This window comes from Loxodonta africana, chromosome 22 (assembly GCF_030014295.1).
Source record: "Loxodonta africana isolate mLoxAfr1 chromosome 22, mLoxAfr1.hap2, whole genome shotgun sequence".
NCBI classification, from domain to species: domain Eukaryota; kingdom Metazoa; phylum Chordata; class Mammalia; order Proboscidea; family Elephantidae; genus Loxodonta; species Loxodonta africana.
This window is the reverse complement of record NC_087363.1, coordinates 47,069,660-47,358,017: the sequence shown is the minus strand read 5'-3', so window position 1 is coordinate 47,358,017 and position 288,358 is coordinate 47,069,660.

Here is a 288,358-nt window from a genome sequence, read left to right as displayed (position 1 = left end):
AAAGCCCACAAACCTTGCCAGAATGTCCACTTATGTTTGATGTGATGCAGGCCACATGCCCAAGGAAACTCTCTTTCAATTGTTTGGCTACTCATACTAGATCCCATCACGGAGGTGATCATATTATATCAAACCTCATCATGGAAGTGATCACAATACCATGTTGCTGTTGTTGTTAGGTGCTATTGAGTCGTTTCCGACTCATAGTGACCCTATGCGCAACAGAACGAAACACTGCCCAGTCCTGCGTCATCCTCACAATCGTTGTTATGCTTGAGCCCATTGTTGCAGCCACTGTGTCAGTCCACCTCGTTGAGGGTCTTCCTCTTTTCCGCTGACCCTGTACTTTGCCAAGCATGATGTCCTCTAGAGACTGATCCCTCTTGACAACATGTTCAAAGTACGTAAGATGCAGCCGCACCATCCTTGCTTCTAAGGAGCGTTCTGGTTGTACTTCTTCCAAGACAGATTTATTCATTCTACTGGTAGTCCATGGTGTATTCAATATTCTTCGCCAATACCACAATTCAAAGGCATCAGTTCTTCTTCAGTCTTTCTTATTCATTGTTCAGCTTTCACATGCATATGATGTGATTGAAAATACCGTGGCTTGGGTCAGGCGCACCTTAGTCTTCAAGGTGACATATTTGTTCATCGACACTTTTAAGAGGTCCTTTTTTTTGCAGCAGGTTTACTCAATGCAATGTGTCTTTTGATTTCTTGACTGCTGCTTCCATGGCTGTTGATTGTGGATCCAAGTAAAATGAAATCCTTGACAACTTCAGTCTTTTCTCCATTTATCATGATGTTGCTCATTGGTCCAGTTGTGAGGATTTTTGTCTTCTTTATGCTGAGGTGCAATCCATACTGAAGGCTGTGGTCTTTGATTGTCATTAGTAAGTGCTTCAAGTCCTCTTCACTTTGAGCAAGTAAGGTTGTGTCATCTGCGTAACGCAGGTTGTTAATGAGTCTTCCTCCAGTCCTGATGCCCTGCTCTTCTTCATATAGTCCAGCTTCTCGGATTATTTGCTCAGCATACAGATTGAATAGGTATGGTGAAAGAATATAACCCTGACACACACCTTTCCTGACTTTAAACCAATCAGTATCCCCTTGTTCTGTCCGAACAACTGCCTCTTGATCTATGTAAAGGTTCCTCATGAGTACAATTAAGTGTTCTGGAATTCCCATTCTTTGCAATGTTATCTGTAATTTGTTATGATCTACACAGTCGAATACCTTTGCATAGTCAATAAAACATCCTTCTGGTATTCTCTGCTTTCAGCCAGGATCCATCTGACATCAGCAATGGGATCCCTGGTTCCACATCCTCTTCTGAAACCGGCCTGAATTTCTGGCAGTTCCTTGTCGATATACTGCTGCAGCTGTTTTTGAATGATCTTCAGCAAAATTTTGCTTGCATGTGATATAATGTGATAGAATTTCCACATTCGGTTGGATCACTTTCTTGGGAATAGGCATAAATATGGATCTCTTCCTATCAGTTGGCCAGGAAGCTGTCTTCCATATTTCTTGGCATAGCTGAGTGAGCTTCAGAAATCGTGTTTTAACCGGTATGCTGTTTGTGATGAGTAGGTCCCAATTTGTAATTCGATCACTAGAGTTAGGTGTTCCTGTTTCTTGTGTAATATTATATCATTTGGATTTGGGGATTCTCTGAATCTGGTACCCTGCTATGCAATTTAGTTTTTATCTCAGAAAAATAATAATTTGCTAAGAGCGACAGTTTCTAAGGTTTCAGGAACTATGTCAAGTACAATATCTAGATTATCTCATTTCGTGTTCACAGTAAACACAGACAGGTATTAGTATTCCCATTGAAATATGGAGAGAGATTCAGAGTAAGACACTTATCCAAAGTCAGTTTGCTGGTTAATGGAGTAGCTGGGACTTGAATACATTTGCTGAGCCGCAACTCTGTACTTGTCTACTCAGAAATCTCCTATGTGATATTTCATACATAAGCAGAAAACAAACAAGCAAACAAAAACACTAGTGAAATGTTAATCTGTATATTCATAAATTAATGTCCATACAATGGAACGGAATATGCTCCCTGAACTTCGTGATGGCTGGGCCACGTGTAGAGGTCTGTGTCCATGCATACCACATTTAAAGGGGGGCTTCCAAACTAGAGAGCATCCTATGGAAGGCAGAGGATGAGGGGCTTAGGAACCCTAAATGTGAAGAATGGATGAAGAAGGCAGAGATACTTGTCTTGTAGAAGTAGAGACTTAGGCCGCGGGCACATGATGGTTCAGAGATAAGATTTAAAGTATAGCCAGGTAGAAGAGGAAGGGCTTAGCTTGCTGTTTATTGGGAGGCAGTATATCAGGGTAAGCTTAGGTCCTGGGAGAATATTTTCTGGGCTGTGTCTGTCTTAGTTACCTAGTGCTGCTGTAGCAAAATACCACAAGTGGGTAGCTTTAAAGAACAGAAATTAATTTTCTCACAGTTTTAGAGGCTAAAAGTTTAAATCAGGGTCTTGGCCATGTTGATTCCTTCTTTTTCGGTAGCCCCAGTCATTCCTTGGTTCCTTATCATTCTTTGGCTTGTAGACGATCCTCACTTGGTGTCTGTCTTTCCCTGTGCGTGTGTCTGTATGTATTCTGTTTTTTTAATAACTCAGAAGTGTTTAGGTTTAGGATCCACCCCTATACTGGTCTGACCTCATTAACACAGAAAAGAAAACCCCTATTTCCAAATAGAATCACATCCATAGGTATAAGGCCAGGAATTCAACATATATTTTTGGTGGTACACAATTCAATCCATAAGAATGTCCTAGCTTATTCCCTTACTAGCTGTTGTCCTTGGGCAACTTACTTTACCTCTCTCTGCCTCACTTGTCTCATCTCTTAAGTGGGGGATAATTCTACTTCCTTCATAGCGTTGAGATGAGGATTGGTTTGGACAAGGCGTGAAAAACCCTTAGCGTAGTACCTCGGGTATAGCAAATGTTCGATAATAAATGTTAGCTATTATTACTTTTATTAATATTTGTGGTTTTGGAGTATAGAAGATGACAATGGATTATGGCTCCCAGAGTTTGAGTGCTGTGAGAGAACCTACTGGTTATCTGGTTCAACAGCTTCATTTTACTAATGAGAAGCCTGAGCCTTAGGAGAAAATTCTGCCTTGAGATTATCTAGAGTCATCTACAGAACTAAAATTATCATCCAGCTCTTCTAAAAAACACCATTTAAAATTTTTAAAAAATATGGCTGGTATAACAGTTTTAAGGGCCAGGATCACCACTTCTAGGATAGGCAACAGGTAAAACTAAATAGTATTCACCCCTCCATTGCCATGTCTTGTTGATTCTACCACCAAATATATCCAGAATGTGACCACGTTTCTCCAGCCCTATTGCTGTCACCTTAGTTCTTGCCACCATCATTTCTTAACAGTACAATTGCAATAATCTTCAAATTGACCATCCGTGCTGCCACGCTTGCTCTGACAACCCACTTTCCATGACACAGCTAGAGCGATCTGTGCTGTGTAAATCCAGTCATGCTTCCTACCCCCAGCTCTGCTTTGCATCTTCTAACCGGCGTCCTGTTGTACTTGGAACAGAATCCAAACTCCCCACTGTAGCCTGCCAGATCCTACAAGAACTGCTCCTGCCTTTTTCTTTGATCTCATCCTCCTTTTTACCCCCACTTGTTCACAAGCCCCAGTCACACTGGCATTCTGAAAAATACCAAGCTTATTCCTACTGCAGGGCCTTTTCATGTGTTCCTGTACCAGATACTTGAGATGGATGGCTTCTTCTTATCACATAGATTTCAACCTGACTTTCCTTCCTTAGAGAAGGTGTCCCTGTCTGATGTAGCCTGTGTCCTCGTCTCTCTCACTTCTTTTATTACCTAATGGCTCAGACTCACTTTCTAAAATTGTCCTGAACTTAGTTTCTCTAAGTATATCCCTTTATACTGGGACCTTTTTTACTTGTTCCCTGCTGTATCCACACTCCCAGAATGATACCTGGCTTTTTGTAGGTGCACTTAAATATTTGTTGAGTGAATGAATGAACCCCTTTTGAATTTAGGGTTTACCTTACCACAAGGAGCTTGTGATCATAAAATGAACATAAGGCTAAACCAGGAGAAGACACTTCAGACCAAACTTAATCTTTCTAGAGATTTAATTTCACTCCATCAGGGAGGGCAAGGGTAGGTCCTTTTTTTTTTTTTTTTTAAATTGTGCTTTAAGTGAAAGTTTATAGTTCAAGTTAGTTTCTCATACAAAAATTTATACACATATTGTTATGTGACCCTAGTTTCTCTCCCTATAATGTGACAGCATGCTCCTCCTTTATACCCTGGATTTCCCATGTCCATTCAACCAGCTTCAGTCCCTTTTTGCCTCTCACCTCACCTCTGGACAGGAGCTGCCCATTTAATCTCATGTACCTAGCACTCTCTTCATGAGCCTCGTTTTATGTTGTAGGCCAGTCTAATCTTTGTCTGAAGATTTGGCTTCAGGAATGGTTTCAGTTCTGCTAACAGAACCTCCGGGGGCCATGTCTTCCTGGGTCCCTCTAGTCTTAGTCAGACCATTAAGTCTGGGCTTTTTACTAGAATTTGAGTTCTGCGTCCCATTTTTCTCCTGCTCCATCAGGGACTCTCTGTTGTGTTTGTTCCCTGTCAGGGTGGTCATTGGTGATAGCTGCGCACCATCTAGTTTTTCTGGTCTGAAGCTGATGGAGTCTCTGGTTTATATGGCCCTTTTTGTCTCTTGGGCTATCTGTGTCTTTGGTGTTCTTCATTCGCCTTTGCTCCAGGTGGGTTGGGACCAATTGATGTATCTTAGATGGCTGCTTGTTAGCTTTTAAGATGCCAGACATCACTCAAAGATAGGTCCTTTTAAGCTCAAGGTGCAGGAGGACAGTTATTAGTGGCCTAGAAGGACATTACAATTAAATATAAGAAAGGCTCACAGATCAGCAACTCAGAGACTGAGGTGAAGGACGAGAGAACCAGGAGGTAGTTCCTTCCCTCTTCTCAATTCCTAGGATCTTAAAGTGGCTGAAAGTATCATTAGGTTGACTATAGTTCCTGCAGTGTCTCCTAGAATCTTCCCTCCCTAGTATGCCTATGTGGCCACCATCTTGCTGCCCAAATCACATATAAGCCCTGCTTTGGTGGAAAAAAAAAATTTTTTTTTTTTTTTTTTGTGGCCTAGTGGTTAAGTGCTATGGCTGCTAACCAAAAGGTCAGCAGTTCGAATCCACCAGGTGCTCCTTGGAAACTCTATGGGGCAGTTCTACTCTGTCCTAAAGCGTCGCTATGAGTCAGAATTGACTTGATGGCAGTGGGTTTGGTTTTGGGTTTTCCCATAGCCTGGGGAGTCAGATCTGAGGAACTTCGCCTTGGCTCCTTGCTCTGTGCATTGAGATGAACTTACTTCCTCAAAGACTAGTGTCCAGATCATTGGCAAATCTGAGCCCACTGGACAGGGACCCACCTTCCTGGGTTTGGCAACATACACACGAGTTTGCCGTGAGTCAGAGTCAACTCGACGGTGACTGGTAACTACTATGAATTTATGTGTGTCAGAAAGTGGTGGGGTAGGTGGAGAAATGGAGAATGTTTGCCCATTTTAAGGTGCTCGCATTAGAAACAAAACAAGGAGTAGGTTACATTTGGTTACCTGCCTGTCAGCTTGAATCTCCCATTTTAAGAACACTTCTTATTCTGATTTTATGACTCAACATTTCTTACCAGCCAGTACTTTTGAAATATGTACTTGTCTTCATACAAACACTTGTTCGGTGTCTGTTAATTTAGGATTTTGGTAAATGACAAACTGAATTGAGGCACACCTGTAAAGAAGCAGGCTGGGATTTTTTTTTTTAAGTTGAGAGAATTCAGTTGCCTGATTTGTTTTCATCCTTTACCTAGGGACTTGTATGTAATACATTGTGGTTAATTAATCAGGGCTGAAGATAAATTGCTTTTTTATTACTTTCTTATTATAATGTGAGTTTTAGCTGCCAAGTCCCGAAGTCCCTGTTTTCTTAGTCTTATTTATGGATTCTCTGCACAGGTGTTCTTGCAGCAGTGTATTTGAATAGAATATTTGGATGTATTGCCTAGTGCCATTTAAAAGGGGCTGTAATGTACTTAATTATTTCTAATAATAAAATAATTATAGGAACATATCTATTCAAAAGAAGATTAAATTATCCATTATCCAGTGATCAGCTGGAGGAGAGAAAGTATATCATAGAAATTATAACAGTAAATTTGTCCCCTGGGGAAATTCGGGGATATATTTTCCTGCTCCATCGGTACCCAATTTAGAAAATAAAAAACATTGGCTGGAACTGTGGTGTGTAATGACAAATTCCCATCCAGCAAGATTTATCCTAGGTAAATAACCTGGCTTATGAATACGAAATCTGGATATTTGAGAGTGAATTAATACTCATGGTAGGAATTAATCTCCACTGGGGGCTACAATGCCAATGGAAACAGTATTTGGTGCTGCTCATCAACACCAGCCTTAGGCAAGCCATTGACACTAGTAAACAACTCCCATTTTCTCTATAGATAGCTGATTCTAGCAAGAGACTTCCGAGGTCCAGTGTGAGTTATTGACCTCGTATAGACTTGTCCCACGGGTACTACTTTAAATTTGGTCCTGTCGGAGAGTAACTGGGTTCTAATATCTAAGGGCTGTTGAGTAGCCCTATGTGAAATGGCGTGTGGCATGAGCCCATTAGCACACAGAGAAACTGTATATCAACCAAGCCTCTATTACTAGCTCTCTCCTCCCTCAAGGTTTAGAGACTGGAACTCAGGAGGTGAAATTAAACTGGCCTTTCACCCTAAGAGTTCCCTTTGCAGTAAAGTTAAAGCATAGTGGCGGGCAAGGTAAACCTGGAGTTTATATCTCTTTGCTTGACAAAAGTCCCCAGCTTTAAGATCTGTTCCTTTTATCATCTTTTTTATTATTGTAAACCATATGGAACATTCTGGGTGTCTAGACTTAGTGCCAAGGGACAAGAAGGATTGTGCCATATACATGTATTGTTTGTTTTTCCAGCCTCTGTGTCTTTGAATGTGCTAGTTCTTCCAGGACCACTCTGTCTGCTGAGACCCTCCGCATTGGACCCTGGCAGTAGATCAGCTCAGGGCAAGGCTACCTGTGCAGATCCTGGAACCCTGTCTGGGATCTGCTGATTCAGCGTCTCCATAGGTAGGCTCGGGGATCTGTACTTCAAGCAGGCACCCATGCTGGAGTTTGTCTTCCCTCCACTGAGTTAGCATTCATCGCCTTCATTTGAGAGTGGCTCACATTGGGACAGGGATTAGGTCTTATTCCTCTTTATGTTTGCAGTGACTAGCACAGAGTTGGGGCTAATGATGTTGTTGAATGAATGAAGGCATGAATGTGTTTCTAGTTCATTTGGCTCTATCACTGACCATGGGGCTTGATATACTAGGATTACAATTTGATTTTAAACAGCAACATAACATAGTGAAGGAAAGTAAAACTAGGACTCTGGGGAAGAAGGTTCAGATTTGAAAATATGAAGCATTTTTTTTTTTCTGATTTTTATTTCATTTATTTTATTTTTGTTGTTGTTGAGAGCGTAACAGCAAAAACATACACCAAATTCAAGTTTCTACAAGTACATTTCAGTGACATTGATTACATTCTTTGAATTGTGCAACCATTTTCACCCCCTTTTTCTGAGTCGTTCCTCCCCTGTTAACATAAACTCACTGCCCCATAAGGTTCCTATCTAATCTTTCAAGTTGGTGTTGTCAATTTGATCCCATATACATAGTTCTTAAAAGAGGTCGATGTTCAAGACAGACATCGTTTTACTCGTTATTGCTTGGTTTTAAGAAGACTTCAGGGGATATTTTTGGATTTTGTTTTGTTTTTAATGCAGTTAAGTAAAAGGATAGAGTCTGGCACATAATAGGTCTTCAGTAAATATATGCTGAATAAATTAATGAATGAATTTGATATAGGACTCCTCCTAAGCAGTACTTTACTGGGGTTTTGTGAGAGGATGTTAATGTTTAGCACCTTCCCAGTCAAGAAATCAAACAGCATATTATATTGGGGGAATATGCTGCAAAAGACCCCTTCAAAATTATAAAAAACAAAGATGTCACTTTGACGGTGGGGTTGGTGAGGAGTATTGAATGGCACAGTGGACCGTCAGAACGAACAAATCAGTCTTAGAAGAAATACAACCAGAATGCTCCTTAGAGGCAAGAATGGTGAGACTTTAGCTACTTACTTTGGACATGTCATCAGGACAGACCAATTGCTGGTAAAGGAGATCATATTTGATAAAGTAGAGAGTCAGCAGAAATGAGGAAAACTGTTAGTGAGATGGATTGACTCAATAGCCACAACAACAAACTCAAGCATACCGATGATCATGAAGATCGCGTGGAACTGGGCAACGTTTTGTTCTGTTACATATAAGGTCGCCATGAGTCGGAGCCAACTCATTGGTAGCTAACTAACAACAACACCACAACACAACAGGGTGCATGGCCATGTGTCAGGAAGACTTTGGAAAGATAACGTCACACCCAAGAAGTCAGAGCGTGGATCTGTCTTCTTCGTTAGTGAATCTTCAGTGCAAAGGATACCTGTTGCCATCAAGTTGATTCCAACGTATAGTAACCCTGTAGGACAGAATAGAACTGCCCCATAGGGTTTCCAAGGCTGTATTCTTTATGGGAGCATATTGCCACATTTCTCCTCTGAGCTGCTCTTGGGTTTGAACCACCGACCTTTTGGTTATCAGCTAAGCACTTTAACCATTGTGCCATCAGGGCTCCTTGCCTGTCTATATAAGCCAAACCAGAAAACCAAACCCATTGCCATTGAGTCAATTCCCACTCAGGGTGACACTATAGGACAGAGTAGAACTGCTCCATAGGGTTTCTAAGGAACACCTGGTAGATTTGAACTGTCGACCTTTTGGTTAGCAGCCGTCGTAGCTCGTAACTACTATGCCGCCAGGGTTTCCTGTCATAGAGAGATGCTAAATAAATATGTGTTGAATAAGTAACTTCAACAAATAAGTCTTTAGCCCAAAGGAGCAACTACACCTTGTAGAATTTCGGAATCAGAAGAATGGCAGGGGATGCTTTGAGCATCAGGAACAGCTTTTCCTAAAGCAAGCCTGTTTGCTCAGAGTGCTGAACTGCCTGCTCCTAGCAGCCACTCTCCTGGTCAGATTCCCTCCGGATTTTCCCTGGAGAATGTGAAAGGAGACATGAAAGTGAGAAGATATTCGTGTGAATTAGAAGACTAGACAGGCCAGCCGAGCTTCACAGCTACTCTAATAGGTGTGAGCTTTGGGGACATGTGCCTTCTCAGCCAACTTGGCAGCAGCCATCACAGAGAGTGCTTTGCAGCCTTCCCTCCAAGGACTCATTAGTGAGGGGAAGCTGTTGTCTCAGCCAACACAAGGCCCGGCTCTCCAAGAAGCAGGTTAATTAAGGTGGATGGACGTCCAGGGAGCACAAAGGAGGAAATGTATGTATATTTTTTTATCATTTTTTAAAATTGTACTTTAGATGAAGGTTTACGGAACAAACTAGTTTCTCATTAAACAGTTGGTACACGGATTGTTTTATGACGTTGGTTAACAACCCCACAACATGTCAACACTCTCCCTTCTCAACCTTGGATTCCCTTTTACCAGCTTTCCTATCCATTCCTGTCTTCTAGTCCTTGTCCTTGGGCTGGAGTGCCCCTTTAGTCTTGTTTTGTTTTATGGACCTATCTAATCTTTGGCTGAAGGGTGAGCCTTAGGAGTGACTTCATTACTGAGCTAACAGGGTGTATGGGGGCCATACTGTCAGGGTTTCTCCAGTGTTTGTCAGGCAACCAAGCTTCGTCTTTTTTTGTGAGTTAGAATTTTTTCTACATTTTTTTCCAGCTCTGTCCAGGACCCTCTGTTGTGATCCCTGTCAGAGTAGTCGGTGGTGGTAGCTGGGCACCATCTTAGTTGTACTGGACTCAGTCTGGTGAAGGCTGTGGTAGATGTGGTCCATTGGTCCTTTGGACTAATCTTTCCCTTGTGTCTTTAGTTTTCTTCATTCACCCTTGCTCCCAAAGGGGTGAGACCAGTGGGAGTATCTTAGGTGGCTGCTCATAGGCTTTTAAGACCCCAGATGCTACTCAGCAAAGTAGAATGTAGAACATTTTCTTTAAAAAACCATGTTATGCCATTTGAGCTAGATGTTCCCTGAGACCATGGTCCCCACAGCCCTCAGCCCAGCAGTTTGGACCCTTAGGAAGTTTGGATGTGTCTATGGAGCTTCCATGATCTTGCCTTGTACACGTTGTGCTGTTTTCCCCAGTATAGTGTAGTGTTTTATCCTTCACCAAAGTTACTACTTATCTATTGTGTATTTAGTGTTTTTCCATCCTCTTCCCGCCTTTCCCCTCCCTCGTAACCATCAAAGATTGTTACTTTTTATGTGTAAACCTTTTCATGTGTTTTTACAGTAGTGGTCTCATACAATATTTGTCTTTTTGTGACTGACTTATTACACTGAAAAAAATGAGTTCCAGATTCATCCACATTATGAGATGTTTCACAGACTGTTTATTCCATTGTGTGTATGTACCATAGTTTGTTAAGGAGGAAATATTTTTTAGTGCAATTTTAGCACATCTCTTTGGTAGAGACACCTTTCGCAAATCTTAAGGTCACCCCAGAAACTCAGCCTTGGTTTCTTCATCTACCAAGTGTGGGTAATATTGTTGGTGATGTCTGCCACAAAGGAATGTGAGGATTACTTGGGATAATATATGTGAAAAGCACAGTGCATGTCAATGCCCTATATAAACCAAAACAGTTGCCGTTGAGTTGATGCCGACTCATAGTGACCCTGTGTGTTTCAGGATAGAACTGCACTTCATAGGGTTTTCAATGGCTGGTCTTTCAAAAGTAAATCACCAGGCCTTCTCTCAAGGCCTTTCTTTCTCTAGGTAGATTTGAACTGCCAACCTTTTTGTTAGTAGTTTGTTGCGTTAACCATTTATGCCACCCAAGGAATTTCAATGTTGTATATAAGTGCCAGTTTATTTTGTTTATTTTCTGACTGTGCTCAGTTCAACAAAGACCTACTACATGATAGGCACTGTGGTGGGAAAAAGATGGGTGAGGTACCATTTACTCCTGACATCTAATAATTACTATCCATAGTACAGAGCAGAGAAAGAAGTATCTGAAGAAAAGAATCAGCACAAAGTACTGGTGGATCCACAGGGGTGAAAGAAAGTCGTTGTCATGAATTGAATTGTGTCCTCCCAAAATATATGTCAACTTGGTTAGGCCGTGATTCCCAGTATTGTATGATTGTCTACCATTTTGTTATCTGATGTGATTTCCCTACATGTTGTAAGTCCTATCACTATGTTATTAATGAGATTGATTAGCAGCAGTTATATTGATGAGATCTACAAAATTAGATAGTGTCTTAAGCCAGTCTCTGTTGAGATATAAAAGAGAGAAGCCAGCAAAGAGACATGGGGACCTCATACCACCAAGAAATAAGAGCCAGGAGAATAGCACATCCTTTGGAGCCAGGGTCCCTGTGCTGAGAAGCTCCTTGACCAGGGGAAGATTGATAACAAGGACCTTCCTCCAGAATCGACAGAGAGAGAAAGACTTCCCCTGGAGCTGATGCCCTGAATTTGGACTTGTACGCTTCTTGACTGTGAGAGAATAAATTTCTCCTTGTTAAAGCCATCCACTTGTGGTATTTCTGTTGTGGCAGCACTAGGTGACTAAGATAGTCCTTTTAGCGGGGAAGCCAGAGTGCTTCATTGAGGAGGCACCTACTAAATTGAGCTTTGAAGACTGGGTAGGAGTTTGACAGGCTGAGATGTGGAAGAAAGAAGATATTTCAGGTGGAAGACCACCGATAAACAAGGCCATGAGGTCTAGAGATGATGGCGTGTGACTAAAGAGCAGTGAGAAATCCATGTATTGATATGACTGCAACAGGAGATGAGACAGGAAAGGTAAGCTGGAATCAGATTGTGGAAGCCCTTGTGGCAGGTAGAGACCTGACTTGGTAGGTACTGAGGGCTGTGAGAGGCAGTTGAGGAAGGATGTCATGTGACTCATGCAGTACTCTAGGAAAATGAAACTGATTGAGTAGAGGAGAGACGGTGCTAAAAATGTACATTATGGTTTTCATCAAATTCGGATCTTATTTTAAACTGTAGAAAAACGAAAGGCAAGAGTGCTTTGGGGTTTCAGACCTACTTCTGCAACCAGATGAGGAGCAAACTGCCTTCTGATGATGATCCAAGAGCATCTCTGCAACCAGATCAGGTTCTTTTAAGAGCCACATCAATTCAAGTCAAGTCACGCTCTGGGGCAGAGCACCTCACGGTATTGCCAGTGCAGTTAAATTATTTATTTTTTTCTGGGAAGATTGCTTTGATTCTGATAATTCTCTAGCATCCTGAGGAAGTAATGAATGTGCACTGTAATGAATGGAAGTCTTGCTTCCCACCACCCGTTAAAATGGGAGTGTCTGTGGCTTCAATATTACCCTGATTTCTAATTTAAGAGTAGAACATTTCACAGCTTAGGAGACTTTACATTACCTGAGTATAATATGTATTAAAAAATAATGTTCACTGGTTTTGTTTCTAATTATAAAAGCAATAGCTGTTCAATGCAGAAAGTTTAGAAAACAAAAATGCACTATCACAAGATACCCACTGTTAATATTTTCTTTTATACACTTTAAATCTTTTAAAAGAGTATGTATTAAAAAAAAAAAAAGAAACCTCTTGCCATCAAATAGATTCCAACTCATAGTGACCCTATAGGACAGAGCTGAACTGCCCCATAGGATTTCCAAAGCTGTTGAATCTACCAGCTGCTCCTTGGAAACCTATAAAAAAGTTCTATTCTGTCCTTATAGGGTTGCTATAAGTCAGAATTGACTCGATGGCAGCATTTTTTTTTTTTAATCCTTACGGAAGCAGACTGCCACATGGCTCTCTCGTGAAGTGGCTGGTGGGTTCGAACCACTAACCTTTTGGTTAGCAGATGAGCACTTAACCACTGAGCCACCAGGTCTCCTTAAGAATATAGCGTGCTTATATTTATGTATGTATATACACAATCCTATTTCTATGCATATATATCTTACTTTTTTATGTGTATATTTATATAAGATGCAATTTTTATAAAAATTCTTAATTTACATAATTTGGTATAAGTGGAATCATACGATATTTGTCCTTCTGTGTATCACTTATTTCACCCCATGTAATGTTTTCAAGTGAATCTTAATCTCTTGAGTTTAGTTTTCTCCAGCGAAGATGATTTTATATAAGACTCTAAATGTAACAAAAGGAAGTTAATTTCGTTCTACAAAGGAACAGAGGCAGCTGTTACCTTCCTTCTGAGAGGGCTCATTTTCCCAGAGGTAAATGAGCATTTGACTAGATGAAAATATTTGCAGTGTTTTCGTTAGGATTGTGATTGAAAATGGAAGCAATACTGCTTATAGTTTTTGCCTGGCAAAGGATCCAACCATTTTGAGGGGCGATATTTAGCTTGGTTGGCTTCTGATGTTGCCCCAGCTCCTGGCTGCATTGTTGACGCTCTCAGATTCCAAGCGGAGGCAGCATCCCTCCCTTGTTAGTCGGCTGTTTAATGCAAGGGCTGATGATGTCATATGCAGCCACACTGCAACTGTTCAGCCATATGGCATTTGCTTGCTGTTATTTATGGTGGCGGCACTTAGGCTTTTAGTTTTCCAAAGCCCCGAGATCCATCTGAAAAGATAATCCAAAACACTTTCAGAGATGGTGGGTACGAGCTTCATGTCCTAATCCAACATTCTTGGTCCAGTCTGTGAACACCAAGGGGGAAATCATTACTGGTGATACACTGTGATTCAGGATGCAGCACATATCTGCAACTGCACAGAGCAGGCAAGTCATGTAAGCATTCACCTAGAGATGATGAGTTGCCCCCAGTTTTTCAAGAGACTGCTGCTAGGGTATCAACCAGAGCTCTTAGGTTGAAAAGTAATGAAAATGGCGTTCGATGGCTTGTGTTTAGGCGAATGGATTTTGTTTTAAAACAGGCAGTCAAACTCAAATGATAGTACCAGGTTAAAAAAATATGTTGCTTATATGAAAAAAACTTAATAATAAAAACAATAGCTTTTATGTGTCTAACGATACGCTAGGCACAGAACAGCTTTGGGGGCAGTCCAGGAACATGGTACCCTGCGTGCCAGTCCACGAGGGCACAAAAACATCCCATAAATGAGATCAGATGGTGAGGACTGTTTATCAGGCCTCTCCCCACAGTGAGCATTGTATAGGCACCAGCCCTTTGAGCATATATCATATCATATATATCACTTGCCTCTGATGGGAGGTGATATTCCAAGGGCTTGTTCAACTTGCTTCTTCATAGAGCTGATATTACAAATATTGAACAGATGGTATTTTAGTTTCCCAGGGCCGTCACAAAGTACTACAAACTGAGTGGCATAAAATAACAGAAATGTATTCTCTCACAGTTCTGGAGGTCAGAGGTCCAAAATCAATGTGTGGCAGGACTGTGCTCTCTCTGAAGGCTCTAGGGAAGGAGTCCTTTCTTGCCTGTTACAGCTTCTGGTGGTCCCAAGCATTCTTTGGCTTATGGCAGCATACACTCAGCCTCTGCCCCTGTTTTCGTATGGGTGTCTTTCTTTTGTGTCTGTCTGTCTCTCTGGGCCTTATATCTTCTTATAAGGACACCAGTCATATTGGATTAGGGCCCGCCCTGCTCCAGTGTGACCTCATGTTAACTAGTAATTACATCTGCAAAGACCTTACTTCCAAATATGATCACATTCGTAGGTGCAAGGGGCTAGGACTTAAGTTTTGGGGGGACACAATTCGACTCATGGTTACTAACTGATGTATGGCATGGCTGTAGACAGTGGACTCCAGCATTGTCCGATTGATGCTTGTTAGCTAAAAACCTCTGCTGCTTCTCTGGAGCAATAATTCTCAACCAGGATGATTGTGTTCCCCCAAGGACACTGTTGGCAATGTCTGGAGGCATCGTTGGTTGTCCCAATAGGTGTGGGAGTGCTACTGATATCTAGCATGTAGAGGCCAAGGATATTGTTATATATTTTATAATGGACAGGATGGCCTTCCCCCACGCACCCCAGGAAATAATTATCTGACCTCAAATGTCAATAGTGCTGCTGTTGATAAACCCTGCTGTACAGTGAGTAAGACTGGAGTAGAATTCTTTGGGCCAATAGTAAGGGATGAGATGGCCAGCAGGGGTCCTCTTCTCCATCCTTCTCTCGAGGTAGCATTTAGCATCTCATCTAAATAAATGTTTAACAAATAATTCCTTAAACTGTAGTACATGCCTCTATGTCTTTGTCCAATCCTGACTAGCCACTGCGTTAAGCACTTTAAGTTTGTTATTTCATTAAATCTACTAAATAACCCTACAAAACTGAAGGAAATTGCTATATTTCAAAAAGCAGAGGAGAAAATCCAAACCTGTGTTTTTAAGTAGCTACTTCTTGGTATTATTTGGAACCAGATAACAAGGCAATCGCCTCAGTGTAACATGGTTGGTTTTCATAAGATGGAAATAAACCTTATACTGCAGCTAGGAAACTGGTATTTTCTTAGTGACATTTCAGAGGCATGGATTTAAAAGAATTGAAAAATAGCATTATTGCAAGCCTGGTTAATATGGAAAGAACGAGTTTGTTAATCTATGCACAGAGTGTTTCCTGCCACGCAACAACACACAAGATGATACATCACTGTGTGCAAAGAGCTACAGCTTTTCCATTATAGTCTCCATACCTGTGGGGGCACGCTGCCAGGGGAATGTAAATCTCCTAGATTTGTTAGATGGAGCTGGTATTTAACCTATTAAGTTGATTTCCTCAGGTCCAACTGTAAAGTCTCATCATGATCCTATAGACATTATTTTTTAAACTAACTTCAGCTCTGTTCTAAGTATATTACATATATTAAGTGATTCATGCACTACGAATATTTCAATTTAACAGACAAGGAAACTCAGGTTTGGAGAGATCACTTCCCAGTGTTAAACCAAGGCTGAACCTGTATTTGAACCCAAAGTTCATGCCATTATGTTGTGCAATTGCTCTATGTTAGTGTGTGATGGTAATAGCATGGTTGAACATGGGTGATGGAGTTGGCTAGAATCCTAATTGCAGCTTCCTTGCCATGTGTCTTAACCTTTTGGGACTCAAAATATATACCTCCAAGGTTGTAGTAAGGATATATCAACGAAGGTACATATAGTATTTAGCATGTTGCCTGGCACATGGTGAGTGCTGAACAAGTAGTAGTTATTTTTGTTATTTTTAAGAAAAGTGTGCCAAGAATTAGGTACCTTTTCTCTTGGAGTATTCTGTACTGGCATCCTGTGAACTCCTAAACAAAACAAAACAAAACAAAAACCTAAACCCATTGCTGTCGAGTTGATTTTGACTCTTAGCAACCCTATAGGACAGAGTAGAACTGCCCCATAGTTTCCAAGGAGCGTCTGGTGGATTCAAACTGTTGACCTTTTGATTAGCAGCTATAGCTCTTAACCCCTATGCCACCAGGGTTTCCTGCGAACTTCTAAGGCTCTATTACAGAAGAAATGGCATGGCTACAAGAAGAAGACTTATGGAGGCTACACATGATCTGCCTTCCCTCCTATGTGTGTGAATTAGACAGTCAAGAGGTGGAATGTATTGGACTGTGAAAGCCATAGGATAAGAGTAAGAGAAGAGAGGAAGGGTAAATTAAGCTCCCGGAATCACAGGGTTTTGTTTTCCCAACTTTACGTTCTAAAGTTTTAGTTCAGTTGTTTTTAAAGCATGGTCCACTAACCAGCAGGGAACATCACCATCACGTGGTACTTGGTGGTAATGCAAATTCTCACCCAACCCACTCGCCCCCCAAAACAAAAACAAAACCAAAAAAAAAAAAAAAAACACCAAACCTGTTGCCGTTGAGTCGTTTCTGACTCATAGCAACCCTATAGGACCTAGTAGAACTAGGACAGAGTAGAACTGCCCCACCAGGTTTCCAAGGAGTGGCTTGTGGATTTGAACTGCTGACCTTTTGGTTAGCATCCAGGCTCTTAACCACTGCACCACCAGGGCTGGTCCAGACCCCCTAAATGAGAAACTGGGGGGGATGGGGCTCAGAACCTCCATTATAACTTCCAGGTGATTCTGATGCAGGGTAAAGTTGAATACCACTGCTCTGGTCTAAACTCTGTACTCAAATCATCGAGTTCCTTGATCACTAAGTTCTTTGGAGACCACAAACCTCAGTGAGATGAGTGTTCAGCACTTCTTTTGTGATGGTTAAAACTTGGCGTGGATTTTTCTGGGATGGTCTGGAGCCTAATCCTTTTGTTCGAAAACAGCTCCCTGTTTGGCTTATGATAATTTTTGAAGCTTCCTTATTAAGTTTCAGCTTCTTACTTAATGGATGACAGTGGAGCTTCTTTTTTATTTTGAATTCATTTTTATGCAAATGCCTTCAGCCTCCAGAAAGATAAAATGTGTGAATGGATTTGTCTTCTATGTTCTAAGGCATATGGTTTTCCTCTCATTTGCAAAAAGTGTAGGGCATTTCATGTTTCTTTTTCCTACCTGTTCTCTAACCAGTATTTATGGGTATCATCTGGTAGCTCAAACTTTATGGGTTGATGATATCGTGACAATTTCGTAGATCTCCATTTTCATCAAGTTATTAACTTATTTATTTATTTCACAAATACTTATAAGACTGTGCTCTGTGCATGGCACTCAAATAGATGGTAGGACCCAGTGCTGAGCACAACAGAGGTGGTCCTTGTCTTCATGGAGCAGACCTACTGCTGGGGAGATGGACATTAAAGACTCATTAATAAAAATAATTAGAGCTTTGGTAACTGCTATGAAAGAAGTACATGATACTCTCAGAGAGTATATAATATAAATATAACCCAATCAGGAAATGTATTCATACATGTCTGACATTTGAATGGGCTTTTTAACAGAAGAATAAAAAATTAATTAGGCAAAGGTTGGTGTTATGGATTGAATCATGTCCTCCAAAAGAGATATATTGAAGTCCTGATTCTCTGTACCTATGAATGCGACCTTGTTTGGAAATACGGTCTTTTAAGATGGAGTAGGGTGGGTCTTAATCCCACCTGAGTGATATCTTAGAGGAGAACAGACACAGATATGAAGAGGGGGAGAATGGCCTGGGACAGTGGATGCAGCTGCAAACCAAGGATTACCAGGAGCCACCAGAAGCTAGAAGAGAGGCTTGGAACAATCCCTTTCTTAAAGCCCTCAGAAGGAATCAACATGGCTGACACCCTGATTTGGACTTTCAGCTTCCAGAACCATAAGACAATGAATTTCGTTCTTACAAATCACCCAATTTGTGGTATTTTGTTACAGGATCCCTAGGAAACTAAAGTGGTAGGTATAGGTGGGGTGGAGGAGGTATGAATATGTGTATAGGTCCTCCAGAAGGAATTAAAGTGGGGTTAGAATTGAGAACCTGGAGAGTGGTGCAGGTGAAGCTGGTCAGATAAGCAGGTAATATTTATATGTATAATATTTGTATGGTTAATACAGCACAGGGGATTGTGGCTAATAGCTCACAGGAAGCACATTAAGATACTAGTCTAATTTTCTTGGAGATCATTGTATTGGAAATGAGAGGAGGAGCTACTAGTCTCCCCATGGTCTCGGGGGATTGATAATCCCTGAAATGTTAGAGTTAACAGTGGTCTGTATGATTTCAATGGAATTTTTACATGCTTACATATTTACCATTATGAGGGCCTGTGTTTGAGAATAGCATGTTCTACTCTGGTACACATGAGATTGCCATGAGTCAGGATGGACTTGGCAACAACTAGTTTGGTTTTTGATATGATCATTACAGATAGTCTTTTGAGTGGACCAATTGCCTGTGAGAAATGAGGGGTTGATGATAGGTTTACTGTATTTTTTCAGTTCATTTGATTGGACTCAGCAGAGGGAAGTTTTGAGAGTCTGAGGATTAGGAAAATGTGGAGCCCTTGGTAGGGTGACTCAGGACAGCATGCTGAGAACAGTGAGGATGGGGGAAGAAGGACGTAATGGATGTTGAACATACGTTCTGTCTATGGCTTGACTCTGAACAGGTGAGTATCATCCCTTTTCCCTCATGCCCTCAAAGTAGATATCCTAAAAATTCTGGACCAGAGATTGTTTCAGATCCCAGATGACATAAAGCTAGGTTTTCTACGTAAGTAGGATTCTCTTTGTGGAGTGTAGAAGGATTTTATGGAGTAAGTAGAGGATAGTCTCTTTTAGCTTCTTAAGTGTAGATTCAGGCATTAGACTAGATATCCTCTCCCCCTCTTTTTCTTTTCTTCCCCTAAACCTGAGATTGTCAAAATGTATGATATTCGTCAGCATGTCTCTTTAGTGTACTGCTGACCATTTTTACTTAGGAGGAAGCACAGCTTGAAGAAATGAGAGACTAGGCAGCTAATTATTTATGAGCTATTTGGAGACTGACTTCTAGTCAGTGAGGCAGACAGAGGAGGGACTAGAAGTGCTGTCATGTTCTGGCACCCTGGGCACCGTGGAGAGACACTGATTGAGTGCAGGGGCACAGAAGCCAAAGTTAGTGGACTTCTCAACATTGTTGTTGTTAGGTGCTGTCGAGTCAGTTCCGACTCATAGCCACCCTATGCACAACAGAACAAAACACGGCCCAGTCCTGTGCCGTCCTCACAGTCATTGCTGTTTGATTCCACTGTTGCAGCCACTGCATCAGTCCGTCTCGTTAGGAGTCTTCCTCTCTTGCGCTACCCGCTACCTTACCAAGCATGATGTTCTTCCTCAGGGAATGGTCCCCCCCATAACATGTCCAAAGTACATGAGACAAAATCTCAACATTGCTATCCTCCATTACTTAACCATCCTTTAGCCACATTCTATTCTTAAGACAATTTGTAGTACCATGAGGCTTGGAAGGAGCAGTGGATATATATATTAGTTTATTGAGACAATTTTGAGTCATGACATTGCTACTAATTTAAGATTAATTTCCATCTCTCTGAGGTAACAATTCTTATGTTTCATAATTAGAAGGAAATTTTGGAGCTCATCTAATGTAAAGTTCCATTTGCTTTGAGATTTTTCTCTACCAGTGTCTTTAAGAAAGATTTCCATTTGAAACTATTTTTGAGACATTTTTCCTGGTAATAACATATTTTCTTAAATTGAGCCATTACATAACTATATAAAGGGTGTTTGGTCTTGAAAGATGCATAGGAGAAATTTACCTAATGCACCCATTAGAATTTTTCAGTTATTTGAAGTCAGCTGTCATGGATGGTTGATGTTTTAAAACGGTTCCCTCCACAGTAACAGTTTAACAAAAAATATACTAATGTGTATCTGAAAAGCAGAATAGCTCCTTGCTCTCAGTAATCTGGTCTACCCCTCAAGGTTCAAGCACAGTCTACCTGGATTATACTTGAGTTGAGTGAATACACGAGAACTTCCAGTGTTGATGAAATAAGATCTCAAAATAACTTATCTTTTTACCCTGTGAACAAAATTTAACTTAAACAGTGCTAGGATGAATGTTCAAATAAACCATAATTGTTAAGATCTTGCTTTTTTTTTTTTCACTGTGCTGCTAGGATAATTCTCACATTCATGACTTAAAACTGTTCCCTTCCGTCAGCTTTTAAAGGAAAATATTTGCAGCCAGGTCAGTATGGAATATAACTGAAATATTTGAAATATTCATTTCTTTGTTTTTTTTACTCTGTGAAATGAATCATTTGAGGAAGTATGTGAAGTTTCGTTCATTCATCTTTTCATTGTTTACTGAACGAAGGAAACAACCTGGACAAATTAAGGAGATTCTTAGAAGGGAAACTCATTGGAGTTAGTGGATGACTTCAGGTGAGTCAGATTAGCCCTTTCTGAATTAAGTAACAAAGCAAAGGAAACAGTTATGGGTAGGAAACTGGACAAGAAGAAAGATGAAGAGAGTACTTCTGATACTTTGCCTTTGGAATATCTGAAAGTATATGCTCCATGGGCATTTGGATTCATATCTGAATTTCAGGAGAGAGATCTGGTCTGGTCATGTCGACTGGGAAGGTTTCAGTACTGAGAGTCTGAAGAGAGAATGAGATCATTGAGGAAGGGTGTGTCAGGTGAGCGAAAAGAGAGGTAAGAATGCCAACATGCAGAAATATGGCATATAAAGGATGGAAGGAGGAAAAGGAGACGTGGGAAGGTGATTGAGAAGCAGCAGCCAGGGAGATAGGAAGAAAACCAGGAGGGTATGTGGGTTTCTCAATGCTTTTCTCCTATCTCTCTAATTGGTCCTTTTCTGGTAAATATTTTCAATGGTTTGAGGAGATATTTGCCAGGGGAGATGAGGACAGAGCAGTGTTTATTATGTTTAGCGACAAGGAAATTATTGGTAACCTTGGCAAGAATAGTTTCTTTGGAATCATCCTTTTTTCTTTCTTACTTTTTATTATCAAAAATTTTAAGCATATGCAAAAGTGATAGAACTGTATAATAAGCCTGAGAACCCATAACCCAGCCATAACAATTACCAGCATTTTTGCATTCTGGTCTATTTTTTTCTTTAATGTTAGTGTCTAGCATATGGCCTAGTTCATTTGAAGCAGCCAGCAGATATTTGTGGAATAAATAAATGGATAAATATAAATGAATCAATAGTGTTTGGTATACTGTTCGGGATGCGAAGACAAAAAAAAAAAATAAAATGTCTTTCTGCCTTCAGAGAGTTTATAGTCTGGTTTATTGGAGCAGACATAAAACCTCAAGAGTTAAACCCCAATAAGCAAGAGATGTGGGTTTCTTTGCTATTGCAGCAGATTTAGGGGTTGTTTATGTATTCCCTCTACTCCTTGCTCTGATGATAAGTAAGGAGCAGTACAGCCAGCATAGTCGGAGCTGGATGTGAGTTCTGACTCCGTCTCTTTCCTGAAGGTTAATCATTTCACTTGTCCAAGTCTCGGTTTTATCTCCGCTAAAATGAAGAAAATAAGTGAGAAATGTATGTAAAGCAGTCAGCATATAATGTATGTGATGTCAGCCTGGAGCATAGTAAGTGCTCATTAAATGTAGCTGTTACTATTGTCATCATCGTTTTCTTCAGCATATACATACAGACCTTATATTCATTTTTCTTCCTTTCCTTTCCATTTTTCTTCTTGCCCTGGAACACTGCTGGAGTAAATATTTAAACATAGCTACAGTCCTGTCACATATCTGCTTAAAGAATTTTCTACCTGGATTTACCAAACGAGATAGATTCCAGCTCTGGCATTCAAGGCTCTTGCCAACATAGTCCCCTGCCCACCATCTTGGCAGATTAATTTCCTACTGCTCCTGAACATGTCTCCAGGCTGTATTGCTTACTGTTCTGTGAATGCACAGTTTGGAGTGGACTTTATAACAATCACCCTTTCATTTGGAATATTTTTCCTGCTCATTTATACTCATGACCACGAAACCCTGCCCATCCCTTCCTGGTGTATTTGGTATATTACTTCCTCCATGAAGCATTTCCTGACATGGCCAAACTGAATAGAGGAGCTCCCCTTTTTTACTGCGTGTGGCACCCTTTGCTACTCTCCTTGTACTTGTCATATTTTCTTCATACTAAAGGCCTTCCCTATCTTACTTCACTAGTTTTAGGATTGAATTTTGAGAATGAGATGATGTCCGTGAAAATATTTAGCAAAGACTAAATCTCCACAAAAATATAAGTGTGGTGTTTAATCTGGGGTATTACATGTGATTAAATTGGTTAGCCTTAAGTGAGGCAGATTATGTTCCATAATGTGGGCGAGCCTCAATCGATTAGTCAGAGGCTTTAAGAGCAAAAACGGAGTTTCCCTAGAGTGTGTTCTGCCTCCAGACTGCAGCAGACATATCGGCAGGACACTTCTAGTCTTTGCTCTTTTGGTTGCCTGGCCCACAGAGGTTGGGATGCAGGCCTGCAAGAGTCTACAGCCTGTCACCTGACCTATGGACCTTGGACTTGCCAGTCCCCCCACCCCCTCCCCCAGTGGTGTGAGCCAGCATGAGTCTCCAGCCTGTTGCCTGACTTATAGATTTTAGACTTTCCAGCCTTCCACAATCTCATGATCCAACCAGTTACCCGAAGTAAATCTCTCTTTATATACATATACATGCACACACATATATATGTATCTCACTGGTTCTGTTTCTCTAGAGAACCCTAAGACAATAAGCTGCAACAATGACATCTAACAAGTATTCAGCATTAACCATGTGTCACACCAATAAATGCTATGCATACATTCTTTCATTTAATCTTTACAGCAGCCAAGGAGACAGAGAAGTAAGCGATTTGCCCAAGCTCATATGGCTATTAAAAAGCAAAACTAGGATTCAAACCCAGGCCTTCCTGACTCCTAGGTTCAAGCTCTTAAGCAATTCATTATACTGCCTTTAAAAATCATAGTATTATCTTGCCTCAAATTAGCTAAAGGACCTTTTTCTTAAAAGAAATGTGTATACTCCTGTAATTACAGTGTATACTTTTTTTAAAATCTTAAGTATCTTTTCATCTGCTGTAATTATCAACTTTCCATTGTTGGTGAAGACCTGACTAAATGAAGATATCTGTTGCACCTGAAATTGAAATGAACCTGTGTTAACATCATGGTGAAGCACCTACCCCAGGCCCTGAGATGAAACCATTAGTGTAAATATCTTCTATTCATTCATTTCAGTGGATTTTCGATTTAAGTTTCACAGTCGGAGTGCGTAAGGCAAACTGATCAATGCCCCAGTCATTAACAGCAAAGTATTTGTATTTGGACTTGTTTGCTTTTTTGTTTTTGGCTCATTTATCTCCTTTTTTTTTTTTGGAGGAGGTTGGGGACATTTAGTTGCCTCAAGAAGTGGCAAGAACAGATCGCTAAACTCAGTGTTATGTTCAGGAATGAAGTATTGCTGCCCATTTATCTATTGTCACTTTGAGATATTTCCTTAGACTAGATTCCCAGAAGTGTAATTTCCAGGTCAGAGTCTATGGACTTTTAAAATAACCTTTATTTTTAAATCACCTTGCAAAATTGTTCTCCAAAATGGTTACGGTAGTTATTCCCGTGGCTCACCAATATGTGGTCCTACTCTCTACAGGCTACTTTGTATGGGGCCATGTGACCAGTTCTAGCCAGGGAGTTTTAAGCAGAAGTGACATGTATTATTTCTGAGTTGGAGGATTTAATGCCCAGTGGGATACCCTCCAGGGCACTTTTTTCTCCACTACCAGGGCTGGCAAAGTTGCTCTATCAACCTGAGTGCTGGAGTAAGAACAGTGTACAACAGAGTCTCCAGCCAACTGGCCCGCGATGAACATGGAGGGTGAGGGAGAAATAAACTTTTGTTATGATAAGCCACTGAAATTCAGGTTTAACTGTAGGATATATAACCTAACTTATCCTGACCACTATAATGGTTATATAATGTATAATGCACTAGAATCATTTTTCTTCCAATTTAATTTTGTAACTAGGTATTATGTTGGTGTGATTAAAAAGTAATTTCCAGGTTAACAGTGCATAGACTCTCTGATGGTTAATTTTGTGTGTCAGCTTGGCTAGGCTTTGGTTTCCAGTTGTTTGGCCAAACACTAGTCTAGCTGCTGACATGGAATGGTTACGTGTGATTAAATCATTTGGCCTTGGGTAGAGCAGATTACCTTTCATAATGTAATCTAATGCAGGGTGATATAATCAGCTTTCAAAATACAATCTAATGTAATATAATCAATCTTTAATAAATCAGCTGAGGTCATAACACCGTATGGTGAATCCTAAAACTAATCACTTCTGAGTTGTAAGAAGACCAGAATAGACACAGACACACACAAACGGGAAGCTGTTCCTGTTGTTAGGTACCGGAGAGTAGGTTCCGACCAGTATCGACCCTATGTTTAACAGATCGTGCGCCACCTTCACAATCGTTTCTATGTTTGAGCCCATTGTTGCAGCCACTGTGTCAGTCCATCTCAGTGAAGGTCTTCCTCTTTTTCTCTACCCTCTACCTTACCAAGCATGATGTCCTTCTCCAGGGACTGGTCTCTCCTGATAACGTGTCCAAAGTACGTGAGATGAAGCCCACCATCGTTGCTTTCAAGGAACATTCTGGCTGTATTTCTTCCAAGACAGACTTGTTCATTCTTCTGGCAGTCCATTGTATATTCAATATTCTTTGCCAACACCATAATTCAAAGGCATCAAGTCTTCTTCATTCTTCCTATCCATTGTCCAGCTGTCACATGTGTATGTTTTTGTTGTTATGTGCCGTCGAGTTGATTCTGAGTCATAGCGACCCTATGCACAACAGAACAAAACACTGCCCGGTCCCGCGCCATCCTTATAATCGTTGTTATGCTTGAGCTCATTGTTGCAGCCACTGTGTCTGTCTACCTTGTTGAGGGTCTTCCTCTTTTCCGCTGACCCTGTACTTTGCCAAGCATGATGTCCTTCTCCAGAGATTGATCCCTCCTGACAACATGTCCAAAGTATGTAAGATTCAGTCTCGCTGTCCTTGGTTCTAAGGAACATTCTGGTCGTACTTATTCCAAGACAGATTTGTTCGTTCTTTTGGCAGTCTGTGGTATATTCAATATTCTTCGCCAACACCACAATTCAAAGGCGCCAATTCTTCTTTGGTCTTCCTTATTCATTGTCCAGCTTTTGCATGCATATGATGTGATTGAAAATACCATGGTTTGGGTCAGGCGCACCTTAATCTTTGCTTTTCAACACTTCAAAGAAGTCTTTTGCAGCACATTTGTCCAATGCGGTGTGTCATTTGATTTCTTGGCTGCTGCTTTCATGGCTGTTTATTGTGGACCCAAGTAAAATGAAATCTTTTCTCCATTTATCATGATGTTGCATATCAGTCCAGCTGTAAGGATTTTTGTTTTCTTTATGTTGAGGTGTGATCCATACTAAAGACTGTATGTAGTCTTTGATCTTCATCACTAAGGGCTTCAAGTCCTCCTTTCTTTCAGCAAGCAAGGTTGTGTCTTCTGCATATTGCACATTGTCAATGAGTCTTCCTCCGATCCTGATGGCGTGTTTGTCTTCATGTAGTCTAGCTTTTCGAATTATTTGCTCAGCATACAGATTGAATAAGTATGGTGAAAGGATACAATCCTGACATACACCTTTCTTGACTTTAAACCATGCAGTATCCCCTTGTTCCGTTCAAATGACTGCCTCTTGGTCTATGTACAGGTTCCTCAGGAGCACAATTAAGTGTTCTGGAATTTCCATTCTTCCCAATGTTATCCATAATTTGTGTGATCCACACAGTTAAATGTCTTTGCATAGTCAACAAAACACAAGTAAACATCTTTCTGGAATTCTCTTTCAGCCAAGATCCATATGGCATTATGAATGATATTCCTTGTTCCATATTCTCTTCTGAATTCAGCTTGAATTTCTGGCAGTTCCTTGTCAATGTACTGCTTCAACCAGTTTTGAATTTAAGTAAAATTCAGCAAAATTTTACTTGCATTTGATATTAATGATATTGTTTGATAATTTCCACATTCTGTTGGATCACCTTTCTTTGGAATGGGCACAGATATGCATCTCTTCCATTTGGTTGGCCAGGTATCTATCTTCCAAATTTTTTGGCATAGACGAGTGAGCACCTCCAGCTCTGCATTCGTTTGTTGAAACATCTCAACTGGTATTCCATTAATTCCTGGAGTCTTTTTTTTTTTTGCCAATGCCTTCAGTGCAGCTTGGACTTCTTTCTTCAGTACTGTCAGCTCTTGATCATTTGCTGCCTCTTGAAATGGTTGAACATCCACCAGTTCTTTTTGGTATAGTGATTCTGTATAGACAGGAAAGAAAGAAAAGGCCAAAATGGGTGTCAGAACAGACTCTGAAACTTGCTTTTGAGTGTAGAGTAGCTAAAGCAAATGGAAGAAATAATGAAGTAAAGGAGGTGAAAAGAAGATTCCAAAGTTCGGCTCAAGAAGACAGAGTAAAGTGTTATGATGAAATGTGCAAAGACTTGGTGTTACAAAACCAAAAGGGAAGAACAAGCTCGGCATTTCTCAAGCTGAAAGAACTGAAGAAAAATTCAAGCCTCGAGTTGCAAATTTGAAGGATTTTATGGGTAAAATATTGAATGGTACAGGAAGCATCAAAAGAAGATAGAAGGAATACACAGAGTGAAGGGAAGATAGATGCCATGTAAGGGTCTCCAAGGTACCAGGGAGGGCCTAGGGCTACCAACAGGAATGAGTTGACATAGCTGAAACCCTTGTTGGACTTTTAGCCTCCAGAACTCTGAGAAAATGAATTTCTGTTCTTTAAAGCCTTTTACTTGTGGTATTTCTGATATGACAGCACTAAGAAACTAAGACAGACTCCTATGCAGCCTTGTTTCCCATCTCTTAAGTTCACCTTCACCTCTAACATTGACATTTGTTTCTTACGTGTACTTAAGTTTTTTATGTCTTTTCCATTTTTAAAGAGATCATGTTTTAGTTTTTTTTCTTTTTACCCAAAAAGTAGAGTACTCTGTAAAAGGGTCCGCACTTTGTTTTTTAAACGAGAATATATTTGAGATCTTCCTTATCAATACGTGTAATGCTTCATCGTACTTTGGACAGTTGCATAGTACTGCTTTGTATGAATTACCCTATGTTAACCATTCTCCTATTGTTAGAAAGACTTTTTAACCTTTAGATATTGCAAAAATGATGCAATGAATAAACTTTGTCTTAGATAGTTTCACATATGTGCAAGTATATCTGTAGGACAGATTTCCAGAAGTAGAATTGGTGGCTCAAAGGGTATATGCACTTGCAATCAGGATTGTTATGGCCAGAGTGCCCTCTTTATGTGTGGTATCACTTTATGCACCAGCAGTGTATGAGAGTGCCTGTGGCTTCATAGCCTCATCACTTTTTACTTTATTTTTTACATTAATCTTATTTTGTTTTTGTGATTTCCCTATTAAAAAAAAATTTTTTTTTATTTGAGTTGATACCCAGATGTTCTGTTCTATGACCTTGTGTTATGCTGATATCTGATATTATTGATTTTCTGACCAAAGAATTTCCTTTAGTAATTCTTATAGCTTTGGTTTGGTTTTTGCAGATTCTTTAAGCTTGTGTTTACCTGTAAATGTCTTAATTTCATCTTCATATTTGAGAGAGAGTTTTGCTGGATATATGATTCTTGGCTGGCAGTTTTTCTCCTTCAGGGCTCTGTATATGTCATCCCATTGCCTTCTTGCCTGCGTGGTTTCTGCCGAGCAGTCTGAACTTATTGATTCTCCTTTGTATGTGACTTTTTGTTTATCCCTGGCTGCTTTTAAAATTTTCTCTTTATCTTTGGTTTTGGCAAGTTTGATGATAATATGTTATTGATGATTTTCTTTTGGGATCTATCTTGTATGGGGTTCGAAGAGCATCTTGGATAGATATCCTGTCATCTTTCACGATGTCAGGGAAGTTTTCTACCAGCAGATCTTCAACTATTATTTCTGTATTTTCTGTTATCCCTCCCTGTTCTGGAATTCCCGTCACATGCAAGTTATTCTTCTTGATAGAGTCCTACATGATTCTTAGGGTTTCTTCATTTTTTTAAAATTATTTTATCTGATTTTTCCTCAGCTATATTGGTTTTATATTGGTGTCAATTGCCTTATCCCTATCTCCCGAACTGTGCATTCCAATTCCTCAATTCTGCTCCTCTGACTTCCTATTCAGTCACCTAATTCTGTAATTTATTGTTAATCTTTTGGATTTCTGAATGCTGTCTCTCTATGGATTCTTGCATCTTATTAAATTTTTCACTACATTCTTGAATAGTCTTTTTGATTTCTTCAACTGCTTTATCAGGGTGTTCCTTGGCTTTTTCTGTAGATTGCCTCATTTCATTTCTGAGGTCATCCCTGATGTCTAAAAGCATTCTGTATATTAGTTTTTTATATTCTACATCTGGCAATTCCAGTAATGTATCTTCATTTGGGAAAGATTTTGATTCTTTGATTTGGGGGTTTGTAGAAGCAATCATGGTCTGCTTCTTTATGTGATTTGATATCGACTGCTGTCTCTGAGCCCTCTATAAGATATTGTAATGATTTATTTTATATTTGCTCACTGAGTCTTATCTTCTTGTTCTGTTTTGTTTCAATACACCCAGATGGGCTACTGGATTGCGCTATCTTGATTGTTGTAGCCTTTGAATCACTTATGTCCTGTTACCAGCTGGTTTGAGCTGTTACCAGATATACGAACCTATGAGTCCATTTACTATTCTTGAGTCGAATCAGCTTAAGTGTCCTGATAGTGGGTCACCTAGTGTGTGGTATAGGCTGTCACCTATTAACTTAGAGGAGTAGTGGTGATGGTTGTAGGCACCAGATTCTAGTAGTAGCAGGGGGTCACACTCTGAGGAGGGCAGGATGCTGACTGCCTTTCCCCATATGCCAGTGAGGTAGGAGTGTCTCTATTCTCTAGAGCATTCTGGTGGGTGGGCTCTGCAGCTGTACCTTAGGCACCCGATGCTTGTACCTCTAAAGATTGGTAGGCGTCACTATCCTCAGACCACTTTAGCAAGTGGCTAGGTGGTGTGGGTGGATCTTCAGCCTTCAGTTCCCTGCTGTGGGTCAGTGAGGGCTCTGTTTAATAGGTAGAGAGGTATCAGACCTCCAAAACTTGCCTTTCCACTGCTCAGCTAAAACAATCACAGTCAGATCTCCATCAGAATTGCCTTTGGATTACAATAGCCCCCTGGTTCCCCGTAGGGATGAAAGCCAAAGACTGTGGATCTCTTATGCCTGGCTTGAGCTGGTTCTGTATTATTATTCCAGTTTAGGGAAGTCAGGGAAGGATTTTTACCTCTGATTGTTAATTGCTGCTTCTCTCCAGCCAGGAGAATGGGTTAGAGAAAAAACAAAAACAAAAAAACACCCCTGCAGAGCACTTCATTCCCTGGCCCAGGGAATTCCACTGTTAATGAACCCGGCAGGGGCGGGGGAGGGAGGGATCAGATAGATAGGAGAGAGTAGTGCAGCAATATAGACAAAGTTACTTATCTTGTTTGGTGAGGACTGTTTGAGATTCCAGGGGGGCGTGTAGCCTGTGTGCGCTGTCTGGGCTGAGATTGCCCCTGAAGGTTAGGACTGTGTCCCATGCTTGCCCCGTCTCAGGAAGCCGTGATCAGCTCCTCTGTGCTTAGGCCAAAGCCCAGTGCCAAGGTTTTCTGGCTGGGACGCTGCGCTCCAGGCTCTGAAACCAGTTGCTGCTTCTCCGTGATTTCTCATTCTCCTGTTAGCTGCTTCGGTGTAGAGCCTGCATGTGCAGGCTGGGTCCCCGCTGAGGTTACTCCAGGAACTTAGGGCTGTGTCCTGTGCTTGCCTTGCCTCAGTAAGCCGTGATCAGCCCCACCATTCTGGCTCCAGGGAACCGCGAGGGCTCAAGGCTGTGGCGCGGCACTCCGGCTCTGGAAGCGATCGCTGCTTCAGCGCGTGGCTTTTCGCTCCCCTGTCAGTCAGGTCAAATCCTTAGTTCTGTGTTTGATGGTCAGGGTTCGTAGATTGTCATGTAGGTAATCCAGTCACTTGTTTTTTCGAGTCTTTGTTGCAAGAAGGATCAGCGGAAGCTTCTACCTAGTCAGCCATCTTGGTCCTGCCTCCTGCCTCATCACTTTTTAAAGTACTTAAAGGTTTCTTCATATAGGTTTGATACATTTTCTGTTATGTTCATTACTAGGTATCTTATCTTTTTTTGCTATTGTAAATGGGATGTCTTATTCCATTATATTTTCTAACAAATTGTTTTTATATATGAAGGGTATTGATATCTAAATTTTATATCCTCTTGTCTTACTCATCTAGTGTTGCTATAACAGAAATACAACAAGTGGATGGCTTTAACAAAGAAAAATTTATTTTCTCACGGTCCAGTAGGCTAGATGTCCAAATTTAGGGCATTAACTCCAGAGAAAGGCTTTGTCTCTCTGTCGGCTCTGGAAGATCCTTCCTGTCAATATTCCCTTGGTTTGGGAGCATCTCAGCCCAGGAACCTCAGGTCCAAAGGACATGCTCTGCTCCTGGCCCTTCTTTCTTGGTGGTATGAGGTCCCCCTGTCTCTCAGCTTGTGTCTTTCTTTTATATTTCAAAGAGATTGGCTTAAGACACTATTTAATCTTGTAGACCTCATCAATATAAGTGCCACTAATCCATCTTATTACATCATTGTGATAGGATTTACAACACATAGGGAAATCACATCAGAAGATAAAATGGTAGAGGATGATAACAATCATACAAGGGAATCATGACCTAGCCAAGTTGGCAGATATTTTTAGGGGACACAATTCAATCCGTGATACTTATTGATTTACTGAATCCTCTTACCCCTTGTGGTAGTTTGGATTTTCCAAGTATATAGGCATATTGCCTGAAAATAGTCGTAGTTAATCTTCTTGTTTCCAATATACTAATTTCTTTGTCTTGTCTAATTTCATTGGTTAGTACAATGTTAACTCATAGTGGCGATGGTGGGCATCCTTGTTTTGTTGCTGACTTTAAATGGACTGCCGCTAGTGCTTCACCGTTAAGCGAGATACTGGCATTGGGACTGAGATAGATACATTTTATCCTATTAAGAGTGTATCTAGATTTTCCTATATTATTGAATTTTTTTAAATCAAGTATTCTCTCAGTGTGTTGCTGGATTCTCCTTCCTATTAGTTCATGTAGGATTTTTATATTGATAATAATAAGTTACAGTTGCATAATAATCTGTAGCTTGTGTGTGTGTACAATCTATACTTGTGTCACAAGAAGAATTTGGAAATTTTACTGTTTTATATCTTTGTGAACAGTTTAGATAAATTGGGAAATACTTGTTTTTTAAGGGGTTATTAAAATTCCCCTATGAACTCATCTAGCCCTGGTTCTCTTCTTCTTTTTTTTTGGAGAGGATAGGGTAGCAATTTTACACTGTCACCTATTTCTTAAAATTTGGTTTGTATAGATTTTTAAATCTTTTCTAGTTTTGTTGTTTTCCTAGAAAGTTTTCCATTTCATGTAAGTTTTCAAATTTACCTCAATGAAATTGAGCAAAGATGGCTTTTGTGGTGCTTTTAATTCTGTTTATGAGGTAGTACAGAGTCCCTGAGTGACAGATACAGTTAAGGTACTTGGCTGCTAACCGAAATGTTGGGGAGGTTCGAGTCTACCCAGATGTCCCTTGGAAGAAATGCCTGACAATTTGCTTCCAAAATATCAGCCATTAAAAACCCTATGGAGCACAACTCTACTCTGACACACATGGGGTCACCATGAGTCAGGGTCGACTTGACGGCAGCTGGTTCTCCTTTATGAGATACTGTACTTTTTATTATTTATTTTGTGCTTTTATGTAGTCTTTTTTTTTTTTTCTTCCTCCTATTAGGGTATCTAGTGGATTATTTTATTTTTAAGGAACCATCTTTTGGAATTTTTTGAATATATTTATTAACTTCACTGTTTTCCATTTTTATCTCATTAATTTTGTTGTTATTTTGCTGTTTTTTTTTTTTCCCTCCTGTTTTTCTTCATGCATTTAAAGAACTTTTATTAGTGTCAGGTATCTAATTCACTATTTCTTATTCTTTGTTTTTTAATGATATATGTATTTAGTACTCCGAACTTTCCTCTCTGTACTGCGTCAGCTGTAGTCTACTGTTCTGCTGTTTAAAGAAACTTTGCGGTTTTATTTTGCATTTTTTCTTTGGTGAAGAGCTGTTTAAGAGTAATTTGTTTAACTTTTAAGCGAAAGGGACTTACTCTTTTCTGTTACTATTAATTTTTAATTTGTATTGTAAGGAAAGAACACTGGTCTTTTTCTGCCTTTCGGCATTTAAAGAGGTATGTTCCATGGCTTAATATATGGTCAGTGGTTATTTTTATCATATCGGCATTTGAAAAGGAGAAATATTTTCTATTTCCAGAATTCAGCACTTGATATTTATCAAGTATACCTCTCTGTTAATTATTTTACGACCAAAAAAAAAAAAAACCAAACCCAGTGCCATTGAGTCGATTCTGACTCATAGCGACCCTATAAGACAGAGTAGAACTGCCCCATAGAGTTTCCAAAGAGCGCCTGGCGGATTTGAACTGCTGACCCTTTGGTTAGCAGCTGTAGCCCTTAACCACTCCGCCACCAGGGTTTCCCTTATTTTACTCAGCCGTTCTACGTTCTTTCTTACATTTTTGACCACTTGATATGTCCTTGGCTGGTAGAGGCTAAAGTCTCCTACTTCTAGTATGGTTTTGCCTCTTGTTTTTTCTATTACATGATTTCTTCTTTATGAATGTTGCTGCTGTGCTTTATGGTTCATAGGTATTTATAAGTGTTATAATTTTATTACGAATTGTCCTGTTTTACGTAGTAAATTGCCTATATCTGTTATATTTAATACTTTCGGGCTATCATCCATGTATTTTTGATATTAAAAGAGAAGATTTTCTTTACTTTCTTTTTGTTTATATTTGTCTGGCAGGCTTTTGCCTATCTTTTAATTTTTTTTTTAACCTAGATCACTATTTTTGGAAACAGGGACAGCAGATTATGTCTCTCATGTTATGACTTCCTTCTTCAGTCTAATCTAATTTTGACCACCCAGCCCAATATTCATTGATAAAAAGATACTTAAGGAGAAGTCTCTAGGGTACCTTACTATGGCTTCTTGCCTTATTATTAACTGAGGCTTTTACTCTAAAATAGCACTTCTAACTTTTTCTCTTGATTTTCCTTTCATCCTTTGAAACCCCCTAAATTTCTTTTACTGGGAAAATGTGTAGCTGGATCCCTCTCAGTGGCTGTCCTAGAATAGAAAGCAAAAAAAAAAAAAAAAAAGGTCGGGTCCCAAAAACCCAGTTTAAAGCTATTGTTGTGTGCTATCAAGTTTATTCTGACTCGTAGATATACCCTATATGACAGGGTAGAACTGCCCCATAGGATTGGGCTATAATCTTTATGAGAACTGATTACCAGGTCTTTTGTCCTGTAGAGCCACTGGCAGGCTCAAACCATTGACCATTAAGTTAGCAGCCAAGCTCTTAACCATTGCACCACCAGGGCCCCTTTGTTCTAAAGCTATTCCAATTGCCATTGAGTAGATTCTGACTCAGTGTGACCCCATGTTGGACAAATAGGCAAACCAACCATAAAATCAAAGCCTTTATGCTAATATTGACCTTGTGAAAGTGCTTCCCCGGAGGAAATAATGTCAAAGCTTCGGTTTATACACAGGGGGAGATTCTAAAGTTTATGTGCCCATCTTCCTGGTTCATTTCCCTTTTGCTTGAAAGTTATGTCACTTCATGATTACTGTTAAATCTCTATGATTTGGTCTCTATAAACTCAACTCATTAGAAATGCTCAACGGTACCTAGTATAAACTTGCTTTGGTGATGGCTGGTAAAAATTTTACATTGCAGACATTGATAAATATAGTATGAGAACCTGGGATGTTATTGTGCCAAGACTGTAGCTTGTTGTTGTTGTTAGGTGCCGTCGAGTCAGTTTTGACTCATAGTGACCCTGTGTACAACAGAACTAAACTCCGCCTGGTCCTGTGCCATCCTCACAATCATCGCTATGTTTGAGCCCACTGTTGCAGCCACTGTGTCAGTTCCTCTCATTGAGGGTCTTCCTCTTTTTCACTAACCCTCTACCTTACCAGGCATGATGTTCTTCTCTAGAGACTGGTCCCTCCTAATAACGTGTTCAAAGTACATGAGACAAAGTTTCACCATCCTTACTTCCAAAGAGCACTCTGGCTATACTTCTTCCAGGACAGATTTGTTCATTCTTCTGGCAGTCCATGATATAGTCAGTATTTTTCACCAACACCATGATTCAAAGGCATCAATTCTTCTTTTTCCGTCTTCCTTATTCATTGTCCAGCTTTTGCATGCATATGAGGTGATTAAAAATATAATGGTTTGGGTCAGGCATGCCTTAGTTCTCCAAGCGATATCTTTACTTTTGAACACTTTAAAGAAGTCTTTTGGAGCAGATTTGTCCAATGCAGTATGTCATTTGATTTCTTGACTGCTGCTTCCTGATCCAAGTGAAATGAAATCCTTGACAACTTCAGTACATTGAATTTATTATTCAACAGTACATGATCTCTTAAAAGCAAAAAGGCAGAACTTTTACAGAGAAAAAAGTACCAAGAAAATCTTCCTTGTTCTAGATTACAGATATTCTCTTAAATTTATCTTGTAAAATGCTACATAGAAGCTATGGATAATACATATTATCACGACTCTTATTCAATATCGTACTGGAAGTCCTAGCCAGACCGATAAAGCAAGAAAAAGAAAGAAAACATATCACAGTTGGAAAGGAATAAGAACTATCTCTATTCTCAAATGACACGATCCTATACGTGGAAATCCCTAAAGATTCCACAAGAAGACTATTGGATCTAATAGAAGAATTCAGCAGTCTTGCAGAGTGCAAGATCAACCCACAAAAATCAGTTGAATTCTTTTACACTAACAAGGAAAATTCCAAAAAGGAAATCAAGAAAACAATCCTATTTATAGTAGCCCCCAAAACGATAAAATACCTAGGAATTAACCTAACCAGGGACAGAAAAGATTTATTCAATGAAAATTATAAAACACTACTAACAAATAAACAGTGTCAGGAGACTAAAGAGATCTATATGAATGGAAGGAGCTTCCATGCTCATGTATCAAAGACTTAATGGAGTGAAGATGTCAATATGACTTAAAGCAGATCTACAGATACAATCCTGATACAAGTCCCAACAACATTCTTTACTGAAATGAAAAAACTAATGACCAACTTTATATGGAAAGGAAACCTCCCCCTGCCCCCAAAAAAACAAAAAATCAAGCCTGTTTCCATTGAGTCGATTCTGACTCATAGTGACCCTATAAGACAGAGTAGAACTGCCCCGTAGGGTTTCCAAGGAGTGCCTGGTAGATTCAAACTGCTGACCTTTTGGTTAACAGCTGTAGCTCTTAACTGCTATGCCACCAGGTTTCCATATGGAAAGGAAAGAGACCCCAAATAACCAAAGCAGTATTGAAGAAGAAAACAATGTAGGAGGCCTCACACTCCCCGATGTCAAAAATATACCATTCAGCCACTTTAATCAAAACAGCCTGGTATTGGTTCAACAGTGGACACACAGACCAGTGGAACAGAATCTAGAACCCAGAAATAAATCCATCCATTTATGGAAAATCATTTTTAACATGGGGTCAAAGGCCATTCAGTGGGGGAGGAAACTGTGTCTATAAATTAATAATGCTGGCAAAACTGGATATCCTTTTGCAGAAAAATGAGACAGGAGCTGTACCACACACCATACACAAAAACTAACTCAAAAGGTATCAAAGACCTAAATACTAAACCTAAAATCATAACATTCCTGGAAGAAAACGTAGGGCGAAAACTATGGGACCTAATCTTTTGTAAAAATAGGATAACAAATATAACAGCAAATGTATAAATAGAAGACAAAATAGATAAATGGAACCTCATAACAATTAAAAACGTATGCTCATCAAAAGACATTATTGAAAGAATAAAAAGAGAAACTACAGACTGGGAAAAAGTCTTCAGAAACAACAGATAAGGGTTTAATCACTAAAATGTATAGAAAACTTCAGCTCAACAATGAAAAGACAAACAACCCAATTATAAGATGGGCAAAGGACATGAACAGACACTTCAAAGAGGACATTCAGTGGCCAGCAAATACATGAAAAAATGCTTGTGATCATTAGCCATTAAAAAAAAAAAGCCATTAGAGAGATGCAAATCCAACCTACAGTGAGATACCATCTCACCCTTGCTAAAATGGTACTAATTAACAAAACAGAAAAACAGATGACAAATGTTGGTGAGAATGTGATGAGATTGGAACCCTTATCCATTGCTGATAGGAATGTAAAATGGCACAACCACTTTGGAAAATAGCGTGGCACTTCCTTAAAAAACTAGACATAGAAATACCTTATGATCCAGAAGTCCCACTCCTAGGTATACGCTCAAGAGATCTAAGAAAAGAGACACAAACATACATATGCGCACCTATGTTCATTGCAGCATTATTCACAGTAGCAAAAAAATAAATAAATAAATAAAGTGCCCATTAACAGATGCATGGATAAGCAAAATGTGGAACATACATACAATAGAATACTACGCAACCATGAAGAACAATGATGAGTCCATGGAGCATATTATAACATGGATGAATCTGGAGGATATAATGCTGAGTGAAATAAGTCAATCGCATAAGAACAAACATTGTATGATTCCACTTTTATAAGATGACAAGAATAGATATATATAGAGAGACCAATGTGGAACTATGTTGTAGATTGTAGTTACTTGTCGTTTTTGGTGGTGTGAAAAGTAGCACAGAATGTAGGTGTAGTGAACATAGCTTGACAAAAGTACATGATGCCACTAAGAGGTGCTCAAGAGAAAAGAATGTTTGTACTAACAGATTTGACATATATAATTTGGCAACAATATCAACAGTAACAAAAAATAAGTATATGGTCACATATGTATGTATACAGGCATATATGTTTATGGGTAGGTACAGGTGTGTACATATGTGTGGACAGATAGAAATATCTGTATGTATATGTACAGATAAGTATGTGAAAGCATAGTTATTCATAGAGGGCACAGTTACAGAGGCTTCTCAGATATAACCAAACACCTTGTGAGATTGGTTTTCTGGGTTTGAAGGCTGAGGACCTCAGTCTCATGGGACAACTCAGTCAGTTGGCATAATATAGTTCACAAAGTTCATGTTCTACATCCTAGTGAGCTGAGCAACATCTGGAGTGTTAAAAGCGTGCAAGCAGCTACCTAAGATAAAACCGTTGGTCTCTGCTCATCAGAAGCAAAGGGAAAGAAGGAAACCAAAGCCTTAGAAATGAAACTAGAGCTAATAGCCTACAGGAGCCATGGCCTCATCTGCCCTGCGACCAGAAGAACTAGGTGGTGCCTGGCTACCACTATCGGTGAACCCTGATAGAAAGGGTCAGAGCAGAGCTCAGAATCTTAAGAAGTCCAGACTTACTAGACTGATTGAAACTAGAGGACTCCTTGAGGCTCTTGCCCTGACATCTTTAAACCTTGCACTGAAACCATCCTCTAAGGTCACCTTTTAGTGAAATTGTCTGAGTGGCACACAAAATAAAGAATATTACCTGTGAGTGCGGTGCTCCATTAAAAAACGATCTATGTGAGTCTAAAAGGTCAACAATTACTCTAAAGCAAAGGTGAGAAGATAAGGGGGCAGGGAAACTAGAGTACCAGAAGCGGAACAAGCAGAATGCAATTAGAATGTTGACACGTTACGAAAAATGTAACTAATGTCACTGAACAATTCATATAGAAATTGTCATATGGGAACCTCATTTACTGTGTGAACTTTCACTGAAAATACAATTAAAAAAAAAAAAAAACTATGGAAAATACATACTTGTTTTGTTCCTGTCGCTTAAAAAAGATTTTCTGGGTCTGCTGTAGCCAGAATGCTTTCAACAGCAAGCTTTTGTTCTTTGTGAGAAGCCTATCAATTCAAGTATTTGTACCCATAATGACATTCTCATTTTGACATATTAATGCCAACAGTATGTTAATTTTTGATGTTTTCATTCTTTTTGTCATTTAATTAATTGTTCCTCCCTAATTCAATTAAATGTGGACTGTCATAAGACTAATTATATCATATCTCCATGTGATTTGATCTGTGGAATGTCTTTAAAATGTGTTGTACTTGCTTCATTTTGCCTGGGGGAGAATCGTGATAGGAGAGGATACATTCTTATCTCAGCAAATACAAATTATACTAGGAGTTCTCCTAGTATCAGCTTAATTACTTGGTGGAGCTCATTTGTGAAAGTAGACTTCTTTCCTAAAGAGCTGTTGAGGAAATGGAAGTAAAAATGTAATATCGAATGTTCTTGGAGTAAGTAAATGTTGCTAAGGTAGTTTCGATGCCTGGCACTTTGACACTCCCCCTACCCCCGGGGAATGCTGGGAGAGTTGTTCTTTGTTCCATTCTTACCAAATTTTCCGTTGGCTGTCAAAGGAAAATGAATGTATTATTCTATTTTCATTTGACTCTGGAGTTTTTCACTCATATTTCACACACACGCACACACACACACACACACAGTGTCTTAACGCACAGTTTTGAAAAGCAGTGACAAGCTATGGAATCATCCAGGCTTAGGGTCTAATCATGGCTGGGTGGCTTTGGGGGTGCGTGATTCTGGGCAATTTGCTTAACTTGTCCAAACCTTAAATTCTTATCTTGAAATAGCAATTATAATACCAATTACAGAATTTCTCTGGGGATTTAATTAACTAATTTAGGTAAAACACACAATGCAGTACCTGGCATACAGGCTAAAATCTGTAGTAGTACCAGTGGTATTGTTACTGTTTTTTTTTTTTTTTCTATTATTAATAAATAACAATTTTGAAAAAAAAAATCACCCTTAATTCTGTTCTTTCAACAAAACAATATCTTTTTTCCCCCTCATATTCTTTACTGGTGCATTTTTATAAATTCATATTTTAAAGCTAGTTTTTAAGATTTACCAAGTACCTTGTTTTCCAAAGTATTTGAGGTAGCTTATATAGCTGATCATTGTTGACTGAAGACAAAATCAAGACAAAATTATGCTTATTATCAACAGCATTTTTATTGTCTCCAGTGTGATCATTTTTAATGACTGTATACTAGTGCATTGAAAAGTGACATTCCGTAATGTAACGAATGAATGTCTGTGGTTGGACATTTATCAATCTTTGATTTTGAATAATATTGGAGAAACATCTTCACATTTACATTTGTTTTTCTTCCAATGAATTATTTCCTTAGAGCAAACTCTCTTGAGGGAAATGATTCTAAGGGTATGACACTGGTTTAGCTGCATATTAAATTGCTGCACACTTTTTTTGAAAAGTATATGTAGTAACATGACTGTAGCAAAAGCAGCAGTATTGCCTTGAGCAATAGTACACCTGTGTTGGACAGTTTTTTTTTTTTTGAGAGCTTGCCCAATTCATAACAAAACTCTCCACCCTCTTCAACAGACACTTTCACTCGTAGTGGTGTTGACCAGCAGCCATTTGGCGCATGATTCCACCCTACTCGATGCAGTTAATTCAACCCATAGGTCTCTAGAGCTAAGCTGAGCCTATCGGAGTCCTTCCTGGGAATTTAGATTTGAAACAAGGGGAGAGATTTAGTTTCTCAGAGACACTGAAGCAATAGAATGTACACCAGAGACTGGAGAAGCAGAAGAACTTAGTGTTTAGAGAGAGAGAGAGAAATAAAAGAAACAGATGTATGTTATAAGGAGCGATTGAGATCAGATATTGAGAAAATGCTAGAATGCTTTCCAGGTAATGGTTCTAGTCCCTTCCTGAGGCCCCTTTAAACTGTATAATAAATTCTGTTCTGTTTAGTTCACTTGGATTCTTTTCTGTTCGCAGCCAAGAATCCTAACCATACAATGGCAGCATCTAGCACTGCTCTTACATGGAGGTAGAGTGAGCGACTGCTCAATGTGGCTTAGTTTTAGGAGCACCAGAAGCTGTGAGCCTCTATTCAACACCGTGTTCTCTCTGACTGAAATCCTACCATTAGAAAAGAAGGACGTGACATTTATTCTTCACCTGTCATGTACCACATCTTTTCAAGAAAATACTTGATTTAAACCATTCAGTAATCCTACTGTGGTTGTTATCCCACTTTTACAGATGAAGGCGTGGAAGCGTGGTGGTGTTGTCAGCTTTTGTAGAGTCAACCCGTGACTCATGGCAACTCCGTGTGCAGTGGGATTGGATTGTTGTGTCCCAGAGAGTTTTCTTCGGATTATTTTTTAGAAGTAGATCACCAGACCTTTTTTCCTAGTCTGTCTTAGTCTGGAACCTCTGCTGAAACCTGTTCAGCATCATAGCAACACGTAAGCCTTCAGTGACAGATGAGGGGTGGCTCTGCATGAGGTACGTTGGCTGGAAATCAAACCCAGGTCTCCCACATGGAGGGTGAGAGTTCTACCACTGACCCTTACTGCAGAGGGCTTCAGTAACGTTTCCAAGGGCGTACGGCAGTTGAAGAGCAGTACCTGAAAGACTTAGGGAAGTTGTAGTGTTGTCGGAAGTTTCCCATGGTTTGAATTTTTTTAGGAATTAGATTTATCTGGAAATCCTAGTTACTTGGGCTTTGGAATCCCAATCTACGTGTAAACTTGGCTTTCTCTTCTGTTGAATGTGAGTCTTCAGGACCATCAAACTAGAGGATTAATCCCCTTTTCTTTATTGAGTTCTTTTTTTTGAAAGATAATTATTGGGAGTATTTACTGTACTCTACCTTTACCTCTCAAGCTTCAGTCTTTTTTAGTGTATCTGTGTACCATTTCTGTAATATTTTTAAATTTTCTGTGAAAACCCCACTTGTTAAAAACAAATACATGCATTTTCAAAAAAAAGCTTTGTAATGGGATATAAATAGAAAAATATTATTACTTTCCATCTTGTGTAAATTCACGTAGGAGATCACTAAGTGCCCGAGTCAGCTTTGGGAAACCTTGGCCCATCAAAAGATATTTTTATCTTTTAGGCTCTGGTTTTAGCTTTACCAAATTTATTCAGTTCTCCTTAGTTTCTTTCCTTTTCTAAATTTCTGTAACACTAAAAGACGTTCCTCATAATTTAATGCATTATCATCTATGGTGGTGTGTGTTTTCCCCTTTATGAGGTTTAGATTTAGTTGTACAACTGGATCTTTCAGAGTACGGGCTATATTTTATTCTTCTATGTTCTAAGTGTCTAGTAGGGGAGTTTACATCATATCTGAAAGCTGCTTATGTGCTCATGACTGGGAGCTGGCCACGTTTGAAGTAGATGTGCTAGGTTTTGACCAAGGGATCTTAGATTGTCTGTTTCGTCTTACTCTGCTTCTCATTCCTATTGGCCACATCCTAGTTCAAGTTCTGTTCTCTGTTGTATTTCCCTACTTTCAATAAAATACTTCTTTACCTGAAATATCTTTCATTATTCAAGTATTCATCCATTCACCAGTTATTGATTAAATATCTAACATATGTCTGGCTCCGTACTAGGTGCTGGGTATGGGGTAACAAAACAGACATGACCCCTGCTCTGATAAAGATTATAGTCTAATAGGATAAAGAGTCATTAAACACACAACACACACACAGCAATTATAATACTTTGCTTCAGATTTCTCAGTAGGTTTAAATTCGTACAGAAGAGAGTTTATAAAGACTGTTTAGCCTGAAGTTCAAAGTCCTCTAAAACATGGCACCAGCTTCAGTTTCCAGGCTTTCTTCCATTGTTCTCTATGCTTTACTTGGACACACTGAGCATCTAGCTGCCTCTGAAAACCACCTGTGCTTTGGAACCATTCAGGTTGGAGCTTGATCTCTTCTTCACCTTGTGTGATTACCCTATCTCTAGCAGCCTTATCTGTCAGTAGTACTTGAAGTTCCATCTCAGATGACATGGGCTTCATGAAACCTTTCTAGATCTTAACATGTTAAAGTGACCCCCCTTGACCGCTGTATGTCTTTGCATCTACTTAAGGGCAGCTGGTAGAGGTAGAAGGAAACTCTCTTCCTAGACCAGACTGCATAGGATGGGGAGGCAGGAATGGTGCCTATATCAGTCAGGTCACACAAGGAAACAGGTGGCACACCTAAATTGGGATAGTTTAATGAGGGCTTATTCACAAGGAGACCAATGACAAAGGTTTGGGCAGAGTGTAAAGGAACCTTAAAGGATACAAAGGGCTCAACAGTGGAGCTGTCACAATCCCTGGCAGGGAGAAATGAGGGCCAGAGAGATTCCCAGAACCAGTAGTGAGAGAGTTCTGTCTGCAGGCAGTCCTGAGAGACCCAGTGACCTGACATGGGATGCAGGCAACCTGGGGTGATCTCACAGGGAATGAACCAGGGGAATAAACCTCCTTCCTGAGATCTCCTGCTGGGGACCCCTCTGGCCAACCCATCAGAAGCCAGAGGGCACTGGATTCCGTTGACGGAATGCAAACATGTCCACCTGTCTTAAACAGAGGGTGGAAGATAGAAAGTGTTTTCGGAGGAGAAAACAGAAGCAAATGGAGGACATCTGGCATAGTTCTGTGCTCATCCTTTCAAACTTTCTATGCCTCATTTATTGCCAGCACCAATAAATATTGGAGGCGCTGAATCTTTATGCTTTTTCGGCTTTTAGTTTCAGGATAGGTTAAACCACGATGGGAGGATTTTTCTTCCTCTTGAAATAATAATTATTTATATTAAAATCTTTCTCCCTAAAGTGGATGATTCAAAGACTTGAGTGATGTATTGATGGTCGACCAAACTGTTCCTTTTGAATTTTGGTTCTGTGAAATATCTATAAGTTTATCAATGTATATCTAATTTGAAGTCCCTGGGTGGTGCAGATGGTTTGTGCTTGGCTGGTAATCGAAAGGTTGGCAGTTTGATCCCACCCAGAAGCACTAAGGAAGAAAGGCCTGGCAATCTGCTTCCATAAAGATCCCAGCCAAGAAAACCCTATGGATCAGTTTTACTCTGTAACACAGGGAGTCACCAGAGTTAGAATCAACTCAATGGCAATGGTGTTTTTTTGTATATCTAATTAGCAGAGAGGAAGACTAGTAGTTGCATATATCAAGAAAAGATTTAATGTATCTTGAATATAAAGAATAGTGCTAACACTGCATTTGAAATATTTTTCCATTAATATTACAATATACCATGATCGGGAGAATTGGTAATGGTATCCTCCCAAAGAAGGGCTAATTAGGGTTAATTAATGATATTTAATATCATTTGTACTAAGTTCATCAAATTCAGCCAATTATCTTAAGTAAATAAGCATCGTCACTATCACAGCTTGTTGTTTAAAGTTTGGGAGATAGGGGAATAGTGGACATATTTTTTTATGAAAGTCTCTTGGGAATTGACTCCAAAATGTATTCATGCAATAGTGTGAGGCAATGAGTGGAGAGAATGAGTCTCAGACCCTGCAGAGACATGGAGGCTCTCACCTCAATCTCCCACCCAAGTTTCCATGTGGCAATGAGTGTGGGAGGAGTTTGATATCACCTGCGCACTCCCTGAGCTGGGAACCAAATTCCTCATGCCATCGGTGCAAGCAGACGAGGTGTCTCAAAAACATCGTGGGCTCTTGATTTCAAATCCAAATCAGCAAATTAGTTCTGAGTCCACATTTTGGGAGTTACAATTGTTAGTCTCCATTGAACTTGCTTTATTTTAGATTTTTAAAGCAGATTAGACTCATGCTAGATTTTCTGCTGTTGCCGTTTGAATGTAAATCTTTAAACAACAATTCATCAACACTGCTTCTTTTCTGGCTTCTGGAAAAAGGGTCCACCCTCCCACCCCAGTGACCAGCGGTTGATTTTCATGAGCCTCCCAATTTTCCACTGATGAAAATTTAAGCAGCTTAAATCTTTCCTACAAATTACCAGGTCATTTAAAAATAAATTGGGCTCATTTTAATCTAATTCCTAATGCACGACTGCCTGGGGAGTTATTTTCAGCTCCGTTTGTTGCAGTTGGCAATTATCATGCTCCTTGTAAAGAAAAGAAAAGTAACAGGACAATATTTTATGTGAATTACCAATGATCTTCAGAGCAACTCATATTTAAGCTAAGTAATGGGAGGAATGAATGTCAGGATGGGTAATGATGCAGACTGGAGAAAGCCCAGCAAGAAAGGGGAATGAACAGTGATGGAACACAGTCCAGATGCTAACATTGTATGTTGCTTAGGTCACCAAGGCCCCAGGTCTGCAAATAATGACTATTAATGTAAATAATTGAAAGGATTTGATGATTTTCTAAGCCTGATAGTTCTCTGATTCTTCCACTCTAAACCTGCCAGCAAAGTTTTACTTGAGCTATTTCTGATTTCAAGAGGCCAGGATGTGTGTGCTTCATTTCCGAAATGAACAATGTAATTCAGCCATTGATTAAACCAGAGGGAATGGCTTTGACTCACAAGCCCCAGATTACAAATTCAGAATTGATTTCTTACTCTCCCAAGTTCTGTATATTACAACAGTGTGGGAGTTACAGAAATTATTTTCCCAGCTCAAATGGAAACATATATCTCCAACACTCTGTGCAGTGTTGTTAGGTTCACTAGTTTAGAAGCACCTGCAAGGTGTATATCAAAAATTATGGAAATTCAGAGGAAGAAGAGATGCTATTTGGTTAGGGGAGGAGGAGGTGGAGTACTCAAGGAAGTCTTTGTGGCATTGGTGGCCTTCGACAAGAAGTTTGAGGGAATTTAAGATGGTAGAGATTTGGGCGCATTGGACGTTTGGATCAGAAGTCGCAGGAGAAGGAGGATAAATGATATGCTTAGAGTTTGGCAAGTAACTCATTTGTGGACAGGGCTAGGGGGTGATACAATGGTGCTACAGGTGGATTGGGCAAATGGTGAAATGCTAGACCAAGGTGTTTGGATTTTCTGTTGTAGGCAACAAGGAGCTGTTAAAATGATTTGAAAAGTAAAATATTTTATCAGTCAAGACAAGATTGGGAATCACTTTTATTTCTTCAGTTCTTTCTGGAAAATTTCATTGTGTTGTTCTGCCACTTTGGCATTTTAATGGTAACTTTTAATTTCCCTCTCCCCCCAATTTAGAGTGAACAGAAGGAGCTGTACTTCTAAAATAATATTGACATATGAGCTTGCTTTCTACAAACATAAAAGAGGATAATTAGCAAACATATGTTTGATTCAGATTTACGTTAAAAACATTCACATGTATTTAAAAGTAGATACCTCACCCTTTGAATGGAAATAGCTAATAAAGTAAAGCTTTTTCTATTTTATGCAGTGTCTCATAAGTGTTATATCATAACTCTCACTACATACACGAGATGGTAATGGTGACCATAATAATAATGCTAGACAACATTCCAAGCATAATCTGTGCCTTACCTGTAGTATTTCTTTAATCCTCACAACTCTATGAGGTAAGCATTATTATTATCCCTCTTTAACAGATGAAGAGAATAAGTCTCCGAACCTGTAACCAAACCCGTTGCCATCGAGTTGATTCCGACTCAAAGCGACCCCATAGGACAGAGTAGAACTGCCCCAAAGAATTTCCAAGGAGTGCCTAGTGGATTCGAACTGCCAGCCTTGGTTAGCAGATGTAGCTCTAAACCACTACACCACCAGGGTTTCTGACTGAGGCACAGAAAGACTAAATAGTGGATGGAAGACACAGAGCTAGTATATGGCAGAGTGAGGATTTGACCCAGCAATTTGACTCCAGAAACCACGTTCCTAGCCACTTTTCGGACTCCCTCTCCTATGTAGTTGGGAGTACAATCCAAGTTATGGAAACAGAGAAACTGAGACATGAGAAATATGACTAACATAAGGCCTTTCAGAAATGGTAAAATACAGAGTTCCTAAATCTGCTTTTGTTGTAACACAGTGTTGTTGTTTGGTGATGTCGAGTCAGTTTTGACTCATAGTGACCCTGTGTACAACAGAATGAAACACTGCCCAGTCCTGCTCCATCCTCACAACTGTTATGCTTGAGCCCATCGTTGTAACCACTGTGTCAATCCATCTCCCTGAGGGTCGTCTTCTCGTTTGCTGACCCTCTACTAAGCATGATGTCCTTCTGAGAACATGTCCGAAGTATGTGAGATGAAGTCTTAACATAAAAGTGTCTAGAAATAAATGAGATTTTGAATTGCAGCAAATGGAAATTTTAATCTTTAGTAATTATTAGTTGGAAATTTAGCTAAAGCTAAACTAAGATTAAAGTAGATCTTTGTCATGATGAATAGATGGTTAGAGAGTTTGATGATGGAAATGAGCAGTTTAAGTGAAGCTGTACAGCTTCCTTTAACAATAACAGTAACAAGAGAATGACTTCCAAGATCTCCACCCCGGCTTGGAGTAGGTATTCCTCTTCAGTACTCTTCTAATACCCTGAGTATCATTCTAGCATGCTTGTTTCAAAACCAATTGCTGTTCATCTGTTTTTCTGTCTGTCTCTTTCATTCCTCTATGACTGGGTTTCTGAACCTCGGCATTATTGACATTTTGGGCTAGATAATTCGCTATTGTTACGGGGCTGTCTTGTGCCTTGTAGGATGTTTAGCAGCAACCCTGGCCTCTACCCACTGGATGCCAGTAGCACCCGATCCCTGGTTGTGACAACCAAATGTGTCACTAGACATTTCCAAATATTCCCTGGTGGGCAAATCACACTTGTTTGAGAAGCATTTACTCTCTCTAGACCTTTAGCCTAGACTGTGATTGATCCCTCGCTCAGTCAGTATGCTTAAGCCACTAGGGTGCACTCACTGCCAGGCTAGAACAGGGGTTTTAACTCGGGGTCCAGGATCTCTAGATTCACCAGCCAATGACCACAAATCTCTTGGAATTATATAAAAATGTCTTGCATATATAACCTTTTTCTCAGAAAAGCCTTTCACTTTAAAGAAACATTCTCAAAGTGGCTTGTGGTTTACTAGATGATTGATATTATTTCCTCTGAGGCAATAAACTACACATGAGAGATTTTTATTTTAAGCACAGTACATGCACATGCGTGCGCACACCCCACACACTCACAATCTAGGCTAACACATCCCTGCAGGTCAAGATACTAATTATATGCAGACACGGATTCCTAAGGATCAAATCTGTCCCCAAGGTGGGCCAGGTTTGGTTAAATGAGGAACCTGTTGGTAAAGGGACAATTTGTAGTAGGGCATGCTCTTTAGGTAAGGTTGGGGGGATGCAAGTGTTGGCCCTCTGATGGTGAAGGCAGGTGAGTTGGCAGTTGCCATGCCTTGTGTAGGGTGAGGGTTTGGAATCTCATCTTGGATGTTCTCCCCATAATCTTGGAGACCACCCTGGGGAATAGCATCGGTTCCAGGGAGAAATTTTAAGCAGTGGGAGGAAGATGCTACTGTAAATATTTTATATTCTGCTCCAATCAATTATCTCTTGTCTCTAGACTAATTCTCAAAGTAGAGGTATGTCTTAGTTTTTTAGGGATGCCTTAACAAAATACCACAAAACAGATAGTTTTAAAAAATAGAAATTTATGGTCTCAGAGTTTTGAAGACTAGAATTCCAAATGAGGCTGTGTTGATTCCTTCTGAAGACTCTGAAAGAGGAACTGTTCCACACTTCTCTCCTGGCTTCTGGTCTGGTGGCTTCTAGAAATACTTGCTGTTTCTTGGCTTGTGCATGCATCTTCATGTCATGGATTGAATTGTGTCCCCCCAAAATGTGTGTCAACTTGGTTAGGCCATGATTCCCAGTATTGTGTGACTGTCCTCCATTTTGTGATTGCAATTTTATGTTAAAGAGAATTAGGGTAGGACTGTAACACCCTTACTAAGGTCACATCCCTGATCCAGTGTAAAGGGAGTTTCCCTGGGGTGTGGCCTGCACCGCCTTTTATTTTAGAAGAGATAAAAGGAAAGGGAAGCAGTCAAAGCATTGGGGACCTCATACCACCAGAAAGAGTGCCAGGAGCAGAGCGCATCTTTTGGACCTGAGGGTCCTGTCCTGAAATGCTCCCAGACCAGGGGAAGACGGATACATCACAAGGACCTTCCTCCAGAGACCACGGGGAGAGAGGGCCTTCTGCTGGAGCTATTGCCCTGGGTTCGGACTTCTGGCCTACTGGACTGTGAGAGAATGGACTTCTCTTTGTTAAAGCCATCCACTTGTATTTCTGTTATAGCAGCACTTAATGACTAAGACACTTCACATGGTGTCTTCCCCCTTATGTTTGTTCTCTGCTTAAGTCTTATGTCTGACATGACTCAGAAAGGATTAGGATCCTTCCTACTTCAGAATGACCTTGTATAAACCTAGTTGATAACACATTCAAGTTCTGGCTCCCTTTTGCAGTTCATTTCTCGATCCATTTCTTTATTTCTGCATTTTATTATAAGCAGCAAGGAGAAACTACGCTGCACCCTCAAAATATTGCTTAGAAATCTCCTCCACTAAGTATATAAACTCATCACCTGCAACTTCTACTTTCCACAAAATATTCAAATATAATTCAGCCAAGTTCTTTGCTACTTTATTACAAGGATCACTTTTCCTCTAGTGTCCAATACTGTGTTCATCACTACCTTTTACAGACTCAGTAGAAGCCTGGATAATGGAAGTGAGACTAGAAGCTTGAGAAGTCAGAATTATACACTGAGGTCTCTGCTCTATTTGAAACCATCTAGGAGAAGAGCACAAAGGGAAAGGTTGTTCCATATTATAATTCTTTTGATATAAGTGGCAAGAGACGACAAGAGAACTTTCTGTCATTCCTATCACTTTGGAAGGATTAATTTTAATTTCATTTTATTGAGTAGGTGAATTAAAGCACCAGGTAGGATGCAGGCTCTGCAGCTCCCAGATCACGGTCCATGGTGGTCTCTTAGAAGTCGTCAGTCCTTACTGTTTCGATTCTTTCTCCCTCCCTCCCACTCTAGAGATGCAAACTACTTTATAAGATTCTGGAAAAGTGCCTGACAGGGTGGCTGTAACTTTCTGTGTGAGTCATAAAGGACCCATCTTCTCTACAGGACTGTGCAACTATAAAATTTTTGAGGGCAATATTTCCAGTTCTGTTTTTTTACAGCAGAAGAGGCACGAGTACAGAATTGTCTGTTCTATTGTGGATAGGCATACTGGGATGGTAGGTAAGCAGTTTCCCTGGCAACGTTACCCACCTAGAAGTCTATCCGTCACTTGTTTTAACAGTCATGCGTGGTGCCTCTAAGAGACCTGGAGATATAAAGTATTTAAGCCAAGAATAAAATTGGAAGTATTATTGCCTTTATTCCAAAATAGAAGTTGAGAAACCCAAGAGAATTCATGGCACTCTATTTTTAATATTTCCAATACCTTCTTATCTATTTCCTATTCTATTTCAGAAAACTTGTGTCATCACACTAGAGTTTGAAGTAATAGCAAATATTTCTATGATAGGCACAATTTTCAATGTGTCTAAAATCTATGTTTTTTTTTTTTGTGAACATTGAATGTTTCTATTATTCCTACAAAAATCTGTGCAGCTCGGGGTGGGAGAGGTAAGCATCAATCATTGCAATAGCAAAATATTGTTTCATTTTAATACTGGAGTCAGCCCAAACTAAGTTCTATCTTTCTGGCCTGGGTATATCAAGAATCTGACAGTCTGAAAATATAATGAAACCCTACTCCTCTTTTTCTTTCAAATCTGGTGACTTCATTGGGTATTTGAACTGCCATTTTGATAGTTTTATTCCTTGCAAATCTTGGTTTGGTGGTTGAGGTTGGGGCTATTGTTTAATCAGTCCTAAGTCCATATTTGAAGGAGCCCTGGTCACTATGAGTTGAAATTGATTCAATGGCAACAGGTTTGGTTTGGTTTTGGTGGTGTGGTGGTTAAGTGTGCAGCCGGTAGCTAAAATGTTGGTGGTTTGAACTGACCAGCAGCTCCATGGGAGAAACATGTGACAGTCTATTTCTGTAAAGATTTACAGCCTTGGAAACCCTATGGGGGAAGTTCTACCCTGCCCTGTAGGGTCGCTATGAGTTGGAATTGACTCAACAGCAGTGGGTTTGGTTTGGTGTTTTTAAGTCTATATTTGAGGAATGCCTTACAAATTTGCAGAGAGCTTTACTGGGCATGTGATTACCAGGTCAGAAAGGTGAACTTCTATTCATCTGCCTTTGTGTGTAGAGGCTAATGATGGTTTCCAAAGCCAAGGCAGAGCTATTTTATTCAACTTCCAGAAGTTTGTCAAGTTTGAGAAAAATGCTCTATCTTCGAAGACCACCTTTTGTGGAAGAGATGTATTTTCTGGAAAGGATGTACTGAAAGTGATTTTGGGAGGAGCATGGGCCATATGCCCTAGACATCATGGATCTACCCATAAACCTTTCCCAATGGCTTTTGCTTCCTTGGTAACTCTGACATGCCAGGGGTCAGAGGGAGCTAGAGTTCTTGTAGATGACGTTCCTCTGCAGGTTTGTGTCCTTGACTCCTAGGTATAATGTGGTCATGCTGCCTCAGACTCTGTCTGTAGTATTACTCCACTGGATAATGAGTGACTCCTCAGATCTTATCCAGAACTCTTGGGGAGGGAATTGGTAAATAGCTAAGAGTTCTGGGCATGGTTTTTGACATTAAAAGTAACATAAGGCACAATCCCTATCCTCAATGTACTAGTCATCAGGTTGTGGTGGGGGGCATTCCAGGAAGTGGAGGACAGTGCTAGCCAGTGACAAGTTTGATGACTATGAGTTGTATGGATCAAAGAGCACATGGAGGGAATAGTGGGAAATATGGCTGGCAGGTTAGGTTGGGGGCTGACTGGCAGAAGGCTGTGTATGAAGTTAGGGATTTATTTGTGGAGCCTTGGGGGTAGGGGCGATGCAAATCACTTACAATAACCTAGTGGTATCTTAGGAAGATACATGATGTCAGAGGGACCACCTCCTTTTTGTGCTCAGCATTGAATCCTTACCACCTTGTATAGATCCCGGGCACATAGTAGTAATATGCAGATTAGGTGAGTAAGTGAATAAATGTATGAAACTGTAATGTAGATAAATCGGGGTGAGGGAGTTGGAGGGAGAGACTGATCTAGCAGTACCCATAACACTCCAGGCAAGAGATGAGAGCCTGGGTTGGTGTGGAAACAACTGGAATGGAATTGACTGGAATATCACAGGAGGCAGGAATTGGCAATTGAATGTGGTAGTGAAGGAGGAAGAGGAATAAAAACTACAAAGGAATAAGAAAATAAATGCATGAGGGACTCTAAGGTTGGAAACCTGAATGATTAGGAGATATGTTGTTCCTATTTGACAGAAATGGGGAATTTTGGAAGCAGACCACCTTTGGGCTTAGTTGTGTGGCTTTTGAGGCAATGGTGCTCCTGGCAGGCTGGCATAGATGGGGCTGGTGGTCAGCTGATGGCCCTGCCTGAATGTGGGGTCATCTGAGGAGCTGTATTGGCTGAAGTCAGGAGGTTGTAGTCTATATAATAGACTTAAACTTATGGCTCTTGCAGTAGCACTCAGTCCTAGTAGAGACAAGATGAATGTGTGAAAGCAATAAGGCCAGTTCGGGGTTCATGAAATATCGAAATGTGCATAGACCAGAGACAGGAAAATGTCACGATGCCCCTTTAGTCTTTGGACCGCAAAGGTGCAATCTTTTAGGGGCAACGTGGAGTGGCAGAAAGTTGGAATCCTATAGATTTGGATTTAAATCCTGATGCTGCCATTTGCTGTGCTTCCTGAGAGGCAGTATAGCCAAGTGGTTAAAGTTATGACTCTAGCACCGAAATATCTGGGTGCAAATCCTGGTTCTATGACCTACTACCTGTGTGACTTCGAGCAAGTTACTTGAGCTCTCTGTGTCTCAGAGTTTTCTGATCTGTTAAAAAGGGATAACGGTAGAACCTCCCACATGGGGTAGTTTCAAGGATTAATTGAGTTGGTGTAAGTAAAACACTGGCGTTTTATAAATATTGGTTATTATTATTGTTGTGGTCGTTGTTAGGTGCCGTCGAGTCAATTCCGACTCATAGCGACCCTATGTACAACGGAACAAAACGCTGCCTGTCCTGCGCCGTCCTTACAGTGATCGCTATATTTGAACCCGTTGTTGCAGCCACTGTGTCAATCAATCTCAATGAGGATATTCTTCTTTTCTCTCCTCCTCTACTTTACCTAGAATGATGTCCTTTTCCAGGGACTGGTCCCTCCTGATAACATGTCTGAAGTACGTTAGATAAAGTCTTGCCATTCTTCCTTCTAAGGAGCATTCTGGCTGTACTTCTCCAAGACAGATTTGTTTGTTCTTCTGGCAGTCCGTGGCATTATTACTATTCTTCTCTATTCAGGAGAATAAATAACTTGGGTGATATTTACCATCTAGAGGATTCAGTATTCTGATCTTTAAAGATGGGGTGATAAACCTTACTTCCCTTCCTTTCAAGAGTGATAGAAATTGCATGCTAAGTAGGCCCTCGCCTTTGCTTTCTATGTTTACTTGGGATTCTTGAGGCTTATCATACTTGGCCTCTTGATAGTCCATTTCTTTTCCCCACGTCCACCACTGATAAACCAGTATCCAAATATGATACAGCTACTGACACCTCAGATATGCAACCCTTGCCCCCAATGTATTCATCAGGCTTTTCAGTTGTAACTGACAGTGAAAAAAAAGAAAAAAATCAACCAAACTAAATAGAGAAATTTGGTTTCATACAAATGGGAAGTCTGGAGATCATTTTAGCTCCCAGCATGGATAGATTCAGGGGCTCAAATGCTGTCATTGAAGGGTCTGCCTTTCCACCTCTTGCCTCTTCTTCCTTTTTGCCAGTTTCTAGATAAGATAAGATGTCTCCCACTGCCACAAACAGCCCCAGATTCACATGCTCTCAGTTTAGTGAGTTCCATACAAAGATACTTTTTCTTACGCTGTCTCTACACTAGTTCAAAGAAGGAATTTGATTGGCTGTGCTTAGGTGATAAGCCTCACTCCTTGTCCAGTCATTTTATTCAGGGTAATGGAGTGGTGTGATTGGCCAGACCTGGACACATGACACTTCTGTGGCCAGGGGCAGGGTCTGTAAGCAGAAATCAAGTGAGGGTGCTGGGCAGCCTGGAAGGCTGCCTGCTATAATCCATCATTCCTCTTCAGTGAGGAATCTACAAATGCAGGCTGGGAATGTTTCCCTCCCTGTAGTTGACTACAACCACCATAGAAATATTGTTATTTTTCCTCTTCCTGGTTTGGCTCCTTATCAGTTAAAATAATGATGCAACAGCTTCTAAAATTAAGTCCACCTCCAATAGTGAGAGGGACACCAGACTGTGGCTGGAGCTGGGCCCTGGGTTTGGATGCCCGGGAGCATTTTGAGAACTCCAAGTGCTTAGAGGCCGTTTTAACTTTCCTCTTTTGCCATGAGCCGACTGTAGATTGCTTTCCTTAACTCCTCAAGGACCAAGAAGATAACCAATTAATGTTCTCAGCTACTTTAATATCCTTATGTCTCAGGGATTAAATACTTCCCAGCAATGCTTTCCTTTGCATTCTTTCGTGAATAATTCTTGAACCGAGACAGTTTCTGTTTTAACTCTAAGGAATTAAAGCTGTTCCCTCCACCTCCCTCGTGGATTACTTTTTTTTTTTTTTTTTAAATACACTATGTACTTAGGCAGTGTTAATGTTAGTACTACTGCATTGCTCTGAGCTCATGGTCACCTGAAATCCTCCCCAGTTGCGTTCTTTGTTCTGGATTTCAGACCCTCTGTGTCTGATGTATTATTCACTGTATGAATTCACACGGAACAAGATGCATTATTTACAAGGTTGTAGGATTCTGAAATTCTGCAAGCTTTCTTGTACATTTGTTTGTAACTAGCACGCTGGGCTAGGCTGGGCTGCTGAGTACAGCTCTCACTGCCATCATGATGTATGGACTTCTTTGTTCTTCGGGCAGTATTGTTTTCACATCCAAATCTTCGCATATGCTGGCAAAGGAGATTCAGATGCGTTGGATATTACTATAGCTTATCACTTCTATACCTCTGTAATTTCCAAAATTTATAGAATCAAAGGTATTCGACTATAGGCAGTATAAACTTAATCGAGGGCGATGTACAGTGCCTGGAATTTGTTGGATTAAACCCAATCTCCGGGAAAACATGCACGTTTATTTACCACTGGAGGGCAGTAGAGCGATGCATCCCAGAGCTCATAGTCGGTTGGCACTTTTTTCCTTCCACAGTGACGAGCCTCTTGAACATGGTAGTAGGCATCCTTAACTAGTAGGACTCAAACTTCATGCATCCAAATGACCTAGAGAGATTGTTAAAGCACAGTTTGTTGGGCCCCACCCCTAGAGTTTCTGATCCTGTTGGTCTGGATACAGTTGGATGGGGCCCGAGAGTTTGGGTTTCAGTTTCTCAGGTGTTGAAATGTTGCTGGTCTGAGGAGCACACCTGAGAACCACTGCCCTTACAGCACTGCTTCATCCCTGCCCCAGGTGAGATTAGTCCCAGATTCCTACGGAGAGGGTGAACCTGTAGAAAATAGCTTCAGCTGTGTAAGAAGAGGGCCATGAGGCTGAGTTCCACAGGTCCATCATGAAAGGGGAGACATTAAAGGCAGTATCATGATGGAATCAGAATTATGGACTCAGAAGATGGGGCATGAGTACTGCCTTTGCTGGGTAAATTTAATGTGTTATTCAACCTGAGTTTTATTTCCCGCATCTACAAAATCGGTACCCTAAAACATTTGTCTTACAGGGTTGTTGTGGTGGTCATGTGAGGCAAATTGCCCATTACTTTATATAGTACTGCAAACTACATTTTTAACTGCAAACTGCTGTACAAGTGGTAGTGGTTGTTTTTGGAGATGACTAACTGAGAGGCTGAAGTGCGGACAGGCTAAATGGTTACAAAGCCAAAGGTGAGGCCTGCTTATTTTCAGTTTAGTGCCCTTTCTCTTATGCTCATGCTTTTCAAATATTTCTTTTAGCCAGGGGACGCTTTCCTCAGTTGAAACCTTGGGAGGAAGAATGGTACAGGTAACAAAGAAAGGATCTGTTCTCGTTAAAGTGGGGATGGGTAACCGGAGCTGAGTCCTGAGACTCTGCCTTGAAACCCAGGGGTATCAGAGTCAAGTGTGGAAGCTCTCCCCTGCTGTTTCTGGAAGTTTTTCTGTACCGGGTAGCATTAAGCAGGTTTACTGGGTAGGTTCTTTTAAAGTCAATGCCAGTGGTTCTTACCTTGGTAGCACGTTAAACTCACCTGGCGGAGCTTTGAGAAATCCCAATGCTGAGGCAATACCCCACAACAGTTAAATCAGAATATCCAGGGTAGGCATCAGTCATCTGCATTTTAAGTTCCCTAGGTGGTTCCAGGAAACCCTGGTGGTGTAGTGGTTAGGTGCTATGGCTGCTAACTAAAAGGTCGGAGGTTTGAATCTGCCAGGCGCTCCTTGGGAACCCTGTGGGGCAGTTCTCCTCTGCCGTGTAGGGTCGCTGTGAGTTAAAATTGACTGTATGGCAATGGTGTTTTTTTTTTTTTTCCTTTGGCTTTAGGTGGTTCCAATGTGCAGTGCAGGTTGAGAACCAGATCTGCACCAGTGGTTCTCAAGGTGTGGTTCCCCAGCCCAAGGGCATCAGCATCAGTGGGGTTTGTAAGAAATGCAAATTCTTGGGCCCTACCCTAGACTCTGCGTCAGAAACTCTGGGGGGTGGAGTGCAGAAATCTGTGGTTTAATGAGCCCTGCTGGTGATTCTGATGCACGTTAACTGGCGAATTACAGTTCAAGAGCCTTGGCTCTCAAACTAGTATGCATCCGAATCACCTGGAAGGCTTGCTAGAGCTACAGATTCCTGGGTTTGGGCCCTGAAAGTCCAACTCATTAGGTCTGTGGAGGGGCCTGGGAAGTTTTTATGAATTCCCTGGGTAGTTCTGAAGCAGCAATTTATGGGCTGTACATTAAGAAAAACTGTTTTAAAGTAGTTGTTGCTAAAGAGTGTTTGTGGAGTGTTTGTGGATCAGAATCATGTGTGGAGAATTGTTTGTGTTTACGCACATATTCCTGGGTAAACCCTTCGAAGAGAGTCTGATTCAGCAGAGCCAGAGTCCAGGCCCTGGAATCTGATTTTTCAAATTACCAGGTGACTTTTCTGCATTGCCTGGTGTATCAGCTAGCCTCTGCCAGGTAAAAAGCAGCAGGTAAACTCAGTAGCTTAAAACAACAACCATCTATTCTCGCTGATCTTCAGGTTGCTTGGAGCGACCGTGCTTCATGCTGTGATCTGGAGGCTCAGTCTCCTCCATATGTGTCATTCTGAGGACCAGGCTGGAGGAGCAGCAGCTACCTGAGGAAGCTCTGTTCACACAATGGCAGAGGGCCATGAGGGCTCGTCCAACCGCACTAGCACTCTTTCAGCCCCTCCTCGAAGGCGCGCCTGCTAACATCCCAATAGTTGGAGCAGGTCACGTGGCCTGGTGCAAACTCAAGGGGTGGGGAAGTGAATGGAGGGGGAGAGGGTGGGAGTAGATATTTTTTAATAACAATCTAATCAACCATACCAGTTTTAGAAACCCTTGCCACAGAGAGCCAGACAACTTCATCCTTCACCTTTCACCTGCACTCTCACCCTTGGTTCACCATCCTCTCCCAGCTGTGTGCCCTGATTACAAAAATGAGGCAGGTGAGCCACCTTGTATTCCCACTTCAGAAAAAAACAACATCCTGGTGGCTGTATATGTCTTTCCAAGGGTGAGAAATACTAATTTGTTAGTTGTATGCTTAGTGATGCATGCACCTTTAAAGATATTGGAGAGATAATTATACCACCTAATTTTATAGCCAGAAGGGAGCCTCAGCTCCCTCTCACATAGAGATGAAGGATTTGAGCCCCAGGGAGGAGAAACAACTTATTAAAGAAAATACATCTAGTAAACGGCCGAGCTTGGACTAGAACTCAGTCTTTCAGACTCTACATTCTGTGCTCTTTGTTTTGCATCCTACTTTTCTCTGAGTCACGTAGAAGAATAAACACTGGGCTCTGCAGTTAATAGTGATGTAAAATATAAACTTCTATTAAAGCCAAGATTCCTTTTAAGTGTTGACGGAGAATAGGCACCTTTTAAATGTTGAGTGTCAATCAGTTACTTGAGGAGCTCCTCTAGACCACAACCTTCTGCGATTCTGATTGTGCACTCCAGCCCAACCCCCATGAGAATTACTGACACTCAGAGCCACTGGACTCATAGGCTGTGCCTTGCCCCTCACTTTTCTTGGGGCAGAAAACAGAGAAGACCATTTGTGAGTCCCAGGGGGACTTGCGATTCCGTCTTTTCCCTTCAATTTGGAGGCTGGCTCAGTATGGAACTGGAACTTTAGCAGCTTGGGACCTGGTGGGAACCCCTCCAGTGTCTCTGCAGCTAGAGGTCAACTCTATTATTGGACTTTACTTAGGGACCTGGATGCTGGCTCTTGGTGTCCTCAGAATTGTTCAGTCCAATGTCTAGTTATTCTTTACTTCCTAGTAGGGGAGATTAGAAGTACACACATGTAATCAATTCACATGGAACATATACATATATGTATATGTATATACACACACATTTATACATGTGTATGTGTGTATATATGTGTGTATACAGATAGATAGATGTGTATATTGGGGAGGGAGTGGAATTTTTAAAATAATAATCCAATCAGCCATACCAGGTTTGGGTGTGCTTCAGTATATGAAGAATACACACAGACACACACATATACGTGTAATTTTTGCTAATTTTTTTGTCTGTTTAATTAGACATCAGAAAATGAGGAAGATTGTGCCTATTAGCTAGAGGGAAGGTATTAATAGGTCTGGATTTGGGTGAGACAAAGGAAGCATCGGTAAGGAAGTAGGAAGCTGAAAGCAAGGGAAAAAAAGAAAAAGAGGAATAAGGAATCCTGAGGAGTTCTCTGCTCCTTGACACTGAAATTTTAGCCAAGAAAAGATCACAGGTGGCAACATGAGTATAAGGTTCTGGGTCCGGTGGCCTTGACTCACCTTGCAACTGATGTTGGTCGCTCCATCAGACTGTTCTGCTAGATGACCTCATGGGACTCTGGCTTCTCCAAGTACTGAATATAGTTTATAATTACTCCTTTTTTGTGTGTGATTATCATACTGAAGCTGAATGTGGTAGCTAGTCTCCAAGATGGCCACTGATGATTCTTCCCTTCTAGTAGTTAGACTGTGTATAGTCTCCTTCCACAGTGAACAGGGCTGACCCATGTGACCAGCACCATACGGCAGAAATCACAGTGCGACTTCTGAGTCTAGATCATAAAATATGGCTTCCACCTTGCTTTTCTGGGGGTCCTTTGCTCTGGGGAAGCTAGCTACCGTGTCATAAGGATATGCAAGCAGGCCTACAGAGAATTCCATGACCTGAGGCCTCCTGACAACATCTAGAATGAGCTTGTCCACAGGAGTGAGTGTGTCATCTTGGAATCAGATATTTTAGCCCCAGTCAGGCCTTCAGATGACTGTGGCCCTAGCTGACATCTTGAATGGAATCTCATCAGAAATCTGAACCAGACCTGCCCAGCTAAACCACTTCTGAATTCTTGACCCAAACAGTGTAAGAAAATAAACATTTGTTAAGTTGCTGAGTTTTAGAATAATTTTGTTACACAGCAATAGGTAACTAATACTCTCCAGGAGGGTATGGACAGTGTGCATCCCTTACAACTGTTTCCCTAGTACCTAGCAAATGCCTGGCATATGTTACCAGCTCAGTAAATATTGTTTGAATGCATGAATGTTTTCTCCTTCCCCCCTCGGCCCCGACACACACACCATTCCCCCTGAAGTCAGCTTGGCCCACTGTAGCCTCATGTGCTGGGTGCTTCCTCAAAAAGAAAACCTCATCACCATGCTATTTCATGACCTTGAATCTTTTTCTGTGCCTAGTGTAATCACTAGTCATTGGACAAGACTTAGATTAATGTTCAACATCTACTCATACGTCCAACCCCTTCACCAACCCACAGAGTTCCCCCTGATCACTGCAATAAGCAGAGCATACTTTCCCTTCTCCATAGTATCCATCAGGGTCCCAGTAGATGGCCAACTCAAACTGAGTAACATGAAGATAATTTAATAGACTATTTATGAGGGTTAAGGAAAATCAGAAAAGGGTTGTGCAGTATCCTGAGTCTAGCAGTACCTGGGAATGATTTACTGTCTCTAGGCCAAAGGGAAACATGGAGGGAGGTGGTGGCCAGAATTTTAAGAGGGTGCTGTAGACAGATGGACACCTGATAGGAGCCTTCAGCACATTGGCAGGGAGCCCCACCTTGCTCTCATCCCACCAGAATCTGGAAGTCAAGGGAGTCTGTTGATGTATCTACATGGGTCAGGCTCATAAGGCACATAGCAGGTAGAGACAGGAATAGAGAGAAGATGGGGGATATGGAAGATATCCAGTCACCCACTCCTCCCATAGCCTTTACTACCTATATGTCTAGTTTGGACGTCATATGCACTCTTATTCATGGTCTCGTTATTACTGTGTATTACTATTTAACCCAGGTGTGTTATTTAACTTCAGATATAATGGTCCCTCTTCCCAGGAATATTACAAGCTTCTGGAGGATAACAAAAATGTCTTATATTTCTCTGTCCCTTGACTGAACTTAGAACAGAAGTTCCCATGAAGTTGGCACTACAATACAAATGTGTTGTTGTTAGGTGCCGTCGAGTTGGTTCCGACTCATAGCGACCCTATGCACAACAGAACGAAACACTGCCCGGTCCTGCGCCACCCTTACAGTCATTGTTATGCTTGAGCTCATTGTTGCAGCCACTGTGTCAATCCACCTTGTTGAGGGTCTTCCTCTTTTCTGCTGACCCTGTACTCTGCCAAGCATGATGCCCTTTTCCAGAGACTGATCCCTCCTGACAACATGTCCAAATTATGTAAGACGCAGTCTTGCCGTCCTTGCTTCTAAGGAGCATTCTGGTTGTACTTCTTCTAAGACAGATTTGTTAGTTCTTTTGCCAGTCCATGGTATATTCAATATTCTTCACCAACACCACGATTCAAAGGCTTCAACTCTTATTCCGTCTTCCTTATTCATTGTCCAGCTTTCACATGCATATGATGAGATTGAAAATACCATGGCTTGAGTCAGGCGCACCTTAGTCTTCAGGGTGACATCTTTGCTCTTCAACACTTTGAAGAGGTCCCTTGCAGCAGATTTGCCCAGTGCAACGCGTCTTTTGATTTCTTGACTGCTGCGTCTGTGGCTGATGATTGTGGATCCAAGTAAAATGAAATCCTTGACAACTTCAATCTTTTCTCCGTTTATCATGATGTTGCTCATTGGTCCAGTTGTGAGGATTTTTGTTTCCTTTATGTTGAGGTGCAATCTATACTGAAGGCTGTGATCTTGGATCTTCATTAGTAAGTGCTTCAAGTCCTCTTCACTTTCAGCAAGCAAGGTTGTGTCATCTTCATCATGCAGGGTGTTAATGAGTCTTGCTCCAATCCTGATGCCCCGTTCTTCTTCATATAGTCCAGCTTCTCGTATTATTTGTTCAGCATACAGACTAAATAGGTATGGTGAAAGAATACAACCCTGACCCACACCTTTCCTGACTTTAAACCAATCAGTATCCCCTTGTTCTGTCTGAACAACTGCCTCTTGATCTATGTAAAGGTTCCTCATGAGTACAATTAAGTGTTCTGGAATTCCCATTCTTCGCAGTGTTGTCCATAGTTTGTTATGATCCACACAGTCAAATGCCTTTGCATAATCAATAAAACACAGGTAAACATCCTTCTGGTATTCTCTGCTTTCAGCCAGGATCCATCTGACATCAGCAATGAAATCCCTGGTTCCACGTCCTCTTCTGAAACCTGAATTTCTGGCAGTTCCCTGTCGATATACTGCTGCAGCCGTTTTTGAATGATCTTCAGCAGAATTTTGCTTGCATGTGATATTAATGATATTGTTCTATAATTTCCACATTCGGTTGGATCATCTTTCCTGGGAATAGGCATAAATATGGATCTCTTCCAATCAGTTGGCCAGGAAGCTGTCTTCCATATTCCTTGGCAGAGATGAGTGAGCACCTCCAGTGCTGCATCTGTTTGTTGAAACATCTCAATTGATACTCCATCAATTCCTGGAGCCTTGTTTTTTGCCAGTGCCTTCAGAGCAGCTTGGACTTCTTCCTTCAGTACTATCGGTTCCTAATCGTATGCCACCTCTTGAAATGGTTGAACATTGACTAATTCTTTTTATATAATGACTCTGTGTATTCCTTCCATCTTCTTTTGATGCTTCCTGCATCATTTAATATTTTCCCCATGGAATCCTTCACTATTGCAACTCGAGGCTTGAATTTTTTCTTCAGTTCTTTCAGCTTGAGAAACGCCGAACGTATTCTTCCCTTTTGGTTTGCCATCTCCAGCTCTTTGCACATGGCATTATAATACTTTACTTTGTCTACTCGAGAGGCCCTTTGAAATCTTCTGTTCAGTTCTTTTACTTCATCAATTCTTCCTTTTGCTTTAGCGGCTCAACGCTCAAGAGCAAGTTTCAGAGTCTCCTCTGACATCCATCTTGGTCTTTTCTTTCTTTCCTGTCTTTTCAGTGACTCTTGCTTTCTTCATGTATGATGTCCTTGATGTCATTCCACAACCCGTCTGGTCTGCGGTCACTAGCGTTCAACGCGTCAAATCTATTCTTGAGATGGTCTCTAAATTCAGGTGGGATATACTCAAGGTCATATTTTGGCTCTTGTGGACTTGCTCTGATTTTCTTCAGTTTCAGCTTGAACTTGCATATGAGCAATTAATGGTCTGTTCAACGGTCAGCCCCGGCCTTGTTCTGACTGATGATGTTGAGCTTTTCCATTGTCTCTTTCCACAGATGTAGTCAATTTGATTTCTGTGTGTTCCGTCTGGTGAGGTCCATGTGCATAGACACCGTTTATGTTGGTGAAAGAAGGTATTTGCAGTGAAGAGGTCGTTGGTCTTGCAAAATTCTATCATTCGATCTCTGGCATTGTTTCTGTCACCAAGGCCATATTTTCCAACTACTGATCCTTCTTCTTTGTTTCCAACTTTCACATTCCAATTGCCAATAATTATCAATGCATCTTGATTGCATGTTCAATCAATTTTGGACTGCAGCAGCTGATACAAATCTTCAATTTCTTCATCTTTGGCCCTAGTGGTTGGTGCGTAAATTTGAATAATAGTCGTATTAACTGGTCTTCCTTGTAGGCGTATGGATATTATCCTATCACTGACAGCATTGTACTTCCGGATAGATCTTGAAACATTCTTTTTGATGATGAACGCGACACCATTCCTCTTCGAGTTGTCATTCTCAGCATAGTAGACTATATGATTGTCCAATTTAAAATGGCCAATACCAGTCCATTTCAGCTCACTAATGCCTAGGATATCGATGTTTATGCGTTCCATTTCATTTTTGACGATTTCCAATGTCCTACATTCATACTTCGTACGTTTCAGGCTCCAATTATTAATGGATGTTTGCAGCTGTTTCTTCTCATTTTGAGTCGTGCCACATCAGCAAATGAAGGTCCAGACAGCTTGACTCCATCCACATCATTAAGGTCAACTCTACTTTGAGGAGGCAGCTCTTCCCCAGTCATCTTTTGAGTGCCTTCCAACCTGGGGGGCTCATCTTCCAGCACTGTATCAAACGATGTTCCGCTGCTATTCATAAGGTTTTCACTGGCTAATGCACCCAAATATTTTTTAAAAAGCATTTAGTTTGCTGAGGTTTTTATTGTCATGAGCTGTCAACCCAACATTATTTAATGTTAGGTGTGGCCACGTACACTTGTATGCAAGTAAGAATTCGTTTTAGACTGAGAGTTTTTCTGAGGTGGAACAGACTATGTAGAGAGCATCTATCCAAAGTCTAAAACATCAATTCCTTCAATAAGACCCTTGACATATTATTATTCTACCTCGGCTCAAATACCTCTAATAATAAGAACCTAATTACCTCATGAGGCCATGGGGTCTGATCCATAGCTCTGATGAGTAGAAAATTCTTTCTCATAGGAGCCCCTTAGTAGGTCATTCACCTCTACGACCTGAAAATCACTGATCTGTTCTCTGTCATCATACTTTTGTCTTTTCCCAATTCTGTATAAATCAAAAAGCATGTAAACCTTTTGAGACTGACTTCTTTCATTCAGCACAATACCTCTGGGGTTCATCCAACTTGCCGAGTGTATCAATACTTTGTACTTTTTTGTTTATTGTGGAGTGATATTCTGTTGTTTGGATGGACCGCAATTTGTTTATCTCTTCACCCATTGAAGGATTTTGGGGTGTTTCTAGGTTTTTTTTTTTTGGCAATTATAAACCACCTCCAGGGCCAAGCAGCATGAGGACAGAGAGAGGAAAAAGCCAACGGTCGTTCACCCACTGTGTAGGGATCCTCAGAGTTTTAGGTTCCTGTGCCCCCCTCCCCTGCCCCCCGCCAGGCGTGTTGCTGCCTTCACCATGACCATGAAATTGTTTGGGTGCTGTGGTACAAGAAAACAGAGAAAAAAAAAAAACCAGAAGACTTCTCCCCTTCTTTCAGAGTGGTAAACCAGTTGCCATCACCTTGACTCTGACTCATGGTGACCCCGTGTGTGTCAGAATAGAACTGTGCTCCTTAGGGTTTGCAGTGGCTGAGCTTTCAGAAGTAGATCATCAGGTCTTTGTTCTGAGATGCCTCTGGGGGGACTCAAACCTCCAACTTTCAGTTAGCAGCCAAGCATGTTTACCATTTGCACCGCCCAGGGACTCCCTCGACCCTACAGAACAGAGTAGAACTGCCCCATAGAGTTTCCAAGAGTGCCTGGTGGATTTGAACTGCCAACCTTTTGGTTAGCAGCCATAGTTCTTAACTACTGTGCCACCAGGGTTTCTACCTCTGCGGGGCAGGAGGTCCCTTTCCTTCTCCTTGTGCCAGAACCAACATGCTTCTCCTGGAGTTAGTGCCCAGTACTCGGTTTCAGGCTGTGCTGATTTCATGCCAGGGAAGCTAATGGGAAAAAATGGTAAGCTCACCTTTCGTTCAGTGATGCTTTAAATTCTGGTCATCTTCCTCAGTTCACCTACTATTTACTTTTCAGAGTCCTCAGATAGTTACTTCCTCTATCCTGTCCAGATTTGATAGCTGTATTCTGTGGAAGAAGTAAGATGGAGTGTGCTTCATTCTTCCTTTTTACCTGGAGCCAGATCATACTTTAAGTTTTAATTATCAAGTGTTATGTTTTTTATTTCTAGCTTATGAAAAAATTATTTCTTCCTCTTCATATATATTTGCAATTCCTTCTTTTGTTTCTGTAATGGATGTGAATGTATATTTTATATTCAGTATCTGATCATTTCAATATCTGAAATCTTTGTCAGCCTGTATCTGCTAGTTTCTTTGTGTATTTTTATGAGTTCTTACTATGAGAATTTATTTCTTGGAATTTTACCAGTGGAAATTCTTTAAGGCCTGAGGTGAGGGTGGATCATCCAAGAAGGATTTGTATTTCCTTCTGCCAGGTGCCTGCAACCAATTTAAACTAACTTCCTGGCTTAAGGTTTTGGGCTACCTGTGTAATGTGAATTCAGGCAATAACTTATGTGAAGGCTAGCTTGTGATTACAAATTATAGGGATTTTTCTTTTTGGTTTTGTTTTTTTGGTCTTAACATCAAGATTCCAGCAAGGTAATTTTCCTTGCTGGTTAATTCTAACCAAAAGGTTGGAGGTTAGAGTCTACCCAGAAGTGCCTTGGAAGAAAGACCTGGCAATCTACTTTTGAAAGATCACAGCCATTGAAAAGCCTATGGAGCTCTGACACAAGTGGGGTCATCATGAGTTTGGATCAACGGAACAGCACCTGGAATCTTCCTTGCAATCCCATGGTGGGGAACAACTTTTTTTTTTTCTCTCTAATCCATTTACTAAAGTATGGTTCTTTAGGTCTGCATCTTTATGGGGTGGTTGCAGCATAAGACCTCGAGTAACCCTGAAAATTGTCTTCTGTTTTTTGAATTCAATCAAAGCATGAAAACCAATGGCTAATTTCAACAGATTTAGCAGTTGCCCTAAAGTTGAAAGCTGGCATCAGCGTTCTGCCTACTTTCACTTAGGTTTTGGCCTCAGTATTCCTTATTTTCTTACTTGATCATCTATGCATTTAAGATTTTAAAGTATTTACCAGCATTTTAGTTATTTTCATTGGGAAAGTCATTTAGGCTAATTGTCCACTATGGTGCTAGGAATTAAATATTCTCTTCACCAGACTGTGTCACTGCAATTCAATTAGATCTCAATTAAAATGAGGTATATTAGATAAAAAATACATTCGGTATAATAGGAAGATTTGGAAGACCAAGATGGTGGTCTAGTATTTTTACTACATTGCAAGTTGGACATGAAGAGATCGTGTCCTCTCTCTGAACCTCAGTTTTATTATTTGTGATGTGACTGTGTTGACTGAGAACACCTCTGAGACTTTGAAACTCTTCAACTCATCAATTATTGCTTACTAAGCCATGTTTTGGAAGTGATTGTCCAAGTTTCTTCCAATCTAATTTTTGTTACCATGATCACCTTTGAAACAGTTCATGTTCAGCATATTTCAGCATCTCAGCTACTGTAATCAGAGGGATGCTGAACAGTGTCTTGTTGAATTTTTTTTTTTTTCAGCTGGTGTTCTGATTGTTAAGAATAAAATGATTCAGTATCTCTCGATAGCATTATTCAGACAGCAGAGAATGCAGTCATCTCAAGGGCTTGTTACTAGTGTATCTAAAAGTAATATCCCCAGTACTGCAAGTATAATTCACTGCACACGGTGGCCAGTAGAGAGATGTTGGTGGCTTGGTGATGCCAATGAAGAGGAGTGCATGGGCTTGAGAATTATTCAGGAGGTAGAACTGAATGTCAGCAGGGATCACATATTCTCTGAGGACTGAGCTGTGGGTGAGGTACAGAATGATCTGAGGAAATACAAAATAGCCGTCATCACTTATTACGGGATGATGAAAAAGGGAAAACCTTACCAAATAATCCCTCGCTTCATCTTCCACAAACAAATTCTCAGACCACTTGGATTTCTAGAGTCCGAGATTTAAAGAGACCTTTTTTTTTTTTTTATTATTTCCCCCAGATTACATGGTTTGTTTTTCCAAACTCCTTGAAACCTTGAAAAGTACTTTTTACCAGCGGAAAAACCCTTTTTCAGTATTGGAAAATCCCCCCAGAGGGCATGTGGAAGTGAGATTGTGTTTGGGGATTTACCTTACATATGATCTGACTGGGCACAGAGAAAAGGTTTGCATTATGAGCGTAGTAGACCGTATAAGCTATGCCTTGAGAGGCTTGGTCTGTTGTGCAGAAAGGGAAAAAACTATCCTAGGAAAACCTGCTTGTCTCCTTGAGTTCTTTGGATTTAAGATATTCAACTAAACTTATTATTTTTTTTTCTTTTTTATTGAACTTTAGATAAAGGTTTACAGAACTAGTTTCTCATCAAACAGTTAGTACACACGTTGTTGTATGACATTGATTGACAACCCCACGACAGATCAACACTCTCCCTTCTTAACCCTGGGTTCCTTATTACCAGCTTTCCTGTTCCCTCCTGCCTTTCAGTCCCTGTCCCAGGGCTGGCACGCCCCTTTAGTCTTGTTTTGTTCCATGGGCCTGTTTAGTCTTTGGCTGAAGGCTGAACCTCAGGAGTGGTGTCATTACCAAGCTGAAAGGGTGTCTGGGGGCCAGACTCTCAGGGTTTCTCCAGTCTCTGTCAGGCCAGCAAGTTGAGTCTTTCTTTTTGAGTTAGAATTTCGTTCTACATTTTTTCCAGCTCTGTCTGTCCGGACTCTCTATTGTGATCCCTGTCAGAGCAGTCAGTGGTGGTAGCCGGGCACCATCTCATTGTACTGGACTCAGCTTGGTGGAGGCCATGGTAGATGTAGTCCATTAGTCCTTTGGACTAATCTTTCCCTTGTGTCTTTAGTTTTCTTCATTTTTCCTTGCTCCCGAAGGGATGAGACCATTGGAGTGTCCTAGATGGCCACTCACAGGCTTTTAAGACCCCAGACGCTACTCACTAAAGTAGAATGTAGAATGTTTTCTTTATAAACTTTGTTATGCCAGTTGAGCTAGATGTTCCCTGAGATCATGGTACCCACAGCCCTCAGCCCAGCAATTTGGTCCTTCAGGGAGTATGGATGTGTCTATGGAGCTACCATGGCCACGCCTTGTACAGGTTGTGTTGGCTTCCCCAGTATTGTGTACTGTCTTACCTTTCACCAATGTTACTCTTATCTATAGTCTATTAAGTGTTTTTCCATCCCCACCCCTCCCTTCCCTTGTAACCATTAAATATTGGTTCTTTTTGTATGTAAACCTTTTCATGAGTTTTTACAGTAGTGGTCTCATGCAATATTTGTCCTTTTGTGATTTACTTATTTCACTCAGCATAATGTCCTGTGCTGAGTTCCTTTTGTTTGTGGATTTCTTTTGTTTTTGTCGAGACTTTATGTTTTTCTTGTTTATTTTGATGAGTAGGTTTGTTAACTTTCTTTGTGGTTACCTTGAAATTTACCCTTGTCTACCTAGGTTTGAACCGATCTATTATTAATTGGTATTGCCTTGCCTTCCTCTCCATTAGAAAGTTCTATACCTATGCCGTTTATTCCCTCTTTTGTTTTTCTGACGTTGTTGTCATTTACAGATTAACCTCTCTGGTTCCCTGTTGCAATTGTCTTGGTTTTGGATAGTGCTTGAGAGTTCATTTCCTAGGTTGGTATCTGGCTGGTACAATCTTGTGTCCTAGACTCAGGCTGTGGTCTTATGTTGTTTGTTCTCAGACCAAATGCGACTCCTTTTAATAATTCTTGTAAGTTTGGTTTGGTTTTTACATATTCCCTTAATTTCTGTTTATCTGGAAATGTCCTAATTTCACTGTCATATTTGAACAAAAGTTTCGCAGGATGTATTCTTGGTAGGCAATTTTGTTCTTTCAAGGTTTTATATATGTCATCCCATTGCCTTCTTTCCTGCATGGTTTCTGCTGAATAATCAGAGCTTAGTCTTACTTTCTCCTCTGTATGTGGCTTTTTGTTTTTCTTGTGCTGTTTGCAGGATTTTTTCTTTGTCTTTGGTTTTATCAAGTGTGATTATGATACGCCTTGGTGTTTTTCTTTTGGGTTCTATCCTATATGGGGTTTGTTGAGCTCCTTGGATGGTCAGCTTTTCATCATTCATGATATTAGGGAAGTTTTCTGTCAGCAATTCTTCAGTGGTCCTCTCTGTGTTTTCCGTTTTCTCTGCCTGTTCTGGAACTCCAATCACTTGCAAATTTTTGCTTTTGATTGTGTCTCACATAATTCTCAGGGTTTCTTCATTCTTTTTTCTGATTTTTCCTCAAATGGAGCTGTATCTAAGTGTTTGTCTTCAATTTTGCCGATTCTGCCTTCCATCGTTTCAGACATGCTTCTCAGTCCTCCTATGATACTGTCCGTTTCTGAAATCTTGTTGTTTATCTTTTGGATTTCTAATTGTTGTTTTTGTATGGTTTCCAGTTGTGAGTTTATTTTGGCATTTTGTTCCTGTATTACTTTCCTGAATTGTTTCATTTTTTTGGTCTGTATTTTCCATGAATATGTCTACCTTTTCCAAAAGTTTTTCTATTCATTTTTTCCTCATGTTTGTCTGCTTTTTGCTTCAACTCTTGGACTGCTCTGAATATGAGAGATTTGAATTCCCTGTCAGGTAATTCTAGGGCCTTTTCTTCTACTGGAAAGTCATCTGGTGTTTTATTTTGGACACCTACTGGACCCATTCTGTTCTGTTTGTTTATATATTTTGATATTGTCTGCTGTCTTCGGGACATCCAGTAGTTATTTTCTTCATTTCTTGATTGTAGATTTGTTTGTTTTGTCCTGCTTTTTTGTTTTATTTGGTTATGTCTGAGCAGGTGGGCTGTGCGTTCGTTGTTGTTTGCTCGTCTGTAGTCACGATGCTTTTCACCTCCTTGTCTAGTAGGCAGGGCCACTCATTCAGCTGTGGTGCACAGGGCAGGCCCAGCTGAAGGGGTAGGGCTGGGATGGGTTGTATGAGGCACCTACTAGGGCCAACAGGGCGGGCCAGGAATCAGTGCTGGTTAGGTTCCAGTAGGCCGTGCCTGTGCCGCTCGGGGGTGTGATGTTCACTGCACAGTGCAGGTAGGCAGGAAAGAGGGGGGAGGTTGTGATGTGTGGAGCTAATAGGGGTATGGGAAGGAGTAGAGAGAGGAGAGAAAAACAGGAGCCAAAAACAAGCAAGGAAACAAAGAGGAAAAAAAAAAAGAGTGCTAAGGGAGCTTGCCATTGGAGCTGAGCGATGAGAAACTGAGATATGGAGAAAAGCAAAGGGAAAAAGAAAGAAAAAAATAACTAGGTAAAAATTTGGGAACGAAAAGAAAAGCCCCCAGTTGTCCCAGAGTCCCATGAGTGGGACTCCTAAGACTGGGGAAGTGGCTCCCAGGCTACACAGTATAGCCTGGCTAGAGGAGGTATAGATGTCACACAGCACCAGGTATTCAGGAGACAGGAAAAGAAGATAAGTGTAGAGAGATGAGAACTGAGAAATGAAGACAGAAAGGGAAAATGAGAGAGAAAAGGAAAAAAAAGAAGAAAAAAAGAAATGCCTCTAGGACTCCCTCCTATGCTGCTGTGCAGATGGGGTGGATGGTTCCTAAGCCGTGCAGTGCACTTGGCTAAAAGGGGCTCCCAAGCTGCAAAAAGATAAAGAAAACAAAACAGAACAAAGCAAAGAAAAAAAAGCCCCAGGGATTCCACCAGCTTGGTGTCACGGGCTAGGGGAGTGGTTCCCCAGTCGGGCGTGGCTTCACAGCCTTTCAAGAAGAAGCAAAGATGGCACATGGAGCCAGGTGTTCCAGAGAAAGGAGGGGGAGGTGGTAGGAGGCACAGAAGAAACCAAAAGAGACGGAAAGAACCAGCACCAGCTCAGGGGCCCAGCCACTATGGACAGGGTGAACCCAAGTGGCCTAAGGCCAAAGTGGTTGCCTCCAGGCCAAGAGACTGGCTGGCAGGAAGCAGAGGAGGCCGGAGTTGGGCAGGGAGGAAGAAGGAGGGTTAGGAAAGTGTATATCGCTCGTTACTGGGTGTTCTGTCTCCTGCTGGGAACTTTGTGAAGCTGCTTTCCTGTATTCCCTGTTGGCTGATCTCCGACGTGGGCGGGGTGAGTCCAGGTGGCAGGGATGCTGCACTTTCCAGCCGGCCGAGCCACCACGGCTAGCCAGGAAGCTCAAAGGTAGAGCAGCAGGGAGAGAATGGGGGGTGGGAAAGCATGTATCTCTGGTTACTGGTTGCTCTGTCTCCTGTTGGGAGTTCTTTGAAGCTGCTGTCCCTTGCTCCCTGTCTGCCGATCCCCTACTGGAGTCCAAGATGGTGGATCTGCATTAGCTGATGGGGCCCTCTGCATGTGTCTCTCCTTGCTCTCCATCCTCTGTCAGTTTCTTACTCCATTCTGTGCTTGGCTGAGGTCTCTGTCTCTTCATTTGGCACTTCAGGTTCCAGGAATGACTTTTGTCTGTGTTTACTTAGTTTTTCGGGTCTTTGCTGTGGAGGGATGGCATGGTGCTTCTGTCTATGGCGCCATGTTGGCCAGAAGACCAACTGAACTTATGAGTAGTTTCTCTGGAGTTCTTCTCAACTTCTTCCTACATCTTGCCCTTTATTCCAAACACTCCAGTACTCTGTGAAGTGGTGGTTCTTCAAAGGCAGACAGAGAAGAGTAGTTATTACTAAAATGGGCCCTACCTCTATATTTATGAAAAATGAACCTCCGGAGGTTTCTCAAGCCTTGAATTGTCATGTTATAGCCTTGTCAGAAACATAGTGTGATAGCTAGATTGAATTCTAGTGTTGAAACCTTGTCGGAATTCTTATTTCAGAAACTAACCAGGATTTTAATGTTATAACTGAGTTAAGATATAAGGCAAGGAAATAAGGCAGATAGAACCCAAAACATTACTTTATAGTTAGGTATTAGAGAATATGTCCAATGTCTGTATTCAAGTAGACTTTCTAATTATCAACCCCAGAATTAAGCAGACTAACCTCTTTTGTCATAGTATCTGGACTTCCTTTGCCCAGGATGGGGAAAGGGAGGGGATGGAGAGACTAGGATTGTTACAGTCAAAGGATCTAAGGTGTGGGGAATTACCCACTAATATTTGGCCAGATAGGTAGACAGACAGATAGCTGCTGTTGAATGACTCCAACTCATGATGACCTTGCGTACAGCCAGAATGAAACACTTCCCAGTCCTACGTATCCTCGTGATCACCAGCATGTTTGAGCCCATCCTTGAGGCTATTGTGCCCTCACCCTCTCTGGCCTCCTGCTTCACCAAACATGATGTCCTCCCTCCAGTGATTGATCCTTCCTGATTATGTGTCCAATGCAAGCGAGTTGGACGATGTTCTGTTGTGATCCATAGGTTTCCATTAGCTAATTTTCAGAAGTAGATCACCAGGCATTTCTCCCTAGTCTGTCTTAGTCTGGAAGTCCCATCAAAACCTGTCTACCATGGGTGACCCTGTGGTATTTGAAATACTGGTAACATAGCTTCCAGCATCACAGCTATATGCAAGCCATCACAGTACAACAAACTGACAGATGGTGGTAGATCTATATATCTCTATCTGTATATATCTATATATCTGTATCCACATATATACCTATACCTATTCCTGTCTATGGAAACCCTGGTGGTGTAGTAGTTAAGTGCTATGGCTGCTAACCAAAAAGGTTGACAGTTCAAATCCACCAGGCGCTCCTTGGAAACTCTGTGGGGCAATTCTACTCTGTCCTAGAGGGTTGCTATGAGTTGGAATCGACTCGACGGCAACGGGTTTGGTTTGGTTTTTGGTGTTCCTGTCTATAATTTATTACATACTTACTCTGTGCCAGGCACTATGCCAAGTACTTTGCTTGTCTTATCTCACTTTTGCCCCCGCAGTCCTTGGAGGTAGGTTCAAATATTACCCTTACTTTAGGGGTTAGAAAATTGATGCCCAGGAGATTTATAACTCACCCCAGATTGCCCAGCTAGAAAGTGAAAGGAACAGAATTTAAGCCCAGATCTTTCTTACTTCACAGCCTCTATTTTTAGTTAGTATCTCTAGTGTTCTAGTTATGTGTTGATAAGAAGGCCTGGGAAGCCTTATGGCAGCTTTTTAAAGTTCTTGTGAGGCAAAATGAAGTTGAACTGTAGTTGTTTACTTAGCAGGTTGGGGCCCTGAAGGGGTGCCCTTACATCTTCATAGATCTCAATCTATGTGACTTTCTGTAAGAAGAAAAAAAAAAATCACGTGAAGGAAATGAGCATTTATTGGATGTTTAGCTTGTGTGTGATAATTTCTCATATATTATTTGCGGTGACAAATAAAAGACATTATTTCAGACCTTATGAAAACATTTATTATATTGTTTTCTAATGGAATGGGTAATTCTTGGGATACTATAGGTTGCACCCTTCACTGGGTACAGGCAGGGGCAGAGGATACATTTTGCACTGAGAATGGAACTTTTCTCTAGGGCTTTGCTAATGGGCCCTTGTGGGAATTGAACCCTAAGCCCAAGACTGCAACCTTTGTAACCCTGCACTCAAACCAACTGAGCTATCCGCTGGTTTTGAAAAAAAGAATCTAAAGATCAAAACAGGTTCCTCCTATGATCTTGGTCAGACACCCTATAAATAGTTAAATTTCTTATTTCTGAACTTTAGAACGCCAGATTTGAGTATAGGATAAAACAAATCCTGTTCCTTTGTGGTCTTCCCTTGAAAAGAGAGATTGGTGGTAGAAGTTTGCCCTGGGCTGAGAGATCAGCTGAGTGCCTGCTGGATTCCTTTGCTTGGTGTTTTAGACAAAAATGATCAGGTAGGTTATTTACATGCCTGTGGGAAGGGCACCTGATGGGGGTTTGTTGATTGGGCCTGGCATGGTTTAGTTCAGGGCATGACTTTTTGTGCTGACATCAAATGGCAGTGATTTCAGGTTTATGACAGTTATCAAATATAACGATGTGGAATGAGACCAAATTGTTCTGTAATAGCAATAAAAATCAACCTGGAAGGAGAGAGGCTTCCATCTGTTTTGCTCTTGCCCAGGGAGCTCGATTGTGGGTATTCTAGGAAGGTGAGATGGCTGTGAAAGATCAGATTGGGTGATTGTCCTTAAGTGAAAGATGGGGCAGCCTGGGACTGCTGTGGTCACAAAGGACTTGGACCATAATAGCTGTTTCCCAGCCAGACGTCAGCTTTCACTTTCACGATCTCCGATAGCTTTCTTCTTGGAACTCAGCAAAGGGGAGTGGAGAGAAGGCTTGAATGGCTGGAACGAACCTTGCTGATATTAAAAAAGAGCAGATCTTGTGGATACCAGGCTGCTATAGTTCTCCTTTTTTGGCCACCATGAGGGTTTACTTACTTGAATTGTTTGAGAATAATCCCTTATATTTCCTAGAGGGTCTTTTGGGCAAAACTTGTCCCACGAGATGCTTTTCCTGTCACAAACAAAACAAAACAAATGCATGGCTAAATGAATTTGGGAAATATTGTGTATTATGGCTTCCCTTCACAAGGTTAGTCTTGCACAACAAATGTGTGGCTAAATGAATTCGGGAAATAATGTATATTATGACTTCCTTCACAAGGTTAGTCTTGCACATGAGTGTATTAGAAACCTCAGGGAGACCTGTAGTGTATGCATTGATCTACCTCTGTTTGACCAAATACTTTAAACGCATTTTTTGACCATGGAAAAATTTTCCCTCTTACTCTCCTGCAGAGCTGCTGTGTTAAAAATTGCATGTATTTCTCTCTACCACCTGCCTGTCACTTTGTCGTAATGTGGTGACTTGTGTGTTGTTATGATGCTGAAAGCTATGCCCCTGTGATTTCTCATACCAGCAGGGTCACCTGTGGTAGATGGGTTTCAGCAAAGTTTCCAGGTGAGACAGACTAGGAGGAAAGGCCTGGTGATCTACTTTTGAAAATCAGTTAATGCAAGCCCTATGGATCACAGTAGAATATTTGCTGACATAGTCCTGGAAGATGAGCCCCCTAGGCTGGAAGGCACTGAAAATACACAGTGGCTGCAACAATGGGCTGGAACATACTAATAATCATGAAGATGGTGCAGGACTCGGCAACATTTTGTTCTGTTGTACATGGGGTTGCAATGAGTCAGAGCTGGCTCAATGGCAACTAAGAAAAACAGTGTTTCTCTAAATGTGTTTAAAAAGCTGCATGTCATTAGCTGGCAACACTAAAATCAAGGTTATTTGCATGTGCAAGATATGAATAACATTAAGCACTCTCTGAGTTTTGAAATTTGACCCCTGGGAGAGCTTGGAGGATGCCGCTACAAGCTCAAAGATGGCCTCTAGTCTGGGGGAACTGTTGCATATACTGAGATGACTGGAGGGTTGCTAAGCTGGAAATAGTGTTCTTAAGGCAGGGGCCTTCTAGCTCAGATGCTTGTTTATGCCCACTTTTTAAAATCTTGTTTTAAATACAGGAAAGGGCTTCCATGTGCCTTAGAGGGTGTGTGGGTTGAAAATGAAAATCAATTTGTGCTCCATCTTTAGGGATGGATGAGGGGAGTCAGAAGAACATGAAAGGCACCATGTCTGGGAGAATCCACTAAAACTGGAATCTTTGTCATGGGTTTTGTTAGTCAAAGCCCTTTGGGGCCCTGGGGTAACTTAAGAGAACACAGGGGCCTCCCAGGCTGGCCATACATAGGAGATAGTCACGTTCTCACTCCTGGTGCTGGGGTAGAGGGTCATCTGGACCATATGGACTTGAAGGAGGTCTTTCCCCAAAAGGAAATTGAGGTGCTGTGACTAAAAAAAAGGGAGAATATACTGGGAAGCCAAAAACAGCAGATGTCCACTATAATTGTGTAACTGTCCTCATCGTGTGTTGGAGGAATCTGGAAGGAGAATCAGTAGAGGGTGTGTTATCAGGAGAGAAAGGATAAATCAGGGTGCCTTTGCAAACATTGCATTTTATCCAGGGAGATGCTTGCATTTTTTCATTCTGAATCCTTGGTATATAACTTATGTTGGTTATTACATGTTTGTTCCATTCCATTCTCTCTTCCTCTCCGTCCTGTTCTGTGGTCCAGGACTATTACAGACCAAGAGCCTTGGCATCATCAGCAAAGGATGCCATAAACCTATCTCAAAGGTTAATGTATGCTTTTCACCAAGTCTTAAGTAGTTCTCAAGAGTGTCTTAATCCTATAATTTCATTGCATAATTTTATCCCTGGGAGAGGCAGTAGCTACACACCACCTGTATTAATCTGAAAGTTTGGGCTTCAGATGACCAAGATCCAACTCAAACTCTTTCAAGCCTGAAAGAAGAATTTATTGGATACATACCAGAAAAGTCCAGGAACATGGTTTAGGATACAGCTAGTTTCAGGTCCAAGTGATTTCTTTAGGCTTGGGAATATTTGTCTGTTCGTCTCCCCCCGCTTCCACCACCACCCCCTCCATGATTCAGCTCTGCAATCCTCTGAGCTGGCTTTTATCTCAGGCAGGCCCTCTCCATTAGATGGAAAAATGGATTTTGGCAATTCTAGATTGACATCTTAATAACAAAATGGAAAAATACTTTCTCTTTTCCAAGACTTATACAAAAGTCTTTGAATTAAATTAGTATAACAAAGTTTTTTAAGAAAATTTTCTGCATCCCACTTTGGTGAGTGGTGTCTAGGGTCTTAAAAGCTTGGGAGTGGCCATCTAAGATGCATCAATTGGCCCCAACCCACCTGGAGCAAAGGAGAATGAAGAACACCGAAGACACAAGGAAAATATTAGCACAAGAAACAAAAGGTCCACATAAACCAGAGACTCCATCAACCTGAGACCAGAAAAACTAGATGGTGCCAGGCTACTACCAATGACCACCCTGACAGGGAATATAACAGAGAGTCCCTGATGGAGCGGGAGAAAAATGTGGACCAGAACTCAAATTCACATAAAAAGACCAGACTTAATGGTTTGACTGAGACTGGAGGAACCCCCAAAGCCATGACCCCTAGACTCTGTTAACCTAGAACTAAAACCACTCTCTAAGCCCACTCTTCATACAAAGATCATACTGGACTATAAAACATAAAATAATACATGTGAAGAGTGTGGTTCGTAGTTCAAGCAGAAAATGAGACCAAATGGGCGGCTCCTGTCCAGAGGTGGGATGAGATGGCAGGAAGGGACAGGAGCTGGTTGAATGGACAAGGGAAATCTGAGGTGGAAAGGGGGGTGTGCTGTCACATTATAGGGATTGCAGCCAGTGTCACATTACAATATATATATGAATTTTTGTATGAGAAATTAACATGAGCTGTAAACTTTCACCTAAAGCACAATTAAAAAAAAAAAAAGTCTTCTCATTAGGTTTCCTTGGGCCAATTTGAATCTTAGGTCCTTTCCTGGACCCATCACTGTGGTTCAGCATGGTGAAACATGCTGATTGAGTAGGCCTGGGTCACATTCTCACTCCTTGTGCTGGGGTGGGTGGTCATCTGGACCACATGTACTTGAAGGAGGTCTTGCCTCAAAAGAAATTGAGGTGCTGAGACCAGAAAAAGGGAGAATATACTGGGAAGGGAAAAACAACAGATGTCCTGGAAACTCTTTGGGGCAGTTCTACTCTGTCCTATAGGATCGCTCTGAGTCAGAATTGACTCGACGGCACAGGGGTTTGTTTTTTTTTTTTTTTAGTCCTCTATAATAGTGTAAGTGCTATCATCATATGAGGAGGACTCTGGGAGGAAAATTAATAGAGGGTATATTATCAGGAAACACAAAATAAATCAGGTGTGTATCACCTGCGCTTCTTAGAGCTCTGACTTCCAACTGGGTTTGGCTAATGTGAGGCACCCATAAGACACTGCAGTGCAAGAGGAGAGGAGACAAGTTGGGGTATTTCTTACCCTGACCCTTTCTTATGTCTGATCTGTAGGTCAGCAGTAGCTGTAATTCACCAGGCTAAGACTCCTGCCTGAGGAACCCTTCTTTGGTTCCAGTAATACGGCTTCCTCTCCTTGTCCCTGTAGGCCGAGAGAGCTAAGTATGGCTTCCCAGCTTCCTGCTGTTATTGTCTTAGGGTTACTCACCATTCCTTATAGATTCCCTTAATCCTGGCCCTACTTCTGTAAATAGTCCTTTCCTTGAATTTTCTCTTCAGAATTCCACCTGAGTGCGCCTCCTGTTGCTTGCTAGATGCCTGGTTGGTAACATGGAACTTCATCCGTGAACACTGGTGTTTTTGAGAGACCTTGGGATTTGTCTCCCTCTCCTTTCCACCTTAACAGGCATAAATCCAGTGTTATATCAGACGGTGCTCTGTTGTGATAAAATTCTCATTGGCTAATTTTCAGAAGTAGATCATCAGGCCCTTCTTCCTAGTTTGTCTTGGTCTGGAAGCTCCACTGAAACCTTCTCTTATGAGCGACCCTGCTGATATTTGAAATATCAGTGGCATAGCTTCCACCATCAGAGCAACATGCAAGCCACTGAAGTACCACGAAATGACAGACAGGTGGTGGATCTAGTGGGTTGAGAGCAGGGGTTCTACTTAATAGCCTACAATGCACAAGACAGCCCCCCAGATCAAAGAATTACCCAGCCCAATGTGGCAACAGTGCCAAGGCTAAGAACTCCTTCTAATATGACAAACTTGCTCCTGCCTCCGGCCTTTATACTGACTGTTCCCTCTGCCTGGAACATTCCTCTTCTGTACCCCATTCTGGCCTGCCCTTTGTGACATGTAGGTTTGAATTTGAATGCCGTCTCCTTGAGGGGCCTCCCTGGCTGCTCCCCATTCCGCCCTTAGTTACTCTTTATCAAGCCACAGTCTTTTAATTTTTTTTCACAGCACTTCTCCCTGTTATGAGTTGCTCAATAAAGATCTTCATTTTATGAATCAGGCATTTTGCTTTTCACAAAACAAAGAAATTACAAATCCATTTGGATTTTTCATATGCTTTCTGTTTGTTGCCACCTCTGGGCAGAAAAGCTTTCAAATACCACCGAAACCCTTTTCATTTGTTGAAAAATGCAAACTCACTGTGCGGCAGTGATTAAAAAATTTTTTGTTGTTGTTGTAGCTTTTACCTAATTAAATTTGTGCAGAGAAAGAGAAAAGGGCTTTATTACCAACAGGAGAAGCAAGGTTCTCACACCTGCCTTCAGTCAGTCTGAGTAACTACTTCATTAGGACACAGACAAGCCTAGTGACAGATCATTAATTTTCATGGATATAATCTGAAAAGCCACATGTTTGTAGAAGGGGGAGTCTGGCAAGAATGGCACAAAAGTATTAGCACTTATTAAAAATAAGCCGCGAGTTTGTTTGCTTGCTGCCTCTGTCATGTTATGAATTAATGGTTTAAATGTAACCACTATAAAAATATACACATCACAGTGTGTTGAGGAAGGAAAAGTAGATACCATCTTTATCCTTTTGTAGGCTGAAACTTTTATATTCTTGAATTTAAATGCTTTAAGGCTAATGGAAAGAAATAAGACGGAACCAAAGCCACCAACATCTGTACTTTTTCTTCCTGTAATTTGACTTGTCAAAGGGATTGTTTTTGCTATTTTGAGTTTTGCTATTTTGACTAGGGTAAAAGCTAAGATAGTTTTTTTTTTTTTTTCTAGTGCCATCAAAGTAGGGACCTAAAATCTGGGCATTCTGTCTATCCAAAAACCAAGTCAGTTCCCCTGGAGTTGATTCTGACTCATGGTAACCCCAGGTGTGTCAGAGTACATCTGTGTGCCATGGGGTTTTCAATGGCTGATTTTTCAGAAGTAGAGAGCCAGGCCTTTCTTCCCAAGCACCTCTAGGCTAACCTTTGGGTTAGCAGCCAAGGACATTAACTGTTTGCACCACCTGGGGGCCCCAAAGCAGACAGTGAAATACAGTAGCCTTTTATATCTGTGCCCATCTGATAATGCTTAAACATAACCATTTCAATACTTGAAAGACAGCCTTAAAAATAAGAAGAAAAAGTAGGATTACTGACAAAATCTACATTTCTCCAAATGGGCAGTTTTGGGGGAGGGACCTTGTTATCTCTGAATTTTTCTACACCTTCTGAGGAATCGACATCTGGGGACACTAGCACCAACAGGCTACTTTACTAATCACTATTTTTGCAAGATTATTATATCAAATCAGATAATGTTCTCATAAACTGTAAAGCACTTTACAAGTGTTTGCTGAAACTAATAGAAGGGAACCTTCCCTTTTTCAGGCTGAAGACTTCTGTTCCCCTTTCTCTCTGGTGCTTACCAGTGCAGGGTTGGTTCTTACGCTGTAAATGTCCACTGGGTATAGAATTCAGATTAGGATTAAGACGTGTGATAATTTAAAATCAGTTCAGTGCAAAGACGACAGATTTTTGTGTCGAAACCGTATCCAACACTTGGCTCTGCCGCTTGCTGATCTTGTTGGATCAGTTACTTTGCCTCTTTAAGCATCAGTTTTCACGTTTGCAAAACAGGAAGGATGATTAGAGTTTATGTTGTGTATCTGCACACAGTAGGTGCTCAGGAAGCAGAGGGTCCTTTTCCTGTAACCATTTCCACATTAGATTTACCTTGCTGAGCTGGATCATTTATGCTTTTGTTTTGTTTAGAGATCGGTTTATCAAAATTGTTGTCATTGTGTTGCGGTAGGAATCCCTGGGTGGCACAGATGGTTAAATGCTTTCCTACTAGCTGAAAGGTCGGCAGTTTGAACCCACCCTGAGGCACCTCAGAAGACAGCCAGGCAATCTGCTTCTGGGAGGTGGCAGCGTTGAAAGCCTTATGGAGCAGTTTTACTCTGCACATGTGGGGTCGCCGTGGGTTGGAGTCTACTCGATGGCAATTAACAACAAGTTTGTGTAATTTAAAAGGGTTATTTTGGTCAATCCTTGAGAGTGGTATTTTTTTTTTTTTTTTTTTTGCTGAAGCCTTTTAGATTTTATACAGAGACTAGAAGTCTGGGTTGCCTTAGTTTGCCCAAGATAGTCTTTGACTTCACCTGTCTTTGAGAGTAACTGTATTTTTTTGCATCCCGCAAAGGAGGAAGCAGGCAAAATACTTAAAACTATGACTGTCCTTTCAAAACTCTGGGACATATGGTGGCTGTAGATAGGTTTATATAGCAAAGATTGGAATCTAATTTTTTTTGGTCTTCTTTATCATAATAATCTCAGTTCATAATACTTTCTTTTCACAAATTTGCTGAGTAAATGAAAGAAGCAGTGACTCCCACAACTAGCGATGGAATTAAAAAAAAACAAAAAAACCAAACCCGTTGCCATCGAGTAGATTCCTACTCATAGCAACCCTATAGAATAGTGTCTTCCAATTTTCACCTCTTTATCTCAAACTATTATGTCATGGTAAAGAAGGTTGGAACTGGGTAACAGGAAATGAGATAGCATCCATTTGAAGGCAGCATCAGAGAAAGAATACTTGGGAGTCAGAAGAATGCAGATTCAAATCTTGGTCCTATTCACTTAATAGCTGAATGAACTTGGGCAAGTCGCTTACCCTGTCTGAGTCACAGCATCTTCATCTATAAAATGGCAATAATAATAATTTCTCTCTCTAGAACTACTATGTTACATGTGTTCTTGTAATGGTTTAATGAGATAATATAGGTAAAGCACTGAGTACAGTGTTTAGTGCAGCGTAAGCAGGCAGTAAATGTTAAGGATGGTAATTATTTTTAGAATTGTTAAAATTAACCTTTGTAAAAGCTGCTTTGGGGTAGAATTCTACTTCAGTCACACCCTCAGATTTTCTATTTTCCTTGGAAACCGCCAGCATCGATTTCCCTTAAGTCTTCTGGGTGGACATGCATGAGTAACTCCTGGGAGTAGGTCTGAAAACTGTCTCTGAGCTATATCAATTAGGTCTTGAAAAGCTACAGATCGCAACATAGTAGCTACATTCCTTAGCTTCTGAACCAAGGAACAATTGGAGGATGTTCTCCTGTCCCCATGACGGTTAAGTACCACCTTTATGCTAATTTCATATATTTTTATTAGCTTTGGCCCCGAGTGGTGCCAGCAGTTTGTGCTTAACTACTGACTTAGAGCACCATGGAAGAAAGGCGTGGCGATCTGCTTCCTTAAAGATTACAGCCAAGAGAACCCTATGCAGCTGTTCTACTCTGTAACACATGGGATTGCCATGACTAGGAATTGACTCAGGGATAACTTTAAAAAAAATTTTTTTTTTTAATGATTCATGAACATATTGCTGAAATCTGATATTTATCTGAAAATATTTCATGCAAATATGTGGTACCAAAAAATGAGCTAATATAGTAAGACAGTGTTTTAAAATGAGTGAGGTAACTTCATCTGATGGCTTTCAATCCAGAGAAAATTACATTTGTGCCTCAGCAATCTAAACATGTTGTTAACTGGGGTGTCAACTAAAAAATCTTACCAGGGTTGATAATAGTCTTCTCCTTCACCTTAATTTTCCTCCAGACTCCCTAGAAATATGACACTTGACCCAGACAGTGCAAAAGAGCTTTTTCATTTGGAATCGACTCGAGGGCACTGGGTTTGGGTATATACTCTCGAGTCTGCTGAGATCTTCATCCAGCTTCTCTCCTCCCTCGTGTGAGCGTTGATCCTTATCTAAGCTTTTCTTCCAAAGGATACCTATTAGAGGAATATGTCAGCTGATTTTGCATCATAACATTGATAAGGGAAACACTTCCCATTATACTGTCCCCAGGGTATTCAATTAAATTTTCTTTTTTATATTGACTACCGTCTATATGACTATTTTTTTTTTTCTAACCGTCTATATGACCGAAAGGTCACAGGCTTGAAAACCCCGGTGGAGCACAGTTCTATTCTGAAACACATGGGGTTGCCATGAGTCGAAAGTGTTTAGTGTTGCTGTGTGCCAAGCCCATCCCGACTCCTGGCGACCCCACGTGACAGAGTAGAACTCTCCCATAGAATTTTCTTGGCTGTAATCTTTCTGGAAGCAGATCACCGGATCTTTCTGCTGCAGAGCTGCTAGTGGGAGTTAAACTGCCAACCTTTCATTTAGCAACAGTTGTGCTACCAAAAAAAAAAAAAAAAACAAACTTCAAACCAAATCCGTTGCCATAGAGTCGATTCCAACTAATAATGACCTCATAGGGTTTCCAAGGAGCAGCTGGTGGATTCGAACTGTTGACTTTTTCCTTAGCAGCCGAGCTCTTAACCACTGAGCCACTAGAGGTCCTTAACTGGTTAATAGAAGATTGTAAATAGGTGGCTGTCATGGCTGCCTTTGTGTCTTGAAGGCATCAGTAATCCATTACAGTACTCTGTCCTCTTAGCAAATTTTGGTTTAAGACCAGCTGTTTGCATCCAGTGTACGTACGTTCCATCTGCGGTCAGACAGAAGGATCGCTTTCTTACAAATGCGTCCACTTTAGGTTTAGCAGGGTCTTGGCTTAAATCCTGTGCTCCTGCCGTCTGTGCAGGGGAAGGAGCTATGAACATGGGTTTAAAAGACCTGGATTCAGCTGTGCTTTTTGCACAAACAAATAGCTTAACATCTCTGAGTCTCAGTTTTCTGTTGGGAAAGTGGGTATTAAAACCATCGAAGAAAAGTGCTGTGCGAATTAGCTTGAATACTCTGTATGGAAATGTTTGGCACTTGGCAGAGAATCACGTAATAGGTTTCCCCTCCATCCTTCTATATTAAGTAGCTACATTATATTATATTTTATTATTTATATATTATTTTGGTGAACTACGGAGAGGAAGGAAACCCTGGTGGCGTAGTGGTTAAGAGCTATGGCTGCTAACCGGAAGGTCAGCAGTTCGAATCCACCAGGTGCTCCTTGGAAACCCTATGGGGCAGTTCTACTCTGTCCTTTAGGGTCACTATGAGTCAGAATCGACTTGATGGCAATGGTTTTTTTGTTTTGTTTTGTTTTTAATGGCAAGGAAGAGTTTCTTGTCTCTATTTTATAGGTAGGGAAGTCAAGAACCTGAGGCTGATAAATGTTTGCTCCAAAAGAAAGATCCAAACTCATACTCTGCCATAATTTTCAATTGACTGTATTGAGATAAATGATTTTTTTTTTTGCCAGTACAAAAAATGGATAATCACTGTCATTTAAAAGGAGCCCTGGTGGCGCAGTGGTTTAGAACTCGGCCACTAACCAAAAGGTCAGCAGTTTGAATCCACCAGTCACTCCTTGGACACTGTGTGGGGCAGTTCTACTCTGTCCTGTAGGGTTGCTATGAGTCGGAATTGACTTGGCAGCAAAAGGTTTTTTTTTTTTTATCGTTTAAAAAACCAAAACCCGTTGCTGCTGTGTCGATTCTGACTTGTGTCCCCATGTGTGCAGAGTGGGACTTGTTCCACAGGGTTTTCAAAGCTGTAAACTTTTAGAAGCAGATCTCCAGGCCTTGCTTCTCAGGCACATCTGGGTGGATTGGAACTGCCAGTTTTTCAGTTAGTAGTTGAGTGCTTAACCAGTTATCCTGCCCAAGGACTCCTTTCATTATCATTTAGGGTTTTTTTTTTTTTATTATTAGCTGTTTAATAAGTTTACATCATAGTAAGTAAACATCTTTGGTTTACTGTTGCTTTCACATGGCATTTTTTTTTTTACTTTAATAAATCGTTTTATATGTAGCCGACTCTACTACCACCTTTTACTCTTTAACACTATTTACGTTTTATTGTTGACAGCTGAATAATTGTACAATTTATGTAGTTTAAATGATTCATCTCAAACAATAAACACGTGCGGTTAAAACAGCACTACTCTTACTGTTGTTTTCAGTTCATCTCTAATACGTGATCTGATGTGACTGCTACTTTGGTGGCGTGAATGGAATCTCTGGACTGACTCACAGACACGGGAACATTCATATCCATTGGAGCTGTATTATTTTCGTTTTTCTGTATTTTCCTGCTGCTAACCAGAGGCTAAGTCTCTTTGTGCCCTCAGTAAATATACGAGGAAAGTTGTGTTCATTTTTAAAGTCCAGAGCCAGTAAGAAAGCTGTACTGTGTAATCAGCAGGGATCAGATACATTCTCCTTTGCTGCACTGACCTGCAAAAGCCACAGATGGATCCTTTTGTCCCACAGCACCTCCCCATCCAAAGTGAGACTTTTCGGTCAAATACAAACTCATACTGAATCTCCAGATGCACTCTAACTAAAACTGAGGGAGGGAAAACAAAACTTCTACCTCAGATCTGTTATTTTTTAAACGTCTGGAGAGCTACACTTTTGGAAAAATCAATTGCAATTTGGAGGGAAATGCACAGCTGTGTGGCCCACTGTGTTGTTGATCTTGAATCTGAATGCCCCTTCAGGTTCCATCTGGGACTGACATTTCACTTGACCTTCTCAGGACAAGAGGTTAATTTCTGTAGTATCAGAATTATGGAGATTAATTTGTGCAGCTGCTTAAAATGAAGATGCTTCTGGCTCTTGCATCTGGGCTGGAGACAGCTGACTTTAATGACAATCATCTGTTTTTTCCCAGGGATGAGAAAGGTCTGCACTTTCAAGCTCGACTGATTCCTTCGTGGACTTTTCTCCCTTTTTTCACTCCCCTAGAGACAGGACCCGCGACTTTTATAACCACAATGTTCCCTCTCACCTGAGATGGAAAAGTCAACCAAAGATTTTCCTGAAGTGTGTAATGAGTGTATTCCTTCTTCATATGTTAGCCATAATAATTATGACAAGAATTTATTGTGCTAGGTGATGCAATGCTTAAGCACTTGACTGCTATCCAGAAGATAGGCAGTTCAAAGCCACCCAGCAGCTGTGCAAGAGAAAAACCTGTTGATCTGCTTCCATAAAGATTACAGCCTAGGAAAACCTATGGGGCAGTCATATAGGGTTGCTCTGAGTCGAAAATGGACCTGATGGCACCTGACAACAACAACAACAATAGTCTCTATGCTAAGCTCTTTTTTTTTTTTTAATAAATTTTATTGTGTTTTAAGTGAAAGTTTACAAATCAGGTCAGTTTCTCGTACAAAAATTTACGTACACCTTGCCGTACACTCTTAATTGCTCTCCCTCCAATGAGACAGCACAGTTCTTCCCTCCACTCTCTCTCCTTGTGTCCATTCGGGTAGCTGCTGGGCCCCTCTGTCCTCTCATCCTGCCTCTAGACAGGAGATGCCAACATAGTCTCATGTGTCCTCTTGATCCAAGAAGCTCGCTCTTCACCAGTATCATTTTCCATCCCCTATTCCAGTCCAATCCCCATCTGAAGAGTTAGCTTTGGGAATGGTTCCTGTCTTGGGCTAACAGAAGGTCTGGGGACCATGGCCTCCGGGGTCCCTCCAGTCCCAGAGTGACCATTAAGTCTGGTCTTTTTACGAGAATTTGGGGTCTGCATCCCACTGTTCTGCTCCCTCAGGGCTTCTCTGTTGATTTCCCTGTCAGGGCAGTCATCGGTTGTGGCCGGGCACCATCTAGCTCTTCTGATCTCAGGCTGATGTAGTCTATGGTTTGTGTGGTCCTTTCTGTCTCTTAGGCTCATAATTACCCCGTGTGTTTTTTGTTCTTCATTCTTCCTTGCTCCAGGTGGGCTGAGACCAATTGATGCATCTTCGATGGCCGCTTGCTAGCGTTTAAGACCCCAGATGCCACTCTCCAAAGTGGGATGCAGAATGTTTTCTTAATAGATTTTATTATGCCAGTTGACTTAGATGTCCCCTGAAACCATGATCCCCAAACCCCAGCCCGTGTTATACTAGCCTTTGAAGTGTTCAGTTTATTCACGAAACTTCCTTGCTTTTTGGTTTAGTCCATTTATGTTGACCTCTCCTGTATTGTGTATTGTCTTTGCCTTCACCTAAAGTAAAAGCTATCAAATTAGTGGATACCCCTCTCCTTCCCTCCCTCCCCCCCCTCGTTACCATCAAAGAATGTTTTCTTCTCAGTTTAAACTGTTTATCCAGTTCTTCTAATAGTAGTCTTACACAACATTTGTCCTTTTGCAGTTGACTAATTTCACTCAGCATAATGTCTTCCAGATTTCTCCATGTTATGAAATGTTCCATGGATTCAACACTGTTCTTTATTGATGCGTAGTATTCCATTGTGTGACTATACCAAAGTTTATTTATCCATTCATCCATTGATGGGCACCTTGGTTGCTTCCAACTTTTTGCTATTGTAAACAGTGGTGCAATGAACATGGCTGTGCACATATCTGTTTGTGTAAAGGCTCTTATTTCTCTAGGATATGTTCAAGGAGTGGGATTGCTGGATAGTATGGTAGTGTTATTTCTAGTTTTTTAAGGAAGCACCAAATCGATTTCCAAAGTGTTCGTACCATTTTACATTCCCACCAGCAGTGTTTAAGTGTTCCAGTCCCTCCACAACCTCTCCATCATTTATTATTATGTATTTTTTAGATTAATGCCAGTCTTGTTGGAGTGAGATGGAATCTCATTGTAGTTTTGATTTGCATTTCTCTGATGGCTAATGAGCATTTCCTCATGTATCTGTTAGCCGCCTGAATGTCTTCTTTAGTGAAGTGCCTGTTCATATCCTTTGCCCATTTTTTAATTGGGTTATTTGTCTTTTTGTAATTGAGTTTTAGCAGAATCATGTAGATTTTAGAGATCAGGCACTGATTGGAAATGTCATAGCTAAAAACTTTTTCCCAGTCTGTAGGTAGTCTTTTTACTCTTTTGGTGAAGTCTTTGGGTGAGCATAGGTGTTTGATTTTTAGGAGCTCCCAGTTATCTGGTTTTTCTTCAGCATTTTCAGTAATGTTTTGTATTCTGTTTATGCCATGTATTAGGGCTCCGAATGTTGTCCCTATTTTTTCTTCCATGATCTTTATCGGTTTAGACTTTATGCTTAGGTCTTTGATACATTTTGAGTTAATTTTTGTGAATGTGTGAGGTATGGGTCTTGTTTCATTTATTTGCAGATGGATATCCAGTTATGCTAGCACCATTTGTTAAAGAGACTGTCTTTTCCCCAATTAACTGACTTTGGGCCTTTGTCAAATATCAGCTGCACATATGTGGATGGATTCTCAATTCTGTTCCATTGGTCTGTGTGTCTGTTGTTGTACCAGTACCAGGCTGTTTTGACTACTGTGGCGGTATAATAGGTTCTCAGATCAGGTAGGGTGATGCCTCCCACTTTGTTCTTCTTTTTCAGTAATGCTTTTACTTATCCAGGGCCTCTTTCCGTTCCATATGAAGTTGGTGATTTGTTTTTCCATCTAATTAAAAAATGTTGTTGGAATTTGGACCGGGATTGCATTGTATCTACAGATCGCTTTAGGTAGAATAGACATTTTTACAATGTTGAGTCTTCCTATCCATGAGCAAGGTATGTTTTTCCACTTATGTAGGTCTCTTTTGGTTTCTTGCAGTAGTGTCTTGTAGTTTTCTTTATAGGTCTTTTATGTCTCTGGTAGGATTTATTCCTAGGTATTTTATCTTTTTAGGGGCTATAGTAAATGGTATTGATTTGGTGATTTTCTCTTCGATGTTCTTTTTGTTAGTGTAAAGGAATCCGACTGATTTTTGTATGTTTAACTTGTATCCTAATACTCTGCTGAACTCTTCTATTAGTTTCAATAGATTTTTTTTTAAGGGTTCTTGAGGGTTTTCTGTGTATAAGATCATGTCATCTGCAAATAGAGATACTTTTACTTCATCCTTACCAATCTGGATGCCCCTTATTTCTTTATCTAGCCTAATCACTCTGGTTAGGACCTCCAGCACAATGTTGAATAAGAGTGGTGATAAGGGGCATCCTTGTCTGGTTCCCGTTCTCAAGGGTAATGCTTTCAGACTGTCTCCATTTAGGTTGATGTTGGCTGTTGGCTTTGTATAAATGCCCTTTATTATGCTGAGGAATTTTCCTTCTCTTCCTATTTTGCTGAGAGTTTTTAATCATGAATGAGTATTGGACTTTGTCAAATGCCTTTTCTGCATCAATTGATAAAATCATGTGGTTCTTGTCTTTTTTTTTATTTATTTGGTGGATTACATTAATTGTTTTTCTAATGTCGAACCATCCCTGCATACCTGGTATGAATCCCACTTGGTCATGGTGAATTATTTTTTTGATACGTTGTTGAATTGTGTTGGCTAGAATCTTGTTGAGGATTTTTACATCTGAGTTCATGAGGGATATAGGTCTGTAATTTTCCTTTTTTTGTGGCGTCTTTAGCTGGTTTTGGTATCAGGGATATGCTGGCTTCATAGAATGAGTTAGGAAGTACTCTGTCCTTTTCCGTGCTCTGAAATACTTTTAGTAGTAGTGGTGTTACCTCTTCTCTGAAAGTTTGGTAGAACTCTGCAGTGAAGCCTTCAGGACCAGGGCTTTTTTTTTGTTGGGAGTTTTTTGCTTACCTTTTTAATCTCTTGTTATGGGTCTATTTAGTTGTTCTACCTCTGTGTTAGTTTAGGTAGGTACTGTGTTTCTAGGAATTCATCCATTTCTTAGGTTTTCAAATTTGTTAGAGTACAATTTTTCATAGTAATCTGCTGTGATTCTTTTAATTTCAGTTGGGTCTGTTGTGATATCGCCCGTCTCTTTCCTTATTTGGGTTATTGTTTCCTTTCTTGTTTTTCTTTAGTCAGTCTGGCCAATGGTTTATTAATTTTGTTAATTTTTTCAAAGAACCAGCTTTGGTCTTCTTAACTCTTTCAATTGTTTTTCTGTTCCCTAATTCATTTAATTCTGCTCTAATTTTTATTACTTGTTTTCCTCTTGTGCCTGACGCTTTCTTTTGTTGCTCTCTATTTCTTCAAGTTGTAGGGACCTTTCTTTGATTTTGGCCCTTTCTTTTTGTATGTGTGCATTTATTGATATAAATTGACCTCTGAGCACTGCTTTCACTGTGTTCCAAAGTTTCTGATGGGAAGTGTTTACATTCTCATTGGATTCTATAAATTTATGTATTACCTCCTTGATGTCTTGTATAACCCAGTTTTTTTGAGCAGGGTATTGTTCAGTTCCAAGTATTTGATTTCTTTTCCCTGGTTTTTCTGTAATTGATTTCTACTTTCATGGTATTATGGTCTGAGAAGATGATTTGTAATATTTCGATGTTTTGGATTCTGCAAAGGCTTGCTTTATGACCTAATATGTAGTCTGTTCTAGAGAATGTTCCATGTGCACTAGAAAAGAAAATATACTTTTGGAGCTGTTGGGTGGAGTGTTCTGTATATGTCTATGAGGTCAAGTTGGTTGATTGTGTCATTTAGATCTTCCGTGTTTTTAGTGAGCTTCTTTCTGAATGTCCTGTCCTTCACCAAAAGTGGTGTATTAAAGTCTCCTACTATAATTGTGGAGGTGTCTATCTCACTTTTCAGTGCTATTAGAGTTTATGTATCTTGCAGCCCTGTCATTGGGTACGTAAATATTTAATATGGTTATATCTTCCTGGTAAATTGCCCCTTTAATCAATATATAGTATCCTTCTTTATCCTCTGTGGTGGATTTAAGTTTAAAGTCTATTTTGTCAGAAATAAATATTGCCACTCTTGCTCTTTTTTGATTGATGTTTTTTTCCATCCTTTGAGTTTTAGTTTGTGTCTCTAAGTCTAAGGTGTGTCTCTTGTAGGCAGCTTATAGCTGGATTATGTTTTTTTATCCAATCTGCAACTCTCTGTCTCTTTATTCGTGCATTTAGTCCATTTACATTCAGCGTAATTAGAGATAGCTATGAGTTCAGTGCTGTCATTTTGATGCCTTTTTTGTGTGTTGTTGACAATTTCATTTTTCCACTTACTTTTTGTGCTGAGAAGTTTTTCTTTGTAAATTGTGTGTTCCTCGTTTTCATTGCAGTTGAATTTGTTTTTGCTGAGTCCTTATGTTTATCTTGGTTTTTATTTTGAAGTATGGAATTGTTAGTCTTCTTTGTGGTTACCTTAATATTTACCCCTGTTTTTCTAAGTATAAAACTAACTTGTATCTCCCTATATCTCCTTGATTTCCTCTTCATATGGAAGATCTATGCCTCCTGTATTTAGTCCATCTTTATTGATTATTGTCATCTTTTACATAATGACATCAGAGAGTCCCTGTTTTGAGTGTTTTTTTTTTTTTTTATTAATCTTATTTTATTTTTGTGATTTCCCTATCTGTGTTGATATCAGGATGCTCTGTTCTGTGTCTTTGTGTTGTGTTGATATCTGATACTATTGATTTTCTGACCAAAGACTTTCCTTTAGTAATTGTTGTAGTTTTGGTTTTTGCAAATTCTACAAGTTTGTGTTTGTCTGTAAATGACTTAATTTTGCCTGCATATTAGAGTTTTGCTGGATACACGATTCTTGGTGGCAATTTTTCTTCTTCAGCGCTCTGTATATGTCATCCTTTTGCTTTCTTACCTGCATGGTTTCTGCCGAGTAGTCCAAACTTATTCTTATTGCTTCTCCTTTGTAGGTGACTTTTAGTTTATCCCTGGCTGCTTTTAAAATTTTCTCTTTGTCTTTGGTTTTGGTAAGTTTGATGATAATATATCTTAGTGATTTCCTTTTGGGATCTACCTTGTGTGGGGTTCGATGAGCATCTTGGATAGATATCCTTTCATCTTTCGCGATGTTAGGGAAGTTTTCTGCCAACAGATCTTCAACAATTCTCTTTGTATTTTCTGTTATCCCTCCCTGTTCTGGAATTCCAATCACATGCAGGTTATTCTTCTTCATAGAGTCCCACATGATTCTTAGGGTTTCTTCATTTTTTTTTAATTCTTTTATGTATTTTTTCTTCAAATATGTTGGTGCCAATTTCCTTATCCTCCATCTCCCCAATTCTCCGTTCCAGTTCCTTAGTTCAGCTCCTCTGAATTCCTATTGAGTTGTCTAATTCTGTAATTTTATTGTTAATCTTTTGAATTTCTGAATGCCATCTCTCTATGGATTCTTATTGCAGCTTATTTAATTTTTCATTACATTCTTGAATAATCTTTAATTTCTTCAACTGCTTTATCTCTGTTCCTTAGCTTTTTCTGTACATTGTCTGATTTCATTTCTGATGTCATCCCTGATGTCTTGAAACATTCTGTATATTAGTCTTTTCTATTCTACTTCTGGCAATTCCAGGAATATATCTTCATCCAGGAGAGATCTTGATTCTCTGTTTTGGGGGGTTGTAGAAACAATCATGGTCTGGTTCTTTATGTGATTTGATATCGACTGCTGTCTCTGAGCCATCTATAAGTAATTGTAATAATTTATTTTATTTTTGCTCACTGAGAGTTATCTTCTTTTTTTTTTTTCAGTATACCCAGATGGGCTACTAGGGTGCGCTAACTTGATCGTTGGAGCCTTCGAAGCATTTATGTCCTGTCACCAGATGGTTAGAGCTGTTACCAGGTATATGAGCCTATGAGTCCATTCACTATTCTTGAATAGAATCAGCTCAGGGTGTCCTAATGGTCAGTCACCTAGTGTGTGGTGTAGGCTCTCAGCTACTATCTTAGAGGAGTATTGGTGATGGTTGTGTGCACCTATTTCTGGTAGCAGCAGGGGGTCACACTCTGAGGAGGGCAGGGTGCTGACAGCCTTCCCCCAAGTGGTGGTGAGGAAGGATCGTCTCTGTTCTCTAGAGGTCTCTGGTGGCTGGACTCTGCAGCTGTACCTTAGGCACCCAATGCTTGTACCTGTAAAGACTGGTAGGCACCACTATTCTCAGACACCTTTCGCGGGTGACTAGGTGGTGTGGATGGAGCCTCAGCCCTTAGTTTCCTGCTGTGGGTAGGTGAGGGCTCTGTTTAGTATGTAGAGTTGTGTCAGACCTCTAAAACCTACCTCTCCACCGCTCAGCTGAAACAATTATCGTCAGACCTCTAACAGAATTGTCTTTGCACTATAATAGCTACCTGGTTCCAAGTTGAGGTGAAAGTCAAAGTCTGTGGATCTCTTATGCCTGGTCTGGAGCTGCTTCTGCTCTGATCTTCCAGTTGAGGGAAGTCAGGAAAGGATTTTTCCCCTGATTGTTAATTTGCTGCTTTTCCCAAGCCAGGAGGATGAGTTAGAAAAAAGTAGGGCACTTCTATCTCTGGCCCAGGGAATTCGAATGTTAATGAAGCCGGCTGGGGCAGAGCAGGGAGGGATCAGATAGATAGGAGAGAGTAGCCCAGTAAAATTGAGAAAATCACTTATCTTGTGTCCAGAGGGCTGTTCTATCTGAGATTCCAGAGGGGTATGTAGCCTGTGTGTGATGGCTGTGACTCTGCCATGATTGCCCCGGGAGGTTAGAGTTGTATCCTGTGCTTGCCTTGTCTCAAGAAGCCACCATCAGCCCCGCCACACACGCGCCAAAGCACAGCACCAAGGGATCAGGGCTGGGGAGCTGCATGGCTTCCGCAACTCATCACTGCTTCTATGCAGTCTCTTGCTCCTCTGTCAGTCAGGTGGGTGTGTAGCCTGTGTGCACTGGCTGGGTCCCTGCCGAGAGAGATTGCCCCAGGGGGTCAGGGCTGCATCCCGTGCTTGCCATGTCTTAGGAAACTACCATCAGTATCACCGCATTCACCCCAAAGCACAGCACTAGGGATCAGGGCTGGGGTGCTCCTTGGGCTCCGTAGCTAGTCTCTGCTTCTGCATGGTCTCTTGATCACCTGCAACTCAGGTTGATTCCTTAGCTCTGTGTTTGATGGTCAGGGTTCGTAGATTGCCATATATGTAATCGATTCACTTGTTTTTTTGGGTCTTTGTTGCAAGAGGGTTCAGCAGAATCGTCTGCCTAGTCAGCCATCTTGGCCCCACCTCCTATGATAAGCTCTTGACATGAATTGTTTTATTTTATCTTCCCAACAGCCACATAAAACAAGCACAATTATTTTCGCCATTTTACGGATAATCAAGGATATTAAATAATGTTCAAAGTTTCATACAATTAGTTTGTTGGTAGATCCAGGACTTGAAAATTAGCCTGTTTTATGCTGAATGTTTTCAGCCATTATCAATAATGCCTCCTGGAGAGATATGGAAGTAATGATAACCTCTGCACCCCCCCAAAAAAAAATTGCCGTCAAGTCAGTTCCAATTCATGGCAACCCGATGTGTCGGAGTAGAACTGTCCCCCATAAGGTTTTCAGTGACTGATTTTTCAGAAGTAGATCACGAAGTCTTTCTTCCGAGCTCCTACGGGTGGACTTGAACCTCCAACATTCTGATTAGCAGCCAAGTGCTTAACCGTTTGTGCCACTCAGCGACTTCAAAAGTAATGGTAGTGCTTACTGTGTAAAAGGCAGTGTTCTAAACAATTTAATCTCATAAGAACCCTAGGGGATAAGTAAAATTACTACTCTCTTTTTAAAGAGGAGGAAAGTGAAGCACAGAGAGGTAGAACAACTTGACCGAGGTGACTTGGCTAATAAATGATAGGCCTGGGGATTTGAACCCAGGTAGTCTGGTGTGAGGTTCTAGGTTTTTGGCCCAGCTGCAGTTCTTTTGATTTGAGTGGGAATTATTATTGAATTCTTCTATTGAAAGTATATGTTGATTTGCACAGGGAGGAGAGATGTAAATGGATATAGTTAACTCTCATGGAGAAGATCTTTGATAAGTGTTCCTCAAACTAGGTTGCACATTGGAAACAACTGAGGGGGGCCCTGTTATCAGCCTGTTATCTTCTCCCTGTGCACCATATCCCACACTGTCCCAGTGTTTCTGTAACTTTGAGTGACATGTTCCAAAGGGTGTTGTTAGTGATGAGGAGGAATTATAGAGGTCTCATCAGATTGATCAGGAGTGGGACTCAGGCATCTCTTTTTCTGAAGCTCCCCAGGTCATTCTAATGGGCAGCTGGGGCTGAGAATCACTATTCTAGATAAGCAGTGGAGCCATGAAAGAGGAATTGTCCAATAGGAGAAGGCAGATAAAAATGATGCACTTTTGTGTCATGGCTGCTGTTCTTTTATGGACTACAGATTTAGGTCTCAGTCACCACACACTTCTCATTTCCCTCTCCAAAAAATAAATAAATAATAAAAGAATGAATATGAATAAGAGTAAAATTTCAGAGTTGATCAGAGCATGTTGATTTAATTAATTCACTTCCCCCAAACCCTTTTAACTCAGTCTAGAGCTAGTGCCTCTGACATGTAGTTACAAAGTCCTTCCATTCCCACGGTTGGTGATTTATTGTTCAGCTAGATCACGAGAAACCACAGTTAGTGGCCTGGTGGTTGGACTGGTCACAGCTCTTTTTTGTTCTGATGGTTTGTCCACCTTTGGTGTTTTCCTCTATCAGGTTTATGAGATTCTGATGATGTAATGATCTGAGATGTAGCCTTGTATTTCTCCCCCTGCTTTCCTTCCCTTTTTTCTTCCTGCCCTCCATCCCTCCTCCTCTTTCAGGAGATGCTTCATCTAAGAAGAACAATTGGAGGGAACGCATTTACAAAACAGAATGGAACAAACAACAGTTCCCTTGAGCTTCTTTGTTTTGCAGTAAACAACAACAGAGCCACATTGTTAAAAAGTACAGATATTTGATCCTGTACTCATGCAACCATTACAGGTTTTACCATTGGAATTCTTGGAGTCTCCACCTTGAGGCACACCCATAGCGTGTACTACTAAACTCTTTTATTTGCTTTGTTTGTTGAATAGGTGGTGTCCTTAATAGTTTTGTTAGGTGTGAAAAATTCCATTTATGTTAAGTTGTTGTATAAAGTGTCTTTATTATTTTAACGCACATTGCTGGCAGATGAACGTTAGTACTTTTGAAAAGTCAAGGGAGTTTAAAAAAAAAACAAAAATAATTGTTTGAAACCAAAAGTGGTGATACAAGTGATTCTAAACAGATTAAAGAGCAGTTAGCCTGTCATTGTCCTGAGGTTTTTGTTGTGTTTTTAGCCTTCTTTCGTGGCTTGTGCATTCTACTGTGTCCACAAAAGGCACTGTGGAGCATTGCGATGCGGAGAAACACATCAGCAATACACCTTAGGGCATGTCTTTAAATGTTACACAAAAACTGGAACAATGTGGGAGACCATGCAGAACAGTGAGGAGGCAAAAGGCAGAGGAGCAGGAGACCTGGAGCGGCCGATTGTGTGATGTTGGACAAAGGATTACACTCTTCTGTGCCTTTTTCTTGACGTATGAAATATTGTAAGAGAAAAAAAGAGGAAAGGAATAATTGGGCTAAACCGGTGATTCTCAAAGCTGGCCGCACAGGACCAGCAGCAGTGGCATCAGCATCACCTCAGACTTTCTAATCAGAAAACTCTGGGGACAGGGCCCAGCAACCTGCGGTGGAACAGGCCCTCCAGGGGATGGCGCTGCTGGCTATATTTTGAGAACCGCTGGGCAAAATTACCTTTGTGTCCTCTCTCAAACATTCTAGCACGCTTTCACTGATCTGCGTGCTTTCACTGATCTGCGTGCTTTCACTGATCTGCGTACTTTCACTGATTTTCAAATAATGAGAAGCTGACAAACAGTTCAACTATACAGAAAAAAAAACTTTATATATATATAGGTACATAGTTTTTTTAACTTAGATGACTTGGTAACGTTTTGAACCTTGGTTATCATTGTACTGGATAAGCATTGAAATGCCAATTAATAGGTGATCCTAGTTGACACAACACCAGCTAAACCTACTTAAAACTGGAATCCTAAAATGTCTAAGTGGAAAGTACCTTAGAGATACTTAGGTCAAATATTTCCAGCTGCCATTTTATAGTTGAAAAACTGAGGGCCAGATGGCTGTGTGACTTTGACATAATATTTTATAAGAGAGAAAAAGGCTCTGAAAAGCTCGCTAGGGAAAATCATTGCATTTTGCTGTTTGCAGATTTTAGGCAGTGCCAGAGAACTACCAGAGCAACTAAATTGATTTTACACCTGTGTGCACACACAAACCAGCAATTAGGAAACAGTGTGGAGCAGATTTTGACATGTATGAAATTATAGAACTAATTAATTTTTACAAATCAACTTTTGACAGTCATTTTAAAGAAAATAGACCCTGGAATCTGTTCCTTAAGGTCACGGTTGACAGAATGTCAGTGCATTTAAACCATATTTCATTTTCTGCAGCTCAGACTTGAAAGGGTGAGTTGGAAGAGTAGACGGAAGATATTAATTGAAAACTAAGGATTTACTGTTTTAAGGGGTTGGCTTCTTAAAAAAAAATGTATGATCAGTTAGTTAGCCTGTGTGCTCCAATGGATTATAATGGACGAATGTCATTTTAGGGGTTCAGAGGTACAAGGACGTACCTTGCTTCCCTATTTGCCCCTATTGTTTACTCCTTGTAGTGCTTTGAACAAATCACAGAACCCTCTGAATCTCACTCAACTTATCTGTTAAAGGGGTATATTACTATCCAGAGGTTTTCAAAGTAGAGAGTATTATCTTAAAAACAAAAACAAAACAAACAAACAGCAAAAAAAAAAAAAAACCCACAAAACTGGAAATAAATGGGAGAAAGTGAGCATCAGAGAACTCTTTCAGAAGTCTTTGTAAAAAAGATATCACTTCTTGAGGTGGAAAGAATACCGAGTGAAGAGTCAGGAAGACTTACATTCAAATCAGCCACTTATTACTTATGACCCTTGGAGACTCAGTGTTTGGGGATAAAAGGAGCCTCACATGTCCATTAAAATTAACTGATTTGTCACAAGGAAATACCTGGCACAGTGCCCAGCACACTTACTTCTTGTTAGGTGCCATCGAGTCACCTTTGACTCATAGTGACGCTATGTACAACAGGACGAAACATTGTCTAGTGCGCGCCATCCTCATGAGCATTGGTAAGCTGAGCCCATTGTTGCAGTCACTGTGTCAACCCATCTTGTTGATGATCTTCGTCTTTTTCGCTGACCCTCTACTTTACCAAGCATGGTCCTTCTTCAGGGACTGATCCCACTTGATAACATGCCCAAAGTATGTGAGACAAAGTCTTGCCATTCTTGCTTCTAAGGAGCATTCTGGCTTTACTTCTTCCAAGACAGATTTGTTCATTCTTTTGATAGTCCATGGTATAGTCAATATTCTGCCAACAAAAGATCTGCAAACATCATTAATAATCAGAATGTGAAATGTACAAATTATGGATCTTGGAAAATTGGAAATCATCAAAAAATGAAATGAAATGCATAAACATCGACATCGGTGAACTGAAATGGACTGGTATTGGCTATTTTGAATTGGACGACCTCATGGTCTACTACACCAGGAAAGATAAATTGAAGAGGAATGGCGTTGCATTCACCGTCAAAGAGAACATTTTAAGATCTATCCTGAAGTACAACACTGTCAGTGATAGGATAATATCCATACACCTACAAGGAAGACCAATTAATATGACTATTATTCAAATTTACACACAAATCACTAAGGCCAAAGATGAAGAAATTGAGGATTTTTACCAACTTTTGCAGTCTGGAATTGATCGAACATGCAATCAGAATGCATTGATAATTACTGGTGATTGGAATGCAAAAGTTGGAAGCAAAGGATCGATAGGTGGAAAATATGGCCTTGGTGATAGAAGTGATGCCCGAAATCACATGATAGAATTTTGCAAGATCCATGACTTCTTCATTGCAAGTATCTTTTTTCACCAACAGAAACGGTGAGTAGAGGTGGGAACCTCACCTGATGATCTATGACACAGGAATCAAGTAGACCATCACAAAATGCTTCCCACAAAGAAAACAACAGGCTTAGCTAGTTTCATTGGCTAACTCTATCAAACATTTAGGGAATAAGTAATACCAATTCTGCACAAATTCTTTCAGTAAATATAGGCAATGGGAATATTTATAGTCATTTTATGAGGCCAGCATAATCCTCTCTCCCTCGCTTCCTCCCACTTCCTTTTTCTCTAAATAATGTGACCATTTTGTTTCACAGTGAGGAATGTCCTGCTATAATTACACGTGGAAAAATGAAGAAAATCAGTGGGCTTCCTCCCAATCACATTTTTTTTTCACTTGTTTCATTCCTCTGGTTTGCCCTATCAAGATATCTCTGCCCTTTAATGAGATCTCGGATGTGGCATGTGGGGTGTGGATGGGGCTGGTGGTATGGTAGTGGCGTTACAGGTAGAAATCTTCGATTATGCACATTCAGGCAAGGTTACGGGAGCAAGCATGATCTCTGTGCAGTTAAGCCATTAACCCTGAGCAGGATATCATGTGCAACCAGGATTCTCTTCTCAGCGCTTGCCTTCCTCAGCAGCCAGATCTATGGAACTTATATTAGTAGAGAAATAGAATTACCCGGTGTAAATCTTTGCAAACAATATAATTATATCGCTCTCGATATCTCTCTTGCCCCTGGCAAATTTTCTGAATGTCTTTGGGAGTCATGAGTCACTGTTAGCCTCCTCCACCCACCTACCCTCCCAACCACCAGAAAAGTCTGAGGTTTAGGACAAGCAATTGCATATAAACATTTTCTCTTCCTTGCATTAAGTCACAATCACAAACACAGAGCAGTGGAAGGTTTGGCATCTTCACTAACCTGGAAACTAGCAGTTTTCTTTGGGGACTTTAAAGGCACATGGGTTAATGGGAGCATTTCATTATCTGGTGAAATCTTGGCATGCTTGGGGACCAATTAGGGAACTCTTGAAGTTTTCCTTTTCACAACCTAACAATAACTTCAATTATAGTAATTTAGAAAATTACATACTTTAGATATCACTTCCCTAACTTTTTATGAAATGTTTTGCTCTATTTCATTAAAAGTCTGCAGTTTACTGAAACATACATATAATAGGAATATATCGTAAATACGTTAACAAAAGCATGGTTCAGTGTCATGGCTTAATGTAATCCCCTTGTTTTCCTGCTGTTTTCATTACATGCAGTGCTCAAGTTGTTTCAGATTTCTAGAGGAAGTATTCTAGGTCCACCCCAACTCCCTCCATGTTTGCTTCTTACAGGACCTTGAGAAGTTCAAGTTTGTTTTAAAGGAATGAGGATACTTGCAAACCATATCAAGCAGAACTCCCCTGCCCTCAAAGATAGAAAAATATAAGCTTTTTCTTGCATTGGAAAATAGTTCTGAGTTTGTAAAAAATATTACCTCATTAGGTAAGCTAATGAGAATGTATAAAGTGAGGAATTATAAAGTGGAAACTTATAAAAGGATTATTTAAGGTAGGAATTCACAAAAGTCGTAAAACTGTTGGTTGAATGAATTGAATATGTGTACTCAGCCAATTTTGGTCAATGCTTTTGTAGTTCAAATGATGTAATAGAACTGTCTCTACTCACAAAGAGTGTCTGTGTTCTTCAGGGATGTGATAATATTATATATGAAAATAATATATGCTAGTGCTCTGTAAAGTACAGAGAATAAAAGATGGGGGTACTATTTCACTTGGTAAGTGAAAAAATTATTCAAGTAGCTATGTGAGTTGCTTCTCTAGTTCAACCAAGAACCACTAAATAAATGATAAATTGAGCTCCAACTGGACATTGGTGAAGGAGTGTTGCAGCTGGTGCAAAGAAGAAAGAAGGCCCGTGGATATCCGGTTGGGAATTGTAAAGGCATTGGTGAAGGGCTGAGAAAGAGTCTTCACATGCATATTTATGAGAGTTTTCAGGGCAGTCTGTTCTTCAACCTTTTACATTCCTGCTGATGAGTTACTCTCTCATGAATGAAGCCACTTGTCTGCAGATTAAGATGTCACCTAAGGCCACTGATTCATTATCAGTAGGAAATGCATTTGAGTTGTGTACTATAAAAGGGATGGCTTTGCAGTAAGCTGTTCACATCCTCTTGGGAAATCTTCCCCCTCACTTGTGGGGAATTTGGGTCAACTTGGATGGTACTGTGTGACTGCAGAGTAATGTTTGATCCATGAAAAGCAAGTTCATCCGTTTGCTTTGATCAACTAAACTCATTATTATAGGCATACAGACCTGATTATGAGAGGTATTTAATAAACTGAATGACTAGGTGAACTGATAGTACAATACGATGGGAAATAACATAATGAAGAAAACCTTTCTCTACCATTGGGGAAAATAGGTTTTAGTCATTGAAACACTTTTCTAAAGTTTTTTTTTTTTTTTTTTCCCAGATTTAAGAATTAGATGAATGAAGTACAAGCACTTTTATGCATTTTTTTCACACTGATTTGAACACAAAGTGTGCCCACTGTAGAGGGCCTTGTGGTGCCCATCCAGACTCTCTCACCTCACCCCCAGCCTCTATACCCTTTCCTGCTAAAGTCAGGCACCTGGGACCTCCTTCAGGGAAGGGCTCTTGGGAGCCTCTGTCTCTCTTGATTATTTACCTCCTTCCTCCCCCAGGCACTCATGGCCCAATAACTTTCTGGTGTATTAGGGCCAAAGGCCAGTCCACCAAGACAAACTCTGAGGTGTAAATTAACTCTCCGAGCTCCTAGGAGGATCAAGCTGAATCTGTGACTTCACCCGAAGTCATAGGCTCCTTTCCCCTTTCCTACCCTCCTTTTGCCACTTCCTTAAGGGTTTCTTCGGGGAGCAGTTTCTCTATAGATAGTTATACTGAAACCATTGGTTCGGGGCCTGCTTCTGGGAGAGCTTGAGCATAAGACACCCCTACAATTCTACATAGCAGTCATGGTGTGCTCACATAGGGATTCCCCTTCCTTCACTTACAAACACCAGGATTTGTGAAAAGGTTGGAAAAGTCTTCTGCTCCAATATTCTGCAGCCACGCGCCCCATTTTTGGCTTATAAAACTCAGCAGTGAATTTGCATAACAGACTTTAACAGATTTCCTATCATCATGCCTTTCTGTCGGGAAAATATCACAGTATCTATTTTTAAAGGGTTTCAGTGGAAATTCTTTCTGCTAAAGTACTTCATCCAAGTCAACAACATGCATTTTTAAGAATTGCATAATATATGTACATCATCCACAACTGATGAATTCAATAAGTGTCTCATACAATATTGTGTCTTCTTACTCTGGGGATTTCTTAATATGTACTTTATGGGTATTTTAATCATTTCTCTTCTTTAATAAAAGTGAAAGAAACAGTACATATAAAATAAGTACAGTGAAATGATGTCTGGTTTTTATACAAACACAAGGTTGAAGAATGTGAGGCTTAGCAGCCCATGTAAAAATTCACTTTGACCAGGGCGGTCCTGGAGCATGAATTTGCTTGTGAGGCTCTAACATTATTTATCTGGTTCCTTGTTCAACAGAATTAAAGAGAGCTACAGAAACGTCATGATTAGGACTATAGTAATTTGGAATAAGGTAGTTGAGTTTAAGCTAGTTTAAGCCAGTGAAATATAAAGGTAAAATTAACCTTTGTGATCCTTAAGAGAATTACCAATTTTTTGAGATAAATGTAATAAAAGATTCTGACCATTTGAATGCAGCAAGAGTTTCTGTTTGATTCAACTAATGTTTATTGAGAATCACTTATTTTCCAGAAACCGTGGTAGTCACTTCGGCGTAGACTATCTTCCTTCCCTTTCGTGAAAACCTACCTGAACCAGTTTGCACAGAGCTGACTCTGACTCGTGGCGACCCCACGTGTGTCAGAGTAGAACTGTGCTCCATAGAGTTTTCAGTGGCTGATGTTTTGGAAGTAGGTTGCCAGGCCTTTCTTCTGAGCTGCTTCTCAGTGGACTTGATTCCCCGACCTTTAGGTTAGCATCCAAGCATTAACTATTTGCACCAGCCAAGGATGCCTCATTAAAACTTAGGGGATAAGTATTATTCTCTCCATTTTGCAGTGGAAGAAACTGAAGTTTGGGGAAGTAAATTGGGGAAGAGATAGGATTCTAATCCAGATCCATGAGACTGCAGCTTTCGCACTATTTTCAGTCTTCTCAACTGCTTAGAAAATGGTGAACATGGTCTCCTACACATCTGGTCTGGGATGGGTAGTTTCTAAGCAGTTGAATCAGCCACCTGTACCATGATGATTTTAAGTCTGATGTATCTTGGGGCAATTTATATTGGTATTTAGATCTTCTTACCGTTCGGCATTTTTACACCAAGATGCTGGGAGAAAGCTTCTGCTCCAGTTTTCCTACATGTGAGCAATACTTGGTAAAGGAAATAAATCGCAGGGTGGAAGGTATTCATGTGCAACATTCTACTACTTATTTGTAAGAGAAGTGAAGAATACATACCAGTCACTGACAAGCATGGGATTTCTCTCTCTGTGTTTATGCTGGTTTCCTATCACTCATGGAGGATAAGTGCTCGCCTTTTGATTTACGTTCACTGACGATGAAACGTCTGTGATGATTAATTGCGATGCTCTGAGATTTTGCTGTGATGCTTACCTCTCCAGCCCCAACTCTGAAGCAAATAAATGCCTTATGTCTTGCCATAAAATAAGTTAGACTTACTTTTTTTAAACCTAGTGATACACTGCTTATATGGGATCCATATTTTTAAAATTAACTTGAAATCTGCTATGTTTCTATTTTTGAGGGGGATGGTGATTCCTAAATGTAAGATGACCATTTACAACTTTATAAATTTTCACACTCACCTTTCATACACTGTGGATGGGAATTTAAAGCAATTTGGAAACATATACTGCAAGCCTCAAAAATACTCATACTCTTCAATTTCATGTCTCTGAGTCTATCCTAAAAAGCAACCAGAGATTTGTAAAATGATTTATGTATAAATATGATCATTTAAGCATTGCATTATAAGGGCAAAGTAGAATATCCAAATATTCAACCACAAGAAGTGTAGAAAGCTTGAAAAAACCACATGATAGAACTTTACATAGCTATTAAAAATCATGTTTACCAAAGTTTTAATTGTATAAGAAATTCTTTGATATAATGCCAGGTATAAAAATCAAGATGTAAAATTGTTAGTATATTACCATCTGAAAAACAATACACATGAAGTGAAATATATTAATATTAAATAGCCTTTGTGGTTGGATAGTAGAACTATAATTTTTATTTTCCTTTAAAAATTGTCTATTTTGCTGTTTTCAACAATGTGTATATATAATGAATGGTGAACATTTATCACAAAATACAGAGTATTTCTAGAAAACTAATTTTTTAACATTCTTTCTGGCATAATATTCACAAAGTTGTTTTTCCTGGATCAGGAATGGGCAAACTACTTACTGCCCATGGGTCATATCAAGCCAGCTGCCTCTTTTGTAAATAAAGTTTTATTAGAACACAGCCATCACACCAATTCCTTTACCTGTTGTCTGTGACTGCTTTTATATCCTAAAAGCAGAGTCGAGTAGTTGTGACCATAAACCCTAAAATATTTACTACCTGTTCCTTCTCAGGATTGTCAACCCGTGCTCTAGAGTAATAAATTCAAGGAACTCTAAGAAATGAACTTAAACTCATGTGATATTAGGTGAGTCTCCCTGAGAATACGTACAATTTCATATGCATATTCTAGAAACAAATAGTTTAGCACAAAAGTGATGGGACAGGCTAGAGAGAATATTAATTTTAGACAAAATCATTAGTTATTTGCCTTCCTCAATTTGTACCATGTAAATATTCGTATTCAGAGATAAACCTTGGTACTTGGTGGGCCAATGATTCTTTTATTCCTAAAAGATCTTTCTAAGACTAAGAAAAGAATTTATGAAAAATATTAAGTAGTTGGAATTAATGACAGAATCCCTTTAAGATACTATGTCGTGAAAAAAAGTCCCTTTTTGATATGTATTATTAAATTTTCAAGGTGCAGAATATTAACCTACTGTTTCGAAACTACATTCCTACTGTTGCCATGTTTGTGGAACATGGGAACAGTGGTAGGCAGTGGTTAAAGCGGTTGGCTGCTAACTGAAAGGTTGGCGGTTCGAACTCACCAGTCACTCAGTGGGAAAAAGATGTGGCAGTCTGCTTCCGTAAAGGTTTACAGCCTTGGAAACCCTATGGGGCAGTTCTGCTCTGTCCTGTAGGGTCGCTGTGAGTCGGAATCAACTTGATGGCAATTTTTTTTTTTTTTAATTAATAGTGTGAAACACTTCTGGTAAGGTTCTTTACTTTGGGTTATGTTCTCTTGTGGTCCATTTTATTTATTTATATACATATATTCCCTACGTGTCTGTCAGTTTGTTGTACTATGATGCTATGTTGCTATGATGCTGGAAGATATGCCAAGGGTATTCAAATACCAGCAGGGTCACCCACGGTGGACAGGTTTCAGACGAGCTTCCAGACTAAGACAGACTAGGAAGAAGGACCAGGCGGTCTCCTTCTGAAAAGCATTAGCCAGTGAAAACCTAATGAGTAGCAGCAGAACATTTTCTGATACAGTGCCAGAAGATCAACCTCTCAGATTGGAAGGCACTCAAAATATAATTGGGAAAGAGTTGCCTCCTCAAAGTGAGTCAACCTTAATGACATGGATGGAGTCAAGCTTTTGGGACCTTCATTTGCTGATGTGGCACAACTCAAAATGAGAATAAACAGCTGCAAACACCCGTTAGTAGCTGGAATGTGGAATGTACGAAGTATGAATCTAGGAAAATTGGAAATCACCAAAAATGAAATGGAATGCATTAACATCGATATCCTAGGCATTAGTTAGCTGAAATGGTTTGGTATTGGCCATTTTGAATTAGACAGTCATATGGTGTACTCTGCTGGGGAATGACAGCTTGAAGAGGAATGGGGTTGCATTCATTGTCCAAATGAGCATTTCAAGATCCATCCTGAAGTATAACGCTGTCAGTGATCAGATAATATCTATATGCCTATAAGGAAGACCAGTTAATACGTCTATTATTTAAATTTACACACCAATCCGTAAGGCCAAAGATAAAGAAATCAAAGATTTTTACCAACTTCCACAGTCTGAAATTGATCAAACATGCATTCAGGATGCACTGATAATTACTGGTGTTTGGAATGTGAAAGTTGGAAACAAAGAAGGATAAGTAGTTGGAAAATATGGCCTTGGTGATGGAAATGATGCTTGAGATCGCATGATAGAATTTTGCAAGACCAGTGACTTCTTCATTGCAGATACATTTTTCCACCAATATAAATGGCAAGTAGACACGTGGACCTTGCCAGATGGAAAACACAGGAATCAAATCAACTATATCTGTGGAAAGAGACGGTGAAAAAGCTCAGTATCATCAGTCAGAACAAGGCCAGCAGCCAACTTGTGGAAAAGACCATCAGTTGCTCATATGCACGTTCAAGTTGAAACTAAAGAAAATTCCATAAGAGCCAAAGTACAAGCTTGAGTATATCCCACCTGAATTCAAAGACCATTTCAAGAATAGATTTGATGCATTGAACACTAATGACCGAAGACCAGACGAGCTGTGGAATAACATTAAGGACATCATACATGAAGAAAGCAAGAGATCATTAAAAATACAGAAAAGAAAGAAAAGACCAAAATGGATATTAGAAGAGACTCTAAAGCTTGCTCTAGAACACCAGGTAGCTAAAGTGAAAGGAAGTAATGATGAAGTAAAAGAGGCGAACAGAAGATTTCAAAGGGTGGCTCAAGAAGACAGAGTTTATAATGACATGTGCAAAGACCTGGAGATAGAAAACCAAAAGGGAAGAACATGCTCAGCATTTCTCAAGCTGAAAGAACTGAAGAAAAAAATTCAACCCTTGAGTTGTAGTACTGAAGGCTTCTACGGGGAAAATATAAAATGATGCAGGAAGCACCAAAAGAAGATGGAAGGAATACACAGAGTCACTGTACCAAAAGTAAATGGGCCATGTTCAACCATTTAAGGAGGTAGCATATGATCAGGAACTGATGGTACTGTAGAACGAAGTCCAAGCTGCACTGAAGTCACTGGCAAAAAACAAGGCTCCAGGAATTGATGGAATGCCAATTGAGATGTTTTAACAAATGGATGCAGTACTGGAAGTGCTCACTCATCAATGCCAAGAAATTTGGAAGACAGCCTCCTGGCCAACTGACTGGAAGAGATTTATATTTATGCCTGTTCCCAAGAAAGGTGATCCAATGGAATGCAGAAATTATTGAACAATATCAATATCACATGCAAGTATAATTTGGCTGAAGATCATTCCAAAGTGGCTGCAGCAGTATATCTACAGGGAACTGCCAGAAATTCAAGCTGGATTCAGAAGAGGATGTGGAACATGGGATATCTTTGCTGATGTCAGGTGGATCCTGGCTAAAAGAGAGAATACCAGAAAGATATTTACCTGTGTTTTATTGACAAGCAAAGGCATTTGACTGTGTGGATCATAACAAATTATGGATAACATTGCAAAGAATGGTAATTACAGAACACTTAATTGTGCTCATGAGGAACCTGTACATAGATCAAGAGACAGTCCGAACAGAACAAGGGGATACTGTGTGGTTTAAAGTCAGATAGGTGTGCATCAGTGTTGAATCCTTTCACCATACCTATTGAATCTGTATGCTGAGCAAATAATCTGAGAAACTGGACTATATGAAGAAGAATAGGGCATTAGGATTGGAGGAGGACTCATTAACAACCGACGTTATGCAGATGACGTGACCTTGTTTGTTGAAAGTGAAGAGGACTTGAAGTACTTACTGATAAAGATCAAAGACCACAGCCTTCTGTGTGGATTGTACCTCAACGTAAAGAAAACGAAAATCCTCACAACTGGGCCAATAAGCAAGATCATGCTAAGCGGAGAAAAGATTGAAGTTGTCAAGGATTTCATTTTACTTGGATCCACAATCAACAGCCATGGAAGAAGCAGTCAAGAAATCAAAAGATGCATTGCATTGGGCAAATCTGCTGCAAAAGACTTCTTTAAAGTGTTGAAAGCAAAGATGTCCCCCTGAAGAGTAAGGTATGTCTGGTCTAAGTCATGGTGTTTTCAATCGCATCATATGCATGTGAAAGATGGACAATGAATAAGGAAGACCGAAGAAGAACTGACACCTTTGAATTGTGGTGTTGGTGAAGGATACTGAGTATACCACGGACTGCCAAAAGAACGAACAAATCTGTCTTGGAAGAAGTAAAACCAGAATGCTCCTTAGAAACAAGGATAGCGAGACTGAGTCTCAGATACTTTGGACATGTTATCAGCCGAGATCAGTTGCTGGTGAAGAACATCATGCTTGGTAAAGTAGAGGGTCAGTGAAAATGAAGAATATCCTCAACGAGATGGATTGACACAGTGGTGGCAATATTGGGCCCAGGCATAACGAGGATTGTGAGAATGGCACAGGACCGGGCAGTGTTTCATTCTGTTGTACATAATAGGGTTGTTATGAGTTGCAACCAACTTGATGGCATCTAACAACATATACATATGTGAGTGTAGCCACCACCCATCCTTCAGTGAAGACTTGTGTGTTGCTGTGATGCTGAACAGGTGTTAGCGGAGCTTCCAGACTTAGCAGACTAGGAAGAAAGGCTTGGAGATCTACTTCCAAAAACCAGCCAGTGAAAACCCTATAGATTTCAATGGCCCATTCCCATTGTTCATGTGGTTGCTATGAGTTGGGGGCTGACCCAACCACAGCTCACAACAATCACAACCATTGTGCCACCAGGGCTTCTCATACACATAAACACAAGTGCACACAGTTTTTAAAAACTTATTTCCTTTTCATTTTTAGGGGGGTGGTTTGCCTTGTTAACGTGCTGGGTTTTTTTCTTTTCTCTAACATGCTGTTATCTGATTTGCCTCTCAGTCATACGTTTAGTGGTTAGATGGCTATTCTTCTAACTACCACGTTAGTCTTGTTTTAGTTACTGTCCTGTGTCTGAGGGATGATACAATGATATTGGAGGGGATGGTGGGTGTGGGGTAATGAGGATGCTCTCAGCTTGGCCTTCACTCTGTGTTCTGAGGTTATTTTACACTGGAAGTTACTATATCTAGTAAGGGGATATGCTACCTCTCTTCAGACACAATAGGGAAAAGATGACACCATGTAGTAGTTTGCCTCTCACCCGATTTGAGAGTATTAATGAAAGCTGAAGGGATTTTTTTTTTTTTCCAGTTCATCTATATGGCATCTGAAGAGTGGCGTGAGGATAGGGCCAGCCCTGCTCCATCTTTTAGCTCTGCTACAGAGTTTTACTGTGTTAGACACTCAGGTTGTCTCAGAGATGGTCCTAAGATGGCAAGCAGACACAAGACTGATGGGATGAGGACCCTAACCAGTAGCATGAACCTCTCTATGGGTGCTATGTCCATCTAGTCTTATTGAGCCACACACATGAGACATTCACAAAGTGTTGGCAGATGAAAGTCATTTCATAAAAGTCACTCACAGAAAACAGACAGCAAACAACAAGAACATTCCATGATGAGCAGTCCTTCAGGATAGAAAAGCTGTCTCGGTGAAGATAGCGGCTCTTCTATGCATGTCCTCGCTTTGCATTGTAGGTGAGGGAATTTTTATATTCCAGCCAGTTTTATATTCCAGGGGCACATGCCTCACCACGGGGAGCATAATGTAGATTTTCCTGCCTGACAACCCAAGGAGGGTTTGGTTAGACAGTTGGGCACCAGATGGAATGTTACCTTTTTAGCCGGAATGCTCCTTAGAGGGTAGAGTGGTGAGACTTCATCTTATGTCTCTGAGCATTGTTTCAGTTATATAGTGCTGCTATAACAGAAATATCACATGTGGATGGCTTTAAGAAACAGAAGTGTATTCTCTCACAGTCTAGTAGGCTAGAAGTCCAAATTCAGGGTGTCAGCTCTGAGGAAAGGCTTTCTGTCTGTGTAGGCTCTGAAGGAAGGTCCTTGTCATCAATCTTCCCTGACTGAGGAGATTTTCAGTGCAGAGACCCTGGGTCCAAAGGACATGCTATTCTCCTGGCTCTTGTTTCTTGGTGTTATGAGGTCCCCATGTCTCTCTGCTCGGAGGCATGCTATCAGGGGCATGCAGTCCCTGGAGAAGGACATCATGCTTGGTAAAGTAGAGGGTGATGGAAAAAAGAGGAAATCCTCAACGAGATGGATTGACACAATGGCTGCAACAATGGCCTCAAACATAGCAACAATTGGGAGGATGGTGCAAGACTGGGCAGTGTTTCATTCTGTTGTACATAAGGTCACCATGAGTTGGAAGTGGCTCGACAGCACTGAAAAACAACAGTTATATGGGTAGAACATCTGACTTGAAGGGCAGGTGATGGTTTGTTCCAAAGCCTAAAAACACCAGCAGGAGGAAGAGAGGAAAAACCATAGCCAGTGGGTCATCAGAAGGACTACCTCCTGTCATTTACATTTATCCATTTGGAGACAATTTTTTTTTTTATTTTGTGGCTTTAGGTTCTGTCACTTCCCTTGTTAGTTATAATTAGGGAGCTTACTTCTTGGAGGGGTAAGCACTATGTTTTGTTCATTTGACTAAATTTGGAGGAGGGAGATTCTGTTACCAGTCATGTGACCCTTTTGTCTTTATCCAGATATCATGAAGCTCTATTCAGATTGCTTATGTAGATTTTTTTCATTGAAGTATTTGCTTTAGTATCATTTTCCAAATAGAATTTTTTAATCTTTTAGTTTCTTTTTTTAAAAAAAAAACTATTTTTTGGAATGATTTGAGACTTACAGAAAAATTGCCAAGATAGTCCAGAGTTCCCATATACCCTGCACCCAGTTTCCCCTATATCATTAACATCTTGTATTACTATGGCACAATGTTACAATTAATGAATCAGTATTGATATATTATTATTAAATAAAGTCCATAATTTATTGAGATTTAAAAGATTTTTAACCTAATATCCTTTTTCTGCTTTAGGGTCCCGTTCAGGATACCACATTACATTTAGTTATCATGTCTCTTGGACTCCTCTTGTCTGTGAGAGTTTCTGCAGCTTTCTTTATGAAACCTCGAGAGTTTTGAGGAGGTCTTACTGGTTAGGTACTTTGTAAAATGTCCCTCTGTTGGGATTCTCACGAGTAGCCTGGGATAATGTATTTTTGGGAAGAAAGCCACAGAGTTAAAGTGATGTTTTCATCACATTGTATCAAGGATATGCGCTGTCGGCATGCCTTATCGCTGTAGATGTTGCCCATGATCATCTGGGTGAGGTAGTGTCTGTCAGGTTTCTCCACTGTAATGTCACTCATTTTTTCCCCTTTCCATACTGTAGTCTTTGGAAAGAAGTCACTATGTGCAGCCTACACTTAAGAATTAGGGAGTTATGTTCCACCACGTTGACAGCAAAATACATAAATTATTTGAAATTCTTCTGTACAGGATATTTGTCCGTTCTCCTCCATTTATTTACTTATTCAGTTCTTTATATCAGTAAGGACACATGGATATTTATACTTTGAGTTGTAATCCAGTGCTACTTCATTTATTTTGTCCTTCAGATTGTTCCAGTGTATGCTGTTGCTGGGTGAAAACTCCAGATTTTGCTCGGCATTGACTTGTTACAGCCGATAAACAAGAGGCCAAGGCGGGAGATTAGAAAGATGCCTTTACTTCATTGTATAAGGAAAGGAGCAATCCAGGCTGCTGCCTCCAAGACTGCTTGCAGGCAGCTTGGGAAGGTGGGCTTTTACAGAGAGCCGTCAAGGAAATGCAAATTCTTCATGAATATTCAGGATTGACCTTCACATAGGCTCTCAGGGCTTGGGATGATTATGTTTTTTCTCCAGACAATGGTTCGATCATCTGGGATGGAGCAAGAGGTTGATTTTCCTTCATTAGGATGTTAAGTCTCCACCCAGAAGTCAGTTGAGGCCATCTTTGATCTGTTCTGTGATTATCTTGTCAAGGATAATTTCAGAAGAAAGTTCCCCTTCTGCTGCTTGGTGTAGGGGGATAAGCCAGAGCATGTGTGTCTTAGAAGGGCTAGGCTCTGAGGCTCCCTGCCTCAATGGTATTGTGCCATTGGGAGCTCTTGCAATCGGCTCTTATGTCCCTTTGGTATACCCCCATCATTATGGATTTTTTTTTTTTTGAGTACTTCCTTCTTTCTAGAACTATAAGATGCTCCAGGTTTATCTTGTATTTTCCCTGCCCCAGTTGTAGAAGCAGTCATTTCTCCAAAGAGCCATGGTTTCTTTTTATTATTATTGTGGTAAAAATACATATGACACCAAAAACCAAAACCAAATCCACTTCCATCTAGTCGATTCTGACTCATAGCGATCCTATAACACAGCATTTGCCAATTCGACATTTTTGGGCCCTTTTATTGGAGAGTGGTATTAGAAACCAGGAGCTGGGCACTAGGTATGCTTATTGCTGTTGTTGTCGTTAGGTGCCATGGAGTTGGTTCTGACTCATAGCGACCCTGTGTACAACAGAATGAAACACTGCCCAATCCTTTGCCATCCTCACAATCATTGTTATGTTTGAGTCCATTTTGCAGCCACTATGTCAATCCATCTCATTGAGGGTCTTCCTCTTTTTTCAATCACCCTCTACTTTACCAAGCATGATGTCCTCCTCCAGGGACTGGTCCCTGCTGGAAACATGTCCAAAGTATGTGAGACGAAGTCCCGCTGTCCTCACTTTTAGGAAGTATTCTGGTTGTACTTCTTTCAAGACAGATTTGCTTATTCTTCTGGCGGTCCATAGTATATTCAGTGTTCTTGGCCAACACCATAATTCAAAGGCATCAATTCTTTGGTTCTCCTTATTATTCATTGTCCAGCTTTTGCATTCATATGAGGCAATTGAAAATACCATGGCTTGGGCCAGGTGTACTTTAGTGCTCAAGGTGACATCTTTGCTTTTTAATACTTTAAAGAAGTCTTTTGCAGCAGATTTGCCCAATTCTTATGTTGTTTTCATTTCTTGACTGTTCTTCCATGGATGTTGATTGTGGATCCACATGAAGTGAAATCTTTGACAGCTTCACTACTTTTTTCTGTTTATCATGATATTATTGGTTCAGCTGTGAGAATTTTTTTTTTTTAATGTTGAGGTGCATTCCACACTGAAAGCTGTAGTCTTTGATCTTCATCATAAGTAGCTTATATTGCTACTGGGGTATAATTGCCTCTAGGCATTCTCAGCTGACAGAGCAAGAAAATAAATATGTGTATATCAACTCACGTGTATATACGTATGTATAAGTATTTTTGTAAGTAACCACCTGTCTCTATGTTAAGTTAAATGTGAAGTCATACTGATATTTCCAGCTTTAACCCATTACCATATGGATCATTCTAGCCGCCTCTCCTTTCTTATTTGCAAACTTCCACTCCAACAGTGAGAAACCTTGCTTCTACCATTGGGCATACTTTTGCTTATTGTTCAGTTCTATTATGCATGTTCCAGTAATATCATAATTTTTAACCCGTGCATCCGTGAGTAACAACTTTATCAACTAGAGTACAGTGCTTATGCAGTTTCTTTTGTTTTTAGCTTTACAGAATCCACTCATTTTAAAGTTACTTAGATCATCAGGTTGGAAGCCCTGGTGGTGTAGTGGTTAAGAGTTATGGCTGCTAACCAAAAGGTTGGCAGTTCAAATCCACCGCGTGCTCCTTTGAAACCCTATGGGGCAGTTCTACTCTGTCCTAGAGGGTCGCTATGAGTCAGAATCGACTTGACAGCGGCAGGTTTGGTTTTTTGTTTAGGTCATCAATGTCTTCCCCCAACCCCTTCAGTGAGGTTGATTCTTACATGTGTATTACAATTAGATTGCTTTGTCCCATCCTGCATTTGATCATGGGGGTTTCGCTGACTATATGATTTCTTATTAGAAATTTGCACACAGTAAATTTCATTCTTTGTACTGTCAATTTCAGTGGACTTTGATAAATGTATAATTTCAGGAATTCACTGTTACAGATTCATACAGAATAGTTTCACTGTGAAATCCCCTGTGCTTAACTTTTTCAGTCCTTCTCCCCTCCCCTTGATCTTTTGCTCTCTCTATAGTTTTGCTTTTTCCAGAATGTCGTATATTTGGAGTTGTACAGTACGTAGCCTTTTCAGACTGATTCCTTTTACTTAACAATATTAATTTATTATTAATCCACATGTTTTTTGTGGTTGAATAGCTGATTCCTTCTTCGCGTTGGATAAAATTCCATTGTATGAATACACTAGAGTTTGTTATCCGTTCACCTTTTGAAGACTATCTTGGTTGCTTCCAATTTGGGGTGATTATGAATAAAACTGCTATAAACATTGACATGCAGATTTTTGTGTGGACATATATTTTGATATCAGTTGGGTAAATACCTAGGAGCATGATTCCTGGATTGTATGGGAAGACTATGTTTAGTTTTGTAATAAACTGCCAAACTGTGTCCAAAGTAGTCGTGCCATTTGCATTCCCACCAGCAATGGATGAGAGTCTTTGTTGCCCCACATCCTTTCCAGTATTGATGTTGTTGCTCATTTTTGTTTCTTTGTTTTATGCTAGGTAGAAATTTAAAAAGTGTGTGTAGTTAAAGTCATCAGTCTTTTCTCGTGTACCTTCTGGGCTTTCTATCATATTGAGGAGGAATTTTTCCATTCTGATGTTATCAAAGGAATTTCGCCATGGTTTCTTCTGCTTCGTTTATGGTTTCTTTTTGTTTGTTTAATTGTTTTATCCACCTGGTTTTTTTATCTTGCTGTAAGCTATGAGTTATGAATCCAACTTTGTTTTTTTCCAGATTGCTATTTAGTTATTCCAGCATAATATTTTTGAATAATAAATATTTTCCTTCTTGATTTGAAATGCTACCTCTACTGTATATTAAATTGTCGTATGTATTTGGACATCCTTTCCTGTTCTCTTGGTCTCTGCAAATGACACAAAATTTCATTTATTAATACATGTATAATGTTAACACAGATATGTTTGTATTTATTTTGTGTATTTAATGTATATTCAATATATATCATGTGTTTAATATTCATTTGTGATGCTCCTCTCATTAGTTTTTTATTGAGACACAAACCTTGTACACTCTCCAGGGTTGTTGTCTCACCGTAAGTGTTTTTTTCTCTACTTTTGTACCTGGATGAAACACCATAGTGTGGGGCCCAGTTCTTACTTCCTGAGTGGTCCTGAAGGGCTGGATAAGACAATCTCAAAGTATGGGAAAGTTAATTCCCTGTGAGGTGAACCAACATAAGACAGGTCAGAGCCAGACAGAAAAATTGCTCCTCTTTGCAAACCATCCGGTATAGTCTTGCATGTAGACTTTGTAGCTCAAGGTAAACTGATAGCCAGTGTAATCATAGTCGTAGGTTGATGGCCGAACACCTTGAATTTGTTACAAAAAAGATGATAAGGCAGCAGCCTTTTAATTACTTTTTAGGTATTGTTGTGCCACTCCTCATTTTGTAAGTTTTGCAAGGGCTTTGGCCATATGCAGTGAAGTCTCAGTCTGTACATTTACCAGACAAAGGTTTTCTGGAAAACAAAAGCAAAAAGGTTTGGAGAGTCGCGTACAGATGATCTGAATGCCTGGTACCGATAGTTCACGGCACGCATGTTTTACTTGTTTGTGCGTGGCTTTCCCAGAGCTTTAGCAGAAATATTTGCTCTTTCCTAAGTTTTGTAATTATCATGGTTAATTCATTCTCCATCCACCATTCAATAGAAAGATTTTCCATGGTTGTTGATATTTCTCATAAGTGGGGCAGTGTCCTGTGATCTCTTCCTATGGGCTTGATACCATGTTAGACACAGGGAGGGGAGAAGAGGTGGATATAAATAGGAGGTATGGAATATTGTCCTTCTATTTCATGAATGCGAGGGCCTGTGCTAGAAAAGTTGACTAAAAACTGAGTGATGTGAAATTTTAATATGCCAGTGGCTTCTCTTTCACAGACTCACTTGCACCACCTAGTTTCTTGGGGTATTTCAGCCTGTCCTCTGCTCAACAGTGATGCTAAATGAATGTCAGGGCACAAAGTGCTGGCTAAATCAATAAATAGTATCTTCACTATGAAAAGTATGCATTTTACCACCATAAATGATTGGCTATATACCTTAGCCTAATGCAAGTGATTCTTTTAATGCCGCCTCTATTTTTTTATGTATTTTTTAAAAATTTGTTGTTGTTGAGAATATACACAGCAAAACATATACCAATTGAACCATTTCTACATGTACCACTCAGGGACACTGGTTACATCCTTTGAGTTGTGCAACCATTCTCACCCTCCTTTTCGGAGTTGGTCCACTGCCATTAACATAAACTGACTGCCCCTAACTTTCCTATCTAGTCTTTTGAGTTGCTGTTGTCAATTTGATCCCATTATAGATAGACCTTAAAAGAGCATGATGCTCAAGGCAGACATTTTTTTACTAGCTTAGCTAAACTATTGTTTGGTTTCCAGAAAACTTCAGGTGATATTTTTAGTTTAAGTTTTAAAGATTATCTCAGGGCAGTAGTTTTCAGGGGTTCATCCAGCCTCCATGGCTCCAGAAACTCGGAGGTCCAAGAGAATTTGAAATTATATTCTGGATTTTCCCCTTTATGATCAGGATTCTTCTATAGAGTTTTTGATCAAATCTTCAGTAGTGGTAGTAGCCAGGCACCATCCAATTCTTCTGGTGTCGTGGCAAAGGAGGCGGTTGTTCATGGAAGCAATTAGTCACACATTCCATTTCCTTCTCCTATTCCTGATTTTCCTTCTTCCTCTGTTGTTCTAGAGGAACAGAGACCAATCATTGTTCCTTGGGTGGCCACTTGCAAGCTTTCAAGATCCCAGACACTACGCAATAATAGGAGATAGAACTGAAGCACTAAGCTTGTTATTAGGCTGGAATATCCCATGAAACCATGACCCTAAACCTCCAAACGAAGAAACCAAATCCTATGAGGTTTTTGGTTGTACATAAGCAGACTCAGCAGCTACTCTCTTTTTTTTTGGTCATTTTTTAAATATATCTATCATACAACTTTTGCCAGTTCAACTTTTTACAGGTGTAGAACTTATTTGACATCAGTTACATAATTGGCTGTGCAACGTTACCCTTAATCAGTGTGACTTTTCCATCACCGTTAACGCTCCCTTTCACCCTCCATTCCATCCTTGGTAACCACTAATAAACTTTGGTCTGTATACATTTACCTTTTCTTATGTTCTTATGTAAGTGAGGCCATATAATATTTATCCTTTTGTGACTGACTTATTTCACTCAGCATGTCTTCAAGTTCCATCCATATTGTAGCATGTATCAAGACTTCATTTCTTCTCCTGGCTGAGTAGTATTCCATTGTGTGTGTACCACATTGTGTTTATCCATTCATCTGTTGATGGGCATTTAGGTTGTTTCCACCTCCTGGCTATTGTGAATAGTGCTTCAATGAACATTGGTGTACAAATCTCTCTCAGAGTTTCTACTTTCACGTCTTTTGTGTATGTACCGAGGAGTGGAATTAATGGGGTCATATGGTAGTTCAAATCTGCCAGACGCTCCTTGGAAACTCTATGGGGCAGTTCTACTCTGTCCTATAGGGTCGCTATGAGTCAGAATTGACTCAACGGCGGTGGGTATGGTAGTTCTTCAGGGTTGCTATGAGTCAGAATAGACTCGATGGGCAACAGGTTTGGCTTTTTAGGTTTATAGTATTTTTAGTTTTAGTTTTTTGAGGACCTGCCACACTGGTTCCCACAATGGCTATGCCATTTTTTATTCCCAACAGCAATGGATAAGGGTTCCAGTTTCCCCACATCCACGCCAACATTTGTCATTTTCTGTTTTTTTTTTTTTTTCTTAGCCATCCTAGTGGGAGTGAAATGGTGTCTCACTGTGGTTTTGATTTGCATCTCTCTGATGGCTAATGATACCGAGCACCTTTTCCTGTGTTTGTGGTCGTTTGAACGTCCTCTTTGGTGGAATGTGTATTCAAGGCTGCCTCTGTCTTCATGCTTAACCCTGTGGAGTCAAACCTTTGGGGGAAAATGTATTTAAAACATACTCTAGTGTTTATTTCTTGAGAAAAACCAAACATTTTCCTATGACATGCCTGAGAAGGTATGCATTACAAAATGAATTATCTTAGCTATGCGTGCAGTTTTGTGACAGTGACGAGAAGGAAAATGAAATTGAGTGTTCTGAGGCAGCTGAGAAATTGTGAGATGAGTGGAGCCACTACATGCTTGAATTTTTTATATCCGTTAGCTGTGCAACAAAGTTTGAAAAAACAACTTTTCCAAAAAGGCTCCAGCTGTCCTTAGGTATGTAAGGTGATGGTGGCGGTAGGTGATGGTGGCGGTAGGTGATGGTGGTGATAGGTGATAACTATAAGTACTAGTAGTGAGATTTGAGGTGTCACCTCTCTGGTCAGGAGCAATATGAATTAACCTGGGATGTATTTTATAGTCTCACATACTGGGTTGGGTAAACTCCCATGATATGATCTTTACAGCCACATGACAACCTCCTTCAATATTACTTCTGTGTTTTGTGTCCACCTTTAGCATTACTAATACGTAGTGTTGTTAGTTGCTGCAAAGCCAGCTCGGACTCATGGTGATCCTGTGTACAACAGACCAAATGTTGCCTGGTCTTGCACCATCTTCAGGATCATTGTTATGTTTGAGTTCATTGTGTGTCCACTTTTATTTTGAGTGCCTTCCAGCCGAAGGGGCTCATCTTCCAACATTGTTTATGTTGGATATTGGAAAATACTCTCTGTGATCCATAAGGTTTTCATGGTCTAATATTTGGAAGTAGATCACCAGGCCTTTCTTCCTAGTCTGTCTTAGCCTGGAGGCTCCACTGAAACCTGTCCACCATGGGTGACCCTGCTGATATTTGAGGTACTATTTTTTTTTAGTGGCATAGCTTCCAGCATTACAGCAATACAAAAGCCACCACAGTACAACAAACTGACATATGAGTGAAGTACAGTGATACATAGTGATATATATATATATATATACATATATATATACACATACAGATATATATATATTTGTATAAAATCTGTCTGTCATCTGTGGCATACTTTCTAATGGCTAGATGAATGGACAGGCTTACTCTGTCACCACCTAGAACCCACTCTTACTTGCAGCTGAACACCGATATACCTGAAATCTAGCACGGACACTTTTCTTTACCCTTATGTAAGTTATTTTTCAGTTGCTGCTAAGCCTGATTTTCATGAGTACCTGGAAGTCCCTTTCTTTAACCATCTCCATTGCTTCTTCCTTTTTACTTCCCTAGGGCCCATGGCTTCTCATCTTGCCCTTTCTAATGTATTTACGTTCGCAAAACTCTTTTCATGCCATTGCCCTGTGTGTGTGTACAAGGGCCCAGTCTGACCCGTAAGTACTCAATGATTACTCTCCTTCATAGCATAACTTTGATGTGTTATTATATCAAAAGACCCTTCTACCACCAGGGGTGCATATACAAAGAGCGCAAAGAAATTATGGATTGACACAGTGGCTGTAACAGTGGGCTCAAACATAACAATGATTGTGAGGATGGCACAGGACCAGGCAGTGTTTAGTTCTGTTGTACATAGGGTCACTATGAGTCAGAACTGGTTCCATGGCACCTAAAAATGACAACAGCATTCTTCTATTCACATCTTATCTATTTTTAAAATTGGGGGATATCAATCCAAAAAGCAAGAACCGTGTCTTACCTTTATGATATGACCAGAAGGCATAGTTCCTGATACCTAATACAGACTCATTTAATGTTTGATTGAACTAAACCACTGGTCTGTATTTTAGCGTTGAAAGAAGGCTCGCTGTGCTTAATGCATCACCTTGCTCCAGTTTTCCTTGGACAACATATTTTCAAGAGAAGGGTTGAGTGGAGACAAGATCCTAGATGACTTAGGCTCCTAATAGTCCCTATTTAGGTCCTCTATTGTCTTGTCTTATTAGAATAAGGAAACATTTTGGTATTTGGATACCCAGGGAAAATATAAGTAGTGTAATACATTATTCCTATTCTCAAGGAGTTTAAATGTTTGGGAAAACAAGAAAAAGAGAGACAAATGCCAGGTGGCCCCAGGCTGGGATGCTAAGAAGTTAATTTTTCTATGGTCTTTATGAAGATATAATTAGATTCCTGTAGAGGGATTTGAGAGAAAGCACAGCTTGGATTAAGGGCACTAGGCTAAGAAATCAGGACATTTGTGAGAAAGTGATCTCTTTTCATTGTTTTTGCCATAAAGCAGCATAGGAAAACACATCAGCTGGTGATGAGTCATGGTTCTTATTAAATGTTGACAATCCTATTGAGGGAAAGAAAGAAGTAGAGGACCTGTGAAAATGCTTGAAAGAGGACTGCACTGTGATATTGGAAGGTTGGCCTACAAAATAATTCCAAATGCTTCAACCTTCCTATCTGGGGCAAGGCAATGGTTGAAAAGAGCCTGATCTTTGGGAAGACAATTGGTTTTTACATATTTTGTTAAAAGCTGGAATTATTCTGAGGTTACCGAGATCATTAGGTTACAGGATGGACTATATTAAATTTCTATACAGATTCTGTGCCCCAGTTTCCTCATCTGTAAAATAGGGATGACCGTGGTACCCACTTCAAAGGATTGTCGCAAGGATCAAATATTAATACATAGTGCGATGTCTTATACAGAGTAAGCCCCATTAAACGTTAGATATCAGTGCTTTAGTGTCATTCCTGAGACCACTGTTTCACACCTCCTTTGATACCTGAAGAGCAAGTGACAGGAAATTCAAAGTGGTTATCCATAGAAACTAATGAAGACATTCTCAAACTTATAAATTGGAAAATGAGTCCTTCAAGAAATGATAGTGCCTCTCAGGAACAGGAGGAAGGAAGGGAGGGAGGGAGGGAGGGAGGGAGGAAAGGAAAGGAAGGGAGGGAGGGAGGAAAGAAGGAAGGAAGGAAGGAAATGACTGAAGTCAAATAGGATGCCACTCAGATGAAACACTCGCCTACAGAGAGTGACAAAACTTGAGGTGGTAAAACCCTTTCCAGGTTATTAATAATTTAAATATCATGAATTATTTTGACATTTTATTAAGTAGTATTAAGATCCAGTTCATCTTTTCAGCTCTGCCAGTAACTCTTTAAATGAAAACAATGAATGCTACTTAACAGGCAGTGTGTTAAACCAAAGCCCACTTTATATATACCAGCTCAATATAAACTACAACTAGGTAGACACAAAGAGCTCCAGTTTTTAGATGAAGAACCTGGAGTGTAAGTATCTTGCCTGGCGTCACAGAGATAAGACCATAATCTGCCTCACCCTCCTAGCGCACGTGTGCTAGAATTCTAGTCAGATTTGTATGACTAGGTCCCTGGGTGGTACAGTTTTCACTCCGCTACTAACCTGAAATTTGGTGGTTCAAATCCACCTAGTGTCACTGCAGAAGAAAATCTTGGCAATTTGCTTCTGTAAAACTTACAGTCAAGAAAAGCCTATAGAACAGTTCTATTCTGTAACAGATGGGTTCACCATGAGTTGGAATCAACTCCATGGCAATGGGTTTTTTTTTTTTTTTTGGTTTGTCATGACACTAACTGTGTTTCAGACTCACCCAGCGGCTCAGTGGGAGAACGACCTGGTGATCTGCTTCCATAAAGATTACAGCCTAGGAAACTCTGTGGGGCAGTTCTGGTCTGTCACATGGTTGGGGTCTCTATGCTGAAATTCATTCTACAGTACCTAACAGCGTTGCAGAGTTGCCTCTTCTGCCACCTAGTGGACACTGCAGTAGTGAGCACATTAACATTTCCAGATTTGGATTGTCAGCTTTGAATTATAGAACATTTGAGATGGTCTAGGCCAATCCCCTTTATGAGCAGAAGATAAAACTGAAGGCTAGAAAAGGGAAGTTACTTTCCATGGTGCTGAAAAATTGATATATAAATAATGGCTTTTAGTATGATTTAGTATAGTATTTCATTTATAATAATATTGCTGTGTCACAGGATAATTGCCAAGAGATGTCAGAAAGTATTTGTAGACTGTACACCATTTGTTCTATTTAGAATGAGAGTTTTTGATTTGTACCAGGGCTTCTGGTGTTGATTAAGTTAATTTCTTTTTAAAAACAAATTTCTTAACAAAAATATACGGGAGCATAAAACTTAGGATGCAATAAAGACTTTTGAGATAGTATTTTTATTGAGTACTCTAAATGATTTTTAAGAGTTTGGAGACTTGATAATAAGCATTTTACATTTACAAGGAAATGGTGCTAATTTTTTTTAACTCCATTGCTAAAAAAAAGGAGCTAAATAAAAGATTGTCTTCAGATTGCTATTTTAGCTAGAAATGCTGAGAATTACCTTTCTTCAATGAAAACCCTTCTTGTTCTTTTTTCTTAGCATGGAAAATCTAAACATACCATTAAATTAAGGGCAAGGGGAAAGAAATGAGGGTGTAAGACCTGGAGCAATTGTAGGATCTTTTAAAGCCTTTTGGACCATAACTCCCAGCTCTCCTATCAGGAGTGATTTCATGAGGGTAGTTGCGAGGCAGCATTCTATGGCCAGAAGAAGCCTAGTTTAGACTCAGAGATGGATTTGCTGTGTAGCCTCAGGTAAGTCATTTAACCTCTTTAAGCCTCAGTTTTCTCAGGTAAATTTGAAATCGTACTTACTCCGCCTTATTTTATAAGTGTGTTGTGAGGCTCATTTTAGATGATTCATGCAAATGCACTGCAAAAGAGCAAGATATGAGCATCAGAAATCACACAGCTAGACTGGAAAACAGTGAGTCAGGGCTCTTTATATTTTACTAAAGAAGAAAAGTTGGGAAGAAAATGTATTACTCTGCCACTGCTTCTCTGAAACACCTTATGCTCATTAACATTCCAAATAAAATCCTGAACAAGATAAAGGTTAAGGGGGATATGGCGCAAACGGTTAACATGTTTGGCTGCTAACTGAAAGGTTGGAGGTTAGAACCCACCAGAGATGCCTCAGAAGAAAGGTCTGGCAATTTACTTCTGAAAAACCAGCCACTGAAAATCCTGTGGATCACAGTTCTACTCTGACACACATGGGGTCACCATGAGTCAGAGTCAACTTGACAGTAATTGGTAGTTTTTGGGGGGGTTCCAAACTGAAATTGAGATGTGGTTGGTGAACTGTTGGACAGGCCTTGAGAAGTCATTTCGCGTTAAGTTTTTATTTTTGGTTGAAAGAACAAAGGAGAGGTTTGATGAGAATCTGGGGTGGATGGAGGGTTTGGGAATAATATGGAGGGACTTACTTGTGGTGAAAAACAGGTGAAATTGTGTACTACAGATGAGTTGTTGTTGTTAGGTGCTTGCAAGTAGGTTCTTGCTCCTAGTGACCCTGTGTACAGTAAAACAAAACACTGCCAGGTCCTGCGCCATCCTCGCGATTGTTGCTATGCTTGAGCCCATTGTTGCAACCACTGGCTCAATCCATCTTGCTGAAGGTCTTCCTCTTTTTTTGCTGAACCTCTGCTTTACTGGGCGTAATGTCCCTCTCCAGGGACTGATCCCTCCTGATAACATGTCCAAAGTATGTCCGACAAAGTAAGTGTTTAGTAAGTAAACACAATTAAGCCCATGTGTATCTTGCTTACTGGTTAATTCCTTTGATAATAAATATATTTCTTATTTAGTCCAGTAGAGAGATTTTTAGGGACAACCAAAAGGAGCTAGTTTTCACAAGAGACTTGGTGAGAACTGAGGAACAAAGAACTGCTTGGATAATACAGTGTGAAAGAGAGCGGGGGACAGGAACCCTGGGGTGCAGAGAACTTTCTAGTACCTTGAAGATTGGCAGCTTTGGGAACCCTGGCTGGGATACGTTGCTCTTGGCATGGATTTGTATCTCATAGTGGGTCCTACCAGCAGTGATAGCAACCAGATTCTCTCCGGTGTCTTCATCGGCAGAGGAGGGGGCTGCCCAGGAGAGGGTACTCAGTGTATGGCTTATGGGACAATAGGTGACAGCCTGGATACTTTCTAGATAGCATGTGAGGGTGCCAGACCCTGCAGGGTGAATCACTACAGGTGGCCAGAGATTCCATATGAACAGGAGAGGCAGGGGCAGATTATCCAATAGGCAAGGTAAGCAAAGTGTTTACCAGATCATCTATAGTGACCAATTTCACATTTTTTTTTACCACATCAAGGAGTTTGCTTCTCGATATGGCTGGCATCTGTCTCTCTCCCAACCCCACAGCACCTTCCTACAGAATGAAAGCCTCTTTTGAAATTTACAGGAGTGGATGACCAAGTAAGCAGGGTAAGCATAGGCTTACTTATGTTTACTTACTAATCTGTAGTGGACAGTTTCAAAGATGTGGTGAAACCCATGTGAAATTGTTCACTATGCGTGATCTGGTAAGCAGTATAAGCACTGTGCTTACCTTGCCTATTGGATAATCCTCCCCTGAGATGAGGTCAAGAGCCATTGAAATATGGGTTGCTAGTGGTAAAGTGACTCCATCTAGACCCTCACGCCCATGAAGGCTGGGGAAACTCATATTTTCTGTGAACGGGGGATGGCATCGTTGGACAGATTTTGCAAGGAAAAGGCTGTTCACTCATGCCTGATAGCTGCTAATGAATAACCCCTGGGCCCAATCATGTACGTGGGGATTGGATTTATAATCATGGTGTCAAGGACCTGTTCCTTTAAGCTAAGACATGAGGAAGTGGTGCTTGCATGGGAATCTTTGCTGAGTGGTTTTATTGGAAGTTTATCATTCTATGAATACAGGGGCAGATTATCCAATAAGCAAGGTAAGCATTATGCTTACCTTGCTTACCAGATCATCTGTAGTGACCAATTTTACATTTTTTCACCACATTGAAGAGTCTGCTTCTAGGTATGGCTGGCATCTCTCTCTCTCCCAACCTCACAGAATCAAAGCCTCTTTTCAAATTTACAATCCCTGACAGGAGTGGATGACCCAGTACGCAAGGTAAGCACAGGCTTACTTGTACTTACTTACTAACCTATAGTGAACAATTTCACAAAGATATGGTGAAGCACATGTGAAATTGTTCACAACAGATTAGTAAGCACAAGGAAGCCTTGCTTACCTTGCTTATTGGGTAATCCACTCCCGTGTGAATGGCAAAAGGGAAGCTCCACCCACCGTACAATCTATGTATATGATGGATTGTCATCTGAAATAATGATGGATTGAGCACTCTTTCTCTTAGTGACAGCATTAACTGTTATGAGCAGCTTTTAGTAGTCAGACAGAAGAGGTTAGTATCAATTACTGTTAGGGGACCCATTTTTTAAACCAGCTTTCCCACTTTTCCCCATGATGAGGTTAATTATTTATGGCAAGGGCACATTAATAGTTTCACTTTATCTCTTTATCTGAGCAGTCAGTGAATTGTAACATAGGGGAATGTGGCTGATCAGTACAATAGGGATACATTCAAAGTACTGAAAAGTTTTGTACTCCCCCAAAAATTCGGTCTCAGCCACAAGTTATTAATAATAAATAATGTCTTGAAAATTTTTCATTTGTCTTATTTTTCTGTTAACGTTTTGCCTTCCTGAGAGGCAAGCTCTGTAAATACCAGCATGCATGAGAAAAGCTGCAGGGACGAGGATGCTGAACTTAGTGTGGTAAATTAGGAAAGAATTATGAATGTGTTATCTCAATGTATTTAAAATATATTCATTTATTTACATAAACCTTGTTGGTTTCAGTGTACAGTGTTTTGAATTTTGATAAATGCATAGAGTCCTGTAATCAAGACATAGAACAGTCCCATCATCTCCCAGAAGCTCGCTTGTGCTGCCCTTTTGGAGTGGACACTTCCCCCATGCCCACCCCCTGGCAACCACTGATGCGTACCATACAAAACCCCAAAACAACCTGTTGGTGTCAAGTGGATTCCAACTCATGGGGACGCCATGAGTAGAACTGCTCCTTAGAGCTTTCTTGGCTGTAATCTTAATGGAAGCAGATTGCCAGGACTTTATTCTGTAGTACCGCTGGGTGGGTTTGAACCACTGACCTTCAGGTTACTAACTGAGCACAAACCATTTGGTATCACCTAAGGACCTGTTCTCTAGTTCTGCCTGTCTCCTTAGAGAGGTCCTTGCCTGTTTTCCAGCTGTCTCCCACTGTTGCAGCCTGGTAGTGTTGAGAGGTGGGAAAGTTCTGTGGTTCTGGAAGGTTCAGTCTCAGGTGACACTGCGTCCCTTGGTCTCCAGTGGGGCAGTCTCAAGCTCCTGCCCTGCTGCAGCTGTAGAGATTTTTTCTGCTCCCTTCCCCCATCTGGAATGGGTTTTCCGCAGCCCCCTAAAGACGACAGCCAAGGCAGACTTCTCCACTAGCTCAGTCCCCATAGTGCCTGGGGCCCACAATACTTTCAGGGTTCCCCTAAATGTTTTTACCTTAATTTATTTTAAACTCAGAAGAAAGGTGAATATAAAAATCATGAATATATAATAATGTATCCAGCATGGATTACATGTATCTTTATACCAACACATACCAACACAGTTGTAAAATATACTTTTTAATACTTTTTTGTGGAGGAAGAAGCCCACAAAAGCAAAAGTGCCCAGGGCCCACAGAAGTCGTGGTGTGGCCCCAGTGACAGGGGCCCTTGCCCTTCTCCCTGCTCTTAAAACTGTGGCTCCCTTGGGAGAATGTTCTGGGCAGGGCTTTGCAGCTTCTTGTCTTTCTCTTCATGGCTGCTGTTCCCTTACCCAGGACAGCACTTCAGTGGCTGCCTTTTCGGGCCTCCTACCAATCTTTTTTGGTCAAGTCCATGAAGAAGAGCCTGCAGATGGGTTCATATACCCTTGTTATATCTGTTTCCCCAGCAATTCTATATTCTCTCCTTAGCCCACACTTGGCCTTTACCAATTTGTTGACAGTTGTAGATGAATTCTTCCTTCTGATGTCTGGAAGCATCTGCCCCAGGTAAGAAGTGCCGGTGCCCTGTGTCTGCAGGCCCCTGGGCTGGCCTGTGAACCCAGTCCTCTGAAATGTTGATGAAAGTTGTAATTTGCTGATTTTCGTGTGTGTGTGTGTGTGTGTGTGTTTTCCTCTTGTAAAGGAGAGGATAGCACTCTTTGAGCAGACAGCATCCCAAGCAGTAACCAGAGTCAGTGTCTATTTTTAAATCCCTCTTATTGTTTTTTTATTGGGAGTCCCTGGTTGTTGAAGACGGTTAATATGCTTAGCTGATAACCAAAAGGTTGGAGGTTCGAGTCTACACAGAGGTGCCTCAGAAGAAAGAGCTGGCAGTCTACTTCTGGGGAAAGAAATCAGCCATTAAGAACCCCATGGAGCGCAGTGCTACTCTGACACACATGGGGTCACCATGAGTCAGAGTCAGCTTGACAGAGTCAGATTGAAGAAGAATTGTTTTATCTCCATTGACATTCTGAGCTAGTTTCCTGCGAATTTTTATTATTTTTAGATTTATTCCTCTTTGCCTCCCTGTTTCTCTTTCAGCTGCTCGTACCCTGGGTGACCATTCTTCACTTAGCCTTGTAAATGTGAAGACTTGCTTCGGTCCCGGTAGAGTGTGGGAAAGCAGGTGGTGGTTACTCTGATCCTTTAATTCTGGTCTCACAGAAGTAAGTGGTGATGTGTTGAGCTACTTCTTCACTTCAGCTTCCGGTGTGAGCATGAGGATTGGTTTGGGTAAGGGCGATGGGAATTACCCAGTCTCCTTTTCTGGTACTCTCAGCACTACTGGCCAGTGTGCCCCCAAGAACTTGAGGATAAAGACAACAGTCCTTGGAACTTTTCATCTTATAAGAAGTTCTCTGAAGAGCACCCTCTCTCATCAGCATGAGAGAGGGAAGCAAAAAGGAAGAGTTGCAGGTCTACAAGGATTTTCACAATGTTCCATTCCACCATTCTGTCTCTTAACACTGGGAGGTTCTCCATAACAATCACTTTTATGATCATTTAGAGAAAGCAGACAAATGACTTCAGCGCTCTTCTGAAATTCTGTGACCTCATTTTCTTGTGTTTATTTGGAGGGGACTAAACCCTATGGGGCAGTTCTATTCTGTCCTGTAGGGTCGCTATAAGTCAGAATTGACTCGACAGCAATGGGTTTGGTTTTTGGTTAAGGTGGGTGAGGAGCCCTGGTAGCACAGCAGTTAAGCGCTCGGCTGATAACTGAAAGGCTGGCAGTTTGAACACACCAGCTGCTCTGCAGGAGAAAGTTGTGACAGTCTGCTTCCATAAAGATTACAGCCTTGGAAACCCTATGGGGCAGTCATATTTTGTCCTACAGGGATGCTATGAGTCGGACATTTTGGTTCGCAGCAGAGCTTTCAACCACTGCTCCACTTTGCAAAGGCATTCGTCTATGTGGATCATAACAAATTATGGATAACATTACAAAGAGTGGAAATTCCAGAACGCTTAATCATGCTCATGAGAAAACTGTGCATAGATCAAGAGGCAGTCATTCGAACAGAACTAGGGGATATTGTGTGGTTTAAAGTCAGGAAAGGCTTGCCTCAGGGTTGTATCCTTTTACCATACCTATTCAATCTGTGTGCTGAGCAAATAATCCAAGAAGCTGGACCATATGAAGAAGAAGGGGCATCTGGATTAGAGGAAGACTCATTGACAACCTGTGTTATGCAGATGACACAACCTTGCTGGCTCAAAGTGAAGAGCACTTGAAGCACTTACTGATGAAGATCAAAGACCACAGCCTTCAGTATGGATTACACCTAAACATAAAACAAAAATCCTCACAACTGGACCAATGAGCAACATCATGATAAACGGAGAAAAGATTGACGTTGTCAAGGATTTCGTTTTACTTGGATCCACAATCAACACTCATGGAAGCAGCAGCCGAGAAATCAAAAGATGCATTGCATTGGGCATATCTGCTGCAAAGGACCTCTTTAAAGCATTGAAAAGCAAAGATGTCACCTTGAAGGCTAAGGTATGCCTGACCCAAGTCATAGTGTTTTCAGTTCCTTCATATGCATGTGAAAGCTGGAAGATGAATAAGGAAGATTGAAGAAGAATTGATGCCTTTGAACTGTGGTGTTGGCGAAGAAAATTAAATATACTATGGACTGCCAAAAGAACGAACAAATCTGTTTTGGAAGAGCTACAACCAGAATGCTTCTTAGAAGCAAGGATGGCGAGACTGCATCTTACTTTGGAGATATTATCAGGAGGGATCAGTCCCTGGAGAAGTACATCATGCTTGGTAAAGTGGAGGGTCAGTGAAAAAGAGGGAGACCCTCAAGCAGATGGATTGACCCAGTGGCTGCAACAGTGGGCCCTGGCGTAACAACTATTGAGAGGATGGTGCAGGACCAGGCAGTTTTCGTTCCATTGTACGTAGGGTTGCTGTAATTTGGAACTGACTCGATGGCATGTAACAACAACAGCAACAACATGCCAATTTATCATCTTTCACATGCACAATTCAGTGACACTAATTACATTAATCTTGCCGTACGACCGTCACCGTATTCATTGCTAAATTTTCCATCACCGTAAACAAACTCAATCTTTCCTAAACAATGATTTGCCCTCTCCCTGTCCTTGGGTAGTACTAGTTGTAACCACTATTAAACATTGATCTCTATACATTGCCTAGTCTAGGTATTTCATATTAGTGAAATCATTCAATGCTTGTCCTTTCGTGGTTGGTTTAGTTCACTTGGCATAGTGTTTTCAAGGTTCATTTATGTTGTGGCATGTATCAGGACTTCATTTCTCTTTATGACTGGGTAATATTCCATTGTATGTATGTACGACATTTTGTTTATCCATTCATCTTTTCTTTTTCTTTTCATTATTGTACTTTAGATGAAGGTTTACAAAACAACTAGCTTCTCATTAAATAGTTACTACACATATTGTTTTGTGACATTGGTTACCAACCCTTCGACATGTCAACACTCTCCCTTCTGGACCTTTAGTTCTCTATTACCAGCTTTCCTGTCTGCCCCTGCCTTCTGGTCTTGTGCCTGGACTGGTGTGCCTCTTTAGTCTCATTTTGTTTTATGGGCCTCTCTAATCTTTGGCTGAAGGGTGAACCTCATGAGTGACTTCATTACTGAGGTAAAAGGGTGTCCAGGGGCCTTACTCTCAGAGTTTCTCCGGTCTCCGTCAGGCCAGTAAATCTGGTCTTTTTTTATGAATTAGAAGTATGTTCTACATTTTTCTCCAGCTCTGTCCAGGACCCTCTATTGTGATCCCTGTCAGAGCAGTCGGTGGAGGTAGCTGGGCACCTTCTAGTTGTACTGGACTCAGTCTGATGGAGGCCATGGTAGTTGTGGTCCATTAGTCTTTTGGACTAAACTTCCCTTGTGTCTTTAGTTTTCTTCGTTCTCCCTTGCTCTCAATGGGGTGAGGCTAGTGGAGTATCTTAAATGGCCACTCACAACCTTTTAAGACCCCAGATGCTACTCACCAAAGTAGAATGTAGAACATTTTCTTTATAAACTATGTTATGCCAATTGAGTTAAATGTTCCCGGAGACCATGGTCCCCACAACCCTTAGCCCAGTAATTTGATCACTCAGGGAGTTCGAATGTGTTTATGGACTTTAATGACCTTGCCTTATACACGTTGTGCTGGCTTTTAGGTTGTTTCCACCTTTTGGCTATTGTGAATAGTGCTACAAATCAACATTTGTGTACATATCTCTGTTTGTATTGTGGCTTTCGTGTCTCTAGGGTACATACCCAGGAGTGGAATTTTGGGGTTATGTGGTAGTTATATGTTTTAACTTTTTGAGGAACCCAGAAGTAGCAGTTTGATGAAGAAGGACATAGTGATTTCCTTGTAAAGACTGGGAACACAGACTTTGTATTTCAGTGTATCTGGGTTTGAGCTCCAGTTCTGCCACATATTTGTGTCAGTGTCCCTAAAGATCACCAGAGTAACCTGTTGATCTAGCAAAGCCAAGGTTAGCAGACCCTCTCCAATACCAAGGAGATCGCCTTTTAATAGTGTTAGAGGAAAAGAGCTAATGTGTTTTAGTACTGGGTCTGGGTGATTTTAAGGCTTGTCTTTACAAGGGGAGGTGCTGGTTGGGATTGGGCAGAGTTTGTGACAGCAGTGATTTGAGGGTCTTGGAAGCAAGTCCAGAGTAGCAAGTTAATAGTTTTGAGAAGTAAGCTATTTTTGTTGACTCATCACCTTATCCTTCAGAAGGAAAGTCTCCTGAAGGAAATTACTTATTTTTGCGTGCTCTCAGAATTGTTTAACACAGTGACAGAAGAATACGTTGATTTTAGTACTTACTAACTATGTGACTTTTGGAAAGGTTTTTAACTTGCTTTAAATTGAAGCTAATAGAATTAATGAAGCTAATGGAAGATTTAATGAGATAAATTTGTGAAACGGTACACAGCTGACACACAGGGAACGTTCACTACAGGATGGAAGAGCTAACACCATCAGCATCATCAGACATCATGTTCATCTTCATCATGACTCTGATGATGATAATGTAGCCTGGGAGGCTAGAATAGAAACCTCTGTTTGGTAGTCCCCATCCTCCCTTTAACTTGTGATCTTGGGCAGGTGACTTACTCTCTCTGGAACTCAGTTTTCCTCTGTAAAATAACAGCATTCACTTTTTCTCATTTCACAAGGATCTTGAAGGTTTCCTCCAGGTCTGTGAATAAATTTGGCCTGGAGCAACTTGTCCTGTAACCTTTTTGTGTCTGAATTCACCATGTGGGCGCTAGCCTCTCCTTTAATTCACGTTTGTGAAGCATTTCTGTTCTCAGCTGCCTTAGGCCAATTCTGTTCCACTAAAGGGAATGACAGTGCTTGGCTATTAAGCTGGTGATGATGGACATTCTGCATCATTTTAGCTTCTAGACCCTACGGGACCCACTGGAATGTGTTTTTTTTTTTTTTTTTTAAAAGATAGAAATGATAATGGAACTTGCTCACACCATGCAGAAGACAGTGAAGAATAGTAGGGGGCAGTATAATTAGGTGCAAAGAGCACAAAGTTAGAAACAGAAGATGCCTAATCATTTCCATCCCTGCCTTTCTTGAGCAAGTCTCTTCACCTCCCTGGGTCTTGGCTTCCCATCCAAAAAAATGGAGGTAACATCAAAGAGATTATCATGTTGCTCAAGTCAGACAGTAGTGATTGCCAAAGCTCTTTTTAAACTAAGGCACTCTGCTGATGTTAGCGAATGCTATTGTTCAGCATCCCAAAAATATTAACCGAGTACTCATGGCATACCAGGAACTATTCCAGAAGCTGGGAACACAGACGTGGATGAAACAGACAAAATTCCCTACCTCAGGGAGCTTATACACTGGTGGAGTTTGGGAGGGATGCGTTTGTTAGAATAAAGCGAACATCTTATTCCTGTGAGGCTTTTGCTTTAGGAAATTAGTTTGAAAAAGGAAAGAATGGAAACTGGTATTTATTGAGCACCTACTACATTCCAGGCCCTAGAAAATGTTTTCACATTGAAGCCTTCCAAGGGCTGGCACCGTGAAGAAGGTGTTGCGGTTTTCATTTCACAATTGAGGAATTTGAGGTGGATTTACTTCTGGGGTCTCAATTCTGTTCCATTGGTCTGCATGTCTGTCATTGAACCAGTGCCAGGCTTTTTTGATTACTGTGGCTGTATAGTAAGTTTTGAGATTGGGAGGTGTGAGGTCTCCTGGTCTGTTCTTCTTCTTCAATAGAGCTTTAGCTCTTCAGGACCTCTTTCCTTACTATATAAAATTGGAGATTAGTTTTTCAATTTCATTAAAGAATGTTGTTGGGATTTGGATTGGGATTGCATTATGTCTATAGATTGCTTTGGGTAGTGTTGACATTTCACAATGTTAAATCTTCTAATCCATGGGTGTGGAATGTTTTTCCATTTATATAGATCTCTTTTAGTTTCTTACAGTAGTGTTTTATAGTTTTCCTTGCATAAGTCTTTTACATCCCTGGTTAGATTTATTCCTAGGTATTTTATCCTTTGGGGGGCTATTGTAAATGGCATTGTTTTCTTGATTCCCTTTTTGGTGTTCTTCTTATAAGGTAGAGAAATCCAACTGATTTTTGTGTGTTGATCTTGTGCCCTCCCACTTTGCTGGACCCTTCTATTAGTTCCAATAACTTTCGTGTGGAATCTCTGGGATTTTCTGTGTGTAAGATCATGTCATCTGCGAATAGGGATAATTTTACTTTGTCCTTACCAATTTGGATGCCATTTATTTCTCTTTTCTTGCCTTATTGCTGTGTTTAGGACTTCCAGTACAATGTTGAATAAAAGTGGTGATAATGGGTATCTTTGTCTTTTTCCAGTTTTCAAGCAGAATGCTTTCAGTTTCTCTCTTTTAAGAATAATGTTGCCTGTTAGTTTTGCATTTATGCCCTTAATTATGTTGAGGAATTTCCCTTCTGTCCCTATTTAGCTGAGAATTTTTATCAGGAAGGGGCGCTGGATTTTATCAAAATGTCTTTTCTGCATCAGTTGAGATGATCATGGGATTCTTTTCCTTTGTTTTATTTATATGGTGAATTAAATTGGCTGATTTTCTAATGTTGAACCACTCTTGAATCCCTGGTATGAATTCCACCTGATGGGAAGGTGCAATTTTTTTTTTTCATATGCCATTGTATTCTGTTAGCTGTAATTTTGTTGAGAATTTTTGCGTCTATATTCATGAGGGATATTGGTCTGTATTTTTCCTTTTTTGTGGTATCTTTACCTGGCTGTGATATCAGTGTTATGCTGGCTTTATAGAATGAATTAGGAGCATTTTTCTTTTTCAGTGTTCTGGGATAGTTTGAGTAGAATTGGTGTCAACTCTTCTCTGAATGTTTGGAACCCATCTAGGCTGGGGCTTTTTGTTGTTGTTGGGAGTTTTTTTTTTTTTTTTTATGACCTCTTCAATTTCTTCTTTTGTTATGGATCCATTTAGATCTTCTACGTCTATTTGTATTAGTTTAGGTAGGTAATGTGTTTCTAGAAGTTTTTCCATTTCTTCTATGTTTTCAAATTTTTTTTGCTATTCTGTTATGATTCTTTTTATCTCAGTTGGTTCTGTTGTAATGTCACCCATTTCATTTCTTATTTTGGTTACTTATGTCTTCTCATGTTTTTGTCAGTTTGGCCAGTGGTTTGTAATTTTATTGATCCTCTCAGAGAATTAACTTCTAGTCTTGTGGATTCTTTCTCTTGTTTTTCTGTTTTCTATTTCATCTTTTTCTCCTCTTTTATTATTTCCTTTCTTCTGGTAACTGTGATCTTTTGCTGCTCCTTTTCTGTTTGTTCAAGATGTCACATTAAGTTACTGATTTTAGGCCTTTCTTCTTTTTTGATGTGTGCATTTATTATTATAAATTTTCCTCTGAGCACTGCTTTTGCTGTGTCCGAAAAGTTTTAGTATGCTGTGTTTTCATTCTCATTTGATTCTAAGAATTTTTAGATTTCATTTTAAAATTTATTATATTACCTAACAGTTTTTAAATAAGGTGTTACTCAGTTTCCGTGTATTTAATTCTTTTCCTTGCTCCTTCAGTTATTGACATCCAGTTTTGTAGCATTATGGTCAGAGAAGATCCTTTGTATTAGTTTGATGTTTTTGAATTTATTGAGGCTTGCTTTGTGGCTTAAAATATGGCCTATCCTGGAGAATGGTCCACGTGTGGTAGAGAAGAACACGTATTGCGCTGCTGTTGTGTGGTGTGTTCTGTATATGTCTATGAGGTCAAATTGCTTGATTGTGATATTTAAATCTTCTGTATCTTTGTTGAGTTTCTTTCTTGTTGTTCTGTCCATCATCAAAAGTGTTGTGTTGAAGTCCCCTACTATTATTGTAGAACTGCCTGTTTCTGTCTTCAATTCTGTTAGAGTTTTATGTATTTTGGAGCTCTGTCATTGGGTGTGTAAATATTTATTATGGTTTTGTCTTCTTGGTAAATTGACCCTTTAATCAATATATAATGCCCTCATTTGTCTCTTATAATGAATTTTGACTTCAACTCTATTTTATTAGAAATTATTATTGCCACTCCTCCTCTCTTTTTGTTACTGTTTGCTTGATATATTTTTTTTTCCACCTTTTGATTTTTAACCTATTTTTGTCTTTGTGTCTAAGGTATGTATCTTGTAGGCAGTATATTGATGGTTCGCGTTTTTTTAATACATTCTGCCACTCTCTGTCTCTTCACTGGTACATTTAATTCATTTGCCTTCAGTGTGATTATCGATAAGTATAAATTTTCTGCTGCCATTTTGTTATACTTCTTTTTGTGCGTGGTGTTAACAGTTTCTTTGTTCCTCTTATTTTTCTGTGCTGAGTTCTTTTTATATATATCATGCAGGCAAGAAGGCAATGAGATTACATATATAAAATCCTAAAAGAATTGCTAACCAAGAATCATACATCCAGCAAAATTGTCTTTTAAAAACAATGGTGAAACTAGGACATTCCCAGATAAGCAGAAATTAAGGGAATTTGTAAATATATATATACACACACACACACACACACTGCCCCTTTGTAAATGATATTTTATTTTCCATGAACTAGTCTCAGAATTCTTTGTCTTTGGTTTTGGAAAGTTTGAGTATAATATGTCTTGGTGAATTTCTTTTGAAATCTATTCTGTATGGGGCTTGTTGAGCCTTTTGGATGGAAGCTTTCTCATCTTTCATGATACTTGGAAAGTTTTCTGCCAATGTATCTTCAAAATTCTTTCTGTAGTTTTTTCCACCAGCTCTTCTGGAATTCCTATTGTGCATAAATTATTCCTCTTGGTGGTATCCCACATAACTCTTAGGCTTTCTTCATTCTTTTTTCTGATTGTTCCTTAACAAATTAGTATTAAGGAGGCAGGGCCAAGATGGCAGAGTAGTCAGATGCTTCTGGTAGTCCCTTTTACAACAATGACCTGAAAAAACAAGTGAATTGATTATATATGACAATCTAGGAGCCCCTGAACATCAAAGGCAAAGTTGAGGAATTGGACTGAGCAGCAGGGGGAGGAAGAGATGGTTCAGAAGCAGCGAGGAGTTGCCAGACCTGACTTGGCAGGAACTGGCACCCTGCAGGTCAGATCCTCTGGAGCAAGTGTGGTAGGGCAAGCAGTAGTGTTCGGGATGTGTTTTCCACATCAGGAGAAACTAAGTGGCGAGGAGTCCACTCACGCCTCCAGAATCAGTGAAAAGCAGCACTCTCGGCATAAGTACTTCTATCTAATCTACTGCGTGGACCAGAAAACATCCTTTTGGATAAAACTCTCTCCCTTCTCCACTCTGACCCTTCTCCACTCTGCACCAGGTCCCAAGCCAGCTTCAGTGATAGCTGCTTTCCCTGAGCTGGAAGTAAGACCTGTTGCACGCCCTGAGCTATCATTCCAGCCTTAGCGAAAGAACAGATTAACAAACAGAGAAAAAATAATCTGCCAGCTCCCCTAAGCTGGGAACTCAGGGCAGAAACAGCTCCTTTGCCTAGGCACAGGCGTAAGTGGTCCATGGACTTTGACTGCCTTTCAGCTCTGTGTAGACCTGTGTGGGCTCATTTTAACAGCATAGGCCTTCGTTAAGACAGTACAGCAGGGTATATACCTGAAGTCTAACTTCAGTTGTTTCAGCTATATGGTAGAGAGGCCGGTTCGTGACGTTTGACACCACTCTGCCTATTAAGCAGGGTCCTCACTACCCACATCAGGGGCCTGAAGACTGGTGGCTTCACCCATGCAACCCTTGACAGGGATCCAGGGATAAGTAGTGCCTCCCAGTCGTTACAACCAACAGCATTGGGTGCCATAGTCCAGCTTCAAAACCTACCCACCTATACACTCTATGGAACAGGGATGTACTTTCCTCATAGAGACTGAGGGGTAGTTGTCAGTCCCTGGGCTTCTTCAGCACCTGACCCCCTATTGCAGCCAGATACCTGTACCTGCACCAATCACCCCTTTTCATCAGAGTCTGTAGGTGAGAGCCTGCACCACACACTTGGGGAATGACTACCTGGACACCTGAGCTGAATCCATACAAGAAAAGTAAACAGACTCTTGGGCTCATATACTTAGTAACATCCCTAACCACCTGCTGACAGGATATTAGAGCTTCAAAGGCACCCAAAAAAAATTAGTATCAAGGGATTTGTCCTCTATTTCACTGATTCTTTCTTCTGTTGATTCAGTTCTACTGTGTCCTTCCATTGAGTTATCTATTTCTGATATTTTGTTGTTAATCTTCTGGATTTCTGTTGGTATTTTTGTATGATTTCTATTCATCTGTTAATTTGTCGTTTTATTCTTGTATTGTTTTCCTGATTTTCTTTTTGATGTTTTCCTTGATCTTTTAGAGCCTAAACATAAGGCTTTTGAATTCCCTATCAGGATGTTCTATTATCATTTCTTCCTCAGGAAGATTGTCTGTCATTTTATTTTGCTTACTTGTTTGAGCCATCTTATCTTGTTTCTTCATACAGTTTGTTATTGTCTGCTGTCTCTGAGGCATTAAGGTGTTAATTTATGTATATATTTCTTTATTGATTGTAGGTCTGTACTAATTTTTTTGTTTTGTTTTGATATATCAGGAGCTTTGTTTCTTCTCTTTTTCTTTAGAATGTCTTTATTCCTTTGCATTATTTAATTGTTGTTTTGTGGTACTGGTCTATGTGTGGCTTTGGTGGTGTTGGTTGACTGGGTGTTGTTTCCTCTCAGTAGTGGGTGTGTTGCATCACACCCACATGTGAGTTCTCTGTGGTTAAGCTCATATGTCTCCCCTTACAGGGTTGAGTGGATGTGGGAGAGCAGATTCTTTCCCTGATGTCAGGCAACATGTTTTGAGTGGTCAGGGTTCCTCTGCAGCCCTTTTGGGACCATGGGACCCTTCCAGGTTGGTGCTAGCAGTTAGTGTATCCTCTGGAGGTCAGGGCAGGATATCTCCATAGCTGCTTTGGGGCCGTTCTACCCAGATGGACAGGATAAGCCCTCTGTATGTGCATGAACTGGCATCTCAGTAGGCTGTGGGAGGTCAAGGCATTTCATTGCATGCGCAGGCAGCCTGCAGGAACTGTCTGGGCATGGAATGTGTGACATTGCAGCTGGATGGATGCTGGATGAAGGCACTAGCATCTCCTATTTATCATTTGGCAGAGGTTCAGATGACACCTGTCAGGCTGTGACAAGCATTGCTGATGAAGTGATGTGCCTGTCCGGCCCGTCACTGGGCAGGGGTGCAGAGAGTTTTCTCACTGATAGTGGATTATGGGCATGGTGGGTGCGTGCCACTGGTTGTTGGGTGGTCAGGGCAGTGGTACATGGGTCACTGGTTACTGGGCGGGCAACACAGGAGCTCATGCCACCGGTCATTGTGTGTGAGGGGGTCTCACACTGTCAGGGAGCAGATGAGGCAGATGTGCACTGCTGGTCACCAATCCAGGGGCATGGGAGCATGTGCTGCTGTTGTTGGTCTGGCAGCATGGGAGTGCACGCCACTCTCTGGCGACCTACTTCTAAAAATCCCATAAACCCATTGCCAGTGAAAACCTGATGAATCACAATGGCCTACTCCCATTGTACATGGGGTTGCCGTGAGTTCAAAGTCAACTTGATGGCAGCTAACAAGAACAACATACCAGGGATCCAAATCCAGGTTTCTCTGATGACAAAACCTTGGTTCCCTCTTAGACACCAATTAACATGTACTCTCATGTCCCTGAATCTATACCTTTGATTGTATTTTTTCCACTTCATGAAGTTTATTTAAATCTTGAAACGTTGTTGTTAGGTGCCATCGAGTCAGTTCTGACTCATAGCTACCCTATGTATAACAGAATGAAATGGTATCGGTCCCGCTTCATCTTCATAATTGTTGCTGTGTTTCAGCTCATTGCCGTAGCCACTATGTGATTCTTACCTTGTTGAGTGTCTTCTTTTTTTGTTAACCCTCTACTTTACCAATCATGATGTCCTTCTCCAGGGACTGGTCCCTCCTGACTACACGTCCAAAGTACATGAGATGAAGTTTTGCCATTCTTGCTTCTAAGAATTATTCTGGCTGACCTTCTCCCAAGACAGATTTGTTTGTTCTTCTGGCAATCCATAGTATATTTGATACTGTTCACTAACACGGTAATTCAAAGCCATCAATTCTTCTTCAGTCTTCCTTATTGCTAAAGCTCTTTTCAAGCTAATACACTCCACTGATGCTAGCAGATACTACTATTCAACATCCCAGAAATATTAACTGAGTGCTTATGGCATACTAGGAACTATTGCAGAAGCTGGGAACACAGGGGTGAATGAAACAGACAAAATTCCCCACCTCAGGAAGCTTATACTCTGTTGGGGCTTGGGGAGTGGGGGGATACCTCTTTAAAGTGTTAAAAAAAACAAAGAACTCACTCTGAGAACTAAGGTATGCCTGACCCATGTTATTTTCAGTCTCCTCATATGCATGTGAAAGCTGGACAATGAATAAGGAAGACCGAAATCTTGTAATAGTGAACCATTAAAATGATGTTTCCATGTCACTGTATAATTTCATTCAACTCTTCCCTTATTTTATTTATGGAAACATTGTACCTGCTTTGAAATTTCTCTTGTATGTGTTTGAACTGACTATTGAAGGACAAGTAGGCACATAATGGAAAAGTCTTCTAGTTTATTGTTATATGGTATTTATTAAGTGTTCCGTAAATGTTGACAGTTGCTGTTATTGCTAAAAATGACATCATTATTACCTACCCTGGGTTAGGAAGCTACCTAATCAGCAGGTAAGAAGACTAGAATGTGAAAAATAGGCTTTAGGCTCTACTAGATTTGAGTCCAGCTGTTACCTGGACTCAGGGCTTGGGGGTTAGCTGCAACAGCTGTGGGTAAAGAATTGGAACCTGGATAGGGGTGTTCTGGAGACCCCCCTTCAGGTAAGGGGGACACATCCTCTTGGTGGCTCTTGGGAGGGCTCCCTCGGATTACTACTTAAGAAAGAGCCATGGGATTACTATACAGGGGGGCTAAATTGGCTTTATTACTGAGGTTAGGAGATTGCTATTTTGCAGCTGAGAAAACCAGAGAGTAGAACTTTTCTCCTGCTGCTGGGAGTTGGTACATTCCTGGCCCATGGGCAGAGTTGTTTCTGAAGATCGGTGAGCAGATGAGAGAAAACACACTCACTTGCACTTTGCAGTCAGAGAAAGGGAGAATCAGCAAAAATCAAGGAAAAATGACCTTATACAAAACAGAACTGCTGTGAGAGACTGATCCACCACCCAGTTGTCAGTGAAGCTATGCCACTGGTATTCCAAATACCAGCAGGGTCATCCATGGTGGACAGTTTAAGTGGAGCTTCCAGACTAAGGCAAACTAGGAAAAAAGGCCTGGCGATCTATTTCCAAATATTAGCTAGTGGAAACCTGTGGATTACAACAGAATATCATTCAACTCACTTGCTTAGGACACACGATCAGTAGGGATTAATCACTAGAGGAGGATATCATGTTTCGTGAAGTAGAAGGCCAACGAGAGCGAAGGAGACCCTCAGTGAGGGCACCATGAATTGGAGTTAACACATTGGCAGCTGTCTATCAATCATCTATCTGTCTGTGAGACTGATAAAAATTTGAACATAAAACGATAAAGCAATTAAATAGATTCGACTATAGCAGACAAACTTACATACACACGTTCATGGCTTGCAAACTAAAATATCATCAGTTTAAAGAGAGAATGGGTGCCATAGAAACTTAAAGTACTGGCCTTGAAGATTAAGTGAAAGAAATATTGCAAAACGTAGATCGAAATTACAAATGCATGGAAGTTACGAAGGAAAAGATACTTAAAAGTCAGATCCAGAAGAGCTAACAAGTGAATAAAATTCACTTCAGAGGGAGGAGAAGGAAATGACAGGAGAGACATTAAATAAATCATAGAAGGAAATTTCCTTGAAGAAAGGCTCAAATCAGAGATTGTAAAGTCTCTAATAGTTCTAAGCAAAATGAATAAGACACATACCCTTATAAATTTCTTGAGCTCTGAGTATGAAGAAGGAATCTTAGAATCTTCCAGATAGAAAGAACAGGTTATTTTCAAATGAAACAGACTCACACTGACATCTGACTCCTCATGTGCTACAGTGGAGGTTAGAAGAAGGTCAGTTAGACCTATAGAAAAGGGCCCCTATACAGTCAAGAAATCATTCCTTGTCAAGCAAAAGAAATACATATTTAAGTAGAAGAGAAATATATTTAACTAATATAAGTGATATGCTAGAAAATGTACTATAACCAAACAAATACAGCACAATACAGAGACTTCGAGATAGATGAAATTAGAGGGACAAGAGATAAAAAATAAACCTTGCAATATGTGTTAGTATGTGTGTCTATTTAAATATGAGTGAATAAGTGACTAAACAATATAGGTGCTAAATGTGGATTCTCAAAACTGTAAGTAATAATCTAATCATAGCCTTGAAGTAAAAGTACTAAACTCCATGAAAATCTGGTTGGTGTAGTTTTGAGCCTAATTTAGCAGGAGAAATATTTGTCTAAGGAACAGAAATCTGTTTGTTACCTCTATTTCCAGTTTGTGTTTTTGCCTAATTCTTTTTTACACAATTCTTGCACCACATGGGTGGTACAAACAGTTAACATGCTTAGCAGCTAACAGAAAGGTTGGAGGTTTGTGTCTACCCAGAGGCACCTCAGAAGAAAGGCCTGGCATTCTACTTCCAAAAAATCAGCCATTGAAAACCCTATGGAGCAGAGCTCTACTCCGACACGTAGGGGGGTCACTGTGAGTCAGAATTGGCTCCACAGCAACTGGGTTTATCTTAAAGGAAAAAGGCAAAAGTAGAATTTGGTGGAGAAATATGACATCCAGTGTTCCAGGAAAACATTTTAGGCAAATAGGTTATTTCTTGAGATAGGTTCAATACTATTTTAATAGGTTTTCAAATATTGGACATAAATTCTTTAAAACCTCTCACATGGAAATTGGAACCCTCATACACTGCTGGTAGGTATGTGAAATGGTATTGCCACTTTGGGAGAGAGTTTGGCAGTTCCTCAAAGGGTTAAACATAGAGTTAGTAAATGATCCAGTAACTCTACTTCTAGGTATGAACTTCAGAGAAATAAAAATAAAAGCTCTTTGATATAATAACTTGTATATGGATGTTCATAGCATCTGTATTCACAGTAGCCCAAAAGGCCATCTATGGATGAATAGATACACAAAATGTGATTTATCCATACAATGGAATATGGTTCAGTAATAAAAAATGAAGTTCTGATACATGCTACAACATCCTTAGTGAATGGAGCCAGACACAAAGGATCACGTGTGGTATGATTTTATTTATAAGAAAAGTTCCCTGAGTGGCACAAATGGCTTTTGCTCAACTGCTAACTAAAAGGTTGGCGGTTTGAATCCACCCAGCAGTGCCAAAAAAGCGAAACCTGTTGCCGTCAACTTGATTATGACTCATGACGACCCCACATGCTTTGGAGTAGAACTGTGCTCCGTAGGACTTTTGTGGCTGTCATCTTTATGGAAGGAAGTTGCTGAGCCTTTTTTCTGTGGTACTGCTGGGTAGGTTCGAACCCTCAACCTTTTGTTTAGTAGCCCAGTGCAAACCATTTGCACTACCCAGGGACCTATTTTGTAAAGATTACACCATTGAAAACCCTGTGAAGTGCAGCTCTTCTCTGAAGTGCAGTCCTACTCTGAAACACATGGAGTCGCCATGAAGTCAGAATCCACTCAATGGCAATGGGTTTGTTTCTGTTTTAATTGTAAGAAGTGTCCAGAATAGACAAATTTATAGAGATGAAAAGTAGATTAGTGGTTGCCAGGGTCTTAGGGAAAAGAAGGATGGAGGTTGACTCCTAAAGGGGGTGGGTTTTTTTTCGAGGTGATGAAAATATTCTAAAATTGATTGTGATGATATTTGCACAAAAATGTGAATATACTAAAAGCCACTGAATTGTACACTTTAAATGAGTAAACTGTGTGGAATGTGAATTATACCTCAATAAAGCTGTTAAAACAAACCTCTCTCATAGGCTGCTTATGGCTTTTCTTTCCACTGATCTCTGTCTTTTATTTAAAAAATACATGCTCAAAATATGGCAGTAAAATTTCACGCTAACTGGTATAGTTAGCATTTTATGTGCAAATCTTTTGGAAAGCCAGACATCAAAATGAAAGGTAATGAACATTAGCATTTAATAAGCCTTCCACTGACGTATTAACAGACCAGAGACACTGAAGTCATCTGTCACTGAAACTATACTAGACATTCATTGGAACACTTTTGGTTACCATGTGGAAACATGAAAATACAAAAGGATTTTTTTCAGGCATACAAGCATTTCTGCTTAGTGAAATCCAAAAGTAAAGTGTGGTAATTGGTGGGTACAGAACCTCACTGTTTTCAGAAAATATGGTTGTTGGGCTGTCCTGTCTTTAGCATCTCATTGGCTTGGTAAATCTTTGAATTCATGATGACATCTCTCTGGTCCAGTTGTGTTTTTTTCCTTCCATCTTTATTTCTTTATAATCTCACTTAGGTGAGCAAAAACAATGGGAATGGCCACTGAGACGAATTCTCACAAAAGCCACAACAGTGGACTCAAGCATACCAATAAATGGCGCAGGACAGGGCAACACTTAGTTATGTTGTGCATAAGGTCACTATGAAGTCAGAGCTGACTCGATGTTACCTAACACAACCATCTCACTTATCTTTCCCTTTCTGTCATGTTTTTATGTCTATAGCATGTTTTCAAAATTTATTCCTATAGAATTTGGTATCTGATAGAAAAGTAAGCCAATTTATTGATACAGAAAAACATAGATTAGCGAAAAGTTGTACATTAAATTGGCTGCTTTCATTAGTAAAAAATTTCAGTTACTTTACGCTAAGCCAAAAACCCTTTTGTTTGATTTTTAAATCTTGTTGGCAGTCTTTCTGAAAAGTGCCACTTGTCTTGCCTGCCTATGAAAACAAAATATGCATTTGGATTATCAGTGATGGTTGAAGGGCTTCGCAGTTCCCATATTCCTTATTGTCCATAAATACTTAGTGGCTGCTTACTGTATAAGACTTTCATTGTATCTAGAGGGTTGTGCTGAAGATGATAGTAGCTACTGGGGGGAATGTGTCCTGAGCTCAGAATATTTTAATTGAAGATTTTAGGTAATCAGAGTTTATTTTATACATGTTCTAATGTTAATATGTGTCCATATGCTCTCCTTTGAGACCTATATTTTCTCATCAGAAAATATGCTTTTTTTTTCTTAAAAGAGAAAGATTTGAATTGGCTCTTTGAAGATACTACAGCGCCTTTTGTGTATATAGTATATGCCTGTACCTGTTGTAGCCATTGAGTCAGTTCTGACTCACAGGGACCCTATACCCACTGCTGTTGAGTCGATTCTGACTCATAGTGACCCTATAGGACAGAGTAGAACCACCCCATAGGGTTTCCAAGCAGTGCCTGGTAGATTCAAACTGCCGACCTTTTGGTTAGCAGCTGTAGCTCTTAACTGCTGCACCACCAGGGCTCCAGTGACCCTACAGGACAGAGTAAAACTGCTGTAATCCTTATGGAAGCACACTGCGGTATCTTTCTTCCTCAGAGCAGCTGGTGAGTTCGAAACATTGACCTTTCTGTTAGCAGTTGAGCTCTTAACCACTGTGCCACCAGGGCTCCTTTATAAACCAAAAAACCAAACGTGTTGTCATCGAGTGGATTCCGACACATAGTGACCCTATAGCACAGAGTAGAACTGCCTCATAGGGTTTCCAAGGAGTGCCTGGTAAATTGAAACTGCTGACCTTTTGGTTAGCAGTTGTAGCTCTTAACCACTGCACCACCATATAATATATAGGCGGGGGTAATGGAATGAATTCCTTGGGTGGTGCCAAGAGTTAATGTGCTTGGCTGCTGACTGAAAGATTGGAGGTTTGAGTTCACCCAGAGGCACCTCTGAAGAGAGTCCTGGTGATCTACTGAAAAAAATCAGCCATCGAAAACCCGAGTGGAGCACAGTTCTGTTCAGGCACACCTGGGGCCCCCATGAGCTGAAGTCTACTTGACAGAAATGGTTATGGTGTAATGGTGGAAAGAAGGGTTTATATCAGCAGGAAAAGGCCACAGGGAGGAGCACCTTCAAGGTAGAGGTTCCCAGACAGAGTGAACAATCTGGACAGGGGTCAGTACTGGTATGCTGTCTCCCATGGGAAAACGTTTCACAGGGCAGAGAGTTTGGATATCTTTAAGAATCTACACGTATTGAATAGTGAGTCTGGTTACAATATGAAGAAACAATTCACCCGCCAGCCCCTTTGGAGGATTTTGATATGTAAATTGCCCATCGATGACTTCATCAGGATGCTTTCATTTAGGTAGTCACAGAGGAGGTCAAGAAAACTGCCCTCATGGAGCTTCTTGTCAAGATGGGAACACCCTCAGAAAGAACTATATAAATTATTTTGCAATATGAGCTTCAAAGGGAGGAACGGTACCACATGTGCGAGGCATTTGACTTTCTCTAGTGTATCCCCTCTGCCCTGAACCAGAGTCATTTTTTAAATTGGCAAAGTGGATGCTGTTACTGCCTTGCTTAAAATCTCTCAATATCTTCTCACCAATTTAGGATAAATAACAAATTCTTCACAGGGTTCTCAAGGTCTGAATGAGCTGTCCTCTGCCTATCTCTTCTGACAATATCCTATTTTCTAACTTATTTCATTTTCTATGTATTTATTCTGAGCTAGCTCTGCTGGGCTTTCGTATAGATTTGTACCAAGTTGTTTTTAAGGGAGCTTATTAACACTCTGGAAGCTTACAGAGATGCTTGCAGTATGTACCTGGGTTTTGATAAAGGCAGGAACTGTGATTGGAAGTGTCCTAATGATGTGCCCCTGTTCAGTGTCTGCAGCATTGGATGATGTACAAACCTGTATGCGTTAATAGATCACACCACTTGTAGGCCACTAGGTGAATCCATAAAACTGAGGTGGCAGGACCTGTCTGCAAGTTTATTGAGATGCTTAATGACGTTGTCCTTCTTCATTTGCCCTTGGTGTTCCTTACTAACAGACAGTCCTCTGATTGCGATGAGTAACAATGCACAGACAGAAATCTGTCCCGTTATACCACCTGGGAGTCTGTGTTCTAAGTAGCTGTCACTGTAGTATGAAAAAGGCCTTTATTTCTTAGTAGATGGCCCACACCGATGGATTCCTTTGGTCTGTCCATAACTATCCCAGCATGTCTTGCTAATTGTTACTGTTGTTTCTGTCGAGTTGGCTCTAACTCATGGCAACCACATGTACAACAGAATGAAACATTGTCTGGTCCTGTACCATCTTAGCAATCATTGTTATGCCTGAGTCCATTGTTGGAGCCACTGAGTATTTTGAGTGCCTTCCTAGCTGGAAGCATTATACTGGATGGTATTCTGTTGTGATCCTGTGGGTTTCACTGGCTAGTTTTTGAGTCTATCTTAGTCTGGAAGCTCCACTGAAACCTGTTCTCAGTGTGTGACCTTGCTAGTATTTGAAATAACAGTGGTGGACCTTCAAGCATGATAGCAACACGCAAACCACCATAGTATGACAGACTGACAGATGAGTGGTCTAATTAACTCATTGAGATACTTTTGTTTCATACACCTGTGTCTCAGTGGTACCTTTCTAAGAAACATGTGTGGGTAGGTATGACTTTTGGTGTGAGGCTGGCCTATCTCATCCTTTGCCGTCCTTATTCGAACCTTGAAAATGATTTATTTAAGTAGATAAACATTTAATATAGACACATCCTTGCTGCCAAAGGGATGCTGTCTGTGGAAAGTGCTTGCTTCTTAGAGGAACATTTTTCAAATAAGACCATTGTTGCATCTGTCAGGGATGAGAGCAGGCATTTATTTTGGGGGCAAGCAGAACATTCAACCTGGCAAATCCCTGGGGTCACCAAGGGGATGGTGGCTGGTGATGATAACACTGAACCACAAATCTTGGCTTAACTGGATGATTTCTTAGGGGATTCAATTCTCGGTTATCATTATAAGGCCTTCCTCTCTCTTACCTGTTGTTTATATTCTTTATTGCTCTCTTCTTTTGTGAACTGTACAATTTCAGGTAGTTTTTGCTGAAAGTAGTGATTATTTTTCTTATGCACATGAATTTTCACCTCTGAAGAGAAAGAGAAGAAAATGAGTTATTGGTATAGAATCCAAATGGCCATTGTTTGTCTTGGTCAACCGTATGCATGGACATGAGACCTTAGAGCTAAGTTTAGGAGTTCCTGGGTGGCACAAACAGTTAAGTGCTCTATTACTAGCTGAAATTTTGGGGGTTCGAGCCACCCAGAGATACCTTGGAAGACAGGTCTGGCAATCTGCTTCTGAAAAGTCACAGCCTTGAAAACCCTATGGGGCAGTTCTACTTTGCACACATGGGGTCACCATGAGTTGGAATCAACCTGATGGCAGCTAACAACAACAGGAGCTGTGTTTACAGACATCGTTTACGTTACCGACAGCTTCATACCCTTCAATGCCTTCATGTTTTTAAGATGACCGTATTTGGGAGCATGTGGCAGACAGGAGACTATTTATTTTTCGATTCATGAGTTTGTTTACCTGAAAAGCCTAGCAAAGTCTTACAACAAGATATTTCGTTTCAATTTAATGAATTGGCTTTATGGAATAAAAAGAAGATTACACAATATTGGAGCCGCCCTGGGAAATCAGGATGAATTATTGTTTTAGGGTAATATAATCTTCTGGAAATTAGAAGAGTTAAGAAGCCACATGTTGCTTATTACAGGCAGAAGGCCTTTGGAAGTAGCCTAGGTATTACTAAAGCAAGTGTCAGAGAATTTTTTTGATGGAACCTTAATAATCTTTATGAATTATAATGTATTATACACAGATAAACACAAAGATGGACAAGTGACCAATGACAGTGGTTAAGTCCCATTTACAAAATTCCAATGTCAGATGTTGATGTGCAGTATTAAAAAAAGTGAGTACATTTCTGTGGTGGCATATACCCATTAAGTATTACTTTGTACCCTTTCCTCACATACTTCATCTTGGCAAGATCTCTTAGCCTAGGTTTATAAAAAAGCAAACTCATTACAGTTTAGTCAATTCTGACTCATAGTTTAGCCCTTTAGGACAGTGTAGAACTGCCCAGAGGATTTCCAAGGCAGTAACCTTTAAGGAAGCAAACTGCCACATCTTTATTCTGTAGAGCGGCTAGTTGGTTTGAGCTGCCAAACTTTTGGTTAGCAGACAAGTGCTTAGCCACTGTGCCACCAGAGCTCCATGGCCTAAGCTTAGAGAAGAGCAAAAAGTTAACACAAAATAAAAGCTAATAAATAACAATTTACCAATTAACTGACTGACAGTCCCCCAGTCTTGCCCTATTCCCTGAAATGTGCGGTGAAGTCTTAACAAGACTATTTTGGCCATAGACCCCAAAAAACCCACTGCCATCGAGTTGATTCTGACTCACAGCATCTGCATTGGGTATCCAAGGCTATAAATATCTGTAGAAGCAGGCTGCCACATCTTTCTCCCATTCAGTGGCTGGTGGGTTCAAACCAAAGACCTTTTGATTCGCAATCGAGCGCCTTAACCACTGTACCATCAAGGCTCCTTATTTTGGCCACAGAGGGCTTGGTTTCTGGTCTTTTTAGGACACTCACCAGTCCCTGGTCATTTCAACCATGGCCAATCTGTTTTTTCTGAAATCTTGCTTACAGATTTAATTGAGGGATTGAGATCAGCTCTCCTCTGGCTGGGATTGCAGCAGGGGCTGATGGTGCGAGGTATGGCATGAACAGTCATTTTTAGCTTCCCTTGTAGACATGTACTGTCTGACCATTCGGGAGGAATGTGTCTCCTGGTCCCAGGGCAAGTCTTTGCATGTATCTGCCACACCCCACAATGCCTGGCATGCTGGGCCTGTAAGGTGGGTTACAGGAAGCTGAGTTTCCTAATTCCAGCAAGCTGCTTGTGAGTAGTCCTAGTGTCCCTCCACCTCCAGGTGCTTACAGAGGAATCTTGTACATATTTTATGCATAACACACTTTTGTCAACTGAAAAGATTTTTCTATCTAATGAGGGAATTAAGTGACTTAACTTACGTTAATGTGGACAGCCAAATACTAAAATGAGATACCAAGTGCTGTACTGGATAAAAAGTTCATGATGAAAGTGGGGAGTAGGGGTTTGTCTTAGTTATCTAGTGCTGCTATAACAGAAATACCACAAGTGGATGGCTTTAACAAACTGAAGTTTTATTCTCTCACAGTCTAGGCGGCTAGAAGTCTGAATTCAGGGCGCCAGCTCCAGGGGAAGGCTTTCTCTCTTTGTAGGTTCTGGGGAAAGGTCCTTGTCATCAATCTTCTACTGATCTAGGAGCTTCTCAGTTCAGGGACCCTGGGTCCAAAGGATGTGCTTCCCTTTCTGTGCTGCTTTCTTGGTTGTATGAGACCCCTTTCTTTCTGCTTGTTTCGCTCTTCTTTTATCTGTCGTAAGGTAGAAGGTGATGCAGGCCGCACCCCAGGAAAACTCCCTTTACATTGAGTCAGGGATATGACCTTAGTAAGGGTGTTGTGTCCAACTCTAATCCTCTTTAACATAACCTAATCTTGCCTCATTAACCGCAGGCAGAGATTAGGATTTACAAAACATAGGAGAATTACAGCTAATCCCAAAATGGAGGACAACCACACAATACTGGGAATCGTGGCCTAGGCAATTTGACACATATTTTGGGGGGACACAGTTCAATCCATGACAGAGTTAATTAGCTTTCTATGTTAATATGTTCTTAAACTCACTGAAGCACTTTTTAAGGACATGTTTATACTTAGGATACACTTACATGAAAACAATGGTACAAGAAAGGTCTTTTGAAAATGTCAATTACTAATTAAAATTTAAATCTAGACTAGTAGACATTGGATTGCAGAGCACTGATGCTATGTTTTGAAAATACCAAAGGCCATTTGGTAGTTGTCCTGAAGGGTTTTCTTTGTTCTATTGCCCCAAACAAGAAATAATACTTCTCCATGGGTGTCTTTGACCTGTTAAGCACCTGCCACCATCTTCCAGAAAAATATTTAAACTGACAGTATTGATATTGTTGTGTAACTAACAGGTGTCAGAAGTATTTCCCTTTGGAAATATTATTTCAATGGGAAATCAGATTCCATTTACTTTTATTGAGGCCTAAGCTTCCATACACGTTTTTTAATTTGTATTAGCATACTGAGATAGATGATTTTCCTTTCTCCTCAGGTTTCTATAAAATGTAGGTGAAAGACGGAATTTAAACCCGGGTCCCCTAACTTTTCATACCATACGGTAGTAGCCTCTTATATAGCAAACAAAACTGGTTATTCTAGACTAGAGTGCGACCTCTGCACAAGTATTCAGGATACGTCTTCATTGGTACTAAAATCTGTTTGAACCTATTTCAGCCTTGGTTCATGTTATGGATTGAAATGTGTGCCCCCAACATAAGTGTTAGAATCCTAACCCCTATACCTGTGGATGTGTTCCTGTTCAGTAATCAGGGTTTTTTGTTACTTAATGAGGCCACATCAGTGTAGGGTGCGCCCTAAACTTAATTGATTCTGAGTTAAAAAAAGAGCAGATTAGACACAGAGCCATGCAGACACAGAGAAAACAGATGCCAGGTGTGGATCACCTGTAAGCAAGGAACCGAGGAACACCCAGGACTACCTACAAGGAAGGAATCTACACAGCTGAGACCTTGATTTGGACTTTCAGCCTCCAGAACTGTGAAGAAATAAACCTCTGTTCTTTCAAGCCACCCACTTGCGGTATTTGTGACAGCAGCACTGGGTAACTAAGACAGCTCCTAACGCCTTTCCATCGCTCCCTGAACGTCTTAATTCTCTTTCTGTAAATCAAAGCCAAAAACCACTTATATTAATAATGTCCAATTAAAAATATCATTAAAGTGCAATCCTTCTTAGAGCAATCACCCTTGAGGAAGCCAGTGCTCACCATAAAGACCTGATATGTTAATGAGCAAATTCAGATAGTGAGCAGGGAGGAAGTTCTAGTCAGTGGGAAGAAGTATAGTGGTTGAGAGCACAGAAGCTGGAGTCGAAAATATTTGAATTTGAGTTAGCTCTTCTTTGAGCTCGGTTTCCATATCTGTAAACTGGGAATAATGATAACGCCTACCTCTTAAGGCTATAATGAGGAGTAATTGAGATAACGTGTATAATGCTCTGTGCCTGGTACCTAGGAAGGGGCCTCTTACATGATAGCCGGTATTGTCATTACTAACATCACTACTGTTTTCTGTTCACGCTCTTATAATTATCTTTTGGAAGGCCAGCCCTGACTTGGCCACTTGGCTGGCCAGCCCCCCGAAGCTACCTCCACGTCTTTAAGACCACAAGGCGTTAATCAGCAGATGCGCTGTGGCTTAGGTACACTGATAGAATAGCAGGGTCTTTGTGTCCTGGAACAGAGAGCTCTTCTTTTCTACTTTCACAGAAGAGTTTATGTGAATCTTGTTCCTTATCCCTCTGGATCATGGAGTGACAACCAAATGGTGTGGAAAAGAGTCTGTTTCCTTAAGGAAGGTCTTAGCTTTAGTGAAAGAGGATAAAACTAAAAGTGCTTCTTTCTCCCTCTTTGCTTCAGGAAAGAACAAAACTTCAGGCAGTTCCCCATTAATTGACATGACTCAGTGCTCATGGTAAATGATGTAATCAAGCTGGGGCTGAGGCCTGGGAGTCACTATTTGGGGGTATCATGAAAGGTAGCCTAAACAATGAAACACTAAACTAACATTTTTCTGTGAGTCAACAGTTGAAAGCTTTAAGACCCATTTGTTGTGTAAGTTAGTATGTTTGCTTTTCTAACAACTAAATGCAGAAGTGTTTCCACTTGTACTTAACTACATAACCTATATATATTAAATTTCTATTATAGCTTTGTAATAGGCACTGAGGATACAGTGGTCCTAGACTTCATGGCAGTTACATTTTGGAAGTGTGGATGGGGTGAGGGTGGACACTGGCTCTTAGGCAAGCAGTAGCTCATACAATACGATGTGTGCAATGACTGGGGAAACATACCCACGGCCGTCCAGTGAACTCCAACTCGTAGTGACCCTGTAAGACAGAGTAGAACTACCCCATAGGGTTTCGAAGGCTGTAATCTTTACGGAAGCAGACTGCCACATCTTTCTACACAGAGCAGCTGGTGGGTTAGAACTACTGACCTTTTGGCTAGCAGCTGAGTATTTAACCACAGTGCCACCAGGGGAAACATAAGATATTATAAAACTCGTTGCTGTCGAGTTGATTCTGAGTCATAGAGACCCTATAGACAGAGTAGAACTGCCCCGTAGGGCTTCCAAGGAGCAGCTCGTGGATTCAAACTGCTGACTTTTTGTTGAGCATCCTGAGCTCTTAACTGCTACGCTACCAGGGCTCCCCCAAAAATCCATTGCCATTGAGTTGATTCTAACTCATACAAAAGCACCTACACTTTTTAAGACTTGACCTTGGGAGAAGCTTCTTGGAAGAATTCATGTCTGTGCCAAGACTTGAAGGATAAGTGGGAGCACTCCAGGCAGAGATGAGGGGGAAGATAGCTCCATGGGGAGGCAGTAAGTATAAAGACCAGGCATCAGGAAGCCATGTGGATTGAGGAGAAAGAATTTCTCTGTGTTTGGAAAGTAGAGCCTGTGTGTGTAGGGTGGCAAAGTGGCCAGCTGTGGATGACAAATGGAAAGATGTCAAGCGTTAGAGGTAGAAAAGGGGCTTGTAGGAGGATTCACTAAATCTCTCAGAGGCAGAATGATGGACTTGGGCAGGGGTACGCCAATCTCGTTTTGAATCTTGGGTTTGGAGAGGATCCCTGGTGGTGCAGTGGTTAAGCCTTCAGTTGCTAACCAAAAGATTGATGGTTCAAACCCACCAGTCCCTTTGTGGGAGAAAAATGTGGCAGTTTGCTTCCATAAAGATTTATGACTTTGGAAGCCCTATGGGGGCAGTTCTGCTCTGTCCTATAGGGTCACTATGTGTCAGAATCTACTTGATGGCAATTTTTTTTTTTTTTTTAATGTAAACTGATCTCACTGACTCTCAGTTTACTCCTTTGTAAGGTGGGAATGGTAATACCTACCTCACGGGGGTATGATGGGTAGAAAATGAAATAATATAAATAAAATCCTTGAAGGATCAGGTGTAATCTTGGCACCAAGTTGGTGCTCATGAAATGTCAATATATGTATAAAGAGGCAAATGCATACACACATGCATGAGAACGATATTGATGTTTGACCTATTACTGTCATTTTTATAGGAGAACCAAATTTGTTGGAATGCATGTGTGTGTATGTGCGTGTGCACACACATGCCTGTATTTCTTTGTACACAAAGAGTTATATGACAGAGCCTGTGGGGAAAGGTGTCCATTTCTGGGATGGACAGATGGCAGGTATTTACTCTCTTTTCTGAAGTGAGAGAACATTAGGTAGTTACACTTTTGAAGAACGGTTCTGTTAATTAGTTTTCCGCTGCTGCTGTAACATCACTACAAACTTAATGTCTCAACACAACACAAATATACTATCTTGCAGTTCTGGAGGTCAAAAGTCTGATGGGTCTCACTGTGCTAAAATCAAGGTGTCAGCAGGGCTGTGTTGTTTCTGGAGGATCTAGGGGAGAATCCATTCACCTTTTCTAGCTTCTAGAAGCTACCTACATTCCTTGGCTTTTGGCTTATTCCCCCATCTAAAACTCAGCAGCGTAGCGTCTTCCAGTCACTCTCTGTCTCTGACCCTTCCTACCTCCCTCCTATAAGGACAATTGTGATTACATTGAACCTTGTTATGCATTGAATTGTGTCTCCCAAAAAGATATATTTAAGTCCATACCCCTGCACAGGTGAATGTGACTTTGTTTGGAGCAATAGGGTTTTTCTCTGTAGATGTTATCAGTTGAATACATTACAGAAGTCATAGCTGAGTAGGGTGGGTCCTATTCCTAATCTCTTCTGAGTACTGTTTTATACAAGAGAAGCACAGACACAGAATCACACACAGGGTAAAGATCCCATGTGAAGATGCGTCTACAAGGAGCAAAGGAGCACCAAGGATTGCTGGCGGTCACTAGAAGCCAAGAGAGAGGTATAGGGCTCTCAAAGCCTTCAAAAGAATCGATAAGGCCAGTGCCCTGATTTGGACTTCTAGCCTTCAGAACTGTGAGATGATAAATTTCTGTTCTTTTAAGCCACTTTGTGGTATTTTGTTATGGCAGTACTGGATAACTAAAACAGGCCCATGTGGATAATTCAGGATAATCCCCCCATTTCAGAATCCTTGACTTAATCACATCTACAAAGTCCCCTTGGCCATGTAAGGTAACATTCCCAGGTTCCAGGGTTCAAGACATAGACATCGTAGGGGTACACTATTCAACCTAACACAGGTGGGTTCCTTTCCTCGGGGTTCCCATTGCCATTGAGTCAATTCTGACTCATAGCTACCATGGAACTGCCCTGTAGGGTTTCCAAGGAGCAGCTGCTGGATTTGAACTGCTGACCTTTTGGTTAGCAGCCAGTCTCTTTATCGCTGTCCCACCAGGGCTCCTCCTAGAGGTTTGGAGGCCAGTATTTCCTGTTGCTAATAATTTGGGCTCTGGTTTTAATGGGGATCAGGCTCCTCCTAATTGACCATCAGGGGTATTGTGAGGGAGGGAAAAAGAACATGGCCTCCCTGCCATGATCATCTTCCATCATGCTACCCCTCACTCCTGGTCTCTTTCCTCTCTGGCCTTCTTCCACGTTTCCTCATGGCCTGGAGTGCCTCACCCTGCTACCTTCCCCTGGTTACCTCCACCTCAGCTTTTAGACGTCAGCTTATTCATCACTTCCTCTGAGGCCCAACTGTCTCTGTTTTGGGGGATTGCTTTCGGGTAGCCTGTGCTGGACTAGTGATGGGACCATTCCTGACACAAGGACATATCCATTCATTTATTCATTCCTTTGACAAAACATCTGCTGAGTGCTGTTGCAGGTTGGGGTATCTGAAGCAGATGCTGAATTTGAGGTGCACTGTGTTTATTGTGGCTCAGCATGTGAAATGATGTGTTACAGCGACACTAGGTGACTAAGGCAGGGGTGTTCAGATGATTTTGACTTTATCTGGAGTAAGATGAGAAGCTATTTGATGGTTCTGAGCAGAAGAATATGATTTACAATGATTTTAAAACATATCTTAGTGATGTTCGAAGTCATATTGTTAAAAAAGGAAGTTGAAAAATTGCTCTTTGCGGCAGCCTGAAGAAGGTACCTGGAGCACCTGTGGAAGGCATTAATTCCCCCTAATGGAAACCCTGGTGGCATAATGGTTAAGTGCTACGGCTGGTAACCAAAGAGTTGGCAGTTCGAATCCTTCAGGTGCTCCTTGGAAACCCTATGGGGCAGTTCTACTCTGCCCTGTAGGGTTGCTATGAGTCGGAATCGACTCAACGGCACTGGGTTTGGTTTTTTTTTTTTTTTGGACCCCACTTTCATCCAAGTAGGTAGAGTGAACCAGAAGGAGACCATAGAGTTGCTGAGCAAGAATGAGCAAAACCAAGGCTTGACTGGGTGAGTCCAAGGTTAGGACCCTTAGTAAATATAAACACAAGTTAATTCTGGGTAATTACTGCACCTTTGGAGCCCTGGTGGCACAGTGGTTAAGAGCTATGACTGCTAACCAAAAGGTCGGCAGTTTGAATTCACCAGCCACTCCTTGGAAACCCTATGGGGCAATTCTACCTGTCCTATAGGTTCGCCGTGAGTCGGAATCGATGTGACTGCAACAGGTACTGCGCCTTTGACTCCTTATCAAGGGAAAAGAAATCATCATAGTAAGGGTTAAGTATTACGTTTGGATCAGAAGCCTAGGGACTTCTGAATTTTCACATTTTTGTTCTTTGCTTCATTTGCCCTTGTACGTTTGTTTGTTCATGTTGATAAGCGACAACCGTAAAAAGTGAGTTAATTACTAATCAGAAAGTGCCTGTAGGTGTTTTTCACCCTTGGAATAATTACATTGGATGGCTACCATCTGCAAGGAACTATATTCATTATATATGTAATTAATACATATTTCTCAGTTTTTTTGATCTTGATCAAACCTTCATTCTGTAAGCACTTCTGGAGGCTTCTGAGTGCGGAGCATTTGGATGTATGCTGGTGACGTGGGAATGTATACAAAATTTGGTGTTTGCAAGCACGGAGTTTGTAGTCTAGAGCAGTGGTTTTCAGAGTGTGTCTGGAACCAGCAGCATCAACATCACCTGGAACTCGTTAGAAATGGAAATTTGACCCTACCCTAGACCTGCTGGAAGAGGAACTCTTCACGTGGAGCCCAGTAATCTGTCTGTAACAAGCCCTCCAGGTGATTCTGACGAATCCTAAAATTTGAGAACACTGGTCCAAAGACATGAAAACTAAAGATTCTAACACGGTGGTATGCCAGAAGAGTCCCTGGGTGGTACAAATAGTTAAGCATTGGGCCACTATCTGAAAAGCTGGAGGTTCTAACCTACCCAGAGGCACCTTGGAAGAAAGGCCTGGTGATTTGCTTCCGAAAGATCATAGCCATAAAAACCCTATGGAGCAGTTGTACTCTGACACGCATGAGGTCACCATGAGTCAGAACCCGCTTGATGGAAGAGGTGGCGGTGGTGTGCCAGAAGAAAGCCCCAGGTGCTAGGTGAGCACAGAGGATGTAACTCTGACGATGCCTATATGAATGCCTCCAGAAGGATGGGATGGTTGAGATAAGCCTTAAAAACAATGGTAATTAGGCAGAGGAGGTGAAAAAGGGCCCTCCAGGCATAGAAGCTGCCTGGAGGCTACGAAGGCCTGGAGGTTTAGCTGCCTGGTGGGCTCTAAGGGTGAAGGTAGACAGATATTGTTGTTGTTTGCTGTGGTTGAGTCAGCCCCCACTTATGGAGACCCCGAGCACAGTAGGATGGACTGTTGTGATCTGTGGTAGATATTAAGAGCTTTAAATACCATCCCTAAAAGGACTGTCCCTAAACTCTTGGTGATAACAACTGGAGGGCGGGTCTTGAGATAGAAGGGGATCAAATCACCTTCCAGGGCTTTCTTCTCAAATCTCTTAACTACTGCCATAGTGTTGTTACTTGCTGTCAAGACAGTTGACTCATGACGACCTCCTGTGTGTCAGAGTAGAACTGTGTCCCTTAGGGTTTTTCTTCTCTGAATTTTTGTCAGTAGGTTGCCAGGTCTTTCTTCGGAGGCAGTTCTGGGTGGTTCATACCACCAACCTTTCAATTAGTAGTTGAGTGCTTAACTGTTTGCACCATGTTAACGCAGAGAAATTATTGGTTCCAGATAATCCTGAAGGGTTCTTCCTGAGATGAAACAGGAGAAGGTCTTGTCTTTATGGCTTCTTGAGGCGATGCTGACCTGGTATTTTTCCAGAGCCAATTTCTAGGGGAGAATGATGTTTCTGGGCTTCCTGTGGCAGGGCCCGTGAATCAGAGGTCTGCGCTATGCCAAGTCTCCCAGCCCTCTGCTCCCTAGGGCTGCTCTCGCAGCACTAGCTCTTGAAGCATTTCCCTGTGTTTCTAGTCTTCCGTACCTTTATTACTCTAATTCTTTGTGTTACTCCTAGCTGTTCATCTGCCATTAGTTAGGTATTCTATAGCTAAATTACAGTACTCTAAGAGTGAAGCTTTTCCAATATTTGCCCCTATGCTGGGATAATTTCTCTAACTTAAGGTAAAGTATAAAATTGATTTTGAAGATTTCAGTGTTAAATGAATTACCAGCTTCCAAATGGCCTAACCTTGCATTTTCTGCCTGACATTTAAGTGACTTCCTTACCAATTTTTAAAATTTTTTTATTCTAAAAGAGTTTGATTCCTTTCTCTATGGGCCTTTTATCATTGCCTTGAAGGGCTTCAACTGAAGGGCATATTTTTACATGTGATTTTTTCATTTGTGAGGTTTCAGAGTAAATTCGTTAGGCTTCTAGGCTCCAGGGTTATGGAACTCAAACGCGGAGCTGTTTAAGTGGAATTGTTTGTTTTAGTCTCTTCAGCCTCCAGCAGGTGCTTGTAATCCGAGTGGTTTAATCCTGTTGTTAGGTATTGTGGGTTTCATTTCTAAGGCAGAAACGTATTCTGAATTGACTCTTACCTGCATTTCAGTGGCATTCTTTCTTTTTGCTGTTGCTCCATGTTTATGAGAGAGAGCAGTGAAGTATGCCACCAATATAAAAAGATGCCATCAATGTGACTTTCCTACTAAGTGTAGTCACACCTCATCTGGACAGTCAGCAGTCATGAACTATGATTCTTCCAGAGTGTATTGGCTTCCAGGTGGCCATGACTTTTCTTTCCTTAGAAAACTCAGAGTGACTTCTGGAATGGTGGTGTGCAGAGAACAGTGGACTTTTTCTCCAGTGAAATAACCATTTAATGGCTGAAAATTATAAAAATAAATACATAAAAAAAGTCAGGAAATTATCCTTAGGGCACAGAGAAAACTGAGAAACATTAAAAAAAATGTACTAATGATAAAAACAATGAGTGCCTGTGGCATCTGAGACAAGACCTGCTCCCTCTAGTCCCCTCCCCAGCTCATTGTGATAAAAACCCTACGCCAGGCATGTGCAGCCAAGAAGGTGGGCCTCTTTTCCTATAGTTCCCAGTCTACAGCTATAATTTTCACTCTGGTAGGGGCAAGCCACTGACGTTTCTCACCCCCTAACCCAGCTTTGTGTTGCAGAAGCTCTATTCTGGGGAGGAGTAGCCAAGAGAACTTGTTTCTCTCCCTCTGCCAAGTACCCAGTTATTGGATAAAAGCACTACTTCAAGCAGGGCAGGCTGACAATACTATATCCTGAAGCATCCACCTCAGCTCCCTTATAGGGTGAGGGTTCTACATCAGGAGGGGCAAACTGAGAAAAACAGTGGCTACCATCCCCTACCAGAGCTCTGCTTATAGGGCAGGGGTGTCAGTCTGGGAAACACCCCTCTACCTCCAGTTCCATTGCAGTAATACAGGAGTTCCGCCCATGTGGAGAGATAGGTTACGAGAACAAAGAACTCTACAAACTTAGCCTGAGGTAAGTGATTTTATCTGGGGACAGAGTGAGGAGAGGTTCACGCCTAAGGGTGTTGAAAATAATGAAGACTTTGGTGGTGAGCAATTAGTAGTGGTACCCTTAGGCTGGTAGGTCCATGATACTCAAAGCAACAAGCAAAATGGTAGACCAGCTAGTTTAACAAAGAAAACTAGGAGATAAAAAGCTAAGAAGGTCCCTTCTGAGGTCTTCAGCTTCCAAGACTGGCAATACTCTGCCCCTGAAAATGGGCCCAATTTAATTGGATAAAACTTTGAGGTAGTTTATGTCACAGGGTGTTATCAAAAACAACACCAGGAAAAGGCAGGGGGTCAGTATCAGATTACTAATATATTATTCAAAATGTCCATTTTTATGTAAAAATTACACAGATATGCAAAAAAGTAGGGAAGTGTGATCCATATATAGGAAAAAAGTACGAGCCCAGATATTGGACTTAGCAGACAAAGACTTCAAAACAGTTATTTTAAAGGTATTCAAAGAGCTTAAAGAAATCATGTGTAAAGATTTAAAGGAATGCATGATGAAAATGTCAAATAGAAAATATCGGTAAGGAGATTAAAATTACAAAAAGGAACCAAATGGAAATTGTGGAGTTCAGAGTATACCTGAAATGAAAAATTCAATAGAGATACTCTTTTGACAGAAGAATCAGTAACTTGAAAATAGTTTGGTGGAGATTATGTAATTTGAAGAACAGAGAGAAAAAAATAAAAATGAATAGATCCTCAGAGAAATGTGGGACACCCTTAAGCACACCATCAAATGCATAATGAGAGTCCTAGACAGAAGAAAGAGAAGGAGCAGAACAAATATTTGAAGAAATAATGGCTGAAAACAAATCTGATGAAAAATATTAACCTATACATCCGAGAAGCCCAATAAGCTCCACATAGGATAAACACAAAAATATCTACAGTCAGACACATCATAGTCAAAATGGTGAAAGCCAAAGTCAAAAAGAAAATTTTAAAGTAGGGAAAAAAAAGATTTATCATGTACAGGGGAACTTCAATAAAATCAACAGGTGACTTCTCATCATAAACAATGAACACTGGAGTCCAGAAGGCAATGGGATGACATATAGGCAGTCTGGAGATTATGAACAAGTTCCATTCCTAAGTCTGTCTTTAAGTCGAATTTGTATGTAAGTCAGAATAGTTAGGTGTGATTCATACCTAAGGTCAGTTAGTCAAATGTTTATATTTGTATATAGTATATAGTGTACCTTTCTATGCATAAAAAACATTAAAGAAACACTTCGAGATATACTATAACATTTTTAACATAATAAAACAATAAATGCTTTGATGCATGTCACAAAATAGCACCCATTTGTTATTACGAACCATTGTACGTACCTCAAATTTTTAATATAATAGGCTTTACAGGGTTGGTTAGCAACTATGGGCTCTGTTTAAGTCGGATGTTTATAACCTGGGGACTGCCTGTACTCAAAGTACTGAAAGAAAAAACTTTCAACCAATAATCCTATATTCAGCAATGCTGTCTTCAAATATGGAGGTGAAATTAAAACTTTCTAAGATAAACAAAAACTGAGAGAATTTGTTGCTAGCAGACCTGCCTCAGAAGAAATATTAAAGAAAGTTTTTCAGGCTAAAAGCAAGTGGTACCAGATCGTAATTGAAATACCTGAGAAAAAGCAGAGTGCCAGTAAAGGTAATTATTTAGGTAATTGAAAAAGCAATATGATTGAGTATCTCTTCTTCTTTAGTCTCTTAACTGATTTAAAAAAATTGCATAAAACAGTATGTATATAATTATGAAATGTAGAAATGTAATATATTTGAAAAAGACACCACAAAGGAGGTAGGTGGTAACGGAGCTATTTTGGAGAAAGGAAATAGCATCATATGGGGACTCAAATTACAGAAAAGAATGAAGAGAACCAGAAATAACCAGAAATAATTATAACAATATATTGTTGAGTTGGCAACAATATAGATGTAATGCATATAACAATAATAGCACAAAAAGGGGCATAGGAAATGAAGCTATATAGGAGTAAATTTTCTATATCTCACTGGAATTAGGTTAGTATAAAAATTAAACGTTTTGTAAGTCTTTGACCAACCACTAAGAGAATAACTCAAAAAATATAGCTAAAAATTATTAAAGGAAATCGGAACCCTCATACATTGTTGGTAGTGTTGTAAAATGGTGCAGCTAATTTGGAAACATTTGGCTACTCTGGAAATGTTAGAGTTACCATGTGGTCCATCAGTTCTACTCCTAGGTATACATCCAAGAGAAATAAAACACATGTCCACATTGAGATGTGTATATGATGTCCATAGCAGCTTGGAAACAGCCCAAATGTTCATCAAATGATAATAAATAAAATATGCTTTAGTCATATAATGGAATATTATTTGACAAGTCAAAGGAATGAAGTACTGATAGATGCAACAACATGGATGAACCTTGAAAGAAGCCAGTGCTAAGTGAAAGAAGCCAGACATAAAAGGCCACATGTTGTTTGATTCCATTTATATGAAATATGTATAATAGGTAAATCCACACAGATGGAGGGTAGGTTCGTGGTTTCCAGGGGCTGGGGAGAGGATGGAATAAAGAGTGACTGTTAATGGGCGTGGTTTCTTTCTGAAGTGACAGAATGTTCTAAAATATTTGACTGTGTTGATTGTTGCACAACTTTTGAACATTCTAAAAACCATTAAATTGTACACTTGAAAAGGGTGAACTCTATGGTATGTGAGTTATATCTCAATAAAGCTGTTAAAAAAAAGACAATCATTGCCTATTGTCCTTTATACTTTTTATGTACTCTTTATGCCCGTCCAGTGCCAAAACCCTATCCCTTCCTGCCTGCAATGAAGTGGTGTACTATACTGATTAACTCCGTTTTTACCAGAGAGGAAACCAAGGCTCAGACAAGTCAAGTGATGTGTCAGAGTTCCCCCAGATACTAAAAGGCAGAGGAACCTTGCTGGGAATACAGGTCTTCTGACTCCAGTGACCATGATTTTTCTAATGTGTCATGTTTCTTTCAAATTAGCCCATGGGTCTCACAGGCTACCTTCTGTTGCCTTGACTGGAAGAAAAAAAAAAAAAGTTTTTATAAAGTTCTTGGAAAATATAGAAAATTATAAAAAAGAAAATGAGCCCCGAATAGCACCACCTATAAGTAAAAACTCTATGAACATTTATTTTGATGCCGTTGTCTACAGCTTTTTCTCTGAATCTCTATGCACATATTAATTTTTAACGTAATTTAGATCACACCATATGATTTAGCTTGTTTTAAAGGTTTAATATTATCTCCTGGGTAAATTCCCCAAGGCATTGCTCTTCAGAAAAATAATAACTGTCTAGTATTTAATCTTATGTATCAATTTGTTTAATGTTCTCACTGTTGAACATTTAAATTAATTCAAGCGTTTTATACTATAAAAAGTGCTATGTACATTAACCTGCATCTGAATTTGCTTATTTGTTTAGAAGAAACCCCTAGAACTTACGAACTTTTAAAAGGCTCTTAACGTATATAACCAAATTGTTATCCCAAAAGGCTGCATGAATTCGTTGTATCAACAAATCATTTATAGGGAAGCTGTCGAGGGTAGGGGGCAGTTCTACTCTGTCCTGTAGAGTTGCTATGAGTCACAATAGACTTGACAGCAGTGGGTAATGGGATCAAGGGTAGAGCTTAGGTGTAAGAGTCTGCAAACCTGGGCTTGAAACCTGTCTCCATCACATACTAAATGTGTGACTTGTTGAGTTGTGTGTTCTCTCTACTTCAGCTTCCTCATCTGGAAATGAAGTAATGATAAGAGTTTGGGTAGAAATAAATGAGTAGAATATGTCAAACTTGTCTGGCACAATGTAAGCACACAATAAATATTAACTACTATATTATTATATCACCTTGCTATTACTAGCAATCCTTATCATTTGGAAAACTTTTCCAATTTTAAGGTAAAATATAACTGACTTGGATTTTTTCCTGCAAATTCATGAATGTCCTTTGATAATTTTTGGTTGAAGTGTTTGTATTTTTGTTTTTGTGGATGATATATATTGTTGTTACATGCTATCAAGGAGGTTCTGACTCATAGTGACCCTGTGTACAACACAATGAAACACTTCCCGGTCTTGCTCCATCCTTACAATTGTTGCTATGTTTGAGCTCATTGTTGCAGTCACTGTGTAAATCCACGTTGTTGAGGGTCTTTCTCTTTTTTGATGACCCTCTACTTTACCAAGCACAATGTCCCTCTCCAGAGTCTGGTCCCTCCTGACAACATGTCCAAAGTACATGGGATGTAGTCTCGCCATCCTCACTTCTAAGGAGCATTCTAGCTGTACTTTTTCCAAGACAGATTTGTTCATTCTTCTGTCCATGGGATAGTCAATATTCTTTGTTAACACCATAATTCAAATGTATAAATTCTTCCGTCTTCCTTATTAACTGCCCAGATTTCACGTGCGTATGAAGCAATTGAAAACACCATGGCTTGGTTCAGGTGCAGTTAGTCCTCAAAGTGACATCTTTGTTTTCTAACACTTTAAAGACGCTTTTTCTTTTGCAGCAGATTGGCCTGATGGAATACGTTGTTTGATTTCCTGACTGCTGCTTCCTTGGGCATTGATTGTGGGTCCAGGTAAAATGAAACCCTTGACAACTTCAATACTTTCTCTGTTTATGATGATGTTGCTTATGGTCCAGTTGTGACAGTTTTTTTTTTTTTTTATGTTGAGGTGTAATCCATACTAAGGCTGTAGTCTTTTATCTTCATCGTTAAGTGCTTCAAGTCCTCTTCACGTTCAGCAAGCAAGCTTGTGTCATATGCATATTGCAAGTTGTTAATAAGCCTTCCTCTAATCATGATCTCGAGCAAAATTTTATTTGCATGTGGTATTGATGGTATTGTTAGATAATCTCTGCATTCTGTTGGATCACCTTCCTTTGGAATGAGCACAAATATTGATCTCTTCCAGTTGGTTGGCCAGGTAGCTGTCTTCCAAATTTATTGGTGTAGACAAGTGGGCACGTCCAGTGTTGCATCATTTGTTGAAACATCTCAGTGGGTACTCTTTCAATTCCTGGAGCTTTGTTTTCCACCAATACCTTCAGCACAGTTTGGATTTCTTCCTTCAATACCATTAGTTCTTGATCATGTGCTACCTCCTGAAATGGTTGAATGTTGACCCATTCTTTTTGGTACAGTGATTCTGTGTATTCCTTCCGTCTTCTTTTGATGCTTCCTGCATCATTCAACATTTTGCTCATAGAATCCTTCAATATTCCAACTGAAGGCTTGAGTTTTTTCTTCAGTTCTTTCAGCTTGAGAAATACTGAGCCTGTTCTTCTCTTTTGTTTTCCTAACTCCAAGTCTTTACACGTTTCATATAATACTTTCCTTCGTCTTCTCGAGCCATCCTTTGATTGAAATCTCCTGTTCATCTTTTACTTCAGTTCTTCCATTTGCTTTAGCCACTCTGTGTTCAAGAGGAACTTTCAGAGTCTCTTTTGACATCTGTTTTTGTCTTTTCTTTCTTACCTGTCTTTTTATGACCTTTTGCTTTCTTCGTGTATGACGACCTTGATGTCATCCCACAACTCCTCTGGTATTTGGTCATTAGAGTTCAGTGCATCAAATCTATTCTTGAAATGGTTTCTAAATTCGGGTGGGATATATTCAAGGTAAAGAACCCTGGTGGTGCAGTGGTTACAGTGCTTCAAAAAGATTGGTGGTTCAAACCTACCCGCTGCTTTGCAGGAGAAAGATGTGACAATATGTTCCTGTAAAGACTTACAGCCTTGGAAGCCCTATGTGGCAGTTCTGTTCTGTACTTTGGCTCTGTGGACTTGTTTTAAGTTTCTTCAGTTTCACCCTAAGCCTGCATATGAGCAATTGATGATCTGTTCCACAGCTGGCCCCTGGTCTACTGTACTTGTTAAATTGTTGAAAAAGGTTATTTCCAGTAAATAAATCATTGGTCTTGCAAAATTCCATCTTGCAATTTCTGTCATTTCTAACACCAGGGCCATATTTTCCAACTGCTGATCCTTCTTCTTTGTTTCAAACTTTGGCATTCCAATCACCAGTAATTTTCAATGCATCTTGATTGCATGTTTGATCAATTTTAGACTGCAGAAGTTGGTAAAAATCTCCAGTTTTCTTATCTTCAGCATTACTGGTTGATGAGTAAATTTGAATAATAATATTAACTGGTCTTCCTTGTAGGTGTATAGGTATTATCCTGGTACTGACAGTGTTATAGTTTAGGGTATATCTTGAAATGTTCTTTTTGACAAAGAATTGTTGCATTTCTCTTCAATTTGTCATTCCTGGCATAGTAGACCATAGGATTGTCTGATTCAAAATGGCCATTACCAATTCATTTCAGCACAATAATGCGTAGGATATGGATCTTCACACATTCTGTTTCAATTTTGACAACGTCCAATTTTCCTAGATTCATACTTCCTACATTTCACATACTAATTACTAGTGAGTGTTTGTAGGTGTTTCTTCTCATTTTGAGTCTTGGCACATCAGCAAATGAGGGCCCCAAAAGCTTGACTCCATCCACGCGTTAAGGTTTACCCTACTTTGAAAAGATGCTCATCTTCTGGCACTATATCAGATAATATTCCACTGCTGTACATATATATATATATATTAAATTTTTAAAGCTATTAATCATAAGTACATATACTCAAGCACTTCAGGAGGTAGCATTTGAACAAGAACGAATGGTATTAAAGGAGGAAGTCCAAGCTGTACTGAAAGCATTGGAGAAAAACAAGGTTCTAAGAATTAAAGGAATACCAATTGAGATGTTTCAACAAATGGATTCTACTCTGAAAGTGCTCACTTGTTTATGTCAAGAAATTTGGAAGACAGCTACCGAGATAATTGACTGGGAGAGATCCATATTTGTGCCTATCCCAAAGAAAGGTGACCCAGCTGAATGCAGGAATTATTGAACACTATCATCAACATCACATGCAAGTAAGATTTTACTGAAGATAATTCAAAATGGTTGCAGCAGTCCGTCAACAGGAAACTGACAGAAATTTAAGCCAGATTTAAAAAAGAATGTGGAACAAGGGATATCATTGCTGATGTCAGATGGATCTTGGCTGAAAGCTGAGAATACCAGAATAATTTTTACCTGTATTTTATTGACTTTGCAAAGGCATTCAGCTGTGTGGATCATAACAAATTATAGATAACATTGAGAAGAGTATGGGTTCCAGAACACTTAACTGTGCTGATGCAGAACCTGTACATAGACCAAGAGGCAGTTGTTAGAATAGAATGAGGGGATACCACGTAGGTTAAAATCAGGAAGGCAAATGTCTGGGTTGTATTCTTTCACCATACTTATTCAAACTGTGTGTTGAGCAAATAATCTGAGGAACTGGACAATATAAAGAAGAATGCATCATCAGGATTGGAGGAAGACTTGTTAAAAACTTATGATACGCAGATGACACAACCTTGCGTACTGACAGTGAAGAGGACTTGAAGCACTTATTGTTGAAGACCAAGGACTACAGCCTTCGGTATGGATTATACTTCAACATAAAACAAAAATCATCACAACTGGATCAATAAACAATATCATGATATATGGAGGAAAGACTGAAGTTGTCAAGGTTTCGTTTTACTTGGATCCACAATCAATGCCCATGAAATCATATGACATATTGCATTGGGCAAACCTGCTGCAAAAGAAAAAACATCTTTAAAGTGTTAGAAAACAGAGATAACACTTTGAGGACTAAGGTGCACCTGACCTGAGCCATGGTGTTTTCAGATGCCTCACATGCATGTAAAAGCTGGACAATGAGTAAGAAAGACTGAAGAATTGATACATTTGACTTATGGTGTTGTTGAAGAATATTGAATAGACTATGGACTTCCAAAAGTACAAGCAAATCTGTCTTGCTGTAAGTATAGCCAGAATGTTCCTTAGAAGGGAGGATGGAGAGAGTTTGTCTTAAGTATTTTAGGCATGTTGTCAGGAGGGATCAGTCCCTGGAAAAGGACATCATGCTTGGTAAAAGTAAAGGGTCAGCAAAAAAGAGGAAGACCCTCAACAAGATGGATTGACACGGTGGCTGCAACAATGGTCTTAAACAGCAGTGATTATGAGGATGGTGCAGGACCGGGCAGTGTTTCATTGTTTTGTACATAGGGTCGCTATGAGTTGCAGCCAACTCAACAGCACTGTTATGGATTGAATTGTGACCCCCCAAAATATGTGGCAACTTACCTAGGCTGTGATTCCCAGTATTGCATGATTATGCACCATTTTGCCATCTGACCTGACCCTATGTATTGTAAATCCTACCTCTATGATTTTAATGAGGCAGGATTAGAGGCAATTATGTTAATGAGACAGGACTCAATCTACAAGATTAGGTTGTATCTTCAGTCCGTCTCTTTTGAGATAGAAAAGAGAGAAGTGAGCAGAGAGACAGAGGGACCTCCTGCCACCAATAAAGCAGAACTAGAAGCAGAGTGTGTCCTTTGGACCTGGGGCCCCTGCACTGAGAAGCTCCTAGAAGACGGGGAGGACTGATTACAAAGACCTTTCCCCAGAGGTGACAGAGAGAGAAAGCCTTCCTTGGAGCTGGGTTCCTGAATCTGGACTTCTAGGTTCTCAGACTGTGAGAGAATAAATTTCTGTTTGTTAAAGCCATCCACTTGCAGTATTTTTGTTATAGTAGCACTAGATAACTAAAACAGACACCCAACAACATCAAGAACGATATATATATGTATGTGTATACAAACATATACATATTTTCTGTCTGTGTCTTAGAAAATCCTTGTGGCCAGGAACTAAGTCTTAAGTTTCTTTATGCTATCCTGAGCAACTTGCAAGTAGTTGCTTATGGAAGTATTTGCTTGGCAGGTAATACGCTTCAGGTAATTAAGTTCAACATTGAAATATACCAAAGACATTGAAAAGATCCCCTTCTTAATTGCCTCTCCCAGGTAAAACAACATTTTCTCTACCCTCATTTATTTCTCACCTTTCCCTACTATAAATAGGTTTCCTTCTATGCTGCTGCTGCTACCACTTCTCTTTTGAGTCCTTGCTCAGTGGATATTAGTACAGTGCTGAGCAGTCATCTACCCTGATACTGTGTTTTGTATGTTACCCATGTAAATTTAGGGGCCCTAGTGGCACAGTGGTTAAAGAGCTCAGCTGCTAACCAAAAGGTTGGCAGTTCAAATCCTCAGAAACCCTATGGGGCAGTTCTACTCTGTCCTATAGAGTCGCTCTGAGTCAGAATTGACTTGATGGCAACAGGTATGGGTATAATGTAAATTTATTCAGATTTTTAAATTTCATGCCTCCCATTTCTGTTGATCTTCTTCCTATAGGTAAATATTATGCATTTGTAAATATTGCCTTTCCGTATTTCTTTTTCTCCATCAGCAAGCGTTTATTACCAACTCCTTTATATAAAGGGAATACAGAGTTGTTTAAACAAGGCATGTTTTCTCTCTTCTGCAGATTTACTGGGTATTTTTTTTTTAATTTCTTATTAATTATCTGCCTCTCTATATAGATATGCAGGGTAGATGCAGAATGGTGGATTTAGTTAAAAGCAAGTCATTGCAACCAGAACCCAGAACAGGAAGGGCTGATGATTACATGTAATACCCAGCTGCAAGTTACAAAAATGATGGAAAAGCTGAGTTCCAAGGGGAGGGCTGACTGATCTCGATCCTGAGGCTCCTGGGAGAATCATTTGATTAAAATGAAGATGATGATAAGTATCTTCTATTGAGTGCTTACCATATGCCAAACACTGTTCTAAGCACATTACATCCATTAGCCCGTTAAATAATCACAACAGCTTTGTGAAGTAGAGGCTGTTACCACCATATTTTAGATAAGGAAACAAAAACACAGGTCTCAGAGCTAACAAGAAGCTCCAAGGTACAAAGCCAGGCATGCTGGCCCCAGAGTTCATGCTCTTAACTGCTATACAATGCTGCCTCTCAGGATGAAATATTATAAGACACAGTGATGTAAACGCTAAATGGAAGCAGACATTCCCACCAGCGGTGTATGAAGGTTCTGATTTCTCCGTATTTTAGCAAACACTTGTTATTTTCCTTTTTTTATTATAGCCATCCTAGTAGATATGAAGTGATACCTCATTGTGGCTTTGATTTGCATTTTCTTAGAAGCTCAACTAATGATGTTGAGCATCTTTTCATGGTTTTATTGGCATTTGTATATCCTTTTTGGAGAAATGTCTATTCAAATCCTCTGCTCATTTTTCTTTTTTTAAAATTTTGATGGCAATATACACAGCAGAACATACACTCATTCATCAATTTCTACACGTACAATTCTGTAACACTGGTTATATTCTTCATGTTGTGTCACCAATCTCACTATCTCTACCCAAATTATATCACCACCACTGGCTTAGACGCACCACTCCCTAATCTCCTCATCTGTGCTTTAGAGTTACTGTTGACACTTTGATCTCATACGCATAATTCTTTAAAACAGTGTAATGCTCATGGCAAACATTCTTTGCTAATTTAGGTAATCAGTTGTTTAAAGATGACTTCAGTGATAATTTTAGTTCTTGGTCTCAAGATTTTCTCAGAGGGATAGATTGAGGGGTTCCTCCAGTCTCAATAGATCCAGTAAGTCTGGATTCTATAAGAGTTTGAAATTCTGTCCCTCTTTTCTTTCCCGTTTGATCAGGGTTTATCTGTTAATTCCTTGATTTAAATGTTCGGTAATGGTAGCTGGGCACCCTGCAGTTCTTCTGGTCTCATGGGTAAGGAAGCAGTGATTCACAGAGGCAGTTAGACCTACAGTCTAGTTTCTCTTCCAAATCCTGGGTCTCTTTCCTCTGCTGCTCCAGGTGTGTAGAGACCAATTGTTGTATCTTAGATGGCCGCTGATCTTCTGCCCATTTTTTAATTGAGCTGTTTGTCTTTTTGTGTTGAGTTTTAAGAGTTGTGTATATGTTCTGGATACTAGATCCTTATCAGTTACATGATTTCTAAATATTTTCTTGTGTTTTCTAGGATGTCTTTTCACTTTCTTGGTAATGCCCTTTGATGTACAAGTTTAATTTTGAGGAAGTCAGACTTACCAATTTTTTTTCTTTTGTTGCTCATGTTTTTGGTTCCATGTCTAAGACTCTATTACCAAATTCAAGGTCAAAGATTTACCCCTATGTTTTCTTCTGAAAGTTCATGTTATAATTCTGACATTTAGGTTGCGGATTCATTTTGAGCTAATGCTGGTATGTGGTGTGTGATATGGATCCAACTTGATTTGTTGCAAGTGAATAGCCAGTTGCCCCAGCCCCTTTTTGTTTGTTTTGTTCTGTGTTTTTGGTAAGATTTTATCATATTTTTAGTGAAAGTTTACGCAAAAAATTAGGTTCCTGTTCAACAATTGGTTACATTCTTCACAGTGTATCAACATCCCCATTACTTCAGTTCTGGTTGTTTCTTCTCCAGTGATCTAGTTTCCCTGTCCCCTTAACTTCTCATCTTTGCTTTAGAGCAATTGTTGACCATTTGTGGTGTATTAAAATCTCCTATTATTTTAGATTCATCTATTTCTCTAATTCCGTTAGAGTTTGCTTTATTAACTTTGGGGCTCTGGCATTGGGTACATAAATATTTATAATTGTTATGGCATTTTGGTGAATTCACCTGACCCTTTTATAATTATATAATAGCCTTCTTTATCTCTTATAATGAATTTTGACTTAAAGTCTATTTTGTCAGATATTAATATCGTCACTCCCGCTGTCTTTTGGTTACTGTTTGCTTGGTATGTTTTTTTCTCTACCCATCCTTTGATTTTTAACCTATTTGTATCTTTGTGCCTAAGATGTGTCTCTTGTAGACAACATATTGATAAGTCATGTTTTTTAATCCATTCTGCCACTCTTTGTCTCTTGGCTGGAGCATACCCATTGCTGTCAGGTTGATTTTGACTCATAGTGACCCTATAGGACAGAGTAGAACTGCCCCATAGGGTTTCCAAGGCTGTAAACTCTGAGTTAAAATTGACTCAGTGGCAATGTGTTTGTTTTTTTCATTTTTTTTTTTTTTTAATCTTTATGGAAGCAGACTGCCACGTCTCTCTTTCACAGAGTGGCTGGTGGGTTTGAACCGCTAACCTTTTGGTTAACAGCTGAGCACTTAACCACTGCTCCAGCAGGGCTCCTTTCCTATACTGGGGTTGAAATGTATGGAATACAACTTTTGTTTAAGGATGAATTCAAAGCACTGTAGTGGTCAGGCTTCAGAAAATTTGTATGACTCTTAAAAAGACAAGCTAATCTAATCCAAACTAAACGAAAGCAAACCCTTATATTTTGGATACTTTGGGATAGGGTTTGGGGCTTGAATTTTGAGTTCATTTGCTTAGGGAAAAATTGGGTGTTTGTGGTTCCAAGGAGAGGCTACTTTCACGGAAATGGAACACTGGGGCAATGATTCTTTCTCTGAAATGTTTATAAGCACCACTTTGGGGTTCCTGTTAAAGGTACAGATTTCTGGCCTCCAGCACTAGAAACTCTGGATCTGTGAGTCTCAGATGGTATCTAAGAAAGTATTTTTTGTTGTTGTTATTTTTTAATAAACATAAGCCTTACATAAGTCTGTAGAAGGTAGTTCATGAGTCAGAGTTTAAACAGCACTGTAGTAGAGTGTGCAAAGAGTGTCTCGATAACATATTATACAATAGAATTCACAGTTGTGAGCATTCCACAAGTGTGCAAAATATGTAAATACTTTCCGCTTTGAGAGATGGTATCCATTTAGTTAGGAAGTGGGACCTTTGGCTTTATAATGTTATTTACTTCATTACATAATTTGTTTTTTCCTGTTTATTCAAAAACTTGATCAAAATAATATACATATGATTAAAATATTAAATTGTACTAAAAAGCTCTAGTGAAATGGAACAGTTCTCTACACCAGCCATCCTCCTAACTCTATTCCCCACACCCTCCCTCCTCCAGGCTTCTGTTCAACTGCACTTGTAATTTTAGTGTTGTGAAGGCTGATAACTTTTACATCCTACCATGTAAACTTAATTAAGTCTTCTGGACTTTGTGTATACATCAATTCCAAATAAACAACATTTTCATTATTGTGACCAGGAAAATGTTCTCAGCAGAGCCAAAGAGAGTGTTATGATGACATTTTTTCTCCACAACTCCAAAGACACAAGCCCTGTGCTACTCGCTGTAGAACTTCCAGATGGGAGCTCCTTTCTTAGGGGATAAATCACCCTGAAGTTGTAAATCACTGTGCAAATGTATGTGAAAAGAGGTTGTCAAATTAAAACCAAACAGTACAGGGATGATCTTGAATAAGATCCACTTGTATCTTGCAACCTTCAAGTTTACCGTGTTCAAATGGCCAAGTACACTCTGATTTCCAAGACTTGAGCTTTTAGTCTCTTTACGTTTGTACCAACCTCTCCTTGGAAACGGTAGGGTCAGTTCTGCTCTGTCCTATATGGTCTCTATGAGTTGGAATCAACTCAATGGCAATGGGTTTGGTTTGTTTTTGATTACATTTACACTAGGGTTATATTGAGAATGGCATCCTTGGTAGGTTTCAAGTTCCTTCCATGGTGACCCTTGGTGCCCTAGATGAAAATGAAGGCAAATCGTTTTCTTTCACCCTGAGTAAAACCAACAAACCCATTGCTATCGAGTTGATTCCAACTCATAATGAACTTACAGGACAGAATAGAGCTGCCCCATAGGGTTTCCAAGAGCTCCTGGTGGATTCAAACTGCCAACCTTTTGGTCAGCAGCCATAGCTCTTAATCACTACACCACCAGGGTTTCCTTCACTCTGAGTAGGATCTCTCATTTATATCAATTTACCTGGAAACCATTTACAAAGAATACTACTGGAGTTTCTTAAGTGGGATTGATGCTGAGGGGGGAACTTACAGGGTGACAGGTAATGTGATAGAAGTTTTGATATTGGTAGGGAGGATGCCCACACCTGCTGATCTCCGCAGGGCTCTTCTGAACCAAACGTCTTGCCTGCACCTGACCTCTCCATTGTTTTTCGATGTTCCTCAAGCCCCAACCCAAATCCCAACTCTTCTGGGGACTCTGGTTGACTGCCCCTTCCATGATGGATGCTGCTTTTACAGTGGCAAAATACTTTGCATTGAACAGTCTGTCAACACCTTGAGGATGGTGGTAATGTGTCCATTTTAGGATGCGGAAACCAAGGCTTATGGAGCTTAAAAGAATTGCTCAAGTTTACATAGCCAATAAGGGGCAGAACTAAGAATCAAATTCAGGTGTCCTGAACTTCATGAACACTGTTCCTCGTGTTATAACACTGTGACCTCGCAGCCACCCCTCCCTTAGTCTTTTTCTGTGTCATTAATTTAGCACTGAACATATTCGACATACTTTTCCACAAATGCATGCTTTTTGAGATCAGTTACTATATTCTTGATGTCTTAGCATTTCTATCACCACAGCATCTGGTATACAGTATGTCTTTAACTGTTATGGTCACAGTAGGCTGTTTTTGTCCAAGGCATCCTAGGAGATTCACATAGACCTTAATCGTGGCATAGAAGAAGGCTGTCCAGTCCCAACCGCTCCCTGCACTTCAGACTCATCCATTCAGCTGTCAGTTTCTCAGCTCTGCATGGGCATCTCTCAGGCCTCTCTAGACTACCATGTCCCAGACTAACTTCATGGTTTTCTCATTCAATCCAATTTTTTTCTTAGTTTTCCAGTTGTTGAAGTCAAAGATGCTTATTCCTCACCCTCTTCATTCCCCACAGTCAGTTGTCCTGCGAATCCCCTCGTTTCTAATTCCAGAATATAGATTAAATTCATTGCTTTTCATCTCCTCTCAATGCCCAAACCCAAGCCTTCGTCCTCTCATACCTGAGTTGCTGCAGTAGCTTTCAAACATCTTTACCTGCTGCTTCCTGCCTTTCTACAGCTAGCTTCTCTTTCCCAGATCCACCAGAGGGATTTTTTTTTTAAAGTACAAACCCCATCTTGCCACTGCCTACTTTAAAACCTTTCAGTGCCTGTCCATGATGCTAGAATAATATCCACATTCTTTGCAAGGTCTATTGGAGTGTATACGCCCTATCTCCTCTAATCGCTGCCTTCTCACCACGTGCCACTCTCAGCCTTGCTCACTCTGCCCCAGGCATAGTGTTCTCGTCTTTGTTTCTTGAACACGTAAAGCGTTTCCAGGTCATAAATCTTTCCGCAAGCTATATCTACTTCTCGAATATTTTTTTTTCAGAGTTTCATATGATAGTTTTTTCCTTTTCGTTTTTGTCTTAGCTAAAATGTGACCTCCTTAGAAAGGCCTCCCTGGCCACTCTATATAAAGTTGCACCCCACTCTCCAGTTAATTTCTGTCATATTACATGATTTATTTGTTTTATATCCTTATACTCTATAAATATCCCCCCCCCCACCCCACTCCCACATTAGGATAAAAACTCCATGAGGACCGCAACCTTGTCTGGCTTGTTCAACTCTGCCCTCAGGAGCTAGTGGGTTGGCAGTGCCATTGTAGGTGTTCAGCCCATATTTCTGGGTGGATGGATGGATGGATAGATGGATGGATGGTTGAATGGATTGATGGATGGATGGTTGAATGGATTGATGGATGGATGATGGAAGGAGGGGAGGAGAAAAGAAATGATAGAAATAGTAACTACTGAAAAAAGTCCCAAAAACTAGTTATGTGTCATGCAGACTCTGGGAGGAATGCTGCCACTATGAACCCCTGTCCTTAGCTGAAGACTACAGAATCTACTAGAAGTCTCAAGCCTCAAAGCATGGTCATATTTAGCCTGATAAGTTTCCTGGACAAGATCCTGGGATGCAGTTGACCAGTCACATGGTAATGTTATTTCCATGTGGAGCTGCTGCTTTCTAACAAGCTGGTTTCCTTTTTGTGTCTCAGAAGTGAAACAATGCACACACTTGCTAAACTACCAAGAAAAACCCTTAAACACAAGCCATCTCTCTCTTTTTTTAATGCCAGCAAATGGACCACAAGCATTCAACCACTGATTTTGCCAGAACTCACGAATACATTTTAGAATGCAGTTGTAACCTGGGCTAGGTAATATCATCTTAATAATTGATAACCAGTTGCCATAAAGTCAGTTCTGACTCATGGCGACCCCACGTGTGTCAGAGTAGAGCTGTGCTCCACAGGATTTTCAATGGCTGATTTTTTAGAAGTAGATCACCAGGCCTTTCAGCCAAGGCACCTCTTGGTGGACTTGAACCTCCAACCCTTTGGCTAGCAGCTGAGTGTGGTTAACTGTTTGTACAACCCAGGTACCCCAATATTACCTTGACATCACCTTACCCCATTAAAAGTCCCTTTCTATGTTCATGTTTGATGAATGCTGTGGGAGTAAGGTACAAAACATGTAAATTTTGTGTGAGAAGGGAGCATGTGAGTTTGTGGGCATGATGACACACTGAAGCTGGATCAGGCAGGGGACCCTAGAAGGCAACATGATGGTCCCTGGCAGCTGGGGAAAGTCTGGTTGGGCGGGTGGTGGATGCAGAAAACTGTTTACCGTTTCTCCACGGGAGTACAGCGACAGGTTTCCACACACACACTAGTGGCTTGCACTTTCACCATCTGGATCATCTGTCTGAAAAGACTTCTAATGCTTTTCTTCTCGACCAGGAAACAGCATTAACTCCAACAGTGTGGCTGGAATTTGATGGGCACTTACCACAGCTCTGCTCCCTAAAGTATGCCCAGCCACACAAATAAAGTTCAGCAAAGACACTGGTACCCTGAGAATGGCCAAGAACTGAGAATTGAACATAGAAAGACCCCAGAGTTTACCTTCATAGCTGAAGTTTCTCTAAAATCTAAAGCCTCTCAGACATCCCCAGACACTGCATTTATGGACAGAAGTACTGTGCTTTCTTGAGAATAGTTAGGATTTAATAACACCTGTTTAGCTATTTATAATTCACTTTCAACCTTACACCTGAAAACCTTACCTCCTGTTCCTATTTTTGTCAGGACTGTAATGACCTTTTTTTCAGAGTGACTAACACCCTGCCCTCTCCTGGTTCTTTCTGGCTCATTTGCAGGCTGTGTTTTTCCCTTATGGCCTTATTCTGTCTCTTCTATTTCTCCATTCCTCTCATTTTCTGTACTTCTGAGAACTTGATGTGTAAAATGTGTCTGGCAGAGGGGCTGGACTTTACCTACAAGAGGTCAACACAGAGTGTAAATAGTATTAAGTTAAGGAAAATCATTGACATTAGAAAGAATGAACTATTTCTGCTTTAATAAAATATTTGTAGCCTTGCTTGTGTTACAGTTAATTTTTGCATAGTTCTAATTATATCAGAAATTATTCTGCCAGTTAATTGTGTAAATGTGCATTTTCCCAGCTCCCTCTAGCTCTCGAGCTGACTTTTTCTTGCCTTTTATCAAATGTGATGCACTAAAAAATAGATCAGTGCAGTGGTTAATATTTATATCACCTACAAAAAATTATACTAGCTTATTTTTTAAATTTGTATGTGATTTATTCTGATTTTTAAAAGGAAAATTCACTTGTTTTTTTTTTTAAAGGTCTTTTATTCCATTAGATTCTACTAAAAGTTATTACTTCAGGGCTTAGTTGTAAGGACCTGGCAGTCTTAACCACATCTTATCGTCTGTCTTTTCATCCTGCTACCATGTTTTGGTTTGTCTTCTCCACTCTTTGATACAGGTAAGCAGTAAGTGGGGATGGGCTTGATACCAAGGTAAGCACAGAAGAAACCCTGCTCTGGGACTCCCCAGCCAATGCTTCTCCCTTCTCTTCTCTTTTACCTCCATTTCTTACACCTGCATGCTATAGAGGCCCAGTTTGAAGAGGCTCATAGTAGGCTTTCTCAAAAATGTCCTTGCCCATTTATGGATCTTTTATTCATAACTGTGAATTAGAACTGAAGGCTGATGCTAGAATGCATATGTAGGTCCTAAGCTGCATAAGGCAAGAGCATGTAGTTGAGAGGTGGAAAGGAATAAGAGAGCCACTTATCAACAGTGCATAATAAACTTTACAAAGTTCTATGCATGCCATCACACCAGCTTAATTAGGGTGTCAGAGAACTTGAAGCCCATATATGACAAAATAAGGTGAAAGTTTGTCCTAAAGCTGGCCTACTTGATGACATGGGGGTGGAGGAGGGAAGATAGAAGACAGAACAGTGTTATTCAAGTAACATATTGCTTTATCACTGGCATTTTCTAAATTATCCTTTTGTCTTAAATGGGTTCTTAAAAATTATTTTTTCTCTCCTGGAAAAGTGTGTACGCCTGTGTATTTCCTATTTTAATGGGGTCTTGAACCTATAATAAGCCTGTAAACTTGAAGAGACATTCGAGGACATATATACATTGTATGGTAGGAGAGAATAGGGACATACTTCCACTGTGATACAGCTGTGTGTTTTTTTTTTAATTAATTTTTATTAAGCTTCAAGTGAACATTTACCATTCCATTCAGTCTGTCACATGTAAGTTTACATACATCTTACTCCCTTCTCCCACTTGCTCTCCCCCTATTGAGTCAGCCCTTTCAGTCTCTCGTTTCGGGCCAATTTTGCCATCTTCCCTCTCTCTCTATCTTCCCATCCCCCCTCCAGTCAAGAGTTGCCAACACACTCTCCAGTGTCCACCTGATTTAATTAGCTCACTCTTCATCAGCATCTCCCCCCCCCCCCCCGCCCGCTGACCAGTCCTTTTCATGCCTGATGATTTGTCTTCGGGGATGGTTCCTGTCCTGTGCCAACAGAAGGTCTGGGGAGCATTGCCTCCGGGATTCCTCTAGTCGCAGTCAGACCGTTAAGTATGGTCTTTTTATGAGAATTTGGAGTCTGTATCCCATTGGTCTCCTGCTCCCTCAGGAGTTGTCTGTTGTGCTCCCTGACAGGGCAGACATTGATTGTGGCCGGGCACCAACTAGTTCTTCTGGTCTCAGAATAATGTAGGTCTCTGGTTCATGTGGCCCTTTCTGTCTCTTGGGTTCTTAGTTGTCATGTGACCTTGGTGTTCTTCCTTTGCCTTTGCTCCAGGTGGGCTGAGACCAATTGATGTATCTTAGATGGCCGCTTGTTGGCATTTAAGACCTCAGACGCCACATTTCAAAGTGGGCTGCAGAATGTTTTCATAATAGAATTGTTTTGCCCATTGACTCAGAAGTCCCCTCTAACCATGTTCCCCAGACCCCAGCCCCTGCTCCGCTGACCTTTGAAGCTTTCATTTTATCCCGGAAAACTCTTTGCTTTTAGTCCAGTCCAATTAGACTGACCTTCCTTGTACTGAGTGTTGTCTTTCCCTTCACCCAAAGCAGTTATCTACTAATTGATCAATAAAAAACCCTCTCCCTCCCTCCCTCCCTCCCCTCTTTGTAACCACAAAAGTATGTGTTCTTCTCCGTTTTTTCTATTTCTCAAGATCTTATAATAGTGGTCTTATACAATATTTGTCCTTTTGCCTCTGACTCATTTCGCTCAGCATAATGCCTTCCAGATTCCTCTATGTTATGAAATGTTTCAGAGATTCGTCACTGTTCTTTATCGATGCGTAGTATTCCATTGTGTGAATATACCACAATTTATTTACCCATTCATCCGTTGACGGACACCTTGGTTGCTTCCAGCTTTTTGCTATTGTAAACAGAGCTGCAATAAACATGGGTGTGCATATATCTGTTTGTGTGAAGGCTCTTGTATCTCTAGGGTATATTCCGAGGAGTGGGATTTCAGGGTTGTATGGTAGTTCTATTTCTAGCTGTTTAAGATAACGCCAGATGGATTTCCAAAGTGATGGTACCATTTTACAATCCCACCAGCAGTGTATGAGAGTTCCAATCTCTCCACAGCCTCTCCAACATTTATTATTTTGTGTTTTTTGGATTAATGCCAGTCTAGTTGGTGTGAGATGGAATCTCATTGTAGTTTTAATTTGCATTTCTCTAATGGCTAATGATGGGGAGCATTTTCTCATGTATCTGTTGGCTGCCTGAATATCTTCTTTAGTGAAATGTGTGTTCATATCCTTTGCCCACTTCTTGATTGGGTTGTTTGTCTTTTTGTGGTTGAATTTTGACAGAATCATGTAGATTTTAGAGATCGGGCTCTGGTCTGAGATGTCATAGCTGAATATTCTTTCCCAGTCTATAGGTGGTCTTTTTACTCTTTTGGTGAAGTCTTTAGATGAGCATAGGTGTTTGATTTTTAGGAGCTCCCAGTTATCTGGTTTCTCTTCATCATTTTTGGTAATGTTTTGTATTCTGTTTATACCTTGTATTAGGGCTCCTGGGGTTGTCCCAATTTTTTCTTCCATGATCTTTATCGTTTTAGTCTTTATGTTTAGGTCTTTGATCCACTTGGAGTTAGTTTTTGTGCATGGTGTGAGGTATGGGTCCTGTTTCATTCTTTTGCAAATGGATATCCAGTTATGCCAGCACCATTTGTTAAAAAGACTGTCATTTCCCCAATTGACTGACACTGGTCCTTTGTCAAATATCAGCTGCTCATACGTGGATGGATTTCTATCTGGGTTCTCAATTCTGTTCCATTGGTCTATGTGCCTGTTGTTGTACCAGTACCAGGCTGTTTTGACTACTGTAGCTGTATAATAGGTTCTGAAATCAGGTAGAGTGAGGCCTCCCACTTTCTTCTTCTTTTTCAGTAATGCTTTGCTTATCCGGGGGTTCTTTCCCTTCCATATGAAATTAGTGATTTGTTTCTCTATCCCCTTAAAATATGACATTGGTATTTGGATTGGAAATGCGTTATATGTATAGATGGCTTTTGGTAGAATAGACATTTTTACTATGTTAAGTCTTCCTATCCATGAGCAGGGTATGTTTTTCCACTTAAGTATGTCCTTTTGAATTTCTTGTAGCAGAGTTTTATAGTTTTCTTTGTATAGGTCTTTTACATCCTTGGTAAGATTTATTCCTAAGTATTTTATCTTCTTGAGGGCTACTGTGAATGGTATTGATTTGGTTATTTCCTCTTCGGTGTTCTTTTTGTTATGTAGAGGAATCCAAGTGATTTTTGTATGTTTATTTTATAACCTGAGACTCTGCCAAACTCTTCTATTAGTTTCAGTAGTTTTCTGGAGGATTCCTTAGGGTTTTCCATGTATACGATCATGTCATCTGCAAATAGTGATAGCTGTACTTCCTCCTTGCCAATCTGGATACCCTTTATTTCTTTGTCTAGCCTAATTGCCCTGGCTAGGACTTCAAGTACGATGTTGAATAAGAGCGGTGATAAAGGGCATCCTTGTCTGGTTCCCGTTCTCAAGGGAAATGCTTTCAGGTTCTCTCCATTTAGAGTGATATTGGCTGTTGGCTTTGCATAGATGCCCTTTATTATGTTGAGGAATTTTCCTTCAATTCCTATTTTGGTAAGAGTTTTTATCATAAATGGGTGTTGAACTTTGTCAAATGCCTTTTCTGCATCTATTGATAAGATCATGTGGTTTTTATCTTTTGTTTTATTTATGTGGTGGATTACATTAATGGTTTTTCTGATATTAAACCAGCCTTGCATACCTGGCATAAATCCCACTTGATCAGAGTGAATTATTTTTTTGATGTGTTGTTGGATTCTATTGGCTAGAATTTTGTTGAGGATTTTTGCTTCTATGTTCATGAGGGATATAGGTCTATAATTTTCTTTTTTTGTAATGTCTTTACCTGGTTTTGGTATCAGGGTGATGGTAGCTTCATAGAATGAGTTGGGTAGTATTCCATCATTTTCTATGCTTTGAAATACCTTCAGTAGTAGTGGTGTTAAGTCTTCTCTGATGGTTTGGTAGAACTCTGCAGTGAAGCCGTCTGGGCCAGGACTTTTTTTGTTGGAAGTTTTTTGATTACTGTTTCAATCTCTTTTTTTGTTATGGGTCTATTTAGTTGTTCTACTTCTGAATGTGTTAGTTTAGGTAGGTAGTATTTTTCCAAGAATTTATCCATTTCTTCTAAGTTTTCAAATTTGTTAGAGTACAATTTTTCGTAGTAATCTGAAATGATTCTTTTAATTTCATTTGGCTCTGTTGTGATGTGGTCCTTCTCGTTTCTTATTTGGGTTATTTGTTTCCTTTCCTGTTTTTCTTTAGTCAGTCTAGCCAATGGTTTATCAATTTTGTTAATTTTTTCAAAGAACCAGCTTTTGGCTTTGTTAATTCTTTCAATTGTTTCTCTGTTCTCTAATTCATTTAGTTCAGCTCTAATTTTTATTATTTGTTTTCTTCTGGTGCCTGATGGGTTCTTTTGTTGCTCACTTTCTATTTGTTCAAGTTGTCGGGATAGTTCTCTGATTTTGGCTCTTTCTTCTTTTTGTATGTGTGCATTTATCGATATAAATTGGCCTCTGAGCACTGCTTTTGCTGTGTCCCAGAGGTTTTGATAGGAAGTATTTTCATTCTCGTTGTTTTCTAAGAATTTCCTTATTCCCTCCTTTATGTCTTCTATAACCCAGTCTTTTTTCAGTAGGGTATTGTTCATTTTCCAAGTATTTGATTTCTTTTCCCTAGTTTTTCTGTTATTGATTTCTAGCTTCATTGCCTTGTGGTCTGAGAAGATGCTTTGTAATATTTCGATGTTTTGGATTCTGCAAAGATTTGTTTTATGACCTAATATGTGGTCTATTCTAGAGAATGTTCCATGTGCGCTAGAAAAAAAAGTATATTTTGCAGCAGTTGGGTGGAGGGTTCTGTATAAGTCAATGAGGTCAAGTTGGTTGATTGTTGTAAGTAGGTCTTCCCTGTCTCTATTGAGCTTCTTACTGGATGTCCTGTCCTTCTCTGAAAGTGGTGTGTTGAAGTCTCCTACTATAAATGTGGAGGTGTCTATCTCACTTTTCAATTCTGTTAAAATTTGATTTATGTATCTTGCAGCCCTGTCATTGGGTGCTTAAATATTTAATATGGTTATGTCTTCCTGATCAATTGTCCCTTTTATCATTATATAGTGTCCTTCTTTATCCTTTGTGGTGGATTTAAGTCTAAAGTCTATTTTGTCAGAAATTAATATTGCTACTCCTCTTCTTTTTTGCTTATTATTTGCTTGATGTATTTTTTTCCATCCTTTGAGTTTTAGTTTGTTTGTGTCTCTAAGTCTAAGGTGTGTCTCTTGTAGGCAGCATATAGATGGATCGTGTTTCTTTATCCAGTCGGTGACTCTCTGTCTCTTTATTGGTGCATTTAGTCCATTTACATTCAGTGTAATTATAAATAAGTTTTTAGTGTTGTCATTTTGATGCCTTTTCATGTGGGTTGTTGGCCATTTCATTTTTCCACATACTTTTTTGTCCTGAGATGGTTTTCTTAGTAGATTGTGAGATCCTCATTTTCATAATGTTTAACTTTATGTTAGTTGAGTCGTTACGTTTTTCTTGGCTTTTTTCTTGAGTGATGGAATTGATATTCCTTTTTGTGGTTACCTTGTTATTTACCCCTATTTTTCTAAGTAAAAACCTAACTTGTATCATTCTATATCGCCTTGTATCACTCTCCATCTGGCAGTTCAATGCCTCCTATATCTAGTCCCTCTTTTTGATTATTGTGACTGTTTATCTATTGATTTTCATGATTCCCTGTTATGTGTATTATTTTGTTTATTTATTTTTTAGAATTAATCTTACTTTGTTTGTTTTTGTGCTTTCCCTATTTGAGTTGCGTTGACATCAGGACGTTCTGTTTTGTGACCTTGTATTGTGCTGGTACCTGATATTATTGGTCATCAGGCCAAACAATCTCCTTAAGCATTTCTTGCAGTCTTGGTTTAGTTTTTGCAAATTCTCTAAACTTGTGTTTATCTGTAAATATCTTAATTTCTCCTTCATATTTCAGAGAGAGTTTTACTGGATATATGATCCTTGGTTGGCAGTTTTTCTCCTTCAGTGTTCTGTATATGTGGTCCCATTCCCTTCTTGCCTGCATGGTTTCTGCTGAGTAGTCTGAACTTATTCTTATTGATTCTCCCTTGAAGGAAACCTTTCTTTTCTCCCTGGCTGCTTTTAAAATTTTCTGTTTGTCTTTGTTTTTGGCAAGTTTGATGATAATATGCCTTGGTGTTTTTCTTTTTGGATCATTCTTAAATGGGGTTCGATGAGCATCTTGGATAGAAATCCTTTCGTCTTTCATGATGTCAGGGAAGTTTTGTGTCAGGAGTTCTTCAACTATTTTCTCTGTGTTTTCTGTCCCCCCTCCCTGTTCTGGGACTCCAATCACTCGCAAGTTATCCTTCTTGATAGAGTCCTACATGATTCTTAGGGTTTCTTCATTTTTTTTAATTCTTTTATCTGATTTTTTTTCAGCTATGTTGGTGTTGATTCCCTGGTCCTCCAGAAGTCCCAGTCTACATTCTAATTGCTCGAGTCTGCTCCTCTGACTTTCTATTGTGTTGTCAAATTCTGTAATTTTATTGTTAATCTTTTGGATTGCTACATGCTGTCTCTCTATGGATTCTTGCAACTTATTAATTTTTCCACTATGTTCTTGAATAATCTTTTTGAGTTTTTCAACAGTTTTATCAGTGTGTTCCTTGGCTTTTTCTGCAGTTAGCCTAATTTCATTTGTGATGTCTTTAAGCATTCTGTAAATTAGTTTTTTATATTCTGTATCTGATTATTTTCCAGGATTGTATCTTCATTTGGGAAAGATTTTGATTCTTTTGTTTGGGGGGTTAGAGAAGCTGTCATGGTCTGTTTCTTTATGTGGTTTGATATGGACTGCTGTCTCCGAGCCATCACTGGGAAACTAGTTTTTCCAGGTAATCAGCTAAAAAAAATGCAGTCAGATCCCTATCTGAATTCTTCCTCTGGCTCAGGGTATTCGGATGTTAATGGAGCCGCCTGGGGAGGGTGGGGGAGGGATCAGAGAGCTAGGAGTGTAGCACTTCAGAATATAGAGCTGATTCCCGTGTTCACGCTCCGCCCGCACTGGCCAATATCCCGGCGGGATGGCTCCCTGGCTGGAACGCTGCTCTCCCCGCTCCAAGACCAGTCACTTCCTCTCGGGGACTTCTCCCTCCGGCACGCCGCTCCGCTCACGCGAACTGGGTGGGCGTGCCCACACGAACGCCTGGGCCCGCCCCCGGGGTCAATTCAGGGAAATATAACTGGTCCCCGCACTCACGCCCCGCCCGCGCCCGCCACAATCCCAGCGGGACGGCTCCCCGGCTGGGACGCTGCTCTCCCCGCTCCGAGACCAGTCACTTCCTCCCGGGGACTTCTCCCTCCGGTGCGCCACACTGCTCACGCGAACTGGGTGGGCGTCGCCCTTACGAACAGCTGGGCCCGCCCCCAGGGTCTATTCAAGGGAACGTGCTCACACCCCGCCCGTGCCTGCCAAAATCTCAGCGGGACGGCTCCCCTGCTGGGACGCTGCTCTCCCTGCTCCAAGACCAGTCACTTTCTCCCGGGGACTTCTCCTACCAGCTGCGCCGCTACACCGCCCACGCCAACCAGCTAGGCTCCCTCCCAGGATGGGTTTGGGGGGTAGGGCTGGGCCCCTTGTCTGTTCCGTCTGCCCCCCTGGGCTCTGCACCAGATTGGGCTCCGAAGGTCACCTGCCTGGTACGCTGGCTCCTGGTTCTGAAAAAGATCGCTGTCTGCCCGTATTTGTTCGTTCTCCATCTCTAAGTCTGTGTTTGTTGTTCAGAGTTCGTAGATTATTATGTATATGATCGATTCACTTGTTTTTCCGAGTCTTTGTTGCAAGAGGGATCCGCGGTAGCGTCCATCTAGTCTGCCATCTTGGCCCCGCCTCTGTGGGGTTTTTTTGATATTTCTTTTTTAAATTTTATTGTAGTAGGATATATATGGAATGAAACAGTTGCCATTTTAAGTGTAGAATTCAGTGATATTAATTACATTGACATGTTGTACAGCCATCATCACTATCTATTTTCAAATATTTTTCATCACCCTTAACAGAAACTTGGTGCTCCTTAAGCAGTAACCACCCAGAATTTTTTATAGTGTGTGAGTCTGTATATAACCCTAATAGATAGTGGAGTTGTACGTTGTCCAGTTTGGGCATGGTGTCACTTCCAAAGAAACATACTCAGCTAAAAGTAGTTAAGAACCATTGGGAGGTGGAGCCAAGATGGCGGAATAGACAGACACTTCCGTCGAGCCCTCTTTACAACAAAGACCCGAAAAAACAAGTGTAACGAGTGTATTTGTGACAAGCTGGGAGCCCTGAGCTTCAAAGGCAAGCTTAGACAATGAACTGAGAGGCAGGGAGAGGAAGAGGCTGTTCAAAAGTGGAGAGGAGTTACTGGACCTGAATTGCAGGGAGCCCTCAGGCACCATTCCCCGAGTGGTGGCGGTGGCAGTGGTGGGCTGGTCCTAGCATTTGGCCACAGTTTCCTCAGGGAGAAGCAGCCAGCCACACAGCCTGCTCACACCTCCGGAACCTGAGGAGAACGGTGCTCTCGGCAAAAACTAAGTACTTGCATATATTTTACTGCGCCCCCCGATCCCCAAGCCGGCTTCAGCGGCTGAATCCCTGGGCCTGAGATAGACCCTGTGAGCACCTAGAGCCATCCTCCCAGCCTTAGGGAAGGAAAAAAAATTTGCAACTGGGGAGAAAAGATAATTTGCTAGCTCCATTAACCTGTGGAGCTCAGGACAGAAGCAACTCCTGTCCAGGCATAAACCATCCATGGACCTTGAGCACCTTTCCCTTCTGCATGGACCTGTGTGGGCCTATTTTGGGAGAATAGGCCCTTGTTGGCAAATTCCAACCGTTTCAACTGTGTGGTGGAGAGGTGGGTGTTTGACGTTTGACATTGCTTTGCCTATTAAACAAGGTCCTCACCTACCCACAACAGGCACCTAAGGACTGGTAGGTCCACTCAGGTCACCCAGCCACCTGCAACAGGGGTCCAAAGATAACTGGTACCTCCCAGTCTTTACAACAAAAATTTTGGGTGCCCATGGTCCCTCTGCAGAATGCACCCACCAGCACGCCCTAGGGAACAGAGACACATTTTCCTCAGAGACACTTGGGGGTTGGTTCTCAGCCCCCTGCCTTGTTCAGAGCATGACCCCCTACTGCAATCAGATACCGGTATATACACCAATCACCCCTGCCCCTCTAAGACTGTAGGACAGAGCCTGTACCACGCACTTGATGATCAGCTACCTGGAAACTTGAGCTGAATTCATACAAGAAAACTGAATGGATTCCTAGACTGATATACCTGATAACAGCTCTAACCAGCTGGGGACAAGACACCAGGGCTCCAAAGGTGAGAATAATCAAGCTAGCTCACTCAAGCAACCCATAGGGGTATACCAAAACAAAACAAAGCAAGCAGCTATGACACAGTAAGCAAGCATAAACTAATACAATAACTTATAGATGGCTCGGAGAAAACAGTCAATATTAAATCACATAAAGAAACAGACCATGATCACCTCAACAGGCTTTCAAAACAAAGAATCCAGGGATCTTCTAGATGAAAGTGCATTCCTGGAATTACCAGATGCAGAATACAAAAGTTTAATGTACAGAACCCTTCAAGACATCAGAAAGGAAATGAGGCAATACGCAGAACAAGCCAAGGAACACACAGATAAAGCAACTGAAGAAATTAGAAAGATTATTCAGGAACATAATGAATAGTTTAATAAGCTGGAAAAATCCATAGACAGACAGCAATCAGAAATTCAGAAGATTAACAATAAAATTACAGAATTAGATAACTCAATAGAAAGTCAGAGGAGCAGAATTGAGCAAGTAGAAGCTAGAATTTCTGAACTCGAAGATAAATCACTTGGCACTAATATATTTGAAGAAAAATCATATAAAAGATTAAAAAAAAAAAAAGAAGAAGAAACCTAAGAATCATGGGGAACTCTATCAAGAGAAATAACCTACGAGTGACTGGAGTACCAGAACAGGGAGGGATAACAGAAAATACAGAGAAAATTGTTGAAGATTTGTTGGCAGAAAACATCCCTGATATGGTGAAAGATGAGAAGATATCTATCCAAGGTGCTCATCGAACTCCACATAAGGTAGATCTTAAAAGAAAGTCACCAAGACATACTATAATCAAACTTGGGAAAGCCAAAGATAAAGAGAGAATTATAAGAGCAGCGAGGGATAAACGAAAAGTCACCTACAAAGGAGAGCTAATAAGAACAAGCTCGGACTACTCAGCAGAAACCATGCAGGCAAGAAGACAATGGGATGACATATTTAAAAAATCAAAGGAAAAAAATTTCCTGCCAAGAATCATATACTCATGAAAACTGTCTCTTAAATATGAAGGTGAAATTAAGACATTTCCAGATAAACACAAGTTGAGGGAATTCGTAAAAACCAAACCAAAACTACAAGAAATACTAAAGAGAGTTCTTTGGTTAGAAAATCAATAATATCAGGAATCGACCCAAGACTAGAACACTGGGCAGAGCAACCAGAAGTCAACCCAGACAGGGAAATCCAAAAAAAAAAAAGCAATATTATGAAAACAAAAAAAGCCCAAAAAAGGGTAACAGCGATGTTATTATATAAAAGAACACAACATTAAAATAATAAAGAGGAACTAAGAAGTGTAAACATACACCTTCCGTACAGAGAGGAAGATACAGCGATACACAGAAATAAAAGTTAGTTTTAAATTTAGAAAAATATGGGTAAATAGTAAGGTTACCACAAAGGAGAAACTATTCAACTCAACAAAATAAAATACAAAGGAAAAATATAGACTCAGCAGAAACAAAATCAACAACAAATATGAGGAAAGGACAATATATAAAGAAAATCTACTCAGCACATAAAATCAAGTGGGAAAAAATAACTGTCAACAACACACAAAAAAAGACATCAAAATGATAGCACTAAATTCATACCTATCCATAATTATACTGAATGTAAATGGACTAAATGCACCAATAAACAGACAGAGAGTGGCAGAATGGAATAAAAAACAAGATCCATCTACATGCTGCCTACAAGAGACACACCTTAGACTTAGAGACACAAACAAACTAAAACTCGAAGGAAAAAAATATATCAAGCAAACAACAATCAGAAAAGAGGAAGAGTGGCAATATTAATTTCTGGCAAAATAGACTTTAAAGTTAAATCCATCAGAAAGGATAAGGAAGGACAGTATATAAGGATTAAAGGGACAATACACCAAGAAGATGTAACCATAGTAAATATTTATGCACCCAATGACAGGGCTGCAAGATACATAAAACAAACTCTATCAGCATTGAAAAGTGAGATAGACAGCTCCACAATAATAGTAGGAGACTTCAACACACCACTTTCACTGAAGGACAGGACATCCAGAAAGAAGCTCAATAAAGACACGGAAGATCTAAATGCCACAGTCAACCAACTTGACCTCGTAGACATATACAGAACACTCTACCCAACAGCTGCAAAGTATACCTTTCTAGTGCACATGGAACATTGTCTAGAATAGACCACATATTAGGTCATAAACCAAGCTTTAGCAGAATCCAAAACACTGAAATATTACAAAGCATCTTCTCTGACCATAAGGCCATAGAAGTGGAAATCAATAACCGGAAAAGAAGGGAAAAGAAATCAAACACATGGAAACTGAACAGTATCCTGCTCAGAAAAGACTGGATTATAGAAGACATTAAGGATGGAATCAAGAAATTCAGAGAATCCAATGAGAATGAAAACACTTCCTATCAGAACCTTTGGGACACAGCAAAAGCGGTGCTCAGAGGCCAGTTTATATCAATAAACGCACACATCCAAAAAGAAGAAAGGGCCAAAATCAAAGAATTATCCCTACAACTTAAGCAAATAGAAAGAGAGCAACAAAAGAAACCCACAGGCACCAGAAGAAAAAAATTAATGAAAATTAGAGCTGAACTACATGAAATAGAAAACAGAAAAACAATTGAAAGAATTAACAAGACCAAAAGGTGTTTTTTTGAAAAACTCAACAAAATTGATAAACCACTGGCCAAACTGACAAAAGAAAAACAGGAGAGGAAGCAAATAACCTGAATAAGAAATGAGAGGGGCGATATTACAACAGATCCAACTGATATTAAAAGAATCAGATTAGTATGAAAAACTATACTCAAACAAATTTGAAAACCTAGAAGAAATGGATGAATTCCTAGAAACACACTACCTACCTAAACTAACACAGAGGTAGAACAACTAAATAGACCCATAACAAAAGAAGAGATTGAAAGGTAATCAATAAACTCCCAACAAAAAAAAGCCCTGGTCTGGATGGCTTCACGGCAGAGTTCTACCAAACTTTCAGAGAAGAGTTAACACCACTACTACTAAAGGTATTTCAGAGCATAGAAAAGGACGGAATACTACCAAACTCATCCTATGAAGCCACCATATCCCTGATACCAAAACCAGGTAAAGACACCACAAGAAAAGAAAATTATAGACCTATATCCCTCATGAATGTAGTTGTAAAAATCCTCAAGAAAATTTTAGCCAATAGAATTCAACAACATATCAAAAAAAAAAAAAAATTCACCATGACCAAGTGGGATTCATACCAGGTATGCAGGGATGGTTCAACATTAGAAAAACAATGTAATCCACCACATAAATAAAACAAAAGACAAGAATCACATGATTTTATTAATTAATGCAGAAAAGGCATTTGACAAAGTTCAACACTCATGCATGATAAAAACTCTCAGCAAAATAGGAATAGAAGGAACATTCCTCAACATAATAAAGGGCATTTATACAAAGCCAACAGCCAACATCACCCTAAATGGAGAGAGCCTGAAAACATTCCCATTGAGATCGGGAACCAGACAAGAATGCCCTTTATCGCCAGTCTTATTCAACATTGTGCTGCAAGTCCTAGCCAGAGCAATTATGCTAGATAAAGAAATAAAGGGCATCCAGATTGGCAAAGAAGAAGTAAAAGTATCTCTATACAGGGTCACTATGAGTCAGAACCAACTCGATGGCAATGGATTTTTTTTTTTTTTTTTTTTGCAGATAACATGATCTTATACACAGAAAACCCTAAGGAATCCTCAAGAAAACTACTGAAACTAACAGAAGAGTTCAGCAGAGTATTGGGATACAAGATAAACATACAAAAATCATTTGGGTTCCTCTACACCAACAAGAAGAACGTTGAAGGGGAAATTACCAGGTCAATGCCATTTACTGTGGCCCCCAGGAGGATAAAATACTTAGGAATAAATCTTACCAGAGATGTAAAAGACTTATACAAATAAAACTACAGTACACTTCTGCAAGAAACCAAAAAAGACTTACATAAGTGGAAGAACACACCTTGTTCATGGATAGGAAGACTTAACATTATAGAAATGTCTGTTCTACCAAAAGTGATCTATACCTTTAATGCAATTCCGATCCAAATCCCAAGGACATTCTTTAATGAGATGGAGGAACAAATCACCAATTTCATATGGAAGGGAAAGAGGCCCCGGATAAACAAGGCATTACTGAAATAGAAGAACAAAGTGGGAGGCCTTACTTTACCTGATTTTGGAAGCTATTATACCGCCATAGTAGTCAAAACAGCCTGGTACTGGTACAACAACAGATACATGGACCAATGGAACAGAATTGAGAATCTAGACATAAATCCATCCACATATGAGCAGTTGATATTTGACACAGGCCCCAAAACAGTTAAATGGGGAAAAGACAGCCTTTTTAACAAATGGTGCTGGCATAACTGGATATCCATCTGCAAAAAAATGAAACAAGACCCATACCTCACTCCATGCACAAAAACGAACTCAAAATGGATCAAAAAACTAAATATAAAATCTAAAACGATAAAGATCATGGAAGAAAAAATAGGGACAATGTTAGGAGCCCTAATAAAGGCATAAACAGTATACAAAACATTATAAAGAATGTAGAAGAAAAACTAGATAACTGGAAGCTCCTAAAAATCAAACACCTACGCTCATCCAAAGACTTCACCAAAAGAGTAAAAAGACCACCTACAGACTGGGAAAAAGTTTTTAGCTATGACATTTCTGATCAGTGCCTGATCTCTAAAATTTACATGATACTGCAAAAACTCAACTACAAAAAGACAAATAACCCAATTAAAAAATGGGCAAAATATATGAATAGATACTTCACTAAAGAAGACATTCAGGTAGCTAACAGATACATGAGGAAATGTTCACGATCATTAGCCATTAGAGAAACGCAGATCAAAACTACAATGAGTTTTCATCTCACTCCAACAAGGCTGGCATTAATCCAAAAAACACAAAATAATAAATGTTGGAGAGGCTGTAGAGAGATTGGGACACTTCTACACTGCTGGTGGGAATGTCAAATGGTACAACCACTTTGGAAATCGATTGGGTGCTTCCTTAAAAAGCTAGAAATAGAACTACCAAACGATCCAGCAATCCCACTCCTTGGAATATATCCTAGAGAAATAAGAGCCTTTACACGAACAGATATATGCACACCTGTGTTTATTGCAGCAGTGTTTACAATAGCAAAAAGATGGAAGCAACCAAGGTGCCCATCAATGGATGAATGGGTAAATAAATTATGGTATATTCACACAATGGAATAGTGCGCATCGATAAAGAACAGTGAGGAATCTGTGAAACATTTCATAACATGGAGGAACCTGGAAGGCATTATGCTGAGTGAAATTAGTCAGTTGCAAAAGGACAAATATTGTATAAGACCACTATTATAAGAAGTTGAGAAATAGTTTAAACTGAGAAGAAAACATTCTTTTGTGGTTATGAGAGGGGGGAGGGAGCGGGGTGGGAGAGGGGCATTCACTAATTAGATAGTAGACAAGAACTACTTTAGGTGAAGGGAAAGAAAGCACACAATACAGGGGAGGTCAGCACAATTGGACTAAACCAAAAGCAAACAAGTTTCCTGAATAAACTGAACGCTTCGAAGGCTAGCGTAGCAGGGGCAGGGGTCTGGGGACCATGGTTTCAGGGGACATCTAAGTCAATTGGCATAATAAAATCTATTAAGAAAACATTCTGCATCCCACTTTGAAGAGTGGCGTCTGGGGTCTAAGATGCATCAATTGGTCTCAACCCACCTGGATCAAAGGAGAATGAAGAACACCAAGGACGCAAGGCAATCACGAGCCCAAGAGACAGAAAGGGCCACATGAACCAGAGATTACATCATCTTGAGACCAGAAGAACTAGATGGTGCACGGCTACAACTGATGACTTCCCTGACAGGGAACACAACAGAGAACCCCTGAGGGAGCAGGAGAGCAGTGGGATGCAGACCCGAAATTCTCATAAAAAGACCAGACTTGATGGTCTGAGACTAGAAGGACCCCGGTGGCCATGGCCCCCAGACCTTCTGTTGGCCCAGGACAGGAACCATTCCCGAAGCCAACTTTTCAGACATGGATTTGACTGGACAGTGCGTTGCAGAGGGATGCTGGTGAGGAGTGAGCTTCTTTGATCAGGTGGACACTTGAGACTATGTTGGCATCTCCTGCCTGGAGAGGAGATGAGAAGGTGTGGGGAGGGGGGGGCGGTTAGAAGCTGGCAAAATGGACCCGAGAAGAGAGAGTGGAGGGAGAGAGCGGGCTGTCTCATTAAGGGGAGGGTCATTGGGAGTGTGTAGCAAGGTGTATATGGGTTTTTTTTTTTTTTTTTTTGTGAGAGACTGACTTGATTTGTAAACTTTCACGTAAGGCACAATAAAAGTTATATAAAAAAAAGAACCATTCTGTTTTCACTCATGTCTCTCATAAAGCCTATCAATTGAAGGAAAATACACCTTTCCATTCATGAAAACATCTTAAGAATCTCTATTGCTGCCACTTTTAATGTCACCTACTTGGAAGATAGTTGTCCCTCCAAAATGTCTCTCTCTACTTTATAACTCAAAATCCTAAAAGAAAAAACAAACAATTCTAAAACTAGGCCTTTGCTGCTTGTCTTTCCTCTTCTCTATTCTTTCTTTTCTCTTTCAAGGAAATCTGAGCACTTTGAGATATGATTTATGTCCTCATCCCCACTTCTGCAAGGTCTGTCTCTTCTTATATATTTCACTGACTATACATCATTTTTTTTTTTCATTAAAGCCAAATAACTGAAATGGAAACTGCAAAATTTTTTTTGAAGGTGGAAGAGAGTTGTGAAGGTAGCAAATATCCACATTCATACGTTCATAAATTTTTGTCCTCAGCACAATTCAGAAACACTAATTATATTTTTGTACCTGGTCCTCAGCTCTTCAAGTGTCTATTACAACCCACCTAAGCCACTCAGCCACTCCATAACCTTATAGTGTAGTGATGGAGAAGAATAACAATACCAGCAAGAACATTAAAAACAAACAAAAATCCAGGACTCCCTACTTCATGTGTAGTGTGATGGACAGCTTTTGCGTGGCCTTTCTCACTATGGTCTTATAAGTCCCACCCAAGTAATTGGGCAGGACTATACAAATAAGTTAATTGTGGCCCACCAAAGGGATTTGCCAGTTTTGCCATCCTGCTAGGCTTAAAGCGAGCCATCCTGGAGGTGAGAAAGGGAGGCTGTCACTACCACCAAGTAAGAACATCCAAGAGTGGAGCATGTCCTTTGGCCCTGGGATCCCTGCACTGAGAAGTTCCTTCAACTGGGAGACGAAGAAAGATTTGTAACACTGAAGACAGTGAGAAGTGGTGGCAGAAAAGTGGTGGCAAGACAGACTAGCAGGAGATGTCACAGTAGGTGTCCCAGGTCACAGTGAGAAAACTGTGATTTGGGCAGGAGGCTTGTCGGAATAGCGTGCCTTCAGGCACTTGGGGGCTAGGTTTGCCGACCCACACAGCTAGAGCTGAGTGCCTTTGGGCCGAGGCTTACCTGCAGAGTGAGGTGCCTCTGGGCATTTATTGGCAGAGCTAAAAGAGCTTTGTAACATTTGCCTGAGTAGGGCAGAGGCCGGCAGACGAGAGAGGTGTGCCTGTGAGCACAGCTGAGAAGAGGTTGTCCTGATGGAAGAACTGTATCCTGAGTGTTCTTCAACCTGAACTGTAACCTGTTACTTCCCTGATAAACCCCATAATCATGAGTATTGTCTGTGAGCTCTGGGTGGCTATTGTAATAAATTATGAAACCCAGCAGAGAAGTAGAGTGTGCCTTGGGAGGGTCGGCTGGTGTCAGAAATGGTAAAGATGGCGGAAAGAGAGGAGGCGTGTCTGACCTCTGCCCCATAGGAATCAGCCTTGGACTGTTGATCTTGATTCTCTTTCCTCCTTGTGAAGTTAGAGGAGGTCAGATGCAACATATCCTCCCTTATTTCAAAAGTGTCTTATCTCTCTTCATAGGGATGCACAGAAAAGCAATCTCAATTCCATCTAAGCCATCAGCATCTGCTTTGAAGCAATCTGTGCCCCATATGTTTGCTAATACGTCACTACCACCTGCATTTAATAGGAACAGATACTGTTTGTCTTATATATTAGTAAGCAGGACAAAGGTAAAGACCAAGCCTCTTCATAATAAGAGTGGCATGAAGATTTTAATACCAATGCTTAATACAATGCATTCTTATCCTCCACCAGTAGTAAATATGAGTTCACACTGTCCTCAATTGCCATGACTAATTCAATACATGACTAATCACTATGTTCCTAAAATAGAGCTGCTAGCAGGGAGTGTGGCGGTGGGTCTCTGGAGGAGTGCTTCTCACTGCTGCTTTGCTAACCTAATCTTCCTTTCTCTGGTCCCCAGAATTTAGGGAGACATTATGTAAATCCAGGAAGTAATCGGAATTTCCTCGAAGATTAACACCTGCTCCTCCTCTTTTTGGAGAAATCATAGAAATCTTCTTTCCTGTGATTTGAGGTAGAAAACATCCTCTTGAGAAATCTGTACGTCAAAAGTGAACAGAAAGGTTGTCTTTAATATAGCACTTCAGTAGTTAAATTTTAAACCAGTCTTTCAGAACATATTGACTGCGTCTCTGAAACATTTGTTAGCAGATGGGGACCAGTTGCTGATATTTATTAGATATAATCCTCTAGACTATGGTTCTAAATGAACTTAAGAGTGGCTTTTTTTTTTTTTTTTCTCCTCCCAGTGGAACCTGATTTTGCAGCTGAGGACACAGGATTCTTTCTCATTTTATTGAGTAGTTCTCTGGCCCCTGAGCTCGTTGGTCTGAATGATGCTGGGGAGACACAAGCTTTGCATTGTATTCCTTCCTCAGTCCATTCATTTCATTCAACGCAGAAATCATAACCCAGGTCTGGGGTAGGAGTGTGGGTGGGGATGGGTTCCGGTGACAATAAGATGCAGTCCTGTAGGGGTGTGATGTTAGTGCAGGTGGGAGTAGGTGGGAGTGCAGGTGAGGTGGGACCTCAGGGGTGGGAGCAGGGAGACTCTGGGTCTGCAGATTGCCAATGGCTCAACTACTAGCTGAAAGGTTGGTGGTTCATACCCATCCAGAGGTGCCTCAGGAGACAGGCCTGGTGATCTACTTCCAAATGAGTACAACCTGGAAAACCCTATGGAGCAGTTCTATTCTGCACACAAGTGGTCGTCGTGAGTGGGAATAAACACAATGGCAGTTAACAATGGCAAAGGCTAAAACTACTGCTCTCCAGGACCCCAGTGTATGTCCTCCTTAGAACAGGCCAGAGCTCCATCTTGCCTACCCAGGCACAGCACACTGAGACTCAGAGTTGTAGATACCCAGTGTTTGACAGTGAAACTTAGACTCAGAGAAGTAAACTTTTAAGACTAGGATATACAAAAGCACATCCCCATTGCACAAAAGATGTTAACATAGATGGTCCTTAATATAATTTCAGAAATACAGATTTATATTCCCAAGGAAATTTCCCTTTTCTTTTTTTTTCTATGCAGGTGCTTGTATGTTTGTCTGAATTTTTATCATTTTTTATTTTTCCCTTAAGGTTTGCCTTGCTTGCCTGGAGGATCACGTTTGTTACTGAGAGAAATAGAATAGCTTTAGTTCAGGTGGTTTTTAGTCAAATAATAAGTTAAATGAAAGCCATTTTTTACTCATATTACCCTCATTTCTTACATGATCTTCATGCCCTTCTTTCTGCATAAAGCTTTGGTCTTATATTAGACTGCCTCTCTCTGCTTCCCAATTGGGCCTTCATTCTTTGTGTTTTCAGCTTTCCAAAGTGAGACTAAGCTGGCTTTTGTTAGGGTTCCCCAGGATTCAGCTAGATGCCAGAGCAAATCTGGTAAACTCGTCTGCATTAAGATGAAATTGGTGATAAGTGACAGGTGTCACCAACACAGGTGGGACCATGTAATAGGAATCTAGGAACACAGACTGAAAGAGAATTTAGAGATTTAGTCCAACATCTTTATATTACTGAAGTGAAAACTGATGCTCAGATAAGTTAAGTGACTTGATAGGTAATTTAGTTTTTTATTTTTGCTATGTCTCCTTATTCAATCTGTCTGTTGAGCAAATAATCCAAGAAGCTGGATTATATGAAGAAGAACAAGTCATCAGGATTGGAGGAAGACTCATTAACAACTTGCGATATGCAGGTGACACAGCCTTGCTTGCTGAAAGTGAAGAGGACTTGAAGCATTTACTGATGAAGATCAAAGACCACAGCCTTCAGTGTGGATCATACCTCAACATAAAGAAAACAAAAACCCTCACAACGGGACCAATAAACAACATCATGATAAACGGACAAAAGATTGAAGTTGTCAAGGATTTCATTTTACTTGGATCCATAATCAACACTCATGGAAGCAGCAGTAGGGAAATCAATCGACGTATTGCAGTGGGCAAATCTGCTGCAAAAGACCTCTTCATGTGTTGAATAGCAGAGATGTAACTTTAAGGACTAAGGTGCACCTGACCCAAGCCATGGTATTTTCAATTGCCTCATGTGCATGTGAAAGCTAGACAATGAATAAGGAAGGCCAAAGAAGAATTGATGCCTTTGAATTATGGTATTGGAGAAGAATATTGAATGTACTATTGACTGCCAGAAGAACAAACAAATCCGTCTTGGAAGAAGCATGGCCAGAATGCTCTTAGAAGGGAGGATGGCAAGACTTTGTCTCATGTACTTTGGACATGTTATCAGGAGGGACCAGTCCCTGGAGAAAGAAATCATGCTTGGTAAAGTAGAAGGTCAGCAAAAAAAGAAAAAGACCCTCAACGAGTTGGATTAACACAGTGGTTGAAACAGTGGGCTCAAGCATTACGATTGTGAGGATGGCATAGAACGAGGCAGTGTTCTGTTCTGTTGTAGGTAACGTCACTGTGAGTCAGAACCAACTCGATAGCACCTAACAACTACTAACAGCATGTCTCCTATTTATAACTCTAATCTTATTTTCACTATATGAATGTTTCTCAAACTTTAATCATTGCATGCCTCTTCTGTTCTGCTATAAATATGCACACCTGTAATATTAACTGGAGTCTCTGAGTTGTGCAAATGGTTAACACACTCGGCTGCTAAATGAAAAGTTGGAGGTTTGGGTCTATCCAGAGGTGCCTCGGAGGAAAGGTGTGGTGTCTACTTCCAAAAAAATCAGCCACTGAAAACCCTGTGGAGCACAGTTCTAGTCTGACCCACGTAGGATTACCTTGAGTTAGAATTGACTCTATTACAACTGGTTTGATTGTATTAAGTATTTAATAGATTTTAATTGAATCTTTTTCTTGTATCACTTTTAATAGTAATATCCCTAAAACTGTAGATTTGAAAATTATGGATTTTAAGTTTATACACATACACTCTAATATAAACTAAAATAAATACAGCCCTGCCAAAAAATACTAAGAAGAATAGTTATTCATTGTTATTAGCTCATTGGGTCAACCCCCTTGCTTTAAGATGGCTGTGAAGTATGACCTGTACTCTCTCCAGAGCTCAGGTTCCCCTCTGTGGGACTCTGCTTCATATCACATGCTCCCTTTTCATTCTGTTCTACTTCCCCACTCCCCTAATGGTATTTCTTGAGAATACTTCCTAATAAATCCAAAACTTCACATGGATCATTGTCTCAGAGTTTACTTCCAGGGAACTCTACCTAAGTCAATCCCTGTTTCATAGTTAAGGAAACTGAAGCCCAGAAAAGTTAAATAGTTTTCCTAAGGCCACTCACCTGGTCTCTGACAGACCTGGGATTCTAACCTTTTCAGTTTGGTTTCATTTAACCTTGAAATGGAGTAGGACAAAATTAGGAAGCCACACTGGGTACTAGAAAGAGATTTCTTTAAGGAACAGGATGGGATACTGGGGGTTTCCTAGGATTTCCCAGGCTAGGGTTAGATAAAGTGGAGAGGATTCTCTAGACTCAAGCTGAAAATGACAATTAGAAAAGAGAGGAGCATAGCATTGTGGTTAAGAGTACTGGCTTCAGGGTTAGGTAGAAAAAAAAAGGGTAGACCTGGGTTTAAATTCTGTCTTGGGATTGCAAATTCAGTTCTTTTTCTGACCCTAACCAACTCTGAAGCTAGGTCAGATCTCAAGAGTTACAAGGCATAGTCCTCCAGATTGCTAAGTCTGCCCAAGATTTCAGATGCCAGCTACAAGCTTAGGTGTCTCCAGGTCCCCCTCGCTTCTTAACTGTAACTACAAATTCAGGGATTCCTATTACCCCCTCAAGTTCAATAATTTACTAGAATGGCTCACAGAAAGTGCTATATTTATGACTCCAGTTTTATTATAGCAAAGAAGATACGCATGAAGAGACAGATAGGGCAAGGTCTGAGCTTCCATGTCCCAGAGAACACACTCCCTTCTCCCTTGCATCTATGTTCACAACCAACAAGGAAGTTTCCCAAGCTTCAGTGTCAAGAGTTTTTATAGAGCTACACAGGCATGATTGATTGAACTCAACCTCCAGTCTCCCTCCCCTGAGGCTGATATCACAGTGAATCTTTCTGGCCTGGACAGCCCATACCTAAGAGCCATCTCATTAGCATAACTTGTCAGGTAGATGTGGTCTGGAGCCCCTCCATGAATAATAAAGATTGCAATCACTGGGGAAATTCCAAGGGTTCAGAGATTGCTTCCCAGGAACCAGTGTCAAAGACCAGGTTCTTTGAGTACATCCCACAGCCAGAGTCTAGCTGTATAAACTTGTGCAAATCACACAACTCTCTGGACTTATGGTTTTTTATCTGCAAAACGGGGATAACGATTTCTACCTCATGGGGTTGTATTAAGCAGGTCACACTATGCCTGGCTCATACCCATTGTCTTCGAGTTGATTCTGACTCATAAGAACCACATAGGACGGTAGAACTGCCCCACAGGGTTTCCAAGGAGTGGCTGGTAGATTCGAACTGCTGACCCTTTGGTTAGCAGCCGTAGCTCTTGACCATTGTGCCATAGTCAGCACTTAATACATAATAGCCTATATAAGTCACAAATCTTTGTGAAAGTCAGTATGCTTATTTTAGGGACAGGATCCTAGGTAGGGAGAAGTGGAGAAACCTGACACAAGTTGGGAATAGAGCTTATTTCAGTTACCTTTCCTAACACTGAGTAGTAAACCATCAGGCACATTTGTCCTAACACAGTATGTATGGGCTAGCCTGAGAATCCAACCATCATGCATAGCAATGCTTTTAACTGGAAAATACGTCCTAAGACCCAAGTAATAGACCTGTAAATGAGCTTTGGAGACATTGCCCAGATGAAAGTTGGAAAAAGTCTTTGGCACTTTGGAAAATTAAGATTCACAGTTATTTATCATGCCATTTAATCATCCAGTTGTCATCCTTTTTTGGACACGAAAGAAAAGATTGTTGCAAAACAGATGCTGAGAAATATGACAGTGTACACTTCCCAAATCAATCCTTTAAGGCAACCTGAAATTATCATTTTATTCTCATTTTGGCTTGATCATGTAATGAGACAGTATGTTTACAACGCTCTGGACATAGTGCCTGGTAGACTGGTGTTCAGTGGGTGTTAATTCTCTCCCTTTACTCATAGTCCATATATCTGGAATTCCTAAAGCAGGTGTGACTCTGGACTTCAGGGACCCTGGTAGTTGTGGTGTTGACGTTTACTATAAGACCCAGTAGATAGATTCTACCAAGACTTCAGAGGGTCACCTTGTACTTCATCCTGTTAAAAAGTCTGGTGCAGGAGTGCTTTAAAAAAGACAGTGTTAATCCCTTCTGAGATGCCAAAAAAATGACATCAAGTTCGAAAATAAGATAGGTCATTGCTCTGTTTATCTAAAACCTCTCTAAGCTGCTAACACCATTCTACAGTAATTGAAACCATGAGGTTTCCGTTTCTGGGGATAAGCAGAATCATTTCTTTTGAATGTCTCCCTCAACCTCGTGTAACTCCGAAAAAATAAAATCTTATGAAAATGATGCATAATTAAAATGACCTCTCAGTTTCATTAATTATCCATAGAACAGAATTTCTACAGAAGAATAAACCAAAAGACAGACTATTAATTTGTCTTTTGTAAATTTAGAGTTTGACTTAACAGAGTAGATAGAAATTTGCTTCTTTGTGTGTGAGCGTGGGTGTGTGCATGCGCACACACAGGCATCAATGTGCTTAGCAAGAAAATAAATTCAGCAATGAACATTCCATATTTAATTTAAAGTAATGGGAAAAATTATAAGTTTTTCTCTTCATAAAACAACACGTATTGTTTTATTTGGCAGGCAAAGAATAAGCCGTAGAAATGGTTATATTTTTCATGCAAATGCTACTTCATTTTTTAAAAAATATTTTTCGTTGTTGTGGTTTAAGTGAAAGTTTACAAATCAAGCCAGTCTCTCACACGAAAACTTACACACACCTTGCTGTGTTCTCCTAGCTGCTCCCATCCTAATGAGACAGCATACTCCTCCTCTCCATCCTATATTCCCCGTGTCCATTCAGCGAGCTCCTGTCCCCCTCTGCCTTCTCATCTCCCCTCTGGACAGGAGCTGCCCACAGAGTCTCATGTGTCTACTTGAGCCAAGAAGCTGACTCCTCACCAGTATCATTTTCTGTCTTATAGTCCAGTCCAATCCCTGTCTGAAGACTTGGCTTCAGGAATGGTTCCTGTCTTGGGCTAACAGAGGGCCTGGGGACCATAACCTCTGGGGCCCCTCCAGTCTCTTTCAGACCATTAAGTCTGGTCTTTTTACAAGAAATGTGATCTACATCCTACTGTTCTGCTTCCTCAGGGGTTCACTGTTGTGTTCCCTTTCAAGGCAGCCATCAGTTGTAGCTGGACAACATCTAGTTCTTCTGGCCTCAGTCTGATGTAGCCTCTGGTTTATGTGGCCCTTTCTGTCCCTTGGGGTCCTCTTTACCTTATGTCTTCGGTGTTCTTCATTCTTCTTTGCTCCAGGTGAGTTGAGACCAATTGACACATCTTAGATGGCTGCTTGCTAGCGTTGAAGACCACAGATGCCACTTACAAAAGTGGGATGCAAAACTTTTTCTTAATACATTTTCTTATGCCAATTGACCTAGATGTCCCCTGAAACTACGGTCCCCAGACCTCCTACCCTGCTACTGTGGCCTTCAAAGCATTTAGTTGTATTTGGGACACTTCTTTGCTTTTGGTTTAGTCCAGTTGTGCGGACCTCCCCTGTATTGTGTGTTCTTTCCCTTCACCTAAAATAGTTCTTGTCTACTAATTAGTGACTACCCTCTCCTTCCCTCCCCACCCTCATAACCATCAAATAATATTTTCTTCTGCGTTTAAACTTTTTCTTGAGTTCTTATAATAGTGGTCTTATACAATATTTGTCTTTTTACAGCTAATTTCACTCAGCATAATGCCTTCCAGATTCCTCCATGTTTCAAGATGTTTCACAGATTCATCATTGTACTTAATCATTGCGCAGTACTCCATTATGTGAATATACCATAATTTATCCGTTCGTCCGTTGATGGTCACCTTGGTTGCTTCCGTCTTTTTGCTATTGTAAACAATGCTGCAATGAAGATGGGTGTGCGTGTATCTGTTCTCTATCCAGTCCGTTTTATGGACATTTTTTTTCTGGAACTTTACAAAGAAGATAGAATAGAGCAAGATAAAATTTAGCCAGGGTGATATGAAAAGCAGAAGAATTCAGAGTTAAACAAGGTCTAATTTAGGGGTCAGCAAACTATGGCCTGCTGGCCAAATCAGGCCCTTTTTATAAATAAAGTTTCATTGGAATGCAGCCACACCCATTTGTTTGCATATTGTCTATGCAGCTTTGGAAGGGCTGAGTAGTGTCAGAGACCGTGTATGGCTTATAAACCTAAAATATTTACTATGTATCTATTTACAGAAAAAGTTTGCTGACTCATGGATTATGCCATATGACCATGGTCTATGTCATCGGAGAATGGCCTTTGACTGTTTATGGTCTGTAAAGAAACCTTATTGTGGCTAGCTGCTGGCAGGTCAACTCCGGCTAATGGCAACTTTATGTAGAACAGAACAAAATGTTGTCTGGCCCGGCATCATCTTCATAATTGCCAGCATTTTGAGTCCATTGCTGCGGCTGTTGTGCCAATCCATCTCACTAAGGGTCTCCGATGCCCTCGTTGGTGCTCTACTTTGCCAAACATGATACCCTCCTCCAGTGATTGATCCCTCGTGATGACGCGTCCAGAAACAAGTGAGTCAGACAGTGTTCTGCTGTGATCCACAAGGTTTTCATTGGCTAATTTTCATAGGTAAGATACCAGGCCTTTCTTGCTAGTCTGCCTTAGTCTTCAGGCTCCACTGAAACTTGTCCGCTATGGATGACCCTGCTGGTATTTGAAATACCAGTGACGTTGCTGCCAGCATCACAGCAACATGCAAGCTGCCAGAGTTCAACAAACATAGTAGGTGGTGGAAAGAATCCTTAGATAAATTAAAATGGAAGAATGGTGTATGTCCATCTCCATGTTTGGGTTGGAGCTGTCATTGCTGTGTGAAAGGGGTAGAGGGAATATAGGCTGCTTAATCTAAGTGTTTTTATTGCTAGGAACTTATTACCAGCAGCCTAAAGAACTGATAGAATTACTGTTCCTTATCCCCAGTGCCATCTTATTGGAAAATAATCAACTTAGGGTGCCCCACGGAAGGTTCAGGGAGGAATTTGTGAGACCTTTTGTAGCCATGACTTGCTTTATGGAATAAATCATTGAAGACCACATTGCAACCTCCTTCCCCAGGTGGCAGATTCAGCAAGGTTCACTATGGACTCGACTGGGTTGGGGCAGGGCTGGCAGGGCACCAGATTCAAAGACTCTCGGGACTTCGGATTTCATACACTGTCGAAGAAAATTGCTTTTCCATGAGCTAAACCAAACTATCTGCCACTAAAAGTGAATAATGACAGTTTTAATTTAATTCATGGAGACAAATTTAATGGATATATTTTCTGAATTTTAAGCTTTTCCTTTAAAACGCTTAGAAATCTTTGGTGTCTGCTACATTTTTCTCTATTACTAATTCATGTATATGCTTATTTATTTAACCTATGTTTTCAGTGGACCTACTATGTGCACTTACCGGTTTCTGTGCTAGGGGCCGGGGATACAGTGATGAAGAAATAAGACACCTTCTCTGCTCTCATGAAACTGGAACAGGCTGCTCAGCTATATCTTGAACAGAACCTGCGCCATTTTTCCTTTCCCTAGCCTGTCTCTGTCTCCAAGTATGATTTTGCTGTCAGCGCCTGTAAGAGTTAAATGTTAACCAGTGTTTCCCCTAGGACTGTGGAAAGAAAAAAAGCAATACCGATCTAAGCCTGTCAAACAGGATGGTGCTCATCAGGATGGTGCCAGTCAGCCCCTGGGCTGGTGGGATAATGGTAGAGAAAGATGAACATGTTTGAGACATGATCACCTAAACCGCACAGAAAGAGAATGGACATTCCACAAGTTCCTAAAACCCATGATCCCCTTTCCCTATAAAACCCCAGCTGGACTGCAGTTTCTCGAGACAGACAGCTTTAGGAGGAGATCATTCCCCTCTGTCTCCATATACCGATATATATAACAGAGCTCTTGTTATTCTCTCACCCCTGTCTCAAGAACTGGCTGTTCTAATTTTCCTTAAATTGTGGAAACAAACTTACAGCTTAGTGAGGTAAACATGAAGAAAGTTGGTGCTATCTTTGGAATCAGGCAGCCTGGGTTCATATCCCAACACTTTCACTTACTAGCTGGGTGACCTTCACAAATTTCATAACCTCCTCGTAATTCTGCTTTCTTATATATAAAACAGGAAAAATAATTCATAGGGTTGTTATGAGGCTAAAATGAGCTAATTTGAAATGGATAATTTGTAATATTGTCTGCGCATAGTAAGTGTGGATAAATGCTACTGCTTGTTTTAGATGGACGTATAAATAAATAATTTGGGGCAATGGCTAGAGAAGGATATCTTGTTTGGTAGATGCATCAGTGAGATGGATTTACACAGTAGCTACAATTGTGTGCTCAAACAAATCAACAATCACGAAGATGGCACAGGACCAGGCAATATTTCGTTCTGCTATACGTAAAGTTGCTGTGACTTGGAGCAGACTCAATGGCAATTAATAAGAATAACAAAGTGCTGTGAGGGAAAAGAACAAGTTTCCATGAGGAAGTGGGAAGGAGAAACCTACTTTAGGTAGTGTGAAAATGCTGCTCTGAGAAATATCTAAGATTTGAAAAATGAAAAGCATGCAGGCAGAGTCGAGGAGAACATTCTATACAAAAGGAACAGCGTGTATGGTGGCCCCAGTGCAGAACGTGAGCTTGAGGTATTCCAGGGTCGGAAAGAAATGTATTGTGGCTACAGTTTAATCAATCTTTCCTATGGCTTCCATTTGGGGTATAATTTCTGCCCTTAGCCTAAACACATTGAATGAGATAATACATGTAAAATCATATAGAACTGTGCCAGACATACAATACACATGCAGTACACATCAGCCATTATTGTTGGTGTCGATGTTGTTGTCACTGTTGTTACATAGGATTCTAATACCTCCTCTCAGATGACTTTGGCCTTTAGTATTAAGTATCTGGCTTTGCCATGATTAAAATGTTATATTTTCAGAAACATTGCCCTGTCAGTTTACAGCAGTGATTTACAAACTTTTTAGGGTCACAGGAAATTCAGGATTGTTCTGATGACAATCAGTCTGATGAAAGCCAGAGAACTTCTTCTCAGAAGAATTCACATTTTCCTGACTCAACAGAAGTTTCCAATCAATTTTGGACGTTTCATCAGCTCCTGGTCAGATAGTCCTGATTAATATTTTAAGTTTTTTGAAGACTAGATCATATCCTGTACTAATTTACAACTGTTGTCTGTCCAGTTTAGAAGGTGCTTTATTTTTGTTGATAGAAGATTCCTTGCCTTCGTTTTTTATGCTGTATTTTACTAGTTCTAAGATGCATATGGAAATCCTGGTGGTGTAGTGGTTAAGTGCTACGGCTGCTAACCAAAGGGTTGGCAGTTTGAATCTACCAGGCGCTCCTTAGAAACTCTATGGGGTAGTTCTACTCTGTCCTATAGGGTTGCTATGAGTTGGAATCGACTCGATGGCACTGGGTTTGGTTTGGATTGGAAGATGCATATATTTCCTATTTTACTTGTGATATCAGGTTTTTTTTTTTTTAATCACAGGTTGCATTTTGCAATCAATACTAAGCCAGATCTGATGAAAAAGACCTCTTTAAAGTGTTAAAAGCAAAGATGTCACTTTGAGGACTAGGATGTGCCTGACCCAAGCCATGGTGTTTTCATTCACCTCATGTGCATGTGAAAGGTGGACAATGAATAAGGAAGACCAAAGAAGAATTGATGCCTTTGAATTATGATGTTGGCAAAGAATATTGGCTATATCATGGACTGCCAGAAAAATGAGCAAACCTGTCCTGAAAGGAGTACAGCCAGAATGGTCTTCAGAAGCAGGAATGGCAAGACCTCATCTTAGGTACCTTGGACATGTCAGCAGCAGGGATCAGTCCCTGGAGAAGAACATCATTCCAGGTAAAGTCGAGGGTAAGAGAAAAAGAGGAAGACCCTCAACGAGATGGATTGACACAGTGGCTACGGCAGTGGGCTCAAATATAGCAACAATTGTGAAGATGGCAAAGGACCAGGCAGTGTTTTGTTCCATTGTACAGAGGGTCACTATGAGTCAGAACCAACTAGATGGCACCAAACAACAATAACTAAGCCATAGTCTAATTAGCAGCATTTTTTTCTTTCTTTTTCCATGTAAAGTAACAGTGCATCTTACAATCAATAGCCTAGGAGACAGATATCAATTATTCTTAAAATATGGAAAATTGTTTGATTCAAGTCCAAATGCAGTAACTTCTAATTTATCTAGGGTAAGTAAGATGATCAAATGCAAGCCATCTTGAGGGCAGGGATTTTTATAGTACTCATTGCTGTATCAGTGCCAAGTATGTAGAAATGTCTTAATTATCTAGTGCTAACAAGTGGATGTCTTTAAGAGACAAGTATCTTTTCTCACAGTTTAGGAGGCTAGAAGTCTGAATTCAGGGTGCTGACTCTAGAGAAAGCCTTTCTCTCTGTGTCAGCACTGGGGGAGGGTCCTTGTCAATTCTGAGCTTCTGCTCCTGAGCGATCTTCTTGTGACTTGGCATCTCTCTCCCCCATCTCTGCTTCTTAATCTACTCATATTTTGTAAGAGATTGACTCAAGATACACACTGTACTAATTTTGCCTCATTAACATAACAAAGACAACTCATTCCCAAATGGGATTATAACCACAGGCAGAGAGGTTAGAATTTACAATGCATTTTTGGGGGGACACAATTCAATTCAAAAAAGAAGGCACTCAAGAAGTATGAATGAACAAGTGAATGAAGATTCATGTATTTTGGGGAATCGAGTATACTCAGAACTTGAGTTACCGTATATCATGATCATTATCAGTTTAAAGGCATTGAAATATATACTATCTTAGTTATTTTGTGAATTAAATGTGGGAATTTCTCACTTGGAAAAATGTTTTTGTTACATCTAAGCAGATCTTTTTTTTGCTTTTCTACATGCCTGTAATCTCAGAGTTGCCTATCCTTTGGGCATGAAGTTCAGGAGCCTCTTTTGTATGATGGTTACTTGCTATTACAGACCCTTCTCTGCTTTATGCAAATGTCATAGCTGGAAGAATCAGATCGCTTACTCCAGATTCTAGATTTCTGTATATAAGAATCATGTTCTAGGCCAGTTTCATTCAAGTTGAAGGAGTAACTAACGATTCATAGCTAGAGATAGAAATTTTCTCTGTTGCTCAATAAAACATTCTGAAATTCCTAATGTGATTGGTTAGATCCACGTTCTTCAAACCAAGCTCTGATTACATCATGCTACTCCCCATCACAGATGGTCCCAGCATCCTTTAATTCCAAGACATTTGCCAGGGGGCATCTCTCCAAAGTCATGCTAAACCACTGGTGTTCTCGTTTTAACACTAGAATCACTTGATCCATTTGGGTAAGTAACTTAGAACCTCAGAGACTTTGCAGTAGGCTGTGGCATTTCTTTCAGATGATTAATCCTGTATTTCCATTTACTTTGAGAGAAGCCCTTATCTAGCTGATAATTTGTTTACATAGTCAAAGCTTCTTAGAGCCAAAAGCAGGACAGCTATTTGCATAGTTTTCTATTTATGAAAGTTATTCTTCACAAAGAAGGTGCAGATAGTACTTTTAGAATACAGTTTTCATTTGCTTGAATGACATGTTGTATAAAGTCTTCAGAGGGAGTCTTCACATTGGATAAACAATAAAACATTTATTTCCCATAGGGAATTTAAAATCACAACTCATTACATTTATTGACAAGGGACAAATTATTCCCTTCATCATATACAATACAGGAAGCCAAGTGGTATAGACTCATTCACATACCTTATCCACTTCTCTCTCCAAAATTACTTGCAGAAAATATACAATGGTCATGTGTTAGACGATTACATAATTTTTCATCTTGTCGTATTCCTTCTTTGTCATTTGAGGGCAAATTCTTCTTTTTTTTTTTTTTTTGACTTATAAGAACAGAAATTTATTACCTCAGAATTCTGGAGGCTAGGAGTCCAAGTCAACATGTTGGAGGGGCTGTGCTTCCTAAGAAGCTCTAGGGAAAGATACTTTCTTGTTTCTGTCAGCTCCTGGTGGCTCCAGGCATTCCTTGGCTTATAGATGCATGTTCACATAGGCCTTCTTCCTCTGTCTCTTTCTCTCTCTTTTATAAAGACACCACTCAGATTGGATTTGAATCTACCCTATCCTAGTATGACCTCAACATGAAGGTAACATCTCCAAAGACCCTATTTCCAAACAAAGTCACGTTCACAGGTACTAGGGCTTTGGACTTAAACATACCTTTTTTGGAAGACACAACTCAGTCCATAATAGTCAGCATATATAAACTTCATTTAAAGAAGTTTGTGTGTGAAGGGAGGAAAATGATAGAGCAGTACCTGGATGGGAATGTGGGATATTTCGTTTTTATTGGAAGAGACTGGAACATGTTGTAAATTGAGAGGAAGAATCTCATTAGAGAAATAAGGGATAACTGATAGAGGGCAAATTCTTAATGATTAGGGAACGTGCTCACATTCTCAGAAAGTTATTTGATATTGCTTGGAGTGACTTAGACCTTAAATGTTTAATATGGTTTACATTGCATCGCATTGGTAATTGAATCAATGTCACACTTCATTCACTCAATCTTTTTAGTTTTTGAAATCGCACTTCTCCCTCAACAATTAAAAAGCAACACTTAATGAAGTTAACAGAACTTACACTTTGAAGCACTAACTTTTGTTCATGGTATAAATTATCCGTGGCAATCCGTTTACAGACCATGCGTCCTCACTCTCTCCTTGGATGTCTACACAGGCAAATGGAAGAGGGAAGTAATTAGAATTGCCTTAATAATTTAAGCCAAAAACAAACAACAAAATTTTGTGGCAACGGTAAGCAGTGTTATACCCAATCAAGATGGATGTGTCTTTTGATAGAATCCTCTGGGCTGTGAAGTATTTTTCTCTGAAATGTAGCCCAAGGTTGTAAAAGAACCAGGGGGCTTAGAGATTTCAGATCGACATCCTTTATTCCTAACTTGACAGAACGTTACAGGTGCTGTGATTGATTTTCACTGGATTCACAGAACTTGAAAGAAGCATCCACCTGGGGAAGGAGAGCCCTCAGCTGAAAATGAGGTACTTGATGCTCATCAGCTACTGCTTTCCAAGTCAGTTAATTCTCCTCGTGTCAGGTGGTTAAAGCACTTTGTTGTTAACCAGAAGGTCAGCACTTTGAACACACCAGCCACTTTGCAGGAGAAAGATGTGGTAGCCTGCTTCTGTAAAGATTTACAGTCTTGGAAACCCTATGGGACAGTTCTACTCTCTCCTATAGGGTTACTATGAGCTGGAATTGACTCAATGACAGTGGTTTCATTTTGATTTTTGTGTGAGTTTAAGATTTGCTGCAACTGTATTGTTGTTTAGCAGATAATATGAACACAACACAGTTACCACAGGTGAACAGGAGGAGAGCAACCTCTATAGGTTAACAATTTGGTGGCACATGGTTACTTAATCTCTTTAGGCCTTTGTTTTCTCATTTGTAAATTGAAAACATTGTTAGTTGCTGTTCTGTCCACCCTGACTCGTGGTGACCCTGTGTATGACATAACAAAATGTTGCCCAGTCCTGCATCATATTCATGATCCTTGGTATGATTGAGTCCACTGTTTTAGCCACTGTGTCAATCCATATCATTGAGGATTTCCCTCATTTTTATTGACCCTCTGCTTTATGAAGCATGTTGTCCTTTTCTAGCAAACTCGAAATACTGGGTCTTAGTAGGGTTACCTAGAGAAACAAAATCAATGAGACATATATATATACACACACACACATACATATGTGTATATATATGTATGTAGAGAGAGATTTACTTCAAGGAAATAACTCATGCAGTTATAGGGGCTGGCATGTCCCAAGTCCATAGTTCAGGTGGCAGGATGGATATTTCTGCTGGATCACAAGGTTGCGAGTACTGGCGAATCCACAACCTGCAGGTCAGGCAGCAGGCCAGAGACTTCTGTAGGCTTACATCCCAAGAACCAGAGGTAGGCAATTAGAAGAATGCAGGGACAAGACATAGTGAACTTTATCAGAACATCCATTTATGTACTGGAGGCAGGCTGTACCCCCCAGGAAACTCCCCTTTCAACAAATTGGCTGCTTATATCAGAGCACATGATGGAAGATGATTATATTGTGTTACATTGTAGAAGAGCTCCCAGTCCAGTGTCTGCCAAACCACTGAGAATCATAGCCTAGTCAAATTGACACATAAAATTAACTATTACATATGGATTTTTTTTTTATGGATACGTATTTATTGTAAAAGTGTTGGATCCATTTTATACACATGTGTGCAGAAGTCCAAATATATATATAGAGAGAGAGAGAGAGAGAGGCATATTTAATCTCTTAGTGCCTGCAGCATAGGAGACAGTTAAATGCAAATTTTGGTTCCCTTCCTTTACCTGTGTGTGTTCTTGTAATCAGCCTGTGTATAGGTAAGTTTCCTAACTTCATGGAAAAACAGCCCCTGCTATGAGTTTTATAAAATTCCTTCTAGTGGGGAAGCCTAGTGAGAGTCATCTGTCTGGACCTGCATAACATTGCAGAGGAGAGACAAAGTGGTAGAAGATGCTGGAAAGAGAAGTAGGGTCGGATCTCAGGGAATTTGAAGGTTAGGATTAGCTATTGAAGCTTTGGCTCATAGAAAATCACAACTACTGAAGAGATCTGGATGGGAAAATGAAGTAGGCAATACCTAAACAAGTCTGGATGCCTGGAAATCAGTTAGGAAGTGTCTGGAAAAGTGAATGCTAACAGAACATTATCTAGTTCAGGGCACCAGAGTTAGACTGGTGGTATCAAGCATCAGGACTTCACAATTCATTGGAAGGGGGGTGAAGAGAAGATGACTTTGTTTTTCAACTTCAAAAACTGGCAGTATGTCATTGCCAAAGAGATGAAAAGAAAAGGTTTTGGGAAAAGATGAAAAATTTATAGAATTCTGAATTGATTACAGTAGTTTCAAAGTTAAATTGGGCCCCAACACAGGAAGTAGTAGTTTTCACATGTATGTGAGAGATTCCAGAAAAGTTTTAGCTTAGTAGAAAAATAAAAAAGATTAATTTGTCAGAAAAGTAGGGTATTCAAAAGAATCCTTACAGTGAATTATTTTGTAAAGAAGATATTTTTTCAGGATTTCATATGTTTAATTATCTCCAACTTCCCTGTTTGTGACTTGGTAGTTTTGTTTTACTGGGTTAAAGGAGGAAACCCTGGTGGCATAGTGGTTAAGTGCTACAGCTGCTAACCAAAAGATTGGCAGTTCAAATCCACCAGGTGCTCCTTGGAAACTCTATGTGGCAGTTCTACTCTGTCCTATAGGGTCGCTATGAGTCAGAATTGACTCAATGGCACTGGATTTTACAGGTTAAAGGAATGGTAACAGCTGCGGCAGCAGCAACACAACAACAATGCCACACTCTGCATTTACTTGTGCCTGCCAGGTCCTTACCGTAGTCGATGTAACAATATTGAATAATGAGTTGAGTGTCCCTTCCATGATCAAGATAACATAAAGACCTGCAGGGAAACTAGTAATCCATTTTTATAATTTTTCACAATAGCTGTCAAGTCCTGGGACATTCTGGACCTCTTAATTTTTGAGGGCGTATCGGGCCTCCCTCTGTCCCCACAAGGGAGTGGGATGAACAATCCAAGTGCGGTCCATTAATCAGCCAGTTTGTGCTGTGCAGGAAACTTATGGGGTGGACAGAGTTCGATAGGCCTTTGTGAAAACCTGTTTCATGCATTCATTCCCATCAAGTTATTCCTAATCTCTTCTATGGGTCAAGAAACTTTTATATCTTACTGTCACCTCATAAAAGCACTAACATCTCCCCATTTTCTGACTTCTGAGCGCCGTTTATAAACACAGCTCTAAATCCCAGCCAGAGATGATTTTCAGATTTTCTGTTATTTGAGAGCTCTACCTAGGGAATGGTGCCCCATTGACCATTGTGTCTCAGAGATTGATGGGTATCAGAGAGGCAGCTCATTTTTGGGGGGAGGCACGTTGAGGGAAGGTGTGGGCAGTATGTGAGAAAGGATAATATTAAGACTTAAGGATTGAGTTTAATGAACCAGCTCGTAATTTTCCTATAGTTATGGGGTAAGAATTGTCCCTCTCCCTTTCCTTATACTCTTTATGTTCATTTTAAATCTTTGGTACCTCTCAAAAGAACAAAAACAAAACCAGTTGCCTTTGGGTCCCTCCCAGCTCATAGTGACCCCATGTGTTACAGAGTAGAACTGCTCCACAGAGTTTTCTTGGCTGTAATCTTTTCAGAAGTAGATACCTTTTTCCTTGGAAGCTACTGAGTGGATTCGAACAGCAAATCTTTTAACTAATAGCCTAGTGCAAACCCTTTGTGCCTCCCAGGTACCTTCTGTGGTACTCTGAACCAAAAAAACCAAACCCGTTGCCATCAAGTCAATTCTGACTCATAGCCACCCTATAGGACAGTGTAGAACTGCCCCATAGGGTTTCTAAGGAAAGCCTGGTGGATTCCAACTGCTGACCTTTTGGTTAGCAGCGAGCTCTTAACCACTTTGCCATCAGGGCTCCTCTGTGGTACCATTCTATGTAAATACAGAGATTCTAGGCTTGAGGAAGTTAGGAAACATTTTATTATACCTGTATTCTTTCAAAATACAGTGTCTCTCTTGGGTTTTAGTCTTTTCCTAGACAACTTATTCAAAAAAAAAAAAAAGATAATTTTCAAGCTTGAATATAACCCAAAATGATTTCACCGCCATGTAACTGCTTAGAAAGAATGAAAAGTAAACTTTTAATAGGAAAAGAGCTGTCTAACTCAGTAGTCCTTTCTTTTCCTCCTGGAAACCATCCAAAAGCATTAAAAATATCATATAAAAAAATAAAAATACAAACCCCACTTTTTGGTAAAAACCTACAAAACCCTAATCTTTAAAAAAACAATTGAGTTCATGCAGAGATCACATGGGAAGAAGTAGAGAAAGCAAAGGAGGAAGAGTCTGTCTTGGCAGAGCCCAGAGATTGTCAGCAAAATATATTTCTTGAAGGTGAAGAGGACCATATGATATTCCTTTATGCACCATTTGGTGTAGAAACGGCGGTGAGGTAAGGTCAGCGTAGCCATCCGGCCCCAGTGTGGTTCAGAACAGCAGTGGAGTGGACCTCTATGAAGAATCACACAAAATATCCATTTTTCTAGAAGCAGATTTTTCTTGGTGGCAAATGAACACAGTTCGGTTAAAATGGACAATTTGATGGAAAAGATAATTTGCCAAAAGCATCCACAGGAAAAATACATAATAAAAGCAGGACGATTTTCACTAGAGAAACTGCTATGAGTTGAACATTGACTCAGTAGCACCCAACGACATCTTATCCCTACTGTGGAGGAGTACATGATTGTATAAAAGCAGGAGGGAGCTTTGTATGCATTTATGTAGAAAGATATCTATCTATATATATATAAATGAAGAAAGCAAATTACAGAACAGCATTACAGTATGTTACTACTGTGTTAAAAAAATTTTTTTTAAAGAATATAGTTTCTATTGCTGGGTATATGAGTAAAAATCTCCGGAATGATGAACAAGACACAAATAACTGATTCCTTGACGTGCAAGAGAGACTTTTCATTGCAAACCTTTTTGTACACTTTGATGTTTAAACCTTGTGAATGGACTGCCTCTTTAAAAAGCTAAGCAAACAGTTAAAGGAAAAAACTCACACACGTAGAAAAAACAAAAGGCTTAAAGAGATTAGTGAGAAATGCAAAAGAAACTAAGCCACTTTAAACATAGAAATCCTCCTGTAAATTAGTTTTATGTGATGCAAAATGCACAATTGTGCATATCATACAGAAAAAAAATTGACCGACCACAAGAGTTAAAGATGGCCTGGCCCTTTGTTTGCAGAGAGATTGTATGATTATCAGTGGGGTTCGTGCCTGCAGGGACACTTAAGGGATGACAGTTGCATGGTTTAAGAGTTAATGGTGCCAATTACTAGTAGATTGGTCAGTGGTTCTCGTGTGAAATGGACCAGCCTTTCCATCAGAGGTTAGTTTTGGTGACTGCTCAGAAAGCATCATCAGCCAGCTTACAAATGAGCCCCAAGCTGCAGAAATGAAAGAGATTTGCAGAGTGGAGATGGGTGTGATCATGGTAATGATGTTTGCCAATACTTCAGTGTACAGGCTCGTTTGGATCTTGGAATTAGAATGCAATTAAAAGGAAAAAATACAGAAAGGCAATTAGAAACAAAAATAGTTATTTGCTTTTTGTGAACAATAAGAATTTCAACTTCGGGTGTTTTTTAATGACCACTTGCTTCTTAATTGACCAAGTCCGGTCACTTATGTGAAACATCGTGCTATGAAGAGGTAATGAGGGAACGGCTCTGGAGAGAAAGTCATTTACTTTCTATTCTTCTGATGTTGAGGGGAAAATGTAATTCACATACTTAGAGTCCTTACTTATTAATAAGAATAGTAATAGTTATCATTTAGTCTGTGTTTACTATATTACCAGGCATCATGCTAAATACATGGACATTTTTGCATATAATCTTCCCAATAAAGAGATAAACATATTACTAATATTTAATAGGAAAGAAAACTAGAGCTCAGAAGGTTTAAAGAACTACCTAAGGTTCAAAAGGAGCAAGCCAGGTGTTGAAGCCAATCCTTTTTGCACTGTTCTGAGAACTACCACTCCATCTTTGTGAGTTTCTCTCTTTCCCTTCCTGGAAAAGTCACTAGATAGTGGGATGGATCCATAATTTTACCTTTGAACAAAAAGTCACTAGATAGTGGGGTGGATCCATAATTTTACCTTTGAACAAAAAGTCACTAGATAGTGGAGTGGATCCATAATTTTACCTTTGAACAGGGGGTTCTGGTGAAAAGTTCTGGTGTCAGCACTGAGACTACACTGCTACGCCACCAGAGTTTCCATGGGTGGCACAAAGCCATCTGATTATGTATTGCATGGAAATAAAGTGAAAAGAAAAGAGTCAGAGACATAGGGCCAGGACGACACGGGGCTCTGGACTTCAGGACTGAGGCCCCTGACCAGATTTGACTAGAAGATTATCACGAGTTTTCAAATCCATAGATGAATCAAAGGCTCAGCAACCATATTCATTTAGGTTCAAAGACATTTAAGGCTAAGAATTTCTTAAATCTGTCCTAATTAGGAAGGAAAATTATCTCAGTGTCTAAAATAGGGGTGGAAACTACTTGGTGGGAACTAAAGAATTGCAAATATGGATCAAGAAATCTCATTGATCATTACAGACTCATTCTGTCTGCATTTTTATGGAAGTCTCACCTCCATTAACTGCAGGTATATGTATGTATGTGTGTGTGTATATCCGTAATACATATATATATCTCCACCACCTGTCTTTCATTTTGTCATACTGTGCTAGTTTGGGTTTCTCTGTGGTGGTGGAATCTATGTCACCGGTATTCCAATTATATGTACATATGTTTTTATGTATGTGTATGGAAACTCTGGTGATGTAGTAGTTAAGTGCTATGGCTGCTAATCAAAAGGTTGCCAGTTCAAACCCACCAGGCACTCCTTGGAAACTCTGTGGGGCAGTTCTACTCTGTCCTGTAGGGTTGCTATGAGTCAGAATCAACTCGCTGGCAATGGGTTTGGTTTTATCTGGGATGTGTATATAGAGAGTGAGCCCTGGTGGCACAGTGGTTAAGAGCTGTGGCCACTAACCAAAAGGTCAGCCATTCAAATCCACAGCTGCTGCATAGAAACCCTGTGGGGCAGATCTACTCTGTCCTATTGGGTTACTATGAGTTGGAATCTACTTGACCACAGATGACCACTGGTATATATATAGAGAGAGAGAGAGAGAGAGATGTATCTATATATCTATATTTATATATATCTGTATATCACCTTACCATTAGTCATAGTGCATAGTACCTTGGACATTGCTAGATAAGTTGAACTATATACGTATGTATATATGTATGTGAAAGCTGTAGTGTTGAATAGCTTTTTTCCTACTATAGTAGGGAAATATTCTGGCCAAACGGAATGCATGTGGGCTAGTGCAGCCCATTTATTCACTCAGCAAATATTTATTAATACCTACCATGTGCCAGGCACTATACTAGAGAGACAGTGATCAGCAAAATCAGGGAGAAATACTAATTTCATAGAACTTGTTATCTTGTAGGAGGGAGAGATAGTCTTAAAATAATTACACACAGAAAAATGCAATTACGACCATAGGAGCTGTGTAGGAGCAGTGGTTGGTACTATATGAGCGTATCGTGGAGGGACTTGACCTCATCAGGGAAGGCTGGCCTTGGAAATGATGAATTAAACTGCCTTCTGAAGCAGACATGGGAGTTAATTGGCAAAGAATTGAGGAGAAGAGCCTTCCAGGCAGAAGAAACAGCATGCGTTAGGTTGAACTATATGAAATTGCTATTTCTAAAGGTCATAAATGATTGAACATCAACTATTTCATATGGTTCAACTTCTTTACAGGCCTGTTAGGCAGGTGGTAATACCCAAAGCTCTATGGCTAATAGTAAGGTGCTTTTACATGCTTCCTGCACTCAAGCTTCTTACAGTGCAGATGGAAAGGCCAAAAATGGGTAAACAAAAAGTAAAATGACAAGAGAATAAGAGAGATCATAAGAAAGTGAAAGGTACTTTGAAGAGAATTGAAGCACTCCAATTTCAGAGCCCATTTGACGAGTATGACTTCAACAGGGAGAAAGCCTCAGTGAGGTACCACTGCCAGTTGCCATCACGTCGATTCAGACTCACGATGACCCCATGTGTGTCAGACTAGAACAGTGCTCCATGGGGTTTTCAATGGCTGATTTTTGGGAAGTAGATTGCCAGGCCTTTCTTTTGAGGCACATCTGTCTGGACTTAAAGCTCCAACTTTTGGCTAGACACTGAGTGTTAGCTGCACCACCCAGGAACTCCAGTGAGGCATCCTTCCCCTGTTCCCCACGGAACACTGCACTTGTCATCAAAGGGGTTGGAGCAGATGCTTTGGCTAAATATACAGCAGCCAGTTCTTACTCTTCTCTTCTTTCCTAAATAGAAGTGGCAGTGTGGAAGGAAACTTTATAAGCTTGCCTCCCAGGCTATGTCCATACAGTGTCCTGTTGAAATTGAGACCAATGCAGGCAGCCAAATAACATGATGATTCAAGGTTTTGAATACAGTATTTAATTGTTTTCCTCTAAATGAAATTTGTTGGGTGGACCTGCTTATATGTGAAATTGCCCCAGATAATTATGTGGGATCAGAGACAATCCACTGGCAGGTTAAGGGAAGATTTCTCTCTTTTGAAATGGGGAAACAAACCTGAAAGAGGATCACATGTGTGTTAGAAGCATATTTATGTGGCAACATTTTCTTGTGAGTTGCAGAATTTATATCGTGATTGCTTATTTAGTAATCCTGACATACCATTAAAATGCTTTGTTGTTGTTGTTAGCTGCCGTGGACCCATGCACATGGTGATGCCGTGTACAATGGTTGGAAACACTGCCCACTTTTGAGCCATTTCCATGATTGTGTGGATATGACCATTGTGATCCATAGCATTTTCATTGGCTGATTTTCGGAAGTAGATGACCAGGTCTTTCTCCTAGTCTGTCTTAGTCCACTGAAACCTGTTCAGCATCCTAGCAAATGCAAGCCTCCAGTGACAGATGGGTGGTGGCTGCGCATAAGGTGCATTGGCCGGGAATCGAACCTGGGTATTCGGCATGGGAAGTGAGAATGCTACCACTGAACTGCTACTGCCCTTGGAAATATATTTTTTGATAAAGTAACAGGGAAGAGAAAGACAATTCTGAACTTTTTGTGCAAAGAGAGGGGTAGGTGTATGCTTTGGTCTTGCAATTTCTTTGCACAAAAATGAGTAAAGAAGATTAAAGATCTAAAAAAAAATCCCATACATCCATATTTTTCTTTTCAACACCATTTCTTATGAAATAAAATTTTCTTTTATAATTTTAATCCTTGGGGTGGGGTAGGTAATCAAGGGACGTGACGTGTCATTCAAAAATGTCAAAACCTATTTTCTGAAGCATTCTTTTCAAATCTGAGGAGATTGAGAATAATCCCTTATACTTATTTTGTTCTTCACACTTTGTGAAGCTTTTTCACTGCCATTATCACTCTCCACAGCTCTGTGAACACCCTGCGGGATCAGTCTATGCCTGTTCTCTTTCCACCTCCATTGCTCCCACCCACACCTCAACTTGGTGGTGAGCTGAGAATTGGCCTGATTATCTACTGCCCTTAAAAAAAAAAAAAAAAATTGCCCTTACAGCCTCCTAATAAGCCATTTCATTATTCCTCCCACACCCACAGGATTTGGGAGAGGGAGCTACCTTTTAAAGTTCAGTTTTCATTTTATAAGAAACTTACCATAAACAGGCAACCTGGGTTAACATTCAGACACTTCAGAAGGGTATTATCAGAAGGAGGAGGCTAGCTATGTCTTCTTTCTTCTTTTTCAATCAAAGTGATTTAGATGTTGGAAGATGATCATCGTTATTATCATGGAAATTATAGTAGCTAATATTTACTGAGTAGTTACTATGTGCTGGGCACTGTGCTAAATGCTTAGTGTGCATTGTTAGGCTTCACCAGTGATTCTATGATGTAGTACTGTGATGGCTAAGGTTGTGTGTCAGGTTGGCTGGGCCATGATTCTCAGTGGTTTGGCAGTTATAATGTAGTTTGGCAGTTCTGTAATGATGTAATCACTTCCATGATTAGGTCCGATGTAATGTGATCACCTCCATGATGAGATCTGGTATGAGCAACCAATCAGTTGAAAGGAAGTTTCCTTGGGGTTGTGGCCTGTATCCAGTATATATGAATTTTCTGGCAAAGTTTGCTGGCTTTTGCTTGCTCTGGATCCTGCATCTGGCTCATCATCATCTGACCTCTGATTACTGGGACTTGAGCCAGCAGTTTGCTGTATTGCCTGCTGATCTTAGGATTCATTGACCTCCTCTGCCTGTGAGCCAGCAGCCTGCTGTCTTACCTGATGATCCTGGATTTGTCAGCTTATGCAGCCCATGAGCCAGCAGCCTGCTAATCTTGGGTTCATCAGCCCCTGCAGCTATGTGGGTCAGGAGAAGCCTCCAACCTTATTTCCTTTATCCCTACCTTTCCACTTATAAAGCCCCCCTTAACTGTGCTGTTTGTTTCATAATGGAACTCCGACTGATAAATGTTGTAATGAGGATAAATGGAAAGAATGCAGGCAGAGTACTTGGCATGGTGCTATCCCCTATCAAGGGTTCAGTTATTTCAATCATTATTATTTCTGCTTTATAATATTTGGCCTAAATTGTCCTGATTGATTTATCTGTACCTGTCTTCTTTATATGTTGATTTATTAATATATTTTGTCTTCTTCAGGTACCTCAAGTACCACTTAACTTACCCAGACTATCTTCCTCATTTTCCTGGGTAAAGAACTACTTTTCCATTTTTCGCATTTATGTCCTGCTTTCTGATGTTTCTGCTCTGTTTCACGTAGGTTTATGTCTAATTAGTAGGTGACTCCTTTTTCTCTCTTTGTTAGTCAAAACCATTGTGGGATATTGTTGGATGTCTCTTGCAGAATATTGTTACTGAAGGAAAGAAGTACCCAGCAAGATGGTAAGGTAGAAGGAATCTGAGTCCCTGATAGCATCAAGGAGCTATTGTACCAGTCCTGGACTAACTACTTCTCGATTTCTTTTTATGCAAGAAAATTAAATTGTAAATGGCTAGGCCACAGTAGTCGGGTTTTTGCTGCATGCAGCAAACATAATCCTAATTGATACAGTCTTCATTCAGGGATTGAACTAGTTTGGTCACGGTCATCAAGAAACAATGGAGTCAAAAAATACTGCTTTGAGAAATGGGTGCAACTCTAAAAAATGCTGTAGATTTTGTATACTTAATCTATATGCTGTGCCAAGCGATTTACTTGTAAAGAAGGACTGTCTCCATCCTGTATATTGCTAGACCCACAGTTTCTAGCACATTGCTTGGCACAGAGTGCTCAGTAAATGTTGATGGAATGAATATGCACAATGTGTGTTTACAGAGATAACCCAGTGCCGTCGAGTCGATTCCGACTCATAGCGACCCTACAGGACAGAGTAGAACTGCCCCATAGAGTTCCCAAGGAGCGCCTGGTCGATTCGAGCTGTCGACCCTTTGGCTAGCAGCCGTAGCACTTAACCACTACGCCACCAGGGTTTCCTGTTTACAGAGCTACAGATGATTAAATTTACGAATAGTGACATAGGACAAAATCCCAGGACTTGTTTCCATATCTGCTGTCACAATGCATAATCTATTGCTTTGGCGAGAAGATAAGAGAGAGGAGACTGAGGGCATCTTTGTAGTTGCAGAACCTAGCAGAGTGCCTCCTCAGAAAAAAGGTCTGGCGATCTCCTTTTGAAAAATCAGCCATCGAAAACCATGTGGAGCACAGTTCTACTCTGATACACAAGGGGTTGCCATGAGTCGAAATTGACTCAGTGGCAACTAGAATTGGAGAAAAGTGCCCAGGGTACAGCAGACTCTCAGGAAGTATTTGTTAAGTAAACACATGAAGAAGGAAAAGCGAATAGAGAGTATTACCTATCTGGAAAAGTATTGACTTAGAAACTTTTCACAGCTTTGAATATGCCATACTATATTTGTACTTAAATCATTTCTTTGTTGTTTTGCCACATTTTTTTCAAATTTGGAAAAATGAGTATGTAGAGAGACTCCCCAAAGAATAAAATTATCTGTAATCCTGACATCTAGACTTGAAAAACTTTCTGGGTGCTTTTAATGGATACTTTTTTCCCCATCAGTAACATCTTCTTTTTGGACCCACACCCTGCTGCTGTTTTCCTGCGCCTTAGCCCGGTAACTGGGGCTGACTTCCCTAATCTTCTCTGTTAAACCAGGATAATGAATGGTACTTAAAGTTCTCCTTTTTGCCTTAATTTACAAACTGTTAGAGCATTCAGTTCCTTCCGCTGCACTCCTGATACTGCAGTTTGCAACAACAGCTTCCTATTCTGAAAGTAGTTTATTTAACGATGCCTTGTTTACTGGACTTCTGGCTGTGCTATCACTGCGCCGTACTTCTGAGCTTTAGTATCCTTGTCGTCATCTCTCGACACATATGCAATAGCTGATATTTTTAGTGTGCTATTAATATTATTAAATTGTATTCTGTGTTTTATTTGGCTGATGCGTTATTACACAGTTGCCTTTCAGATTTGTATCTTTAATCTCAAAAATTAACTAGGACTCATGTTTTTTAAAATGCTAACAAGGTAATTAAAATATAAATAAACTGAAGCCAAGAGATATTGAAGGACTGTGTGACCTAGTGTAGGTTTGGGAATGGGGAAAAGGATGGGAAGAAAGTTACTCTAGGAGACTTATTCTACCACAGCATAGACAGACAGGGGGTTTACCACTAGAATTCATGTGTACCTTCCTCTAGTGATAGACTATTACTGATAAACGAGGAAGTGACCCTACTTAGAGCTTTGATATAGCAATCCCAGAATATGGCCTTCTTTTCCCCTAGCAATTCTTCCTGCTTTCTCCTTCTTGTTCCCTTCACTCTGAAAAATGATGCAGATTTATGCAGTATTTTCTATTTTGTTTCTGAAGTTATTCATTCATTTATTAAATTAGAACCTGTATTTATTGAGTGTTTGCTCTTCTGAGGACACAGTGGTGAGCAGGGCACTGGGGTTACCATGGTGGACCAAACCCAAGAGAGTCCTAGTTGTCACTGAGCTTGCAGTCTAGTGGAGGGAGACAGGCAGTCATCAACTAATCGTAGTAATGAATCTATAATTACAAAACAAAAGTGGAGCAATGAAGAAGAAGTTCAGACTTTTATGAGAAGGTAAAACAGAGGATTCTGAGCTAGACTGGGTGCTTGAGCTTAGAGTCAGAGAAGGATTCTCTGAGGAAGTGAAGTTTGAGCTGAGAGTGTAGGGTAAGTAGGAGGTAAAACGTAAGGTGGGAGAGAGAGAAGACTGTTCCAGAGAGAGGGGTTCGGATGTAAGCCTCCATAACAGAGAGAGTGTGAGATGATTGAGGCATTGAAAGGTAGTGTGACTGGAGCTTAGGACTAGAGAATGATGCTAGACATGGCTTGTCAGGGAACTAGGCCCCAGACTATGCAAAGCCTTAAAGGCCATGTTAAGAATTTGATCCATACAGTATTCTAAAAGCAATGGGAGGAAGCTCTTTGTTCTGCTGTCTGGCCCCTGACCCATTGTCCCTTGCATTATTGTCTTCTGTGTACATGTCTTATGGCTCTAACTAGGATATCTTGGTCTCCAACACAGAGAGTCTGTGTCAATCATCTTTGCATGCTCCTAGTACCTAGTAGTGAGCCCTGGTGCCCCAGTGTTTAAGCGCTCAGTTGCTAACCAAAAGGTTTGAAACTACCCTGCAGCTCCACAGAGAAAAGACCTAACAACCTGGTCCCATAAAGATAACAGCCTATGGGGCAGTTCTCCTCTGTCCTATAGGTTCGCTGTAAGTTGGAACCGACTCAGTGGCTTGCAAAAACAGCAATATTACCTACTACCTAGTATTTTACCTTCAATATGCATATGACACACAACCTTGCTTGCTGAAAGCGAAGAGGACTTGGAGCACTTACTGATGAAGATCAAAGACTACAGCCTTCAGTATGGATTACACCTCAACATAAAGAAAACAAAAATCCTCACAACTGGAACAAAAAGCAACATCATGATAAATAGAAAAGATTGAAGCTGTCAAGGATCTTATTTTACTTGGATCCACAATCAACACCCATGGAAGCAGCCGTCAAGAAATCAAATGACGTGTTGCATTGGGCAAATCTGCTGCAAGAGACCTCTTTAAAGTGTTAAAAAGCAAAGATGTGACTTTGATGGCTAAGGTTCACCTCACCCAAGCCACAGTATTTTCAGTCACCTCATATGCATGTGAAAACTGGACAGTGAATAAGGAAGACTGAAGAATAATTGATGCATTTGAATTCTGGTGTTGGTGAAGAATATTGAATATACCATGGACTGCCAGAAGAATGAAGAAATCTGTCTTGGAAGAAGCACAGCCAAAAGGCTCCTTAGAAGCAAGGATGGTGAGACTTTATCTCATGTCCTTTGGACATGTTATCACAAGGAACCAGTCCCTGGGGAGGGACATCATGCTTGGTAAAGTAGAGGGTTATCGAAAGAGATGAAGACCCTCAATGAGATGAACTGACACAGTGGCTGCAATGATGGGCTCAAGCATAGCAACTATTGTGAGGATAGTGCAGGACCGGGCGATGTTTCATTCTGTTGTACACAGAATTGCTATGCGTCAGAACTAACTCCACAGGACGAACAACAGCAACAACAACAACAACCTATGACTTTGACAATGGTGATTATTCATAAAATTAACATTTCCCTAAGGATGCTTCCTTGGAATATTTGTACTGTGCATAAAATGTAACTTAGTTATAAAAAGTTATTTGTAAAAGTTTGTGAAAAACAAGACCAAATTAAGTTAAATAAACTTTCTTATCGTGTGCATTCTCAGGATCTTTTTTTTTTTTATTAACTTTTATTGAGCTTCAAGTGAACGTTTACAAATCAAGTCAGTCTATCACATATAAGTTAATATACATCTTACTCCTTACTCCCACTTGCTCTCCCCCTAATGGGTCAGCCCTTCCAGTCTCTCCTTTCGTGAGAACTTTGCCAGCCTCCAACTCTGTCTATCCTCCCATCCCCCCTCCAGCCAGGAGATGCCAACACAGTCTCAAGTGTCTACCTGATATAATTAGCTCACTCTTCATCAGCATCTCTCTCCCACCCACTGTCCAGTCCCTTTCATGTCTGATGAATTGTCTTCGGGGATGGTTCCCGTCCTGTGCCAACAGAAGGTTTGGGGACCATGACCCCCGGGATTCCTCTAGTCGCAGCCAGACCATTAAGTATGGTCTTTTTATGAGAATTTGGGGTCTGCATCCCACTGATCTCCTGCTCCCTCAGGGGTTCTCTGTTGTGCTCCCTGTGAGGGCAGTCATCAATTGTGGCTGGACACCAACTAGTTCTTCTGTTCTCAGGATAATGTAGGTCTCTGGTTCATGTGGCCCTTTCTGTCTCTTGTGCTCTTAGTTGTCGTGTGACCTTGGTGTTCTTCATTCTCCTTTGCTTCAGGTGGGTTGAGACCAATTGATGCATCTTAGATGGCCGCTTGTTAGCATTTAAGACCCCAGACGCCACATTTCAAAGTGGGATGCAGAATGTTTTCATAATAGAATTATTTTGCCAATTGACTTAGAAGTCCCCTTGAACCATGGTTCCGAAACCCCCGCCCTTGCTCCGCTGACCTTTGAAGTATTCTGTTTATCCCGGAAACTTCTTTGCTTTTGGTCCAGTCCAGTCCAGTCCAGTTGAGCTGATCTTCCATGTATTGAGTATTGTCCTTCCCTTCACCTAAAGCAGTTTTTATCTGCTAATTAATCAGTAAAAATCCCTCTCCCTCTCTCCCTCCCTCCCCCCCTCGTAACCACAAAAGTATGTGTTCTTTTCAGTTTATACTATTTCTCAAGATCTTATAATAGTGGTCTTATACAATATTTGTCCTTTTGCCTCTGACTGATTTCACTCAGCATAATGCCTTCCAGGTTCCTCCATGTTATGAAATGTTTGACAGATTTGTCACTGTTCTTTATCGATGCGTAGTATTCCATCGTGTGAATATACCACAATTTATTTACCCATTCATCCGTTGATGGACACCTTGGTTGCTTCCAGCTTTTTGCTATTGTAAACAGAGCTGCAATAAACATGGGTGTACATATATCTGTTTGTGTGAAGGCTCTTGTATCTCTAGGGTATATTCCGAGGAGTGGGGTTTCTGGGTTGTATGGTAGTTCTATTTCTAACTGTTTAAGAAAACGCCAGATGGATTTCCAAAGTGGTTGTACCATTTTACATTCCCACCAGCAGTGTATAAGAGTTCCAGTCTCTCCGCAGCCTCTCCAACATTTATTATTTTGTGTTTTTTGAATTAATGCCAGCCTTGTTGGAGTGAGATGGAATCTCATCGTAGTTTTAATCTGCATTTCTCTAATGGCTAATGATCGAGAGCATTTTCTCATGTATCTGTTAGATGCCTGAATATATTCTTTAGTGAAGTGTGTGTTCATATCCTTTGCCCACTTCTTGATTGGGTTGTTTGTCTTTTTGTGGTTGAGTTTTGACAGAATCATGTAGATTTTAGAGATCAGGTGCTGGTCAGAGATGTCATAGCTGAAAATTCTTTCCCAGTCTGTAGGTGGTCTTTTTACTCTTTTGGTGAAGTCTTTAGATGAGCATAGGTGTTTGATTTTTAGGAGCTCTCAGTTATCTGATTTCTCTTCATCATTTTTGGTAATGTTTTGTATTCTGTTTATGCCTTGTATTAGGGCTCCTAGGTTTGTCCCTATTTTTTCTTCTATGATCTTTATCGTTTTAGTCTTTATGTTTAGGTCTTTGATCCACTTGGAGTTAGTTTTTGTGCATGGTGTGAGGTATGGGTCCTGTTTCATTCTTTTGCAAATGGATATCCAGTTATGCCAGCACCATTTGTTAAAAAGACTATCTTTTCCCCAATTAACTGACACTGGGCCTTTGTCAAGTATCAGCTGCTCATGTGTGGATGGATTTATATCTGGGTTCTCAATTCTGTTCCATTGGTCTATGTGCCTGTTGTTGTACCAGTACCAGGCTGTTTTGACTACTGTGACTGTATAATAGCTTCTGAAATCAGGTAGAGTGAGGCCTTCCACTTTCTTCTTCTTTTTCAGTAATGCTTTACTTATCCGAGGCTTCTTTCCCTTCCGTATGAAATTGGTGATTTGTTTCTCTATCACCTTAAAAAATGACATTGGAATTTGGATCGGAAGTGCATTGTATGTGTAGATGGCTTTTGGTAGAATAGACATTTTTACTATGTTAAGTCTTCCTATCCATGAGCAAGGTATGTTTTTCCACTTAAGTAGGTCCTTTTTAATTTCTTGTAGTAGAGCTCTGTAGTTTTCTTTGTATAGGTCTTTTATATCCTTGGTAAGATTTATTCCTAAGTATTTTATCTTCTTGGGGGCTACTGTGAATGGTATTGATTTGGTGATTTCCTCTTCGATGTTCTTTTTGTTGATGTAGAGGAATCCAAGTGATTTTTGTATGTTTATCTTTTAACCTGAGACTCTGCCAAACTCTTCTATTAGTTTCAGTAGTTTTCTGGAGGATTCCTTAGGGTTTTCTGTGTATAAGATCATGTCATCTGCAAATAGAGATAATTTTACTTCCTCGTTGCCAATCCGGATGCCCTTTATTTCTTTGTCTAGCCTAATTGCCCTGGCTAGGACTTCTAGCACGATGTTGAATAAGAGTGGTGATAAAGGGCATCCTTGTCTGGTTCCCGTTCTCAAGGGAAATGCTTTCAGGCTCTCTCCATTTAGAGTGATGTTGGCTGTTGGCTTTGCATAAAAAAAATGCCCTTTATTATGTTGAAGAATTTTCCTTCAATTCCTATTTTGGTAAGAGTTTTTATCATAAATGGGTGTTGGACTTTGTCAAATGTCTTTTCTGCATCAATTGATAAGATCATGTGGTTTTTGTCTTTTGTTTTATTTATGTGGTGGATTACATTAATGGTTTTTCTGATATTAAACCAGCCTTGCATACCTGGTATAAATCCCACTTAATCGTGGTGAATTATTTTTTTGATATGTTGTTGAATTCTATTGGCTAAAATTTTGTTGAGGATTTTTGCATCTATGTTCATGAGGGATATAGGTCTGTAATTTTCTTTTTTTGTAATGTCTTTACCTGGTTTTGGTATCAGGGAGATGGTGGCTTCATAGAACGAGTTGGGTAGTATTCCGTCATTTTCTATGCTTTGAAATACTTTTAGTAGTAGTGGTGTTAACTCTTCTCTGAAAGTTTGGTAGAACTCTGCAGTGAAGCCGTCCGGGCCAGGGCTTTTTTTTGTTGGGAGTTTTTTGATTACCGTTTCAATCTCTTTTTTTGTTATGGGTCTATTTAGTTGTTCTACTTCTGAATGTGTTAGTTTAGGTAGGTAGTGTTTTTCCAGGAATTCATCCATTTCTTCTAGGTTTACAAATTTGTTAGAGTACAATTTTTCGTAATAATCTGATATGATTCTTTTAATTTCAGTTGGGTCTGTTGTGATGTGGCCCTTCTCGTTTCTTATTCAGGTTATTTGTTTCCTTTCCTGTATTTCTTTAGTCAGTCTAGCCAATGGTTTATCAATTTTGTTAATTTTTTCAAAGAACCAGCTTTTGGCTTTGTTAATTCTTTCAATTGTTTTTCTGTTCTCTAATTCATTTAGTTCAGCTCTAATTTTTATTATTTGTTTTCTTCTGGTGCCTGATGGATTCTTTTGTTGCTCACTTTCTATTTGTTCAAGTTGTCGGGACAGTTCTCTGCTTTTGGCTCTCTGTTCTTTTTGTATGTGTGCATTTATCGATATAAATTGGCCTCTGAGCACTGCTTTTGCTGTGTCCCAGAGGTTTTGATAGGAAGTATTTTGGAAGTATTTTCATTCTTGTTGCATTTTATGAATTTCCTTATTTCCTCCTTGATGTCTTCTATAACCCAGTCTTTTTTCAGGAGGGTATTGTTCAGTTTCCAAGTATTTGATTTCTTTTCCCTAGTTTTTCTGTTATTGATTTCTAGCTTCATTGCCTTGTGGTATGAGAAGATGCTTTGTAATATTTCGATGCTTTGGATTCTGCAAAGGTTTGTTTTATGACCTAGTATGTGGTCTATTCTAGAGAATGTTCCATGTGTGCTAGAAAAAAAAGTATACTTTGCAGCAGTTGGGTGGAGAGTTCTGTATAAGTCAATGAGGTCAAGTTGGTTCATTGTTGTAATTAGGTCTTCCTTGTCTCTATTGAGCTTCTTACTGGGTGTCCTGTCCTTCTCCGAAAGTGGTGTGTTGAAGTCTCCTACTATACTTGTGGAGGTGTCTATCTCACTTGTCAGTTCTGTTAAAATTTGATTTATGTATCTTGAAGCCCTGTCACTGGGTGCATAAATATTTAATATGGTTATATCTTCCTGATCAATTGTCCCTTTTATCATTATATAGTGTCCTTCTTTATCCTTTGTGGTGGATTTAAGTCTAAAGTCTATTTTGTCAGAAATTAATATTGCTACTCCTCTTCTTTTTTGCTTATTGTTTGCTTGATATATTTTTTTCCATCCTTTGAGTTTTAGTTTGTTTGTGTCTCTAAGTCTAAGGTGTGTCTCTTGTAGGCAGCATATAGACGGATCGTGTTTCTTTATCCAGTCCGAGACTGTCTCTTTATTGGTGCATTTAGTCCATTTACATTTAGCGTAATTATAGATAAATAAGTGTTCAGTGTTGTCATTTTGATGCCTTTTTATGTGTGTGTTGACAATTTCATTTTTCCACGTACTTTTTTGTGTTGAGATGTTTTTCTTAGTAAATTGTGAGATCCTCATTTTCATAGTGCTTGACTTTATGTTTGTTGAGTCGTTATGTTTTTCTTGGCTTTTATCTTGAATTATGGAGTTGTTATACGTCTTTGTGGTTACCTTATTATTTACCCCTATTTTTCTAAGTAAAAACCTAACTTGTATTGTTCTATATCGCCTTGTATCACTCTCCATATGGCAGTTCTATGCCACCTGTATTTAGTCCCTCTTTTTGATTATTGTGATCTTTTACATATTGACTTCAGTGATTCCCTGTTATGAGTATTTTTTTTTAATTAATCTCAATTTGTTTTTTTGATTTCCCTATTTGAGTTGATATCAGGATGTTCTGTTTTGTGACCTCGTGTTGTGCTGGTATCTGATATTATTGGTTTTCTGACCAAACAATATCCTTTACTATTTCTTGTAGCTTTGGTTTGGTTTTTGCAAATTCTCTAAACTTGTGTTTATCTGTAAATATCTTAATTTCGCCTTCATATTTCAGAGAGAGTTTTGCTGGATATATGATCCTTGGCTGGCAGTTTTTCTCCTTCAGTGTTCTGTATATGTCGTCCCATTCCCTTCTTGCCTGCATGGTTTCTGCTGAGTAGTCTGAACTTATTCTTATTGATTCTCCCTTGAAGGAAACCTTTCTTTTCTCCCTGGCTGCTTTTAAAATTTTCTCTCTATCTTTGGTTTTGGCAAGTTTGATGATAATATGTCTTGGTGTTTCTCTTTTTGGATCAATCTTAAGTGGGGTTCGATGAGCATCTTGGATAGATATCCTTTCGTCTTTCATGATGTCAGGGTAGTTTTCTCTCAGGAGATCTTGAACTATTTTCTCTGTGTTTTCTGTCCTCCCTCCCTGTTCTGGGACTCCAATCACCCGCAGGTTATCGTTCTTGATAGAGTCCCACATGATTCTTAGGGTTTCTTCATTTTTTTTAAATTCTTTTATCTGATTTTTTTTAAGCTGTGTTGGTGTTAATTCCCTGGTCCTCCAGATTTCCCAGTCTGCATTCTAATTGCTCGAGTCTGCTCCTCTGATTTCCTATTGCGTTGTCTAATTCTGTAATTTTATTGTTAATCTTTTGGATTTCTACATGCTATCTCTCTATGGATTCTTGCAACTCATTAATTTTTCCACTATGTTCTTGAATAATCTTTTTGAGTTCTTCAACAGTTTTATCAGTGTGTTCCTTGGCTTTTTCTGCAGTTTGCCTTATTTCATTTCTGATGTCTTGAAGCATTCTGTAAATTAGTTTTTATATTCTGTATCTGATAATTCCAGGATTGTATCTTCATTTGGGAAAGATTTTGATTCTTTTGTTTGGGGGGTTGTAGAAGCTGTCATGGTCTGCTTCTTTATGTGGTTTGATATGGACTGCTGTCTCTGAGCCATCACTGGGAAACTAGTTTTTCCAGAAAATCCGCTAAAAAAAAAGTGCAGTCAGATCCCTATCAGAACTGCCTTTGGATTATAACCACCACCTTGTTCCCTGTAAGGATGAAAGTCTGAGATTTGGATCATATATGCTTGGCAGTAGCTGGTTCTGTGTTTTTAGTCCAATTAGGGTTGGATTTTTGGTCCCTGGGTTTTTTGTGGTTCCTTCTCTCAGGCCGGAAGAGTGGGTTAGGAAAAGACCAAAAGAAAAAAAAAAAAGAAGGGGGGAAGCAAAGCTGCCGGGGAGCCGGAGCCGTTCTCCCTCTGGCTCAGGAAATTCCAATGTTAATGAAGCCGCCTGGGGAGGGTGGGGGAGGGATCAGAGAGATAGGAGAGTAGCACCTCAGAATATAGCCAGAGTTGCTTGTCTTGCTTGGAATGACTATTTTATCTGAGATTCCCGAGGGGCGTGTCACCTATGTGTGCTGGCTGTGTGGAGATTGCCCCCGGGGATCTGGCCCACTGAAGCCACGGTCACATCCTCCGCTGCCAGTCCAACGCCCAGCGTTAAGGTTCCCCTGCTGGGACGCTGCACTCCCGACTCCAAAATCAGTCACTGCCTCCCAGGGACTTCTCGTCCCGCCAGCCGTGTTGCCGCGCCGACTCCGCCAACCGGCTGGGCCCCCTCCCGGGGTTAGTTCAGGGGAGTGGAGCAGCTCCCTGTGCTTGCGCCGTGACAGCACCCAGTCAAATGCCCAGCAGCAAGATTCCCCGGCTGGGACGCTGCTCTCCCAGCTCCAAGACCAGTCAATGCCTCCGGGGGACTTCTTCTACCGGCTGCGTTGCCACGCCGCCCACGTGAACCAGCTGGGCCCCCTCCCGGGGTGAGTTCAGGGGGGTAGGGCTGCACCCCTTGTTTGCACCATCAGCTCCCCTGGGCCCTGACCTAAACCGGGCACCAAAATTACCTGACTGGGACGCTGGCTCTAGGCTCTGAAAACAGTTGCTGCTTCCCCATATTTGTTTGTTTTCCGTGTCTAAATCTGTGTTTGTTGTTAGGGTTTGTAGATTGTTATGTCTGTGGTCGATTCACTTGTTTTTCCGAGTCTTTGTTGCAAGAGGGATCCGAGGTAATGTCTACCTAGTCCGCCATCTTCTCTCAGGATCTTTTATATGCTGATATCGCTGGAACAAAATCAGGTGTCTTCAAACTTTCATACATCTTCTTTTGGTGTAGCATCTTGCAGATTTGTGTTCTCCAAATTTGCTTCAGATAGTGTTAGAGGAAATGCTTATTGAATGCGAGAATAAATCTTTGCCCTAGCTGCATATGTCTGAAACTAGTTAATTCAGTGGGGAGGAAATGCTGGTTTTTACTTTTTGAATTGCTGCAGTTGGGGAGACCTAAATATGAGTCTTTTGACTAAAAATCAGTGACATGGTCTCTGTTTTCAGGAACTTTCATTACAGTTAAGGTAATAAGACATAGTCAGGAGATGTAATAACTGTGTAGAATCCCTAGATGGTACAAACTGTTAAGTGCTCAGCTGCTGACTGAACGGTTGGTGGTTTGATTATACCCAGAGGTGTGTAGGAAGAAAGACTTGGTGATCTGCTTCCAAAAGATCATGGTCATTTAAAACCTTATGGAGCACAGTTGAGTTCTGATACACGTGGGTCGCCATGAGTTGGAGTCGACTTGATGGCAGCTGTTTTTGTTTTTTAATAATGGTGTGAGAAGTTGTCAAAATGTTTGTTGCAGACTGGAGAGAAGAGAAAAAGCAAAGGTCAGCGTTATCTGGGTTAATGAGTTGATGCTGATCTACAGACTGCTTCTCATTAGCCTGAAAAGACGTAACGTAAAGAAATTGGGAGCAGAAACCTTTATATAAATTGAACAGAGTAATTTTATGTCTGTTGATTTAATTTAAAAAATTGGGCATGTATTTTATATGACTTTTTAAAATAATATATGTTTTTGAATTTTATAAAAGGGTAGGTATGTGATGGATGGGAGTTTAAAATAATAAAGAAAAAGTCTAGTCAATTGCCACGGGTAGTTTGTTAAGCACTCTGGTTGGGAAAACCTTACTGAGGAAGGGTGATTGAACAGAGGCAATCAGGGTTAAGAGCAAGGAAAGATATTTTTAGAGGAAGAGACATCGTGAGCAAAGGACCAGAAGTGCCTTTGCTTGCACGTGTTTAGAGGGCAGTGTGGAGGCCAGCCTAGGTGGAGTAGGCAGGAAGAAGACAGAGGAGGACCTTGGAACCCATTTGTACGATTTTCTCGAAGACTGACTTGTCATATTGTGTTGGTTATCAGATGGTGAAGAGCTATGGAGGAACAGGGTTAGGAGACTTGACCCAAATTCTGTTATCCTTTGGGACACCATTCCAACTCTATGAGTTTTACTTGTCCATTTCTAAATAGGACTGTCCTTCTTCAAAAGATTATGTAGGTGTGTCACTGGCAGAGGGTCCCTGGGTGAAGCAAATAGTTCGTGATCAGCTGCTAACCTAAAGTTTGGCAGTTCAAACCCACCCTGCAGCTCCACAGAAGAAAGGCCTGGCAATCTGTTTCATAAAGATTACAGCCAAGAAAACCCTATGGAGCAGTTTGCAGTTCCACTATGTAATACATGGGGTTGCCGTGGGTCAGAATCATCTTAACAGAAATTTTTTTTTTTGGTCCTTTTTTTGTTCGGTCACTTGGCAGAGAAAACTCTAATATGTATTTATAGTAACTCAAAGCTAGTTCATTTTTACCAGTATTTTTACCAGTAATCACTGCTTTGAAAGATAATGTTCCCATTGTTGTCCCTACTTATCCTTCCCCTCAGATCCTGGATAAACATAAGAATACTGTTTGATTTGATCTTGTCTAGGAAATAGAGGGCATTTCTCAGGTTCAAAGAACTCCTTCCAAATTTATATTCTTCACAGCATATCCATCATGATGAGTTATTAAGATGATGATTTTCCTGGCAAGCATATTGTCTAGTCTCCCAAGAGGTTTCAGTGGTAACATTATATTTTCAAAAGCAAAAATCTCCATCCCAATAAAGAAGATGCTTATAAAACCATTATTTTAGGAACTTGGAAACAGCAGATGGAATACCAAGTGGGAGAATGTATTCATGAAAATGGCAGATATGTGTCAGTAATATGATACTGTTTTTCTTTAAGTTCTTGAAGTGACCGTTTGCTAAGCCGAATAGCATTCTTTTTCTGTTTCCTGGTAAGTTGTGAATGCATAAAGGTTCAGACAAATTTGATTGAAGTGAATTTTAGTTTGCAAAGTAAAGATGATAATGCAAAACTGAAGCCTTATTCTGGTTCGTCTTTTGTGTTGTTGCCGTTACTGTTACCTTAAACACTTTCTTTTTTAATTGATGTGGATGTCCTGGTCAGCATTTCATTTCTTTGTTTATTACGTTTCATAATATGCTTATAACAAAGCATTATTTTACTAGAAGGATATTGAACTGTTGGCTGTTCAAGTGGAGGATTAACCAGTGATCTGGATTGTGAAGCTCCAAGAATAACTCTCAAGTCTGGCTGCACACTAGAATGACTTAAGGACAGGTGGATGGACGGACGGATGGATGGTGGGTGGATGGATGGTGGATGGACGGTAGATGGATGGTGGTTGGATGGTGGATGGACGGTGGATGGGTTGATTGATTTTAGCAAAAATAATCATCCCTAGGCCCATCATGCCTGGGCCCACCCAGTCCTTTTAAATCAGATTCTATAGTGGGGTGGGGCTTGGGCATAGATAATTTTTAAAAGCCTCTCATGTGATTATAATATACGGATGGTTTGAGAACCACTGCCTTAAAGCAGAATCACCTGGAGAGCTTGCTAAATCCCAGATTACTGGGCCCCACCCAAGTTCCAAATTTAGTGGGCTTGGGTTGTTAGTTGCTATCCAGTCAATTCTGACTCATGGCAACCCCATGTGTGTCAGAGTAGACCTGCTCCATAGGGTTTTCAAGGTTGTGACCTTTCGGAACAAGATTACCAAGCCTATCTTCTGAGGTACCTCTGGGTAGGTTTCAACAGCCAACCTTTCAGCTAGTAGTAGAGTGCTTAAGCGTTCAGATTTTACGTTTCCGACAATATCCCTGGTGATGATGCTGCTGTTGGGCCTGGGGCTCCACTTTGAAAACCACAGTCTTAGAGGCTCTGAACAGACTGAGAATCTGTTTTGTTCATCAAATCCTTGATTAGAAGGTGCCTGTCAAAACTGGAGAGAAGAAACTTTATAATAAGTCGAAATGTCTTTTCCATTGACAGTAATCAGAGAGACAAATCAAAATGAGGGAGAGCTGGAGTGGGTGAGGGAAGATAGGGGCTGAGGATGGCCTTGAAGATGAGTGGAAGATGGATGGAGGGAAGGACAACACGTTTTAGCAGGAAACAGATTTAAAAATCAGATGAGCAGAGGCATAGAGCTAATTTTCCCAAAAAGTGAGATGGTAAGTTCACAAAAGAACTAAATTCACTGATCTGTTTCTTAATTGATCAGCGGGGTGGGTTCCTTCAGAGATGGTGCTGTCAGGAAACCCTTTAGTCTCTGTCCGTGCATTCAATATCCTTTCCATAAACGATGCCCTGTGCATCGAATGTGCTCAAAATGAGAGCTTTTAAAATTTTAAATTGTTTTATTACTTATTTACTAGTCTTTCTTATCTATCTTCTCTTTTTACCCTGTGACAGACACTGAGCTAGGCGCTGGCTACTGTTGATGGGTGCCATAGAGTTGGCTTTGACTCGTAGCGATTTTATATGACAGAGTAGAATGGCCTCATAGGGTTTCCTAGGCTGTAATCTTTAAGGAAGCAGATCAAAGGCCTTTCTCCCACAAAGCCGCTGATGGTTTCAAACCTCCAACCTTTCGGTTATGCTTAACTGTTGTACCATCAGGGCTCCTTAGGTGCTGGGCATACAAGATTAAAAAAGAAGCCTGTCATCCAGGGCAGAAATCAGCAAATTTTTCTGCCAAGGGCCAAGGATTAAATATTTTAGAACTTGTGGGCCAAGAGGAAAATGGAGGATATTATGTTGGTGAGGAATACGGCTTGTTGCTAAAAACCTGTGTGTGATTTTTCAGGTCTGACCATAAGCAAATACAAAGGCTTTATCTGGCAAGCCCAGGGGGAAAGCTACCCTTCCCAAGTAGACTTGGTACATAGCCAGTGTATTGCAGGCTCCGAAGGGAGCCAGTCAAGGGCTCAGGTTCCAAACCCCCTTCCCACAGCCTTCATGCTCTTCACCGTATCTCCATTCCTAGCCCAGGCACCTTCCTACGAGGTCACTTTAATTGGGGGGAGGGGGGAGGGGAAGCAGAGCCCTTCCTCAGGCACCTCTGCTGAAGCCTCCTTCTCAGGGAGAAGGGGGGACATTGAAGACATGTTTTTCCACTCTGACAAAATACTCACTGCTTTTCTACCACTAGCCCTTTTGCCTCTCCCTCTTATCCAGGCCCCTGAGATGCATAAAACTGAAGGAGCCTTTTGTTGGGCCCCCTCAGCTGTGAGATGGTCCCACTTCTGCATGGATCCACCTGACTCTTACCGAGGCTATTTCTGGGGAATCATGGAACGGGTGAACCGGCATGTCTTCTCTGGGTTGTTGTTGTTAGCTACCCTTGAGTCAATTCTAGCTCATAGCGACCCCATGTGTTACAGAGTAGAACTGTCCCATAGGATTTTCTTTGCTCTAATCTTTAAGGAAACAAATTGCCGGGTCTTTCTCCTGTGAAGCCACTGGGAGAGTTCAAACTGCCAACCTTTTGGTTAGCAGCTGAGTGCTTAACCATTGTGCCACTAGTATCTTTTGTTTATACCATTGCAGTAAGTGATTAAAGACTTGACTGTTTACTTTGGTTCTGTTTTCCTTGACTTAATGGGCTATTCAGACACCTGGGGGCTTGGTTGCGCTCCTGCGGCAGTAGGAATTCATATATCATTTAAAACATAACCATTCTTAGTTCCTGTACTGTACAAAAACAGGTGGTGGCCTGTAGGTCACAGTTTGTCCATTCCTGGAGACAGGCATTAATTAAACACAGAAAAGTACATGTCTGTACACTTTGGCGGAGGTCTGGTGGCACTGTGGTTAAGAGCTATGGTTACTAACCAAAAGGTCGGCAGTTTGAATCCACCAGCCCTCCTTGGAAGCCCTGCCGGGCAGTCCTACTTTGTCCTATAAGGTTGCTATGAGTCAGAATCTACTTAACAGCAATGGGAATGGTTAACAGGTTACAACTGAGGTTCAGGAATGCTCAGGATACAGTTCTTCCATTAGGACAGCCTCTTCCCAGCTGTGCTTGCAGGCAGGTCTCTCCCTGGCCCTTGGCTCCTTGGCCTGGCCTCTGTGCTGCTCAGGCAAATGTTACAAAGCTCTTTTAGCCCTGCCGATAAGTGCCCAAAGGCACCCCACTCTGCCAGTAAGCCTGAGCTGGAAGGCACTCAGCTCGAGCTCTGAGCAACGTGGGTCAGCAAATTTAGCTCCACCAAGTGCCTAGAGGCATCTTATTCTGTTAGCAAGCCTCCTGCCCAGAGGCACTCAGCCTTCTTGCTCTGTGGGCCAGGAAGCCCACCTGCTATCTTCTGCCTGTCTCTCCTGCCACCATTTCTCTGCCACTACATCTCACTGTATTCAGTGTTAATAGCTCTCTCTGTCTCCTGGTTCCGGAGCTTGTCAGTTCAGGGATCCCAGACCCAAAGGACATGCTCCACTCCTGCCTCTCCCTACCTGGTGGTGGTGGTGGATCTCTCCTTCCCAACTCTGGGATGTCTTATTTCAAGCCCAGTGGGAGGGCAAAACTGAATAATCCTCTTGATGGGGTACAATTACTCTATTTTCACAGCCCCACCCAATCCCTTGGGTGGGAGTTACAGGACCATGGCAAGAAAGGCCACGTGAAAACGATCCATCGGAACACAGACCACCTCAATGAATAGAATGGTGCAGAAGTGATGCCACATGATATCCGGGACAGGGTCATAAAATCTTCTGTTTCATTCAGGAGGAAGTCCAAACTATCCAAATGGAGAGAGACTCCAGGGCTTGGCCCACATGCAGAAGAACTAAGACCCTAATTGACTTCTCTCCTCAACCTTCTGACATGAGAGTAGAAGAGCTTTTAAGGGTCCCAGGGAACCAAATCTAGTCATCTGCCTGTTTTTGTAAATAAAGTTTTATTGGAACACAGTTGTACCCATTCATTTATGTTTGTCAATGACTGCTTCAGTCCTACAGCAGTTAACTGTAACAGAGATTGTATTCATGGCCTGTGAAGTCAAAGATATTTGCTATCTGACTCTTTACATACAAATGTGCCTACTCCTGCTTCCTAGCCGTCAAGTCTTCCCACACACGTCCCAAATATTTGGAATAAAGACCAGCTATCCCTCCTGTGCCCTGTCTGAATTGCTGATCCACAGAACTCATGAGCATAGTAAATGGTTGCTTTAAGCCATGAAGTTTAAGAATAATTTGTAATGCAAACATAGTAACTGGAACACAGATGAGTACAATGTTTGGTAAAAGTCAAGCTTACGTTTCTTGAAATTTAGACGGTCTAAACCCACCCTTCTTCCCTGTTCCCCCATTCTTTAACACACACATCCATTCATGTCTTTGTAGTCTTCAACGTCCATCTAAGATTAAGGAACTTGACCACTTATCGCTCCTTAGTGGTTTGAAAATTAGATTGTGTTTTCCTTCAGAAACCAAATATTAGTTAGGGAAGCCTTGATTAGCCTTAAGAAATCAGAATGTTTTACCCAGGTAGGAGAACTTGAATTTCAACTGCTCTTTCCAGATATCCCAAACTACAAAGTCTCTTTTCAGTTACTCTCTTATTTCTGAATCACTGTAAGAATCTCTGATGAATGAGGGGCAACCTCCAAGCTCACAGAACTGGTAACTGTGGTTCACAGTCCATGCAGATAGAGTTGTCATTAATATATGCAGAAAGACATTCTATATCTTCTCCCTTTGTCATTCATCAAAACGAAAGGTTTTCATGAAAAGGGCTGAAATGCATAAAATAAAATATATTGTAATACTCTCTGTGAAATGTTTAAAAAATAGGGCAGTTTAAGGCAAAAGGTCAGCCAGTAATAATCAATTTCCTTAACATTGATGTGATTCTTATTAAACATTTATCATTCAGGTGTCATTTCAGAGGGCTGTGGAAACCATTTTTCATTTTCTGCATATCGCCTTGCAGTTGTCAATTCTCTAGCAGCAATAAACATTACATTCCAATTCTCCTACTCTTTTTAATATTTTATAGATTTACTCATTTCTGGAATTCAGTGCTTTGAAAAATTATACAGTATACAGACATTATACCATGCAGATACACAGTTTTCTGTAAGTTCTAAGGATATAGTAAGTTCTTCTCTGATTCAAATTTTAACAAAATGTGGAGAAGTTGGGTATTATTTTCTCATTTTTTTCAATTTCTCTTAGCTTTAGGGCTAGAGACTTAAGAAGTATTCTAATTAAGCTTATTATTATTATTTTTATTGTACTTTAGGTGAAGGTTTACAGAACAAACTAGCTTCCCATTTAACAGTACACATACTGTTTTATGACATTGGTTAACAACCCCATGACATGTCAACGCTCTCCTTTCTCAACCTTGGGTTCCCTATTACCGGTAATTAAGCTTATTTTGAACCCAGCTTTTCCATCTGAGTTTATCTTGTATTCCAGTGACATGAGGGTGAAAAGTAGGGATGTGCGTATGAGAGAGAAAGAAACAGAGATGGAGACAGAGGGATCATATTTAACTGGGAAGCTTAAATTTCAGTTGTCCATTAGGATTTCTATAAATTCCTTTCAGTGCCAGTTTTCTCATTTTTTCGTTACCCCTGATGTTTGGTTATGAATTTGTTCTGTGGCTTTGAGCGTGACCTAAGTTATGCATTGGAGGGGGATAGCCTTTGGTTTGATATAAGCCCAGCTTTAATACAGGCTCCAACACTTTTTAGCTTCCACTTTTTGGTAAGCTATTTCAGCTTTCTAAGTCACAGCTTCCTCAACATCTATAGCAGTGCCCGCCTCATAGACTCATTGAGAGAATTAAATGAGATACAGTGAAGTTAGCATTGGGCTTGGAGTAAGAGAGCCACACTAAATGGTGGCTTCTTTCACCCAGGGCTTAGCTGTGATGGAAAGGGTTCTATTATTTGAAAGGAACCCTAAGAAAAGCCCAAACAAACCAAAACTCACTGCCATTGAGTCAATTCTGACTCATAGCGACCCTATAGGACAAAGTAGAACTGCCCCATAGGGTTTCCAAGGCTGTAAATCTTTATACAAGCAGACTTCCACATCTTTCTTCCATGGAGCAGCTGATGGGTTCAAACCTGCAACCTTTTGGTTAGCTGCTGAGCGCTTTAACCACTGCACCACTAGGGCTCCTCAAGAAAACCCCACCTACTCAAAAATATCTTTTCTCTTTTTTCACTGCTTTATCTATAATTGGGACCTCTTTACTGAGTCATTTATTTAAAACACAACTCCTGGGATAGGCTTTAATCAAAGTATGGCTGTTACCTGGGGGTTATCACACGTTAACATATGGTTGCATGGATTTGAGAATCAGATTAAGTGTTGCATAAGACATACCAGGCTACTGAGGTCATGTGACACTGCATGGGTAAAGTTTCCAGAAGGAAGCAGAGAATGGGGTCCAAAGCAGAAAGGATAGGCCTGAGTACTGTGGTGCCCAGGCACCTGTTTAGCAGAGTTTCAAAAACATGGGGGAAAGAGATGCCAAAAAAAAAAAACAAAACAACTGCCTTAAATTTCGGTGGGGAAAATGGGGGGTAGTAGATAATGTGGGTGGTCCACCTCTATCCTGTTAGATTTCTGTTTAACATTTTCCTGCTCCCCTTTCTTGCATGATTTTGATACTAACAACCAGCACCCACAGTCTGTCTTTGGAGGACTTCTTTGTGTTCACAAACACCTGGGAGTGGCCCTTAGCCAACCACACACAACTGCTTCCTGGTCAGGACAACAGTGAGGCATAGATTATACTTCGGAGGCCCCTGTGGGATAGGGCTGAAGGTAGCCTCAGGATGATTTTGCACAAGCTCCGACCCTTGCTTGGATTCCTCTCCTTTCCTGGCATGCAGGCCAGTTTCCCCTGGGAGCCCTTCCTTAATCACTTCCTTATACACACATCCTCATCTCAGGATCTGCTTCTAGGAGACCTGACCAAAGACAGCATGAAAATAAGTAGTTTTCTGTTATTTAAACAGAGAGGGCACAAAGTTACATTTTAGGGAGAAAATTTGCATTGTTTAGAGACAGGTAAAAAATAGACTGACCAACGGTTTTGGTGGTGATGTTACAGGACCAGTACATAGTCTGCAAGGAGATCTTGAAACAAAGAGTTCAGTTGCTCTGTACAGTAAATTTATGGAAGCTTGTGGAGAAAAGAAACTGGACAAAAAGGAAAAAAAAAAAAAAGAAAGATTCGTCCAAACAACACAGCAGAACAAGATTAAACAAAATTCCCCATGGATTTTTTTTGTCCTATAATTCCACCAAACAGGGTCTCTCTTGTTCAGTTCTAAGTAATTTGCTGTAATATGAACCTCTATTTCTTCCTCCCTCTGCCTCAAACATTTGTCCACTATACACATAGCCCACTTCTCGTGGAATTGGGGACAGAAAGAAAATAGGGGTGGTGTCCATTATGGAAAATTTGGGAGCAAATATGCTTCAATAAAGAGGTCCATAAACTGGACTCGCTCATTAGAATCAAGAATTGCAGCCAAAGTGATTAGGAGACATATACAACCTACTCCCCAAATTCCCACAGCATTTGGTAAGGTAGACAGGTGTCTCACTAGTCATGTCTTGGAGCTCTAGCTGGTTTTATTTGAATCTAAAGGACTGGTGAACCCAGCTGACATCTGGGCTCTGCTTGCTTCTCTGTTACGTCGAATGGTCTATAGTTAGCTCTGCAGGAAGCAAATATTTCTAGTCCTTTAACCCCAAAGCATTTCTCTTCAGCTATATTTTTCATTGGCACAACCTGAGAAGAGGGCTAAAAATAGGGCAGGACAGAGAATTTATTTGTTGATAACCCATGGAGGGGGAGGGTGCCTGAAAATATCTCCTTTCACATGAAGGGGAAAAAAGAATGGATTTAATTACCATGATTAGAACCAATTAAGTACCTAATTCTGCTCTCAAGAACAAAAGACCATTTGTGGGGTTTCTGACTCCAAACACCTAAAAGGCAAGGGAGAAAGGACAACTTCTCATTAGGCTATCTGTGTCTGCCATTCTGGAAGAAAGGCTGGAAGAGGAGTGTCTGTGGAGCGTAGTGGAAAGAATGTTCCCAGGTGAATACTCTTGAAATTAGAAGCATGGACCACTTTTGTATTCCATGCCACAGGGTCTCCATCTGGCCATCGGGCAATGTTTCTCCACTTTGACCTGTAAGTTTGTCATGAGAGTCACATTAAAGAGTGGATGGATGGATCAGCCCACATGATAACTGCCCAAAGGGGTGGCGAGAAGGTAGTTTCTAGTGGTATTGCTGACCCTTGCTACCACAAAAGCATGGCTATAGACCTTTCTTTAGCTTCTTTTCCCCCTGCCCGAAAAAAAAAAAAAAAAAAAAATTCTGTTCTTGTCTATGTAAGAAAATCAGCTTAACCTACAGGGAACACAACAGAGTCCCTGATGGAGCAGGAGAAAAGTGGGGTGAAGAACTCAAATTCTACTAAAAAGACCAGACATAATGGTCTGAGACTGGAGGGACCCCGGAAGACATGGCCCCTGGACTCTCTGTTAGCCCAGAAGTAAAACCATTCCTGAAGCCAACTCTTCAGACAAGAATTAGACTGGACTCTAAGACACAAAATGATACTCATGAAGAGTGCTTCTTAGCTCAAGTGGATAAAAAAAGTAGATACATGAGACTAAATGGGCAGCTCCTATCTGGTGGTGAGATGAGAAGGCAGAAAGGGACAGAAGCTGGTGGAATGGATATGGGAAATTTGAGGTGGATAGGAGGAGTGTTGTCACATTAGAGGCAGAGCAACTAGGGTCACGTAACAATGTATGTATAAATTTTTGTATGAGAAACGAACTGTAAACTTAAAGCACAATATAAAAAAATCAGCTTACCCTCCTTCTGGAGAAGACATATCTATGTTCATATCCATACATCTTAGTATATTATATATTCTATAGATTTCTTACAACAAAGACCATAAAAATCAAAGCATAGCTTAATAATTTCTAAGTGTACTTGCCTGAAGTCTCTTCAGTGAAGACTGATTTCTCCAGATTATTTAGAAAACATCTGATGAGATGTGAAAACTACTCATCAGGGAACATGTAGTTCACATGCTATCCTCCATGGAGCACAAGGTAATTAATAATGACATTCCTTCCTAGTGAGTCCAAATGTAGCCTCAGAATCCTTCTCAACTCTGGCAACTACTAGAAGATGATCATGGTATTTGAATAGAAGCTTATTTCCAGTTATGGATCTGAGTCTTAGCACTACGGCAATGAATGGGTTTATAGATTCTTTTCAACATAAGGGCAAGCTAAGAGCATTTCACAGCAGGAAAAAGACCAGACAATAAGATACTTTTTTTACTTGGGATGGGGTGAGAAGTTGCACAGTATTCCACAGTGGTTTTGATGCTCCAAGGGCAAAAGATCATTTTAAAGAAGAAAGAGAAAGATCAGGAAATCAGACTTCCACTACTTCTTACCTTGATACTGTGCTGTGCCATATGGTAGCCACTAATCATAGGTGGCTATTGAGCACTTGAAATATGGCTACCCTGATTTGAGATGTGCCATAAGGGTAAGATACATACTGGAATTTGAAGATCTAGAATGAAAAAATAATGTAAAGTAGCCCATTAATCTTACATTGATTATAGACTGAAGTCATAATAGTTTGGAATTGGGTTAAATAAAATATAACATTAAATACAATTTTTCCTGTTTCTTTTTGCTGTTGCTTAAATGTGATTGCTAGAAAATTATAATTACATACATATCCTGCAATATGTTCCATTGGTTAGTACTGGTCTTCAGCTTGAGTTTTTAGCTGGGTCTTGATGCTTTAAAGCTTTTATACAAAGTGTTTAGGACACCTGGTAGCTCTTTGAAATTATATGTGGCATGTTGGCATAGGGGTTTTTTTTTTTTTTGAAAGGCTGTCATTAGATTTTCACCAGAGTTTGTAACCCAAACAACGGTAGTCACCAATGAAGTAGAGTCTTTCATGAAAGGATATGAGACCTTAAAGGAGAATTTCAGAAGGTCAAATGCACGGATTTTCCCACCTCTGAAATCCTCGGAGTAGAAATCTGGGCTTCAATATCATGAGTTTCTTGCTATAAACTAAATGTCAGCAGTGGTTGGGTAGCTTTTTCACCTTTTATCCCCAGCATTTGGCATACATTGTTGGCATCCAAAAATACTTCTCCTATTTAATGTCTTTGAGGCCATTACCTGTGAAAATTTAATAGTCATTGTTTTGTGCACAAATAATAAGTGTGTGTTTTAAACAAATATGACTGCTTACAACTTATTTGGAAAATATACTTACCTCAGGTGGATTTTCCATAGCCCAAGAATTTGAATCAATGATATGACAGCAAGTAGTCTGATTGGGAGGTAACCCAGGAAGCACCAATAAGGCAGTGAAGAAGTGAGGTAGACAGGGGAGGAAACCAGTTCAAGGTCGTTAATGAGCAGGTTATTGACGTGGGCCCTCTGGAAGACTATGTAGGTCATATCTCAGCGTTGTCCCATGTGAAGTCCGAGGAGCCCACCATCTCTTGTGTTTCACTAGTCAAAAGCTGTTCTTGGAGCCATTAACTCCTCAGCCTTTTGGTCTACCCTGTGTGAAGGCTGATCATCCTTCTTCAGCCAGGGACAGCCCTCAGGCTTAGAGTAGTGGCTGCTGGCAATCAGAAGCTGTCCACAAGTCTGGGAAGGGTGGGTGCCATGGGGATATGAGTAGGGCACCAACAGCTTCAGCTCAGTGTTGCATGGGATAATATGTCTGGCAGTTACTTTTCAATTACATGGCAGTGGACGGGGCAGACATGTTTATTTTAAAATAATGATCCCAATCCAGTGGACTTGGAAAACTGCATATTAGAAGTTCATGAAGATGGCAGTCTGTCTTTGAGGGGTACAAGAAAATGAACACTTTCTATACCATGGGTTTGTTTTAGTTTAGACCCATTCATCCAAACTAACGTCGTTTTTCAACTATTGTAATACAAATGAACACTCATAGGAAAATGGATCTTTGAGTGTTGTTGAAAATCCTTTTGCAAAGCTGTAATTATTGTAAACCAATTTGGCAAGGGTAAGGTTTGTTGGTGGAAATGAAAAGCAGTTCTGAGGCCAAGAGTTTTCTATTTTTCCACAAACAAACTTAATGGAAAATAAAATTATTTCCTCTCTTTGGCAAATTTAAAATGTTTAAATGTTCTCTACGAGCAGTAAGTGCAAATTTGTCCCATTAATATAGATGAAGGAGGGCCATTCCTAATACTGACAGCCCCAGACTTTGAAAGTGTTTTGGAAGGGCTAAAGTACATTTCAAACTGGAGGGGGAAAGGTAGCCTAGTAAATCACAATGTTTATCCTTCCAAAATCTATTCTCCATTAGAAAAAGGCAATTATTAGGATGAAAATAGTATGTAAGTAAAATTGTTTTTACTTGTCTATTCAAAATTTGAAGGAGGGAATGCCTGAATTTTTTTTTTTTTAACTAAAGAAATACACAGCTGTCCTTCAAAAAGTTTGTTTTATTCCTTTTCAGAAACACTCTGGCCCTAGTCTTTCAAAGACACAAATGTAACACAGACAAGCTGGAAGTCTTTGCTACAAATAGAGTTATTTGAACTTTTCAATTGACCTCTAGCACTTCATTTATAGAAAACAGTGGGGCAGGACAATAGAAAGAAAATGACCAATAGCATTTTGCTTTGTTTTCCCAGGAGTAAATGATAAAATATAATTGCTCCAGTAGTATAAACTTAATTTACTCAAATTAGAATGTCTGGAAATACGTCTTTTGTTTTTTTTTAGGATGAGCATTTACTGGAGACCTACTAGAAATATCTAAATAAACCCCTTAACCACTACACCACCAGGGTTTCCAGAAATATCTAAATAGTGCTTTGAAATGACTTGAACTCTTGTATTAGCTTTCCTTTGCTCTTCTGATAAAAATTCAAAATCTCTAGCCTTCTCTGCAAGGCTTGTACTCTAGCTCCTACCTTTCTCTGCGGGTAGGAATAATCACATTCCTTCCCACCAAGTCTAAATGTGGCCTCAGAACCCTTATCGACACCGGATACTACTAGAAGATGATCAGAGTTAGTATTTGAATAGAAACTTATTTCCAATTACGGATCTAACTCTTAGCACTGTGGCATGAATGGGTTTAGAGAAGCTGCCTTGTTCCCATCAGCCCACTCAAGACTCGTTACTCTTCTTACTCTCCATGTGTCAGCCACGTAAGCTTCCTTTCTACCACAGGGTCTTTGCACATGCTGTTCACTCTGCGTAGAATGCTCTTTCCTCCCGCCTTCATCTAGCTTATTCCTATTCACCTTTTAGATCTTAGCTTAGTTATCAGTTGCCCGATAAGAATCCTTCCTTATGTACATTCCCTGGTGGCGAAATGGTGAAGAACTATGGCTGCTAACCAAAAGGTCGGCAGTTCGAATCCACCAGGTGTTCCTTGGAAACCCTACAGGGCAGCTCTACTGTGTCCTGTAGGGTTGCTATGAGTCAGAATTGACTCAACAGCAGCGGGTTCGGTTTTGGCTTATATACATAGCTTTAACTCATGACTGTCCTTATCTTGCTGACGAGGCTGCAGTTCCTTAGCCCTTCTCCCTCTTCTTTATCACCCCAAGCTCTTTCCCTTCTCAGGCTTTCTGTGTGTCTGTACCCTCTTATTAGAATGCTCTCTCCTCTTATCTTCTATCCCTTTCTTTCTACTTATTCTCCTCTTTACTTGCCCTTTCCATCTGGCCTACTGCTACATCTTGTCAGAGCACCTTACACTTTTCCCTCATTGTGCTAACGCAATTGTAGTTATATAGTTATCTGTTTATATATATTGGAAAATCTGGTGGCATAGTGGAAGAGCTGTGGGTGCTAACCAAAAGGTCAGCAGTTCCAATCCACCAGGCAGTCCTTGGAAACCCTATGGGGTAGTTCTGCTCTGTGCTGTAGGTTGCTATGAGTCAAAATCGACTTAATGGCAACAACTTTGGATTTTTTGGTTTATATATATTTAATTCCTAAATATATTATACAGATAATTTGTTTCGTGTCTGCTTGTTTCTCCCCAGAAGACTGTAGAAGGCCAGGATCATGACTTTTTTCTTCAAAAGCCACCCTAATGCATCCTACAATGGTCGGCATCTGTTGTTGTTGATTGTTGTCTAGTCTCCTCCAACTCATGGCAACTGCACGTGCAATGAAACAACGGCTACCTGGTTGTTTATGCCACTGTTTTTTTGGTTGTGTTTTGGACTGTTGTGAGCCACAGGATGTAGCTGACTGATTTTCCAAAGTAGATCGCCAGGCCTTTCTTCCTGGCCTGTCTTAAACTGGAAGCTCCACTGAAATCTGTTCGGTCTCATAGCAACACACATACCACCACTGACAGACTGGTGGCTGCAAGTGAGATACATTGGCTGGGAATTGAACCTGCATCTCTTGTGTGGAAGCTGAGAATTATATTACTGAACCACCATTGTACCAGTTGGCATCTGGTTGTTTTTTATTGCTGTGGAATTGATTCCAATTCATGGTGACCCCATGTGTGCAGAATAGAACTGCTCCATAGGGTTTTCAAGGCTGGGACCTTTCAGAAGCTGACTGCCAGGCCTGTCTTCCAGGGTGCCTCTGGGTGGGTTTGAACCGCCAACCGTTTGGTTAGTAGTCCAGTGCTTACCCATTTATGCCACCCAGGAACTCCGGTCAGCATCTAGTGGGTACTTAATATGCTTTCATTAAATAAATGAACAAACATGTAACTTCAGAGATGTTGCTCAACTTCCCTTCTTGGTTGTCTCTGTGTCATTAAAACTTCTTTTTACTTAAAAGTGGTGCCTCCCTGTGGGGTGGAGTGTTGAAGCAACTATATCAAATCATAAGGTGTCAGATTTTCCCGTCAGTAAAAGTCCAGTGGGTTTGTTTTGAGATCCATCTCTGTTATTTGCACCAATGGCTAAATTCCCCATTTGGTAACTGTTGACACACCTTGTTTCACCCTTTCTCCATGTGGGCGCCGCCGTGTTGGTCATGTCTGTCACAATAATGCTTCATTGAATAAATGGATAAGAAAGACAGCCAGGATTTTTCTTTTCAAAATGCATGTGTCATTTATAGATTGTATTATCTTCTGAAAAATCTTCAAGTTTTAGATTAGACCAAATAATGTGTCCTTTAGTAACCTTGATGTTCTTTTGAGGAGAAGAGTTAATCGAAGGAGTTTCTTCTGGGGCTTATGCCTCCAATGTCTAACATCATTACCGGTGCTTTAGGGGCTCAACCGGGATGCCTGACAGGACCATCAGCTGGGGAGAAATGACAAAGGCAGAATGAAGCTGAGTTACCATTAACTTTAATGAAAGAATATCATCCGTATGGAAAATTCAAGACAAACAGAAATAACCTGTACTGAACCTGTATGAGTTTCTATCATGGTGGCTACTTATCTGTCATACATCATCTCCTCCCTTTTGACTGTGAGCTGTGTGATTAATTTTTGTCTTACCACCCCTTGGCAATTGAAATAATTCCTTTATTGGAATCGAGAATTCTCAGCCTTCTGAGAAATTTTTATTGAAAATTCCAAATATTTCAGCAAAAAGTTTCAAAATGAATATTTTTCTGCAGAAGTTTTTTTTGGTTGCCCTGAAATATTTCAGTAATACAGCCAATAACATTTAATTTGACCTGGGTGTAGGATCTCCCCCACTTCAATATCTGCCCGTCTGTCTATCTTATCTATCTGTTAATTAATTTATTGTATGTGTGTCCATACTTGATGCAAAGGGTTTTTGTTGTTAAAATATGAGCTACTGAGACAAATCTGAATGATATGCTTGGTTTTCTGTTCTGACGTCCCTCCTCTTCTGTGGCAGAATCTGCCCTTGAATTCCATCTTGTGTCTTTATGGTCACTCCCACCTCCTTAGTCCAAACTACCATCATCCCTCATCAGGACTACTTTAACAGTCATCTGACCGATGACTTTCATCCGTCTCTACCTTTCTTTAACCTGTTCTCAGCACTAAATCCAGAGGGCTGTTTTCAAATCCCAAATTCTCTCTCGTCATTTCCTTTACTTAAAACCTTTCCAAAGCTTGTCTCTGAAACTTAGAATAAAGTTCAAACATCCTCACTAGGCTTTCAAGGCCTGCGTGGACTGGCATCAACTCACCTCTCTAGCCACATCATTCATTGAGGCTCTTGTTACTTTCCATGTTTGAGGCACACTAGCTTCCTTCCTATCACAGGGCCTTTGCACGTACTCCTCCCTCTGCCTAGAATTCTCTTTTCTCCCATCTTCATGTAGTTTATTCCTCTTCATGTTTCAGATCTTAGCTTAGCTATCAATTGCCTGATAAAAAGCTTCCCCTGTATATACTTTCATATACTCTCCTAAAAGAGTGTTTTATAGGACATACACACTTTAAGTTCTAAAGTGTATTTATGTGATTATTTTATTAAATCTCTCTCCCCACTCTAGTGAAAGCTTCACGAAGACAAGGACAGGGATTGTCTTGAAACTCCATAGAGTGTAGCACATAGCACTGTGCCTGGCACATACATATTTGATGAAAAAAAGAATTTTACTCCTATAGGTAGACCTAGACCTTCAGGAGATATAGGACCCATCCCTTCCGAAGGGGCATTTCAACTGCATCAAGTGAAACTTCTTTTCTGATTGGGTTTTCCAAATCAAGCAACTTAGATCCTGCCTTGTTTGTGACCTAGTTTCCACCTTTAGGTTTTATTTTTCTACTGTCCCAGAATACCAGCTTTAATAATCTGCTTACTATCCCATTAACTCAGCATGCAGAAACTGCCTTGTTCCCAACAGTCCGCTCAAGAGTCCACTTGTGCCCCAAGCCTCAACCCAATGATTGGATCCCTGCTGTCTGTTGCAGGAACGTTCTTACTTGACCACCCTGTCTGTGACTCCTTTCTTGATCTCCCTTTCACTAACCATAGCCTGAACTGTCACCTGCCACCATACTCTCAGGATGTCATAACCCAAAAAGCCAAACCACTTGCTGTTTAGTCAATTCTGACTCATGGTGACCCCATGTATTTCAGAATAGAACTACTCCATACAGTTTTCAACAGCTGTGAGTTTTCAGAAGTAGATCACCAGGCCTTTCTGTGCTGGTGCCTTTGGTGAATTCAAACCACAAACTTTTCAGTTTGTAGCAGAGCGCTAAATGGTTTGCACTACCCAGGGGCTCCTTAGGATGTCATACTGTCATGGATTGAAATATGTATCAATTTCACTAGATCATGATTCCCAGTACTGTGTGATTGTCTACCATTTGTCATCTGATGTAATTTTCCTATGCGTTGTAAATCCTATCTCTATGATGTTGATGAGGTGGGATTAGTGACAGTCATGTTAATGAAGCAGGACTCAATCTACAAGACTGGATTGTGTCTTGAGCCAATCTCTTTTGAGATATAAAAGAGAGAAGCGAGCAGAGAGACACAGGGACCTTATACCACCCAGAAAGCAGTGCCAGGAGCAGCGCATGTCCTTTGTATCCGGGTTCCTGTGTGGGAAAGCATCTAGACCAAGGGAAGATTGATGACAAGGACCTTCCTCCAGAGCTGACTGAGAGAAAGCCTTCTCCCTGGAGCTGGCAGCCTGAATTTGGACTTCTAGCCTATTAGACTATGAAAGGATAAACTTCTGTTAAAGCCATCCACTTGTGGTATTTGTGTTACAGCAGTACTAGATGACTAAGACACATACCAAGCCTATTGACTAGATTTCCTCTACCTTCAGTTGCCAAAGCTGAGGCTTCCAAAGCTGGGGCCAACTCTGGAAACTAAATCCCTTCTTCAAATTCTGGGTCTGTCCAGAATGGCCTGATTTGCCATCAGCTGAATTCCTCGTCTGTCAAAACATACTTCTGATTCTTATACACATTTTAACAGTTTCTCTTCAGGTCAACATGACATTGCTTTGGACTCTTCCAAAAAGAACAGCATATCCTCTTTGGTGTTTGCATTTTCTGGAATAGATGACTTTCTCTTTCTTAATTTCTACTTTTGGAATCTTAACGAACATTGAGTTTTGGAGACAGTGACCTTGTTTTCAAATGTTGGAATTAATTGCTTTAAAATGTCACTGTTAAAGGAATATCAGTGTTCTGCTCTTATTCATGAATTATCATTACCTAAAATCTGACAAGTATTATATCAATTTCTTCTAACGAAATATCCTACCTTTTTATATGCAGAGGATGGTCCAGGGTGGGGCATTTTCAAGTGTTGTCCCAGGACAGTTACATCAAACTCACTTAGGAGTGCAAGGAGAAGATCATTTCAAATTTATATTCCAGGTCCTCACTGCAGACCTAATGAATGGGAACTGTCAGGGGCCTGGGAGTCTGCATCTCAAGCCAGCTATCCCAGTGATTCTTAGGTACATCAACGTTAAATTTTTTTTTTTAACTTAAAGAAGGCTGGCACCCCGACATATATTTGTGTGTTTATTTATTACATGTACCATACTGATAAAATAAATACAAAAGATTCCTCAATAGTAGAATTTTCAAAAGGACGAGAGAAAAAATATATAAACAAAAGCTGTATTTGCTTGCAACATTAATTCTGTACAACCCATAGGATGCAAGTGCTTCACTTTGTAAACTCTTGTTTTAGAGTCTGCAAAATATTCCATTTACCCCTAGGATTGTCTTTTGTCCTATTCTAACAAAGAATGGGATCTAGCCAAAATGGGCTGTAGGATAAATCCTGCTCAGAGAGTATAAGGGGAGAGCCAGGTATAGGGAGCTTTTAGGAAGGTGTTCTGGGCATGCAAGAGACAGTGTAAGGGCATCGGCATGCCAGTGAGCTGGGGTGTCAGAGGTGGCACAAGGAAGTGTTGCTGACAGGGGGATTGTATTTGAAGGACAAGAGAGGAACACCAAAGGTCTTCTTGCAAAGCTGAACCTAGGCCAGCATTGTAGGCTGTCTTAGGTGAAGCCCTTTTCTCTTTCCTGTCCCATTTCCCACATCGCCACCTGTATCATGCTGTTCAAAGTGTGTGTGGTCAGTGCTCAGTGTCAAGCCACAAACTGGTACTGGCCCATGACAAGATAATTATAAGAATCGAGTAATTGTTTAAAAATGTTCAAGCAATTTTGTGTTGTTCTGACATCTAGTAATTCGTATTTACGGTATTTTACAGAAGTATAAATCTGTGATGGATTGGAAATGATAGGAAGAAACCACTGATCTTCAGTCTTGATAGTTGGGAAGCACTCCCCGGCGTGAAGCATGAGGCAAGAGTTCCCTCTCTCCATCCCCTCTTTTCACCCACTGAGGGTTTAGGTGGTGGCATAGACCTCTCTCATCTGAAGGAATTGCCTACCTCGCCTTGTTAGGGGGCATGGTTTGGCACAGAAAAAACAATCTGTGATCTTAGTCATGTCACATAACCTCTGTGGGACTCTGTCTTGTCATCTGTAAGTTGAGATAACAAAACCAGATAGTCAACACAGTCTCTTGGGTTCTAGTATTTTATCGTAACGTGACGGAAGGAATGAGCACCTCTGTTCTTTGTTGCTTCTCTCTCAGGAAGGTTAGGATTACAACGAATAGAGCAAATTCCTAGCTATTAGAGTCCAGGTAAGGTTGAAGAAACTTAGTAGCTGCTTTTTCTTTCTTTTTTTTTCCATCATGGGGTGACATCCTGCTGACATGAGGACAATTTCTGTCCTTGTATTTCTCCCTGGCTACAGGGGATAGAATGTACAGCTATTGAGGGCAACGAATTTGTAATTGATAGCTCTGTGTTCAAATCCCAGCTTGATGGCCAACTAGCTAGTGAAACAACTTCTCTGAGTCTTAGCTTCTTAATCCCTATCTAATAGGGTTTTGGTGGGAATTAAATGGGATTATTTTTGTAAAGCACTTAGCTCAGTGAAGATATATTATCATGCTTTTTATTTAATAAATAATTGAGCACCTATCATGTACTGGACATTGTACTAATTACCAAGGAAGGTATAATGACAAATTAAGCATGATCTTTGTCCTTAAGGAGCTTGTGTGTCCCCAACACAACTCATTTCCAGTATAGCTCAGGTCCCCAACCAGACTGTAAGCTCTGTATGGTCAGGGATCCGTCTCTGATGATCTTGAAATTAGGCTATTGCGGGTGATCTTGGGATTAGGCTATGACGGGTAGCCTAATGCCAGGCATATAGAATGTGCTCAAGAAGTCTATGCTGATCTAAACCCCATCATCTCCTATATTGGTTTAACTTGAGACAAGGATTCAAGCACAGCAAGTTTACTTAGTAAATGATCCCAAGTAATAGGGCAGTGGAGAAGTGAGACAGATCAGGGAAGAAAGTCAATAAAAGGTGTTTTATATGTAAAACACCTTCTAGGTTGGAAGGCATTCAAAATACACAGTGACTGCAGCAATGGACTCAAACATACCAATGACCATGAAGCTTGAGCAGGACTGGGCAATGTTTTTTTCTGTTGTACATGGGATCACCATGAATTGGAGCCAACTTGATGACAAATAGCAACATATATAAGACACCACTGTGGGCAGTTAGCACTTAATCCTGCTAGGGAAGTCTTGGGAGACATCCATGTAACTTGTGCCTCAGAGGGGTGAGGGAGCTGAGGTATTTATCCATCAAGTCTCATCAGTTGAGATCTTCTTGGAGAAGGGAAATAGCTTTCCAGCACTTCTTACCTGCACCAATGGCCAGAGAAAGACTTCAGGCACAGAATTGCAGGTGTTGGCAGTTGAAAGTCAGCCTGCTTACATGGAAATGGTAAAGAGCAAGGGGATGTGGGTGGGAAACCCATCTTTGCCCTATTTTTCAGCTCAACCCTGTCACTGAGGCTAATTTTCTCAGTGTTCCAGAAACTCACCTTGCTCAATCTTGTCCCTCTTATCCACACTGAGAATGTCTACGATACAGGTAGTTCCCGATTTAGGACATATTTGAGTTACGACAGTTACACTTAAGACTGTCCATTTTTTGTACATCTTATCATTGGTAATATATACTACATACAGTGCTGCAGCGCGTAGTTTGCCGATGCTATCACTCTCATGACAGTCCCCAAAGACGAAGATTGGCTTTATAAAGATACTGATAATAAGAGGCAGTGATAATGAAAACTGGAAAAAAAAAAAAAAAAAGATGAGTTATTAGACTTTGATTAGAACCAACGGAGTCGTTGGAACGGAAACTCGTCCTAAGTTGGGGACTACCTGATATTCACAGCAACTGTTTTACTTATTTTTTTTAATAGCACTCCCTTTGGCACATGCTAAGAGCTATTCCAATGCTCGATGTGGGTGTTTCATCTTCCTTTTCAGTGTGAACTCCTGAGAACAAGGCCCATGATTTATTCATCTTCTCATGCGGTTGTATCTGGAGCAGAAGAAGCTGCAATAAATGGAATTCAGGGCTGAGTTTAGCTTTTAGGTGAAGGACTGGTGGTTTGAGCTACTCAGCTCCCACTCTTTTAGCCTTATTTTCTGCTCTGACTTTATCGACTTGACTAACTGATTTACAACTTGGTTGATTCTAAAATATTTCGATAAGAAGAATAAATAATAACTAAAATAGCCAGAGTAGGTAGCTGTCATGTAATCCTTGCAACATTAACATGACCATTTTGCAGATGAAGAAACTGAGGCTAAGTAACTAAATGCTTTTACCCAAGATTACATAGTGCACAGAAGAACCTAGATTTAAAGTCAGGCCTAATCTAGAATTCCAGCCTTTCAATAGCTGCGTTATAGTGTTTTCCAGTTATAAGAGACAATAAGAAGGACTGAAAGTATGTGGTTTATCGGTTTATTTACTTTTTTTTTTCACCTGTCAAACCAATTGTCCAATTTATGAAACACCCAAATTTACTATATTTGTGTCTTTTTTGGAGTCCCTGGGTAATGCAGTTAAGTGCTCAGCTGCTAACCAAAATGCTGGTGGTTTGAGTCCTGCCAGAGGTGCCTCCAGAGAGAGGCCTGGTGATCTACGTCCAAAAAATCAGCCATTGAGAACTGTATGGAGCGCAGTTCTACTCTGACACACATGGGGTCGCTGGGAGTTGAAATCACCTTGATGACGTTTTTTTCTTTCATGTCTTCTTTAGGCAGCGCCAGCTGACTCATTCCTAGAAGGCAAAGTGCAGGAACTTTCTTGAGGACTCCTCAGTGTCTAAGTTACCGTTCTCTTCTCTGTCTCCCAGTCCTCCAAGTCCAGAGACATTCCGTCTAGTTTTCAGGGTGGAAAAAATTGTTCTGACATAGCACACCTTCTAAGATGGTTTGTCTTGTGCCCAGACCTTGGTTAAAAAAGAAAAATACATTGTTATATACCAAAATAGTCCCTTATACATGTTGGGAGTATTTTCCCTCTATCCCTGAGGTTCAGCCTAGGTGGCACAGAGCCCCTTCTCAGGGACCCTTTGGGTCTCAGCCCTCCACTCTGTCTTCCACATTCTCTCCTCCCCCACCTTGAGAACATGGTTTATCTGTGGGAGATGGGAAGCCTTTCTCTGGCTCATAAGGTGTTTCCAAATCCATTGTCTCTGCCAAGACTCCCTTTCCCTGCAGAACCTACAGGTCTGAAACACAAAGTGAGGAAGAGAGATTCTGTTCCTCCCTTGTCCTCCCCATCCCAGAAGTGAGAGTATTGAAGCTGGCCTTACCTGACTGCATGGGGAAGGGATCTTGGGTACAACTTAATACTAAGATAAAAATTTTTTTTAAAAAAGCATCAATTAATATTTCAAAAAAAAAATAGCCTATGTTTGTATTTGTGTGTGTGTATTTATAATCTTTGGTAATTTGCTTATCATTTATTGTTTTTACCCATGCTGACAAGTCATTTTCCTTATACTGAGCAGGGAATGAATACAAAAGTGATTGAATAGTCAAAGAGTCATCTGCTGTTTAATTTCAGTTCTCTGTGACTTGTTGAACTGTTATAAAGGCATCTGCTTTATCCCATAAGCCTTATTTTTGGATTTTTCTACCAGGATTCGAATGCGTTGACCCCAGATGTTTTCTAAGTATGGAATTTGGAATCCAATCTTACCTGAAATTTCATTAGAAAACTGTCTGATTAGCCTGAATCAGAAACGGCCTTCCAAATAAGTGTACTGAAAAACATTAGTGAATTGTCTCGAATTTTCTAAAAGGAAAACATGATTTATTGATTGTCTTTTGAGCATTTTTCTTTTGCAATAAATAGAGAATTATAGTGGCGGTGTTTGATCTGCAATAGGCCCCCATTTGCTAGATTTTTTTAATGAAAAAAAAAAAACTTATGGAACCCTTAGGCATAAGGGAGCACAGAGGAAGAATTACCTAGATTACTTTTAAAAAATGCAATACACAGTTTGCTGAACTTTCTTGGCATACAATATGTAGAGAAATTCCCGTTTCTGATACTTAGCTAGTGTTTTCTAAGCCAAACATTTTTCAGCCCATTAATCTGTAATATTGTGTCAGGAACAATTTGAAAATGACCAGCTATTGGTTTAGTTTGCACCTCACTGAATTGCTCTTAAGGATTGACAAGAAAGGTCTGTCATTCCACCCATACCCACACACCAACCCACATATGAACAAACACGTGCACACAGGCATCCGCACATAAACACAAACCCACCATACTCCCCTTCCAGGCTTACTTCAGCCCAGGCCCCAGGTGCAGTATTTCCCTTGGAATGATAGTCCTACCTCCAGACCTTCCCTTTTATGCTATCACAGGCAGATCTTTGCACTGAGCTTTCAACCTATGCTTAATGGCTGTTTTCAGAACTATTGGCATTTACCAAGGAAGGGGCAATCCATTTTTTAAAGGAGTGCCAAAATAGCCTTGTAAACGGTGCCCCAGGGTGCTCAAAAGTGTGGATTTGCATTACAGAGGAGGAGAAGGGAGAACTTAGGTGTGGGAGGAGTAGAGATGTTAGGAGCTGGATTCTCTGTCAAAAAAAAAAATTTTTTTTTTTTTTTTTTTTGTCAAAGATGGCAATTATGGTCAGATATCTAGAGGGGAATGCTAGCAAAAAAGCCTTCTCTTCCGCTGGAGAGGCAGGCTACCTCAGGGCGTTTAAGTGTGTATGTGGGGTTTTCTCTTCTAGATATCTGTATGTTACTTTTTGAAATTAATGGAAAATAAAGACAGAATTTTCTTTTGTGCTTGTTTTTGCTGTGTTTCTATGGTATGACCAAATTTTTATCTTTTTTAAATCATACTCATTCATTAATTTATTTTTTTCCACAAATTTATTAAGCATGTGTATTAGTTTCCTAGGGCTTCCACAATAAAGTACCACAAATTAAGTGGCTTGTAAGAAAGAAATTCATTGTCTCGTAATTGTTGAGGCTAATAGTCTGAATTCAAGGTGTCGGTAGAACCATGTTCTCTCCTAAGGCTCTAGGGAAGATCCTTTCTTTCCTATCCTGGCTTCTGGTAGTCCCAGGCATTCCTTGGCTTGCAGCTACAGCATGACTTCCTCACATGACTGTCCTCCCTCTGTGACTCTCTGAGTCCCTTGTCTTCTTTTATAAGGATGGGACTCAGAGTGGGTTGGGTCCCACCCTACTCTGGTATGACCTAATGTTACCTAAACTGATAATATGTGTTTTGTTGTTGTTAATTGCCTTCCAGTTGATTTTGGCTCATAGTGACCCCATGTGACAGAGTAGAACTGCTCCATAGGATTTCCAAGGCTGTTATCTTTACAGAAGCAAATTCCCCAGGTCTTTCTCCCACAGAGCTGCTGGGTGGGTTCAAATCACCAACCTTTGGGTTATCAGCTGAGCACTTAAATGTTGCATCACCAGCGCTCCTTGACCATATCTGTAAAGACTCTATTTTGAAACAAGGCCACATTCACAGGTACCAGGAGTTAGGACTTAAACATATCTTTTTGGAGAACACAGTTCAATCCATAAGAATAAAATACCTATTACAAAATCAAGCATTATGTTAAACTTTGGCTAGAAAAGAAACCTGATATTTAAACAGTGTCTACTGTGGGCCAGGCAGGTGGCAAAAATGAGTAAGAGCTCAGCTGCTAACTGCAAGATTGGCAGTTCGAACCCACCTAGCGGGAGAAAGACCTGGCGATCTGCTTCCTTAAGGTTACAGCCAAGAAAACCCTATGGGACAGTTCTACTCTGTCTCATGGGGTCCCTATGAGTTGGAATTGGCACCATGTCACTAAACAACAACTGTTTGAGCCACTGCATGTAGATTGTGTTACTAAATTCTCAAAGCAATGTAGCAACACAGGAAATATTCTTCTCATTTTAGATACTTAAGAAAGGATCTTCCCTCAGTGCCTTAGGGAGAGAACATGGTTCTGTGACACCCTGGTAGGCAACTGAGGCTCTGTCAGGTGAGAAATTAGTTGGAATAACAACACCCAGCAACAGAATCCATCATTTATTGAGTTTTTACCATGTGCCTGGCATTGTGCTGTGAACCTTACATGAATTACCTCAATTAGTCCTCTTGACATTCTTGCAGGCTGGCTTTATGGTCTCCATTTTAAAGGGGATAAAACTTGGACAGTCACAATGCTATTAAGACAAGAAGCTAGGTTTCAAGTTCTACTACTGCAGAGATTTTCTCTGTCTGCAAGTATCTAACTCTTGACACGGGCCTATCAACAGAGAATAGCCAGGCTCTGTCATCTTCCTTCCTGATGAATGTGGGTCATGAGTGATTTCTATGCCTCGCTCTTCCCACATATGTTTCTAACTAGAAAATGGAGTTCACAATCAAAAATTCTAAAAGGAAAGCATGGGTAATAACATATATTTGATGGAATTAAGTGGTTAACGGAAAACCTATATGCATTACAGGAAGGTGAACAATTAATCTTTTTTTTTTAAAGTGCTTGGGTAGATAATAAAATTTTCAGCAGTGCATGGAGCAAATGAGGAGCCAGGGTGCTGGGCATGGTAGTGGCATTACTGAACACAGCAGTGAGTGTGGAATAAGATTATTGAAGAATAGAACATCAGAGAGGAGTTACTAAGGGGACATGTTTTCTTAAATAGCTCTGTTATGGATTGAATCACTCCCCCCCCCAAATATGTGCTGAAACCCTAACTATTGTACTTGTAAATCGAGCCCTGGTGGCACAGTAGTTAAGAACCCACTGCTAACTAAAAGTCAGTACTTCAAATCCACCAGCTGCTCCTTGGAAACCCTATAGGGCAGTTCTACTCTATCCTGTAGGGTCACCATGAGTCGGAATGGACTCAAGCGCAACGGGGTTTTTTTGTTGTTGTTGTTACTTGTAAATATGATCCCCTTTTGGAAATAGAGGTTTTCTTTTGTTATGCTAATGAGACAATACCAGTGTGGGGTGGATCTTAAACCTAACCGCTTCTGAGTGGTGTCTTATAAAAAGAGCAGAATAGACATACAGACACGCACAAAGGGAAGACAGATACCATGTGACGGTGGAGCCAGATGCATACAGACGCCCAGGGACACCAAAGATTGCTGGCAGGCATTAGAAGCTGAGAGACAGAGGGGCCTCCCCAGAGGGCTGCACACTGAACTCAAACTTCTAGCCTCCAGAACTGTGAGGAAATGAATTTCTCTCTTTAAAGCCAGCCACTTGTGGTATTCTTATTACGCCAGCTCTAGGTGACAAACACAAACCCGATGTTTGAATGCCATGAGTTGGAATCAACTCAATGGCAACTGTTCTTTTTTCTTTTCTTCCCTTTTTTTTAACCATTGGTGACGAGGCAATTCAGACAGAGTTGCTTTGACTTGCACCTTCATCTTTTGTCCCACTGTTATGTGTATGGCCTGATGCCATCGCTCAAATTCTGACCATGAAATGATAAAGAAAGCAGGTAGGAGGTGACTTACTCCGCGCTCTTACTTGTCTTGTGTCCAAAGTGAGAGGAAATTATCCTTTGAGATTGCTTTGACGAAGCTACTCACTGTTTTCCAAACTTTAATGCTCATCAGAATCACTGGGGAATCTTGGGAAAAAAAATGCCATTGGAATGGAGTAGGACCTAGGCATTGGGATATTTAAAAGCTCCCCAGGTGATTCTGGTGCGCAGCAAAGTTTGGAAGCCAGTGGATCTGCTTTAAAATGTTCAGTGACTACTCATTGTCTAACATCTAATACTAAGACCTAACATTAACTGAATGCTTACCAGGGTTTCGGACAGAATGCTTGGCATGATATGTGTATTATTTCATTTAATGGTCAGGTGTACCTTGTGCTGGCAGCTACTCTCATGACACCCGCTTTATAGCTAAGGAAACTGATGATAACAGATCTCAAATGACTTGTCCAGGGCTGCACAACTGCTCGGAAGCAGAGTTGGGAATCCTGTGTCTTGATCCCTATGCCATTTTACGTTGGTATAATGACCTAAAGTCTAAAGACTGGCATCCCAGTCCCTTGATAGTCTGTCTCCAACCAACCTTTCCTGTCTTACCTCTCAATACATACTTACATAATCTCCCTGCTGCAACTTGTGAGATAACTGATTAGCCTTTGGATGCATACGGACTTATTTTTACTTGTGTATATTTTGATTTAATTTTTTTTAATATATATATTTTGATAGAGAAAGAGTATTGAGTCAACTTTGGCACGATCATTTTCTAGTGCGGAAAGAGGAATTTGCAGTATGGTATTAACTGTGGGTTGTCATCCTAACAACTATTGAGACCTCAAACCCGTTGCTGTCGAGTCGATTCTGACTCATAGCGACCCTGTAGGACAGAGTAGAACTGCCCCATAGTGTTTCCAAAGCTGTAAACTTTATGGAAGCATCTTTCTCCCATGAAGCAGCTGGTGGGGTCAAATCATTGACCTTTGGGTTAGCAGCTGTGCTCTTAACCACTGTACTACCAGAGCTCCTTAATGAGACCTCACCTCTAATGTATTAGAACTTTAATGTTGCTTACTCTCCTCCCATTGGACAGATACTTCAGAGAATCTGGCCTTTGTTCTAGCTTCCAGGGATGAATCTTGACAATAACTGGTTAGATATGGGAAGGTATTCAAATATTGGCTAATAAGACATGAGGGGAAGATGACTAAGTGGCTTGTGGGAAACTCTTCCTCACTCTTAAAAGCTAAGCCAAGCCCATTGCCATTGAGTTGATTCCAGCTTATAGCTATCCTATAGGACAGAGTGGAACTGCCCCATAGGGTTTCCAAGGAGTGGCTGGTGGATTTGAACTGCCGACCTTTTCGTTAGCAAGCTGAACTCTTAACCACTGGGCCACCAGGGCTCCCACTCTTAAAAAGGACTGTATTATATTTTATGTAAATTACTTAAAAAATACATAAATATAAAAAAGTATTATATGTTTGTGATATTAGATTATCTTTAATCTGTACCTCGACATACCCTAAAATGAAACCCACACTCTGGAGGGGGCTACGTAAGCACTTTAAATATTGTGATTGAAATTTATACAATTTATATGAGAAGGTTTGCTAGTGAGTGGAAGAGACACTGGAAATAATTTTTCACTGGTACTTAGCAGATGTTATACAGGCGCCTCCACTATTGCATGAGCAAGGTGAAGAACCCAGAAAGCCCAGCCAGTGAGGTCAGCAGCCGTGGAGCTGACTCGGACTCACGGCGACCCCAGTGAGGTCAGCAGCCGTGGAGCTGACTCGGACTCACGGCGACCCCAGTGAGGTCAGCGGCCGTGGAGCTGACTCCGACTCACGGCGACCCCAGTGAGGTCAGCGGCCGTGGAGCTGACTCGGACTCACGGCGACCCCAGTGAGGTCAGCGGCCGTGGAGCTGACTCGGACTCACGGCGACCCCAGTGAGGTCAGCGGCCGTGGAGCTGACTCGGACTCACGGCGACCCCAGTGAGGTCAGCGGCCGTGGAGCTGACTCGGACTCACGGCGACCCCAGTGAGGTCAGCGGCCGTGGAGCTGACTCGGACTCACGGCGACCCCAGTGAGGTCAGCGGCCGTGGAGCTGACTCCGACTCACGGCGACCCCAGTGAGGTCAGCGGCCGTGGAGCTGACTCCGACTCACGGCGACCCCAGTGAGATCAGCGGCCGTGGAGCTGACTCGGACTCACGGCGACCCCAGTGAGATCAGCGGCCGCGGAGCTGACTCGGACTCACGGCGACCCCAGTGAGATCAGCGGCCGCGGAGCTCACTCCGACTCACGGCGACCCCAGTGAGATCAGCGGCCGCGGAGCTGACTCCGACTCACGGCGACCCCAGTGACATCAGCGGCCGTGGAGCTGACTCCGACTCACGGCGACCCCAGTGAGATCAGCGGCCGTGGAGCTGACTCCGACTCACGGCGACCCCAGTGAGATCAGCGGCCGCGGAGCTGACTCGGACTCACGGCGACCCCAGTGAGATCAGCGGCCGCGGAGCTGACTCGGACTCACGGCGACCCCAGTGAGATCAGCGGCCGCGGAGCTGACTCGGACTCACGGCGACCCCAGTGAGATCAGCGGCCGTGGAGCTGACTCGGACTCACGGCGACCCGAGTGAGATCAGCGGCCGTGGAGCTGACTCGGACTCACGGCGACCCGAGTGAGATCAGCGGCCGTGGAGCTGACTCGGACTCACGGCGACCCCAGTGAGATCAGCGGCCGTGGAGCTGACTCCGACTCACGGCGACCCCAGTGAGATCAGCGGCCGCGGAGCTGACTCGGACTCACGGCGACCCCAGTGAGATCAGCGGCCGTGGAGCTGACTCGGACTCACGGCGACCCCAGTGAGATCAGCGGCCGTGGAGCTGACTCCGACTCACGGGGACCCCAGTGAGATCAGCGGCCGCGGAGCTGACTCCGACTCACGGCGACCCCAGTGAGATCAGCGGCCGTGGAGCTGACTCCGACTCACGGCGACCCCAGTGAGATCAGCGGCCGCGGAGCTGACTCCGACTCACGGCGACCCCAGTGAGATCAGCGGCCGCGGAGCTCACTCCGACTCACGGCGACCCCAGTGACATCAGCGGCCGCGGAGCTGACTCCGACTCACGGCGACCCCAGTGAGATCAGCGGCCGCGGAGCTCACTCCGACTCACGGCGACCCCAGTGAGATCAGCGGCCGCGGAGCTGACTCCGACTCACGGCGACCCCAGTGAGATCAGCGGCCGCGGAGCTGACTCGGACTCACGGCGACCCCAGTGAGATCAGCGGCCGTGGAGCTGACTCCGACTCACGGCGACCCCAGTGAGATCAGCGGCCGTGGAGCTGACTCCGACTCACGGCGACCCCAGTGAGATCAGCGGCCGCGGAGCTGACTCGGACTCACGGCGACCCCAGTGAGATCAGCGGCTGCGGAGCTCACTCCGACTCACGGCAACCCCATGTGTTTCCGAGTACGGCTGTGGTCCACAGGCTTTTCAGTGGCTGTGATCTTTCGGAAGTAGATCACCAGGACTCTCTTCTGAGGAGCGATTGGTTGGATTCAAACTGTCAACCTTCCAGTTAGTATCTGAGCACTTAGCTGTTTCTGCCACCCGGGGACTCCACCCCGCAAGCCCAGGCATCTAATAACCTTGGGACAGCAGTCATGGTCTTCGTCTCTGTTAGTTCTATGTCCGCTCTCCCAAATCATAGAAAACTCTGTCAACTGATTTGTTTATATGATTGACTGGTCATAACTAAAAAATTGTTTCCACCACATTGGACAGCAACTTCCACATAAGGTCCTTACTGGAATGGCTGAAAAGAGCATATGGATTTACAAGAAAAGATTTTATAACTCTTCTTGTGTCTGATTGTTAATTGGCAGAATTTAGTTTAAGATCTTTTTTCATTGTAATATTTCTCCTGCCAGTGAATTTATATGGGGGGATAAAGAGCCCTCACAAATCTCTAATCTCTGGAGGCTCCTAGTACTTACAAACTTAAATTTATTGAACAGCAAAGATGGCTTAGGTCAGTGATCAGCAAGATGTAAGACAGTGATGACCCTTTTGAATTCACAGGATACGTTTGTCTGACTGTGAGTCTTGGAACTGTGTCAGCCATCTTGGACTGTTTTAGGGTTCGGGTCTAAGAAGACCAGCCAACAGCTAGGAATGGCATAGAAGAAAGATAGAAGGAGATTGGTAATACTGTTGAGTTACAGGTGTCCTGGGGCTATCCTAACTTGGGACTTGTTGTTATTTTATATGATATGTTTTTCCCATGAGTTAAGCCAATTTTGGTTAGATTTATTTGCAGCCCCTGTCAACCTGATACAAGGTCCTCATGAGCAGGGTCAGATACCTAATTGGGGTTTAGTGCAAAATGAAAATGTAGAACTTCTTGTTAAAAAAAAAAAGTCATCAGGAATATCAAGATGGTGACAGGAGAGCACTAAACTATGTGGGAGCCTTTCAGTACAGGGCCTTGTGGGGATGCACAGGTCGCATACTGACGAAGCTGGTCCTGCCTGTGAGGAGCTTAGATGGAATGCTTCCCAGCAGATCCAGGGTAAAAATCCAAGCCTTGGTAGGAAGCCTCTTTCCTTGGGATTTAAAATTTGTTATTCCTTCTTGCTCTGAGGATGATTTTTGAACCATTTTACCTGGAGAAACTGAACCAAGTGGTACGCACTAACACAGCTGTTCTCAACTTACAATATAACGATCATTTTTTCAGAACCAACAATTTTCCCAGGCTTGCTAACTGGAGCAAGCATATTTTTACATCTTAAGATCTACTGTGCTCAGCCCCGTGGAAACCTGAGCAACTTATGTATCTTTGCCTTGTAAAGACTGGCCTTTCTTCTACTAATAAGGTGTGAAAAGAGGGGAGATAAAAGACTAACATCGTGAGTACCATTTGTAGTTATCAGCTGTAGAAAGGGATGATCGCTGTCTTAGCTATCTAGTGCTGCTGTAACAGAAATAACACAAGTGGATGGCTTTAACAAACAGAAACTTATTCTCTTACAGTTTAGGAAGCTCGAAGTCCAAATTCAGGGCTCCAACTCTAGGGGAGGGCTTTCTTTCTATGTCCGCTCTGGGGAAAGGTCCTTGTCATCAATCTTCCCTGGGTCTAGGATCTTCTCAGCACAGGGACCCTGGGTCCAAAGGACATACTCCGCTCCCTGCTCTTCATTCTTGGTAGTAGGAGGTCCTTCTCCTCTCTGCTCAATTCTCTCTTTTACATCTTGAGACTGACTCAAGATACAACCTAATCCTGTAGATTGAGTCCAGCCTCGTTAATATAACTGCCTCTAATTCTGCCTCATTAACATCATTCTGCCTCGTTAACATCATAGAAGTTACGATTTACAACACCTAGAATAATCATATGAGTCAGAATTGACTTGATGGCAACGGGTTTTTTTAGAATAATCATGTCAGATCACAGAATGGGGGACAACCACATAATACTGGAAATCATGGCCTAGCCAAATTGACACACATTTTGGGGGGAGAGCATTCAATCCATTTTAATCACCAAAACCAAACCCGTTGCCATTGAGTGGATTCTGACTCATAGCAACCTTACAGGACAGAATAGAATTGCCTCATGGGGTTTCCAAGGCTGTAATCTTCACAGAAGCAGACAGCCACGTCTTTCTTCTGTGGATCAGCTGGTGGATTTGAACTGGTGAACTTTTGCTTAGCAGCTGAGCACTTAACCACTGCATCATCAGGGCTCCAGAAAGGGATCATAAGCGGCTAATTTTTATAAGAAATTTTGGTGCTTACAGTAGATGTTCAGCTAGAGCATCTTCTACAAGAGGGATAACAGAAAATTAATCACCTAGGGAAACTCAAAGAAGACAAATAATGCAACCTGAAGCTGAATACTATCCTGGACTTGAATATTTGTTAGCTTTAAGCACATACTGCCAAAGGTAAGGACTGGCCCTTGTGTCAGCTTTGTGGCTTGAGAACAATGATCTTCAGGGTCTGGGGCAGTTTCATTAACTGATTTTTAAATAGAGTGTGCCATTTTTCCGAAGATAGAAGCAAAGGTGGTTAATTTCTAAGTATAAAGAGGTAGTATATAGAGGTGGTACAGAGTACATAAAGTATGTATAGGTAGATCAGGGAGCCAAGAACTTTCTGTCCTGCTGGTATTAGCAATTAAGATGCTCACAATATAGGAGAGCCTCTCAACAGCCCAGCCCAGACATGATGGACTCAAGTCCTTTGGTATCTCTTGACTGAGAAAAAATCATAATGACAAAAGAATACTGTGATTTTTCACATATTAAATATAAAAGATTTACATGCATTTGAAATAAAGTAGTGAATGTGAGTGCAAAACTTTTTATTTTTTAGATCTACAGAAAGTTTGTGACGCCCATATATATGGCATCAGGTAGCCCTGTGGTAGAGGCGAAGCCCTTCAGTTGAGGAAGGAAAAAAAAAGTTGTTCATCATTGGAGAAGATGAGAAGGAGGAGGGTCCGTGTGTGGATTAGGTGTGAGGAGAACAGCAGATACCGAAATAGAAGAGGCAAGATTCAAGGAATTGCTTTCTAGCCAACGCTTCCAACATAGAGAAGTCTTTTCTGATCAAATTTGAGTGATTTTGTACTTTTTTTTCAAAGAGGTCAGTCCCTTATAGAACCAAACCAAACCATTCATTATCCCTAAATGCAGCATATGTTTTTGTTCTCTCCAATTATTTTTCTCATACAATCTTAACCTCCCAGAAATTCCTTACACATTTCATTCCTGGTTAGCTCTATTCTAATCAGTATAAAAATCCAGCTTATATGCAGTCTCCTCTGTGAAATCTTCTCTGAATTAGCGTTTATTTTGGATAGGGCCTTTCTTTTCTTGCTTGGATGTAATTTTTTCCTACATCTTACTGTGTTTCATTTTGAGGGTGCTTTTCTTATGCTCCCAAATAAGACTATAACCTTCCTGAGGAAAGAGACTCTGTCACATGCTTTGTTTGTTGTATGGTGCTTTGGAAGTGGAAGGTACTTCATAATAATTTAATGCTTAGACATTAATGTGAGTTCTTATTTGGCCATTATGTAGCCCTCGTGGCGCAGTGGTTAAGCACTCAGCTGCTAACTGAAAGGATGGTACTCCGAACCTACCAGCTGCTCACAGGAGAAAGATGTGACAGTCTGCCTCTGTAAAGATTACAGCCTTGGAAATCCTATGAAGCAGTTCTGTCCCATAGGGTTGCTATGAATTGGAATCCAGTCGATAGCAACAGGTTTATCAAGTTATGAAAATTAGACTAGTACAGAGTTGTGGGTCGGAGAATTTTAATTGTGACCCGTAGGTAGGGAGGGGATGTTTGAAAAAGCATAATTAGATATATAAACAACTCAGTGGAGAGATAGAGAGGTAATTAAAAGGGATGTTAGGAAGAACATTGGGGAATCTAGTCCACAATAATCTCACGGTGCCACTTCGTTCACTGCTGATCTCTAGTGCCTAAACCAGTGCCTGGCAGTTACTCATGAAGTCTTTATTGAATGAATGATAAATGAATGGGAATGATAGAAACTGTAGGTTTAAGCATTAACTCAGGCACTGCTGAGTCATTTGAACATCTTCAAGCCTAAATTTCCCCAGCAGTAAATTAAAGGGATTAGATCGGAATATCTTTTCAAGGTCTTCGAGATCATGTCTATGATCAGTAAGATTTCATACCTCAAAACAAAGCATCCTGATAGTGTCATGTGATTTGTAGAATGTTCAGAAACTTCCATGTTCTAAAATGTCTCTTGTTTGTCAGAGTGACTGAGATTTCACAGTTGAAAAGGAACACTGCTTTGAACTGTAGAGCCTTTTTGTTTCTTGAAATTTTCTTCTGTTAGTCATTTCACGTCTTCATTAACTCATGTCTTAGTTTTTAACTTATATCTACGTTTTAGGCAACCGTATGGTCAGGCATTAGGAAAGTGTCACTGCGGGGGCATAGCCGAGGATTGGGCAGGTGTCTGAGGTGTTACAGAGCTGGCCTGGTCAGCTCTGGGTACAGGCAATTGACGGTCAGGCCTGGGGAGCCTGAGGGCGGATTATGAAAGGGGTGTCATGGAAACTGGTGAAGCTATCAGATGTGTCTCTACTTAACTGAGTAACAGGAATGATTGAATATTTCCTAAATAAAGCGCATTGTTGAAGATTTCTGCAAATGAAAAATACTGTTCTACCTGAGTCCCTTTTACTGAGGTTGGGCTTTAAGGCAGACATTTGTTTGACAATTGTCCTTTAAAATTCTTTAGAAAGGTGCCCAATTTGAGAACAAAATGAGTAATATATAATGCAGCACAGCCTTCATTCCTTAAGTACCGGAATGAATCTTATTTCCTTTCTCTGACTGCCAGCTGATGGAGTTGGCTTGTATTTGAGGACCATTTTTTTCTGAAGGATATATTTCCTTAAATGCTAGGATCACACTCTAGTGTAACAAGATGCTTATACTGTATGAGTCATGTAGGACCTGAGATCCACTGGTGAGCGTAAGATTCAGGTTGTACATCTCGTGTTCGCTCTCTGGAAGTCCATAAAAAAAAAGCTTGTAGAAATTGTTCTGCCTGCCTGTCTGTCTGCCTCTCTCTCTCTCTCTAGCTTTTGCTCTCATATTCCCAAACTTGTACAAATTAAACCAACAAAAGAAAATGGATAGAGGTTGTAACCTCATTGTACTTGCTGACTTTTTCATTGCCACGCTTTCCTGAAGTTCATGCAATTCCTCTGTGCAAAAAGCTGCCCCTTGTAGACCATGCCTTGGTTTTCTGTTGCTGCCACAACAAATTACCACAAATTTAACAGCTTAAAACAAAATAAATGTATCCTCTTACAGTTCTATAGGTTAGAAGGCTGACCTGGGTCTCACTGGTCTGCAGTTGATCTGGTATTGGCAGGTCTTCGTTCCTTTCTGGAGGCTTTAGGGAAGAATCTTTTTCTGCTCACTGAGGTTGTTTGCGGAATTCAGTTCCTTGTGGTTATTGAACTGAGGTCCACATTTCTTTGCTGTCAGCTGAGGGTTGTTCCCAGCTTCTAGAGGCTGCCCTAATGCCTCGGCCCTGATCCCTCCATTTTCAAAGGCCAGGCCCCTCTCATGCTTCCAATCTCTCCTGCCTCTTCTTCTATCCTCACGTCTCCCTCCCTGACTTGTCTGCCTTTCTCTTCCACTATCAGGGGCCCATGTGATTACATTGAGGTCCCTGGGTGATGCAAACGGATTGCACTCGCCTACTAACCTAAAAGGTTAGCAGTTCAAACCCACCTAGTGGCACCATGAAAGAAAGGCCTGGTGATCTGCTTCCATAAAGGTTACCTACCAAAAAGAAAATCAAACCCACTACCACTGAGTCAATTCTGACTCATAGCAACCCTATAGGACAGAGTAGAACTGCCCCATAGGGTTTCGAAAGCTGAAATCTTTATGGAGGTAGACTGCCACATTTTTCTCCCCTGGAGCATCTGGTGGGTTTGAGCTGCTGACCTTTTTTGGTTAGCAGCCGAGTGCTTTAAACACTGCACAGCCAAGAAAACCCTGTGGAGCTATTCTACTCTGTAACACATGGGGTCACCATGAGTTGGAATCAAAATCAACTCCAAGGGATTTGTGATTATATAAGACCCACCAGGATAATAATATCAATTACAGGGAGTCCTGGTGCAGAGTGGTTAAGTGCTCAGCTGCTAACTGACTCAGTGACAATGGGTTTGGGGGGGTTAGAACCTTAATCACATCTGTAAAAGCCTTTTTTTTTTTTTTTTGCCATGTAAAATAGCATATTCACAGGTTCCAGGGATTAAGACATGGACATCTTGGGTGGGTGGGTGGTGGGGGGAGGAGAATTTGTCTATGACGTATCACCTGCAGAAGCGGATCATTTCCTTATTTCCAAAAATCCAGGGAAGCAGCTTTCTTCTATTGGCCTCTCCAAATACCAAAAAGCCAAACCCCCTGCCATCGAGTCAATTTCAACTCATAGCGACCCTATAGGACAAAGTAGAACTGCCCCATAGAGTTTCCAAGGAGTACCTGGCATATTTGAACTGCTGACCTCTTGGTTAGCAGCTATAACACTTAACCACTACGCCACCAGGGTTTCCAGCCTCTTCAAGGGATGATTTTTATAGATAGCTTCTTTCAGGAGATAGGGACCAGGAGAGACAGAGGTTGGAAGTGGTTCTGTGTCCCTTGCTGACAATACTTATCCAAAATAATGGTGGGATTGAATGTTTTCTTGACAGGTAACAGCCTTGGTGTAGTTCCGTAGGAGGCTTTGCTGCTGCTGATAGCTGGAGGATCAGAGTAAAAATAGAAGCGAGCCAAGTAAAGAAGTGCTAAGTTTTTGTTTTGTTTTCAGGTACAAAAAGGATTGCAAAACTATTCAGATCTCCTCTCCTAGGAGTCTGAAAACCGATCAGTGAATAAAAATGCAGTCCATCGTCCTACTGGAGCAGTGAGCTTCCCGATACAGCTCATTAAGATGTCAGAGCTCCTGCGGTGGGCTGCTATTGTGACATTTCTTAGCTCAGAATTTGCCTTTTGTGTATTATACAGTGTCTCATCAAGGGACCAACAAAACCCTGTTACACTGAAGCTGATGTATCACTGTCATCAAAAGTATATTCCCTTGGTTATTCAGTCACTTCCTATAAGTAATTAGCTACACTTTTCTAGATGGCAGGCTAGTTTTCAAAGCCAGAGACACCCACTGTTGGTTTCCAGTACAGCTACTTGCTCACAGAATACAGCAGATAGAGATGAGAGACAGGGATAGTGTAGCTGGGAAAGGCAGGGAATTCAATCCAGGTGACATTTGGATGCTAGGGATTTGAGCTGGCTTAATTATCTTTCAGTTGTCTATTTTTTTTTTTTTCTGTCTATGCACCAGCAATCTAGGCTTTGAAACATGACACCATGTTCAAAGTTCTGTTGCCCGTGAGGACAGGGGAAGTATCTCTAGTTAATACGATATTCCAGGAAGAGATAGTGACAGCATGAAGACTTTTCATCTCAGTAAATAAACTGAAAGGGGAACTTTTAAGAGATAAGTCAGATCAAGTCACTCCTCTGCCCAGAGCTCTGCAGTGGTTCCCCATTTCACTCAGTGTAGAAATCAGACTGGGCTTTGACCTCCAAAGGCTCATGTCAGCGCTACTGGAAGCATGACCCAGTGTTGGTCCATAAGTGTTACTGGTCCTCCACAGGACTGGGAGCATGTCCCAGAGTCTTGAGCAACAATATCGCTAAAAAAAAAAAAAAAAAAAAAAAAAAATCGCTAAGTACTGTGCAATTCAGCTGGCATTTTTTCTGTTACTGATAGTAACACATTCTCAGTGAAGGAAGGGATACATTGATACACACACACACACGCACGCACGTGTGTATTTTCTTATTTATCCCTTGTTCTCTTCAAGCCTCGATTTAAAAAGTTACCTTTTCAGTAAGGCTTCTCTTGACACCTATCTACACTTTTACCACCTTCAGCCCACCCAGCATTTGCTGTTCCATTCCTTTGCTTAATTTTTTTTCCTTAGCAGTAATCACACAAGCCACCACAGTATGACAAACTGAGACATGTGGTGGACAGGTTTCATCAGAGCTTCCAGACTAAGACAGACTAGGAAGAGGTACCTGGCAGTATAATTCTGAAAAATTGGCCAGTGGAAACCTTATGAATAGCAGTGGAACTTTGTCTGATACAGTACCAGGAAATGAGCCCCTCAGGTTGGAAGGCACTCAAAATATGACTGGGGAAGAGCTGCCTCCTCAAAATAGAGTTGACCTTAATGACATGGATGGAGTAAAGCTTTCAAGACCTTCGTTTGCTGAGTTGAGATGATTCAAAATGAGAAGAAACAGCTGCAAACATCCATTAATAATCACAACGTGGAATATTTGAAGTATGAATCTAAGAAAATTGGAAGTCGTCAAAAATGAAATAGAACACAAAAGATCAATATCCTAGGCATTTGTGAGCTGAAATGGATTGGTACTGGCCATTTTGAATCAGAAAATCATACAGCCTACTACGCTGGGAATAACAAATTGAAGAGAAATGGTGTCACGTTCATCATCTAAAAGAACATTTCAAGATCTATCCTGAAGTACAGTGATATCAGTGATAGGATAATATCTGTATGCCTGCAAGGAAAACCAGTTAATACAACCATTATTCAAATTTACACACCAACAGCTAATGAAGAAGATGAGAAAATTGAAGATTTTTACCAACTTCTGCAGTCTGAAATTGATCAAGCAGGCAATCAAGATGGATTGATAATTACTGGTGACTGGAATGCAAAAGTTGGAAACAAAGGAGAAGGATTGGTAGGAGGAAAATATGGCCTTGGTGATAGAAATGACATGAGTGATTCATGACAGAATTTCACAATACCAACAACTTCTTTATTGCAAATACCTTTTTTTCAACGATATAAACAGAGATTATCCACATGGACATCACAGGATGGAAAACACAGGAATCAAATCAACTACATCTGTGGAAAAAGACGATGGAGAAGCACAATATCATCAGCTAGAACAAGCCCAGGGGTCAACTGCAAAACAGACCATCAATTGCTCATATGCAAGTTCAAGTTGAAGCTGAAGAAAATTAAAAGAAGTCCATGAGAACAAAAATATGACTTTGAGTATATCCCACCTAAATTTGGAGACTATCTCATTATTAGATTTATGTTGTTATTGTTAGGTGCCGTCGAGTCGGTTCCAACTCATAGTGACACTATGCACAACAGAACGAAACACTGCCGAGGCCTGCGCCATCCTCACAATCGTTGTTATGCTTGAGCTCATTGTTGCAGCCACCGTGTCAATCCACCTCGTTGAGGGTCTTCCTCTTTTCCGCTGACCCTGTACTCTGCCAAGCATGATGTCCTTCTCCAGGGACTCATCCCTCCTGACAACACGTCCAAAGTATGTAAGACACAGGCTCGCCATCCTTGCCTCTAAGGAGCATTCTGGCTGCACTTCTTCCAAGACAGATTTGTTTGTTCTTTTGGCAGACCATGGTATATTCAGTATTCTTCGCCAACACCACAATTCAAAGGCATCAACTCTTCTTCCATCTTCCTTATTCATTGTCCAGCTTTCACATGCATATGATGCGATTGAAAATACCGTGGCTTGGGTCACGCGCACCTCAGCCCTCAGGGTAACATCTTTGCTCTTCAATACTTTGAAGAGGTCCTTTGCAGCAGATTTGCCCAGTGAAATGCATCTTTTGATTTCTTGACTGCTGCTTCCATGGTTGTTGATTGTGGATCCAAGTAAAATAAAAATCCTTGATAACTTCAATCTTTTCTCCGTTTATCATGATGTTGCTCATTGGTCCAGTTGTGAGGATTTTTGTTTTATGTTTAGGTGTAATCCATACTGAAGGCTGTGGTCTTTGATCTTCATCAGTAAGTGCATCAAGTCCTCTTCACTCTCAGCAAGCAAGGTTGTGTCATCTGCATAACGCAGGTTGTTAATGAGTCTTCCTCCAATCCCGATGCCCCGTTCTTCTTCATATAGTCCAGATTCTCCTACTATTTGCTCAGCATACAGATTAAATAGGTATGGTGAAAGAATACAACCCTGACGCACACCTTTCCTGACTTTAAACCAATCAGTATCCCCTTGTTCTGTCCGAACAACTGCCTCTTGATCCATGTAAGGTTTCCTCATGAGCACAATTAAGTGTTCTGGAATTCCCATTCTTCGCAGTGTTATCCATAGTTTGTTATGATCCACACAGTCAAATGCCTTTGCATAATCAATAAAACACAGGTAAACATCCTTCTGGTATTTTCTGCTTTCAGCCAGGATCCATCTGACGTCAGCAATGATATCCCTGGTTCCACGTCCTCTTCTGAAACCGGCCTGAATTTCTGGCAGTTCTCCGTCGATATACTGCTGCACCCGTTTTTGAATGATCTTCAGCAAAATTTTGCTTGTGTATGATATTAACATCTGTCAGTTTGTCGTACTGTGGGGGCTTGTGTGTTGCTGTGTTGCTGGAAGCTATGCCACTGGTATTCAGATACCAGCAGGGCCACCCATGGAGGACAGGTTTCAGCTGAGCTTCCAGACTAAGACAGACTAGGAAGAAGGACCCGACAGTCTACTTCTGAAAAGCATTAGCCAGTGAACACCTTATGAATAGCAGCGGAACATTGTCTGATATAGTGCTGGAGGATGAGCCCCCCAGGTTGGAAGGCACTCAAAAGATGACTGGGGAAGAGCTGCCTCCTCAAAGTAGAGTCAACCTTAATGATGTGGGTGGAGTAAAGCTTCCAGGACCTTCATTTGCTGATGTGGCACGAATCAAAATGAGAAGAAACAGCTGCAAACATCCATTAATAATCAGAGCCTGGAATGTATGAAGTATGAATCTAGGAAAATTGGAAATCATCAAAAATGAAATGGAACGCATAAACATTGATATCCTAGGCATTAGTGAGCTGAAATAGACTGGTATTGGCCATTTTGAATCAGACAATCATATAGTCTACTATGCTGGGAATGACAACTTGAAGAGGAATGGTGTTGCATTCATCATCAAAAAGAACGTTTCAAAATCTGTCCTGAAGTAGAACGCTGTGAGTGATAGGATAATATCCATACGCCTATAAGGAAGACCAGTTAATACGACTATTATTCAAATTTACACACCAACCACTAGGGCCAAAGATGAAGAAATAGAAGATTTTTATCAGCTGCTACAGTCTGAAATGGATCAAACATGCAATCAAGATGCATTGATAATTACTGGCGATTGGAATGCGAAAGTTAGAATCAAAGAAGAAGGATCAGTAGTTGGAAAATATGGCCTTGGTGATAGAAACAATGCCAGAGATCAAATGATAGAATTTTGCAAGACCAACAACTTCTTCATTGCAAATACCTTTTTTCACCAACATAAATGGCAACTATACACATGGACCTCGCCAGATGGAACACACAGAAATCTAATTGACTACATCTGTGGAAAGAGACGATGGAAAAGCTCAATATCACCAGTCAGAACAAGGCCAGGGGCCTGCTGTGGAACAGACCATCAATTGCTCATATGCAAGTTCAAGCTGAACCTGAAGAAAATCAGAGCAAGTCCACGAGAGTGAAAATATGACCTTGAGTATATCCCACCTGAATTTAGAGACCATCTCAAGAATAGATTTGACGCATTGAACACTAGTGGCCGCAGAGCAGACGAGTTGTGGAATGACATCAAGGACATCATCCATGAAGAAAGCAAGAGGTCACTGAAAAGACAGGAAAGAAAGAAAAGACCAAGGTGGATGTCAGAGGAGACTCTGAAACTTGCTCTTGAGCGTCGAGCAGCTAAAGCAAAAGTAAGATTTATTTATTGGATTTGTAGCAAACATTTTTTGACAAGCATTGAATCTGGTGATGTTATACATTTTCACTGTCTCACATCAGGAGTCACACAATATTGGCTTGCCCCATTATTAGTGATGATAGTATTGTCACTTGATAAAGGTAGCGTCTGGCAGATCTCTCCACTGCAAAGACATCTTTTTGTAAATAACAAATAATCAGTGGGACAGTAACTTGATTTGGTGATCCCTCCCCCCACTCCCTTTTCTTGAGATTGAAACTTGGGTCGTTTTATTTTTTAATTTTTTGACACTTCTGATATGTGCATTTAAAGCTAAAAATTACCTCTGTGCCATAAGCTGTGTCCCTAAAGATTTTATGTCTTGTTTTATTATTGTTCAGTTAAAAATATTTTCCAGTTTCCATTCTGATTTCTTCTTTGACCCATGGGTTATTAATTGAAGTGTATTGTTTAATTGGAAACCCTGGTGGCATAGTGGTTAAGTGCTATGGTTGCTAAGGTCAGCAGTTCGAATCTGCCAGGCTCTCCTTGGAAACTCTAGCGGGCAGTTCTACTCTGCCCTGTAGGGTCGTTATGAGTTGGAATTGACTTGGTGGCAGTGGGTTTGATTTTTTTTTTTTTTTTTGGTTATTGTTTAATTACCAAGCAGTTGGGGATTTTTTAGGTATATTTTTCTTAGTGATTTCTACCTTAATTTCACTGTGGTTAGATGAAATACTCTGAAAATTTCTGAAGCCTTCCTTTACAACCCAGCATATGATCAATTTTGGTAAATATTATGTGTGCACTTGAAAATAGTATGTGTTCTATTGCTATTGTGTGCAATGTTCTCATTTTTCAATTTTGTAATTATGTTTTTCAGATTGTCTATATTATTCATTTTTTTTTGCTACTTCTATCAGCCATTGAAGGAGATGTGTTGATCCCCCACTGTGATTATGAATGTGAATATTTTTCCTTTAAGTTCTGTCAATTTTTGGTTTATATATTTTGAAATTAAGTTGTTGGGTACGTACAGATTTAGAATTGTCCTATCTTCGTGTTGTATGAACCACTATGTCATTATGAAACATTGTTTTTCTTGACTTAAAGCTCGCGTTAGCTAATAACAATGTAGCTATTCTACTTTTCTACCACCTGCCTGTCAGTTTGTCATACCGTAGTGACTTCTGTGTTGCTATGATTCTGGAAGTTATACCTTTGGTATTCCAAATACCCACGGGGTTACCCACAGTGGACAGGTTTCAGTGAAGCTTCCAGAGTAAGACAGACTGGGAAGAAGGGCCTCATGATGTACTTCTAAAAATTAGTCAATGAAAACTCTATTGATTACAACAGAATAATGTCTGATATAGTTCTAGGAGATAAGCATCCTATACATTGAAAGATACTCAAAATACACAGTGGCCACAATAATGAACTTGAGCATACCAACAATCATGAAGATAGCATAGGACTGGCCTTTTGTTCTGTTGTCAGTGGGGTCACCATGAGCCAGAGCTAACTGAGTGGCAACTAACAACAACATTCTAATTTTAATTTGGGTTATTGTTTGGATGGTATATGTTTTCCCACTCTCCTACTTCCAAGTATTCTGTTTCCTCGTAATTAAAAGTTGACTTTTTTAAGTAGCATATTGTTTGATCCCGTCTTTTTTTTTTTTTAATTGAAGCTGACAATCGTATATTTTACTTGGAGTATTTTCTCCATTTGTATTTAATGTAATTATTGATCTAATTGCACAAGTAGTGGTTATTCATACAAACATGTAGAATTTGATCAAATCTGTGCTTAATTTTTAAGTACAGAACATTGGTTTTTCCCCAACAAGAGAAATTTTTCATGAGCTTCATTTGTTTTGTTTTTGGTTGTTGTTTTAAATAAACTGTATTTTTTTGGGAAAGTTATAGATTTACAGAAAAATTGTAATAGTACAAAGAATATAGAGTCTCCATAAATTGCACACCCATTGTGCCTGTTATTTACACCTTAGATTAGTATCATACATATCTTATAATTACTGAACTCATATTGATAACTTATAATTAATCAAAGTCCATACAGTATTCAGATTTCCAGTTTTTTTCTGATGTCCTTTTTCTGTCCCATGATCCCATCCAGGGTATCACATCATAGTCATTGGGTATCTATAGGCTTCTTGTGCTTTTGACATTTTCCCAAACTTTTTTGTTTTTGTTGACCTTGACAGTTTTGAGGAATGCTCATTGGTTGTTTTGTAGAATGTCCCTCAATTTGAGATTTGTCTGATGTTTTTTTTCTCATGATTAGACTTGAGTTATGAGTTTCTGGGAGGAAGACTACGGAGGTAAAGTACCATTTTCATCATATCATGTCAAGGGTATATACATTAACATGACTTATTACTGTTGATGCTGACCTTATTCACCTGGCTGAGGTAGTGTTTGTCAGGTTGCTCCACTGTAAAATTTCTCTCCCCCCCTCCCCACCCTTTCCATATTGTACTCTTTGGAAGGAAATCACTTACATGCAGCTCACACTTAAGGAGTGGGAAGTTTTGCTCTACCTTCCTGAGGATGGAATGTCTACATAAACTATTTGGAATTCTTCTGTACACGAGATTTGTCCATTCTCCCGATTAATTTATATAATAAGGACTCATAGATACTTATGTTATACTTTGAGTCATATAATATTTCCTTATTTATTTTGTTGTTCAGATTGTTCCAGTTTTGGCCACTGGGGTTATTTGGCTCCTGTGTTCCTTTGACATACCCTATTATTGTATATGTGTGTGTGTGTTTAGCACTTCCATCTTTCTACTGCTACAACATCCTCCAGGCTCATCCTTCCCCAATCCTAAAATCAGCCAATTCTCTAAGGAACCTTGGTACCTTTTATGGAATAGTGGTATAGGTTGGAGCCCTGGTGGTGCAGTGGTTAAAAGCTCAGCTACTAATCAAAAGGTTGGCAGTTTGAATCCACCAGCCACTTCTTGGAAACCCTCTGTGACGGTTCTACTTTGTCCTATAGGGTCACTATGAATCAGAATTGACTCAATGGCAACATGTTTGGTATAGGAAACCAAGATCAACAAAAATAATGAGTAATCGGTGTTAGGTAAAAACCCAATGTCGTCGAGTCGATTCTGACTCATGGCGTGTTAGGTACTATAGATTAAAATAAAATTTAGAGAGTTTCCATGTTAGGATGGCAGATTGAACATATTTATTTAATTTCATTCTCTCCCCAAAACACATTAAAAACTATTTTAAAGAGATTTTTTTAGAACAGGCCTAAAAAAAAAAAAAAATCCGTAATAATTTGGAGAATGGAAAGTAGATATGCTGGAAAGAGGTAACTGACAAAATGGATCTGAAGCAGTGAGGGTCTAAGATCATAAAGGAAAAACTGAGATATGCATGGCTAAATCCCTATTTAATCAAAGTTGTAATGTTACTATGATTGGCGTTTGGGGGAAAAGAAACAAAAGTGCAGTGAAAGAGACATAAGCCCTCATCTACCAAATAGAAGCCAAGAGATGATGCCTAAAACAAAAATATTTAAAGATAGTAACCCATTGCCATTGAGTCAATTCCAATTCATAGCGACCCTAAAGGACAGAGTAGAACTGCCCAATAGGGTTTCCAAGGCTGTAATATTTACAGAAGCAGACTGCCACATCTTTCTTCCTACAAGCAGCTGATGGGTTCGAACTGCCGAACTTTAGTTTAGCAGCTGAGCTCTTACCACTGTGACACGAGGACTCCTTAGATGGCAACATATACGTTATTTAGAAACATATGTATTTGTAAATTTCAGAAGCACTAATGAAGAAGATCTAAAGTCCTAGTCTGTGGAAAGGAGCTGGGCACTAACACCCTTGCCATCAAGTTGATTCTGATTCGTAGCGACCCTGTAGGACAGAGCGGCCAAGCTCTTACCCACTGTACCACCAGGGCTCTGGGGGCTAATAGAAAAGGATAATTTAGACAGTTTTAGTCTTTTAACTCTGTTAATATGGCTTGACTTTTAAGATTGTGCATATATTTGAGAAAATAATTAGTTTCAAAACAGTTTTTAATAAGTTTCACTGATTTGGATCTTTTGTTGCTGTTGTATGCCATCAGGTCGAATCTGACATTATATGACAGAGTAGAACTGCCCCATAGGGTTTCCTAGGTTGTAATCTTTATGGGAGCAGATCACCTGTTCTTTTCTTCTACAGAGCCACTGGTGTGTTTGAACCACCGACCTTTCAGTTAGCAGCAGAGTGCTTAACCACTTCGCCACCAAGACTTAAACAGATAGTAAAAATTATTAGAAGTGGAAAGCATCCTGGAGAACATAGAAGCCAAATCCGTCCTCTGACTGATGATGAGGTAGTCCTCCAAACAGTGTCATCTGTCAGGAATGCAGTTCTTGGCATGACTAAATTAGTTTCCACTCTGGTGAAAGTCTCAGCCATCCTAGTAGGAAAGCGAGGATGTAGTCATGCCAATTCAATGTCAATGTAACGCTGACTTCTTGGCAATGTGCCCAAAGGAGTGATTTAAGCATATTAAAAACAAGGCAGGCAGAATTGTCTCAATGATTAGCCATAGTGACTGTCAGGAATTAGACTGAAATCTGGATGCAGAAAAGGAGAAATGTTTATGTATTTCAATGAGAGGAGAAATGGAACACACTGTATAGGCTGAAGGGAAAGCATACTAATGGGAGTGACAGTAATGAGATTATATGTATTATAAAAAAAAAAGCACTGACAATTATATTCTCATTACTGAAATACACAAAGGCAATGAACACAATTATGTAGCAGGCACTATGGGACAGTGAACTTATTATACCATGTGCACTGTAGTCTGTAAAGGTTTGTGGCTAAATTACATGCTTTACAGGAGTAAAATTAAGCAGCCCCCGCTCTTATGCCCCTATAAAATTTCAGGAGACTCATATCTGAAGAAGTTAGACTAGAACTAATTCTGCTTTTTTTTCCCCCCTCCACTATGCTTCTCTTAGTTTCTTAGCTCTGCTGTAACAGAAATACCACAAGTGGTTGGCTTTAACAAACAGAAATTTATTTTCTCATAGTTTTGGAGGCTAGAAGTCCAAATTCAGGACACCAGCTCTAGGGAAGGCTGTCTCTGTTGGCTCTTAGGGAAAAGCCTTGTTTTAGCTTTGTAATTCCAGGGTTCCTCTGTTCCTTGATAATTTGCATGTGGCATCTATCTTTCCCCATTTGTGCTTGCTTCTCTCTGTGTCTAATCTGCTCTTTGTATATCTCAAAAATCATTAGGTTTGGGATACACCTTACACTGATATGACCTCATTTACATAACAGAATACCCTGTTCCCAAATGGGATTACATCCTCAGGTATAGGAGTTAGGATTCCAACACATATTTTGGGGGGACACAATTCAATCCATCACAATGCTCTTTGAGGATTTCGAGTTAGGGGAAAAGGCAGAGGTAAAGCATGTTCCATGCCCCTTCAGCCTTCTTCAACAAGAACAATGCTACTTTCATTGTTTTATGTGTTAGTATTCTCTATAATATTATGTAGTAACTCAATTCCACTAAAGCAACAGAAGTTTGAATTTCAGAAGGCTTTTTCAACTTGCTTGCTTTTGAGATAAGCCTTTTACATATGCTGTTTTTGATGAATACATTTGGAACTAGAAAAGTGGACCATTCCTTTGGAATTGAGATGATCAGTCAACAAAAAAAAATTCTGTTTAGCTTATGCCAGACGTGGCTTGGTGCACATGAAGAATTTAAAAACAATTGAACTTAAGGGCATTTACTCCCTGCAAACTGGAGTGGATATGGTTTGTGGAAGCAGATGTAATTTAGGATGGTAAAAAAGGTGGGTAATCAAGTCATTTCAGGTCAGAAATGATGTGTTTGCTGGTTATTTGCCGTTTTCCCTCTTAAATCCAGTAACTCTGCCTTGATTTGGACCCCTGTGAATGGCATCACCAGGCTTCCTTGTCAGCAGGCTTCCAGCTGGGCTGAGCCAATGAGAGGCACTGGCAGAAGATCAGAGGGCCCGAGGAGAAAGCGGTTGACATACTCTGCTTAGGTAGCGCATCTCTGTCAATAGATAAGAGTTTTCAAGACTGTATCTTTCCTGAGATGGCATCACCGCCATGACTCTACCTCTCACTGAACTTGAGTAACATTATTTCCTCCCCTTGTACTTCATAAACCCCTGGCTTCCCAGTCTGAGTACTGGGAACCTCATCATCTTATATTTTTTCTTTCAACCTTGACTGTACCTCTAAGTTCTCTCTTCTTTAAAATCTCTTCGTTTTGAATCGTAAACCGGGATGACATCTTTTTCCTGCTGAGACCCTGATTGATGCAACATACGACTTTATTGAGAATGATTTTCTTGTGTGGCTCAATTTTGGCCTCAACAGTGGTGCCTAAAGTGGAATTTCCAAAATGTGGTTAACCGTAGCAACTCCACTGGCATAGGTGCATGGCTTTCTAGAATGACCACTCCCAATAGCAGGCCTCTTTGGATATGTAAGTGTTGGTATATCTGTTAAAGGTTTTATTTTATTATTATTATTATTTTAGTTTTGGCATGGTTCTTCCCATACGTCAAGCAAGCATAAAGAACACCTAGAAGTGTATGATTCTTGCTTTTGAGATAATTATGGCACATTTTGTAAATGGAAACCACACTAGACTAAGGACTGAAGCCTGGGATTTATTTCTACCCTTGCTTTCTGACTTGAGCTCAGCCACATGAGCTCTCTGGTGCTCTTTATTTTAGTTTGTTTAATTGGTGATGGGACTTATCAGACTGTCTCTCCTAGCTCTACAGTTTCTGTGTTATTGCACTTGTCTCAGTGCAGAAATGTTTATATTCACATGTTTGCATGTTACTTGGCATCGCTTTATATTTACAAACTGATTCCTAGACCTAGATAGGAAGTCTGTCATGCCAGGAGAGAAGGAGAAGCTACTCAGCCTAACGCAGTATCACACACAAGGAATTCCCTTATTTTTGCAGGTCTTTGGGGCAGTTTGGGGCACTGTTTAAATCACACAGCATTCCTTGCCTCTGGGAGCTGCTGATGAGATACCAAAGCAGGTTCCACTGGCAGCACAGGGCTCCTTTCCAATGCTGTTCAGCACTGAAGGCAATCTGTTCTTCACTTCCTCTGTTTCGGGCTCAGGCTCCCTTCCTTCCTCCCTCTGCAGTTATTTCACAGGTGCGACTAGAGGGCGCTCTAGACTAAAGTGTTTTCTCCTGCCTCTCTCAAATGAGCTCAGATTCAAACCAGGTCCTAATTTCTGCAGTGCTGATTCAAATCAAATCAAAATATCTGTTACTGGGGACATGCTTGGAAGTATATTTACTTTAATTCGTGCCCCTAATGGTCCTGTCATGGAGTCCCCGAGGCAGGGACACAAGGGGAGCTGATGAATCAGAATTGCCTTCCAGGCTGGATCTTTTCCCTCTGCTCTGCTTCCAAGTTGTTCTCCTTGGAACGTCTCAAGGAGGGCCGGGAGGAAATGGGGCCGCCTAGAACACTGACAGGAAACCCTGGTGGCGTAGTGGTTAAGGGCTGCGGCTGCTAACCAAAGGGGTTGGCGCTTCGAATCCGCCAGGCGCTCCTTGGAAACTCTATGGGGCAGTTCTACTCTGTCCTATAGGGTCGCTATGAGTCGGAATCGACTCGACAGCACTGGGTTTGGTTTTTGGTTTGGAACACTGACTGTTCACAACCTTTGCTTTCAAATTGTATCAGCCTGTAGGATCCCCCTCACCTTCTCTACCGCTTGGCCACACAGCAAGAAAACTGTCCCTGAGAAATTTCTGCCCCAAACCACAAAGCTATAGATTTTTGTTAGCTTGTGATGGTCACTGATCACTTTCACTTCCTTTTTATTTGTCTATGGGCTTTATTTTGCTACCAGCTCCTTCAGCAATAATATTTTTCCTTTATAGAATTACTAAAGTAAATCAAGCTACTTTGAGCTCTCTCTGAAATCCACAGGGTGTCTCTCTTTCTCTGGAAAAAAAAAAAAAAAATGAAAGATTTTCTAAACTTTATTCTTTTTCCCTTTGTTCTGTTTTCACACAAACACAATTTTATTTATTTAATCTTAAAAAAAAAAATACCTTTTCACAATTTTTTTTTTTAATAGAGTTTAGGTGAAGGTTTACAGAAAAACACCTTTTTAGATACTAAGGAAACTGTGTTGTGCAATCTCCTTTTATACCATTCAGTCTGAGACAAAGTTTTAGCTTCCTCTCCAGATGTCCTGAGATGATTTTCCCTAGAGACACAGACAAAAGGCAGCGTGGGACGTTGGCGAATGTGTCTGGAGAGTCTCAGGATCCTCAGTTCCAAGACTTGTTAATTGCCATCGAGTTGCTTCCAACTCATGGCGGCCCTGTGTGTTAGAGCAGAACTTCTCCATAGGGTTTTCTTGGCTGTAATCTTTACGGAAGCAGATCACCAGGCCTTTTCCTCCGTGGTATAGTTGGATGGGTTTGAACCACCAACCTTGAGGTTAGCAGTCGAGTGCAAACCATTTGCACCACCCAGAGACCTTAGTTCTAAGATTCAGGAAATGTTTTTGGCTGTGTTTGAGAACCTTTGTCTCCTCTCGTTTAGGGACGATTGCTCTTCTGTGAATGAGGACAAGGTATGTTCTGGGCATTTTCCTTTCTCTGTACTACACATCAGCTTTTCTTGGAGAAAACAGGAGCTGAAGAGAAAATAGAGTCGAGCAGCATTTTTGCAGAGCCCCTTAGCTTCTTCATGTACTGGGCAGGCTCATTCCCGGTAACACCCAACGTTCACTAGTGCTGTATCTCCCCACCCTGGGAAAATCAGGAAGAAAGGAAAAGTACAAAGCCTCATTCTTTTTAGTCATGGCTGCTGGGCTGACAAGTGACATTTATAGGAACTGTGAGTCCCTGCTGTGCAGGACAATGAAATGCCTTGTAATAGAGATGTCTTGCTGCCCAGCTGACAGCAACCAACTGGAAGGACTTGGATGCATTTACTTGACTTTTCATATGAATGTAATCTAATCACGTGGGGTGTGGAATTAGGAGCAAATAAGGCCCTTTCTTGGAGCACCTCTTCCTTTGGAGGAAGATGTAGACAGTGTATGTCCAGGGCTGGGGGCAATTGCTTCCTGTTAGTGTGTGCACAAAACTGATTTTGAATCTCAGCAGTAGGAAACATGCTGGATAGTAATCCTGAGCTTCGTTTCCACCCCCTGTTTTTTTCTGATCCCTTTGCTGATGTTAGATGCCGTTGAGTCAATTTTTGACGTGTAGCAATCAAATGTGACCGAGTAGAAATGCCTCATAGGGTTTCCTAGGCATTTTTGTAGGAGCAGATCACCAGGACTTCGCTCCCTCCCCGTCCCAGAGCCACTGGTGGTGCTAACCTCTTGGTTAGCGGTGGAGGCTCTCATCCCCTTAGAGCTGAGTTATCTCAACTGCTGCCTTGCTAGTCCTCATATGACAAGCCATTTTGTTTGTCTGCCCAGTATTGGATATCGGATATCGTTTTAAAAGTTAAGGGTATCCTCTTCTTTTCAAGGGACTGTCAGTCAGTGTGTCCTTTCTTTCCTGGCTAAGGAATGAGCATGCAAACCAGTTTCTAATGGAAATTTGATCCTTGAGCAGAGTGACTCAAAGGGTTGCTTCCCACTGCCTGCACCTTGAAGGGAGTGCCCATCAGTTCCTGCATATCTGAATTTCATGAGCTGCCTGGGATCAGCTTTTCATAGCTTGGCTCGTCAACTTCCCCTTGGATTCTTATGACAGATCATATACCCTTTTGATAAGTTACCCCCCTCCTTTTCTCTTAACTAACCCAATGTTATTTTTTGTTCTTTATACTCTCCCCCCATCCCAGTCCTGACTATTCTACTCCTCTTTTTTTTTTTTTTCTGTTTGTTTAGTTCACCTTGCACACTGTTTTCAGAATAATCCTTCTACCTCTCAGTTATACTCCTGCTAAAAAATCTTCAGTGTTTCCAACTCCTTGGTGATCTGCTTCTGAACTCCTCAGTCTGGCTTTGAGCAGTTGCCAGGTACTGTCTACACCTTCCTTCAAATGAAGAGTAGCTGAAAGAGTCGAATTATGTGGGGGAGTAATGAGGACAGGGACTAAAGAACTAACTCAGGGAAATTGGTGATTGGTGTCTCAGTTTTTTCTTAATAATATGTGAACATAAAAATAAATACTATGCTTCAAATGTCCCAGTTTGATTTTCCTTATTGACATTCAGTGGGAATATAGCACCTTGGGGCAGACAGGGACATACACATCTGGCTGCCAGTCTTTGGGCCTCCCAACAACAAAGGTGTTGATCTATGAAAATCTGAGTGCCAAAAGCAAAGAGTAAAAACGTATTACCCATGAGCGCCATCTATCTTGCCGTTTGACAATTCTCTGATATCATCAAGCTTTCTGTCCCAATCCTACTTTCAACATCTTTCAAGGATTTTGGGTTTTGTGGGTTTATTCCCAGCGTCAACTTTTATGTCCCCTTCTTTCTTTTTTCTCTATCTAATGGGGAAGAGCTCCCTCCTCAATGTAGAGGGCACCATAATGGCGTGGATGGTGTCGAGCTTTTGGGATCTTCTTTTGCTGAGGTGCCACAATTCAAAATGAGAAGAAACAGCTGCAAACATCCACTAGTAATTGGAATCAACAGTGGTTTCAAACACAGCAATGATTGTGAGGATGGCGCAAGATCCAGCAGTGTTTCCTTCTGTCGTATGGCAGTGTTTCATTCTGTTGTACACAGGGTCACTATGAGTTGGAACTGACTCCACGGCACCTAACAACAACATGTGTTGTATGCTTTTGCATTCCGTTGATTCGAGACTCTGTTCAGGAAGCCAGTTGGTTCAATGGAGGGAACCAGAAAAGACCCATTGCTTTCTTATAGGAATAGCTGGGCTACATATTTGTGTTGTTGTGTGCTGTTGAACCAGTAACACCGTTCTCCATGGTTACTAACTTTGGCTTGTTTTTCTAAAGGCTCAGTGTCAAGTTTCATGCTAATACAGTTACTTTCCGGGCCTTTTTTATTTAATTTCACCACTTTTTTTTTTTTTTTTTCCTTCTTTGTCCGCTTAACTATAGTCCCTGGATATGGATAATCATTTAAAAAAATATCTCTGTATGGAAGGACTAAAAAGGCATGGGTTGGATTTGAGCTATTCTCATGAGAAAACCATCAGTCACAATGATGGACAGGAAGTATATTTCTCCCAAAGAAGTTTCTACTTCACTTTTACCTTGTCCTTTTCATTTGCCTCACCCCTCTGGTGACTGGCAGGTGCCTCAGTTTCTATAAAAGAATGGCCATGTTCATTTGCAATGGTACCTCTTTCCCATTCTCCATTCACCTAAAAACATCCAAATTTACTTTTTCCAGGTTGTCAATTTACATGGTCTATGAACTAAAATCTAAGTACGGATTTTTTCCCCTGGGGTGCTCGTGAGTAAAGAATAGTTTACATTTAAAGTTATGTTAACAGGCTTGCTTCTGAGTGACCTGTGCCATCCAATGCAACGTAAAGACATGTACGATGGAGCTTTCTGCTTCCTTTCTGTAGATCCGTAAGGTTATTTGGGTTCATTCATTCTTCCTCCCTCCCTCCCTCCCTCCCTCTTTCTCGCTCTTTCCTTCCTTCCTGTTATTCATTAAACAAACTAATTGTCTATTACCTGTTAATTGTCTACTATCTGCCAGACAGAGCCCTGGTGATGCGGTGGTTAAGAGCTCAACTGCTAACCAGAAGGTTGGCAGTTTCAGTCTACCAGCCGCTCTTTGGAAACCCTATGGGACAGTTCTACTCTGTCTGTAGGGTCGCTATGAATCGGAATCAACTCAATGGTAATTGGTTTATCTGCCAGGCACTGCAATAGGCTTTGGATGTATATAATTGGTGAACAAACTAAGGAACAGTTTCTGCCCTTTTTGAACTTAATGTGAGGAATAGTAATCAAATAATCATGTATTATTTTATCTATTAATGCATAAAAATTGCTCCCCAAATCTAGCAGCTTAAAGCAATAAACGCTAATTATCTCATACATGTTCTGAGGGTCAGGAATTAGGTGTGACTTGGCTGGGTGGCTTTGACCCTTATGAGGTTGAGGTCAAGCTGTTGGCAGGGCTGCAGTCTTTGAAGGCTTGACTAGGGCTGGAAGATGCATTTCTAAGCTCATTCACATGGCTGTTGGCAGGAGGCTTCACTTCTAGCCATAGGACTGCTCATGACACAGCTTCCCCCCAGAGTGAATAATCCACAAGAGAAAGCCCAAGATGGAAATCACAGTCTTTTAAAACCTAATCTAGTAAGTGACCTATCACACTCTGCTATCCACTCTGGGGGAAAATCCTTGTCTCAGCTTTCTTCTCAAGGTTCACTGGTGATCTCCATGTAGTATCTCTCTCTCTCCCTCATTTGTGTTTGCTGGTTTCTGTGCCTAATCTGCTCCTTTTATATCTCAAAGGACATAGGCTTAAAATGTACCCTTATATCTCATTAGCGTAACAAAGAAAACCCTAGTCTCAAATGGGATTACATCCCCAGGTGTAGGGGTAGGATTCCAGCACAATCTAGGGGGTGGGGGCACAATTCAGTCCATATATCAGTAGCTACCAAAAACCATAAAAATAAAAATAAATCTAAAATACGGTAAGTGCTAGGAAGGGTAATCTTTTTTTCCACTGGGACCAGAATAGGAGAATTTTGCCTCTCAGTCAGATCAGGGAGGCTTCCCTAAAAAAGCGAGGATTGACCTGAAATTTGAAGGTTGAGTAGGTGTTAATTAGGAGAGGACCACAGAGAAAGGTGATAAAGGCAGAGGACATAGCATGTGCAAGGGCCCTAGGAAGAGAGGAACATGAGGCTTTCAAGGGATTCAGGGAAAGCCAGAGTGTCAGGAAGGGAGAGATGAAGGAAGAACTGCACTGGATGAGGCTGGGCAGATAAGGACCACACCGTGCAGGACCCTTAGACCATGCTAGTGATGTGGACTTCATTCTAACTACTTCAATGGAAGGATTTCCAGCAGAGGAGTCACCTACTAAGTCTAGTTACTTTTTGGAAAGATCACTCTGGCTGCAGGAGGAGACCTGATCAGAGCAGTTAAAAGTAGGTGCCGTTAGATTCATGGGAAGGGTCAGAGGGTTTCAGTAAAATGGAAATGATCTTGAATTTGGAATGTGTATCATGAAGCCCTAAATGATGCACAGCCGAGAAGGCATGCACCATGGTCAAAAGATCATTATATATGGAATCTAGAGATATGCGATTGAGTCTTGATCAAGCCACTCAGTAACGGGGTAAATCTCTGGTAGCTTAAACTGCTATTCGAGGTCTATCTCTATCTTTCTCTGTCTCTGTCTCCTTTCTCTCTTTAGTAAGCCAGCAGAAAAGACTTCTGTCTTAGGGAAGAAATAATTGGGAAGTGAAAACAATTTATCAGAAGCCTGGAAATTACTGAATGCTTTGAACTTACATGATATCTAAGTATTGCCAGCCCTTTCTCAGAGTAGATGAAAAACATAATAAAGGTTTATTAAAATGTATAATATATATGTATACAGAAAATTCATATAGTAACTCTACATACATATTTGTAGTGAGGATATTTATTACTGAATGTTTATATGCTTTGTTTATGAATTACTAAAAATCTCTTTAATTTTTGTAATTAAAACATCATGTTTATATATGTGTGTGTGGTAGACTAGCTGAGCCAAAACTTGGCATGCATGATGTGACCAATAAGAATACGTTGGTAGATATGGGACCCAATAAGAACACACTTTGAAATCATTCTTAAAAATA